The sequence below is a fragment of the Globicephala melas genome, chromosome 6, assembly GCF_963455315.2.
Source record: "Globicephala melas chromosome 6, mGloMel1.2, whole genome shotgun sequence".
Classification (NCBI taxonomy): domain Eukaryota; kingdom Metazoa; phylum Chordata; class Mammalia; order Artiodactyla; family Delphinidae; genus Globicephala; species Globicephala melas.
In genome coordinates, this window is record NC_083319.1 from 21,587,103 (window position 1) to 21,835,026 (window position 247,924).

General features: G+C 37.8%; 2 protein-coding genes across 9 annotated transcripts; one reads left to right on the forward strand and one right to left on the reverse strand.

Annotated features, from left to right (window-relative positions):
* Window positions 1–2,590: 2,590 nt before the first annotated feature.
* Window positions 2,591–123,172, reverse strand: HSDL2 (hydroxysteroid dehydrogenase like 2). Of its 2 annotated transcripts, XM_060300620.2 has the most exons (13): window positions 123,041–123,126; window positions 118,004–118,059; window positions 95,622–96,575; window positions 79,673–79,836; window positions 78,635–78,733; window positions 64,233–64,347; window positions 58,183–58,286; window positions 57,083–57,181; window positions 41,340–41,534; window positions 39,590–39,661; window positions 27,168–27,317; window positions 23,534–23,662; window positions 2,591–10,335 (listed from the first exon to the last, which is right to left on the reverse strand). In XM_060300620.2, exons 3-13 carry the CDS (start codon window positions 95,636–95,638, stop codon window positions 10,223–10,225), a joined length of 1,257 nt encoding a protein of 418 aa, XP_060156603.1. In that variant the 5' UTR covers window positions 95,639–96,575; window positions 118,004–118,059; window positions 123,041–123,126; the 3' UTR covers window positions 2,591–10,222. The 2 variants fall into 2 exon arrangements, with proteins under 2 accessions (XP_060156603.1, XP_060156605.1); XM_060300622.1 differs by lacking the exon at window positions 118,004–118,059 and having other exon boundaries at window positions 123,041–123,172.
* A 283-nt stretch (window positions 123,173–123,455) lies between these two features.
* On the forward strand, window positions 123,456–230,144 carry PTBP3 (polypyrimidine tract binding protein 3). Of its 7 annotated transcripts, none has more exons than XM_030858996.3 (15): window positions 123,470–123,589; window positions 126,470–126,503; window positions 156,160–156,244; window positions 171,875–172,044; window positions 174,435–174,581; window positions 182,422–182,586; window positions 193,703–193,813; window positions 195,309–195,477; window positions 208,831–208,908; window positions 211,407–211,552; window positions 211,775–211,808; window positions 214,899–214,991; window positions 215,982–216,198; window positions 219,217–219,294; window positions 219,446–230,144. In XM_030858996.3, the coding sequence occupies exons 1-15, from the start codon at window positions 123,582–123,584 to the stop codon at window positions 219,576–219,578; spliced, it is 1,668 nt and encodes a 555-aa protein (XP_030714856.1). In that variant the 5' UTR covers window positions 123,470–123,581; the 3' UTR covers window positions 219,579–230,144. The 7 variants fall into 7 exon arrangements, with proteins under 7 accessions (XP_069901806.1, XP_030714858.1, XP_030714856.1 ...); XM_030858997.3 differs by having other exon boundaries at window positions 156,160–156,235; XM_070045705.1 differs by lacking the exon at window positions 126,470–126,503 and having other exon boundaries at window positions 123,456–123,589.
* Window positions 230,145–247,924: the final 17,780 nt, after the last annotated feature.

Genomic DNA, 247,924 nt, shown 5'->3' on the forward strand with positions numbered 1-247,924 from the left:
AGACACGCGACCACGAGCTCGGTCTCCGCAGCCCGACAGGCGTGGGAGCCACGATCCCCTCAGCGTTCTCAACGGGGCAGCACCCCCCCTCCTGCCACACGCCCCAGGCCCGCGGCCCCCGCTGCCCTTCGCAGCTCCGTACAGCTCCACCTAAACGCCAGGATCAGACCTCCTTGCAAGACCCTGGGTTTGCCAGGCGTGTGATACCTGTTTTAACGCGCTGAGTGGAGTCACTTCTACATCCAGGCATGTGCAAGAACACCTCCGATCGACAGACGTACAACCCACAGTCACCGCTACCCGGTGGAAGTTTCTAATACAGCTACAACCACACGCACCCATCCCGTGGAGGGAGCCGGTCTGCTGAATAACACCTAAAACACACTAAGACCGGGAAGCATATAATAAGACCACCTGCACAGCTCGGCACAAGGGAGGTAAGGCTGGACCAGGCGCCCTCCACCTTTATCTTATCCACCAAACACTTTCATAGTACTTACACTAAGTGCTTAGCGAATATTAATTTGCTTAATCCTAAGAACTCTATGAAATGGGTCTTGTTAGCATTGCTGTTTTGCACATGAGGAAACTGAGGCACAGAGACAGTAAGAAAGCTGCCCAAGATCACATTGTAGGAGGAACCAAGATTCGTCCCAGGCAGTCTGTCTCTGTGCTCCTTTCTACTTACAGCCCTAAGCATCTCCAAAATAATAATAATGGCAATAACTATCATTTAAAGCATATCTGATTAGCCATATGTAGTGCTGACATCTTGGCCTCATCCCAGCTGTGACAGGGAAACCTCATTCCCTCCTACCCTGGGGTAAGTGAGGGGAGAAAAGAGTATGACTGAGCAGAAAAAGAGACTAACTTCTGAACAAAGGAGAAAGGATTCCTAACACCTGTGTCTATCAACACTCCTCCTGGCTGAATTTAAAAATCTTTAAACATTTTTGATAAATAATGTGTCCAAAAAAAAGAAAAAAAACCAGGGACTTTCCTGGTGGTGCAGTGGTAAGAATCTGCCTGCCAATGCAGGGGACACCAGTTCAATCCCTGGGCCAGGAAGATCCCACATGCCACAGAGCAACTAAGCCCATCCACCACAACTACTGAGCCTGCGCTGTAGAGCCTATGTGCCACAACTACTGAGCCCACATGCCACAACTACTAAAGCCTGCACGCCTACAGCCTGTGCTCCGCAACAAGAGAAGCCACTGCAATGAGAAGCCCGCACACCACTACGAAGAGTAGCCCCTGCTTGCCACAACTAGAGAAAGCCCACGTGCAGCAACAAAGACACAATGCAGCCAAAAATAAATAAATAAAATAAATTTATTATAAAAAAGAAAAAACAGTTAATCGCCACATGTTTCAAGTACATAATCCTGTGGGAAAATTGAAATCCTGTGCATTGCTGGGAGAAATATAAAATGGTGCTGCCACTATGGAAAACACTATGGAGGGTCCTCAAAAAACTAAAAATGGAATTACTATGTGATCCAGAAAACCCACCTCTAGGTATATATATCCAAAAGAATTTGAAGCAAGAACTTAAAGAGGCATTTGCAACCCATGTTCACTGCACCATTATTCACAATAGCCCAGAGATGGAAGCAACCAAAATGTCCAAGGATGGATGAATGGATAAACAAAATGTGGCGTATACATACAGAGTATTATTCAGCCTTAAAAAAGCAACCCTGTCACATGCTACAACATAGATGAACCTTGAGGACATTACACTAAGTGAAATAAACCAGCCGCAAAACAACAAATACTGTATATAAGGTACCTAGAGTTGTCAAAATCACTTATATAAGGTACCTAGAGTTGCCACAATCATGGAAACAGGGTATTATGGTGGTTGCCAGGGAATGAGGGGATTATGGAGAGTTGTTGTTCCATGAGTATAGAGTTTTAGTTTTGCAAGATGAAAAAGTTCTAGAGATCTGATACACAACAATGTGAGGATAAACCACTGACCTGTACACTTGAAAATGGTCAAAGGGATAAATTTTGTATTATTTGTTTTTTACAATTAACTATTTAAATGCAGTCCCATTTGTTTAAAGGATATTTCCACCTTGATGAGTTTTTTAAATGATGCAGGCTTCCAGCTATGATGAGGTACCTTGTTGAACAAACTAACTCTCCCACTAAAAGCTATAAAAAGCTGCATTAAAAAAAAATAAAAGCCTGTTTAAACCTGTTATACAGCAATCCAGGCAGCCAAGGCCTGAGATTCCCAAGAGCCCAGCAAGAAGGGAAACATGATGAAGTGAATCCTCCATCCTAAGCCATGTTTCCTCCTTATGGCATTGTTGATCTGTGTCTAGGAGTATAGAAATCTGAGAGAGGCATCCTAGAGCTTTCAATAGTCTGATTGTGCTGGAGATACAAATTTTGGAGGTCAAGTCTATCAGGGTAACTAGGGCTTGAGATGCTAAGATCCCAGAAGAAAGGCAATCACAGTAAAAGGAGTCAGTCATTCTACATATTTTCCCTCAAAGCATTTGCTGATTCCTAGCCTGTTCATGCAAGGGGCAAGAAGCCAGGAAATCAAGCAGAAAGCAGTTGTTAACAGGAAAAAAAAAAAAAAAATCTAAGCAGAAGTTTTTGGCTGTCTTACTGTGCTGGAAAGAATTAAATAGAATTAAAGTTCTTAGACTTATAGTAGTAGAGACTGGCTAGGATGTGACTGCCTTATAATCATTTGGTACTTTCTCAGATAAATATATGGTCAATTGTGTACACTTTTAAGTTGCACTAACATTGCTTTTGTGCTTTTCGTGACTAAACAATATTTTTCATTAACCTTACAGTAATGGAAACCTCAACTTGTATTATGGAAAAGTTTTTTAATGTATTATATTTTTTAATTTCTGAAGTTCTATTTTTATTTTATTCTGCTGTTTTTCAACAAATGATGCTGGAACAATTGGATTTCCCTAGTCAGAAATATGAAATTTGATCCACACATTGCACATGTACAAAAATTAACTTGAAATGCTAAATACACCTAAATGCAAAACTTACAACTGTAAAACTTCCATAAGTTTTCAGTTAGGCAAAGATTTCTGAATTATACCGAAAGCATGATCCAGTAAAGAAAAAGATTGATAAGTTGAACCTCATCTATTTTTTAAAAATTTTATTTTTGGCTGTGTTGTATCTTTGTTGCTGTGCGTGGGCTTTCTCTAGTTGCAGCGAATGGGGGCTACTCTTCGTTGCAGTGCGCGGGCTTCTCACTGCGGTGGCTTCTCTTGTTGTAGAGCATGGGCTCTAAGTGTGCAGGCTTCAGTAGCTGTGGCATGTGGGCTCAGTAGTTGTGGCTCACAGGCTCTAGAGCGCAGGCTCAGTAGTTGTGGTACATGGGCTTAGTTGCTCCACGGCATGTGGGATTTTCTCAGACCAGGGCTCGAACCTGTGTCCCCTGCAATGGCAGGCAGATTCTTAGACACTGCACCACCACGGAAGCCCAAACCTCATCTATTTAAAAAAATTTTGTTATTCCTGTATCACTGGTAAGAGAATAAAAAGACAATCTATTGAAAGGGAGAAAATATTTGCAAATATCTGAAAAATTACTTGTATCCTGAATATATAAAGAGCTCCCAAAATTCAATAATAAAACAAACAATGGAATAAATGTGGGCAAAGATTTGAGCAGACACTTAATCAAGACGATATACGCATGTCAAATAAGCACATGTAAAGATGCTCATCCTCATCAAGGATATGGAAGTTAAAATACAATTAGATACTACTACATACTTATTAGAATGGCTAAAATTTAAAAGGCTCTACATATCAGGTGTTGATGAAAATGTGAAGAAATGAAATCCTATACATTGTTAGTGAAATGTAAAATAGTATAACCACTTTGGAAAAAAGTTTGGCAATTTCTTAAAAAGTTAAATATATGCACACCATATGATCCAGTCATTTCATACCCAAGAGAATACAGGGACTTGGTACATGAATGTTCACAGAAGCTTTATTTGTAATAGCCAAAAGCTGGAAACTACCCCAATGACTATCAACAGGTGAATGGATAAACAAACTGTGGTGTATTCATATAATGGCAAACTGCTCAGCAGTAATAAAAAGGAATGAACTATTGATATATGTAATGATAAGAACAAATTTCAAAGTAATTACGCAGATTGAAAGAAGCCAAACAGAAAATACATACTGTATGGCTCCATTAATGTAAATTCCAGGAAAATGTAAACTAATCTATAGTTATAGAAAGCAGATCAGTACTTGCTGGAAATGGGATCAAGGATGGGCATAAATGGCTACAAAGGGGCAGAAGGAAACTTGGATATGTTCATGTGTTTGGATAGTTGGTGATGGATAGGTTGACAGTGCAAAGAGTAAACATATAGGTAAATTTAAAGACTTTTTTCTCATTTTTTTAATCTTTAAAAGGATAATTCACTGTTATCAAAAATATTAAACAATATACTGTAGAGTTTAAAACATATGTGGAAATAAAATGTATGACAAAGTAGTACAAAGGATGGGAATGGGAAATGGAAATATTTTGTGAGATTCTTTCAAGGAAGACAGAAAGAAATAGAAGACCAGAAAAGAAGAACAAAGATATACAGAACAGATGGAATAAAGCAAATGGTAATTAATAACTTCCCAAAACAGAAAGCACCAGGTCAAGATGAGTTCACTGATGAATTCTAACAAACATTTAAGGAAGAAAATTATACCAGTTCTCTACAGTCCCCTTCAGAAGACAGAAACAGAAAGTATTCCTAATTCATCCTGTGAAACCAGCATTACCCTAGTACCAAAACCAAAGAAAGACATTTCAAGAAAACTACAGACCAACATCTCTCATGAACTTAGATGCAAAAATCCTCAACACAATATTAGCAAATTGAATCCAACAACATATAAAAGGACTTACATAGCACAGTTGTCTTAGCCTGTTCAGCCTGCTATAACAAAAAGAGACTAGGTGGTTTAAAAACAACAAAGTTATTTTGCACAGTTCTGGAGGCTGGGAAGTCCAAGACCAAGGCACAGGCAGATCTGGTGTATGGTGAGGGCCTGAGCTCTGATTCACTGGTGGCACCTTTTTGCCATGTCCTCGCTTGGTGAAAGGGACCAGCTAACTCTCTCTGAGGTCTCTTTTATAAGGGCATTAATCCCAGTCATAAGGGCCCCACCCTCATGATCTAATCACCTCCCAAAGGCTCCTTGGGGGGTTAGGATTTCAATATATGAAATTTGTGGACATAAGAACATATAGGCCATAAAAACAACCAAGTGGGATTTATCCTAGGTTTGCAAGGATGGTTCAACTTTCAAAAGTCCATTAACGTAATCTACCACATCAACAGGCTGAAAGAGAAAAATCACATGATTATACAAATAGATGCAGAAAAAGCATTTGACAAAGTCCAACACCCACTCATAATAAAATATTTCAGTAAGCTAGGAATAGAGGGGAACTTCCTCAATTTGATAAAGAATATCTACAAAAAACCTACAACTAACATCACACTTAATGGTGAGAAACTAGAAGCTTTCCCATTAAGATCATGAATAAGGCAAGGATGTCCCCTCTCACTACTGCTTTTCAACATCATACTGGAAGTGCTAGCTAATGCAATAACTTAAAAGGAAATAAAAGGTATACAAGTTGGGAAGGAAGAAATAAAACTCTCTGTTCACAGATGACATAATTGTCTATATAGAAAAGCTATAAAAATTACCAAAGAAACTTCTGGGAACTAATAAATTATTATAGCAAGGTTGTAAAATACAAGGTTAATATACAAAAGTCAATTACATTCCTATATACCAGTAATGAAGTGAAATTTGAAATGTAAAACACATTATCATTTATATTAGCACTCAAAAAATTTAAATATTCAGATACAAATCTAACAAACTATGTGCAAGATCTATATAAGAAGACCTACCAAACTGTGATGAAAGATATCAAAGAATAACAATAAATGAAGAGATATTTCATGTTCATGGATAGGAAGACTCAATACTGTCAAAACATCAGTTTATCCCAAGTTGATATATAGATTCAACTCAAAGCCAATCAAAATCCCAGCAAGTTATTTTGTGAATATGAAAAAACTTATTCTAAAGTTATATGGAGAGGCGAAAGAACCAGAATAGCCAACTCAATATTGAAGATCAAAGTTAAGATTGACATTACCTGACTTCAAGACTTACTATAAAGCTAAAGTAACCACATAGCGTGGTATTAGTGAAAGGATAAATAGATCAATGTAGGAGAATAGAGAGCCTAGAAATATACCCACATGAATATAGTCAACTGACCTTTGACAAAGGAGCAAAGATAGTCTTTTCAACAAATGGTGCTGGAACAACTGGATATACACATGCAAAATAATAAATAAACAAAGGCTTTACACCTTTCACAAAAATTACTCAAAATGGATTACAGATCTAAATGTCAAATGCAAAACTAAAACTCCCTAGAAAATATCATAGGAGAAAACCTAGATGACCTTGGGTATGGCAATGACTTTTTAGATACAACTCCAAAGGCATGATCCATGAAAGAAATGACTGATAAGCAGGGCTTCATTAAAATGAAAAACTTCTGCTCCGCAAAAGACAATGTCAAGAGAATGAGAAAGCAAGTCACAGATTGGGAAAAAATATTTACGAAAGACACATCTGATAAAGGATTGTTATCCAAAATATACAAAGAACTCTTAAAATGCAACAATAAGAAAACAACCTGATTTAAAAATGGGCCAAAGACCTCAACAGACATCTCACCAAAGAAGATATAGAGGAAAGTAAGCATATGAAAAGATGTTCAACATCATATGTCACGAGGGAATGGCAAATTAAAGCAACAATGAGATACTACCACACACCTGTTAGAATGACTAAAATCCAAAAACCTGGCAATACCAAGTGCTGACAAGGATGTGGAGCAACAGGAACATGCTGCTGGTAGGAATGCAAAATGGTACAGCCACTTTGGAAGACTATTTGGCAGCTTTTTTTTTTTTTGACAGTTTTTTTTCTATTTGGCAGTTTCTTACAAAACTCACTCTTACTGTACGTATATTTTCCTTCCTACAGTTTCCTATCCTAGAAACTGAATGTCCTCTTTGTCTTGTTCCTTCACAAAAAAATTTATTGTTCATTGTTGTATAAGCTCAAGTTCTAACCACATCTTTGAGTTACTCATGTCTGAATGCTTCCATGTTTATGTGCAATGCATATGTTAATACTTCTATTTGTTTTTCTCTTGCTAATCTATCTTTTGTTAGTCTAATTTACAGGACCCCAACTGAAAACTTAAGATAGGTAGAGGAAAAAGACTTCTTTTCTTCTACTTAAGAGGATTATTTAAGAGGCACTATTTAAGGGAATTCCCTGGTGGTCCAGTGGTTAGGACTTGGCACATTCACTGTTGGGGCCAGGTTCGATCCCTGCTCGGGGAACTAAGATCCCACAAGCCGTGTGGCACAGCCAAAAAAAGAAAAAAGAAAAAAAAGGCACTATTTAAGAGGATTTGTTAAAATATAGGATTACTAGCAACAAACCATCTTTAAAATGTCTGAATAACTTCATCAAACACTAAAAAGCCAAATGGCATGGTTTCCCTCCATACCATTCTATTTCAGAAACAGGGGTCAAATGGATACTGAACCACACACAAAATGGCCATTCAAAACTTCTGGGAGACTCTACAACCTCAGTGCAGTTAATGGGCAAGATCCAAGGGAAGGGAACACATGAATTCATTAAGGCAGCTGGGGGATGTGGCAAGAGAGAAAGCTTTAGCAGTGTAGCTGTGGTACCTTTATTTCTGATAAAATAGTACAGACTGCTCACTACTTCTTAGTGATAATAAGCGAAAACAGGCTGCAGAGGACCTCATCCAACTCCCTCAATTACTGATATGAAAACCAGGGCCCTGTGGAAAGATTTTCTTCTGATATCCTAAGGCCTTTTAATTAGCAAGTTCATGTTTTAGTAACCAAACTCCAGAATTCCTGCCTCACAATATTTTCTAGTTTTTATTTTCCCAAAGCTTTGAAGCCATGTGGAAAATGCAGAGAAAGAAGAAAAGTCTTTAGAAAATTTCAGTAGAAAAGGAGTCTGCTGGCAACATCTGACAGGGATCCTAATGTGGCTGGAAATGAACAGGAGAGGCCAAGGGAGTTGTGAGCCTGCCATATCAAAGTCAATCTATCTGGGCTTCAAGGAGGGGGAAGTGGGGTCTTCAAGTTCTATCCAAGGCCAATGTACTGGGAGGTTGTTGGAAAGGGCTTGTTAATTTTGACCTTGGGCTAGTCCTTTCCTATCTCTGATCCTCTGTTTCCTGATTTGTAAAATACAGATTAAGTGCTCCTAATGTTATGATTCTACAAAATGTCAGAATTAGCTAAGTTGCTTAACAGCACAATAATATTAAAGTGAGTGGAAGGTGAGAAGTGAAAGAATTACACTGAACAAGTATTTTTAACTGATTAAAAGGAAAGATAGGAGCTTAAAAAAAATAAGTTTAACTTTTTTAAAAAAAGAAATGAAACAGAGAAGGACCCTGTGGGGCCATCCTAGGTACAAAGCCTTTCTGTATCCCCTATTTCTTGTTTGTAGGAAATAGGCTTCATTCAGCCTCCTTGACCTTCACTGAGTTACAAAGGGCAGATTCAAACAGTTGCTAATCAGGGAAGGGAGGGAATGCAGAAACAGGGGAGGAGTAGTCAAGAAACAATAGTGCAGCCTTGGGGCAGGGTCCTGGTTCCTCTTCAAGGAATATATATAACAATATCTTTGCATTCTTCTGTAAGAACTAACGCCCCCACCCAGGTGGAGGATGGTAACTTCAGGCTGAGCACAAGATTTCTGAAACACCTCTCTGTTACCTCACCACCAACCAATCAGGAGACAGTCACACAGCGCTCACCCCAAATTCTGCCTATAAAAACTTCTCCCTGAAAACCATTGGGGAGTTTGGGTTTTTTGAGCACAATCCACCCATTCTCCTTGCTTGGCCCTGTAATAAACCTTTCTCTGCTACAAACTCCAATGTTTCAGTTTGGCCTCACTGTGTGTACTGCATAGGAACTTGTGTTCGTAACAGAAATACAAACAAACTATTGCATTAGTTTACTAGGACTACAATAACAAAATACCACAGACTGAGTGGCTAAAGCAACAGAAATTTCTTACAATTCTAGAGACTAGTCTGAGATCAAGGTGTCAGTAGGTTTGGTTTCTTCTGAGGCCTCTTTCCTTGGCTTGCAAATGACTGCCTTCTTGCTGGTCCTCACATGGTCATTCCTCTGTGTGTGCCTCCTTGGACTCTCTTTTGTGTCCAAATTTCCTCTTATAAGGACACCAGTCAGACTGGATTATGGCCCACCCTACCCTAAAAGCCTGGGTTTTACTCACCTCTTTAAAGATCTTATCTCCAAATACAATCAATTCTGAGATTCTTGGAGTTAGGACTTCAACATATGAAGGGGGCATACCATTCAGCCCATAACAACCATCTATTCTAATGTTCTCATTTCAAAACACTGTGACCAAGTGCACACTTCTGGGGAGGAATTATCTTAGGATATTTTTACATACTTTAAAATAGGATATATATACTGCAGTTAGTTGAATTACATCAATAATATTTTCCTATAGGTAAAATACCTTACACTTAGAAAGGTAGTTAACAAAATATACTTTTTGTTTAATTTGTCTTCACAAATAGTATTTATTAAGTAGTTTATTATGTGATTTCTATGAAAATGTAATATAGAAGATTTTCTTTAAAACAAGTTTATAAAACTCTAAAATATCATTAGTATACAATCCTAAACTGAAAAGTTTAAAACAGACTAGTCTCATTTTACGTGGGAAAAAGATATGAAAAAAGTAATGTTGCTGCTTGACCCCAATTGATTACTAATAATACTTTTCCCAGAAGATGATGGTGTATGAGATACAGGACTCAGAGGGCAAAACTCACAAAATAAGAAAAATAGAATATCTTAGAATTCTACTTAATGATGCTTATGTTTGGTTGGCTAGCTGTTTTAATTACAATTTCAAGTCTTATAGATACAGAAATTCTATTTTTTCCAGAACAAACATGTATATCCTTATAATAGGGATGAAAACAAACATTCAATTTTAACTATTGAACCCTTTTACTTTTTGAGCTTAGCGGTCAACATTTTTTTTCTCTTCACAGCCTGGCATTCATCTGATTCATTAGCTTCTCCAATTTGATTGCTAGGGCCATGTTTCCTTTAATCTTCAATCTTCCTGACATGAATGCTATTGTTGGTTTTAGTTTCCCTAAAAAGAGAAAATGAGAGAGGAAAAATCAGTCATTAGTGCCCTTAGGGATGTACCGCTTCAAGAACATGCTTATAAAAAGAATCTCTGAGTTCTATAAACCTCTGAAACACAGAAATTTCTTTTATAGCATCTTTTTATCAGTATCTTGGGAATCCCAATTCCTAGATTTAGATTTTAACAATATCTTGTAATATGAGAGATAATATAAAAGCAACAATCAATAAAAGATTATACCAAAAAGCGGAAGAGGTGACATGTACAGTACACTAAAGAATAGATGGCCCTCAAATGAACTGTAGTAAACAAATACTATCTATTTTAGTTATTTTCCAATCTATTATAGTTCATTAAACTCTTAATATTTCAAGTTTAGAGTCAAAAAATCAAATGGTATAAATGCATATAATTTTCTTAAGAAATGACATTAAAAGTATAGTGTATGGACACAGAAGTACATCTTAGCAGTATTTTAACCACAGGAATGCCAGCATGTAAAATGGTGGGCATTAAAACAGAATTGTAGCTAATAACAACATATAATAAATAGGAGTGCCATGAAAGGAGGGAACTTTGTTTTTATTTGCTACTCTCATTTCCCAATCTTTTCACTGTTAGGCTTCAGCTAAAAAACTGGCTCCTTGCTCTCTCACTCTACAGTGAAACCCACCAGTCCACAGCCCCACTCATGCATACACAGCTTCCAATCAGCTTTACATAGCCTTGCTTGTTAAAGATGAATGGGCAGCAAATGGAGACCAGGAAAAAAAAATCACCCCAAAACCAAAAACAAATCAAAGCAATTTGGGGGAAACAGAGACTGCAGGCATAGAAGAAACAGAAACAAAATAAATGAACAAATTAAAAATTCTGTAATTCATGTCCTCATTGATAAGACAAGCTGTGACAATGTGTCAACAACAGGATGCTGGAAGAAAAGGGGTGAGGAGGAGAAGCACAGGAAATGGGTATTGAAAAGAGAGGAAGTGGGAGAAGCAGGTGAAGGGGAATGGAATGGGGTAGAGTGAGGAGGAAGAAGGGGGCAGTAAGAGAAGAAAAAAGAAGCTGAGAAAACATGAGTGAACCCTTGGAAATTAAGATTTTGACATATCCACAATATTAGAATGTAATAGAAAGGAGACACTTGCAATCTTCTGGTCACAGCAGTCTCTCTATTGCAAAATTCCGCCTCCCGCTATTACAAAAGCCTCTCTCTATGAACCAGCACCCCCCCACCACAATAATCTTTTGAAATAAAGTTTTCCTTACTATATATACATATATATTTTGTTAAAGGAAAGAATAATGCCCTAAATATAACATGATTAAATCAGAGATATAATGTTTTCTTCAGAAAGTGGGAACTGAGAAAACTGAGATAGCTATCAAAGAAATAATATAAGATACATTCCCAAAGAGCCCATCAAGTATTCAGGAAGATGAATGAAAAAAAGCCTTGTATCATTGTGAAATTTCAGAACACTACAGAGAAAGAGATCATTTTGATTCCAAAACTTTCAGAAAGGGGAGTGGTGGATACAAAAGATTAAGAATAGTATCAAATCCTCCATGGTAATCTTAGAAGATGGAGCAATGACTTCATTTTCTGAGGGAAAATGAATTGCAACACAGAAATCTCTACCCAGACAAATAATCAATGTGCTGGGATAATACAGGTAGTTTTAGATACTCACGAAAATTGCCTCTTATGTATCCTTTCTAATGAAGCTACTGGAGGATGGGTGCCACCAAAATGAGGATGTAAACCAAGAAAAAGAAAGAGATACAGGAAACAGGAGATTCAATGCAGGAGAGAGTTACAGAAATTTCTAGGATCACAGCTGTGTAGCAGACTTAATGAGCTATCTGTTTAGAACCCATTTCTTTTTCTTTTCTTTTCTTTTCTTTTCTTTTTTTTGGCCATACCACACACCTTGCAGGATCACTGACCAGGGATTGAACCCAGGGCCCCAGCACTGGAAGCGCGGAGTCCTAACCACTGGACGATCAGGGAATTCCCCATGAGTTATCTGTTTGGATTGTAATAAGAAGACAAAGAGCTCCAGAAAAAAGTACACTGACAGGTAATCTGACACAGGGAGAATGAATTCTTAAAACTCAAAAAAAAAATTAAATTAAACAGATAAAAAAATCCAGTTACAATGGGAAAAGGACCTGAATAGACATTTCTTCAAGGAATATACACATATGACCAATAAGCACATGAAAAAAAAGTTGAACAGCATTTGTCATTAGGGAAATGCAAATCAAAACCACAATGAGATATTACCTCATACTCACTAGGACTGCCATTGTTAAAAAACAAAAAACAAAAACAAGTGTTGGTGAGGGCAAGGATACAGATAAATAGAAACCCTCATACGTTGCTGGTAGGAATGTAAATGTTCAGGTGCAATGGAAAACATTTTCGCAGTTCTTCAAAGAGTTAAACATAGAATTACCATATGACCCAGCAATAAAGAGAAATGAAAACATAAATCTACACAGAAACTTGGACACAAATGTTTATAGCAGCATTGTTTATAACAGCCAAACAAAATATCTTTCAACAGATAGTCATAGAAAGAAATGAAGTACTGACACATGCTACAACTTAGATGAACCTTGAAAACATTATGCTGAGTGACAAGAGCCACACACAAAAGGTCACATACTGAATGATTCCATTTACATAAACTATCCAGAATAGACAAATCCCCAGAGAGAGAAAGCATATTAGCAGGTCCCATGGGAGGGGGGAGGCTGGAATGGGATGTTACTTAAATGGTATACGGTGTTCTTCTGGGGTGATGAAAAAGTTTGGAAACTAAAGAGAAGTGGTAGTTGCATATCACTGTGAATGCAGTAAGTTAAACACCACTGAACTGTACACTTTACATGGTTAATTGTATGTTATGTGAATTTCATCTCCATTTTTAAAGAACAGAATTAAATACTGATACACGCTACATCCAGAATGAAACCTGAAAACAAGCTAAAAGAAGAAACACACTGCAAAGAAGCCAGTCACACAAAAAAATTCCATATATATGATTCTGTTCATATGAAAGTCCAGAATAGGGAAATCTACAGACACAGGAAGTAGATTAGTGGTTGCTTAGGGCTAGGGGCAGGAGATGGGGGATATGGGATTAACAGTTAATGGGTACTGGGTTTCTCTTTTTGAGGTGATGCAAATGTTCTAAAATCAGCTGTGGTGATGGTTGCCAACATCTGTGAATATGCTAAAAAAAAGTCAATTGTTTACTTTAAATGGATGAATTATATGGTATGTGAATTATATATCAATAAGTAAAAAAATAAAAAAAGCTACTGACATAGAACAATAAGTCAAATTGGTAATTAAAAATTTTCCCACAAAAAAATCCCAGGCCCAAATAGCTTCACTGGTTAATTCATAGGATATAAAATTTACACAAAAGTCAAATGTATTTATGTATACTAGCAACAAATAATTAAAAAAAAAATTAACACAATAATTTCATTTAGAGTAGCATTAAAAAAGAATGAAATACTTAGGGGAAAAAAGCATGAACCATAAAAGAAAAAAATGACACATTAGACTATCAAAACCAAAATTTTTGTAACTCAAAAGATACCACTAAGAAAATGAAAAGATAAGTCACAGATTGAGAGAAAATATTTTCAAGTCACATGCATCTGAAGTTTATAAAGAACTCCTACAACTTAATAATAAAGAGACAAGTCAATTAAAAAATGAGCAAAGCGGGCTTCCCTGGTGGCACAGTGGTTGAGAGTCCGCCTGCCGATGCAGGGGACACTGGTTCATGCCCCGGTCCGGGAGGATCCCACATGCTGCGGAGCAGCTAGGCCCGTGAGCCATGGCCGCTGGGCCTGCGCGTCCGGAGCCTGTGCTCCGCGACGGGAGAGGCTGCGACGGGAGAGGCCACAGCGGTGAGAGGCTCGTGTACCGCAAAAAAAAAAAAAAAAAAAAAAAAAAGAGCAAAGGGATTCCTTGGTGGCGCAGTGATTAAGAATCCACCTGACAATGCAGGGGACATGGGTTCGAGCCCTGGTCTGGGAAGATCCCACATGCCGAGGAGCAACTAAGCCCATGCGCCACAACTACTGAGCATGCGTGCCACAACTACTGAAGCCCGTGTACCAAGAGCCCGTGCTCCGCAACAAGAGAAGCCACCGCAATGAGGAGCCCGCACACCACAACAAAGAGTAGCCCCTGATTGCCACAACTAGAGAAAGCCCGTGCACAGCAACAAAGACCCAACGCAGCCAAAAAGATAAAATAAAAACGAGCAAAACATTTGAATAGACAGTTCATCAAATATAAACAGCTATTAAGCACATGGAAAGATGCCCGATATTATTAATCATTAAGAAAATGAAAATTCAAAGCACGAGATACCACCACACACCCGCTAGAATGGCTATGATAACAAAGACACTGCCATTTGTGACATAATGTATAAACCTCGAGGACGTTATGCTGCATGAAATAAGCAAGACACAAGAAGACAAAAACTGTATGATCTCACTTATATGTGGAACCTAAATAAGTCAAACCCACAGAGGCAGAGAGTAGAATGGTGTGATGTTGGTCTCAGGGTACAAACTTTCAGTTATAAGGTGAATAAGTTCTAGGGATCTAATGTTCAGCACGGTGACTATAGGTAATAATACTGTACTGTATACTTGAAATCTGCTGAGAGTAAATCTTAAGTGTTCTCATGACAACAAAAAAAAGGTAACCATGCAAGGTGATGGATGTGTTAGCTTGAGTGTAGTAATTTCCTAATGTATACAAATACCAAGTCATCATGTTATACACCTTAAATATATACAGTTTTTATTTATCAATTATACCTCAATAACACTGTAAAAAAATAAAAGGCAACTAGTAAGTGCTGGTGAGGATTTGGAGAAACCTGAACCTTTATACAATGCTGACAAGAATATAAAATTAGTGCAGCCACTTTAGCAAAGCTTGGTGGTTTATTAAAAAGTTACATATCAACTTACCACATAACCCAGCAATTGCACTCTTAGAAATCTACCCAACAGAAATGAAAATATATATCCACACAAATATGTGTCTGAAAATATTCACAGCAAAGTTATTCACAATACCCCAAAACTTGAAACAACCCAAATATCCACCAGCTGGTGAGTGGATAAATACAACGGAATACTACTCAGCAATAAAAAGGAACTGAACTACTGATACATGCTACAACATGATGGATGAATCTCAAAAGCCTTATGCTAAGTAAAAGAAGCCAAATACGAAAGACTATATACTTTATAATCCCATTTATATGAAATGTCCAGAAACAGCAAATCTATAGAGACAGAAGGCAAGTTAGTGTCTGGCTGGCTGGGCAGTAAAAAGGGGGATTGACTGCAAACGGACAGAGAATTTTGGAGGGACTGATAGAAATGTTCTCAAACTGGATTATATTTACTTATTTATTTATTTATTTTAAAATCTTTATTGGAGTATAATTGCTTTACAATGGTGTGTTAGTTTCTGCTTTATAACAAAGTGAATCAGTTATACATATACACATGTTCCCATATGTCTTCCCTCTTGCGTCTCCCTCCCTCCCACCCTCCCTATCCCACCCCTCTAGGTGGTCACAAACCACCTAGCTGATCTCCCTGTGCTATGCGGCTGCTTCCCACTAGCTATCTATTTTACGTTTGGTAGTGTATATGTGTCCATGCAACTCTCTCACTTTGTCACAGCTTACCCTTCCCCCTCCCCATATCCTCAAGTCCATTCTCTAGTAGGTCTGTGTCTTTATTCCCATCTTACCACTAGTACCACTAGGTTCTTCATGACTTTTTTTTTTTTCTTAGATTCCATATATATGTGTTAGCATACGGTATTTGTTTTTCTCTTTCTGACTTACTTCACTCTGTATGACAGACTCTAGGTCCATCCACCTCACTACAAATAACTCAGTTTTGTTTCTTTTTATGGCTGAGTAATATTCCATTGTATATATGTGCCACATCTTCTTTATCCATTCATCTGTTGATGGACACTTAGGTTGCTTCCATGTCCTGTCTATTGTAAATAGAGCTGCAATGAATATTTTGGTACATGACTCTTTTTGAATTATGGTTTTCTCAGGGTATATGCCCAGTAGTGGGATTGCTGGGTTGTATGGTAGTTCTATTTGTAGTTTTTTAAAGAACCTCCATACTGTTTTCCACAGTGGCTGTATCAATTTACACTCCCACCAACAGTGCAAGAGTGTTCCCTTTTCTCCATACCCTCTCCAGCATTTAATGTTTCTAGATTTTTTGATGATGGCCATTCTGACTGGTGTGAGATGATATCTCATTGTAGTTTTGATTTGCATTTCTCTAATGATTAATGATGTTGAGCATTCTTTCATGTGTTTGTTGACAATCTGTATATCTTCTTTGGAGAAATGTCTATTTAGGTCTTCTGCCCATTTTTGGATTGGGTTGTTTGTTTTTTTGTTATTGAGCTGTATGAGCTGCTTGTAAATTTTGGAGATTAATCCTTTTTTTTTTTTTTTAACATCTTTATTGGGGTATAATTGCTTTACAATGGTGTGTTAGTTTCCGCCCCACAACAAAGTGAATCAGCCATACATATACATATGTTCCCATATCTCTTCCCTCTTGTGTCTCCCTCCCTCCCACCCTCCCTATCCCACCCCTCCAGGCTGTCACAAAGCACCAAGCCAATATCCCTGTGCCATGCGGCTGCTTCCAACTAGCTATCTACCTTACTACGTTTGTTAGTGTGTATATGCCCATGACTCTCTCTCGCCCTGTCACAGCTCACCCTTCCCCCTCCCCATAACCTCAAGTCCGTTCTCTAGGAGGTCTGCGTCTTTATTCCTGCCTTACCCCTAGGCTCTTCATGACATTTTTTTTTTCTTAAATTCCATATATATGTGTTAGCATACGGTATTTGTCTTTTTCTTTCTGACTTACTTCACTCTGTATGACAGACTCTAGGTCTATCCACCTCATTACAAATAGCTCAATTTCGTTTCTTTTTATGGCTGAGTAATATTCCATTGTATATATGTGCCACATCTTCTTTATCCATTCATCCGATGATGGGCACTTAGGTTGTTTCCATCTCCGGGCTATTGTAAATAGAGCTGCAATGAACATTTTGGTACATGACTCTTTTTGAATTTTGGTTTTCTCAGGGTATATGCCCAGTAGTGGGATTGCTGGGTCATATGGTAGTTCTATTTGTAGCTTTTTAAGGAACCTCCATACTGTTCTCCATAGTGGCTGAACCAATTCACATTCCCACCAGCAGTGCAAGAGTGTTCCCTTTTCTCCACACCCTCTCCAGCATTTATTGTTTCTAGATTTTTTGATGATGGCCATTCTGACTGGTGTGAGATGATATCTCATTGTAGTTTTGATTTGCATTTCTCTAATGATTAATGATGTTGAGCATTCTTTCATGTGTTTGTTGACAATCTGTATATCTTCTTTGGAGAAATGTCTATTTAGGTCTTCTGCCCATTTTTGGATTGGGTTGTTTGTTTTTTTGTTATTGAGCTGTATGAGCTGCTTGTAAATTTTGGAGATTAATCCTTTTTTTTTTTTTTTAACATCTTTATTGGGGTATAATTGCTTTACAATGGTGTGTTAGTTTCCGCCCCACAACAAAGTGAATCAGCCATACATATACATATGTTCCCATATCTCTTCCCTCTTGTGTCTCCCTCCCTCCCACCCTCCCTATCCCACCCCTCCAGGCTGTCACAAAGCACCAAGCCAATATCCCTGTGCCATGCGGCTGCTTCCAACTAGCTATCTACCTTACTACGTTTGTTAGTGTGTATATGCCCATGACTCTCTCTCGCCCTGTCACAGCTCACCCTTCCCCCTCCCCATAACCTCAAGTCCGTTCTCTAGGAGGTCTGCGTCTTTATTCCTGCCTTACCCCTAGGCTCTTCATGACATTTTTTTTTTCTTAAATTCCATATATATGTGTTAGCATACGGTATTTGTCTTTTTCTTTCTGACTTACTTCACTCTGTATGACAGACTCTAGGTCTATCCACCTCATTACAAATAGCTCAATTTCGTTTCTTTTTATGGCTGAGTAATATTCCATTGTATATATGTGCCACATCTTCTTTATCCATTCATCCGATGATGGGCACTTAGGTTGTTTCCATCTCCGGGCTATTGTAAATAGAGCTGCAATGAACATTTTGGTACATGACTCTTTTTGAATTTTGGTTTTCTCAGGGTATATGCCCAGTAGTGGGATTGCTGGGTCATATGGTAGTTCTATTTGTAGCTTTTTAAGGAACCTCCATACTGTTCTCCATAGTGGCTGAACCAATTCACATTCCCACCAGCAGTGCAAGAGTGTTCCCTTTTCTCCACACCCTCTCCAGCATTTATTGTTTCTAGATTTTTTGATGATGGCCATTCTGACTGGTGTGAGATGATATCTCATTGTAGTTTTGATTTGCATTTCTCTAATGATTAATGATGTTGAGCATTCTTTCATGTGTTTGTTGGCAGTCTGTATATCTTCTTTGGAGAAATGTCTATTTAGGTCTTCTGCCCATTTTTGGATTGGGTTGTTTGTTTTTTTGTCATTGAGCTGCTTGTAAATTTTGGAGATTAATCCTTTGTCGGTTACTTTATTTGCAAATATTTTCTTCCATTCTGAGGGTTGTCTTTTGGTCTTGTTTATGGTTTCCTTTGCTGTGCAAAAGCTTTGAAGTTTCATTAGGTCCCATTTGTTTATTTTTCTTTTTATTTCCATTTCTCTAGGAGGTGGGTCAAAAAGGATCTTGCTGTGATTTATGTCATAGAGTGTTCTGCCTATGTTTTCCTCTAAGAGTTTGATAGTGTCTGGCCTTACATTTAGGTCTTTAATCCATTTTGAGTTTATTTTTGTGTATGGTGTTAGGAAGTGTTCTAATTTCATACTTTTACATGTACCTGTCCAGTTTTCCCAGCACCACTTATTGAAGAGGCTGTCTTTTCTCCACTGTATATTCTTGCCTCCTTTATCAAAGATAAGGTGACCATATGTGTGTGGGTGTATCTCTGGGCTTTCTATCCTGTTCCGTTGATCTATATTTCTGTTTCTGTGCCAGTACCATACTGTCTTGATTACTGTAGCTTTGTAGTATAGTCTGAAGTCAGGGAGCCAGATTCCTCCAGCTCCATTTTTTGTTCTCAAGATTGCTTTGGCTATTCGGGGTCTTTTGTGTTTCCATACAAATTGTAAAATTTTTTGTTCTAGTTCTGTGAAAAATGCCAGTGGTAGTTTGATAGGGATTGCACTGAATCTGTAGATTGCTTTGGGTAGTAGAGTCATTTTCACAGTGTTGATTCTTCCAATCCAAGAACATGGCATATCTCTCCATCTATTTGTATCATCTTTAATTCCTTTTATCAGTGTCTTATAATTTTCTGCATACACGTCTTTTGTCTTCTTAGGTAGGTTTATTCCTAGATATTTTATTCTTTTTGTTGCAGTGGTAAATGGGAGTGTTTTCTTAATTTCACTTTCAGATTTTTCATCATTAGTGTATAAGAATGCCAGAGATTTCTGTGCATTAATTTTGTATCCTGCTACTTTACCAAATTCATTGATTAGCTCTAGTAGTTTTCTGGTAGCATCTTTAGGATTCTCTATATAGAGTATCATGTCATCTGCAAACAGTGACAGCTTTACTTTTTCTTTTCTGATCTGGATTCCTTTTATTTCTTTTTCTTCTCTGATTGCTGTGGCTAATACTTCCAAAACTACGTTGAATAAGAGTGGTGAGAGTGGGCAACCTTGTCTTGTTCCTGATCTTAGTGGAAATGGTTTCAGTTTTTCACCATTGAGGACGATGTTGGCTGTGGGTTTGTCATATATGGCCTTTATTATGTTGAGGAAAGTTCCCTCTATGCCTACTTTCTGCAGGCTTTTTATCATAAATGGGTGTTGAATTGTGTCGAAAGCTTTCTCTGCATCTATTGAGATGATCATATGGTTCTTCTCCTTCAATTTGTTAATATGGTGTATCACACTGATTGATTTGCATATATTGAAGAATCCTTGCATTCCTGGAATAAACCCCACTTGATCATGGTATGATCCTTTTAATGTGCTGTTGGATTTTGTTTGCTAGTATTTTGTTGAGGAGTTTTGCATCTATGTTCATCAGTGATATTGGCCTGTAGTTTTTTTTCTTTGTGACATCTTTGTCTGGTTCAAACTGGATTATAAGTGATGGTTGTACAACCCTATACATTTACTAAAAATCATATATACTTAATAATGGGTAGATTTTATGGTATGTAAATTATACCTTAAAAAAACTGTTCTAAAAAATAACTTTTAAACAAACTACTAGTAAGAACAATTTTATATGTATGTGTGTGTGTATATATTTCTCTTCCCAATATATTAATCAGGTAATCTTGTACAATATATTTTCTTTCTATTATAATGCTTTACTATACAGTGGCCTCTACTAGCCAAAAAGAGAGATTTTGAATAGTTGATCACTAGTTGCTTTAATTTTTTATATTTATAACATATCCACTCTATAGATTAGGTCACAGAAATGGCTATGGCTTCTTAAAAGAGTATGTTTAGGATATAAGGTCTAAATTGCGCCCATTCAAAAGACAGTAGATGGGATAAAGAATAAGAATGAAAAGACGTAAGAAGCAGAAGCAAAGTTATTTGCTCCCAATCTGAACTGCTGCTATAAAATAAACCTTATAAGGGACTGTCCTGTCAGTCCAGTGGTTAAGGCTCTGCGCTTCCACTGCAAGAAGTGTGGGTTCGATCCCTGGTTGAGGAACTAAGATCCCACGTGCCACTTGGCGTTGCCAAAATAAATAAATAAAATAAAATAAACCTTATAAGAATATATATATATATTTTTAAATCACTCATTTAGCTCACTGACCTCCCCTAGCCTATCCAGGAGCCTATCCAGAAAGATATAAATGGAAAGCCCATTACAAGTTTATGCTACACAAATAAAACGTAAATTAAGGAGGTAACTTGATTCTTTCACCTTTGGAGGGCAAAATAGCATAATTTAGAAGTGCATGAGCTGGCGAGTTAGCTTGGATTCGAATTCTAACTCCAACATTGACTCACCCACCAAGTGACTCTGGGTTAATTATTTAATTAAGCAATACTTCAGTCTCCCTTTTTATAAAGTAGAGAAAATCTTTTAGCTCAAACCATTATTGGGAATATTGCTTAACTCAACAGTAATCATATACGTATTAGCTATAATTACTGTTATTTCTGTTTAGAAATTGACAATAATTTTTTTTATTTTTAAAGGTCTTTAAGTTCAAAATATTGCATATTTATAAGGTTCAAATTTACAAAACGTTTATTTAGCATCCAAAGCACTATGTTTAAGCCCTATAGAGAAAGAGATTTTGAAACACTAAACAAACACTAAAGAAACTATTAAAATGATTAAAGAGGGACTTCCCTGGTGGCACAGTGGTTTAGAATCCGCCTGCCAATGCAGGCGACACAGGTTCGTGCCCTAGTCCAGGAAGATCCCATGTGCCACAGAGAAACTAAGCCCATGTGCCCCAACTGCTGAGCCTGTGCTCTAGAGCCCATGTGCCCCAACTACTGAGCCTGTGCTCTAGAGCCCACGAGCCACAACTACTGAAGCCCGCATGCTTAGAGCTCGTGCTCCGCAATAAGAGAAGCCACTGCAATGAGAAGACCGTGCACCGCCACAAAGAGTAGGCCCCGCTCGCCACAACTAGAGAAAGCCTGCACGCAGCAACAAAGACCCAAGTCAGCCAAAAATCAATCAATCAATATATTTATTTTTAAAAAATGATTAAAGCGATAACTATTCATTATCATTAAAAGACGTTATAATGTACTAAATACTTTTAATGTACTTTTAAGTACACTAGTACTTTTAAGTACTAAGTACTTATAATGTACTAAGTACAAAGTGAAAAAAGTTACCAAACAGCAGTAATGCTATAATCTTGTTTTTATAAGTACACTTATATATTTATATACATTCATAAAAATATATATATGACTTTAAACCAAAAATCAACTGATGGTTATCTTTCAGTAGTACAATAAAAAATAATTTTATTTATTTTCTTTTTTCCTAAGCATATTTTCTAATTTTTGTATCTTGAATATTTAGCACTACCGTTTAAAAAAAGGTGGGGGGAAGTTGAAGAAACCTCAATCATTAGTAACATCACATACAAACTGGCTCAGATAGTATGTAGGCCATTAGCATCCTGGGTTAGAAATGGAAAGTGAGACTTACAGGGCACAGAATACATTATGATCTTCAATTTATGAAGATTAAAACAGAATAAAGAATAAATAACATTTATAACTCATTAAATAAATCTTTAGGATTTTCAGATTAAAATGTTACAATACTTTTGTTTAAAGTGCTGCTTCTGGGACTTCCCTGGTGGTGCAGTGGTTAAGAATCCACTTGCCAATGCAGGGGACATGGGTTCGATCCCTGGTCTGGGAAGATCCCACATGCTGAGGAGCAACTAAGCCTGTGCGCCACAACTACTGAGGCTGTGCTCTATAGCCCACGAGCCACAACTACTGAGCCCGCGTGCCACAAATACTGAAGCCCACGCACCTAGAGCCCAAGCTCTGCAACAGGAGAAGCCACTGCAACAAGAAGCCCACCCACCGCAACAAAGAGTAGCCCCCTACTCTCCGCAACTAGAGAAAGCCTGCACGCAGCAAAGAAGAACCAATGCAGCCAAAAATAAATTAATTAAAAAAAAATTTTAAAGTGCTGCTTCTAATAAGTACATGTGTTAATTAACTTACTATCTAGAGTAGTGTTTTAAGAGTAGAAAATAGAAAAAAATTACCCTTAAAATTTTTCTGGCACATTTAGAGATACATGGGCAGAGCAGAAAATTATGCAGACCCTCTTCTTAGTGATGGATTCCACAGAAAGCAGGGTCACTGGGCCATGGGAGATGGCTGCAGTTTCCTATTACAATAGTTGGCAAGATTGAAGCATGATCTTACTCTTGATAAACAAGCTGCAGCTAAGTTCAGCACCTCTGGTAACCAATGTGTTATTGGAAATGATATCTTAGTCCAACTAGTAGAAATGAAGCCTACCTAATAGAATTTTCCTTGAACAATCAGTAAACAAGTGAAGTTAAAACTCACCTGAAAACATTTTTACAAAATCATCAGTAGACATACTCATCACCACATCTGCCCGATCAGAGGGCTCTCCATGTCCGACATTGCCACCCTTGCTTTTAAGATCAAGAAACCATGTTCCACCATCTTCACCTACACAGAAAAGAAAGATACAGAAATAAATGTTAAAGAAGCCCTGTTTTTCTTAAACTTAATAACTGTACAATTAGAATAATCATATATAATGCCGTTACCCAGGTTGAAATCCCCAGGCCTCTAAGAAATTCAGCCAGTATTTATTAAGTACTTATTATGGGCCAGGCACTTGGCTAGGCTCTGAAGACTCTTCAATAACATGGTTCTTACAAAACAGGAAGTGGAGGGTGACGTGGAGTCAGGAAAGCCCAGCTGAGATTTAAAAGTTAAGTAAGAATTTGCTAGATGGGGGACTTGCCTGATGGTCCAGTGGCTAAGACTCTGTGCTCCCAACGCAGGGGGCCCAGGTTTGATCCCTGGTCAGGGAACTAGATTCCACATGCTGCAACTAGAGTTTACGTGCCACAGCTAAGAGTTCGCGTGCCACAACTAAGAGTTCACAACTAAGGATCCCACACGCTGCAACTAAAGATTCTGCACGCGGCAACGAAGATACCATATGCCTCAACTAAGACCCAGTGCAGCCAAATAAATAAATAAATAAATAATATTTGCTTGATGAGGACCTGAAAAAAGGAACAGAAGGACTGGAATGTACAAAGAGAGTGGATGGTGGCCTCAGATAAGCTTGTTAGGCAGTCCAGATGCAGAGCACAGTAAGCCATGTAAAGGGTTCGCTGATTTCATACATACGCCATGGAAGGAGAATGACATTAGGTTTGTATTTTAAATAGATCACCCTAACAGCAGTGTAGAGAAGATATTGCAGAGGGATAAAGAGGATACAGAGGACAATTTAGGAAGGTACTGGGGTTGTTCAGGAGCTTGAGGATGTATGCCTGGGTCAGGATCGCAGCAGTGGAAATGGAAAAAAGTCTGCATATTTGAGAGAGAACTTCAAAGCAATATCACAAAACTAGGTAACTGACTGAATGAAGAGGAAAAGGTAGGGAGGGTGCAGAAGAACGATCTGCTTTGCTAGTTTCTGGCTTGGGAAGCTGGGTAAATATTGCTGTGTTTTTTATTGAGAGGACTACTGAAGAAGAGCAGATTTAACAAGTAGTGCCAAAGGCAGGTATTGGGAATGGTGAGTTGTTACGGACATTTTCAGATTGAGGTACCTTTGTGACAGCCAAATGAAAATGTCAACTGAAGTCTGACTGGGCTAGGAAGACAGATACATAAGGAATCAGCCCCTATGGTCACTAAAGCTATGTGAGGGGTTGGGGTTTTCCTAGACAAAGTCTGTAGAGTATAAAGAGTGCTAAGACAGTGACCTGAAGAATATCAACATTTAAGGAAAGGATGGAGAAGCATCTAGCACAGGAGACTGACAAGACATGATTACAGACGCAGAAAAAAGCAATGGAGCGTTTCCAGAAGGAAAGAGAGGTCAACAGCATCAAATGTTGCAAAGTGGTGACAAGGTAAGAATGACAAATGCCCACTGGTGACACAGAAGCCACCAAGGACCTTGGTGAGAGCAAATTCAGTGGAATGGAGAAAAATGACACCAGAACAGAGTGAATTGTAGATGAAAATAAGTTTGGCTCTGAAAGGGAGAAGAAAGATGGGGGGTGGGGGGTGTGATTGGGAAGGTTGTTACTGTTGGTTTTTTTTAAAAGATAGAATAGACTTTGGGAATGTTAAAAAACCACTGGGAAGGAGGCTTCAGGATGAACAGGTGGAAGAGACAGCACACATTTCCTGAGGAGACCAGAGGAAATGGGATCTAGAATTTTGCTACTCAAAGTGTGATCCATGAACTGCAGTACCGTCATCACATCAGAAAAGCAAACTTCAGACCCTACCTCAAACCTACTGAATCAGATTCTGCATTTTTAGCATGCCCAGCAGTGATCAGTATGGACATTAAAGCTTAGGATGCACGGATGTGGAGTTGAGCTCTGCCTGTTGGCAGAGGAGGAAGAGAGGTCAATGCCTACAACAGTATGCTATCAGATGGCAGGAAGGTGAAGCAATTCCTGTCTGTAGGCTTCTCTTATCTCTGTGGAAGAGGAGGTCACCTTATCTGCTGAAACTGGCAGGGAAGTGGTGAAGGGAGAGATGGGAGACTTGAGGAACACTGAGAGGTTTAAAAGAGTCACTGTGGAAAATGAGGCAATAAGCTGACCACAGAAACACAGAATGCTGACATTGGAGAGGAGGAGTGATGAATTTTTACTGGTACAGATTCACTGGGTGGTGTGATTCCACCCCCCACCCCCTGCCATTTCTCCAGCAAGACTTAGCAGCCTGGATGCAAGTGTGGAGCAGCCAGAGAGTTTGATTATCCAGGACTAGGATTATGACAGTTGGTGACATAAGCACAAGGTCAGGAAGTTTAGGATACAGGTAAAAGAGTGATTGAACCAATGGACCATGGGTTCTAAGAAAAGTAAAAACAGGAAGATGCAGATGGATTAAGATAAAATAGAGGTGACAAAGGATAAAAGAACTGATAATGTCAAAGTTTGCATACAATGGGACTGTGTTAGCTAATTCTTAAAACTCTTGTCAACATGCATTAATACTATGCTGAGAAGAAAAATACTGAGAGATTTTAAAAGCTGACTGCATTCAGACTGACCTGAATAATCTCAAAGGTAAAAAATGGCAAGGGAGTTCCCTGGCAGTCCAGTGCTTAGGACTCGGCACTTTCACTGCTGTGGGCCCCAGTTCAATCCCTTGTCAGGGAAGTAAGATACCATAAGCCCATGGTGCAGCCAAAAAAAATTAAAAAACAGGCAAGGTGCGCATGGTTGATAAATGACTGTATTATACTATCTGTCATGATCCATATATCCTTCTAAATAGGATTTTCTCTCAATTACATACACTAAAGAGTTATTTACCACTGGAAGTATCTGTAAGGGAATTTTATTTTACATATGTCCATATGCACTGATATTAACTTAAAAATACAAATTGGTAGAACAGAGAAGAACTACAAAAACAAGTAGAGGGCTTCCCCGGTGGCGCAGTGGTTGAGAGTCTGCCTGCCGATGCGGGGGACACTAGTTCGTGCCCCGGTCCGGGAGGATCCCACATGCCGCAGAGCGGCTGGGCCCGTGGGCCGTGGCCGCTGGACCTGCGCGTCCGGAGCCTGTGCTCCGCGGCGGGAGGGGCCGCAGCGGTGAGAGGCCCGTGTACCGCAAACAAAAAAAAAACAAAAACAAACAAAAAAAAACAAGCAGAAAACAGGTCTATCACCTATATGTGGAAATACCAGTTTAAAACAAATAAATATAATTATGGATCAACATATATGAACCCCATGGTAACCACAAATCAGGAACTTAATAGACGGACAAAAACCAAAAAGAAAACACAAAAATACAAATCAGTAGTTATTTGCTATTCTTAAATGTCTACATTCTCGGGTAAGGGTCTGGATATAGCCAACTATTCCAGGTTATTACTACTGGAGGCTGATATACTTCCAAGGGAAATATCCTACTTTGTTTCATAAAAGCTCCAGATTACCAGAAGTAACCCTTACCTGAGAGTTCAAACTGATAGATTGCTTGGGTGGCTTTAACAATATCATCACTGAGAGAGTCCTTAACAATTCTAAATGTCCCTTCCACAGCTCCAGAACGTGGTTTTGGTGGTGGCTGCGCCTCCTTTTCTTTCAATTCTGGAAGAGCACCTATAAAATGTTATTGATATAAGTACCTTTAAAGCCTAGGCAATGTAAGGTCACACACAAAATTAATTCATTAGCAAACAGACTTGCTACCAATTAGACCCATTTAACCAAAATGACCTTAAATACATTCAGTGGCATCTTGAAGCATAAAAGCATAAATCAAACTGATGGAATAACAGCCAAATATGTCAGTTACGATTATAAATGTAAATGGTTTATACTCTTCAAGTAAAAGACTACCTCTCAGATTAGCTTTTAAAAAAACCCACTAATTTATACAGTGTTTATAATAAACAGATTTAAACAACCTATCAGAGTTTTAGTGGTAACAATTAATCACTCCTTTATCATTGTCCCTGAGTTCCAAAACCAAATGAGAAAAGACAACTGTGGAGTCAGAAAGATGGAGATCAGAATATCAACTGTGTAAATGGGTGGAGATGAATTGGCGACTGTAGCTTAAATCAGCAGCCAAGTGAACTTCTCAATAACTTTACCTCTAAATTAAATATATTAACCTAGTCTTTTCATCCCTGGATTGAACCTGCCTCCTCCCATTAAGGAATGGAAATGCCTCTGTAAGTAAAGATCATGTGAAAACTGAGGATAGTCTACTCTGAAAGAAAGAAGGCTCAAAAGGGTCCAAACCACACAAACTCGTTTCTTCTCCCAATCTCAATCAGACTGGTCCCTCCCACTAGATGAAGAGGTAGGTCAAACCACGTATTAGTCTCATGAAGGCCCCACTACCTAGAAACGCAAGGTCAGGAGAATAGAGGTTGCAACATTTTAAAATTTGTATTCACTGGGCTTCCCTGGTGGTGCAGTGGTTGAGAGTCCACCTGCCAATGCAGGGGACGCAGGTTCATGCCCTGCTCCGGGAAGATCCCATATGCCACAGAGCAGCTAAGCCCGTGCTCCACAACTACTGAGCCTGTGCTCTAGAGCCATGAGCCACAACTACTGAGCCTGCGTGCCACAACTACTGAAGCCCACGTGCCTAGAGCCCGTGCTCCGCAACAAGAGAAGCCACCACAATGAGAAGCCCGCACACCACAACAAAGAGTAGCCTCTGCTTGCCACAAGTAGAGAAAGCCCCACATGCAGCAACGAAGACCCAATGCAGCCAAAAATAAATAAATTAATTTAAAAAAAAATTTGTATTCACTTAAACCATTGGCCATAACCATTCAGCATATGATGAGCCAGGGGAGATCTGCAGTGCATAGGACTGTTCGAATCCCATAGCATGAAGCTGTCCCCCAATACCAACCTCTGTGTCTTTATTTATCCTCCTGGAATTATTTGTGGGCAGTTTGGCTGCCCCCAGAAACAGTTGAGAATAATTTGTTATTTAAACTAACTCAAAGGACAATCTGTACTCTAGGCTGAAGATTAACTCTCCACCTATCTCCCAGCTCAAATTATACCCAGCCATCTTGTCCAATATAACTCACCAAAGGCTATTAAATAAAATCTAACTGACAGCATAAAGATACTCCAGAGTATAACATAACCAATTCGAAAGTATCCTAAATTTATTGAATATAAACTACCTTCCATTATGATGTTTCCAGACACAAATAAACAGTAAAATCCTTCTCACAAAGTTCAGCAGATATTAAAGATGAAATACTTAAGATCCAATGGAGCAAAGAATACATTATTATTATGGTATTTTGAAGACACTTTAAAAATCAGATATGTATTTCAATATTTAATGCTGACAGTGTAGTGAGGGAGGTACTCATATAATGCCAATATTTATAATTCTGGAAGGAAGTTTCATAGTATGTATCAGGAACCCTCCCACTGATTATCAACTTTCAGTGATCCACTATAAGAAAATCCTGTAACATTTATAAAATGAAACAATTACAAGCCACTAAAATAAATATTACATTCATGTGATACAATACTAAGTTGCCAATTTCAAAACTTTGTTTTTGAAGACCTGGATAATATTCACAATATAATGTTAACTAAAACAAAGAATATACAATTAAATATAATATGATCCACTCAGGTAAAGTATTTATTTGTAGATATGAATTTTAAGTTATATTTTCAAAAAATAAAAGAGACTGGAAACAAATAAGCCAAAATACAGACAGTATTTATACTTGGATGGTGGGTTACATGTGATTTAAAAAATTTTCTTTATGCTTTTCTGTACTAAGCTTTTCTATACAAATTAATTTAAAATGGTATCAAAATTGATTAAATTACATTACAAAATCTATTGGATGTGGCCAAAGTTACATTAAGGGGGTAAATGCACAGTCAAAATTATTTTATTATTTTTAAAGGAATAAAAATGAATATTAGCCTAACAAGCAAGAAAAGGAACAAAAACGTGCAACCTCAAAGAAAGCAGAAAAAATAATAAAGCAAAAATGTTTAAAGTAATGAATCAAATGGTTGCAGAATTTTGTGAATATACTAAAAATCACTTAACTACATACTTTAAAATGGTGCATTTTTGGTATATGTAAATTATACCTCAAAGCTGTTATAAAAAGAAATAATCAGTAAAGAGAAAAGCAGTAGAATGAAAAATGAAATAAAATTTAAAATCTGGTTCTTTTGAGAAAAACCAATAAGATACAGTAAAATATGGCAACTTTCTGGAAAATTTAATCAAAGAAAAAAGGAGAAAAAAAACTTTAAAAAGAGAAAAGGGATAAAATAAATATGAAAAATTTTAAATTATAAATGAATACTACATGTCAACCCTTAAATAAATTTTAGAACTTCAAATGGACAGTTCTAGTTTTTTTATTTTAGAAAAAGCCAATAATTGAATGACAAAATAAAAACATTTTCAAAGAAACAACTTCAGAAAAGACTCAAATAACCAAGTAGGTGAGATATGTCAAAACTTCAAGGAAAAGAACATAGAAAAAAGAAGTTACCCAATTGACTGCCATACTCAAAATATAACAAAAAATAAAATATAGAAAATATATAATAAAAATGTAGACATTAATCTAAATAACTGATAAAAAAAATCTTAACCAACATCTAATACCTTACTTATGGGTAAAATCTAAAGATTTTCCCATTAAAATTAAGAATAAAATAAGAATACCTAAAATAGTTTCAATAAATATTTCCAAATTCTCCTGGAAGTTCGAGTCAGTATATTAAGAAATATGCCAGAAATAATCCTGTAAGATACTATTATTATATGTAGACAGTAAGTTTGGGCATTTAGGAAATTCAAGATAATTATTCAATGATAATTATATCAACTAACATTTATAGGGGACTTACTATATAAATTTCACAATATGATGCACTATCTATTATACTTAATCCTCATGATACTCACATAAGGAAAGTGAGACCTGAGAAAACTGTTTCAGAGAGCTGAAGTGACTTGTCCAAGGTCACAGATATAAGTGACAGGGACAGGACTTGTACCCAGATCTGTCTTATCCCAAAGTCTAGGCGTTCAGTAACTGTCTATTAGAAACTATTAGAAGTCTAAAACAAGATAAAAACTCATGAAGGTGACCAGATATAAAATAAATATAAAAAGTTAGTTTCCCCCTTCTTATTTATAACGTGTCTTGTTTAAGAAAGCATTTCAATATGTCTAATAAAATAAACACAATTCAAGAGTAAAGTAAAAAGGAGTGAGGTTTTAAAATGGCAATTGGAATACTCAGTGACACACCTAAGGTTACATGGCAGTATGTGGCACAGCAGGAATTCCAACCCAGGCAGTCTGACTGGGTAATGCTTCCTCTTCATTTTCTTCTATGTCTAACTATGTAATTTTATATAGCCAACATAAAGGCTGAGCAGAGAACCAAGACCTAAACTCAGCAGAACTGGACCAAGCAGAGGCTGCTAAAAGTGAGGAAAGCAAAGACACAGGCTTCCTTCAAGTTTCTGGAGGCAGAAAATATATAGGAATGTATTTGGTTTTAGTAGGTATAATACCAGACAGAACTAAGTTTGTCATATAATAACTGCTGGAACTCCTACTTCAGGTGATTTGTCTATTAATCAATATATCATCTTTATCATCTGAGACGCCAAGGAGATGGCAGCAAAAACTACAGTGTAGCCTTGAAAGACACTTGCCAAGAGATAAACTGCATCATTTATCACTTGAAATATTTAGACATAGTATGATGACTCTGCACAAGACAATAAAACTTTAGGAGACAAAAAAAACCCAGTAATATATTTGAAAGGTACATTCAGTACACAACAAATATGGAAACTTTTGGGAAACAAATGAAACCAAGTTCCCCTAAAACAAGTTTACCAGGTTTACGATTAGTCTCTCTATCCAAAACTTTATTCCCTTTTTTAAAAATAATATTTGTCTTCCTCAGTCAAGCAGTAATTTTTTTTAATTTATTTATTTTATTTATTTTATTTTTGGCTGCATCGTTGGGTCTTTGTTGCTGTGCGCTGGCTTTTCTCTAGTTGCGGTGCAGGGGCTTCTCATTGCACTGGCTTCCCTTGTTACAGAGCACGGGCTCTAGGCACGCGGGCTTCATTAGTTGCAGCACACAGCCTCGGTAGTTGTGGCTCGTGGACTCTAGAGCGCAGGCTGCTCAGTATTTGTGGGCCATGGGCTTAGCTGCTCCTCGGCATGTGGGATCTTCCCACACCAGGGCACGAACCTGTGTCCCCTGCACTGGCAGGCGGATTCTATTTTTTTTTCTTTAACATCTTTATTGGAGTATAATTGCTTTACAATGGTGTGTTAGTTTCTGCTTTATAACAAAGTGAATCAGTTATACATATACACATGTTCCCATATCTCTTCCCTCTTGCGTCTCCCTCCCTCCCACCCTCTCTATCCCACCCCTCTAGGTGGTCACAAAGCACCGAGCTTACCTCCCTGTGCTATGCGGCTGCTTCCCACTAGCTATCTATTCTACGTTTGGTAGTGTATATATGTCCATGCCACTCTCTCACTTTGTCACAGCCTACCCTTCCCCATCCCCACATCCTCAAGTCCATTCTCTACTAGGTCTGTGTCTCCATTCCCATCTTACCCCTAGGTTCTTCATGACCTTTTTTTTCTTTCTTAGTTTCCATATGTATGTGTTAGCATACAGTATTTGTTTTTCTCTTTCTGACTTACTTCACTCTGTATGACAGACTCTAGGTCCATCCACCTCACTACAAATAACTCAATTTCATTTCTTTTTATGGCTGAGTAATATTCCATTGTATATATGTGCCACATCTTCGTTATCCATTCATCTGTCAATGGACACTTAGGTTGCTTCCATCTCCTGGCTATTGTAAATAGAGCTGCAATGAACATTTTGGTACATGACTCTTTTTGAATTATGGGTTTCTCAGGGTATATGCCCAGTAGTGGGATTGCTGGGTCGTATGGTAGTTCTATTTTTAGTTTTTTAAGGAACTTCCATACTGTTCTCCATAGTGGCTCTGTCAATTTACATTCCCACCAACAGTGCAAGAGTGTTCCCTTTTCTCCACACCCTCTCCAGCATTCATTGTTTCTAGATTTTTTGATGATGGCCGTTCTGACCGGTGTGAGATGATGTGTCACTGCAATTTTGATTTGCATTTCTCTAATGATTAATGATGTTGAGCATTCTTTCATGTGTTTGTTGGCAATCTGTATATCTTCTTTGGAGAAATGTTTATTTAGGTCTTCTGCCCATTTTTGGATGGCATTGTTTGTTTTTTTGTTATTGAGCTGTATGAGCTGCTTGTAAATTTTGGAGATTAATCCTTTGTCAGTTGCTTAATTTGCAAATATTTTCTCCCATTCTGAGGGTTGTCTTTTGGTCTTGTTTATGGTTTCCTTTGCTGTGCAAAAGCTTTGAAGTTTCATTAGCTCCCATTTGTTTATTTTTCGTTTTATTTCCATTTCTCTAGGAGGTGGGTCAAAAAGAATCTTGCTGTGATTTATGTCATAGAGTGTTCTGCCTATGTTTTCGTCTAAGAATTTGATAGTGTCTGGCCTTACATTTAGATCTTGAATCGATTTTGAGCTTATTTTTGTGTATGGTGTTAGGGAGTTTTCTAATTTCATACTTTTACATGTACCTGTCCAGTTTTCCCAGCACCACGTATTGAAGAGGCTGTCCTTTCTCCACTGTATATTCCTGCCTCCTTAATCGAACATAAGGTGACCATAAGTGCGTGGGTTTATCTCTGGGCTTTCTGTCCTGTTCCATTGGTCTATATTTCTGTTTTTGTGCCAGTACCATACTGTCTTGATTACTGTGATTACTGTCTTGATTACTTGATTACTTGATTACTTCAGACTATACTTTGTAGTATAGTCTGAAGTCAGGGAGCCTGCTTCTTCCAGCTCCATTTTTCGTTTCCAAGATTGCTTTGGCTATTCGGGGTCTTTTGTGTTTCCATACAAATTGTGAAATTTTTTGTTCTAGTTCTGTGAAAAATGCCAGTGGTAGTTTGATAGGGATTGCATTGAATCTGTAGATTGCTTTGGGTAGTAGAGTCATTTTCACAATGTTGATTCTTCCAATCCAATAACATGGCATATCTCTCCATCTATTTGTGTCATCTTTAATTTCTTTCATCAGTGTCTTATAATTTTCTGCATACAGGTCTCTTGTCTCCTTAGGTAGGTTTATTCCTAGATATTTTATTCTTTTTGTTGCAATGGTAAATGGGAGTGTTTTCTTAATTTCACTTTCAGATTTTTCATCATTAGTGTATAGGAATGCCAGAGATTTCTGTGCATTAATTTTGTATTCTGCTACTTTACCAAATTCATTGATTAGCTCTAGTAGTTTTCTGGTAGCATCTTTGGGATTCTCTATGTATAGGATCATGTCATCTGCAAACAATGACAGCTTTACTTCTTGTTTTCCAATTTGGATTCCTTTTGTTTCTTTTTCTTCTCTGCTGTGGCTAAAACTTCCAAAACTATGTTGAATAAGAGTGGTGAGAGTGGGCAACCTTGTCTTGTTCTTGATCTTAGTGGAAATGCTTTCAGTTTTTAACCATTGAGGACGATGTTGGCTGTGGGTTTGTCATATATGGCCTTTATTATGTTGAGGAAAGTTTTCTCTATGCCTACTTTCTGCAGGCTTTTTATCATAAAGGGGTGTTGAATTGTGTCGAAAGCTTTCTCTGCATCTACTGAGATGATCTTATGGTTTTTCTCCTTCAATTTGTTAATATGGTGTATCACGTTGATTGATTTGCGTATATTCAAGAATCCTTGCATTCCTGGAATAAACCCCACTTGATCCTGGTGTATGATCCTTTTAATGTGCTGTGGATTCTGTTTGCTAGTATTTTGTTGAGGATTTTTGCATCTATGTTCATCAGTGATACTGGCCTGTAGTTTTTTTTCTTTGTGACATCTTTGTCTGGTTTTGGTATCAGGGTGATGGTGGCCTCGTAGAATGAGTTTAGGAGTGTTCCTCCCTCTGCTATATTTTGGAAGAGTTTGAGAAGGATAGGTGTTAGCTCTTCTCTAAATGTTTGATAGAATTCGCCTGTGAAGCCATCTGGTCCTGGGCTTTTGTTTGTTGGAAGATTTTTAATCACAGTCCCAATTTCAGTGCTTGTGATTGGTCTGTTCATATTTTCTATTTCTTCCTGGTTCAGTCTTGGCAGGTTGTGCATTTCTAAGAATTTGTCCATTTCTTCCAGGTTGTCCATTTTATTGGCATAGAGTTGCTTGTAGTAATCTCTCATGATCTTTTGTATTTCTGCAGTGTCAGTTGTTACTTCTCCTTTTTCATTTTTAATTCTATTGATTTGAGTCTTCTCCCTTTTTTCCTTGATGAGTGTGGCTAATGGTTTATCGATTTTGTTTATCTTCTCAAAGAAGCACCTTTTAGTTTTATTGATCTTTGCTATCGTTTCCTTCATTTCTTTTTCATTTATTTCTGATCTGATCTTTATGATTTCTTTCCTTCTGCTAACTTTGGGGTTTTTTTGTTCTTCTTTCTCTAATTGCTTTAGGTGCAAGGTTAGGTTGTTTATTCGAGATGTTTCCTGTTTCTTGAGGTAGGATTGTATTGCTATAAACTTCCCTCTTAGAACTGCTTTTGCTGCATCCCATAGGTTTTGGGTCGTTGTGTCTCCATTGTCATTTGTTTCTAGGTATTTTTTGATTTCCTCTTTGATTTCTTCTGTGATCACTTCGTTATTAAGTAGTGTATTGTTTAGCCTCCATGTGTTTGTATTTTTTACAGATCTTTTCCTGTAATTGATATCTAGTCTCATAGCGTTGTGGTTGCAAAAGATACTTGATACAATTTCAATTTTCTTAAATTTACCAAGGCTTGACTTGTGACCCAAGATATGATCTATCCTGGAGACTGTTCCATGATCACTTGACAATAATGGGTATTCTGTTGTTTTGGGATTGAATGTCCTATAAATATCAATTAAGTCCATCTTGTTTAATGTATCATTAAAGCTTGTGTTTCCTTATTTATTTTCATTTTGGATGATCTGTCCATTGGTGAAAGTGGGGTGTTAAAGTCCCCTCCTATGAAGGTGTTACTGTCGATTTCCCCTTTATGGCTGTTAGTATTTGCCTTATGTGTTGAGGTGGCAGGCAGATTCTTAACCACTGTGCCACCAGGGAAGCCCCAAAACTTTATTCCGTTGCTTGTCTCTTCTGACCTTAGCGCCTTTGTTGTCCAGTCTGACCTCAATCCTATGCTAATTGAACACTAATCAACCAGAGTCAGATGACTAAAACTGCTGTCGATAACATCATTGATGTACTAAAACTGCTGCTGTAGATTGCATCATTACTGTACAAACTCAGAGCAAGATGAATTAACAGGCTCCTGAGCCATGGACACCCTGGCCAGAGAATCATAAACCAGAGACATTCTGACCCCCAAAACTATGATTAAGAAATGTCACAAGAACTCCTTCACATGAAAACTAATATAAAACAAGGGCAGAAAGTCATATATAACTGGCTGAGATGAAAAAACAATAAAATAAAATGAAAAAGGAAATGGGAAACATGACAAACAAAAAGTATAATAGCAGAATTAAAATAAACATTAGGAGCAATATGGAAGAGAGATGAATGTGCCTAAAATCTTATCAGTAATACAGAGTACAAACTTGAAAAGGTCTCTCAGAATGCAGAAGAAAAGAACAAAAGTATGGAAATAGTAACAAAGGATAGTGAAAACTACAGGGGAAAGGGACAGGGTAGCCAGACTAAGTGTTTCTGAGGGGAATCCAGAAAAACTGGAATAGAAGCAATTAAAACTATAACTAAAGAAAAGAAGAAAAAATAAACTGGAGGTTGAAAAAAAGACTGAGTGAACTCCCTGTGTTGCAATGGGCAGGAAAAATCAATGAAGAGGGCTTCCCTGGTGGCCCAGTGGTGAAGAATCTGCCTGCCAATGCAGGAGACATGGGTTTGAGCCCTGGTCCGGGAAGATCCCACATGCCAAAGAGCAACTAAGCCCGTGCACCACAACTTCTGAGCCTGCGCTCTAGAGCCTGCAAACCACAACTACTGAGCCCGCGGGCCTAAAGTCCATACTCTGCAACAAGAGAAGCCACCACAATGAGAAGCCCGCACACTGCAACGAAGAGTAACCCCCGCTCACCGCAACGAGAGAAAGCCAGTGCACAGCAATGAAGACCCAACACAGCCATAAATAAATAAATAAATAAATTCATTGAAAAAAATAATAATTACATATATGTTATACAAAATAAATACACAAAGCACAAATACCAGAAAAAGTACAAGGCTGTCAATATTTTCCTCCCCCTTTGGAAATGAGGGATACACACTGACCTCTGGGAGAGACACTGTGAAATCAACATACAATAGATCTGGATATGGATGTTAAAAGTCACCTGAAAGAGCTAAGTTAGATCTCAGGCCAGAAATACTGAGCTACTACGTATATGACTATATTAATGTATCTACAGAAAATGTCAAGTAGAATTGCAGTTGACTGAAACATCACTTCTCCACTTAATTTTTTGTACAGGGAAGAGAGGCTTTAGCCAAAGGAATTTGAGAATTCTGACCTCAAAGATGAAGGCATCCCGCCTGCAGAGATGGATATAGGGATTGCAGTCAATGCACCTGACATATTCTGATCCCAAAGACAAAAATCACTCCTATCAAAGCCTGATGTCAGTAAACATTTATCTTACATTCTGCTTATCTAACCCATCTTATTCTGAGTCCATGGTCATGAAACAATCTTCTGACTATGATTCTGTTCTCTATGTCATTATGCCCAGAGGGAGAGAACGAGCTGCTCACAGCAACTCCATGTTTAGTCCGTGAGATGGCAACTCCTCATTATAAAATAAATTGGATTACTGGGGGGAAGATATGCTAATACTTCAAGTATTCAGGAGTTAGGAAATTAAGTTTACTGGTTAAGGATATGCACTTTAGAAGCAGAAAAATACGAATTTAAATTCTGGCTCTGCCACCTGCCAGCTCTGTGATCTCCAATGTAAAATGAGGACAATGATACCTGCCTTGTAGGATTGTAAGTATTAAATGAGACAATGCATCCAAAGTACTTAGCACAGTGTTTGCCATATGGTAGGTGCCCAATAAATATTTGTTGAAAAACAACATGAATGTATGTGATTGATAAGTGGTTCTCGTTATTTAAACTTGGTATTTAAATAAGCTTAGTTTATACGCATCTTCCTCTAAAACACAGATCCAATCTTAGGGTACTGGGCAAAAATCTGGATTTCGGACTTGCCTATCTTGAAGATAGACTCTTCTAGACTTTGATAAGCTCTCTAACTAACTTCTGCCATTCTGTATGAGGCCTTTTGAGGAAAAGATTGACAGCCTTGTTTTAATACTCTGATATATCCATGTGGCAACCAAGTCAAAGATCTAATTTTTAAATTTTTTTAAAATTTAAATTTTATAAGGAGTTATCTCTAGGTGATGGGATTATGAGTGACCGTTTTCCCTTCTATATTTTCCAAATTATAATACAAAAGAAAAGTTGCCTTTTTTATTATTTAATTTTTTGAAATTGCCTCCAAAAATTCGGACAAAGAGAAGATAAAGATAGAAAAGATGAGATTAAGCTAGAAGTAAAGTTTGTCACCGAAATGCATTATGGTAAGGTTCTATAGGTTTCCTAAAGGTACAGAAGAAATGTTTTCCTAAACTTTCTAGCCTCCACCTAAAGAAACTATGGTCACTAAGGAGATTCACAGAGTCTATAATGTAAAAATAATGTAAGGTCCCAGAAGAAGCACTGCTATTCTTGTTAATAAACCATGAGAGAGGTCTTCCCTGGCGGTCCAGCAGTTAAGACACTGCACTCTCACTGTGGGGGGCATGGGTTCGATCCCTGGCAGGGGAACTAGGATCAGTGCAGCCAAAAAAAATAAACCATGAGAGAAATTCTTCTCATGGGGTTTCACTGAAGAGTGTTTCTTCTGACATCTTTCAGTAAGTTAGTGGCATCATGCCAGAACACAAAGATTAAAATGTAAACTCTGGACCAATTCAAGAAAGCTATTGTTTCTAAACTACAAAAACAAAACAGGGCTTCCCTGTTGGCGCAGTGGTTGGGAGTCTGCCTGCCGATGCAGGGGACATGGGTTCATGCCCCGGTCCGGGAAGATCCCACATGCCGCAGAGCGGCTGGGCCCGTGAGCCACGGCCGCTGAGCCTGCACGTCCGAAGCCTGTGCTCCGCAACGGGAGAGGCCACAGCGGTGAGAGGCCCACGTACCGCAAAAAACAAAACAAAGCAAAACCCAAACTTCCTTTGCAGATAATTTCTCCCATAAAGTAGTCACACTGCACAAACTCTGAGAATGGTGTAAGATGTATTTTGATGTGACACATTTTTCCTCAAAATAAAGTATCAACACAAAACACCTAAAAACAATGCCAAGGAAAAGAAATAAAACCTTTAAAAAGGTGTATTTTAAAGACAACTTTTTTTTAAATCAAATGAAAAGAATATATCAAAAACTTCTTACTGGTAGAAGGAAAAGACAACCTTCTTTGCTAGAATTAACTAAGACATTACTTGTCTAGTTTAAATTACAAAATAGGGAATTCCCTGGCAGTCCAGTGGTTAGGACTCAGCACTTCCACTGCCAGGGGCCCAGGTTCTATTCCTGGTCAGGGAACTAAGATCCCACAAGCCTCATGGCACATGCAAAAAAAAAAAAAGAAAAGAAGAAAAAGCTTAAAAGCAGAAGGCGGAAATGTTCAATTCTACATCTGGAAGAAATACATAAGTTAGTAACTTTATTTTCCTACAGAAAATATGGTCTACGTCTTACCATGTGTTGCTGGTTCCTTGGTAACTGTAACTGGCTGTTCATCCAGGAAGAAATCTGGTAACAAAGGATGGCCTGAAAAATTGACCCCAAAAATAATTAGGTTAAGGTAACAACTTCAGTATATTAAGATTTTAACACCTGTTTAATAAACGTTACATGTTTTTATTTTATTGATCATTCTGGTGCTGTGGAAAAGACTCCCATGAGAAGTGTCAAACTATCTGACCTTCATTAAGCTAAAACACTTTTCCTGTAATCCAGTTATCCTCCTCTCCTTCAACAAATTTCATCTTTAAGATCCAACCAAAGAGTTGCCTATTATGTTAAGCCCTTAACTGCTCTCCCAAGAGCTTTTGCCCGTTCTCACCTATCCATGCAACCCTTCTGTGCTACATCCCTCCAAAATGCTCTGGACTCATCTCCTACCTGGCGCCCCAGAGAGAAGGTGGTTCCTCATTAAGAAGAACTTGTTTCCCATCTCTGTCAATGTGTGTCTGTCTTCCCCTCTCAGAAGATTAAAAAAACTGGAGGGCAGGAATGCACCAGTCTTTGTTATATCCTAACACTTAATCATAATTCCATATTCATATTAAGTTCTCAACACTCGATAGGATTTTTAATTTAAACCAAATTTAAAATTTTGTGCATAGTGCCATTGTGTCTTTAAAACCTAAAGTGATAATTACTGAGTACTATGATTGTACCGTAAGCCAGGTACCGTGCCCAGCACATTATATACTTTATTGCATTTAGTTCTTACACAAATCCTGTGTAGAAATTATCTTTCCCTTATTTTAACCAAAAAGGAAAGTGAGGCTCAGAGAAAACAGGTGACATGCCTAAGGCCGCCCAGCTAGTGAGCAGCTGAGCAGAAATGGGAACTGGGTTATCTCCTCCCAAACTCCACTTGTTCCTAATCACTATACAATATTGCTTCCCTCACAGGATTGCTATGAAGGCTAAACAGATACTGTATATAAAGGTGTTTTTTAAAACTGCAAAGAGCTATTTAATTCAATTCAGTTCAAACTGAAGAGACAGGGATGATACAAATAGAAACGTGGTTTCTGTCACCTAGAAGCTCAACCTAATGAATAATATTTAAAATACACTTTTGCACAAATAAATACAACTCCCATTTGGGGCTATATTGTCTATTATATAGTATACTTTATACATAAATTAAAAATGCATTATCATCACCATCCTCACCTACAGTTACAACGGTAAGAATTATTTTTGAACAAGGGGCCTTCTGAGATCTTCTCAAATACCCCCTTGTACATGGGGTAGACCCTGTTCATTCACCTTCACCATTCATCATGAAGTTACTCTCAGACTGCACTTAAGAGACAACATTTGGAAAGCCCATAATCTTAAAAAGTTTTTGTAAAAAACTCACCACTGTATCATATGTTACCATATCCTTGAAGAAAATTTTTACTGTGTGATTTTAAGGCCAACTTTGAAAACTAATTTGCATTTTTGGTTTCAAGATTTGGAAATGGTTAGAAGCTGATGTGACCTTCTCTATCTGTGCATCACTTAAAAAGCCTTCAACTCACTTCTATTTTCCCTTTCTCTGTTTTTCCAGTTGTGTTGGTCTGGGTTTTTCCTTTCACTAGGAGCACAGCTTTTAAAAGAGCATATTAATTTTATAATCACATAAACATGCACACAAAACAGATGTATGTCCACTGCAGAAAATGTGGAAAAACACATCACTACTTTTGAAAACTATATGCATTACCTGGTGTAACGGCATAGACATCAAAATTTTTTATTCCTTCTTCTTTTAAGATATTTTCATCAATAATAAAGTTGCCAGTAAAACTTTTTGGCTTTTTGAAAATGCAATATGCAGCATCTGCCATGATATCAACTTTTCTACATTGGCTTTCAATACCAGATCCTCCCAGCATATCCATAGCAGCAGTGTATATGGCTGTAGAGAAAACAAACATACACATATGTAACTCTAAATCAAGTAATAGGACTATGGGAGTAACAAGCAAGACAAATAATCTCTTTATAACTCAGGTGATGAGAAAAAGGTCCAGAGAGCTTAAAGGATTTGCCAAATGTTTTACTGACGTAACTGGGTAGACAACACATATTCCTTGCTCTACACAACACTGCCTTATACAGTACTCCTTCATGAGACTATGGCAAAATTCAATTAGATTTCTGACTAAGAATGCTCAAAGAATTTGCATACCATTCTTGAGAGACAAGAAAGCCAGTGAGGAGTAAGCAAGAGCACTGAGCTGTAAACCAGGTGACTGACATTTTTAAGCCAACTATGCGGTGACTTTCGGCAAGCTACTTTAACATCTTTCGGCCTCAGTTTCTTGTTTCTAAAATATGGAGCTCCTTTCCTAAGCTTATTTTCTCTTTTTCCTCTACTAGAATATAGAGACTCTGCTTTTCTTGTTCATCACTGTATCCCTAGCTCCTAAAACAATGACAAATATACCATAAACATTCAACAGATAATGGCTGGACTTGGGGGTCCCTTTTAAGTTCAGATACTACTTTCATTTAGGAAATACTAGAAAATAAAGAAAATTAAAAGGAAGAAATTTTGTTTTTGGCCACACACTGTGGCATGCCAGATCTCAGTTCCCCGACCAGGGATCGAACCTGTACCCCCTCCAGTGGAAGCGTGGAGTCTTAACCACTGGACCGCCAGGGAAGTCCCAAGGAAGAATTTTTAAATTATCTATAATCCCCCTGCCCAGAGATAATTACTATTTTTTAAATAAATTTACTTATTTGGTTTTAGTTTTGGCTGTGTTGGGTCTTCGTTGCTGTGTGTGAGCTTTCTCTAGTTGCGGTGAGCGGGGGCTACTCTTCATTGCGGTGCATGGGCTTCTCATTGTCATGGCTTCTCTTGTTGCAGAACACCGGCTCTAAGCGCCGGGCTTCAGTAGTTGTGGCATGCAGTCTCTAGAGCACAGGCTCAGTAGTTGTGGCTCACAGGCTTAGCTGCTCCGTGGCATGTGGGATCTTCCAGGGCCAGGGACCGAACCCATGTTCCCTGCATTGGCAGATGGATTCTTAACCACTGCACCACCAGGGAAGCCCAGATAATTACTATCAATATTTGCATATAATTCCCACTGTTTTCAGTGCATATAAATTTTAATTTTATTTATTTATTTATTTATTTTTGGCTGTATTGGGTCTTTGTTGCTGCACACGGGCTTTCTCTGGTTGCAGCCAGCAGGGGCTACTCTTCATTGTGGTGCGTGGGCTTCTCACTGTGGTGGCTTCTCTTGTTGAGGAGCACAGGCTCCAGGCGAGCCAGCTTCAGTAGTTGTGGCACACGGGCTCAGTAGTTGTGGCTCACGGGCTCTAGAGCACAGGCTCAGTAGTTGTGGTGCACAGACTTAGTTGCTCCGCAGCATGTGGGATCTTCCCGGACCTGGGATCGAACCCGTGTCCCCTGCACTGGCAGGCAGATTCTTAACCACTGCACCACCAGGGAAGCCCCTAATTTTTAAATTACATGTTTTTTATGAAGTAACTTGAAACTCTACCATTAATACATTATTAATTACACATTGTCAAAGTTGTAAATAGTAACAACTCAATTTACATATGTATTTTAGCTTACATTTAAAGCAATGAAAGTCAATTTGTTTAAATGTACTTTAGGTGTCAGAGTTTCTAGTAATTTAGATAAACTCTCCATTCCACTATTAAACCATCCTGAAATCATTACATACTGGAATAACTTACACATTTCAGTCCACAAGATGAAAAGTATATAGCTTTTAAGAGCCACTGACCCTTTTCACTCATTCAACAAATAGTTATTGAGCCTTACAAAAAAAGGAGGCACTCTTGGAGGTATTGGAGCAGATGAGTGGACAAAACAGACAAAAAGTCCCTACATTCACAGCAATTACATCCTAGCACACATCGCTCTTTCAAAGAGTGCACATTAACTTGGGGAATTTCCTAATAGCATTTAAATAGAAGATACTTCTCCATATTGTAACTAAAATTCCTTTACTAGGAATAATTTTTTTTACTTTACCAATAGCGCAAGAGCTCTGGCCTCACTCTTAACGTGGTAGCTTATTAATAAAAAATAGCAGGGACTTCCCTGGTGGCACAGTGGTTAAGAATCCACCTGCCATTCTGAGGGTTGTCTTTTGGTCTTGTTTATGGTTTCCTTTGCTGTGCAAAAGCTTTGAAGTTTCATTAGGTCCCATTTGTTTATTTTTATCTCCATTTCTCTAGGAGGTGGGTCAAAAAGGATCTTGCTGTGATTTATGTCATAGAGTGTTCTGCCTATGTTTTCCTCTAAGAGTTTGATAGTGTCTGGCCTTACATTTAGATCTTGAATCCATTTTGAGCTTATTTTTGTGTATGGTGTTAGGGAGTGATCTAATTTCATACTTTTACATGTACCTGTCCAGTTTTCCCAGCACCACTTATTGAAGAGGCTGTCTTTTCTCCACTGTATATTCTTGCCTCCTTTATCAAAGATAAGGTGACCATGAGTGCGTGGGTTTATCTCTGGGCTTTCTATCCTGTTCCATTGGTCTATATATCTGTTTTTGTGCCAGTACCATATTGTCTTGATTACTGTAGCTTTCTAGTATAGTCTGAAGTCCAGGAGTCTGATTCCTCCAGCTCCGTTTTTTTTCCCTCAAGACTGCTTTGTCTACTTGGGGTCTTTTGTGTCTCCAAACAAATTTTAAGATTTTTTGTTCTAGTTCTGCAAAAAATGCCATTGGTAGTTTGATAGGAATTGCACTGAATCTATAGATTGCTTTGTGTAGTATAGTCATTTTCACAATGTTGATTCTTCCAATCCAAGAACACGGTATATCTCTCCATCTATTTGTGTCATCTTTAATTTCTTTCATCAGTGTCTTATAATTTTCGCACATAGGTCTTTTGTCTCCTTAGGTAGGTTTATTCCTAGATATTTTATTCTTTTTGTTGCAATGGTAAATGGGAGTGTTTTCTTAATATCACTTTCAGATTTTTCATCATTAGTGTATAGGAATGTCAGAGATTTCTGTGCATTAATTTTGTATCCTGCTACTTTACCAAATTCACTGATTAGCTCTAGTAGTTTTCTGGTAGCATCTTTAGGATTCTCTTTGTAGAGTATCATGTCATCTGCAAACAGTGACAGTTTCACTTCTTCTTTTCCAATTTGGATTCCTTTTATTTCTTTTTCTTCTCTGATTGCTGTGGCTAAAACTTCCAAAACTATGTTGAATTATAGTGGTGAGAATGGGCAACCTTGTCTTGTTCCTGATCTTAGTGGAAATGGTTTCAGTTACTCACCATTGAGGATGATGTTGGATGTGGGTTTGTCATATATGGCCTTTATTATGTTGAGGAAAGTCCCCTCTATGCCTACTTTCTGAAGCAACTGACAAAAGGATTAATCTCCAAGATTTACACGCAGCTCATGCAGCTCAATAACAAAAAAACAAACAATGCAATCCAAAAATGGGCAGAAGACCTAAACAGACATTTCTCCAAAGAAGATATACAGATTGCCAACAAACACATGAAAGAATGCTCAACATCATTAATCATTAGAGAAATGCAAATCAAAACTACAATGAGATATCATCTCACACCAGTCAGAATGGCCATCACCAAAATATCTAGAAACAATAAATGCTGGAGAGGGTGTGGAGAAAAGGGAACCCTCTTGCACTGTTGGTGGGAATGTAAATTGACAAAGCCACTATGAAGAACAGTATGGAGGTTCCTTAAAAAACTAAAAATAGAACTACCATATGACCCAGCAATCCCACTACTGGGCATATACCAAGAAAACCATAATTCAAAAAGAGTCATGTACCAAAATGTTCATTGCAGCTCTATTTACAATAGACAGGACATGGAAGCAACCTAAGTGTCCATCATCAGATGAATGGATAAAGAAGATGTGGCACATATATACAATGGAATATTACTCAGCCATAAAAAGAAACGAAATTGAGATATTTGTAGTGAGGTGGATGGACCTAGAGTCTGTCATACAGAGTGAAGTAAGTCAGAAAGACAAAAACAAGTACCATATGCTAACACATATATATAGAATCTAGAAACACAAAAAAAAATGGTCATGAAGAACCTAGGGGCAAGACGGGAATAAAGACGCAGAACTACTAGAGAATGGACTTGAGGATATGGGGAGGGGGAAGGGTAAGCTGTGACAAAGCGAGAGAGAGGCATGGACATATATACACTACCAAATGTAAAATAGATAGCTAGTGGGAAGCAGTCGCATAGCACAGGGAGATCAGCTAGGTGGTTTGTGACCACCTAGAGGGGTGGGATAGGGAGGGTGGGAGGGAGGGAGACACAAGAGGGAAGAGATATGGGAACATATGTATAACTGTTTCACTTTGTTATAAAGCAGAAACTAACACACCATTTTAAAGCAATTATACTCCAATAAAGATGTTTAAAAAAAAAAAAAAGAATCCACCTGCCAATGCAGGGGACATGGGTTTGAGACCTGGCCTGGGAAGATCCCACATGTTGCTGAGCAAGTACACCCATGTGCCACAACTACTGAGCCTGCGCTCTAGAGCCCACGAACCACAACTACTGAAGCCTGTGCACCTGGAGCTTGTGCTCTGCAAAAAGAGAAGCCACCACAGTGAGAAGCCCACGCACCGCGACAAAGAGTAGCCCCTGCTCGCCACAAGTAGAGAAAGCCCGCACGCAGCAATGAAGACCCAACCCAGCCAAAAAAACACAAAAAACATAGCTAACATTTATTATGTGTGTCCTGTGCTGGGCATGCTGCTACATACTTTACGTACATTATCTGAATGAATTCCATGAGGTACGTACTGTTATCCTCATTTTACAGATGACAGTACTCAGGCACAGAGGGGTTAAGTAACTTGTCCAAGGTTACAGGAGCTAGAATTCAAACATGTGGCTGCTTGACTCCAGAGCCAGGCTCTTAGCCACCATGTGACTAATGGGCATACTTTGTTAATCAACAGTTTTGAGTTCAGTTATCATCTTACTCGCATAAACTGCAGAATTTTTCTGTAAATATTTCAGTATGGTCTACAATGAGACTATATGTATACATACACACTCCAGTCTCACTGTAGACTACATGAATGGCATGCAAATTCTTAAAAATTATTAATTAAGAATATGCCATGTAAGTATATACATGTCATGTACGTGTGTGTACATCCATACACACACACAATGTAAGAACAAGAATGGTATTCCCAGACAACCTACTGTTACTTTAATGACCTTTCTACGGAAAATACAAAGAAGGCACAAATAAACCCCCCAAATCAGGAAATGAGCCAAACAGTTATTCTCAACAAAGTTTCTACGATGTGAACAGGCCAACCCAACAGGCGATAAGACTTACAATAAAAACAGATTAACAACATGATCAATCAAGTCAAATTCCCTGATGATTTCTGGCAAAAAATATATATATATTCAAGATTTGTAATACACCCCGGATCACAAGAATCCTAAAAGTAGCCCTAAAACTTAAGTCTTATTAAGAAATAATTGGAAAAGTATCTGTTACCTTTTGAGTGATTCTCCTGATTACAGCTTTTTTTTTTTAAAGATGTTTTTGATGAGGAACATTTTTTTAAAGTCTTTATTGAATTTGTTACAATATTGCTTCTGTTTTATGTTTTGTTTTTTTGGCCATGAGGCATGTGGGATCTTAGCTCCCCCACCAGGGATTGAACCTGCACCCCCTGCATTGGAAGGCAAAGTCTTAACCACTGGACTACCACGGAAGTCCCTGATTACAGCTTGTTTTATTGGAAATTTGGAAAAGTATGTGAATAAATTTCTTTATGTTTTCTAAGCACAAGAAATAATTTCCGCTTTTCTTTTTTTAAGTATTTTATTGTGGAGATAAGTATGTATTTTAACCATTTTCTACCACATGTATATACATTTTAACCATTCTTTTTGATGACTTGGGTGCATTTTATTGGTTTTCTTTCAGGTTAACCTTTTTGTTAAAACATTTGGCTTAACTAGCCAAGAGTTTTGTTTTTAATTGATTTTTTTTTTTTTTTTTAATTTTTGCTTGTGTTGGATCTTTGTTGTGGCACGCGGGATCTTGCGTTGCGGTGTGCGGGCTTCTCTCCACTTGCTGTGTGCAGGGTTCTCTCTACTTGTGGTGTGCAGGCTTCTGTCTAGTTGTGGCATGCGGGTTTTCTCTCTCTCATTGTGGCACGCAGGCTCCAGAGCGCATGGGCTCTGTAGGTGAGGCGTGCAGGCTCAATAGTTGTGGCGCACGGGCTTAGCTGCCCTGTGGCATGTGGGATCTTAGTTTCCTGAGCAGGGACCGAACCCGCATCCCCTGCACTGGAAGGCAGATTCTTTACCACTAGACCACCAGGGAAGTCCCAGATTAACGATTTTTAAGTGTACAGTTCTTTAGCATTAAGTACATTCACAATGTTGTGCCACTATTACTGCCATTCATTCCCAGACTTTTCAAAATATCTTTTAAAAAATTTACTGGGTTGGCCAAAAGGTTCGTTCGGGTTTTTCCATAACATCTTAAATAAATTTGTTTATTATATTATAGATGTTTTGGGACTTCCTGGTGTCCCACTGTAATGAAAAAGATCCCGTATGCCTCAACGAAGATCCCACATGCCGCATCTAAGACCAGACGCAGTCAAAAAATAAAAATAAATAAATTTTAAAAAATTATAGACGTTCCATGTGTTTAACATTTTATTTGGACTTCTGTATACACTATAGTATGCTCACCATTAAGTTTACTTTCCATTCATCACCATATAGTTGATCCTCTTTACTTACTTCACCCTCCTCCTCCCTTTCCCCTCCGGTACCCACTACTCTGTTCTCTGTACCCACACACAAACGTACACTCTTTTTTTTTTTTTAATAAATTTATTTTATTTATTTATTTATTTTTGTCTGTGTTGGGTCTTTGTTGCTGCATGCGGGCTTTCTCTAGTTGCGGCAAGATGGGGCTACTCTTCATTGTGGTGTGCGGGCTTCTCATTGCGGTGGCTTCTCTTGCTGTGGAGCACAGGCCCTAGGCGCGCAGGCTTCAGTACTTGTAGCACGCGGGCTCAGTAGTTGTGGCTCGCAGTCTCTAGAGAGTGCAGGCTCAGTAGTTGTGGCGCACAGGTTTAGTTGCTCTGCGGCACATGGGATCTTCCTGGACCAGGGCTCGAACCCGTGTCCCCTGCATTGGCAGGCAGATTCCTAACCTCTGCGCCAGCAGGGAAGCCCCCACACGTACATTCTTGTATGTACACACTGAACCGAAGATACCACTGATTATAAAGTGTACCACTGACAGGGACTTCCCTGGTGGCACACTGGTTAAGAATCCGCCTGCCAATGCAGGGGACATGGTTTCGACCCCTGGTCCGGGAAGATCCCACATGCCGCGGAGCAACTAAGCCCATGCACCCATAACTACTGAGCCTGCGCTCTAGAGCCCATGAGCCACAACTACTGAGACCATGTGCTGCAACTACTGAAACCCATGCGCGTAGAGCCCGTGCTCCGCAACGAGAGAAGCCACTGCGATGAGAAGCCTGTGCACCGCAATGAAGAGTAGCCCCCGCTCGCCACAACTAGAGAAAGCCTGCGCGCAGCAACAAAGATCCCACGCAGCCTAAATAAATTAATTAATTAAAAAAGAAAACAGTGTACCAATGAGGAAAAAAACCCTGCCAATTAAACTACAATATATCATCAACTGTAAGAGTGACCTGATATCAAAGATGTAAAAATGTGAAAACATGGGCATCTCAGAATCAGTGAAATACGGTATAAACTGCTTAACCTTGTTGGTAAGTAGGTCCCTTGAAAAACAGAAACCAGTTTTGGTTTCTAGTACCAAGAGAGGCCAGCTGCCACCCTGTCACCTTGACCTCCCTGGTTAGCTGAGTTCCCACGTCTACATGTAATGTGGTCCAGGTGACAGAGGACTGCAGCTATTCTGTGATGCTTTTGTTATCTTCCTCTCCACTGCCATTGCCAAGTTCAGGAGCCACCAGTTCCAGACTCCCCACCCCAGCTCACATGAAACCTATCCAAAAGTGGACCTTTGGGACTTCCCTGGTGGTCCAGTGGCTAAGACTCCACACTCCCAGTGCAGGGGGCCTGGGTTCAATCCCTGGTCAGGGAACTAGATCCCACATGCTGCAACTAAAGGTCCCGCATGCCGCAACTAAAAAAATATCCCACATGTTGCAATGAGGATCCCGCACGTGGTAATGAAGATCCCGTGTGCAGCTACTAAGACCCAACACAGCCAAATAAATAAATATTTAAAAACGAAAGTGGACTTTCCTCTTCTACCACACTTGTTCTGACCAATCCAGACGCAAGACGCAGCAGGCATTTTCAATAGCAGCCCTCATCCCTCCTCCCCTCCCCACCCTCCACGTCAGCAGAAACTATGAAATGGGTTTTGTAAAATGAGAAAATTATAGTTTTGAAGGTGACATAGTCGGGTGCTTGAGATCCTCATGGTGTGGAACTACTAAAGGCATGCTTTCTAGTCCGTTTTCTGGATGTGTTGAATTCACTGGCTTGAAAGTTCTAGACCCAGAAGGGGTAACGTAGCCAGTGTAGAGAAGGAACACCGAGCCAGGGAGGACGAAAAGTGTGGACCAGGACACTGTTTTGATTGTAGATAATATATGTCACACCGTACTCATTTCATTAAGTGCAATAAATCTCCTCTTCCTGGAAGGGCAGTAATGTTGGGAGATTGCTTCTGGTTCCAGCAAGCATAAAGAAAGAACCACTCTACTCAGTCCAGAAAGAAGACATGTGTTCTTTTAGAGGCCTCCCAGACAGCCAGGAGCATGAACACCGTCTCAAATCCATTCTCATTGCCTCCATCATGAATAATGCAATATTCTAGCTAGGTTTCCTGCCTCCTCTTTCCACAAACTTACAAGTCATCCTATATTCAGATGCCAAATTAAACTTCCTAAACCTCATCAACAAACCACCGCTCCTCTTTTCCTTCTTCTTCTTACTGTTCTCCTGCTTCTAAAATTCTAAAGTGGCTCTCCGCTGAATAAATTCAAGCTCCCAAACTCGGCAATCAAGCCCCTTGGGCTTAGTTTGTCCATCTTCCCCACAACCTCATACCCCCCGCCAACATTCAGGCCAATATGAACCCATTTGCAGATCCTCAAGTTCAGAGGGAAATAAATAGCCCACACCCCATCATGGGTACAGTATATTAAACCCCTTGTAGTTCCACCAAACACATGGTATTGTCCCATACTGCAGCCTTTTTTGTTCGCTCCGCCAGGAATGCCTTGCCCAGTCTCCTTCTTGCTAACTCCAATATTCTCTTGTGGTCTCATTTCAATTGTTCCATTAGAAAACAACCTTTCCTAACCTTTCATCTGAAATACATGGCCCTCTTGTTACGTTTTAAAAGTATCCTGTACATAATTCATTATGCCGTGTATCATATGGAACATGACCGTCAACTGAATTCACTATGCTATACAAATCTAGGACCCAAATGATACCAATGGTTCCAAGATGTCTAGTCAATCTAAAATGAACATCTCTAAGCTAAAGCAAGTCTCAGCAGTGAGCTGATTTCTTCTTCCAATCCTGATACTGTCCTCCACGTTCCCTGTCATACAATGTTCTCCCCCTTCCTTATATAAGCTTTGTTCAGAATGCCTATCTTGGACCTAGGTAGAAGGAAATCATACTGCACTTTCATTCATTCATAAAATACTTATTTAATGTCTACAATGACTATAATAAAATGAACAAAACAGATACTGTCTCTACCTTCAAGAAGCTTTTCTAGCAAGAAAGACATTAAACAGGGACTTCCCTGGTGGTCCAGTGCTGAAGAATCTGCCTTCCAATGCAGGGGACGCGGGTTCGATCCCTGGTCAGGGAAATAAGATCCCACATGCTGCGGGGCAACTAGGCCCACACACCACAACTACTGAGCTCATGCGCCTCAACAAAAGAGCCTGCATGCCACAAACTACAGGGCCCACACGCTACGGAGCCCGCACCACAACCAGAGAGAGAAAACCCACACGCCACAGCTAGAGAGAAGCCCGCACGCCGCAGCTAGAGAGAAGGCCACACGCCACAACTAGAGAGAAGCCCACGCACCGCAACGAAAGATCCCTCATGCCTCAACGAAGATCCCGCATGCCTCAACGAAGATCCAGTATGCCGCAGTGAAGATCCTGCATGCCACAATGAAGACCCGACACAGCCCCCCAAAAGAAGACATTAAACAATTATAGTTATAAAATCAGCAATTTAATTTCAAATGTTGTAAGTGCTATGAAGGAGATGTCCAGATTACTAAATCTAGTGGTCAGTCCCCATCTTGTAAGAGCTATGAGCGGCATTTGACACAACCGATCACTTCTCTTCTTCCTTGAAACACTTTCTCCAACTGGCTTTCAGGACATCATACTCTTTGATTTTCTTCCTACCTTACTCTCCTATGTGGATTTTTTCCTCTTCTTCCCAACCTCTTAACATTGCAATTGCCAATGATACTTTCTCTTCTTCTATTCACTCTCTAGCTGACATCATCTAGCCTTGTGACTCTATATGCCATCTATATGCTGAAAATCCACAAATTCCATCTCCAGCCTGGACCTCCCTCATGACCCCCAGACTTCCAAACCCAAGTGCTTACTGACCATCTCCACTTGGATGCTCAATCACAATACCCCAAACTGAATTTGTTCCCCAACCTCCCTTGTCTGTAGCATTCCCTCATCTCAGTTGATGGCAACTCCATTATTCCAGTTACTAAAGCCAAAGTAATTTTGGAGTCATCCTTGGCTCTTCTTTTTGTCTTATATCCTATATCTAATCCATCAGCACATCTTGTTGGTACTAACTGCAAAAAATATCAGAATCTGACCACTTTCTGCCTCTGCTATCACCCTGGTCACAGCTACTAATATCTGTGCCTAGGTTACTCCAATAGCCTCTAAACTGGTCTCCCTATTTCTCCTTTTGCCCTATGAGAATCTATTCTCAGCAGAGCAGCCAGAGAGATTCTTTTACAAATTTAAAAGAATCAGGCCCCTCCTCTGCTCAAAACCTTGCAAAAGCTCCTCATTTCACTCATAGAGTAAAAACCCAAGTCTTGGCAAGACCCTTACAACATCTGACCATTTCCTCATAAGCATCATCTCCTCACTTCCTACCACTCTCCCCTCACTCCAGCCACACTGGCCTTCTGCCTGCTCTTTCATCATTGCCAAGCAGGCTCACCTCAGAGGACCTTTCAAGGGCCTATGTCTTCTGTCTTCAATGCTTTTCCCTCAAATACCCCATTGACTAACACACCCCCAAGGTGAACTCCATCACCTCCTTACTTGAAGACTTCTACACTCAAATGTCACCTCAAAAAGGCTAAACCTTTCTACCCTATTTAAAATTGCAACTTATCCGCCCTAACACCTGAGCCTTCTAATCTCCCTTACCTTCTTCTACTTTTTCCATAGTATTATCACCTTCTAGCATATTACATAGTTTGTTATTCATTAAGTTAAATGTCTGTTGTGTCTCTCCCAATTATACTATAAGTTCCATAATGGCACATATTCTTGTCCAGTTTGTTCTCTGATGTACCTTAAGCAACTAGAACAGAGCTTAGCACATAATAGGTGTCCAGCAAATATCTGCCGATGAATAAAATCTCAAATTTTTAGCATTAGACCAGGCTTCTTCTCACTTTGTTACCCCAGAATCCCAAAGACCTAAAGATTAGAGGAGTGGAGGCAAGGAAAGAAGGACAAAGTGTAAATGATGGCAACAAACTCTTTCATCTCTCGCATTGAGAGGTAAACTCTCTGAAGGTAAGGACTGCATCACATTCATCTTCGTACCCCCAGGTACCTTGTGCATAGTAGATACTTAATAAATTATCTGTTGAGTACATAATGAATAAATAGCACAGAGAACTGTGCCTGGCATATAAAAATGTTTGGAAGATGAATGAATATAAAGCGTCAAGTAACATAATAGAGGTACCAAGAGGGAAACACTATGCTCAGACTTTATCTCAGAGACCTCCCTTTCTAACTGCCTGACTCTCACTATCTATCAACTCTGGTAACAGCAATGATTAAGGCAGGGGGAGGAGGTTGAGAAAGGATGAGAGAAGGAAAAGAAATTGAAAAAAAAGAGGCACAATAAAGTGTGAGCTTTTAAACTTTTTTACTGTGATTCACAAGTAACACTTTTTATCAGCATGACTAAAAACACATAATACCTACACATATACACTCACAAACATATACCTATTTCACTTATATATGACATTTATATATGAAAAAAGTTTATGAAACAACATTGCCTCTTACTATATGCAATGCTCTCTAATATTTTCTATTTTATTCAATTAGAAATAAAATGAAACAACAACAGAATTCTGGCTGCTACCTAGTAGATTTCACAATCCACTAAATTGATTTCGTGCCTCACTAAATTGATTTCATGACTCACCAATGAGTCTTGACATGTAGTTTGAAAAGTATTGTAGAAGCAGTTTTTTCACTCTCATCTTTGCCTCACTGCAATGAATATCACTCTCCAGAAAATCTTAAAAGAATTGTGTCTGCTACAGTAACATAAGGGAAACGAAGAAGCAATAAATCATGGTTCTGATCCCACAGTAGGTCAGGGCATAAAGAATCTTAGTCAAACTTCAGATGGAATTTTAAAAAATTGATTCCTCCTTAAAAAATTAAAAATAGAACTACCATATGATCCAGTAATTTCACTTCTGGGTATTTACCCAAAGAAAACAAAAACACTAATTCAAAAATATATATGCACACCAATGTTCACTGCAGCATTATTGACAATAACCCAGATATGGAAGCAACCTAAATGTCCATTGATGGATAAATGGATAAAGAAGATGTGGTGATACACACACACACCCCCACACACACACACCCACACACACACACAAAATGGAACATTACTCAGCCATTAAATAAATTAAATCTTGCCATTTGTGACATGGATGGATCTAGAGACTATTATGCTAAGTGAAATGTCAGACAAAGACAAATATCATATGATCTCACTTATATGTGGAATCTGAAAAACAAAATAAACAAACAAAACAAAATGAAAACAGACTGATAGATACAGAGAACAAACAGGTGGTTGCCAGAGGAGAGTGGGGTGAAGGGTGGGGAAAACTACATGAAAGGGATTAAGAGGTACAACCTCCAGTTATAAAATAACTAAGCCACAGGAATGTAATATGCAGCATAAGGAATATGGTCACTAATACTGTAATAACTTTGTATGGAGACAGATGGTTACTAGACTTATCGTGGTGAGCATTTCACAATGTATGCAAATGTCAAATCACTATGCAGTACACCTGCAACTAACATAATATTGTACATCAACTATATTTCATTTAAAATTTTTTTTTAATTCCTGGAGTTCTTATGAGAAAAGAAAGATAGTGGCTAGAGAGCTGGCTGCAACGGCTAAATTTTCCTAAGAGTTGCATTAGCAACATACCCCAGGGCTCCATAAATTCTCACCCACAGCCCCTTGTTCTCCCAGCTTCAATACCATAGACCATTAGGTCTTTCACTACTGCCTGGAGCTGAGGAAATCTCCTCACCTAGTATACAGCAGATAGGAAGAAAAAGAAATCCATCATTTGTTTCTAAGCTACAACTCTGGGTACAGTTCACACTGCTATATGTGGCAGTTCCGTTCAAGAGTACCTCTAGGGCTATCATAACTTGCAAAAATACTGAATTAAGTGTTCTTCTAACAGACAGCAGTGTTTGTTGATTCTTCCTGTGTCTGGACATTGGATCGCCTTAGCTGCACAGCACTTTTTGTCTTTTCACCGCTCTATTCACCCTTAGATAATTTAAACAACGGCAACCTTGGCAGCAGGGGCAAGTGGAGCGGTCTCTGCCCCACGGGTGGGTAATACAGCAGATGTACCAATTACTGAATCCATTTGGAGGCCTAAAGGAGAATTCTCCCTGGTCTCCTCACTGTTCAGCCTTAAGGGTAGGAACTACTTCTCTCACCTGTTGAATCACCCAGGTGAGGGCCTCAGATCCTCCATGGGCTGAGCTCTCTCCAGGAACTTCTGAGTATTAATTCTCCCTCCAATGCTCTCTACTGGCCCCATTCTGTCCTCTGGCCCAGAGGGGAATAACCTCCTTCAAGCTTCTCAGTTACTCCTCTTACAGAATCAATGTCTTGCTCATTCCTTCCATGTCCTGCCTGCCTGCCACCCCAACAACCTGCTCCACTCCGGGGAGTTGCCTGGTCATTGGAAAGGGTGGACAGCAAGGCCATAAGTTTCAACAGTCACCTTCTCAGAAACCCCCTGTACCCTCAAATAAGTGAAAAGATTCCAGTCTGCAATCTGTATGTTTCAAGGAATATAATGAAGAATATGAAGATACTTTCAAAGGGAACCCAAAATTATCATTCATTCAAAAAACACCTAAGTGACCACTGAATGGAGGGCACTGTCCTAGGAGGAGACACACCAGTTTGACCCCTAAGGAGTTTCCTTGGAAAGGGGTCACACTAATTTACATGTTGGAGTACTGATGTTAGTGCAACAAAGGTTCTGTTAAATACATAAAATGAAAAAGTGATTCCCACTACATTTTCCCTTTATCATACTTTTGTGGGGTAGGATTGTCATTTAGATTTAAGAGGAAAGTAGTTAAGGTTTTTCACAGGCATTATCTATTAAATATATGAAAAAACATATAATAGATATAGTTTGTCTTTTCTTTTACTTCCTTTAAGCTGTTTTGATATATAAGTGGAGAATAAGAACCCACAAGGACAAGCTTTCCCTTTCTGTCATTTTTACTGACTTTCCCTCATGTTTATACAACATATTCCCTAGCCTGCACCCATCAGCTTCCATCATACACTTAACTCTAAAGCTGCATACCCAGCCATATGCAGGTTATTCTGTCACCTAAAGGGGATCTAGGCACTCTGTGAACTCAGAACTCATGTGAAAGTACAGAAAAGTTGGTTTTTCATAAAGAAAAAAGACAAAGTAGTAAGAATACCAGAAAGTAAAGAAGCATTTGCTAGGATGTGTGAGGAGAAAACAAAAGTATGAGAATCTATAGAATTTTCTGAGGTACGAAAGATAGTGATGGAAAAAAGGTTAGGGAAACGCAGATGGCTTCCTGTTGGCTTTAATGAGACTCTTCAAGTGTTCCTGGGTTCAGTGTTTCTAGTACAGCAATCAAGTAGTCATGCAGATCAAGTCAAAGCTAGAAGATGACTGAAAAGGGCCTTTTATGCACAATAAAAAGTTGAATTTTTTTCCCAACAGACAGACTGAGGTTACCTTTGACAGTCTACTCACTCGCACCCCACCCCACCCAGGAAAGAGGGTCAAAGACAATAAATGAGAATCCAATAAATGGATTTTTTGTAAGTACATACCTGTTTTAGGCCACAATGCATTGACTGCAATTTCACCTTTAAATTCTTCTGCCATTCCAAGCACACACATAGACATACCATACTTAGCAATGGTGTAAGCTGAAAGAAACCACCAAGAATTTAATTAAGAAAGAAATTAATCTGTGAATTTAAATAACCAATTTCTTTCTATTACTATTCCTTCCTCGATATATTTTTTCAGAATTATTTAATAATAATACAAAACATAATTTTAATTTACTATTTTTAAAAGAACAGTTTTTAAAGAAGTAACTGTAGTTTTATGGAAATGGTTTTTATATATATCAGGGATGAACCACTTTTACATACTTCCATCCTAATATTAGATTCAAAGAAAAAAGACAGTAATAAACTTTCACTTCTCTTAATATTATGGGAGTAAGTTACATTATTGTTTCTTAATCTGGTTTTTTTCCTTTTCTTTTTTAAAAAAATGAAAGTGACCATTTAAAGGAAAACTACTACTAGTAAAACATAAACAAAAGGTTGCAAATTCATTTAACCTAGTCTATTAAAACAAAACTCCTTTTGGTTTTGTTCTATGGGTTCCTACTTCAACTGCCTTCCTTTCCAAATTTTACTGAATTATGTTGAAATAAGGATAAGTATCTGACACAACTATTTCAAAGGAGGCACCTATACATAAATCTTGTTATTTAGCATACTCACCTTAAATCACTAGTTTTCTGTGAAAGGTAAAGTATTCCATGGATCATTTTCACCAACTTTACTGAAGAATAAGTTACATACAATAAAACACACCCACTGGGACTTGAGAGAGCTTTCTAGGACAGGGATATCCATATCTCCATTTGATTATTGGTTATACAGGTGTATACGTTTGTCAAAACTCATCAGACTGAACCACTAACATCTGTGCATTTTATTTAATGTAAATTATACCTCAATTTTTTAAATTAAAGATAAAAGATTAAGAATCTACTTACAAAATGCTATCAATTTCTGCATAGAAAATTTAATGTTGAACGCTATGTACAAATTGTGATTACATCATAGATATACTGGTTTAATACAAAACCAACTGACTAAACAAGCCATCCCCTCATCCTACCACCTACCACAGTGCTGTTTGAACCACAGTGGATTTAGGTTCAGCGGTGGGCTGAGATTGAGGATATGAGCAATTTTACTCTTTTTCAAATAAGGAATGCATGCTTTAGATCTGAAAGCAAAAGAAAACACAAGTCAAGTTACTAGCTTTCTAACAGCTTCATTACTTTCTTAAGTTATATTTTAAACTACTTCTACAGAGCAACTGAACTTGTTCAATAACCGGCAGGGTACTTCTGTTGGTTTTCTTTGTTGTTGTTCCCCCACTTACCTGGAATGCAGATAGGAAAAGCAACTAATATTCATCCTTTGAAGCTATGCATAAAGGCCTGACAATATGATCTGCTTGATGAAAATAATCAATTCCGTGGCACACTAGCCTTAAATCCAACTTAGATTATCTTCAACCACATCCTTCCAAGTCAGACAGACCTAGGTTCAAATCCTCCTTCTGCCCTTCATTGTGTAATCTGGGGCAAAATATATAGTATTCTAATTCTTAGTTTTCTCACTTGTAAATGTTGGTAATACCTGCTACTATCTAGGATTGACCAAGGGATTAAAATGAGATGATACATATGAGATACTTAGAACAGTGCATATATTAAACATGAAATAAACAACTGCTATTATTAGTATTACATATTCTGATTCTTTTTCATCTTAGTAGGTATAGTATTCCTACCACACTGGAACTGTAATTTAATACATGAACTCCCAATACATAACCAAATTTAATTTGTACCAATATGCAATGCAATGTTCCTTTGCAGGCAATATTTAGTTGTTTGTTTTTTAAACCCTTTCAAAAAGGTAGATAATTTATTTTACAAAAGACACAGGTCCAATATTTGGAAATGTTTAATTATTAAGCTATAGTATATAGCTTAATAACATATTGTAGCTTAATAATTTTAGTTTTTAGTTTTATTTCACATTCAATAACTTCTAGGACTTGAAACTAGTCCATTCTTCTTAAGTCTGTTCCTTTATTACCAATGTACAACATTCTTGTTACCATCTACAATGTCTTTTTAAGTTTATAAACCAAATACAATCAATATCACTAAAGGGTTTTTGTACATATTGTTTTTCTATTACAAAGGTGCTTCACTCTTATCGGGGTGAGGTAGAGAAGGGCAAACAATATTACAGCTGTTTGTCATTACAACAGTGAAGCTGCACGTCAAAGCATCAACAGGAAACAACCTATTCCAAGCAATGAGACCATATTTCACACTCAAGGGAAGGAGTTCATTTCATTTACATTACAAACATGAGCTTCTCTAATATATTAGACAAAACCTTTCCACCTGCACTTTGCTTGCCTAACCCTCAGGGTTACTAACCCTAATCAGGTACGTTTTCCACGGCAACATGCCCTATCTTACACATTATATTGAAAATTCTTAGCACCACGCTTAGATACTAATACCTTGAGCTTAATAAAAGAGCTAAGTTTACTAGAAACTTACTGTATGCTAGGCATTGCACTTATTAGTTATTACCTTCACATGAATTATTTTACTTAATCAGGGTTGTAAGCTCCAAGGCCTATAGGGCATTTGAGTAAATGAATAAAGTGAGCTGGGTATAAGAAAGAGCAACGGTTCAGAAATACAATTGAGCCTTATTACTGAATTTCTATAAGCATTTAACATGATACAAACACATATAATACTGGAGATTATATATTTAATTAAAACTTAGAAATACAAATCAGGATCTGCATTCTACCTCCTGTCTTCCAACCCTGTTTCTTTAAACCACTAGAACACAAGACACAGGCCACAGGGCCCTGGGCACCAGGGATCAGGAAGCAGCTCCAGATCCTTGCTGAAATCTCCAAATAGGTCAGTTCTTTGGGCCTTCCCCTACTCTCTCCCTGAGGATGCTTCTCAGGCTTCCCTGAGAAAACAATCTGTACTTATCTTCTGTGAATGAAATGAGTGTCACTAAATAAAAAACAAAACAAAAATTTAAATGGAAATGTCTCATTATGAATTTCTCTTTTATAATGTATGCCTTTCATAGAGGGCCAAAAACCTGACACCCTTTTTTTGGTTCAAAGGTCAATGTCAGGTCTTTCAATTGGCATTGTAAAATGCCTTTAACTGGGAACAATTTTATTTAAAATTAGCTGTTAATAGGGACTTCCCTGGTGGCACAGTGGTTAAGAATCCACCTGCCAATGCAGGGGACACGGGTTCAAGCCCTGGTCCAGGAAGATCCCACATACCACAGAGCAACTAAGCCCCTGTGCCACAACTACTGAGCTCACGTGTCGCAACTACTGAAGCCCGTACGCCTAGAGCCTGTGCTCCACAACAAGAGAAGCCACTGCAATGAAAAGCCCGTGCATGGCAACAAAGAGTAGCCCCCGCTCACCGCAACTAGAGTAAGCGCATGCGTAGCAACGAAGACCCAATGCAGCCAAAATAAATAAATAAATAAATTTTATTTTTAAAAATAGCTGTTAATAAATATAGGAACTTTCAACAGTGAATAGAATCTTTGCTTTTAAAAAGGGTTTTAGGGCTTCCATGGTGGTGCAGTGGTTGAGAGTCCGCCTGCCGATGCAGGGGACACGGGTTTGTGCCCTGGTCCGGGAGGATCCCACATGCCGCGGAGCGGCTGGGCCCGTGAGCCATGCCCACTGAGCCTGTGCGTCCGGAGCCTGTGCTCCGCAACGGGAGAGGCCACAACAGTGGGAGGCCCGCGTACCGAAAAAATAAAAATAAAAAAAATAAAAAAGGGTTTTATTTCAGGGTATCTATTCCTGAGATATTTGTAGATCTATTATTCCAACGTACTCATATTTAGTTTTTAGTACCTTAGTGCCCTACAGCTTATGTATTCCATTTGTAGTTCTTCAACTGCACAAATAGTTTTCATTCATAAAGGTAATTTTAAAGTTAGTTCATTTTCCTATATCGGATTTTTTGGTTTTGTTTTGAACTGAACAAATCTATAAACAGGAGTGTAGTTTAGGCCATCACTTTCATTTTTGGAAAATGATCTTGTTATAGGAAAGGGGACAAATTATCCTTGACAAATGGGTTTTCCAAAGACATAATTTCACAAGGAATGAGCAATGAGAATCATATACTTGTGTTTCCGTAAGTCATAATGTCAGCTAATAAAGCCAAGTCTTTGACCCAATCTTTGCTTGGGAACTGAGTTAGGAATTTTCTCTTGGGTGGCAAAAAAAGAATTGATTTCTTTCTAATCAAAAACAAAATCTCTACAACAGTACACCACAACCACACAACCTTGTCACAGAACTGACAGTCACTTTGTATTCAACATGAGTAAAGCACTGAATAGTCTGTATTTCAAACCACGGAAGTCTATTTAATGCTTAGAATTCATAACGGCCCGTTTTCAACTTTTTAGCAAGAGCTATTCCTAGTGAACAATACAATGAACAAACTTAATTTCTACACCTCTGTGAAACACTTCTACATTAGTTTAGACTTGTATAAGTTTAAAGTTAACCTTGACCATCACAGCCACACTGTCTATACCACTTTTTTTTTTTATTTACTTTGGGCTGCATTGGGTCTTTGTTGCTACGCGCGGGCTTTCTCTAGTTGCAGCCAGCGGGGCTACTCTTCGTTGAGGTGTGCAGGCTTTCCATTGTGGTGGCTTCTCTTGCTGCGGAGCATGGGCTCTAGGCACATAGGCATCAGAGTTGTAGTGCATGGGCTCAGAAGCTGTGGCTCGCAGGCTCTAGAGCGCAGGCTCAGTAGTTGTGGTGCACAGGCTTAGTTGCTCCGCAGCATGTGGGATCTTCCAGGACCAGGGATCGAACCCGTGTCCCCTGCACTAGTAGGTGGATTTTTTTAATTAATTAATTAATTTTTTGGCTGCATTGGGTCTTCATTGCTGTGCACAGGCATTCTCTAGTTGCGGCGAGCACGGGTTACTCTTTGTTGTGGTGTGCGGGCTTCTCATTGCAGTGGCTTCTTTTTGTTGTGGAGTACAGGTTCTAGGCACACGGGCTGCAGTAGCTGTGGCACGCGGTCTCAGTAGTTGTGGCTCATGGGCTCTAGAGCACAGGCTCAGTAGTTGTGGCACACAGGCTTAGTTGCTCCACGGCATGTGGGATCTTCCTGGACCAGGGCTCGAACCTGTGTCCCCTGCATTGGCAGGCAGATTCTTAACCACTGCGCCCCCAGGGAAGTCCTGATTACCACTTTTGATAAACCCACATTACATTTTCTAAAACATTTCTCAATCCTCAAGTCATTTCCTGATGTTCATGTCATGAGTATCCAGTCTAAAAAACTTTAATCACATCAAAATTATCCTGACACCATAAATAAATATAACTGGGTGGGTGGAATATTTATTCCTGTGGCTTCGTCATCTATAATAGAAACGGCCACAAATGATTTAAGTTTTTCATGCATCATGCCCTTCTAACCCTTAATTCAGCAGGAATAGTATTCCTGGTTAGGTTTATATTTTTAAACACTTATTTAAATGAGTGTTTACATTCAATCAAAATTCTTTCACAAAGTTACCAGCTGTAAAATATTTTGATGCCCAGATAATTTCTTCTTGTAACACATAACTGCATCACACAGCAGCATTGCTTATTTTATTTGAAAGTAAACACAAACCTATTGAAATGTTAGTCCTCTTTCTAGTTCATTAAGTTTTTCACCATAATCTTTTCAATATGCTTGCCACAGATCTTACTATGGTTTGATTCTCTATGGTTCCCATTCAGGAGGAATATAGGTTACACCCTGAATTTATAGAAATATGCCCCACATCTACAAAGAAGCAAGCTCTCAACCATTTTACTTGCACATATGGCCCTCTTGGCATATGTCTCATTTTCCCACTTCAGATAGAGACATGGGTATGAGAAATATTTTACTTTCTCCTTTAATAGAAGAAGGAAAAGTGCAAGCACAATGATAAGTGGCAACTTTTTAGCCTGCCTTCAGCATCCAGAGACAATGGTGCCCAGTCCCCATCTGATAACGCAGTTGATACTCTGCCACTGGGCTATGGTAGCTAACTGTTGCCACGTGGGAACGCTGTCTCTATGTGGCCAATGTTTCAAGAAAGCCAGAAATCGGGATTTTTGTGTAAATCTCCTGATTTTTTTCATGTAGGCAGCTAATGAAATTATGAATATAGGTAACTAATAAAAACAAAATGTTTAACACTGTCAGAGCCAAGTTTTGCTGATCCAAAAACACATATCCAAGGGCAAAGTTCAAAATTAAAGACAAATTTTATATTTAACCCTTATTACCAATCTTATGACATACTTCTCTATTATCCCCATTTTACAAATGAGAAAACAGACTCTGCAAGAGCTTAAGTTACTTGTACAAGCTCATGTAGATAGTGAGTCATGAAGGGTGGGGGTGAAATTTGAATCCTCAAAGGAGTCTGCCTCCAAAGCCCAAGTTCCTAACCACCTGTTCTATGCAAACGTATAAGGCAGATACACACAAGTACATATAAGGCAGATAAGAAAGTTCTGTGCTGATCTGCCCTTATATCCACATGAAAAATGGTAGAACCCGAAGGTAAAAAAACAGATAAACAAATGGACAAACAAACAAGAGTGGACTAGGTCTGACCAATCCAGAACACAACAGGACTACATTTGCTCTCATTCTATATTTGATATTTTCCCTGACACTGCCTAAGATAGCATTAGCCTTTTTCAATTACATTAAAATGGGATTCATAATGAGCTTCTTGTTATTTACATAACTAAAACTCCAGTGTTTTTCAGAGGAAGAGACTACTGCAGGTTTGCCAGAAGACTTGGTATGCATATATATATGTATTTACTCATGCAAATGTTTGAAAATGTTTGAGCTATACTTTAGTCTTTATTAGAATCACAGAGAAAAGGCACTCTGAATAAAACTATTTAAAATACTACCTACTGACTTGGAGCACTTTTAGGCCTTTATAAGGGTTGACTAGATTTTAAACTGTATTCCTAACCTATTCAAATCTGTTTACAACTAGTTCTCTGACAAAACACTGCAACACTCTCTCCCACAGGTCTTTAACTTACGTAAGATAGGTGCCTCTGGTGTTGATGTTCATCATCAAATCCACTTTCTTTGTAGGTGTTTCCAATGTGTTGGTCAAGCTAATAGCACTGGCATTATTCACCAGAATATCAATTCCTGTATTCAAATAATCATCTTCTTAGTAATGTAATTTAGACTTTATAACAAAAAAAAATAAAAAACATTCACTCTATATAGTTGAAGCCCGAGTTCACAAATACTTCTTTTAGATAATATGACTGACGAATACACCAATGCAAGACTCAGTAGGTATGTCAAAACAGCACCCAGATGATTTTCACTGGCACATGGAGACCATAATCAGGGCTCCACAGGAAACTGCAAGGAAGCTTAGTCCTTAGTGGTTTGTAGCTCCCGTCCTTATCTGTTCTCTTCCTGGTCTTGCCTCCTTGTATCCAAGAACCTTAGGTCAATTTCCTTAAAGTTTCCCACCCCCCCCCCATCATCTTTCCAAGGCCTGTCTCCCTTCCAAGCACACCGGTCTCCCTCGTCTCAAAGGCCCTTACTTAAATGGAAGAGCTCCTTTCTGGTCTTGGGAACTGGGAAAAGAGAAATGACCTAGAGTTTAAATTCCAGGCAAATCATGAAAATAGATCAGGTTTGTTTTGGTAACTTATACACAAAATAAATTTAGAATAATGATTATTTCTGCATATTCTATCCAGTCCTTATCCATATGTAACATTTACGGTTACAAGCTTAAACAATGTTAAATGAAAATGGTAAAATACAAAAGCATCTCAAACACATTTCTGCATTTCTACATGGCCTTCATAATTCTTTTCCTTTAAATTGAAGTACAGCTGATTTACAATGTTGTGTTAATTTCTGCTGTACAGCAAAGTGACTCAGTTATAGATATATATACATTCTTTTTTATATTCTTTTCCATTATAGTTTATTTCAGGATACTGAATATAGTTCCCTGTGCGATACAGTTGGACCTTGTTGTTTATGCATTCTATTCAATATATGTAATAGCTTGCATCTACTAATCCCAAACTCCCCATCTATCCCTCCCCCATCCCCCTCCCCCTTGGCAACCACAGGTCTGTTCTCTATGTCTGTGAGTCTGTTTCTGTTTCGTAGATAAGTTCATTTGTGTCATATTTTAGACTCCACATATAAGTAATATCATATGGTATTTGTCTCTTTCTGACTTATTTCACTTAGTATGATCATCTCTAGCTGCATCCATTCTTTCTAAAGAGCATTTAATATTCTATCAAATAGATATATGACAATTTCTACTGCTGGGGTTAGACTGTTGCCTTAAACATCTTTTATTATCTTAACTTTGCTTTGTCCCTCTCTCACAATATGTGGGAAATGGTTTAAATAAGGTTATTATACTTACAACATATTAGTCATAAGCTCCCTTTCTTCATTTATAGTAACATTATAAAATTTTGATCACGTCCTCATTCCTCATTCCACAATTTCCATATTCTTTAGCACAGAGTTAGCACTACTAATGTTTTCTTAAAACGTGTCCTTAGAATAACTTTGGATTCAACTATATTACATTTTGTATCTTCGTTATAACAAAACTCAAACTCAAGTAAATCACCTGTATATATTGGACAAGTTTCACGTCCTGTGACTACAAGCTTTCCAGAATAAACAAAATGATGATGGTTTGCCTTCATAAGTGGCAAAGACCAGTGAGAGGAATTTTTAAATCCACGACATGCTTCTCAATTCACAAAACTAGATATTGCTCAATCTCATCACTAAGACATAATCACTGAGAGGCTACTCTGTATAAGGCATGCTGCTATGGCCTAAGAGACAAGGAAGACAATATTCACTAAAGAAAAAGCCAGGTGGGAGCAAAGCAAATTGAGTGTGGGTCTGGGTGAGATGCTGGACTGATGGGTGTGCAAACCACCTGTGTAGAATTACCCTAATTAAGGCGATGAAGCTAATGAGGGTTGATCCAATCAATGGATTCCTTGGACAAATCCAACCTTTATTGACTTCATCTCCCACTATGTGATAATAAGTGACAGCTATGTTAGCAGAGCAAACATCTGGGCCCAAAAGCAAAAGAAAGTAGATGAGTAATGAAGATATACTGACTGGGAAAACTCTATTTGACTTGCCAGTGATAAAGAGAAAAAAAACTGGGTCCAATTAAGAGATATCTTAAAATTTCTGAACTCAGATGGGCCAAATTAAAATGGATCAGGGAACGATGGTGGGAAATGATAAAGAAAAGGCATATATGTATGCCTGCTGCAGAAGAAAAAGGTGGCAGGAAAGATTACATCTGTGGTTTATGAAATAGCATAATTTACTCAAGGCCTGAAACACTCTGAAGATGAGGGAAGGCAAGGTGATAGGGAGTACCATGTGGCAGAGGCCCCCCAGGGCACAGGTCAGAAAGCACCATCTACTGTGCAGGACTTTGTTAGGGATAATTCCCCAGCAGAGAGAAATATCAGGGCAAAGGTAGAGTGTTCCCTAAAAGGCAGATTTCAAAGGCCTACAAAACTCCAAACCAGACCATATCAGTAGCAACCACAGTATGGAACTAAAACCAAACGAGCAAAATATAAAGACTTGGGAGATCTGTGGAAAAAAAACACAGAGGAAAAAAAGAGCAGGCTATGAATCATCTCATAAATGTGGCAGCCATCCCGATTAGGAGACAGCAGAAGCTGAGATGCTGAACAGAGCTCACTGAAGAATTAAAAATTAAGATTCTGCATTGTTATGCCAGAAAAGCAGAAGTTAATGGGCAAATGGAAAGCAAAACACTTTAAATACATCAAAGTGGATCCTAAGGAGGAGGGAAGGAAATGTTAGGATAGATTCCAAAATAAAGGTAACTCCACCACCAATTTGTAAATTTAGCAAGAAGATAGAAAGGATTCAGGGCTTCCCTGGTGGCGCAGTGGTTAAGAATCCGCCTGCCAAGGCAGGGGACACGGGTTTGAACCCTGGTCCAGGAAGATCCCACATGCTGTGGAGCAACTAAGCCCATGCGCCACAACTACTGAGCCTGCACTCTAGAGCCCGCGAGCCACGGGTACTGAGACCGCATGCCACAACTACTAAAGCCCGCGTGCCTAGAGCCGTTGCTCCACAACAAGAGAAACCACGGCAATGAGAAGCCCAGGCACTACAACAAAGAGTAGGCCCTGCTCGCTGCAAATAAAGAAAGCCCACACACAGCTAAGACCCAACGCAGACAAAAATAAAATTAATTAATTTTTTAAAAAAAGAAGTGTTTCAGATGCCCATCTCAACAACAGGTAGCAAAATACATTGGGAGATTTTTTTTCCCCAAAGATATGAAAAGCATACCTTCTTAATTGAAGATTTCTAGCAACTGAGCTAAGTTCTAGGACATGAAGCCCAAATCAATAATATGGATCCACTGACTTCTAAAGAAACAAAAACCAAGATTTGCTTTTGTCCTTACCATTTTCTCTGTCTACTCCTGGAAAAGGACGTCACGTGATAGACAAAGTTGAATTAATCCAACATTGAAGATGCTGAAGGAATGACACCAGGTTCAATGGAAGACAATCTAAGCTACAGTGGCTAAAAAAATGCAGACCATCCATGCACCTGAGTGAACCTCCTTGGCTGGGACAAAATAGAGTTAGAAAATTGGAGAGGAGATATTTCTGGGTCTTAATTCTTCCAAGAAAAAGATTTCAGTGTGGCTCTTTAAATTCTGTGGCAACAGTAGGAGAAGAAATCAATTTGTGAGACCTCAGTTTATTCTGGAGGATCCCAACTCTGGAAAGTGGAGCTGCTTCACATTTTGACACTCAGGAACAAATTTTTGGACTATGATGTCATTAGTACGTAATGTGTAACTCTTTCTGGTGAACCAGATTAGACAATGCAGCTAGAATTCAAGACGGGAAGTTAAAAGGTGGGTGAAAACTATTATATATAAGACGGATAAACAACAAGGTCTTACTGTATAGCACAGGGAACTATAGTCAATATCCTGTGATAAACCACAATGGAAAAGAATATTAAAAAAAGAATGTATACATGTGTATAACTCAGTCACTTTGCTGGACAGCAGAGATTGGCACAACTTTGTAAATCAACTATACTTCAATTAAGAAAAATAAAATTTAAAAAATACAAATGAAAATAAAAGGGGAGACTTCCCTGTTGGCACAGTGGTTAAGAATCCGCCTGCCAATGCAGGGGACACGGGTTCGAACCCTGGCCCAGGAAGACCCCACATGCCGTGAAGCAGCTAAGCTTGTGCACCACAACTACCGAGCCTGTGCTCTAGAGCCCGTGAGCCATAACTACTGAATCCCGCATGCTGTAGGGCCAACTACTGAGTCCATGTGCTGCAACTACTGAAGCCCACGTGCCTAGAGCCTGTGCTCCGCAACAAGAGAAGCCACTGCAATGAGAAGCTCGTGCACCACAACAAAGATTAGTGCCCCCGCTCGCCGCAACTAGAGAAAGCCTGCGTGCAGCAACGAACACCCAACACAGTCAAAAAATAAAAATTTTTTTTATAAGTTTAAAATAATTAAATTAAAAAAATAATAAATGGGGGGGTGAATTGGGGGCCTATATAGTATGGTCTTGAGCATCTTTAACTAATGTCCATCTTGACTCATTTCAGAGGTTTCTGGGGACAATACCAGACAACAGCTGAACTGCTGATGTTCTCTAACAGAACTACAGGACAGAAATAAAGATCGAGAAAGGGTTCAGACAAAGCTGGTAGCAGCTCTCCCTAATATTCTGATGATTTCATTCTCCAAGAAGGATAAACTTGCCCTCAGTTGAAAAACCCAATGGATCAATGGAAAGAACTAAAACTGGATGAATACAGAGAAAGGAAAAGCTCCAGTCTTCCACCCTCACCCACCTTATCCCTTAATTCCTCCCTAAAAATGAATGGCTAAACTAATTAGGTTAAGTCCTAATTGGCACTAATTGCTCACTTTCACTAGTAGGTGAAGTCATTTTAGATAAAAGGTTCTGCACATGAATGTGGCATCCTTCCTTCCTCTTTCATATTTGCAGCCCGATCAGTAAGAAAAAAAAAAAAATACCCAGTAATTTTGCATTCTCTCTCCTCTTCTCTCATGGGCATTCACATTACTTTGGGAAAGGCTGCCAATCAGGAGTAAGATTTTGGATTTAAAAGAAGAGGCCCCATTTGAGCCAAAGCTTTGTGTTCCAGTCCTGAATAACACAGCACTCCACACTGGGAGTTATAAGCACGAGCCTTGCTAACAATAAAGCATTAACCTTGTTTCCCATTGGGCAATATCCTTTGTATGTATATACAGTCTCTGGAATATTATAGGGAGAGAGTGGTAATAGGGCAGGATCTGGACGTGGCTACGTGCCTTGCTATAATGCCATCAAAGTCTCAGTTCAACTCCCAACACTTGCCTTCTAGCAGCTTATGAACCAACTGGGGACAAAAAAGAAATACTAAGATCTAAAGTCGTACAAGATGAGGATCAAAGGAATGTTTTTGGAATTCAGAGAAAGAAAAATGTACACTTCTGATTGGTTGGCATAGTCAGGAAACTGGCTTCGTGAAGGAGATGAGATTAAAGCACAAAAAGGTAGGATTTCAAAAGACAAAGAAGGGAACATTTCAGGAATGATCAGAGGTGGAGGAGTGGGCACTGGAGGAGCCTCAGGAATAGGAACAGCAAAAGCTGAGAGACAAAAAAAATTAAAGGTAAGGAAATGGATGTAAACAATTTTGGCTGAAGTAGGGAGTTTACATAGGGGTGTAGAAGAAAGATGAAACCAAAACAAGTCTGTTAACACCAGAATGTGAAAGATCTTGAATGCCAATAGGTTATCTGCACTTTATTAAATAAATATTAAAAAGTCATCAAATGATGGTTACATAAACTGGGGAGAGACAAGTGGATGGGATCTGGGGAACCACTTGGCTTGATGTATGTTATTGTCAAGGTCTTAACTTTATTTTGGATGGTAAATTTGTTATACTATCCAAAATGATTTTTAGGGGAATCGGGAAGATGGTGGAAGAGTAAGACGCGGAGATCACCTTCCTCCCCACAGATACACCAGAAATACATCCACACGTGGAACAACTCCTACAGAACACCTACTGAATGCTGGCAGAAGACCTCAGACCTCCCAAAAGGCAAGAAACTCCCCACGTACCTGGGTAGGGCAAAAGAAAAAAGAATAAACAGAGACAAAAGAATAGGGACGGGACCTGCACCAGTGGGAGGGAGCTGTGAAGGAGGAAAAGTTTCCACACACTAGGAAGCCCCTTCGCGGGCGGAGACTGCGGGTGGCAGAGGGGGAAAGCTTCGGAGCCGCGGAGGAGAGCACAGCAACAGGGGTGCGGAGGGCAAAGTGGAGAGATTCCCGCACAGAGGATCAGGGCCGACCAGCACTCACCAGCCCGAGAGGCTTGTCGGCTCTCCGGGCGGGGCGGGCGGGGCTGGGAGCTGAGGCTCGGGCTTCGGTAGGAGCGCAAGGAGAGGACTGGGGTTGGCGGCGTGAACACAGCCTGCAGGGGGTTAGTGCGCCACGGCTAGCCGGGAGGGAGTCCGGGAAAAGTCTGGACCTGCCGAAGAGGCAAGAGACTTTTTCGTCCCTCTTTGTTTCCTGGTGCGCGAGGAGAGGGGATTAAGAGCGCTGCTTAAAGGAGCTCCAGAGATGGAGGCGAGCCGCGGCTAACAGCACAGACCCCAGAGACGGACATAAGACGCTAAGGCTTTTGCTGCCGCCACCAAGAAGCCTGTGTGCAAGCACAGGTCACTATCCACACCTCCCTTCCGGGGAGCCTGTGCAGCCCGCCACTGCCAGGGTCCCGGGATCCAGGGACAACTTCCCCGGGAGAATGCACGGCGCGCCTCAGGCTGGTGCAACATCGCGCTGCCCTGTGCCGCCGCAGGCTCGCCCCGCATTCGCACCCCTCCCTCCCCCCAAACTGAGTTAGCCAGAGCCCCCAAAGCACCTGCTCCTTTAACCCCGTCCTGTCTGAGCAAAGAACAGATGCCCTCCGGCGACCTACACGCAGAGGCGGGGCCAAATCCAAAGCTGAGCCCCGGGAGCTGTGCAAACAAAGAAGAGAAAGGGAAATCTCTCCCAGAGCCTCAGAAGCATCGGATTAAAGCTCCACAATCAACTTGATATACCCTGCATCTGTGGAATACATGAATAGACAACGAATCATCCCAAATTGAGGAGGTGGACGTTGAGAGCAAGATTTATTTTTCCCCTTTTCCTCTCTTTGTGAGTGTGTATGTGTATGCTTCTGTGTGAGATTTTGTCTGTACAGCTTTGCTTTCACCATTTGTCCTAGGGTTCTATCCATCCGTTTTGGTTTTTTTTTCTTTAAAAAATTTTTTTTCTCTTAATAATTATTTTTTATTTTAATAACTTTATTTTATGTTACTTTATTTTATTTTATTCTATTCCTTCCTTCCTTGTTCCCATTCTCTTTCTTTCTTCTTCCTTCCTCTCTCTCTCTCTCTTTCTTTCTTTCTTTCTTTCTTCTTCTTCTCCCTTTTATTCTGAGCCGTGTGGATCAAAGGCTCTTGGTGCTGCAGCCAGGAGTCAGTGCTGTGCCTCTGAGGTGGGAGAGCCAACTTCAGGACACTGGTCCACAAGACACCTCCCATCTCCATATAATATCAAATGGCAAAAAACTCCCAGAGATCTCCATCTCAACACCAGCACCCAGCTTCACTCAACAAACAGCAAGCTACAGTGCTGGATACCCTATGCCAAACAACTAGCAAGACAGGAACACAACCCCACCCATTAGCAGAGAGGCTGCCTAAAATCATAGTAAGTCCACAGACACCCCAAAACACACCACCAGACGTGGACCTGCCCACCAGAAAGACAAGATCCAGCCTCATCCACCAGAACACAGGCACTAGTCCCCTCCAATAGGAAGCCTACACAACCCACTGAACTAACTATAGCCACTTGGGACAGACACCAAAAACAACGGGAACTATGAACATGCAGCCTGCAAAAAGGAGACCCCAAACACAGTAAGATAAGCAAAATGAGAAGACAGAAAAACACACAGCAGATGAAGGAGCAAGATAAAAACCCACCAGACCTAACAAATGAAGAGGAAATAGGCAGTCTACCTGAAAAAGAATTCAGAATAGTGATAGTAAAGATGATCCAAAATCTTGGAAATAGAATAGACAAAATGCAAGAAACATTTAACAAGGACCTAGAAGAACTAAAGATGAAACAAGCAACCATGAACAACACAATAAATGAAATTAAAAATACTCTAGATGGGATCAATAGCAGAATAACTGAGGCAGAAGAACGGATAAGTGACCTGGAAGATAAAATAGTGGAAATAACTACTGCAGAGCAGAATAAAGAAAAAGAATGAAAAGAACTGAGGACAGTCTCAGAGACCTCTGGGACAACAATAAACGCACCAACATTTGAATTATATGGGTTCCAGAAGAAGAAGAGAAAAAGAAAGGGACTGAGAAAATATTTGAAGAGATTATAGTTGAAAACTTCCCTAATATGGGAAAGGAAACAGTTAATCAAGTCCCGGAAGCACAGAGAGTCCCATACAGGTTAAATCCAAGGAGAAACACGCCAGGAGACATATTAATCAAACTGTCAAAAAGTAAATACAAAGAAAACATATTAAAAGCAGCAAGGGAAAAACGACAAATAACACACAAAGGAATCCCCATAAGGTTAACAGCTGATCTTTCAGCAGAAACTCTGCAAGCCAGAAGGGACTGGCAGAACATATTTAAAGTGATGAAGGAGAAAAACCTGCAACCAAGATTACTCTACCCAGCAAGGTTCTCGTTCAGATTTGATGGAGAAATTAAACCTTTACAGACAAGCAAAAGCTGAGAGAGTTCAGCACCACCAAACCAACTTTACAACAAATGCTAAAGGAACTTGTCTAGGCAAGAAACACAAGAGAAGGAAAAGACCTACAATAACAAATCCAAACCAATTAAGAAAATGGGAATAGGAACATACATATCGATAATTACCTTAAATGTTAATGGATTAAATGCTCCCATCAAAAGACACAGATTGGCTGAATGGATACAAAAACAAGACCCATATATATGCTGTCTACAAGAGACCCACTTCAGACCTAGAGACACATACAGACTGAAAGTAAGGGGATGGAAAAAGATATTCCATGCAAATGGAAACCAAAAGAAAGCTGGAGTAGCAATTCTCATATCAGACAAAATAGACTTTAAAATAAAGACTATTAGAAGAGACAAAGAAGGACACTACATAATGATCAAGGGATTGATCCAAGAAGAAGATTTAACAATTGTAAATATTTATGCTCCCAACATAGGAGTACCTCAATACAGAAGGCAAATACTAACAGCCATAAAAGGGGAAATCAACAGTAACATATTCATAGTAGGGGACTTTAACACCCCACTTTCACCAATGGACAGATCATCCAAAATGAAAATAAATAAGGAAACACAAGCTTTAAATGATACAAAAACAAGATTGACTTAATTGATATTTATAGGACATTCCATTCAAAAACAACAGAATACACATTTTTCTCAAGTGCTCATGGAACATTCTCCAGGATAGATCATATCTTGGGTCACAAATCAAGCCTTGGTAAATTTAAGAAAATTGAAACTGTATCAATATCTTTTCCCATCACAATGCTATGAGACTAGATATCAATTACAGGAAAAGATCTGTAAAAAATACAAAGATATGGAGGCTAAACAATACACTACTTAATAACGAAGTGATCACAGAAGAAATCAAAGAGGAAATCAAAAAATACCTAGAAACAAATGACAATGGAGACACGATGACCCAAAACCTATGGGATGCAGCAAAAGCAGTTCTCAGAGGGAAGTTTATAGCAATACAATCTTACCTCAAGAAACAGGAAACATCTCGAATAAACAACCTAAACTTGCACCTAAAGCAATTAGAGAAAGAAGAACAAAAAAACCCCAAAGTTAGCAGAAGGAAAGAAATCATAAAGATCAGATCAGAAATAAATGAAAAAGAAATGAAGTAAACGATAGCACAGATCAATAAAACTAAAGCTGGTTCTTTGAGAGGATAAACAAAATTGATAAACCATTAGCCAGACTCATCAAGACAAAAAGGGAGAAGACTCTAATCAATAGAATTAGAAATGAAAAAGGAGAAGTAAGAACTGACACTGCAGAAATACAAAAGATCATGAGAGATTACTACAAGCAACTCTATGCCAATAAAATGGACAACCTGGAAGAAATGGACAAATTTTTAGAAATGCAAAACCTGCCAAGACTGAATCAGGAAGAAATAGAAAATATGAACAGACCAATCACAGGCACTGAAATTGAGACTGGGATTAAAAATCTTCCAACAAACAAAAGCCCAGGACCAGATGGCTTCACAGGTAAATTCTATCAAACATTTAGAGAAGAGCTAACACCTATCCTCTTCAAACTCTTCCAAAATATAGCAGAGGGAGGAACACTCCCAAACTCATTCTACGAGGCCACCATCACCCTGATACCAAAACCAGATAAGGATGCCACAAAGAAAGCAAACTACAGGCCAGTATCACTGATGAACATAGATGCAAAACTCCTCAACAAAATACTAGCAAACAGAATCCAACAGCACATTAAAAGGATCATACACCATGATCAAGTGGGGTTTATTCCAGGAATGCAAGGATTCTTGAATATACGCAAATCAATCAACGTGATACACCATATTAACAAATTTAAGGAGAAAAACCATATGATCATCTCAACAGATGCAGAGAAAGCTTTTGACAAAATTCAGCACCCTTTTATTATAAAAACCCTGCAGAAGGTAGGCATAGAGGGAACTTTCCTCAACATAATAAAGGCCATATATGACAAACCCACAGCCAACATTGTCCTCAATGGTGAAAAACTGAAAGCATTTCCACTAAGATCAGGAACAAGACAAGGTTGCCCACTCTCACCACTCTTATTCAACATAGTTTTGGAAGTTTTAGCCACAGAAATCAGAGAAGAAAAGGAAATAAAAGGAATCCAAATCAGAAAAGAAGAAGTAAAGCTGTCACTGTTTGCAGATGACATGATACCATATATAGAGAATCCTAAAGATGCTACCAGAAAACTACTAGAGCTAATCAATGAATTTGGTAAAGTAGCAGGATACAAAATTAATGCACAGAAATCTCTGGCATTCCTATACACTAAGGATGAAAAATCTGAAAGTGAAATCAAGAAAACACTCCCATTTACCACTGCAACAAAACGAATAAAATATCTAGGAATAAACCTACCTAAGGAGACAAAAGACCTGTATGCAGAAAATTATAAGACACTGACGAAAGAAATTAAAGATGATACAAATAGATGGAGAGATATGCCATGTTCTTGGACTGGAAGAATCAACATTGTGAAAATGACTCTACTACCCAAAGCAATGTACAGATTCAATGCAATTCCTATCAAACTACCACTGGCATTTTTCACAGAACTAGAACAAAAGATTTCACAATTTCTATGGAAACACAAAAGACCCCGAATAGCCAAAGCAATCTTGAGAACGAAAAATGGAGCTGGAGGAATCAGGCTCCCGGACTTCAGACTATACTACAAAGCTAGAGTAATCAAGACAGTATGGTACTGGCACAAAAACAGAAAGATAGATCAATGGAACAGGATAGAAAGCCCAGAGATAAACCCACACACATATGGTCAACTTATCTTTGATAAAGGAGGTAGGAATGTACAGTGGAGAAAGGACAGCCTCTTCAATAAGTGGTGCTGGGAAAACTGGACAAGTACATGTAAAAGTATGAGATTAGATCACTCCCTAACACCATACACAAAAATAAGCTCAAGATGGATTAAAGACCTAAATGTAAGGCCAGACACTATCAAACTCTTAGAGGAAAACATAGGCAGAACACTCTATGACATAAATCACAGCAAGATCCTTTTTGACCCACCTCCCAGAGAAACGGAAATAAAAGCAAAAATAAACAAATAGGACCTAATGAAACTTCAAAGCTTTTGCACAGCAAAGGAAACCATAAACAAGACCAAAAGACAACCCTCAGAATGGGAGAAAATATTTGCAAATGAAGCAACTGACAAAGGATTAATTTCCAAAATTTACAAGCAGCTCATGCAGCTCAATAACAAAAAAACAAACAACCCAATCCAAAAATGGGCAGAAGACCTAGACATTTCTCCAAAGAAGATATAGATTGCCAACAAACACATGAAAGAATGTTCAACATCATTAATCATTAGAGAAATGCAAATCAAAACTACAATGAGATATCATCTCACACCAGTCAGAATGGCCATCATCAAAAAATCTAGAAACAATAAATGCTGGAGAGGGTATGGAGAAAATGGAACACTCTTGCACTGCTGGTGGGAATGTGAATTGGTACAGCCACTATGGAGAACAGTATGGAGGTTCCTTAAAAAACTACAAATAGAACTACCATATGACCCAGCAATCCCACTACTGGGCATATACCCTGAGGAAACCATAATTCAAAAAGAGTCATGTACCAAAATGTTCATTGCAGCACTATTTACAATAGCCCGGAGATGGAAACAACCTAAGAGCCCATCATCGGATGAATGGATAAAGAAGATGTGGCACATATATACAATGGAATATTACTCAGCCATAACAAGATACGAAATTGAGCTGTTTGTAATGAGGTGGATAGACCTACAGTCTGTCATACAGAGTGAAGTAAGTCAGAAAGAGAAAGACAAATACCGTATGCTAACACATATATATGGAATTTAAGAAAAAAAAATGTCATGAAGAACCTAGGGGTAAGACAGGAATAAAGACACAGACCTACTGCAGAATGGACTTGAGGATATGGGGAGGGGTAAGGGTGAGCTGTGACAAAGCGAGAGAGAGGCATGGACATATATACACTAACAAACGTAAGGTAGATAGCTAGTGGGAAGCTGCCGCATGGCACAGGGATATCAGCTCGGTGCTCTGTGACCGCCTGGAGGGGTAGGATAGAGAGGGTGGGAGGGAGGGAGACGCAAGAGGGAAGAGATATGGGAACATATGTATATATATAACTGATTCACTTTGTTATAAAGCAGAAACTAACACACCATTGTAAAGCAATTATACCCCAATAAAGATGTTAAAAAAAAAATCTAGAAACAATAAATGCTAGAGAGGGTGTGGGTAAAAGGGAACACTCTTGCACTGTTGGTGGGAATGTGCACTGGTACAGCCACTATGGAGAACAGTATGGAGGTTCCCTAAAAAACTACAAATAGAGCTACCATATGACCCAGCAATCCCACTACTGGGCATATACCCTGAGAAAACCATAATTAAAAAAGAGTCAGGGGGCTTCCCTGGTGGCGCAGTGGTTGAGAGTCCACCTGCCAATGCAGGGGACACGGGTTCGTGCCACAGTCGAGGGGGGGGTACCACATGCCGCGGATCTGCTGGGCCCGTGAGCCATGGCCGCTGGGCCTGTGCATCCGGAGCCTGTGCTCTGCAACGGGAGGGACCATGGCAGTGAGAGGCCCGCGTACCGCAAAAAAAAAAAGAGTCATATACCACAATGTTCACTGCAGCTGTATTTACAATAGCCCGGAGATGGAAACAACCTAAGTATCCATCATCGGATGAATGGAAAAAGAAGATGTGGCACGTATATACAATGGAATATTACTCAGCCATAAAAAGAAACAAAATTGAGCTATTTGTAATGAGGTGGATAGACCTAGAGTCTGTCATACAGAGTGAAGTAAGTCAGAAAGAGAGAGACAAATACCGTATGCTAACACATATATATGGAATTTAAGAAAAAAAAAATGTCATGAAGAACCTAGGGGTAAGACAGGAATAAAGACACAGACCTACTAGAGAATGGACTTGAGGATATGGGAAGGGAGAACGGTAAGCTGTGACAAAGCAAGAGAGAGGCATGGACATATATACACTACCAAATGTAAGGTAGATAGCTAGTGGGAAGCAGCCGCATAGCACAGGGAGATCAGCTCAGTGCTTCATGACCGCCTAGAGGGGTGGGATAGGGAGGGTGGGAGGGAGGGAGACTCAAGAGGGAGGAGATATGGGAACATATGTATAACTGATTCACTTTGTTATAAAGCAGAAACTAACACACCATTGTAAAGCAATTATACTCCAATAAAGATGTAAAAAAAAAATGAGAAAAAAATGATTTTTAATAATTATTCAATTAGTCATCAGATGATTTTAAGCTGTGCTTCTATATGAATAAATACCCATTTCTGGTTACACTCAAAAAGACTCAGTAAAAAATAATCAAAAGAAAATTAAATATAAAATCATAGTTACACCTATACTTTACCAATATTCAATAATTATTTCAGAATGAAGGCTGTACCTCCAAATTTCTCAACTGCTTTCTCCACTGCACTGCTGATTTGTTGTTCATCTCTCACATCAACAACACATGGCAAGGCCTTTCCTCCAGCTGCTTTGACTACAAAGGATAAACAAAGAAACATTAAAGCATTCAAATATTAAACCTTTCATCAATATCAAACCTCTGACACAAGAGTCAAAAGAAAAAAGTACCCCATTTTCAGAAAATCAATATAAATAACTATGTCTTATAACTACTAGCAACTCTGCCCTACAGTAGGACAGACTGATGAATCCAGCTGCAGACTAGCTAGGCCAACTCTATTAAAAAACCAAAAAGGAAGGTAATTTTTTAAAATGCTATTAAAATGGGGAAGGTAATTTAAAAGACCTTTATTATGGAAAATTTCAAAAAATCTACAAAAATATAAAGAATGTATAATGAACTATCATGAATCCATCTCCTATCTTCAATGATTGATAATGTTTTGCCAGTTATTTAATTTGTTTATCTACCCCCAATTCCATTTTGTTTTTTGCTGGTGTATTTCAAAATTAACCTCAGGCATCATTTCACTCATAATTTCTTCATATGTATTCCCCTAGCATAACCACAATACTATTAACGTAACTAACAAAACTAGCAATATCAACTGAAGCTGAAATTTAAGTCATTACTCCTGGCACAGTGCCTTGAATATAAGCACTCAATAGCTATTTGTGAACTGCAAATATTAAAATAATGACTTGTGAATTATGCAGAGAACAGTAACATGGAGTACTTTTTCAAAGTGTTCACACCATCCACCTCTCAAATTCTTTCCTCTACTTCCACTCCTCTACTCTCTGCTCCCATCCAAGAACCACTGCCCTCATGAGACATGATATTTAACGGGAGTCTCTCCCATCACTTAAAACTGCTGGGGAGAAAAATGGTTCCCAAACACTGCTGTAAGGTGACAAAATATTTCTTTAACCTGATAAAATTATTTTTAGGGTAGACTTCAGATAGATATAATTAAACTTTCCAGCAAATTCTCTATGTATTGAAACTCACTTTCTTCAGCAGCAGTATAGATTGTGCCTGCAAGTTTGGGGTGTGCCTGGGCAGTCTTTGCAGCAATGACTATATTTGCTCCATCCTTTGCTGCTTTCAAAGCAATAGCTTTGCCAATGCCACGGCTCGCGCCTGTGATGAAGACAGTACATCCTGCTAGCTTCCTACAACAGAACAAATGTGACCTTATTAGAAAGCTCAATGTTTTTATTTACTTACCAGTTTCAGGAATTCATGCACATAGTCACAAAACATGTTTCCTCCTCTATCAAACTTTCTATAAACCCTCCTCCCTCCCCATCTGATAGCTAATAACTCTACTTTACTCCCATTGTACAATGATTTACAAATTATTACAACTGCAGCGGCCAGATCTGCCATGACTTGGCAAACAAAATCTGCTCAAATGAGAAGTAAATCTTAAAGAGAAATGAGGAATTAATAAACTACATAAACGTATTTTTCTGACAGAAAAAGTGTTAACAAAGCTTATTCTTTTTTTTAAAAACACTTTTTTTTTAAATTTTATTTATTTAGTTATTTTATTTAGTTATTTTTGGCTGTGTTGGGTCTTCGTTTCTGTGAGAGGGCTTTCTCCAGTTGCGGCGAGCGGGGACCACTCCTCATAGCGGTGCGCGGGCCTCTCACTGTCGCGGCCTCTCTTGTTCCGGAGCACAGGCTCCAGATGCGCAGGCTCAGTAGTTGTGGCTCACGGGCCTAGTTGCTCCGTGGCATGTGGGATCTTCCCAGACCACGGCTCGAACCTGTGTCCCCTGAATTGGCAGGCAGATTCTCAACCACTTCGCCACCAGGGAAGCCCACAAAGCTTATTCTTGAAAAAATTTTTAAAAGAGCTTATTTTTGAGTGGTGGGATTATGAATAAATTGTATCATATTCTTTATATTCTTCAGGATTTTTCAAATTTTCTTCAATGAATACATACCACTTAAAAGGAATTATGTAAGAGCTAATAATTTTTTAACAGATGCTCATCATTGCTTATAATAGCCAGAGTGGAAACAACATAAATGTCCATCAACTGATGAATGGAAAAATAAAATGTGATATATACATAATACAATGGGATATATTCAGAAATAAAAAGGAGTGAAATACTGATCTATGCTACATGGTTGAACCTTGAAAACATTATGCTAGTTGAAAGAGTCACAAAGGACCTCATATTGTATGATTCCATTTATATGAAATGTCCAGAACAGGCAAACCTATAGAGACACAAGAATTAATGTTTGCCTAGGACTGGGGGTGGGGGATTTGGGGGTTGACAGCTGAGGGGTATGGGGTTTCTTTTGGGGATGATGAAAATATTTTAAAATTGATTGTGGTAATAGTTGCACAACTCTGTGAATATACTAAAAAAATATAGTATACCACTTAATTGTATACTTTAAATGGGTAAATTGTGTGGTGTGTGAATTACATCTCAGTAATGCTGTTAAACAAACAAACGTAGAAAGATGGCAAAGAACTCAGGGTATTGTTCAAAAGATTCTGTGATCCAAATGTACTGAGGAAAGTTCTCTGTGTCCATTAAGTTTTCTATATCTACCCACCTTAACTTTTAACCTTCTAATTATTCAGTTGTTAGATGAGAAGAAAACCTGTATAAAGTCAGATAACAGTGAGGGAAACCTACTTTCTTGTTTACTCTCTAAAGGCAAATAAAAAGCTTGTTTAAGGAGAAGGATGGAGAGGACAGCAAAAGTGACAATGACAAAGAGAAAAAGGGACAGTAACCAAAGACAGGGGTAACAGATAAGTAGGCTTGTTAACAAAAGAACATAAAGCTCTTGCCAAGATCTGGAGAAATACACTCTAGAAGCAAATTAAGAGGTAAAAGTGGGAGGATTTCAAAATAAGGAATAAATGGTTTAGCAAGAAAGAAGGGGAGTGGAGAAGTGAGGAAGAGACAGAGGTGTTAACTATTTTTAGTGAAATAGCAAACACAAAAAGCATATAAACTAATGTGCATAGTTTAAAGAACAAAATAAGATAAATACCAAGAAATAGAAATAGAATATTACCAACGCCCCAGAAGCCACCTGTCTATTCCTAACTATCCTTCTTCTTCCTCCCGACCCACAAAGTGACAACTACTTTATTTTTATTTATTATACAGCTGGTTCATATTAGTTATCTATTTTATACATATTAGTGTATCTATGTCAATCCCAATCTCCCAATTCATCCCACCACCATCACCCCCACTCCACTTTCCCCCTTTGTCTATATGTTTGTTCTCTACATCTGTGTCTCTATTTATGCCTTGCAAACCGATTCATCTGTAACATTTTTCTAGATTCCACGTATATGCGTTAATATACGGTAGTTGTTTTTCTCTTTCGGACTTACTTCACTCTGTATGACAGTCTCTAGGTCCAGCCACGTCTCTACAAATGACCCAATTTTATTCCTTTTTATGGCTGAGTAATATTCCATTGTATATATGTACCACATCTTCTTTATCCATTCATCTGTTGATGGGCATTTAGGTTGCCCCCATGACCTGGCAAATTGTAGCGCTGCAAAGAACATTGGGGCACATGTGTCTTTTTTTTTTTTTTAATGAGCTAACTTTTAAAAATAAATTTACTTATCTACTTATTTCTGGCTGTGTTGGGTCTTTGTTGCTGTGCATGGGCTTTCTCTAGTTGCGGCAAGTGGGGCTAATCTTCACTGTGGTGCACGGGCTTCTCACTGCAGTGGCTTCTCTTGTTGCAGAGCACGGGCTCTAGGCACACGGGCTCAGTACTTGTCGCTCGCGGGCTTGGTTGCTCCATGGCATGTGGGATCTTCCCAGACCAGGGATTGAACCCATGTCCCCTGCATTGGCAGGAGGATTCTTAACCACTGCGCCACCAGGGAAGTCCTACAAGTGTCTGGTGTTAGGGAGTGTTCTAATTTCATTCTTTTACATATACCTGTCCAGTTTTCCCAGCACCACTTATTGAAGAGGCTGTCTTCTCTCCATTGTATATTCTTGCCTCCTTTGCCAAAGGTAAGTGACTATGTGTGCGTGGGTTTATCTCTGGGCTTTCTATCCTGTTCCATTGATCTATATTTGTTTTTGAGCCAGTACCATACTGCCTTGATTACTGTAGCTTTGTAGTATAGTCTGAAGTAAGGGAGCCTGATGCCTCCAGCTCCGTTTTTCTTTCTCAAGATTACTTTGGCTATTCGGGGTCTTTTGTGTTTCCATACAAATTGTAACATGTTTTGTTCTAGTTCTGTGAAAAATGTCATTGGTAGCTTGATAGGGATCGCATTGAATCTGTAGATTGCTTTGGGTAGTATAGTCATTTTTACAATATTGATTCTTCCAATCCAAGAACATGGCATATCTCTACATCTGTTTGTGTCATCTTTGCTTTCTTTCATCAGTGTCTTATAGTTTTCTGAGTACAGGTCTTTGGCCTCCTTAGGTAGATTTATTCCTAGGTATTTTATTCTTTTTGTTGCAGTGGTGAATGGGATTGTTTCCTTAATTTCTCTTCTGATCTTTAGTTGTTAGTGTATAGGAATGCACGAGATTTCTGCACATTAATTTTGTATCCTGCAACCTTACCAAATTCATTGATTAGCCCTGGTAGTTTTCTGGTGGCACCTTTAGGGTTCTCTATGTATAGTATCATGTCATCTGCAAACAGTGACAGTTTTACTTCTTTTCCAACTTGGATTCCTTTTCTTTTTTGTCTCTGATTGCTGTGGCTAGGACTTCCAAAACTATGTTGAATAATAGTGGTGAGAGTGGACATCCTTGTCTTGTTCCTGATCATAGAGGAAATGCTTTCAGTTTTTCACCATTGAGAATGATGTTTGCTCTGGGTTTGTCATATATGGCCTTTATCATGTTGAAGTAGGTTCCCTCTATGCCCACTTTCTGGAGAGTTTTTATCATAAATGGGTGTTGAATTTTGTCAAAAGCTTTTTCTGCATCTATTGAGATGATCACGTGGTTTTTATTCTTCAATTTGTTAATATGGTGTATCACATTGATTGATTTGCATATATTGAAGAAGCCTTGCATCCCTGGGGTAAATCCCACTTGATCATGGCGTATGATCCTTTTAATGTGCTGTTGGATTCTGTTTGCTAGTATTTTGTTGAGGATTTTTGTATCTATATTCATGAGTGATATTGGTCTCAAATTTTCTTTTTTTGTAGTATCTTTGTCTGGTTTTGGTATCAGCGTGATGGTGGCTTCGTAGAATGAGTTTGGGAGTGTTCTGCAATTTTTTGGAAGAGTTTGAGAAGGATGGGTGTTAGCTCTTCTCTAAATGTTTGATATAATTCACCTGTGAAGCCATCTGGTCCTGGACTTTTGTTGGAAGATTTTTAATCAGCTTCAATTTTATTACTTGTGATTGGTCTGTTCATATTTTCTATTTCTTCCTGGTTCAGTCTTGGAAGGTTATACCTTTCTAAGAATTTGTCCATTTCTTCCAGGTCATCCATTTTATTGACATAGAGTTGCTTGTACTAGTCTCTTAGGATGCTTTGTATTTCTGAGGTGTCTGTTGTAACTTCTCCTTTTTCAATTCTAATTTTATTGATTTCAGTCCTCTCCCTCTTTTTCTTGAAGAGTCTGGCTAAAGGTTTATCAATTTCGTTTATCTTCTCAAAGAACCATCTTTTACTTTTATTGGTCTTTGCTATTGTTTTCTGTTTCATTTATTTCTCCTCTGATATTTATGATTTCTTTCCTTCTACTAACTTTGGGTTTTGTTTGTTCTTCTTTCTCTAGTTCCTTTAGGTGTAAGGTTAGATTGTTTGAGATTTTTCTTGTTTCTTGAGGTAGGTTTGTATTGCTATAAACTTCCCTCTAAGAACTGCTTTTGCTGCATTCCATAGGTTTTCCATCGTCGTGTTTTCATTGTCATTTGTCTCTAGGTAATTTTGATTTCCTCTTTGATTTCTTCAGTGATCTCTTGATTATTGAGTAAGGTATTGTTTAGCCTCCATGTGTGTGTTTTCTACGTTTTTTTCCTTGCAATTGATTTCTAATCTCATAGTGTTGTGGTCGGAAAAGATGCTGGTTATGATTTCAATTTTATTAAATTTACCAAGGCTTGATTTGTGACCCAAGATGTGATCTATGCTGGAGAGTGTTCCATGAGCACTTGAAAAGAAACTGTAATTTGCTGTTTTCAGATGGAATGTCCTATAAATATCAGTTAAATCTATCTGGTCTCTTGTGTCATTTAAAGCTTGTGTTTCCTTATTAATTTTCTGTTTGGATGATCTGTCCATTGGTGTGAGGTGTTAAAGTCCCCCAGTATTATTGTTACTGTCAATTTCCTCTTGTATAGTTGTTAGCAGTTGCCTTATGTATTGAGGTGCTCCTATGTTGGGTGCATATATATTTCTAATTGTTATATCTTCTTCTTGGATTGATACCTTGATCATTATGTAGTGTCCTTCCTTGTCTCTTGTAACATTCTTTATTTTAAAGTCTATTTTATCTGATATGAGTATTGCTACTCTGGCTTTCTTTTGATTTCCATTTGCATGGAATATCTTTTTCCATCCCCTCACTTTCAGTCTGTATGTATCCCTAGGTCTGAAGTGGGTCTCTTGTAGACAGCATATATATGGATCTTGTTTTTGTATCCATTCAGCAAGCCTGTGTCTTTTGGTTGAAGCATTTAATCCATTCACATTTAAGGTAACTATCAATATGTATGTTTCTATTACCATTTTCTTAATTGTTTGGGGTTAGTTTTTGTAGGTCCTTTTCTTCTGTTTTTTCCAATTAGAGAAGTTCCTTTAGCATCTGTTGTGAGCTGGTTTGGTGGTGCTGTGCTGAAGTCTCTTAGCTTTTGCTTGTCTGCAAAGCTTTGATTTCTTGGTCGAATCTGAATGAGATCCTTGCCAGAGTAATCATGGTTGTCAGTTCTTCCCTTTCATCACTTTAAATATCGTGCCACTCCCTTCTGGCTTGTAGAGTTTCTGCTGAGAAATCAGCTGTTAACCTTATGGGAGTTCCCTTGTATGTCATTTGTCGTTTTTCCCTTGTTGCTTTTAATAATGTTTGTCTTTTTTATCAATTTGTTTACTATGTGTCTCAGTGTGTTTCTCCTTGGGTTTATCCTGCCTGGGACTCTCCACGTTTCCTGGACTTGGGTGGCTATTTTCTTTCCCATGTTAGGGAAGTTTTTGACTATAATCTCTTCAAATATTTTCTCGGGTCCTTTCTCTCTCTCTTCTCCTTCTGGGACCCCTATAATGCGAATGTTGGTGCATTTAATGTTGTCCTAGAGGTCTCTTAGGCGGTCTTCATTTATTTTCATTCTTTTTTCTTTATTCTGTTCTGCGGCAGTGAATTCTACCATTCTGTCTTTCAGGTCACTTATCTGTTCTTCTGCCTCAGTTACTCTGCTATTGATTCCTTCTAGTGTATTTTTAATTTCAGTTATTGTATTGTTCATCTGTTTGTTCTTTAATTCTTCTAGGTATTTGTTCTTTAACTCTTTTAGGTCTTTGTTAAACATTTCTTGCATCTTCTCAATCTTTGCCTCCATTCTTTTTCCAAGGTCCTGGATCATCTTCAGTATCATTATTCTGAATGGTTGCCTATCTCCACTTCATTTAGTTTTTTTGGTGGGGGTGTGGGGTTATCTTGTTCCTTCATCTGGTACCTAGTCCTCTGCCTTTTCATCTTTTCTTTCTGTGAATGTGTTTTTTTTTCCCACAGGCTGCAGGATTGTAGTTCTTCTTGCTTATGCTGTTTGCCCTCTGGCAGATGAGGCTATCTAAGAGGGTTGTGCAAGCTTCCTGATGCAAGGAACTGGTGGTGGGTAGAGCTGGGTATTGCCCTGGCAGGCAGAGCTCAGTAAAACTTGTCTGCTGATGGGTGCAGTTGAGTTCCCTCCCTACTGGTTGTTTGGCCTGAGGCGACCTAGCACCAGAGCCCACAGGCTCCTTGGTGGGGCTAATGGCGCACTCCTGGAGGGCTCACGCCAGGGTGTACTTCCCAGAACTTCTACTGCTAGTGTCCTTGTCCCTGCAGTGAGTCACAGCTGCCCCCTGCCTCTGCAGGAGACCCTCCAACACTAGCAGGTAGGTCTGGTTCAGTCTCCTATGGGGTCATTGCTCCTACTGCCAGGTCCTGGTGTGCACACTACTTTGTGTGTGCCCTCCAAGAGTGGAGTCTCTGTTCCCCCCAGTCCTGTCGAAGTCCTGCAATCAAATCCCACTAGCCTTCAAAGTCTGATTCTCTGGGAATTCCTCCTCTCGTTGCCAGACCCCCAGGTTGGGAAGCCTGACGTGGGGCTCAGAACCTTCACTCAAGTGGGTGGACTTCTGGGGTATAATCATTCTCCAGTTTGTGAGTCACCCACCCAGCAGTTATGGGATTTGATTTTATTGTGATTGCACCCTTCCTACCGTCTCATTGCGGCTCCTCCTTTGTCTTTGGATGTGGAGTATCTTTTTTGTTGATTTCCAGTGTCTTCCTGTCGATGATTATTCAGCAGGTAGTTGTGATTCCAGTGCTCTCCCAAGAGGGAGTGAGCGCATGTCCTTCTACTCCACCATCTTGAACCAATCTCCTCTCACAACTACTTTAAATATTATTACTCATTCCCTTGTTTTTTTACTATTCCTAACACTTACATATCTATGTCTAAGCCCAGGACTAAACCCAACCCTCCATCTGCTTTGTGCATAGTCCTAGAGTGAAGAATCGTTTTCACAGATTAACATTTATGATCAATTTGATGATAGGGAACACCAATTTTGAACCCCAATTAAGCAAAACATTATCTCCCTGTTATGGCTTGAACTGTATTCACCAAAATACAATTGTACCTCCCTGTCACAGATTGAATTATATCTACCAAAATGTTAGGATATGTTGAAGTCTTAACCTCCAGTACCCCCGAATGAGACCTTATTTGGAAACAGGGTTGCTGCAGATGTGATTAGTTATAATGAGGTCATACTGGAGTAGGGTGGATCCTTAATCCAATATGACTGCTGTCTCTTTAAGAGGAGGAAAGACTATGTAAAGACAGACACACAAGGAGGATACCACATGATGACAGAGGCAGAGACGGGAACAAAGCAGCTACAAGCTAAGAACACAAGGACTGCCAGCTATCACCAGAAGCTAGGAAGAGGTAAGGAAGAATTCTACCCAGAATATCAGAGCATGGCCCTGCTAACACCTGGACTTCATACTCCCAGCCTCCAGAACTTTAAGAAAATAAATTTGTTTAAAGCCACTCAATTGGTGGTATTTTGTTACGGCAGCCCTAGGAAACCAACACACTCTTCCTTCTCCCCAGAAAAGAATTTCATTCTTGTCATTAGTAGATATGTATTACAAAAAAAGTACTTATTTTGAATTTCACCAATTAAAAAATACCGTGGAAATTGGTTTTCTCTCATTATACATACATCTCTTATATGTGATGTTATAGATACATCTCTTACACCTACATAATATCTCCAATTTTGCCTCTTGCCCAGGAAATCTAAAATATTTACTATCTGGACCTTTACAGATAAAGTTTGCCTAACCATGATCTGAACAATAAACTGTTTAATTTTTGCCTAATGTTGAATTTTATATAATAGATTCATACAGTATATGTTACCCTATGACTTGCTTCTTTCACAAAACATGGTTTGGAGACTTACCCATATTTTGGTGCAAATAGTTACACTTATTTTAATTAATATACAATATTTCACATATGAACATACTATAAAGTACTTATTCATTCTACTGTTTATGGACTTTGGGGATCGTTTCCAGGTTTTTTTTTTCTAGTATGAACAATGGTGCTAAAAATAATCTTGCACACTTTTTCCAGTCACATGTGCATGAGTTTCTCTAGGGCATACACCTACGAGTGAAACTGCCGGATTACAGGACACAGTTGTAGATTAAACATGACCACAAATCCTTTGGCATCCCTTCCATCAAGAGAAGGAGTATATTTTCCCCTTCCCCTTGGGTCTGGGTTCACCTTATGACTTTTTTGAGCAATAGAATATGATGAAATGATATTCTGGAATTTCCAAGACCATGCTATAAAATGGCTGGTAGTTTCCATTTTCTCCTGGAAGCCAAATGCTATGCTGTAAAGAAGAGAGACAGATTATCAACTGATGAGAGGCCATGGGAGAGAGGCCCTGGAGGGTAAGAGGTCATTTAGGATGTTTCAGCCCCAGTCAAGAATCCAGCTAAAAGGAGCCATATGAATGACTTCAACTTATACTATATAGAGCAGAAGAACCCAGTCAACCCAGAGAAGTGTGAATAATAATAAAGCACTGTCATTTCAAACCATTAAGTTTTAGGGTGGTTTGTTAAAGCAATAGGTAACTGAAACACATGCTGAAGTTCAACTTTCCCAAATAATGTCAAACCTCCTTCAAAGTGGTTAATACTCCTACCAGCAGCAATATACGAGTACGAGTTCCTGCAGCTCCACACCTCCCCAACACTTGATGTCAGACATTTAAAATTTTTGACAATCTGGTACATATGAAATAGTATCTCAGTATGGTTTTAATTTACATTTCCCTTATTACTAATAAGGGTGAATACATTTTCATGTTAATAGTCACTATGTTCCTTCTTCTGAGTAATTCCTATTAATTTATTTTGCTCATCTTTCTACATGGTTGACTTTTTTCCTAATGACTCGTAAAACTCTATAAGCTTTTAAAGATTTAAAATCTTTTCATTTGTGGCTTCCTTTTCACAATTATAGTATATTTTGATGAGCAGAAATTATTTGCATATAGCAGAATTTATGAATCATTTCTTTTACAGCCAATGCTTTTGGGGTTAAGAAATCCATCTGTAACCAAGATTGTATTAATTTTCTTCCAAAAATTTTATGGTTTATCTTTTAAATTTTTGTCTTTAATCTACATAGAATGAATTTTTGTATAGGAATTGAGGTAGGGATCCAACTACATTTTCCCCCATATGGCTAACCAACTGTCCCAGTCTGAAAAGTCCATCATTCCCACAGATCTTTAATGTCAGCTTTGTCATAGACTGAGTCTCCCTAAATATACAGATCTGTATCTAGGCTCTCTATTCTGCTCCATTTGGCTACATGGATTGCACTGTCTTAAATATAACAGCTTTCTAGGATATACTTGGACCTTTGTCTTTCCACATATATTTTAGAATCAGCTTATTTAATTGCACAAGCAAAATCAGTTGGGATTTTGATAGAAACTGTACTGAATCTAGAATTCAATGTGGGAAGAACTGACATCTTTATGACACTGAGTGCTCCAATCCATTAACATGGTATTGCTCTCTATTTCACACCTGAAACTACACAGTGTCTCTCTGTAATCAAATGTAATGTTAATTTTGGCCATACAACCACAGTGTTATCAGATTTTTCCACTGTGTAATTACTATTCTTTCCCTTGCAACTAACAACGCAAAGATGCTTAAAGACCATTTTTAAATTTTTATTATGATGTTTTCAAATATATTCAAAAATAGAGAAAATACTAAAATAAGCTCCCATTTTTATTTAACAATTCAATAATTATCAAAATTTGAAAGTGATAATCAGAAAGCCAATCTCAGAAGTCATATAATCTCACCTATAACTGCTTCAGTATGCATTTCTAACTTTTATATAACAATATCATTATCACAACTAAAAAAATTGACAATAATTCCTCAATATCAACTAGTACCTATCCATATGCAAAGTTTAACAACTATCTCAAAAATGTCTTTACAGTTGGTTTGATCAAATCAGGATCCTGTCAGGACTTCACATTGCATTAATTTGTTACAGACATACCTCGAGATATTGTAAGTTCAGTTCCAAACCACTACAATAAAGTGAATATTGAAATAAAGCGAGTCACACAAATTTTTTGGTTTCCCAGTGCATATAAATGTTATGTCTACACTGTACTCTGTTAAGTGTGCAATAGTACTATGTCTAAAAAAATGTACATATCTTAAATAAAAAATACTTCATTGCTAAAAAATGCTAACCATCAAAGCACGGTTGCCACAAACTTTCAGTTTGTAAAACACACAATATCTGCAAAGCACAATAAAGGTTAAAAACAATAAAACTAGGTATGCCTGTATATCTTATAAGTCTCTTTTAATCTATAACAGCTCCCCTTTCCATTTTCTTTATGCCATTTATCGGCTGAAAAATATAGATCATTTGTCCTGTAGTATAGCCCATATTCTGGATTTTGAACTTCTCATTTTTACTGCCATTGTACTGCATTTCTTGTTGATTTTTGCTTGTGTGCAGAAATCGAATTCTCCTCATTTACTTTTGTATCCTGAAAATTTGTCAAACTCTTATTAAATCTAATAATTTAGTTATACATTATTTTGGTTTTCTATGTAATCATATTATCTGCAAATAATGACAGCATTGTTTCTTTCAGTCCAATCCAAATATTTTTTCTTTCTTTCTCATGCCTTATTTACTACAGAAAGAAGAGAAGTGTTCCCAGATTGAAGGTCTGAGGTGCTAGAAGGAATAAAAGCCAAAGATATTAGTAAATTAAGTATGGAAATCTAAAAAAGTATTTATAATGATGATTATAATAATATAAATAATATAATAAATAATAGTATTTTGGAGGTTAAAAAGATAGAATTAAAATATATTGTTACAATAACATAAGTTAAAAACTGAGTGACTGGAGTTCAACTTTTCTAGGTACTTGTATTGTTTGGGAAAATGGTAAAACTTTTTTACTTTAGACATTGGTAAGTTACATACATGTTAAACTTTCTAGGTTAAATACGATAAACAGAAATCCAAGACTTTAACAGTTTTTTTGACAAGAATGGGATTCTGACAGAGACATGGCTTTCTGGAAGAAAAAAGGACAAGAGCCCCCAGAGCCAGTTTAGGGAATAGAAAAAGACTCCAGTAGCACTCTCGCCCATGGCTGAGAGGAGTAAGGATCCTCATCTGTTCTTCTGTTAAAGAAGCAGACCAACAAGAGGTAGGTACACTGTATACTGTAAGACACAATAGTATTCAAATCACTACACTAATACCACTACCAATAATAAATCTACTAAGTAAAGTTCAAGATTTCTTTGCACTCTTTTTTTTTCTTTTAAAGTTATACTTTTTTTTGCATAGATGCTCCCCATTCTCCTCTCATTATTCATTTATTTGGTTGCGCTGGGTCTTAGTTGCAGCAGGCGGGCTCCTTAGTTGCGGCATGCATGTGGGATCTAGTTCCCTGACCAGGGATCAAACCTGGGTCCCCTGCATTGGGAGCGTGGAGTCTTATCCACTGCACCACCAGGGCAGTCCCTCTTTGCACTCTTTTTGTCTTTAGAGCAAATCCCTCTAAGAGTGTACAAATTACTATGTTAAAATTATTCGTGCCGCAACTAAGAAGCCTGCATGCTGCAACAAAGATCCTGCGTGCTGCAACTAAGACCTGGCGCAGCCAAAATAAATAATAAATAAATAGATAAGCAAATAAACAATCTTTAATTGGAGAGCTAAAAGTATAAAAAAGATTAATTGAATTATTTTTCTATGTATGTTTATGTGAAAAACGACATATAGTTAAGTTCCTCTGTTTATGGTAGCATTCCATTTTAGCTTACCTCTTTCCCCTCATCTTTGACGAGGGATGTTGTAAAACATGTACATGATTTAAAAGTCGAAACTTATAAATGTGTATATTCAAAGAAGTTCAATCCCTTGCCTATAGGTAACTAGATTCCTTAATTTCTAGCTTATCCTTCTCATATTTTTGTTTTGAAAAATATGCAAACACACACACACATACATAAGACACATAATGTGTGTATGTGTGTATAATTTTCCCTTCTTTTTATACAAAAGGGAGTATGCATAGAGTGTTAAAATGATTTTTTTAAACGTGAGTATTTAGATGGAAATGTCCCAATTGTTACTTTAAAAAGCCCTATCCCTAGCAGATGCAAAGTATTATATACAGGATGGATAAACAACAAGGTTCTATATAGCACAGGGAACTATATTCAATATCCTGTGATAAACCATAATGGGAAAGAATATGAAAAAGAATGCATGTGTGTGATATATGTATAACTGAATTACTTTGCTATACAGCAGAAATAAAATAAATAAATAAAAACAAATTTTTTAATAAATTAAAAAGAAATGAGGAAGCAAAGAGAGAGAAAAAAAAAGGTCTACCCCTTTGCCTTTGGTTTAGTTGGATTCATTCCCAGTAGGATAAAGGACATTTTCATGCTCAAGGTCTCAGGAATTGGCAGAAAGAAGGGCAAAGGCAGCTTTCCTCTTAACCTGAAGACCGGGCCTTAGTACTACTAAGGAACTCCTCCATCTGTAAAGCATTAGAACCAGAGTATAGAAGGCAAGAAAGAAAAAAGGTTCCAAATTCCTCAGTACTATTGGTAGACGCCTAAAACTTGCTGAAGTAGAGTTAACCTACACTACAATTTACCAAAATTCTCTGGGACCTCAAAATCATGGTAAATGTGATGAAACTTAACTGTTTTAGGAAAGAAAAACAATCACTTAAAATTCTGAGAAGAAATCCAAATGAGGCAGGAACTAGCTTTCCAAGATACTAAAGCATTTTATAAAACTAGAGCAATTAAAATAGTTTAGTACTGGTACATGAATAGACAGACCAACGTAATAGAATTTTAAAAAAGACCCCTAGATATACAAGAATTCAGAGGTGGAATTTCTAATAGAAAGAAAAAAAATAACTAGTCAGCCAATGGTGCTGGAACAACTGCACAGCCAGCCATCTGAACCATAATAAGTGCGTTTCCTAACTCACTTCCGATGCCAAAATAGTATGCAAAACAGTATTTCATTTCAGGTAGATAAAAATCTGAGTGGGGAAAAAAACCCACAGAAATACTAAAAGAATACTTAAAAATTATAAAACAAAATACTTATTTTAAGATGGCCTTATAGCTTTGTCACAAAAACACAAAAACTTTAAAAGAACAGATTGAGGGGAATTCCCTGGCCGTCCAGTGGTTAGGACTCCGTGCTTTCACTGCCAAGGGTGCAGGTTCATCCCTGGTCAGGGAACTAAGATCCGCATGCCACAGGGTGCAGCCAAAAAAAAAAAAGAATAGACTGATAACTCTGACTTGATAGAAGGACATGTTTCTGCATAGTAAACAAATTGGATAATCAAACTCGATGCAATGAAAAAAACAGAGAAAAACATTTCTAACACATATGATATAGAACAAATATTTTTACACTAGAGAGCTTAGAGATCAACCAAAAACCTAATTGTGTAAACCAGGCAAAGAAAAAGATACACAGCTGGCTTTAAACCAGGATTTCTCAATCTCTACACTACTAAAGACATTTTGGACAAGATAATTCTTCGTTGAAGGGGGCTATCCTGTCCATTATGTTTACCAGGATCTCTGGACTCCACCTATTAGACACCAGTAGCAACCCCCCTCAATTGTGACAATCAGAAATGTTCCCAGATATTGCCAAATGTCCTATGGGGGTCAAAATTGCTCCTTGATGAGAACTGCTGCTTTAAACATATAAAAAGATCCTCATTCTCACTCTCTGATACAAATTTTAACTATAATGAGGTGCCATTTTTTTCTCTAGTTAGATTTTTATTATCAAAACAAATATTTTTATTATCAAACATTTTGCTGTTTGCCAACGTGTTGGACTAGGAAATCTCATTCATCCTTTTGGATGTGCAATCTCTTTGGAAGGCTATTGGTATTAGCTATCAAAATTTTAATTACCTATACTCTTTGATCCAACAGCTTCATTTCCAAGAATTTATCATATGGATACACTCAAATATGTGCAAACAGGTGAATACAAGGTTAATCATTGCAGCAAAGACGGAGTAACAAAAAACTAGAAATGATCTGGTATACAATGATTGTTTGTTGGTTAAACAAACAGAACACCATGTAACTATTAAAAGGGAGGAAGATCAACATGTACTGAAAATATGTTCCAAGACACATTAGCTAAAAATACCAAGGCCCAGAAGGGACTTTGCTACTATTTTTTAAAGTGGGGTGTGTGTGTGTGTTTAGGACTCTGTACCCAAATATATTTATAATGCACAGAATATTTTTGGAAACCTACCAGAGAGTAAGTAGGAGGCTGAAAGTTAAGGATAAGGAAACTCAACCTTCTGAGCTGTTTAAGTGTTTTGGCAACGTACCTATATGTTTCAAGCAAATTATAAAACGGACTTGGCACTCAGCTCAAAACACCCATACAGTATAGCAACAAAACAGAATGAGACGGGGGTGGAGGAGTAGTTTAACTGGTATAGAGTTTGTTTCTCAAGTCGAAAAAGTTCTGCAAATTGGTTGCACAACAATGCAAACATACTTAACACTACTTAACCAACCGTACACTTAAAAATGGTTAAGGTGGCAAATTTTTCCTTATGTGTATTTTACAACTACATATCTTTTAAAAGTGAAAAAAAGTCCCCCCCAAAGATACCCATATTTTAAGATTAGTTTAGTTTGTTACTAATTTGAAATCTCTTTTTAAACACCCCATTATTTTCTTCTTCCAGAATCGAGCGTTCCGAATAAGTGGAGACTCATTAAGCACACCAGTGTTCCAGTGACCTTTCACCTAGAACTCGCGGCCTTCGGCAAGGCACGCAGCTACGGCTAAACCCAAAGTGGGACCCGCCTGGGGGTCGGCGGGACACCTCACTCTGGATCCTTTACCTGTGGAAGAGATTGTAACATGACTGCCACCCTGAAGTACACAACTCTGCGTTACTTTTCACAAGTTACCGCAGATTCGAGGAACACTGTGTCCAGCGCGGACCAGCGTTCCAGACCTCGCCGGGCAGCTTCATTAACCCTCCCACCGCGGGGGCCGGGCCACCCATGCCATCCACTTCGCCCGGCGGGGTTTCTTCCCCACGGCTCCCGATTCCCCTTACCCCGTGTTGGGCAACATGACTGTTGCAGATTGGAGGCGGTGGTGACAACGGCCTCAGCGAGCGGATACTGAGAGGGTGACTTCTCCCCGCACTTGGCCCCGCCCCGAGGTCTGCGGGGAAATTGGGCGCTCCAAGAAACGGAAGGTGGCTGAGTGCGCCTGCGCACGCAGTGGGCCTCCGTGGCTCTCCGCGCTGGTTTCCGCCTCCCGCCTGCCTGGCCCCTGGAAACCGACCCTAAGCGCAAGCGCTGTGAGAGACAACTCCGCCCCGCCTCTCTTGCGGGGGCTCTACGGTGACAATTGGTCTCCAGCCCGCGGCTAGAATGCTGGACGCGTCAGCCGCTGAGTACACCTTTCCCCGGCCTGTGAAGGGTTCCTAGCCGCAGCGCTGAGTTCCTTTGCCGGGTTGGGGGCGTGGGGGGCGTTTGAGTCGTGCACCAGGGACCTTGAGGGCTGAGGTGCGGCTTCTCAGCGGACTTTGGCTCTCGGTCCCCTCGCCGTCCACGCCGGCACCTGGACGCCTGCCCAGCTGCACGCGCGCCCTCGGAGGCCCCTCTTAGGAACGCTTTTCCTGGGCAGATAAGCACTCTTCCGGCCAGCGGCGCATTTCGACTCTCCCGCGAAATCTGGACTAAAGCCGGCCGGACTATAGATAAACAGCTCTGTGGTGAGGGGCAGCTTCTGGATTAGAGATCTGCAATAGTCGCACCGAAGAACTAAATTAACTCTGATTTTTCGACTTCTTAGCCAATATCTTGGCGAGGAAATTCCCAGACTCAGTGGTTGAATAAGGTGAATTCTGGGAGCCGGTATTGCTTTTGGTAGTATACCTTGGACATAACTCAGCTACTCTAATGAACTAGAGACCGGCATAATATTTTTAGGTAGACGTGAAGAAATTCTATTTTGAAGAGGTAGAGCAGGATGATGAGGTTATGTGAGTAGATAAAGTAACCTGAAAAAAAAAAAAAAAAAAAGGAAAGTAACCTGGAAATAGGATATGTACTCTCTCTTTTATTACAAGCCCTAAACGTCTATTTATTCATTTATATCACTTGCCAGTCTCATAGGCATTTGAATTTGAGATCTGTGATACGGTCCTTAGAGACTCCGGAGGAATTTACTTATTCAAGAAATATTAGCACCGAGTGGGTGCTGGTCACTGGAGATACAGTGGGGCAAAAAAAGGCACGTTCTCTGCTTATGTAGAAGGAACAAGGAGTAATCAATGTGGTGGGGTTTTTTTTTTCCTTAAAGGTTATCTTCATATTTATTTATTATTTGGCCGCACTGGCCGGCATAGGGGCTCTTAGTTCCCCGACCAGGGATCAGACGTGTGCCCCCTGCAGTGGAAGCCCAGATTCTTAACCACTGGACCGCCAGGGAAGTCCCCACTAATGAGTTCTTTAGACTATTGTAAATGTTAGGTGTTTTAGAGAGTGTGTTGATAGGGACTGTTAGATGAAAAAGCTTACTCTCCACTCATTCAAGAAAGTGAAGGCAACCTACAGAATGAAAGAAAATATTTGCAAATCATATATCTGACAATGTCTAGTATCCAGAATCTATAAAGAACTTTTACAACTCAGCAACAAAAAGATGAACCTCCAATTTAAACGTGAGCAAAGGACCTCAATAGACATTTCTCCAAAGAAGATAAACGAACAAGCAAGCACATGAAAAGATGCCCAACAGCAATAGTTATTAGGGAAATACAAATCAAAACCAGCGAGATTCCACTTTACATCCACTAGGATTGCTGTAATAGAAAAGATGGAAAATACTAAGTGTTGGCCAAGATGTAGAGAAATTGGAACCCTCATACATTGCTGGTGGGAATGTAAAATGGCACAGTCACTTTGGAAAACAGTTTTGCAGTTTCCCCAAAGGTTAAAGTATGGTTACCAGCTACTGGGTAGCTACCTACAAAAGAGCAATTCCACTCTTGAGTGTATAACCAAGAGAGAGGAAACTTCTTGAGAGTAACCACTAGATGGCACTGGTATTTTAAAATTCACAGTTATACAATACTGCAAAATGTTAATTTATTAACAATATTGTGACGTTATAATCTGACTTGGATTAAGCCAAAAATAGCATGAGGTTCCTTATAGGACCCTCATAAAGGGGAAATAAGAGGAGGCATAAATTTTAAATTCCTTAAAGAAATACTTTTTATCATTAGAACAAATTGTCATAAAATAGTCAAACTTATCTTCACTTTTTGTGACTTCTAAAGTCTATCAAGGGACTCCCCTGGTGGTCCAGTGGTTAAGAATCCGCCTTCCACTTTCGATCCCTGGTCAGGGAACTGAGATCCCACATGCTGTGGGGCAACTAAGCCCTTGCGCCACAACTACTGAGCCCAAGCACCACAACAAAAGATCCCGCATGCCACAACAAAGATCCGGCGTGCCACAACTAAGACCTGGCGCAGCCAAATAAATAAATAATAAATAAATAAATACAGTCTATCAAGTTTGGGACTTCCCTGGCGGTCCAGTGGTTAGGACTCTGCGCTCTCACTGCCGAGGGTGGGGGTTTGATCCCTAGTCGGGGAACTAAGATCCCACAAGCCGCGTGGCACAGCCAAAAAAAAGCCTATTAAGTTTAATTCTCCAATTTTAAAAAGTGCTTTTCAAATACATAGGAGACTGAAAGTGCCAACTTGAATTGCAATATCAAAGGATATGACACTGAAAACAAGTTTAATCTTACTGCCAAATTAGGACTCTTCTAACCCTGACCTTGCATAAGGGTATATTTTCTTAAAGTGTAGAATGCAGCGTAGAATTCAAATTTGTTGACCACAGCCCACATACATAAATTTCTCATCCAGACCCTGTACACGGTTTTCTATTTTATTTGAATCTATTATGTAGTACCCCGTTTTTTGGGTTTTTTTCAGTTGATCATAACCTACAAAGTTATTTCAATGCCTCATTCTTGGATCATAACCTACCATTTGGAAAACACTGCTTTAGTGTGTTGTAATTTGCCGTTGTGATTTTTCAACTTGCTTTTTAAGATATTCTAGGCTTCTTCAGTCAAATATAAAATTACTAACTGCTGGTCAAAGGCCAGCAATCCAATGTGACTAACAGCAGATGCTTTCAAGCGCATTGGAAGAGTCAGGGATCTGTTGAAACTTTCCATTCCTTTCACCCCAAGGGAAATCCTTGGGGTTTTGAGGGTGTAGCAGTTGCTTCTGACAAGGTACCAAATCTTCCCAATAGGACCCCTAACTGCACCTTTTATTGCTCAGTGAATTGTTGCCAGTCATTTAATTAGTAAATGTTGGATATTAACTTCATTGCTGTATTTTAATGTCTATATTTTTCTGATAATACATTATTCCAACAACTAAAGAAAGTGAAAGTTTCTAATATCACCCTTCATTGTTAACAGTTCGGCATGTATCCTTTAAGACTTCGAAATTTTTATATAGATTTTGATTGATTTTAAAAAAGCATAGGGGAAATTATATATATTCTATTGTTTTGGAAACTTTTTTTGTTTTACTTAATGTATCATAAACATCTTTCCAAGTTTATACCCAAAAGTTCACCTTAACTTTTTTTTTTAATAGGTGTGTTACCAATCTGGGTCCTTGGACTCTTTAATCAATAGAAATTGATAAGAGGCCAGAGGAGAAATTCAGGCAAGGCTTTATTGGGAGTGAAAACAAGAAACAGGTGCCCTTGCTCACTCTCCAAGGAGGGTGGGCTGGTTCCTTAAATAGAGCGAGGGTAGGGGCAGATGGTGAATCGGGCAGGAGGGGCGGCTTAGATGGTCTGCCCACCCCCATGGTGGTGCTGTGTGCAGGGATCATGCGCAGTACCCTGCTTCTGCTCCAGGCACTTCACAAGTGGCAGTCGGTTTGTGGCCTTTTTGTAACATTGTTCTTAATCACTCCGCTGCCATGCATGCAGTTATTTTTAGTCCCTTATAGTTTCTCTGTATTCTGTTGCTGGAGGAGACATTTGTGCAGTAAAGGGTCCCACATCCCAGTTCCCAGCCTATCTTAGGTGCATAGTTTTCTTTTACATGAATGTACTCCATATTAATTTTACCATTTGCGATGGACATTTTAAGGTGTTTCAATACTGTCTATATTATAAACAATATTGCAATAAAAGCCTTTGTGTGTACATCATTGTTCACCAGTCAATGCCTTGTTTAGCAGCTGGTGTTTTCTAGTTCTGGCAAATGTGAGGTCTGCTCGGAAAGATTTTCTTAAAGTTTTTTCTTTCTTAAAGAGACCACAGAATAGATTGCCTCTTTTCTTCTATTGTTATTTCTGGATGTGATGCTTGGAACAGCTGCATCTATCTTGCAACCACGAGCAGAACTAGCCTTCCCCTTTCCATAGCTCCTTCAAGGGTGAACTTTCTCCTATAACATATGAAAGAAAGTTTGGGGTTGGGGAGCAGTTGTCTCAGAACCCTCCTGAGTCTCCCACCTAGCTTTCTAATTCTCCCCCTGCTCAAAGGCACACTGTGAGTTTTCCTCACTTTGCAGCTTGGCCATCTTGTAGAATTCCAGGAAACAGTTCCCTCAGCAGACAACTGCTCCCTCTCATGAGTGCAAGTAGTGGAGTGGGTGTGTGGACCACGCCATATTCCACTTTTTTGCTCTGTTGGCTTGTTTTTTGGGATGTTTTCCTTTTTAAAAATATTTATTTATTTTTGGCTGCATTGGGTCTTTGTTGCTGTGTGTGGGCTTTCTCTAGTTGCGGTGAGCAGGGGCTACTCTTCGTTGTGGTGCATGGGCTTCTCGTGGTGGCTTCTGTTGCGGAGCACAGGCTCTAGGTGCATGGGCTTCCGTAGTTGTGGCACGTGGTCTCAGTAGTTATGGCTTGTGGGCTCTAGAGCGCAGGCTCAGTAGTTGTGGCGCATGGGCTTAGTTGCTCCGCAGCATGTGGGATCTTCCCGGACCAGGGCTCGAACCCGTGTCCCCTGCATTGGCAGGTGGATTCTTAACCACTGTGCCACCAGGGAAGCCCATTGGTTTGTTTACTACACCATCCCCACACAACTCTTTGTCAAAGAATTGAGGTTTATATGAGGGAATTACTATCTATATATCTATATCTATATATATATAAATAATAACTTTATATAACAACTGCTATGTCAACTGCCTACCCATTACACATTCTCCACTTCTTATTAACAGTATATCTCTATTATTAGAGGTGGCAGTATGCCCAGCAAAAGCAGTGAATCTCTCAAGCCTCCCCTGCAACTAGGGGTGTCCATGTGACCAAATTATGGCTAATGAGGTAAGCGGAAGATGTTGGGGAGGACTTTGGGAAAACTTCTTTAAAGGGCTTCCAGACATTTTGTGACCTTAAGACTGAAAGCCATATACTCACATAATAGAACAAAAAGGAGACTGGATCTTTGATGAACATGGAGTGCCATAACAGCCCTGAAACCATTACTTCTAGGCTTCTTTTGCATGATAAATAAATTTTTATCTAGTTTAAGGCACTGTTATTTTTGGTTTTCTGTTACATGCATCTGGACCTAACTCTTAAATGCAAAAGTATCAAAAGACTATAAACCACTGCAAGGGGTTCCCTCTTGAACACAGCCAAATCGCTAGCGTTGCTCCTCGTCTTCATATCTGCTTTTCTCCCTGAGAGTATCAGTTTTGTTCAAATTTCCTTCTTTAAAATTGTCTTTAATATCTCTACCCCCTTTCAGGAAATCCCATGCCCTGCTCACAGGAGTTGGTCTCATATATTAAGATCCATCCTCTTTTCCTAAGCCAAACATTTTCCCAAGCATAAATTACCCATTCTATTTAGAATATGACTTTAGCAAGAGAGTCCACGATGGGTGTAGGTGTTCCAAGTCCAATTCCCTTGGAGATATTCCCCCCTAATTCTTCCTGGGGTCCAGTAAGTGACTATTATGTCAAACACACCCACACCTCCCAAACTCAGGCATTAATTCGGAGACACAGTACTCTACTGTGAGTACACGTACTGTTTCCAAGCTGAGAAAGAGAAATATTTGATTCTTCTGTTATCAACATAGCTTCAACCCTGCTCACTATAAAGATAGCATTTGATGATTTTATATTGCAGAACAATACCAGTTATTTTTTAATCTTCTAGCTTTCAAACTGTGCCTACCAGGCATTTAAAAAAAAAAAGACATTTGAAGTTAGCTTAAGAATCAGTCCCATAATTGAGCCATCTATCTCTTAATGGCCACTACTTTGCTACACAAATACCAAACTTTGGAATTACCCCATGTCTTTCCTCTATGCCAAATTAAATTCTTGTAGGTGTCATCCTCCTACTACCCTCTACTAAATTAAATTCTTGGTTAAGGTCTCATACTCCTACTGCTCCAGTAGAAGACAGGCTATATGAAGACATTATCCTCTGATACAAGTAATCCTCCACCTCTAAGGGGGATGGGAAGGAGATTTGCTTTTCCAGTTACATGAGCAACATATTCTCATAGAGAAGTCCTCCAGATTGTTCTTTTGTTTTGCTTTTCTGCTACTGACCTTTTGCTTGTTTACCTGTTCAAGGTTGAATATTTGCCTGGTGCCCTTCAGGATCATATGAAGTAAACATCTTTTAGAACCATACTGGGGAGGGAGGGCAGTAGTTCTATCCAGTCGTCTGGTATCGCAGGAACCTTTCCACTGACCTTGTAAACTATGATCAGATTTTTGCACAAGACTATTTCCACAAAGGGCAAATAAGTAAAAATAAAATAATATACTCTAACCAATCCATCTGACTCCTTGTTAAACACTTATATCAAAAATTTTAGGGGAAAAAGAAAAAAAACATTTTAGAGAAAGGTTTCACTTAATGGCCAAAGCAAAGGCCTTGTTCTAGTCGCAAATAAAATTTATCCTATTAAAGATATGGTCTCAGATTCCTAAGAAGGGACTATTTTGTCCCATAGAAGAACATTTACAATATTATAGGCATCTATAATATGTATCAACTTCATATATCTGTAGACAAATGGAATACCAAGGAAAGGCACATCAACTCTTATTATAGGAAGCTAACTTCAGGGCACAAGAGTTATAGGTAACAGGTTCTTGGAAAGGGAAAAAAAGGACTTGTCCTTTTTCTTCTGTTATCCTACTCACAGCTATTCCTCCACCTCCACTTCTTTGAAAACACTGGGGTGAATCACACATTAGTTAACTGGTTAGGAATAGGTAAGTTAAGGGAGAATCATGATAAGGGCTGGTGAAAGACAGTATTCAAGGCTGCTTGAGAAGAGTGGAAATACTTAATCAAAGTCATTAATTGTTACAAAACTTCCAGGGAAGTGAACAAAAATGAACCTAAATCAGAGAAGAAATTTCAAGTATAATGAAACTAGGAAACTGACACAACCCTACCAAAAACTATGAAGAATACCTTCCAATTTGTATCCAAATTAAGGAAAGCAGTGAGATTTGACAAGCATTTCTTCTAAGTAATAACTCAGTGCCATTTTTTTAGAAAGTAAATGAGATTGTCCTAAAAATCCAGCAGTAATCTGAAATTTGAAGAAATAAGGACTGGTGACTTGGGTGGACCAGGGAAAAATTAAGAACGCCACCCTTGGGAGGTCTATTCCAAGATGGTAAATAAGGTAGAACTGGGGCTTCCCTGGTGGCGCAGTGGTTGAGAGTCCGCCTGCCGATGCAGGGGACACGGGTTCGTGCCCTGGTCTGGGAATATCCCACATGCCGCGGAGCGCCTGGGCCCGTGAGCCATGGCCGCTGAGCCTGCGCGTCCGGAGCCTGTGCTCCGCAATGGGAGAGGCCACAACAGTGAGAGGCCCGCGTACAGCAAAACAAAAAACAAAAAACAACAAAAAAAGTAGAACTGAAGAAGAGACAATATGACACACATTTTGGTTTTCCAGGATTCAGTTTCCTGACCCATAACTGAAACTTGGAATTTAGGGGCTGCTGAAGGGTTAATAATGAACTGCAAGACAGGTGTGCAATTGTTGTCCAAAATAAACTGAGCAGAGTAAATAAACACTGATTATAAGATAAAAATCCTACAACAGGGTGGGTCTCTCCAAAACACTCAAACTAAAAAAAGATTTTTTTTCTTTTAAATCTTATTTCCAGTAGAAATGAGCACGTCTCATACTCAGATCTTGGTTTCTAACCCTATACTCCAATAAAAGGAACCAGGGTTTCTTGGAGAAATGACTCATTTTAGGACTGGGGCAGAAAATATACAAGATGATCCTGGAGCATCTTGTAGTGCCAGAAAGTAAGGGAGTACTCAAAACAGACCAACAAACAAACCCAAAACAAAACACCCCACATTGATGGAGGTATGTCAAAGGAGTACAGAAGTCAACTGAAAGATCTCTCAATGGCTAAAACTGAAACACTTTGAGCAACAAAATAAAGTGGTACTGGATTATAATCAAAGTATAAAATAAATATCCATGAGTTGATACTGATATAATTATATGATTGAATTAAAAATGAGGAGAAATGACAGAATTCCTGTACAGAAGAATGTGAAATAATTTCTGTAAATACAGCCTCCTCAAGGAGGTACAGAATAACTCTCCATTCCTTGAGTGTGGGCTGTACATAGTGACTTCTTTCCAAAGAGTACAGTATGAAAAGGGGAAAAAAATAACTTTACAGTGAAGAAAGCTGACAAACACCAACTCAGTCAGGTGATCAAAGTCAACATCAACTGTGATAAGCCATGTTGATAATAGGTATCCTTGATATGATGTGAGGAAATGGTACTTTTTCTCTGTAAACCTCCCCAAAACCTATAACTCTAGTCTAATTGTGAGAAAAATATAAGACAAATTGCAACTGAAGGACATTCTACAAAATACCTAACCAGTACTCCTCAAAACTGTCAAGGTCATCAAAAAGAAGGAAAGTCTGAGAAACTGTCACAGCTAAGAGGATCCTAAGGGGATATGATGACTAAATGTAATATGGTATCTTGGATGGGATCCTGGAACGGAAAAACAACATTAGATAAAAACTAATGATATCTTAATAAAGTATGGATGATAGTTAATGACAATGTATTAATATTGGTTCATTAATTGTAACAAAGGTATCCTACTAATGTAAGATGTTAACCACAGAAACTGGGTGTAGGGCATATAAGAAGTCTCTGTACTATCTTCACAATTTTTCTGTAAATCTAAAACTGCTCTAAACAATAAAGCTTAAATAAGAACCTGCTGTAAAAAAAATAAATAAAATAAAATTCAAAACATAAAGCTTATTTAAAAATTTTTAAACCTTATAATAATGCTACATAAATTTTTAAAAACCCACCATTTTAAATGATTGGATTAATTGGAAGAAAATACAGATATCCCTAAGGCAATGGTTCTTAATGGAACTGGCATCCCAGGGAATATTTGTGAATATCTGGAAACATTCTTAGTTGTCACATTTGTGTGGGGGATGTTACTGGCATCTAGTGAATAGAGTCCAGGGATGCCACTAAACATGCTATAATACACAGAATAGTACATCCCATCCTCCCGAGAATATCCCATCCAAAATGTGCTGAGGTTGAAAAATGCTGCCCTAATTGATGAGGTTTGGGGACCTATATCAATGCTGACAGAAACAGGCTAGATTTTGTGTGTGTGTGTGTGTGTGTGTGTGTGTATAAGATACATTCAAAATATGTATGATATATATGTAAATTATGAGATAATAATAAACATCTGTGAAACCATCACCCAGCTAAAGGACTGAAAATGATGAGTCATGTGCTTCTCTGGATTCCATCTCCCTGCCTCCTCCCGAGAAGTAACCATTGAGTTTTGTGTTTATCTTTCCCTTGTCATCTTTTATAAAATTGTGTGTGTGTGTGTGTGTGTGTGTGTGTGTGTGTGTGTGTGTGTACACAATATATTGGTTAGCTTTGCTTGGTTGTGCTTCCTTTTTAACTTTATAGAAATGGTATCGTAGTATATATAGTTTTCTCAGATTTACTTTTTTTGTTGTTTTTTGGGTTTTTTTGGCCATGCTGCGCAACATGTGGGATCTTAGTTCCCCAACCAGCTATTGAACCTGCGTCCCCAGAATGCAGAGTCTTAATCACTGGACTGCCAGGGAAGTCCCTGATTTGCTTTTTCATTCAGTATTTTGATTTATCCATAGCATTGCCTATTGTAGTTTGTTCATTTTTCACTGCTGTATACTATTCCATTGTGTGACTATGCCACAATTTATTTGCCCAACTCTCTTGTTGATGGACATTTGGGTTATTTGCATATCATGTTTATTATATAGAACAGCGGTGCTATGAATATTCTTTCATATGTCTCCTAGTGCACATTTCAAGTTTCTCTAGGTTATGTACATATAGGAGTGGAATTACTAAAGTGTGGATGTCTTTAAATTGAAATTATGTTTAAGAACTCATTTTCTATCCTGAAGTCATAAAGATAGTCTCCTAAATGTTATTCTAAAAGCTTAAAAATTTTGCCTTTCCTTTTTGAGTCACCTGGAGCTGCTCATTGTATGTGGGTATGAGGTTGATATCTATTAATATATTTGTAATGAGGTAGAGATAAACTTCCACTCTTTTCCCCATTGACCTAAATGCCTTCTGTGTCCTACATCAAGTTTTCATATATACCCATATCTGTTCCATTAAATAATTCGTCTATCCCTATGGCAATACTACATTTTTCTTGATTATTTGACTTTATAAATTTTAAGATTTGGTGAGGCAAATCCTCTCACATTGTTATTCTTCAAGATTGTCTTATTCTAGAAATCATTTCATCAAATTCCTGGGAATATTGCTTGGGATTGCTTTGAATCCATAGATCACTTTGGGAAACTATATCTTTAAATTTAGTGTCTTCTACTCCATACATGGTACGTCACTTCTTTAGGCTGGGACTTTACTAATACAGTTTCATTTTTCTTTCCATAAGGTATTACAGATATTGGTTAAATCTATTCCTCAGTATCTTTTATTTTTGTTTTTATACACAATTTAATGGCATCCTTTGTGTGTGTGAGTGATAAAATGTACAGAACACAAATTTTATCATTTTAACTATTTTTAAGTGTATAGTTCTGTGGCAATGGGATTACCATTTCTAAGTGATATTTTCTTTTCTTTTTTTTTTTTTTTTTTGGCCATGCCACTCGGCTTGCAGGATCTTAGTTCCCCAACCAGGGATCGAACCCGTGCCCCCTGCAGTGGAAGCGTGGAATCCTAACCACTGGATCTCCAGGGAATTCCCTCTAAGTGATATTTTCTAATTGTTGTTGCTGGTATGTAAAATGCAACTGATTTTCATGTACTCATACCTAGACTTCTTACTAAACTCATTAATTTTAACAATTTTGACATACTTTTGGATTTTTCTATATAATTATATTAATTGCAAATAATGGGAATTTGCTTTCTCCTTTCCAATATTCACATCTTTTACTTCTGTTTCTTGTCTTACTGTACAGGAACTATGGTATAATGCTGAATAGAAACTTAAGCAAAGGCCCAAAACATAAATAAAAAAAGATTGATACATTTTATTTTGCTAAAATTAAGAGACACTATAAAGAAAATGAAAAGAGAAGCCACATTCTGGAAGAAGATATCTACTATAGTTATTGCCAGGGACACCTAAAAACCAATGAGTAAACAACAATAGTCAAATAGAAAAAAATAGGTAAAATACATTACAGATATTATACTGAAGAAGATTCATGATTGGCCAGTAAAATATGACATGATATTCAATTGTATTAATAATTAGAAAATGAAAATTTAGGGCACACAAGGCATTTTTAAACTCACTGGCAAAATTTTAAAATTGTACAATACCAATTGAGAGTATGAGCAATTGGATCTCTCAAACACTTGATAATAGTGGTAGTGAAAATTAATAAAATCACATTGGAAACAAAGTAAAGATGAAGATTAGCAAATTCCATGACTCTGCAATTCCACTCCTGAACATATAACCTAGCCTGGAGGACCTAGAGAAATCTCTGTAAGTGCCTCAGGAGATAGGTACAAGAATATTCAGAGAAAAAATATTTATAATAACACAACAACAACAAGGAGAAGCTAGAAACCACTCAAATATCAATCAAGAGAATGGATAAATTGTGGCATATTGTCATAGAGAAATACTGCACAGCATTGAAAATTAATGAACTACATGGAATTGATCACAGAATCATAATATTGAGTGAAAAAACAAATGGCAGAAGAATATTAAAATATTCAACCATTTATATAAAGTTCTTATGGTTTAGGAATTTGCACAAATGTCTTAAAACTATAACGAAAGCAAGGGTATAGGATTACCACTCTTTACACTGGGGTGGGAGAAATCAGAAATGGGATTAGAAAAGGACATAAAAGGACCTTCAATTTTGCCTTTGAAATCAAGTTCTCCTTTGTGGTCATTTTATTATTATGCTTAATAATTTATGTATTAAATTATTTTGAAAAAAATTTAGACATTCAGAAAAATTGTAAAATTTCTACAGAGCATTCCTGAATACCCTCTGTCTAGCTTCCCCTAATGTTAATCTCTTGTATAACCAGAATACAATTATCAGAACTAAGAAATTAAATCACTCAATACTATTAAATAAACTACAGACTTTATTTGCGTGGTAGGCAGAATTCTAGAGGTTTTTCCCTCCAACAATATTCCCATTCCCTGGTTTTGTAAACACTAATTGTGGGTATGCTTGGAAGGGATTTTGCAGATGTAATTAAAGTTCCACATTAGCTGACTTTAGAAAATGGAGATTACCTGACTCAGATAACAGCCCTTAAAAGCTGAAGCTTTCTCTGGCTGATGGCAGAAAAGGAAGGCAGAAGAAGTCAGAGAAATTCAAAATACGAGAAGGACTAGCCTCACCAGTGCTGCTTTGAAAATGGAGGGGGCCACCTAAGAAGGAACACAGGTAGCCTCAAGAATCCCTGGCTGACAGCCAGCAAGGAAACAGGGATCTTGGGTCTACATTCATGAGGAACTGGATTCTTACAACAACATGAAAGAGCTTGGAAGCTGACTTCTCCCAGACAGTCCAGATAAAAGCCTCAGCTGGCCAATTCCTTAACTTGGGCATTGTGAGACTAAGGAGAGAGACCCAGTCAAGCCCACGTGGGCTTCTGATCTACAGAACTTTGAGATAACAAATGTGTATTCCTTTAAGCTTCTAAATTTGCACATGGTAATTTGTTACACAACAACAGAAAACAAATATCATTTGTATTTTATCCATTTATCCACTAATGTCCTTTTTCTGTTGCAGTATCTCACATTGCATTTAGTTGTGTCTCATTAGTAACCTCCAACCTGTAACACTCCATCAGTCTTTGTCTTTCATGATACTGACGATCTTGAAGAGTGCAACAAACAAAAAATATTTTGTTGATTTCAAGTTTGCCTAGTGTTTTCTTGGGATTAGACTGATTTATGTATTTTTGGCCAAAATACCATAGGAGCAATGTAACCTTGTCAGTGCAGTCTATCAGGAGTTCATGTCAACATGTCATATTACTGTTAATTTTAACCTTGATTGCTTAGCTAAGATGGTATCTGCTGAGTTTCTTTACTGCAAGATTACTATTTTTCTCTTTATAATTAATAAATATCTCAGGGGAGATACTTTGAGACTATGCCATCCTATTCTTAAAATTTTGCTAATTTTAGCATTCATTGGTGGATCTTGTCTGCAGCAATTATTCTAACAATGGTTTTCTATTTCCCATATTCTGTCTATGCGTGTTAATTAGAATTCATCTGTAAGGAAGAGCTATCCCTTTTCCTTCACTTATTTGTTTCTTCAACTATTTATTTGTATCAGTATTGGCTCATGGTTATTTTACTTTATGGGTTATACAATACTATTGTTATTTATTTTGTTGCTCAAACTATTTCCCTTTTGGTCACCAGGAGATCTTTCAGTAGACTCCTGTGCTCTTTTGGCATGTCCCTATCATTTTATAAGTACTTCTTTACTTTTTAGCGCCTCAAGATACTCTAGGCTCATTTAGTATTTTTGCTTCTGCAGCCCTGGAAACAATGACTTCTCTGAGGAGTCCTGGTTCTTTTTACTGGGGAACAGTATTTAGAAACTAAAATGTGGGCATAAGTTAATGATGTGTCATTGTTCGGCCTTCTCAGCAGGTAAAGCTTGGAAATATAAGTATATATACCTACCCATGCCTACACACATGTATATTTAATTGTGCTATATTGTATGTTATATAATAGAACCAGTCCTCTGTGAGGAGGACCTTCTTAACTTAGTAAGAGTGAAGGGAAAAAAAAAAAAGAGTGGAGGGAAAGGTGCCCAACCAAATGTGGGTACTTAGCAGAATATTCAAAGTATTTTGTGAAAAGGTGTTGAGAGAAGGCATACCTTACTTGCCGGTAGTCTACTGATCTGAACCCTGACATAGTCACTCCCCCTCCACTATACCCACCAAGTAGTTGAAAGGTGAAACGAGAATATAAACCATTGATATCTAGCCCTCTAGCTGAATCAAAAGCAAAAAAAAAAAAAAAAAATTTCAATAATTCACAGGTAAGTGGAGAGATTTATGATCTCTCAATGACTCACACTATTCTTTAGTAAATTTAATATCAGAATAGAACTACCATCACTCAAATATAAGGCACCCTTCCCTGCCCTACACAGACAAGGAAAAACAATTCTAGCAGAAACCCATGCCAAAAACAACAATCACAAATGAAGTAGAAGAATATAATATGTGAAAACATATGAATTGTACTTTTAAAGAAGAACAAACACGGATAAGAGGAAACCTTTGGGCAAAATACTTCTTTGCCCTATTTAGGTAATTAAACAAGGACTCCATGAAACATGAGATTTTAAAATATAGGTAAGATGTAGGCAAAACATTCTCTGACATAAATTGTAGCAATGTTTTTTGGGGGCTGTCTCTCAAGACAAAAGAAATAAAAGCAAAAATAAACAAATCAAACTTATAAGCTTTTGCACAGCAAAGGAAACCATAAACAAAACAAAAAGACAACACACAGAATGGAATAAAGTATTTGAAAACCATGCAACTGGCAAGGGATTAATTTCCAAAATATACAAACAGCTCATACAGCTCAATATCAAAAAAACAACAACCCAATTAAAAAATGAGCAGAAGACCTAAAGTGACATTTCTCTAAAGAAGACATACAGATGGGGCTTCCCTGGTGGCGCAGTGGTTGAGAATCCGCTTGCCAATGCAGGGGACGCGGGTTCGGGCCCTGGTCTGGGAGGATCCCAGATGCCGCGGAGCAGCTGGGCCGGTGTGCCACAACTGCTGAGCCTGCGCTCTGGAGCCCGTGAGCCACAATTGCTGAGGCCTGCGTGCCTGGGGCCTGCGCTCCGCAGCGGGGGAGGCCACCGCAATGAGAGGCCCGCTCGCCGCGGCGAGGAGTGGCTCCTGCTCACCGCAATTAGAGAAAGCCTGCGCGCAGCAACCAAGACCCGCGCGCAGCAACCAAGACCCAATGCAGCCTAAAATAAATAATTTTTTTTTAAAGTGAATTGTTTAAAAAAAAAAGAAGACATACAGATGGTCAGCAGGCACATGAAAAGATGCTCAACTTCGCTATTTACTAGAGAAATGCAAATCAAAACTACAGTGAGGTATCACCTCACACCAGTCAGAATGGCCATCATTAAAAAGTCTACAAATAATAAATGCTGGAGAGGGTGTGGAGAAAAGCGAACCCTCCTACACTGTTGATGGGAATGTAAACTGGTGCAGCCAGTATGGAAAACAGTATGGAGTTTCCTCAAAAAATTAAGAATAGAACTACCATATGATCCAGCAATCCCACTCCTGGGCATATATCCAGAGAAAACTCTAATTCAAAAAGATACATACACCCCAATGCCAAGACATGGAAGCAACCTAAATGTCCATCAACAGATGGGTGGATAAAGAAGATGTGGTATATACATATATATATATATATATATAATGGAATACTACTCAGCCATAAAAAAGAATGAAATAATGCCATTTGCAGCAACATGCATGGACCTAGAGATTATCGTACTAAGTGAAGTAAATCAGAAAGAGAAAGACAAATATCATATGATAACCCTTATATGTGGAATCTAAAAAAAATGATACAAATGAACTTTTTTATGAATCAGAAACAAACTCACAGACAGAAAACAAACCTATGGTTACCAAAGAGGAAAGGAGAAGGGATAAATTAGGAGTTTGGGATTAACAGATACATACTACTATACATAAAACAGATGAACACAAAGGCCTACTGTACAGCACAGGGAACTATATTCAGTACCTTGTAATAACCTATAATGGAAAAGAATCTGAAAAAGAATATATATATATATTTTATATATATGTATAGAATACATATGTGTGCGTATATGAATCACTTTGCTGTACACTAGAAACTAACACAACATTGTAAATCAACTATACTTCAATTAAACAAATGTAAATATGGGACTTCCCTGGCAGTCCATTGGTTAAGACTCCATGCTTCCACTGTAGGGGGGTGGGTTCAATCCTGTTCGAGGAACTAAAGATCCCCACATGCCGCATGGCATGACCAAAAAAAAAAAAAATGTATGTATGTAAGACAATAATGAGATGAAAAAAGAAAAAAGCTGGCAGAGCTAGTGAAAGAATAAAGGGAAAAATTAAATTATATAATTTTAAAACACATTAAAAATAGTAAGGAATCAAATTAATACTATAGAAATCTGAGTTATAGTTGGAAAGAATAGGCTTGAGAAAATCATACAAAATATTAAGGGAAAAAAACATATGACATTAAATAAAAATAAGGAAACGATCAATCAGAGACCAATAAATAACTAGTTAGTAATGCTAAGGAAGAAAACAACAAGTTTAACACAAATTGAATACAGTAAATAATTTCCAAATCAAAAGAAAGATTGTCTCTGCCAGGTACAACCTGTATCTTGTATTCATTTAATAAGATACTGGCTACTATGTGCTAGGCATTGTTCTAGTTGCTAAGAATACATCTGCAAACAAACACACACAAATATCACTGCTTTAACTGATTTTACATTTTAGCAAAGGGAGATGAACAATAAATAAAATGAGTAAGTTATATATGTTAGAGTAAGGAGAAAAATAAAGCAGGGAGGAGGAGAGATAGTAGGGTGAGTATGCATGATTTCCCATTCCAAATAGAGTGGTCAGGAAAGGTCTTAGTGGGAAAGTGACATGTGAGGAAGGATAGGAAGGAGCAAACCATGTGGGGAAAAGCATTCCAGGAAGAGGGAACAGAAGGTACAAAGGGCTCTGAGATGGGAACCTGACTGGTCCCAACTAGGAACTACCAATCTGATGTTCAAGGAAGAGTTCGAGGCTAGAGAAAAAAATTTGGTAATCATCAGGCTATAGATGATATTTAAAACCTTGAAACTGTATCAAGAGAGTAAGTATAGTAAGAGAAGGTCAAAGACTGAGTCTTGAAAGTATCTGAATGCCATGAGTTCAGAACCAGGAAGGAAGATGGGAGTGGCCATAGAAGTACAAAAACATAACAAAAATGCAGTGTCCTGAGAACCAAGTGAAGAAAGTGTATCAGGGAGGAGGGAACTGTCAACTTCTGCAGATGGTTTGATTTAGATGAGGTCTGAGAATTGCCCATAAGATTGTTTCTAGAAAAATTAATAATGATTCAAAATAAGACATATCCTAAATAATTATCTAAATTTCAAAGATGAAGAAAAACTTTTCCAAGTATCTGCCCAAAGAAATAGTTTATACAGAAGGAAAAAGACTGGCTTCAGTCTTTTCCACCATAGTTTAATGATGCTGAAGGAGAGAAGGGCTATAGCTAGAGAGTTTTCTGGGGAGTGACTCAATAGTTCTTCATCCACTTAAGTTTTACCTTAGATAAGTAATAAAATTTGTAAGGACTCAGGAAACAGATAACCCAAGATCCCATCTAAAAAAAATCTTGAAAATTTATTCTACTAACTGGAAGATGAATTTAAAAAGCACAACACTGTCAGTTATGTCTAAATAAGTGTGATTATTTATAAAATGTAATGTGATGGTTATGACTCCATAGAAAATTTACATAATGTGAAAATAATAATTCCCTGGCAAAACTGACTATAAAGAAGGGAGAGAGTTAGTGGAGGGCTATTTTCTTTCATTTCTCAGAGTGGAGTACATTGAATTGAATACATTTTTGCTTCTGAAGTTGATGATTTAAGTATATTATTTAAAATTTAATGATAATCATTACTAGAACGAAAACTAGGTCTTCTAATTTACCCGAGGAAGTTGTCAGAATTCTGATACCAAAACTGTACAGAGAGACCACAAAAAACTCTAAAATGATCCCATTTGTTAATAGAGATATTAAAACCGTAATAAAAAATATTAGCAAAACAAATGTACCAATGTATTTTTTAAAATGTACCTTGACAGAGTAGGGTTTACTCTGTGAATGCAAAATGGCCTGACATGAAGAAATTTATGAAAATAATTTGCTGCGTTAAATGAAATAAGGAGAAAAGCTACACCATTATCTCACAATCATATACCCCATTACCAAGATAATTTCAAATGCCAAAATTCAACATCTACTTGATTTGTTAAATTGAATATCTACCTGATGAAATTCTTAGAAAGCTGGAAATGTCACTGAGCCAAACTTGGGTCTGCTGGCCCACATGCAATAAAGCCAATCTACCAACACTAGGTTGTGTGAAGGAAAGTGAAGCGTTTATTGCAGGGCGCCCAGCAAGGATAGGACAGCTAGTGCTCAAAACACCGGAGCTCCCCGATGGGTTTCAGCAAGGCTTTTTTTTTTTTTTTTTTTTTGTGGTACGCGGGCCTCTCACCGTTGTGGCCTCTCCCACCGCGGAGCACAGGCTCCGGACGCGCAGGCCCAGCGGCCCAGCCGCTCCGCGGCATACAGGATCCTCCCGGACCGGGGCACGAATCCGAGTCCGCTGCACTGGCAGGCGGACCCTCAACCACTGCGCCACCAGGGAGGCCCTCAGCAAGGCATTTTTAAAGGCAAGGTGAGGGTTGGGGGTGGTCGCAGGGTCTCTGATCAGCTCGTGCACATTCTCTGAATGGTTGATGGTGAGGTAACAGGGCAGTGTCACAGGGGCCAACATTATTCATCCTTACGTGCCAGCAGGTCTGGGGGCTATGCTCATGATCATCAAGTAGTTTTCTTCCATTTGATGGTGGTTTTAGCATCTGTAAAACAACTCAGGAAATGTGCATCAGATACTATTTTTTTTTGGCCACTCGGCTTGCGGGATCTCAGTTCCCCAACAAAGGATTGAACTCCAGCCACTGCAGTGAAAGCCCCGAATCCTAACCACTTAGGTCACCTGGGAACTCCCCAAACACTATTATCTGGGTACTTCAGAGAGGAGCTAAAGCAGAGGATATGCGGGTGGGGTCTGTCCTGGAAGGCCCCATAGTGTCCTGCTCGGTTACAGAGACAGAAGAAAAGTTTCCTCTTGGTGCTAGTATACTTTTTCTTTTTAATCAATTTTTATCAGAGTATAGTTGCTTTGGTGCCAGTATACTTCTTACATCAATACTTTGTTGGTAATCTCCCTTTTTATTTTATTTTTTAATGTTTAATTTTTTTTTGGCCATGCCTTGCTGCATGCACGATCTTAGTTCCCCAGCCAGGGATCCACACTCCCTGCAGTGGAAGTTCAGTCTTAACCACTGGAGTGCCAGGGAAGTCCCTCTCCCTTTTTATTAAAAGGAGAGATAGGCCTCTGGTCCAGAACCTTCAGTAGATAATAGTATCTAGGTAGAATTTAATAACATTTTCTGTTTTCACTGTATTTGTTTTTATTTATGACAGTTCTTATGGCAAGTGATCGTGGTTTTTCCATTTATGATAGTGATATAAAAGAAAATAATTTTAAAATAAAAATATTGAGGTAAAAAAGTGAGGTGATTTAAAGAAAAATGTTAAGTAAACAAGAGTGAAGATGGTACATGGATAGAGTAAGAATTATGGAACTGGCATTGGAATGACTCAAGTTTGAGAACTGTTTCAGGCAAATGTTTCTTAAATAGGCCTGTGACTACATTCATGGAGGTCTGAGGGTTTTCTGCAACAATGTTTCAATTTGTCACATTTGTGTTTATAACATCTAAAATATCTTATAATGATACTCCAGATCAGGTGGATAACTTTCACAACAAAGTACTGCCATGTGAATTTAGAGCCAATGTTTGTATTTCTATTTGCTTTCCTACACATTAGTGCCACTTTAATTGTCTTGGGCTAATGAGAAAAGAGCAGAGAGGCTTGATATGTAGATGATGCATTTGATTCAGATAGAGGGTAAATACCATGGCATGCTAAGAAATGAAAGTACATAGAAAGTTATTGATACAACTGAGTCTTTGCCACATTGCCCACTGTCGTGAAGTTATATCCATGCTGGTATCCAGCTAATATACAAAGGTTTGGCCCTACTAGTAGTTTAAGGACATTAATTGCGAATGGTTGATACCCAATTAGTGCCAGTTACTAAATATTTTGAGCATCTCCCATCTCACTGGCCAAAGAACCTTTGCTGCAGGAGTCAGCACTATATTCACATTGTGAACAAGGATTTTCTTTTAATAGTCAAACGATTCTGTCTTCTGAAATTCATAACTGTTAACTTGGATTTCTATAGCCTTTTGAATTTTTACATTTAATTTTTAAATCTATTTTGTTTACTGTTGGGTAAGAATCTAGTCTAATGTTTCTAAATATTTAACTGCCATTATAATAAAACTAAGTCAATGCTATTTTAGTCAATGCAACTATTTCAATCAATAGTTAGAAAATTATTTTGGGTCAACTACTTAAGTATCTTTTCTTTAAAAGCAGTCCAGAGGTGTAAATTACAAGGTTACATGGATGCATCCTTTTTTTAAAAAAAAAACTGTAGATTTCAATGTATGTAAATTTTACCTAAAAGAAAATAATTGAGTGGAATGGTGAAGAGTGGGTGATGTTGTAGATGAGAAAAATGTCAGAATATTGATGTAGAAAGTCCTAGAGTAAGACTCTTAGAAAACAAGTGAGAAGAAAGAAAACTTCATAGACACTTAAGTTGCTCATGAGAAAAATGGTCGATGAAGCAACAATGTGAAGAGGGGACAAGGCAAAAATTCTGTTATCAGTTCTCAGAAGTAGATGCCTGAGAGTAACTGTGGAAAAGTACATTCTGTGCATTCAGGTTAGGAGAAAAAAAAAGTTATTAGGAATATAGTCTGCCTTGGGTTTAGCAAGAAACACATGCTTGAAGCTGAGGGGTAGTAGGGTTAGGGGTTGCAAAATAAACAGCTTTTGATGAAGTAGTGGCTACAGAAGAATCTTAGCCCTTTACATCAAGGACACTTAAAGTTTGGTTCCCATACTATCAGTGGCAACAGCACCAGCTAGAAATGCAAATTACTGGGCCCCACTCCTGAAGCAGAAACAATCAATTTGTTTAACAAGCCCTCCAGCAGATTCTGATGCATGTTAAAGTTTGAGAACTACTGCTTGCTCTACACTGATAATTTTAAAATTATCAGTGATTGGTAGTTGGGGATCATTAAACAATTCCATTTATTTTTATGTTTAAAATTTTCCACAATAAAAGATTAAAAACTCAAAAAGAATATATTCATATATTACTTATAAAATTAAAAAGTTAAAAATTGAACATAAAAGCCACTTCCCTGGCGGTCCAGTGGTTAAGACTGTGTGCTTCCAATGCAGGGGATGCGGGCTCAATTCCTGGTCAGGGAACTAAGGTCCCACATGCCACATGGCCAAGAGATAAAAATTAAACAAACAAAAAACTAGACTAAAAAAAAAAAATTGAACATAAGGGAATTCCCTGGGGGTCCAATGGTTAGGACTCAGCGTTTTCATTGCCATGGGACTGGGTTTGATCCCTGGTTGGGGAACTAAGATCCCGCAAGCCACATGGCACGGCCAAAAAAATTGAACTTAAAATCTAAAATTGTGGTAAAGAACCATTGAAAAAAATTTTCCAATCCTCTGTGGGTTAATCCTTTTGTAAAAATACAATAAAAATAACTAAAAATTGAAATAAAAAACAAATACACAATATTAATCCACTTTTATTATTAGATTCAAGAAAAATATTTCTCTGTCAAATTGCTATGAAAGTTTCTAGACTCTTATTCTCATATTCCATTCCTACCTTGTTAGGGACTAGTTAACAATTTATAAACCTTTTCACAGTCCTCACCAGACAAATGATTCTTGAATTATGTTCTCAAGGAATTCTGATGCTTTGTAAGCTCATAATATGAAATAATAATTATTAATAAGTATAAACTTACTGAGCACTTACCATGTGCTAAACACTGTTCTAAGTGTTTTTCATGAATTGATCTGTTTAAACCTTCCCTAAAAGATATTAGAAAAAAGAAAAAAAAAAAGATATTAGAAAAGTACTATTATTATCCCCTCTTCAGGAAGCTGAAGCACAGAGAAGTTGGGTAATTTGTCCCAGTTCACACTTTTAGTAAGTGCTGGTTTATAAACTTTTTTTGTTTTTAAAGTTTTGTTTAAAAAAATTCTGACAAATCAGGAAATGGGGGTTTAGGAGTGGTGGTGATGCAAAAGAGGGAAGCCTTGGGGTGGGGACAGGGGATTCTCAGGGGTAGGTGGCAGCAGTGTCTACTTCACCCCCAACCTGTGTGTCCTCTAAAGGGTCTATCCAATGTAGGAGGAGATGTCTGTCTCATCAGAGTTCATTAATATTGACCTCAAAGTGATCCTGCCCATCATTGAGGATCTTGGCATCCTTCTCACCTGACACAAGTGTGATGCCAAGCCCTTGGTGCCAAAATGGCCTGATCTGGCCACATAATATAGGTAGGTATCAGAATCCTCAAGAATGTTGTCACTAAAGGCAATGTTCACCTGCTCAGTGTCCATGCGTCAGCCGAATAGGTTGGTAGCCACAAGAATTTATCATTGAGAATCTTTAAACTGTTGATCCCGGGAAAGCCTCTCCTCCCAGGGGTGGCAATGGCTGGGATGGGACGTTCTCCTCCACTATGAGCTTGGCCAGGGCAATGCAATGCTGCACAGACTTCACAAAGATTTAAGATTCTAAACTAGCTAGTCTGGCTCTAAGACCACTCTTTACCATACAGTACTATTCATTTCAGAGGTGTTCCTTAACCTAACTCAAACAGTGCCCCTTTCTAGTTCTTTGTTGTAGTGAATAGAATTTCCTCTCTTTTTGTGAGCATGGGCGAGAGGGTCCTCAGTTTGAAATCAGGCAGGATCAAATATACTTAAGCATCTCTGAAGAGATATGTTGTCCTCTATTTCTAAGAGATCTACTTCCAAGCTGGGCCAAGGAAACTCCTAAGTGAGAACACACCCTCAGGGTAGAGAGTAGAGTGTACCAGTCTTAAGTACAAAAGGTCAGTGCTTAAGGGGAATGATGATTCTTAAAAGAGGGTAGTGATTATCACTCGGATTGTTCTCCGGCCTTGTCCCAGACTCATGCCTAAATCTTAAAGGATTTTCTGAGAATGAAAATGGAAAGGGCTGTTTTATTAAAAACTTTGAGAGGGCTTCCCTGTTGGCGCAGTGGTTGAGAGTCCGCCTGCTGATGCAGGGCATGTGGGATCGTGCGGCTGGACCCGTGAGCCATGGCCGCTGAGCCTGCGCGTCTGGAGCCTGTGCTCCGCAACGGGAAAACTTTGAGAGACGTTGGGACCTCAGTGATACAGTATGGTAAAAAGAAAAATTACTCTTGAAAATCCACTGCTCAATGTCCATGCCTCAGCTGAGCAACTGGGCTGGCAACTGCTACTATAGGACAGTGACGAGAGACAGCATCTTCAGTGCAAACGTTGGAGTGCCCTGAACCAAGCACTGGTCATGTTAGCAGCTTTACATGGAAATGATTACATCAGGGCCAGGAACAGGCTGAGGAAAACGGACATAACTCATGGAGGCAGAGAGGTCAGTGAGTATGCAGGAAACACTTTCAACTCTACTCCTCAAACAGCTGGGAAGGACTCTGAAGGAAGGCTCATCATATAACAGACTGGGAAGACTCAGTGTGTGTCAGCTATTATAACCTAGTCTGCCTACTAAGTTGATAGAGCCTGAAAAATATGAATTATACACCTACACATTTTTCTTAAGCCTTTGAAGCTATTGCTTGACTACTGAACAAATAACATGTATTAAGGGAACACTTTGTAATATTTCTTTATTGTTTTATTTTGAAATAATTATAGATTCACAATAAGTCTTAAAAGAAGTACAAAGAGGTCCCATGTACTCTTCACCCAGTTTCCCCCAATGGTAACATCTTAATAACTGTAACAAAACCAGGAAATTGACACTGGTACAATCAACAAATCTTACTCAGATTTTGCTAGTTTTATATGCACTTGTGTCTAAAGGTCTGTGCAATTTTATCATGTGTAGATTTGTATAACCCACCCCACAATCAAACTATAGACCTGCTCCATCACCACAAAAATCCCCCTTGCTACTCCCTTATAGTCACACTCATCTCCTTCTCGCTCCATATCCAACCCCCCCGCCCCCCATTTCCTAACACCTGGCAACCACTAATCTGTTTTCCATCTCTGTCATTTTGTCATTTTCAGACTGTCATATAAATGCAATCATATGGTTTGTAGCCTTTTGAGTTTAGCTTTTTTCACTCAGTATAATTTCATATGTTTGTGTCTTAGCATATATATGTTAACAATTATGATCTTATATTTATCAGGGGATAAAATGATATTAAAATGTCCACCTCCCAGATTCATCAAATGGCTGGTCTTATTTCTGACTTATATTGGCATCTCTGTATTATTTTTCTGTCTTAAGAAGTCTTACCTATAAACATGAATAGGGTAATAATGCTGGTTAAATGTTAACTACCACTGCATATTGCAATGCCTTAAGGGAAATGTTCAAAGGTTACATTTTGTCCAAACATAATAATGGAGGGGGCAGGGGTGTCTCTTATCAGATGAAGGTGTTTCAGGGGAATTTCTTAGAATTTAAAAAAAAAAAAGAAAAAATATTAGAATAAAAACACAGGAAGGTTAAATGCTAGAAAATTTATAAACTATTGTAACTGTCTTACTTTTCAAAAGTATAGAGCAATTAGCAAATAAAGAATGTGTTATCCTCTTTGCCATCAAGAAGCCAGTATACAGAACATAAAGCTCTCATGCAAAGCCAGGTCATGTGGGTGATATCTGATCATTCCAGAAACTCAGAAACTTCTGCTGACATTATAGAAGGCCACGGTTTTCCAATGCCATATGGATTATGGGGATAGCTAGGGTTCTAAAAGTGTTGTAGCATAACTAAATTCCATACTATCTACTGTTTTTGAATCAGAGAAACTCACAAACCTGTGGAGCTGAATCCATGAGAAGTCTTTTAAACTTATGACCAAGAGGCAGGGGAAAGGACAAGGTTTCACCTTGTTTTCTGTCCTGAGTAGTTTTTTGATTATCTAGGCTTCTGTTGTAAAACTGGATGTTAAGTGTTTAGGAAATACCATATAGTTCTATTCATTTTAGTCAGGTATACTTTACACTGGAGACTTTTCAGAGTTATTGTTAGTAACATGGACAGTGAGTTTGAGATAGACTTCATGGTTATTTTTTAATATTGAAATTTATTAGTTATCTTAAGGCATTGGCTAAGAGAAATAGAACTTTTTTTAAAAAATAAAGAGTAAATTGGTTCAGCTTTTAGGGAATTATTTTGGCAATATTTATGAAATCTGAAAATGCTTATGCCCTTTGTTCTGCAATTCTGCTTCTAGCAATCTATTCCTCAGATATAATTATACGTGTGCAAAGATGTTCAGACATACATGATGTTCTCTGCAATACTGTTAATTATTTTGACTAATTAGAAACTGTAAATTTCCACTATTTTGGAAAAGGTTAAATAAAATTATGGCACATGAAATTATGAAATACTATGCAGTATTAAAAAGAATTAAGTAAATGAAAAGTACTGACATGAAAAAAAAATCTCCAGGATTTTTACGTGAGAAAAGCAAAAACCAGTGAGGGTCTTGGAAGGATGCACACACAATTGTTACACTGGTTATCGTGGGCAGTGGGTGGCTTGTGAAGAAAAATAATTATAACTTTTTAATATTTAATATTGTTTGAATTTTCCAAATGAGCATGTATGCATATTATTACTTGTGTAGCTAAAAAAAAAAAAATTAAGGAAATTTCATCAACAGAATATATCCCCAAAACAACAATAGCAAGACCACATCAGCTATTTATCTTGCTGATATTTTTAATATCCATCTAGCAATGTAAGTTGGCAATGTTTACAACTGCAATTAGATTTAACATACAAAACAGAATATATTTGACCTTTTGCAAAGTGGGATTTAGGTTAGATACAGTATTTTAAAAATGATCTCTCTGAATAAGATACCTGAGCTGTTTGAAAACTGTTTTGCCAATAAATAAATAAACTAAGGGAGGAATCCATGCAACCGCAAAGGCTGGGACCTGATTTTCTTGGATAGCCCTGCAGTGCTTGGCACAGAGTAAGTAATAAATATTAAGTGAATGATGGATGAATCGACAGTTTAAATCTTTTAGGTAGCACCCACTTTTAAAAAGCGGGATAGTAGCAAGGACAGATGATTGAGCTTCTTGTTACTGGCTTTTCATATGAGGATGAGAGGGAGCGGCCCCCTCTTTCTACTCAGGAGGTTAAGAATTTGGTGGAGGACAGCGTTTAGTGGCTCACGTTTTGGCAATCTCCGAATTGAAAAATCATTCAATTTCGGAACCAAACATAATATAAAAGGGAAAAAAAGCAAGTTGCCACTAAGTTATATGCTTCTAATTTTGCTCAGACTAAGAGGAAAGGGCTTTAGCGGGTGTGAAACTGTAGGCAAATCATTCTATTCATGTCTAAATTTTCATCTGAAAAACGAGAATAAGCACTCCCTCGTAGGTTTTTGTTGTTGTTTTACAGGGAGAATGTGTAAACTTTTATAAAATGCTAGCAATACAGTGGCCATTCCATATTGTGCGATGAATGTTTCCCATAAATTCGATCCCACACAGTCGAGGTCGAAAGGCACTCAGAGACTAAAACTGTATAAAAACGCAAATATTCTCAAGTTCGGGGCAGTCTCTTTCCCCTCTTTCATCTTCATCCCAACCACACCTATCGAGCCGGTGAGGGTCACCGGGCGGGTGACTGGCGCTTCCTGGGGCTGCAAGGCCTGGGGCTCCGAAGACCACAGCCCGCGCCGGGCCTCCCTGCTCCGGGCCGAGCCACCAACAGCCTTGCCCACCCGGGGCAATTCCGCCGCGATTCTGGGGCCCTCGCGGGACACTCCTACCTACTCTCCGGAGTCGGGTCCCCAACGCTTTTCCTGCCGGTAGAGGGAGGTGTCCAAGCTAGGCCGCCCCGGGCGCAGAAGCCGGAAGGCCGGCGGAGCCCGCGGGAGCGCGGGTGGGGCGGCGAAGCGGGAAGCACAAGGCGCGCGCTCCCGTGAGCGCAGGAGGGAGGCGGGGGCGGGGCGCGCGCGCCGGGGCGGGGCACCCGGAGGAGGAGTCTCAGGGCAGCCGCAGGAAGAGGGCGCCCTGGAGCCGAGCCGGAGCGCGGCTGTGGGCGGGGCCCAGGGAGGGCGTCGACGCTGAGGGGCGGGGTGAGGCGAGGCGGGGACGCGCTCGGGGGGGTGGGGAAGGCGGGGGCACGGCGGTGGCGGGAGCGTCCCTGGTCTCCGCCCCTGCTTTCCACTCTCTTTCCACCTTCGACCGGCCGGAGCTCGAGAGAAGCGCAGCTTGCCGGTACCCGGAGCCGCCCTGCTGCCGCTGCCTCCTCCCTCCGTTCGCGGTGGGCCCGTCAGTCTCCGCACTGTGCGCTCCTCCGTGTGGGCCATGGATGGGTAAGTGCTTGGCGGCCACCGGGCTGCGCTTGCCCGCTTCTTCTCGGTTCTCGGCCGGACGCGCCGGAGCGGGGGAGCCGGGTGCGGGCCGGCGGCCCAAGGAGCGGCCCGGGCCGAGCCCGACGGCGGGGCTTCCGGGCGCCTCCTCAGGGAGTCCCGAGACCCGGAGGGGCGGTCCGCCGCAACCTCTCCTTCCCCCTCGCGGTGCCCCCGTAATGTCCGCCTTTTCACACCCTCGCCCAAGGAAGCGGAGGAAAGCCCAGTGCACCCCGCGGGTGCCGAGGTCCGCCGAGCCCGGCCCGGCCTCCAGACACTTCCTCTCAGAAAATGGTGCGCGGCGCTGGGGGAGGCGGAGGCGGCGCTCGGGGCGGGCGTCCTCCCGCTCGGAGAGTTGCTGTTTACCGGGGAGGTGGGGCGGGCGCTGGAGCTTCCTCTGGCGGGGAGGCGAGTGGCCGCGGAGTGGCGGACGGCTAGGGCACGCGCAGGTACACGTCTGGACGGCGACCCGGTCCCGGAGCCGGGGTCCCACGCGGTCTCCGGGCTTGTGCTGGGAGCTCTGTTACCGATTACCGTACACCGGGCGTCTGGACTCGGTGACCAGGGACGCGTGCCCCTACCAACCCCCCGCCCCCCAAGAAACTTGTGAATTCCCTGCGATGTATGCAAAATATTGCATAAGTGCGATTTTCGGGGAGCTTCGAAACGCTTTAAAAGTGAATGAGGTCTGTGGCCAAAATAAAGATTTAGGATCACCGATATAAATATTTCTCTGGGGACCCAGGATTATGGGGTGGAACCTCACCCCATATTTGAATGATTAAGAAAACAACTAGATTAGGATCTTGGTGAATTAGTTGAAGGTCGTAGTCTATGTGCATCAAGATCCAAAAAAAAAAACCTCTATTAGAGCCTGCAAATCCACTTATTTATTTTCATTATGCACTTGAGATTTTGTTTGGCCTTTTACTTGATTTTGATGACAAGATTTCTGGAGACCTCTTGGTTGTGGAGTATACAGAACTTGCTTGAACAGTAAAGCCGCATACATGTTGCCATATAGTTGATTGTAATTGTACTGTGTAAAGACGATGGAATCTTCGAACAATTTTTGCCTTCATTAGATTTCGTTTATCCTAGTTTTATAATAAGTCTATATGATAATATATGGGATTAACTCATTTGAATGTACATTGCACACTGTTACAGACGTTAGACAAAGTGCAATTTTAGATATCATTTGTGGTGGTGATGTTCTCCAAAGTATTTTTAAAATTTAATTGAATCTATTTTTATTGTTTAATTGAAGCTTCTCTGAGAGCATTGTTGAAAACTCATTTCACACCACCTTTTTCAATTACACTTTATATGTGCGCAGAATTTTACTATCTTAATTGTATAATTACACCAATATTTCAGTTGAGAAAGGCTGTGGAAGTAGTATTTCACTATGTGTAGTGAATTGTCTTGACTAGTGGTTTGACTTGAGATACGGAAGCAGACTAGCTTTTTGTATTGGAAAATTTATAGTGATAAGAAAGAGGACTCTTGGCTTATGCATCTTGGCTGTCAAACTCTTGGGCAACTGTGAAGTGCAGACTTACTCTTTCAGATAGTGTTTAAGAAGTTAACTTTCTCTTCACCCTAAATGTGGTTTGAAAGCTAAGAATGAGTTTATTGGTTTAAATATGTGGGGCAGTAAGACATACTGGAAGGTAAGTTCATTTGGGAGTTCAAGTAGCAGCATGATTTACTCTTTGCATCGGGACCAATACCTAGTACATATTAGACAATCTAATTTTTTATGCACAAATGTCAGTTATCACATTTAGATTTCAAACAAAATTTAAGTTTCAAAAGAAAAAATTTTAACTCTACATGGTTTTTGTTTAAAACAATTAAGTTTGCATCATTAAACAAACATAAACTTGTTTACTTTTATTAAGTAATGATGACATAGGTTATTAACAATATATAGAATTTTATTATAGCTTTCTTTTAGGAGTTGAGACAAACTTAATTGAAGACAGTTTTTTGAGGGGTTGGAAGAGATGGATTTTTGCTTGGCAGAAGTATGTGGGTTTTTTACATCTTGGTGTTACGGGATATGGTTTTGAACACAGTTTATGCTTTTAGGAGGCTACTTAAATTTCTACATTCTTTCATAGCCTGAAAAGGGTCCTTTTTCATTATTTTGGATAGTTAAAAAAAAAAACCACCAGTGAACATAACTTTCTAGTTCCACCTCAAATCCCAACTTTCTTTTGTGTGTGTGTGCTCATTTCCTACTGATACTTAAACACAGTTTTGATGTGGTAGAATTTTTTTTAAAGCAAATCTTTGAAAACTTTGATGTCTGAAGTTTGATGTTTGTGTTTTTAATTCTGAGAGACTGTCTTAGCTATATTTTGGTGAGCCCTTTGGGTGGTAGATGCAAATTTGCAAGTTACTGTCTATTTCTGTAAAATCCACTCACTGGTTTTGTTTCATTTAAAACTTTAAATACGATAATTCATACCAGTGATTTAAAAGAGTGAACTTTGGTGATTTAAAGTTTTGGTTTGGGTTTGTTAAATAGAGGTAAATGGATAAACACGTACTCATTTTATTGAAGCACAACTACATTTTTCTAAATACCAAAGGAGAATTTGATTTATTATTTGTTTCTTACATTGCTCTTAAAACTTTGCTTTTACACTCTGCTGTTGCTAGACTGTCCCATCACTTTTCTTTGTATTAACATTTCACAACTCATCACATTCTTATTTTTATTATTTGTTATTATAATGCTTTTTCTTTTTTCTTTATCTTATTATCTCTGTCTTTTTAAAACTTGTTCTCTAACTTTGTTTTCCATTTTCTCTTTTTACTTTTTCCATACAGTGTTGTTACAGATCTTATAGCAGTCGGTTTAAAGGTAGGAATCTTTTAATATCCTTTCATAAGCATTTTTAAATCTTAGTTTTGGCATTTTTTTCCAATGGTGAAATCATCTCACCTGTTCATAAAATTATCTGTTTTATTGTATGATGATAATCTTTCATTTTTATTTAGCTCCAACACAAGTAGACCTGTAGCTAATTTTGGATTTTATGTGTTTATAAAGAGTGGTTACAATATTATCTTGTTTATATAAAATGTGAACAAAAAGTTTAGCCCAAAATTTCGCTTGAACTATCAGGGTATTTATTTGCTTTTGTTGTTTTAGCAGTTACATGTAACCTAGGCTCTGGTTTATTTTCCTGCCATGTCCTTTCTTTTATCTTGTCTTGGATGCATTTATGAGTAATAAAATAGTAATAGCAGCTAAAGTTTCTTCAATCCCTATTATATAAAAGATGCTTTACATATATTTCACTAATAATTGAAACAGTTCTTCAAGGTAGGTGTTAATATTCCCATTTTAGAGATGAAAAAATAGGTTCAGAAAGTTTGTGTTCAAGGTGTGGTGCACCAGAGTTCAAACACATGTCTTTCTGATTACAAACCTGACCTTTTTTTTCATTGTACCTCGCTGCCAGCAATGAGGGTACTGTCTAAAAGGTGAACAATGGGAGAGCTGGATAATTAATATTTTACAGTAATGATTCTTCTAAGTTATAAGTCATTTCAGTTTTATCAAAATCTTCTCATTTATTGGATTCTAAAATACAAATCGAGTTCATCAATATGAGGCTTTTAAAATATAAATGGAAGTTTTAAGATTTCTTTGAGCAATTTGGTATTTGATGCAGCTGAGTTGAGAATCTAGTTCTAGAGACCACTTACAGTTCATATTACTGTAGAAAATGGAAATAATTCATGTGTATATTATATGTATTTTATGTAAAGTTGTTTTGCTGCTTTCTGTCCATCATCTCTAGCTAACAATTTCAACACTTCTGCATTTGGTTTTATTGGATCTGATGGTGGTACTCATATTCCTAAAACATCTTAAAATATAAGCGTAAAGATAGCAGAGTTTTAGACTAACAATAGGATGTTCAAGATTAGCATAATTGGGGACTACTGCTTATTCTGTCTTTTGAAGTTGGATGGAGTTAGCTTGCTTTGGCAAACTTCGAACATATTTTATGAGTTGAAAATAAATGGAGAAACCTCTTGGTGGGATATACTTTTTTTTTTTGGTAGATACTTATGTCAGTTTCTCATTTGGGAATGATACTCATAGATAGAAACCGCAGGCTTAGGCTTATGTCTTGGATCCCTTTTGGTGTCTCCGTAGGGGCCTGTGAGGGAAGGGATATTTAAAGTGAGAGTTGTTTTGGTCTTACCAGAAACATAATTTGTGATTCTAGAGTTTATCTGGGAAAAACGAATACATGAAACATTTAAAAAACTTACACTTGGGAGTTGAGGAATTATGCTTGAAGGACTGTCATGCCTGTTTTATTTTGGGGAAAAATATATCTTGATGATAGATAAGAGAAAAATTTAAATGTAAGGCTCAGGAACTAGATTTGAATATGCAATTAGGATCTCTGACTACCTGTGTTCCAGCAAGCAGTTTGGAAACAGAGATCAGATCCTACTCTGAAGAAAGGATAAGCTGATTAGTTGATTCACTTGGCAATACTGGAAATGTCTGTAAAATTATTCATTATATGAAGAAAATTCTCATAAGATTGTTCTGCTTCTTTCTTGGATCCCATCCAAGGAAGTTTAGTTACCAAGTAATAGGCCAATAAGACTCATATTTTCTCTAGATTGTATAAACCAAAATTAGCTAATTTAAATAAGTTCTTCAAGAATGTCACTTATTTTCTTTTATTTGCTGTCTGAATATAATGACACAAGAAATAGTTTTAGCCAGTGAAAGACTGGATTTCAGGTTATGCTCCATCAGTTGCTTTCCCAGATGCAGAAAGTAATATGGATTTTATTTTAGAGAATTGAAAATACCCTTAAATATGAAGTCCATTACCTTAGTGAAAGAAAACTGAATTGTTTTTAGAGATTAAGTGACTCACTAGAATGTGTCATGAGGGCAGGAATTTTTGATATTTCCTTCACTACTGTGTTTCCAGTATCTGGCACATAGTAAGCTCTCAGAAATGCTTGATTAATGAATGGATGCCAAATTCTCACACAGTCAATTAAGTGGCAAACTTATACTGGAGCCCAAGCCTTCTGATTTTGCTAGTGTTTCTTCTAATAGGTATATACCATGGTGAGAGAGAATTAAATTCTTTTTTTAGATTAGAATTTTCTTGAAGATGGATAAACATTTTCAGGCAGCTTAGGGCTGTGCTGTATTTGAGATTTATTTATACCTAGTTGTATACCCTGAGTGTTCTTTGCAGAGTTTGAACCTGCAGGTTCTTTGCAGGGTTTTTGAGCCTTGCCTAAATTAGGCAAAAAATTAGCTTTTGGTACTTCTCATAAAATATTTCTTTTATTTCCATATGTTATTTTGTATTCTGAAATGCTTTTAAAAACAGCAAGAATTGCTGTTCTTAATTTTCAATTCTTTTAAATAAAGAACAAACCAGGTGATGATGATTGATGCTGGGCATGTTTCAAGAACTTTATTATACCAGATAAATCAAGGCATCAGCATTGTGGGTAACATAGCTTTTTGTGTGTGTAACTAAGTGTATTTTAAATTTCTAGTTCATACTTTAATTATTACTAGCTAGTGTATCTTAAATATTTCTCACATTCCTGGGTAATTTTTCAGAATACTATAGTGGCCATTAAATGATTTTTTAAAATGATGATCTTCCATATTAAATATATTTTAGGGATTTTCTAGTTTATCTTTCTATTTTAAATGATTAGGTGAGTATAGAAAAACCTAAAAATTTAGGAAGGACTATAATTGGCTTCTAATAATTATCATGCCTGTCACTATATAGGAAAAAACACTACAGTGTATTTAAATTAATTTTGAAGATTGATTTTCTGTTGCTCCACCAGGAGTTAGCAGACTACAGCCTGTGGACCAAATCCAGCTTGCCACCTGTTTTTGTAAATAGTTTTAGTGAAACACAGCCATGCTCATTTGTTTCCATATTGTCTGGATACTTTAACGATACAATGACAGAAGGGTTATAACAGGGACCATATGACCGCAAATTCTAAAATATTTACTTTCTGACCCTTTGCAGAAAAAATGCACCTACTGCTTGCAGTGTTTGAACTACAGAAAAGGCCTTTGCCAGAAATTTTTTTTGTTTTTTTAAACTGAGCAGTAACTTCCATAGAGTGAAATGCACAGGTCTTAAGGGTACAGTGCAATAAATTTTGACAAACGTATCCCCTTGTTTCCTGTTGCCCTTTTCTAGACCCAGTCTACGCAACTCTTGATTTCTGTCACCAAAGATTTTGTGTGTTTGATTTTCATATAAATGAAATAAATATTAATACTCCATATATACAGCATAAGCTCTTTGATGCCTGGCTTTTACTCAGCAAAATGGATTTTTAGATTTATCTATGTTCTATGTATCAGTAGTTCTTTCTTATTTATTAACGAGAGTATTCCATTGTGTGAATATATCACAATATTTAAAAATCCATTCTCATGTTGGTGGGCATTTGGGTTCTTTTCAGATTTGAGCTATTATGAATAAAGCGACTGTAAACATTTGTGTATGTCTCTGGGTAAATGTGTGTGTCATTGTACACTATGCTTAGGAGTAAAATTGGATATGTGTATGTTTAACTTGGTTATTTTTTTAAATGTACCACTTTACACTTGGAGCCGCTTTGTATTACAGTTCAGGTTGCCCCACATCCTTGCCAACACTTCACTGTTAGGAATTCTAGCAAGTATAACTATAATGCCTAGTAGCATCTTATTATAGTTTTAATTTCCATTGACCTGATGACTGGTGGTGGTGTGTACCGTTTCATGTGCTTATTAGCCATTCACTTACCTTCTTTTATGAATGTTAACTTTTTTGCCTATTCTTTTAAAGTGGGTTTCTTGTAGACAACATATCGTTAGGTTTTTTTTTTTTTTTTAAATCCACTCTGAGCAATCAGTCTTTTAATTGGTATATGTAGGCCATTACCATTCACGTTTCAAGGGATGATTAATTTAGTTAAATTAATAAGTACCTTGTTCATAACTGTTTGTATTCATTAGCTTGTTCTTTGTTTTTATTTTCTCCTTTTTTTTTTTTTTTTGCCTTCTCTGGTTTTAATTGAGCATTTTATATGATTCCATTTATTTCCTCTGTTAGCATCTTATACCTCTTTAAAAAAATTTTTTTAATGGTTGCAGTATACATTTACAGCTCATTTTAAGTCCACCTTCAAATAATGCTATGCTGCTTCATGTATACTGCAGGTACCTTCAACAGAGCATTTTCAATTTCTCCTTCCTGTCCCTTAGGACACTGTTATCTTTCATTTTACTTAACCATATGCAGTAATCACCCAATACATTGTTACTATTATTACTTTAAATAAACAGGCTTTTTAGATCAATTAAGAATAAGAAGTATAAAATACCTTCATTTATTCCTTGTCTTCCTTTTCGTAGGGCAGGTCTACTGATAATACATTTCCTTGGTTTTTGTCTGAAGAAGTCTTTATTTGTCCTTTACTTTTTTGGTGGGGGGGGGGAGGGGCTTGTTTTTTTTTTTTTTTTTTTTTTTTGGCGGTACGCGGGCCTCTCACTGCTGTGGCCTCTCCCGTTGCGGAGCACAGGCTCCGGACGCGCAGGCCCAGCGGCCATGGCTCACGGGCCCAGCCGCTCCGCGGCATGTGGGATCTTCCCGGACCAGGGCACGAACCCGTGTTCCCTGCATTGGCAGGCTGACTCTCAACCACTGCGGCACCAGGGAAGCCCCTCTCCTTTGCTTTTGAAGGATGCTTTTCATATAGAATTCTAGGTTGGTGGGTTTTTTTTTTCTCCATTAACTCTTTAGATAGTCCACTCTACTTTCTTCCTGCTTCCATGGTTTCTGATGAGAAAGAAACCTCTGTAATTCTTATCCTTAGTCCTCTGTAGGTAAGGAGGATTTTTTTCCTCAAGATTTTCTCTTTGTGTTTGGTTTTCTGCAGTTTGAATGATCTGCTGAAGTGCATATTTTTTGGTATTATCCTACTTGGTGTTCTCTGAGATCCTGGGTTTGTGGTTTTGGTCTCTATCATTGATTATGGAAAGCTCTTGGTCATTCATTACTTTGAAATGTTTTTTTCTGCTTCACTCTCTCTTTTTCTCTTTCTTTTTTTTTTTTTTTTCTCCAGTTCTTTTGTCTCTTTGCTTTTCTGTTTGGGAAGTTCCTGTTGAAATGTCTTCAAGCTCATAATTCTTTCTTCAGCCATGTCCAATCTGTTGACGAGAGTTTGTATAAGATTGGTAGTATTTTTTCTTTAAATGTTTGATAGAATTCATCAGTGTAGCCATTTGTGGGTGCATTTTCTTTGCAGGAAGGTTTTTAATTATGAATTCAGTTTTAAAAAATAGATATTGTGCTGTTCAGATTTTTTTCTTTCATTGCATCACACAAAATTTGGTGTGCTGGGTTTTAATTTTCACTCAGTTCAAAGTATTTTCTACTCTTAGTGTGATTTCTCTTTTTACCTATGATTTTTTTTTAAGATTTTTTTTTGTTGTTGGTTCATTGGTTTGTTTATTTATTTATTTTTGGCTGTGTTGGGTCTTCGTTTCTGTGCGAGGGCTTTCTCCAGTTGTGGCAAGCGGGGGCCACTCTTCATCGCAGTGCACGGGCCTCTCACTGTCATGGCCTCTCTTGTTGCAGAGCACAGGCTCCAGACGTACAGGCTCAGTAGTTGTGGCTCACGGGCCTGGTTGCTCCACGGCATGTGGGATCTTCCCAGACCAGGGCTCGAACCCGTGTCCCCTCCATCGGCAGGCAGATTCTCAACCGCTGCGCCACCAGGGAAGCCCTACCTATGATTATTTATAAGCGTGATTTAATTTCTAAAGATTTTGGGGTTTTCAAAGCCAAATCTTGGGATTTCTATTTTTAACTATTTTTATTTATCTTTTTGAAATTTAATTAATAAATTAATGGCTGCGTTGGGTCTTCATTGCCATGCTAGTTGCGGTTAGTGGGGGCTACTCTTCGTCCTGGTGCACAGGCTTCTCATTGCAGTGGCTTCTCGTCGCGGAGCATGGGCTGTAGGTGTGCGGGCTTCAGTTGTGGCACGTGGGCTCAGTAGTTGTGGCACACAGGCTTAGTTGCTCCACAGCATGTCGGATCTTCCCGGATCGGGGCTTGAACCCATGTTCCCTGCATTGGCAGGCAGATTGTTAACCACTGTGCCACCAGGGAAGTCCCTTTCTATTTTTTTAAATGCTACTTTGATTAGAGATCATGCTGTATACCATTTCACACCTTTACATTTTCTGAGGTTTGTTTTAATGTCAAGCTATAGTCTGTCTTTATGAATGTTCTATGTACACTTAAAAAAATGTATAGTTTACTTTTGTTGGGTGTAGTGCCTTATAAATGTCAATAGAATAAACTGGTTGAAGTTTCAAGTCTTCTCTAACTTTCCTGATTTTCTTTCTATTCTGTTAATTACTGAAAGGGGAGAAGAATATTGGAATTTCCATCTGTAGTTGTGGTTCTTTTATTTCTTTTTGTAGTTCTGTCAGTTTTTGCTTTATATATTTTAAAGCTCAGTTATTAGATGCATTCACATTTAAGAATGTTATATTTTCTTGATGAATTAACCTTTAAAAAAATCATTTGTAATATATATCTTTATCTAGTAATAGTTCCTGTCCTGAAATCTACTTTGTGTGATAGTAATGTAGTCATTCTAGTCATTCCAATTTTCTTATGATTAGTATTTGTGGGGTATATCGTTTTCCTGTTCCTTTTCCTTTTCTTTTAATCTGTCTGTGTTTAAGATAGGTTAAAGGATGGATGAGCCAAAGAGATAACAAATAGCAAGATGGTAGGCTTAAATCTACTTGAAGGATTAGGTTTCTAAGGACTGGCTTCTCTTGCTTTCTTTTTGTTTACTCTGATAAAAGTGAGCTACGTTATGGAGAGGCCCATTTACAGAATGAATCCTGCCAGCAACCACTTGAGTGAGCTTGGAAGTGGGACCTCCATTTCCTCTATTGAGCCTTGAGATGATTGCAGCCTGTGAGAGACTCTGAGCCAGAGGACCTAACTAAGCCATGCCCAGGTTCCTGACTCTCAGAAATTGAGTTTAAAAATTCTTGTTTTTATAAGTTGCTAGATTTTGGGGTAATTTGTTATGCATCCATTCATAACTAATACAACTACCTAACTCAAAGTAGTGAATAAATACTGAAAAATGAATAGTAAAATAGCTTATTAATGTCCAAGTAAGATCATGTAAGTGCAAATACTTTTTTGGTTGTAAATCACTGTGCATATGACTTTTTTATATTACCACATTCTCTCTCTCTCTAATAGCTTACCATAATTTATACATACTTTGATTTTTCCCTTTTAAAGGTTTTCTTTTTTCATAGTATACTAATGTGGTGAATTTCATCGATATCTTAGTTTTTTGAAACTTTAATACAAACTTACAGAAAGGTTGTAGAATAGTATAAAAACTTATATAACCATTACCCAGGTAATTCACATTTGCCCCATTTGTTTTATTATTCATTTATAGTGTTTCTCTCTTTTTCTTTATACATATGTGTATGTTACTTTCTGTAGATATACATATATCTCTCTATATTCTTTTTTTCACTTTCTGAATCATTATTTGGTTAGCATGATTGTCAGCCCAGCTTCTCCACTATATTAAGTTACTAATTTTCCCTTCGTAATTAATAGTTTGTCAAGGAGATTCCTTGAAACTTCACTGATATATTATTTTACTTTATTCTTTCACCCCTAAATACTTTAGAGTGTAATTGCCTAAAAATAAAGACATTTTACATTACTGTAGCATAATTATCAAAATCTGGAAGTTAATCTAAAATGTTCCCTCAGTCTTTTTGATTCATGATATTGACATTTTAAAAGAATATAGGCATGTTATTGTGTAGGATATCCCTTACTTTGAGTTTATCTGTTTCTTATAAATAGATTTAGGTTATGTATTTTTGCAGGAATACCACAGAAGTCATGTTCTATTCTCAGTGTATTTTATCAGAAAGCAGAGGATGTTGATTTGTCCTATAACTTGTAATGTTAACTTTGATCACTTGGTTAAAGTTGTATTTGCCAGGTTTTCTGCTGTAAATTTACTGTTTTTCTCTTTGCAACTAGTAAGTATTTTGTGGAGTGGTACTTTAAGGCCATGCTAATATTATTTTAATTCTCAAATTTTAATCTACTAGTTTTAGCATCTATGTGATGGTTCTTGCCTTAATTCGTTATTATAATGATAGTTGCAAAGAGGTGATTTTCTAATTTTATTTTTGGAATCAAGATTTCATTCACTAGCTGCTTAAAATGAACTGATTAACTTTCATTCTTTTGCTGTTTTGTGGAACAACTTTTTTCTTCAAAGTTTAGTTGATCTCACCTGCAAAGTCATCTGGACCTGGGTTGGTAGTGGGGGATAGGGATGTCTTTGTCTGTTATTTCACTATCTTTAATTCTTATGGTGAATTCAGGTTTTTTATTCCTCTCACAGTAATTTTAGGATTTGGATTTGCTCTTTTGCTCTCGATTTTTTCTTTTTTGAAGTAATTTTTTTGAGTTAATAATTAACTCACATATTTTAAAATCTTCTGTTTTCTCATAAATGTATTTACAACTATAAATTTATCTTAAAGTACTAAAGCTGGATCCCACAAGTTTTGGATTTGTGTTTTCATTTTTATTATATCTAAGTATTTTTATATTTTACTTATGATTCTTAAAAAATTTCCTTTATTTATTTATTTATTTATTTTTGAAGTATCGTTGAGTTACAATGTTGTGTTAGTTTCTGGTATACAGCAAAGTGATTCAGTTACATATATATGTTTATTTATGTATGTGTATATATATATTCTCTTTTTCAGATTCTTTTCCATTATAGTTTATTACAGATACTGAATATAGTTCCCTGTGCTCTACAGTAGGGCCTTTTGTTTATCTGTTTTATATATAGTAATTTGTGTCTGCCAATCCCAAACTCCTAATTTATCCCTCCCTCCTCTTTCCCCTTTGGTAACCATAAGTTTGTTTTCTGTGTCTGTGAGTCTGTTTCTGTTTCTTAAATAAGTTCATTTATATCATTTTTTAGATTGCACATGTAAGTGATATCATATGATATGTCTTTTTCTGACTTCATTTTAGTATGATAATCCCTAGGTCCATCCATGTTACTGCAAATGGCATTATTTCATTCTTTTTTATGGTTGAGTAATATTCCTATGTGTATATATATCACAACTTTTTTATCCATTCATCTGTTGATGGACATTTAGGTTGCTTCCATGTCTTGGCTCTTGTAAATAGTGCTGCTAGGAACATTGGGGTGCATGTATCTTTTCGAAAAAGTTTCCTTTTTAACTCCAGGATTATTTACTGGCTTTAAAAGTTTAGTTCCCAAACATTAGCCACTCTTTTTAATTTTGTTTCTAATTTTATTGCAGAGAACATAGTATGTTCAGTATATTCCTTTGGAACATATTGAGACTTCTTTTATGAACTAATATGGGAGTTGGCAAACTATGGCCCAAGGGCTAAATAGGGCTCACTGCCATCTGCTTTTATGCATCCTGCCATCTAAAATGGTCTTTATACTTCTAAATGCTTGAAAGAAATCCAACGATTAATACTTTGTAACAGGTGAAAAATAGATGAGATTCAAATCTCAGTGTCTATAATTAAAGTTTTATTGGAACACAGCCATGCTCATTCATTTTCATATTGTCTGTGACTGCTTTTGTGAGTTATGACAGAGACTGTATGGCCCACAAAGTTTAAAATCCCTTACTATTTGGCCCTTTACATATAAAGTTTGCCAACCTGATACAATGTCTGTTTTTATAAATGTTTATTCTTAACTGGATGTCTGGTTCTGCATTCAGTGTATCTATTAGTTCAAGTTATTGCTTGTATTTTTTTTTCTGGTCATATTTTTTATGTTTGGTCTATTACTTTCTAAGAGAAATGTATTAAAATTTCAATTCAACTGTTGATCTATCTTTTTCCCTTACATTTCATCAAGGTTTTTCTCACATTATTTTGGTTCCTGAAATCCACATATCCCTTCAGCTTCTACAGCTTCTCCATGGTTGATTTTGGAGATGGGAGTTAACAATTCATGTTAGCTTCAGGCTTCAGACCAACCTATTTATTACTTAGTATGAAGTACAAAGGACAGTGGTAGCTTCAGGCTTCAGACCAACTCATTCTAGTTTCAGGCTTCAGACCCACCTATTTATTACCTAGTACAGTGAGTACAAAGGACTATCACCTAGATATGTTATTGTGAAATTTTAGAGTTCCACCGATGAAGAGATGATTCAGAAAGCTTCCAGGGAGGTGGGGGCAGAAAACAAGTCAACTTCAAAGAAATGAATGTCAGACTGGCATCTTACCAGCCCTACTATATGCTAGATGAAAATGGTGAATCTTTTCCTAATTTTCTTAGGAAAAAATAATTTTTAACCCAGAATTCTTGGCTGTCAAATGATTACTTATGAGGATAGAATTTTCAGACATGCATGGACCCAGAAAGTTTACCTTGGTGTTTACCATCATTTAGGTAGTTGTTAAGGTTGTACTCCAGCAAAATAATAATGTGAACTAAGGACAAGGAAGACAGAAGTTCAGGAAAAAGTTGAGCCAACCCAGATGAAAAGTGAAAAGAAGACCTTAGTTAATAGCTGTTCAGAAGTCCTAGAAAGCAGTCATTCTAGATTGAAGCAGGAGAAAAGGGGGTTTTAGGAGGGAGATCTTAGGAAGAAAAATGAGGAGTACATAGAATGAGTGGTGCCATGAAGAGTTTGGGGAAAATATGATGATAATAGTGTGAGGAAAATACAGTTTTAAAATGTCACGGAAAGCAAAAATTAATGAATGAATAAATAAATAAAAATGTCTAATTATGAACCAAATTAGAATGTAGCATAATGTTAAGAAATTGGTAGAGTATAATAAAGAATCCATTTGATCTTGATTCTAAGAATAGTCTTTTTCAAGTGGTTCTAAGGTTGTGACATTAGACGCGTAGAGTAAAAAGTGAAGTGTTCCAGGATTATGTTTCCTTGAACAATATTTCTATAGTAATAAAAGTGTAAATGCTGTTTATTGATTTTCAACTTTGAGTCAACCTTTGGACAGGACAGGAATGGACAAAGCCCAGAATGCTATTGTTGGAGGGCAGAATGTAACAAGCATACCAATAAAAGTAAAAATGAAGTTGACGGAGGGCGGGAGGGAGGGAGGGAACAGATTACTAGCCCCAAAAGCTTTCTTTCAAAATGGAGAATCAAGAGGTAATGTCAAATTGACAAAACAAGCAGTAAAGATACAAATGTAGTATTTAAAGTTCAAAGATACTTACACAAGAATTAAAATTAAGAGCATATATTTCAAACATTGAGAGAACAGAAAAAGGAATTATAAGAGATAAACTAAGTTTTCGTATTAGAGGTCAGCCAGTTTATTTTTAAAATTGATAACTATAAGCATATTATCTAATGTTGTGGTGGCAACCATTAGAATAAGAACTGTTTAACAATTCTTTTTGGGTGGAGAGATTTGCTTTTATCATATAGACTATTTTGTAAAATTTGTTATAGTACACGTATTTGATAAAAGTAAAAATTAAATTCATGAATAAAAGTTACAAGGACAGAAGTAATTCACCAAAAAATAAATTCAACTGTGTGTATAGGGAGATCTCTCATTCACATTGTTGTCCCCCTTCTTGTCTTTCCCCCAAAGATAACAATTTTATTAGTTTTTTCTTTACCCTTCTAGTACCTTTTTAATGCAAATATAGGCAACTGTACATATTTTTTCTTCCTCTTCTAATATAAAAGACAGCATATTTCTGTGCACTGTTCTGCACTTTTTTTCTCCAAAACAGGAAATCTTCATTCAAGAGAGGACTCCTGTGAGTCCTGAGGAGTTGTATAGCAGTTTTAGGTGAAAGAAGAAATAGCCACATCCATAACTAGTCATAGATTTCGAGATCTCTCTTAATTATTGATAGGATAAATAGGCAGAACATCAACATTCTGTTCACCAGTACTGCTTTTGCCTCCCTCTCCCAGATTAAAAAAATGCATTTTATCCCTATCCTGCTGGGTATCAGTATATAAGAAGTCATTTTAAAAGGAAACTTTGCATATCTATTATAATATTAGACTAATTTTACAGAAGAAAAAAACCTGTGGTGTTACTGTAACATGATACCCTAGGTCAAACTTAATACCCTAGTGACAGGGGCTGGATTCAAACAAAGGTTTGTTTCCAAAACCCATGCTCTGTTTTTTACCCCTTTGTGTCTATTGGTTTTAGGAAAACTAATATTCCAGATAGTATTTGGTTAATAAGCTCCATTATTTTTGGACGTTGGTTTGTTCTGGGATAAAAATAGTATACCATTGTGTTAGAGATGGAAGCATAGCTTACAGTCTGCTGAAGCAGTGAAATATACTTGTAGTTTCACTAAGGTGAAGGGGAGATTGGAGTACAACCCTGTTTTGTTTTGTTTTTTAATTAATTAATTTTAGGCTGGGTTGGGTCTTTGTTGCTGCGCACGGGCTTTCTCTAGTTGCGGTGAGCGGGCACTACTCTTCATTGCAGTGCGCAGGCTTCTCATTGCAGTGGCTTCTCATTGTGGAGCACGGGCTCTAGGCGTGAGGGCTTCAGTAGCTGTGGCACGCAGGCTCGGTAGGTGTGGCTCGTGGACTCTAGAGCTCAGGCTCAGTAGTTGTGGCGCACAGGCTTAGTTGCACCGCGGCATGTGGGATCTTCCCGGACCAGGGCTCGAACCCGGGTCCCCTGCATTGGCAGGCGGATTCTTAACCACTGCGCCACCAGGGAAGTCCCACAACCCTGTTTTTGTGATGCGTTGGAATTCCATCTGTTGAGACTCATAGCCATTCACTCTGCTCTTTCTCAACTAAAGTAACATGAAAAGTAGCCTATGTTCATACAGTGTGGCTATTATAAAATTCAGAGGTGCCTTCAGATCATTAAATGGTGCAAGAAGGAATTTTAAATTAAAAAAATTTTAAAACATTTTTGCAATGATAAATATGTTCCGTAGAATTGACCAAAAATTCCCATGAAATATATTTGATTGAAAGACCCAGGTATGGAGCTTAAAACAAATGTTGGCAAAATTTTTAAAGTTCATTTTTTTTCAAAATGAAAATAGCCCATTTCCCTTTGATTAAGTAACGTTTAAACACAAGTGTAAAGGAGAAGGTAAAAGCTAGAAATAATAATTCCTGCTAAAATTTAGGTGAGTTTTCTTTTAGACCTTTTCATATGTTCACAGTATATGTGCATATTTATTATTAATTTGCTTTACAAAAATGGAAACATAATACATGTTATAACTAATTTATATGGCTTAAAAATGAACAATATCTTGTGAGTTTATATCAGGTTGATAAGTCTGGTCCTTTATCATTTTAGTAACCATCTAGTATTTCATTGCATGGATCTGTTGTAACTCATGTAACTAATCTCTTATTTATGAACATAGTGGTGGTTTAATATTTTAGTAGTTTAGTATAGCAGTTAAAAGCATAGACTCTGAAATTGGCCTGCCTGGGTTTGAATCCTGACCCCAGCTCTTTATTTGTAGTGTAATTTATATAAGCTACTTAACTCATTTATGCCTTATTTTTCTCATTCACAAAATGTTAATAGGCTTTCCAACTCTTTGTTATGAGAATCTAAAAAATTGTTAGGATTTGTTTATGAATGTGTGAGAAGAGGGAAGTTTCAATGATAGGCTTAATTTAAAAATTTGTAAGTTTATATGTATTTCAGAAAATAGGTGTCAATATAATATTACTCTAGGGCAGTAAGTTATTAAGTATGACAACTAACCAAAACCCAGACCTTGTAATTTTTATGGGACATAGCTATGCTTTCCAGAATTCAGGTGATCACAGGACACCTTTGTTAGAAATAACATTTATTTATAAGCAGTTTTATGACCAGAATTGTGTCTTTTTCTGCAGCTGTATTGGAAGAGGAAGTTTTATTCTTGCCTTACAGAGATTTTTTTCACAAGCAGTTTAATAGTGCCTGTGGTTTCAAAGTTAAGCACTAATATTCCATTAGTTACAACCTTGAGGGGAAAAAAGAGAGTTGAAAGAAGTTTAGAACTTAAAATGTGGAAAGGAAAAGGATAGAACTATTATTTTTAATGAATGAGCAATGAGATGTAATATTTTGAACCAACACTGATCACCATAATATTGCTTAAAGCTTAGCATTTTATGACGATTTGATAGTTCATTGATTCTAAGGCCCCCCCTTTTTTTCCCCATATTAACATTTCTGACATCAGGGTGCATCTTAGTGTTGATAATGTACTACTATTTGGTTGACAGCACTTTTTCTTTCTGGATATTAGATAAAATTATGGGGTCTTACACTTGAAGCCTTCTTAGATTACATGAAATATGTTTGATAAAGCACATAGAACAGTACTGGCACATATTAAACAGTCAGTATTAGCTATCTTTGTATTTGTTTATTTTGTTCTTGTAAAGGATGATTACATGTACATATCTTCACGTACAGTTCTAACATAAAATAATGTCTAGATGTGGAATAAATGAATCAAAGGATTGGCATAAGATATTGAGAGGAAATTTGTTTATTAGACTGGAGAGCAACAGGTATGTCAGGTGAAAAATAAACCAGGCCTAGATTTTAATTGTACCAGCTACCCTCTCTGACCTATGTCGAATAATATAACCTCTGATTCTTTGAGGGATAATAATACCTACTTTGCAGAGTTGTGAGAATTGGAGAATACGTATAGTAAAATCTTTAAAATATCTGTTCACTGACTATAGGACAGAATATTTTACATTTAGGCCTATTTGGGATATCCAGGACATCTTTGACTTCTTCTTTTTCTCTCACTCCATGTCTAATTATTAGCAAATCTTTCTAAGTGTATTCATAATTCAACCACTCTCCCCAGTAACACTCCCTTTGCCCCTCATCTGGATTATCACCATAGCTTCCTACTGGAGTCTCTGCATCTTCCTCTGCTTCATTACAAACTATTCTCAACACTGCAGCCAGAGTGATTGTTTAAAAAGTAAATCAGGGCTTCCCTGGTGGTGCAGTGGTTAAGAATCTGCCTGCCAATGCAGGGGGCCCGGGTTCGAGCCCTAGTCCGGGAAGATCCCATATGCCGCGGAGCAACTAAGCCCGTGCGCCACAACTACTGAGCCTGTGCTCTAGAGCCCTTGAGCCACAACTACTGAGCCTGTGTGCTGCAACTACTGAAGCCTGTACGCCTAAGGCCTGTGCTCCGCAACAAGAGAAGCCACAGCAATGAGAAGCCTGCGCACTGCAATGAAGAGTAGCCCCTGCTCTCCACAACGCAGCAGTGAAGACCCAACCCAGCCAAAAATAAATAAATAAAATAAATTTTAAAAAAGTAAATCAGATCATGTCACTTCCCTGTTCACAACTCTTTGTCCCTCGTTTCACTCAGTAACATATTTTAGAATGGCTTTCAAGGCACCACATGCTATGACATACCCTCCTTGTCTCTTTAGTTTTCTTCTCTCCTTGCTCACACTCTTTCAGTCACAGTTGGCCTCCTCACTGTTTTCTAGAACATGCAAGGCATTCTATCTCAGTTTCCTCGACCTACAACATTCTTCCCTCAGATGCCTATATAGCTTACTCCTTACCTCCTTAAGACTACACTTAAATGTTACTTGCTCTTAAATCTTTCCTTGACCACTCTATTTAAAAATCACAGTTCTCCTCTTTACCCCTCGTTGCTCCTTATCCTGCTTTTTAAAAAGCATTATGACTTTAAAACATACTACACAATTTTCTTAATTTGATTGTTACGTGTTTCCTTCTGCAAGATTGTAAACTCCACATGGTAAGGGCAGGAATTTTTGTCTGTTCACTGGGATTTTCCCCAGTGCTTAAAGACCCTGGCATATAGTTTCGTGCTCAGCAAATATTTGTTGGATCTGTTGAGTGAATGAATATTATTGCTAAAACACTTTTACATATTGAAGTCAATATGTATGATCTATGCCTATATAGTAGGAACTAAATAAATATTCAAATGAGTGGCATTTGATTGGACGTCATGAATTAGAAGGCTTTTGGAGGAATAATTTTGCTAGTCATTAAAAAAAGTGTTACTATTTATTGCTAAGATGTCCATATAAAATGAAGACAATAAAAACCATTTTATTGAAACTGTCATAAATGGGATTGTAAACATTGTCACAGCTGTATATTTGAAGAATTTACCCCATCTTTACCACCTTGTTTATTCTCATTGTCTTAAAATCTCAACAGTGGCAGCTTTGGAAAGGAAAATGTCACAAACAAACAATTTGGTAACTATTCTTTTTTTAGGGTAACTGTTCTTTAAGAAATATGTGTAGAGATAGTCACATTATTTAGTAGATGAGAGTGTTGATGGGGCCACAGAGTTTGTGGGAATATGACCTCCAAGTCACATGTGAGGCTTTGGAGTTTGGGTGTGTTTAGAGCAATAGGAGCTGTGAATAGGTGAATGTTAACAAAAACCTAAATGTTAAAAAAAAAAAACTTGGAGTTATCACTTACTGCCTCACAATTACTCTGAAACCTTTACTGAATATTCAGTTTATTCCCTTGTCTTTATAATTATTACTCCTTTTTAAGCAAAAATATTTTGAACACAGATTCCATTTCATTATTAGGTCCTGTAGAGGGGGATATAAAGGTGAGTTATCAGCAAGTGTATATAGTATGGTGAGACTCTACATAATAATATGTTTTTCTGTTTATGGAAAAACATAGTAACAGAGCAGGATCAACATGAGTTTTCTGTTCTGTGAAGTGTTTACAAAGGGTCACTAGACCTTTTGCTAGAAATTTTACAGAGGGGGCTACCTTAGCTTTAAGGTAGGACTTGAATATTAATTTCAGTATTTAAGTTTCTTTTATTTAAAAAAGATCTGGAAAATTGTGAAGTTTTTTTGATAGCTCCTTTTTTATGGTCATAGTATCTTGGTAGACTAAAACAAATGATGTCTTATTCTTGAATTTCATGTGCATTTTAGGTATGGTCTGAAGTTTAACCATGAGTTAATGGTTTATTTTCAGAATCTTCCTTACATGTTATTTTACTGGCTGTTTCTCAGTTGTGTGGATTGCCTTTTATTATATTAATAATCTCACTTTAATGCTAAATAAAACCACTTCCCATCAAATTTGATAATAAAACACTTTATTTGTGCTGCTTAATGACAGTATTCTTTTGCTTTGTTGGCCCAGTGTATTTAATTATTCTTTAGCAGGAGAGAGCTTCAGTAATTGATACTTGAGGCAGTGAAGCTGACTGGTGTATTGACTTAGCCAGAGAGCTAACAAGTCCACAGAACAACTGTTGCACTTATGTAAATTTACTGTGTGTTTCTAAGGAGACTGTTGATCCAGTATTGTTCATGCCCCACCCCCACCCCATGATGTCTTCATGATTTGGTTTGTTAAAGCCTTTTTGTTTAATGTTAATTTATTTACCTGTGGTACAGAGTCTTTTCTTTCACTTTTTAACAATTTCCTTATGTTGATCATCTGTAGTCACTCATCCAAATAAGCTTTCCATCTTTTTTTTTTTAGAGTCTTCATTCTGCTTATCTTCCATCTATCTCTTAAACTATAATCTCTTATCATAGCCATCAGACCTTTTGAGAGTGAGGTGGAATAAAATGTGCCGCTTTGGCATGTTGATTATTTTGAATTAAAGATACTTAATAAACAGCCAGGGACTTCCTTCGTGGTCCAGTGGCTAAGACTCAGCGCTCCCAATGCAGGGGGCCCGACTTCAATCCCTGGTCAGGGAACTAGATCCCCCATGCCGCAACTAAACATCCCCCATGCCGCAACTAAAAGATCCTGCATGCCTGCAAGTAAAAGATCCTGCATGCCGCAGCTAAAGATCCCAACGTGCCGCAATTAAGACCCGGCGCAGCCAAATAAATATGTAAATAAATAAATATTTTTTAAAAAAAAGAGGAAAGAAACAGCTGTTGCAAGAAGGACACTGACCCTCCTTGGTCCCCCTGAAAACAGGAAATAAATCTCTCAAGTGAAAGTATCCTCCTTATACTAGGAGAGTAGAAGGCATCCTTATCACCAGAGATAGGAAATTCAAGGCAGAGAAGGGTGACTAAACAAACTTTGTTACTTCTTTATTAATTTGCTACCCCAAGCCCCGCAGACCCTTTGTTTTGTCAAATCTTCACAAATAATTGTTTCTTTGTCTAAAAGGTATAAAAACTGCATGCTTTTGTCACTTCTTAGAGTCTCATATCTTTATGAGCTCCTGTATGTATGAAATTAAATTTTGTTTTTCTCCTGTTATTCTGTCTCATGTCAGCTTAATTATTAGACCAGCCAAAGAACCTAAAAGGGAAGAAGGCAAAAGTTTTCCTCCCCTACTAGACAGATACTCAGTTTTACCTAGGTCTGCATTGCTTTTCCTTGACTATAATAGAAAATTACTTTTCAGACACTTAGCATATAACTGTTAAGCAAGTAGTCTGTAATTATAGGCAGTGATGTGTTTTCAGGAGAAAGAATTTATGTCTAGGAAAGAAAAGTTTTGTTTTTTTTAAAGAAGGGAATCTTTAACAGAACTGATTGTGTTTTTCTCACTTTTTACAAAGCTTACAAAGTAATATGACTCTTGGGATTTGAGCTTTATGATATTTAAAAACCTTTATTTTCTGTAATCTGAAAATGAATCCTTGGGGGGAAAAAGCTTAGCCAGTAAATTTTGATTATCAGAATATTTTTTTTATGACTGCATTTTCAAATGTAAGCTCTTTTTTCTTTCTTTTGTTTATCATATCCTGAAATTATTAGGGTCCAAAAGTTACCAGTTTTTTTAAAGTATCATAATTATTTGAGATATGTGTTGTTTATTCTGTGTGTTAAATGGTAAACCCCATCTCTGATATGAAACAATTTCCAGATATGAAACTTTTGGATCAAATATTTTAATTTTTCTTATTGTGTAATAAGACAATAAAAATAAAAATAGGCATTCCATCACTTCACTGGATACTATAGAGTTTGCTTTATTCATGCATTATTCTACACATATTCTTTTTGAAAGTTCTTCCTATTACTGTTGAAAGATCTAGTAGAATTATCAAACTTAAATGATTTTATTTTGAAGGCTCTGTAATGTTAACCATTTCCTTATTATAATAGTTTATATTTTGTGTAGAAACATTGAATGTGACAGTTAAGATGTTGCATTAATTTACTTAGTATGCCATATAAATTTAAGTTAGTTTTTCCAGTTTTTCTGTGTTTGACTATTTGATCACATTTTTAGACTAAATTTTTCTTTTACAGTTAGAAATCCAAATGGTGATTTAGAGGTGAAGAATAAAGGTTTAGAAAAATCTGTTAAATGAATAGTTTTATTATATGTGCTCTACTGATTCATCATTTTTCCATGAGAGGAATTAGGCCAACTGTGAAGTTAGGGAACACAGTCCACAAAAGACTCCCCTCACTTCTGACAGAAATTGTAAGTCCTGGGGGTTTCCAAAACCACCCTCTGGTCCCATAATTTGCTAGAAGAACTTACAGAACTCACTGAAAGCTTTTGTACTCTTCATTACTGGTTATTACAGGGAAAGGATATAGATTTGAATCAGCCAAGGGAAGGAACACATAGGGCAGAAGTCTGGGGAAGTATCAAACACAGAGCTTCCTTTGTCTTCTCCCTATGGTGTCAGGACACATTACTTTCCCAGCATCAGTGTGTGACAGTACTCATGGAGTCAAACCGGGATGCTTACCGTGCTTTGGTGATTACATTTTTATTGAGGGGCTCCTTTATGTAAGCATACTTGATTGCTCTTGAGGCTGATCTTAGTTAAGTCTCCTCTAGCCCCTCCAGGCGTGTCCTGACTCTAAGACTGTCTGGTGACCCAAAGCCCCTCGAGTTAAAAAAAAAAAAAAGACACTTTCTCAGGCATGACCTTACAGGGGGTTTAGAGATTACCTCCCAGAAGGAGGGGGCAAAAGCCAGACCTCTCTTTGAACAGGGTTAAAGTCTTTACAGACTGTGAGCCAAACTCTGAGTAGTATTAAAAGTGTCCAGAATTAGAGTCACGTGCCAACTCTAACAATATTTGAAAGACCTCTATAGAAGTAAAAATGCTTCTTAGTAGTCACTTGTAGTGTAGTAGGAACTTGAAGTTACTATATACTGTTAAGCAGAAATTTGAGATTTCTTGGCAGTTATACCATCACTCAAAAAGAAAAAAATTGTTTCTTTTATTTCTTAATATTTATTCTATGGATAGAACATAAAATATGGAAAATGCTATATTCTAAATTAATACAGCATAACTTATGGTATCAATAAATTACAAGTGATGCTAATATTTAGTAATAGGGTAATAGTATGCAATTATAGAATTTTAAGAATCCATTAAAAATAATTATGGAGACTGTAACAAGGTGACAAAAGCTTATCAGTTAAAAGGATTACAGAGAGGAACATAGATTCATATTATAACTTTGTACAGTGCATGTTACGATAAAACAGGGGGCTTCCCTGGTGGTGCAGTGGTTGAGAGTCCGCCTGCCGATGCAGGGGACACGGGTTCGTGCCTTGGTCCAGGAGGATCCCACATGCCGCAGAGCGGCTAGGCCCGTGAGCCATGGCCGCTGAGCCTGCGCATCTGGAGCCTGTGCTCTGCAACGGGAGAGGCCACAACAGTGAGAGGCCCGCGTACCGCAAAAAAAAAAAAAAGATAGAACTATCAAAATGAAAAATGATCTAGCTAATTAATATCTACAGATCGTTTCCTGAGATAATTGGATAAGTATGCAAAGATGCTTAAATGAGGATTGTTATAGAGAAAAATTTGACCTCCTTTTTCTCTATAAACAAATATCATCAGTGTTCTGCAGGAAAAGTTCTAATGCCCACATGCTTTATTCTTTCTCATTCTCAAAGGTTAATCATAAATGGGACTTTATTAAATCTCCTTTGCAATCCTTACATTTTGATTTTATTAAAATCCAGTCTTTTATCAATTCATCTGACAGAAGGAAATTTCCTTTTTGTTAGTATCAAAAAGTTTGTTTCTTTCTAAAACGTTAGAAAGTTTCCTTTATTGAAAGAATATCTTTCACATTTAGGAGATTGCTGTTCAATACTAATTACATTGCATACATATAACTATTGGCATATATAGCTTTTGAAGAGGATTGAGTAATGAATCATTAGTATTTATTTGCCACTGTTTAATGAGAGGTGTGTATATTAGAAATATTAATCCTCAGAGCAACCTATGAGTATGGGTACCATTATGACCCTCATTTTGCAGGTGAACAAACTGAGCCTTAGGTTAAATAATATGTAGTATCATATAAAGGTAACTTTGTGTAGCATTTTCAAACCTAGATCTGGTCTGCTCCAGAAGACTACATTTTAAACTGCTGTACTATTATGCTTCTGTGTTCATTACAGCATCTGTTTATAGTAGTTCTCAGTTGGCTACACGTTAAGAGCTTTGGAAATACAGGTGCTCAAACCTCAGCCTAGAGCTACTGATTAAGAATCTCTGGGGTAGGACCTGGTATATAGTATTTATTTTAAACTTGGGTATGTGATTTTAGTCTATAGCCAAGGCAGAGAGCCATTATATTGTACCTGACACTATGTTATAGGGCATGGGGGAATATAATGAAGTTATAAGGCACAATAATAGACCTCAGAGTAGCTGGGAAAAAACTGTGTACATATTTGACAAAGTGTGTGATATTGATGGTTATATACATAGGAAGAATATATTACGTGAAGTGTACTAAAACCTAGAATCTTGCACATTTTAATGTTGAAAGACAATCAAAATTCAGGTCAGTCTCTTCACTTTGGGGTTGAAAAATTTTCCAGATGTGGTATTAATTATCTCTGACCAGTAGGTAGGACTGGATATGTTGTGAAGAGACAGTGTTTGAGGCAGGAGAATAGCATAAAAAGTAACAGAAATAAAGATGATGTATTTGGGGAAAATTACAAGACAGGAGTGTTATTGTGAGTAGGAGGAGCTTTTAATCACCATCACAATACATTTAGACTTGATTCAATAAGCAACAAGGAATAATTTCACTTTAATAGTTGATTGGAGATTTGTTAGGAAGTTAGGTAACAGTTTATTGAATGAGATAGAAACAGAAAGAACGATGAGTAACTCATTTCTCTCCTCATATTGAAACTGAAATGGCATGTGTGCATTAAGTAGACCCCAACTTTTTTGGATTCTTAGCTGGCAAGCCTTGTCTGGGGCAGACCTGTGTTAACAGTTTAACACCTTCTCTAGATGCCTTTTTTTTTTGTTGTTTGTTTTGTTTTGTTTTTTGCGGTAAGTGGGCCTCTCACTCTTGTGGCCTCTCCCGTTGCAGAGCACAGGCTCCGGCCGCGCAGGCTCAGCGGCCATGGCTCACGGGCCCAGCCGCTCCGCAGTGTGTGGGATCTTCCCGGACCGGGGCACGAACCCGTGTCCCCTGCATCGGCAGGCAGACTGTCAACCACTGCGCCACCAGGGAAGCCCCTCTAGATGCCTTTTAAGTAATCTCATGTAACTCCAAGAAAGTGCTTTCCTGAAAATTTGTTCTTTCTAGCTTTTTGATAATGAAATTACAGAGTAAGAATTGGTTCCTCTCAGCAGGTAACTTCTTTGGAGGGTGGAAAGATGTTTTGCACTTTTGGTTCTCTTATCCTCTCTTTGAAACATCTGACTTTTGTGACACTGCTTTATTCTTGTTTTTCACAGATCTGTCTTTTAATTCCTTTGCTAGAATTCTGATTTGTCTCTCCCTTGAGCTGTTGTATCCCTTTGTATTTTGTTTAGGAGAGGCTATAATATTTTCCTAAAAACTTTTCATTTTACAAAGAACCATTTGCTCGTAACATAAAGTTGTGTCATTTTTCTGTTGTATGTTATCTTTTGATTCCTTCCTTTTCCTTATGTATAGATTCCCATAAGGAACTCCTGTGGTTGTTCTTTGAATGTTGCTTGTTTTTGAAGGAACACCTTCTGGACCACCATTGTATACAAGGAGAGTGTGAGGGATGAGCTCTGAGAATGAGCTGTGGTAATTGACAGCTTGACCAGTCTTTTCTTATCCACTCTTGAGGGTTGAACACAGTGATGATGGTGATGACTATTCTAGGCTGGCAACAAGTCTTTCAAGTCAGTAGGAAGCCTCTGGCTCAGAATGATGTTATCTCTCCATAGTTGTGTTTTGTTTTGTTCTTAACTTTTTATTTTGAAAAAATTAGAGATTCACAGCAAGCTGTAAAGGTACTACAGAGAGGTCTTGTGTACCTTTCACAGTTTCCCCCAATCATTACCTCTTACTTACTTACACTATCAAAATAAGGGCATTGGGTTCCCGTGCATTTCTTGTTTGTTTTGTTACTAAAACACTGTGCCAAGCCCTGAGAGGGTGGCACCCCCCAGTGTGTAACACATCTTGTGTCTCTGTAGCCTCTAGCAACTCATATCTTTTGAACAAATCCACTTTGGCATGGGGACAACTCAGAATGCAGTTGACAAAACTGACTCCGAAGCAGGCACTATTTGAGCACGCCCCTGTAGAATACTTGTTTGCAACTTGCTGACTTCCGTTGAAGCACGTGTGTGTGTGTGTGTGTGTGTGTGTGTGTGTGTGTGTGTGTGGTGGGGGGGGCTGTGCACGTGTGTATGTGGGCTGAGTCCTGGTGGGTCTAGAAACTCTACTCGCCTCCCAAGAGCCATTCGATCCTAGGAGAAGCCCCCGCTGGCCAAACTACACAGATCTGGAGGGCCTTGGGTGGACCCCAGAGGCAGGCTCGCAGTTGGAAACCAGGCACGCTGTCGTGCTGTTGCTGGGGTCCTGAGCGCTGCCGTTCACCCCAGAGCCGACGCGGCCTTCCAGGCAGGCACGGCCTGGCATTTGCCTCCCTGCTGCAGCCGGCTCCTGGGTTCTGCAGGATGGGCTCCGCGGCCACACGGCCACCTGCCTTCCCTGGCTAACTTTCCTATGCACAGAGGGGAGGCGTGTGCGGGCGTGAGGTGCGCCTCCGTTTATAACGTGGCTGCAGCACCCTCACTTCCCGGCCTCAGGTGAGATGTTGATTGATTATTGCTGAGTAACTTCTCGTGGTAGAAACCAGATTTCTTTCAATATATTACATATGGATGTACACACTCATGAGAAATATATGTACTTCGAGGGGATCTATTTATGTTCCATTGGGAGTCATTCTTTCCTATGAGGAGTCTCACCCGCTGCTTTGTGTGTTTGGTCAGATTCCTGGCACGTTTTGTTTCCTGTTGTTTAGTGAAGATGCTCTTTCTGGGGAAAAAAACCCAAAACAACAACAATAGGGTGGGATAGGGAGGGTGGGAGGGAGACGCAAGAGGGAAGAGATATGGGGATATATGTATATGTATAGCTGGTTCACTTTGTTGTACAGCAGAAACTAACACACCATTGTAAAGCAATTATACTCCAATAAAGATGTTAAAAAATAATAATAAAATAAATTATTTAAAGAAAACAGCAACAAAAACAAGGGCATTGACATTGATACAATGCCTGTGTATAGTTTTGTTTCATTTTATTGCATGTGTAGGTTCATGTAATTCTCACCACAGAACTAATCCATCACCGCAAAGATCTCCCTCATGGTACCCTTTTATAATCATACTGACTATCTCTCCCAAGCTTCTCTGCCCCCTGGCAACTACTAGTCAGTTTTCCATCTTTATAATTTTGTCATTTTGAGAGAGTTATATAAATGAAATCATAGAACATGTGAGTTTTTGTGTTGAGCATGTGATCTTTTGAGATTGCTCTTTATGTTTAGTTTTTTAAGAAACCACCAAACTTTTCAGAGTGGCTGTACCATTTTACATTCCTTTCAGCAGTGTATGAGACATCCAGTTTCTTCCACATCCCTCACCTGCATTTGGCATTGTCACTATTTTTTATTTTAACTGTTGTGATAAGTATGTAGTGATGTCATGGTCTTAATTTTTATTTGAAGTGATCTCTGTGGTTTTGATTTGCATTTCCTTAGTGACTCATGATGTTGTGCATCTTTTCATGTGCTTATTGTCTGTATATTTTCTTGGAGAAATGTCTGTTCAGATCCTTTGCCTATTTTTAAATTGCATTATTTTCTCTTTTTATTATTGAGTTACAAGAGATTACGTTCTGGGTACCAGTCCCTCGTCAGATAATAGATTTGCAAATATTTTCTCCCATTTTCTGGCTTGTCTTTTCATTTTCTTGATGGTGTCCTTTGAAGTACAAAAGTTTTTACTTTTTATGAAGTCTAATTTATTTTTATGAATGTATTTTTTTTTCTTTTGTCACTTGTGCTTTTGTTACCAAGGAACCATTTCCTAACCCAAAGCCACAAAGATTTACTTTTATGTTTCCTTTTAAGAGTTTTACAGTTATAGTTTTACATTTACGTATACACCCTTCTTGAGTTAATTTTTGCATATGGTGTGAGAAAGGGGTCCAATTTTCATCTTTTGCAAGTAGATACATAGTTTAGATATATAATTTAGTTGTGACTACTTTTTGAACTCTATGTAAATGCAACAATGTAGTATGTATTATTTTGTGATGGGTTTCTTAACATGAGATTTTTGTATGTTATTGTGTAGAGCAGTAGTTCATTCTCCTTACTGTAAATCATTGAATGAATTTACAAAGATTTGTTCATTCTGTAGTTGATGACATTTGATTGTTTCCAGTTTGGTTACTAGAAATAATGCTGCTGAGAACATTCTAATATGTATAGGTGCACATAGCAGGCAATCTCTTGAGTGTATGCATAGGAATAGAATAAAAGAGATCCTAGGATACTTATATATTCAACCTTAGTATATTGAATCAGTTGTACCAATTTACACTCCCACTAGCAACATATAACAGTTCTCTCACTTCACATTCTTATCAAAACTTGATATTGTCAGCCCTTTTAATATGTTTGTATTTCATTGAGGTTTTAACTTGCATTCCCCGATGACCATTGAGGTTAAGCATCTTTTCATACGTTTATTGGGTGTGGTATTAGTCATTTAGATATGGTTTAGAAAAACATTTCTTGTGTACTTACAAAGTTGGTGGCTATTATGGAACTATACAGTTATGTTTTTATTCTGGGAATCAGGCTGAAAGAGTAGCTTCTATTTGGGATATGCTCCTCTTGTTTCAGAGGGGAAAAGGAAGAAAAACGGCAGAAACTAACTCCTTCAAAAGTTCTGCTTGGATTTAGGTCATGTCCATACATACTCCATAGGCCAAAGCATAGCACAAAACTGTGCTCAAGGTCAATGGGTCAGGGAGGTATCCTCCACTCAGAGGCATTGAAAGTCACGTGGCCATAGGTGGGGGTGAATGATTCTTTCACAGGAAAAGAAGGACACAAATACTCTGGAACAGTAATAAAGTATACCACTTTACTTGTGAGGTGCCTGTTCAACTCTCTTGTCATTTTCTGTTACCTTGATTTTTTTCATATCAGTTCCTAGTGGGGTACCCCCCTGCCAGCCTTTCTTCTTTTTCTTAGTAAGTTCTGGGTATACAATCTTTGTTGGTTATATGTACTGCAGTATTTTCTCCCACTCTATGACTTGCCTTTTTAATCTCCTAATGATGTCTTTTGTTAATAAAATTCTTTTTTAAAAGATTGAGATATAATTAATAAATAACATTATGTTTCAGATCTACAACATAATGATTCAATATTTGTATATATTGTAAATAAAAATTATAACTTCATTTTTGTATAGTTTATCAGTTATTTTAAATAATTGTGTTTCTTGTTTAAGAAATCTTTCCCTACCACAAGATTATGAAGATACTTTTTTCTGTTATCTCCTAGAGTCTTTATTGTTTTGTCTTTTACGTTTCAATCTGCAGTCCACCTAGAATTAATATTTAGTTGACATTTTAACATACTCCTGCAAGTCTAGAAAAGAGCTCAAGTGATCTCTTAAGTTCGTCCGTCCGTCCGTCCTTCCTTCCTTCCTTCCTTGCTGCGTTGGGTCTTTGTTGCTGCGTGCAGGCTTTCTCTAGTTGTGGTGGGTGGGGGCTACTCTTCGTTGTGGTGCAGTGGCTTTTCTTGTTTCGGAGCACGGGCTCTAGGCACACGGGCTTCAGTAGTTGTGGCGCACAGGCTTAGTTGCACCGCAGCATGTGGGATCTTCCCAGACCAGGGATCGAACGCACGTCCCCTGCATTGGCAGGCGGATTCTTAACCACTGTGCTACCAGGGAAGTCCCTCTAAGTGGTTTCTAAGACCAAATTAATTCAATTTACATGTAGAAAATTGATATTTGATATTGACACTACGCTCATATGTGTCGAAAATATATCTATTAGTAACACATAGTTTATCAAATTCCTCATATATAAAAACATGTTGGGCATGTTTAACTTTTTACTACATTTAAAACTGCAAAAATTCACCTTTCCATATCCACTGGCTGTACGAAGTCTGTCTTTGTCTGCCAATATCTGTATTTCACATATTCTCAGGAAGACCTTTGCTTTTAGTGAGGTCATAATCCAAGTCTTTCTGGAATTTGAGATTTTCAATTTTATTTCATCTCACGTGCTCACTTAGTTCCTTTCTCTTATTCCAAACTGTCTCTATAAACTTACGGGTGAAAGACCAAAGGGAATAATTTCTAGATGTTTAATACAGGAATTGTTTAAATAATTGTATTTATATTATGCAAACGCATTGGTGGTTTGCTTTTCTTCAGCAAAGGCTGAGGTTGTTCCCTGCAGAAGTGGTCCTTACCCCTAAACATTATATCTGTCGGAGCACTGTTGATGTTATAACTTTTGTAGAATAGTTTGGGGATTAGGTTTTATCATCTAGTAGACTGAAATATTTGTTCTTAAAAGTTGACCGAGCTTGGGAATTCTCTGGTGGTCCAGTGGTTAGGACTCCATGCTTCCACTGCGGGGGCCCGGGGTTTGATCCCTGTTTGGGGAACTAAGATGTTACAAGCCGTGTGGCACCGCCAAAAAAAAATTGACCGAGAGCTGAACAAACTACCAGTTGAAATAGGTTGTTTTTAAATTTATACATGGTGTTTATTGTACTTCCTAGATATAAACATTTTAATCTTGGTAAAAGACCTTATGGTTTTACAATGAAAAGGCTAGACTGACTTGTCTTTCAGCTTTGACAGTTCAACTCTGGAATTGGTCAAAACTCTTACCTGAAAAAAAGTCTAAATTACTTAAACAGTAGTTGTTTAAGAAATAGTACACAGGGCTTCCCTGGTGGCGCAGTGGTTGAGAGTCCGCCTGCCGATGCAGGGGACACGGGTTCGTGCCCTGGTCCGGGAAGATCCCACATGCCGCGGAGCGGCTGGGCCTGTGAGCCATGGCCACTGAGCCTGCGCGTCCGGAGCCTGTGCTCTGCAACAGGAGAGGCCACAGCAGTGAGAGGCCTGCGTACCACAAAAAAAAAAAAAAAAAAAGAAAGAAAGAAATAGTACACATTAAAGATCATTTTAAGGATTAATGAATTAAAAAAATCACTTATTTAAAGGATTTGACCAATATAGAAATAAATTGCATCTTTGTGTTCAACTTTTAAAAATACACATCTATGAAAAAGTCAAGGGAGTGCTACACAATTATTTGCACGCAAATACTTAAAAATGTACTACAGGACTTCCCTGGTGATTCAGTGGTTAAGAATCCACCTGCCAATGCAGGGGACATGGGTTCGAGCCCTAGTCTGGGAAGATCCCACATGCCGCGGAGCAGCTAAGCCTGTGCATCACAACCACTGAGCCTGTGCTCTAGAGCCCATGAGCCACAACTACTGAAGCCCGCGCCTAGAGCCCGTGCACCGCAACAAGAGAAGCCACCACAGTGAGAAGCCTGCTCACTGCAGTGAAGAGTAGTCCCCACACCGCAACTAGAGGAAGCCTACGCGCAGCAGCGAAGGCCCAACGCAGCCAAAACAAAAAAGTCATCAGTCCTTTATAAAAATATATATATACTACAAAACTTAACATACTTAATATACCAAAATGTATTTAAAATATACTAAATATACTTAAAAATATACTACAAAAACAATGTCAGGATTCAACCCCTAAGTATGGTTTTTGACACTTCAGATGTAGTATCTCAGAGAATTGAGTTTCATTCAAAAGGGTTGTGGGATTATGCCCCCAATTATGTGATGGCAATTCTCTTTTTTATAACTAACAATCATGTGGATGTTCAATAATTTTTGTTTACTATTAAGTTCACTTCCAACCTTTAGATTTTATGATTCTTGAAGACTTCCCCTTAAGTGCCTTGATATTCAGATTAAGTAATATTAGCTTTTAATATTTTTAGTAGTAAATATGGACCATTATCCAAGACTTGTTTTATTAACAGAATATTGCTCTTGCTTTTCAGCGGGGATCTGATGAGCTTCTTTCTTCCGACATCGTTAACGGACCTTTTACCATGAACAGTTCCACTCGTTCTGCAGGTGTGTATGGTGAGTTTTCATTTTTTCAAAATCTGAGATGTTTTCTTTCTCTGGGTTTCAAAAATTTTCTTTTCACCATGTTCTTATTTTGCTCATCTTATAAACATGCAGTGCTATTATTTACAACAAAATCTAAAATTTGTGGCAGTGAAGTTCATATAGATGAAATTATTAGTTACAGCACTTAAATTTTAAGCATTAATTTGGATTTAATTAGATAATTACTTTTTTGACTGACATTCTTTGTAACATAGTTGTGATAAAATTATCACAGTAAGTAAAATTATCACATAGTTGTGATAAAATTATCAGTAAGTTGGTGATCTAGAACTATTGAGTAAAAGAGCTAGATTTAAAAACTTGTGTTGAATGATGATGGATTTAGAGTAGAAGTATTAAAACTATAAGTTCACATGATTTTAAAAATAAATGTTCTTGAAATTTAGGGACTATAAAATGAATTGGAGGAGTGCAATACTTGATAGAGAGTGAGCAGTTAGGGGGCTATTGCTGTATAAGAAATCCTAGTAAGGGTGGAGAATTTGTACTATAGCAGTAGTAGTTGTGATGGTGAGAATTAGAGAACTTAACAGAAGGTGAAATAATTGATGGTAATTGGTGATTAATCGAATGTTTGAATAAGGAATTCCATTGATGATTTATAGGTTTAGACTTAGATAATTGGATAGCTGAATTGTGGTGCCTTCATTTATATTAGAAAGTACAGGAAGAGCAGGGTTGGACAATATGGCAGGTTCAGTTTTTTTTGTCTTTTGTTTTTTTTTTTGGCCGCATGGCATGTGGGATCTTAGTTCCCCGACCAGGGATCGAACCTGCACCCCCTGCATTGGAAGCACAGAGTCTTAACCACTGGACCGCCAGGGAAGTCCCCAGATTTTTTTTTTTTTTTTTTTTTTTTTTGCGGTACGCGGGCCGTTGCGGAGCACAGGCTCTGGACGCGCGAGCTCAGCGGCCATGGCTCACGGGCCCAGCCGCTCCGCGGCACGCGGGATCCTCCTGGACCGGGGCACGAACCCGTGTCCCCTGCATCAGCAGGCGGACTCTCAACCACTGCGCCACCAGGGAAGCCCAGTCCCCAGATTTTTATATATTGATTTGAGGTTCCTCTGGGGACATCCAGATGGAAGTGTGAGATAGGTAGTGGGTTCTGGTCTCAACATCATAAGAGAAATTTGGAAGTCAATATCATAATACACTTAACAACTGAAGCCATGAGAGTGGAGAGTCTCAGAAAAGGTGAGATCTTTATCCAGATGTTTTGGTGTTATAGGGAGTTAGGGAATGAGTAGACCTCACTTTCCAGACCCTGAGTTACATGATGTTTGGGAGAGTGAACAACCTTTATGTGAAGACCCTGTAAGAGAAGTGAACCAGGTTCAGTTAAGACAAAAGATGTAAAAATCCAGTGAAGAGATTAAGAATATTTGGGAATTGGTCAGCCATGGTACATTGCTCTAGAAGACTAAATGGAAGGATTTTGTAGGCAGGACAGCAGCAGGGGGTTTGTTCATGTGGAAGTGTGAACAGGGTACTTAGAGCAGGAGATTAAAGCAGCTTTCTCAAAAATGACCTGGCATCAGAATCACCCGGAGGGCTTGCTAAAGCACAGTTGCAGAGTCCATCCTCAGAATTTCTAATTCAGTAGATCTGGAGTGGGTCCTGAGAATTTGCATTTCCACAAGTTCACAGGTAATGATGATGCTGCCATATGAGGAACCACACTTTAAGAGGTAGTGCCAGGGAACCACACTTTAAGAGAACTGCTGAATGAAGGAAATGCTAGAAATCTGAAGTTCCTAAACCTGATTATCCTCTTGATCTGGTAGGCTTTTAAGAAAATTTCGGCCCTTACTCCTAGAGTTAACAGGACATCTAGGGTGGGACACATGTATTCTTTTTTTTATAAATTTATTTATTTTTTAATTTATTTTTGGGTGCGTTGGGTCTTCATTGCTGCGCGTGGGTGTCTCTTGTTGCAGCGAGCGGGGGCTGCTCTTAGTTGCAGTGCATGGGCTTCTCATTGTGGTGGCCTCTCCTGCTGCAGAGTACGGGCTCTAGGCACGTGGGCTTCAGCAGTTGTGGCACTCAGGCTCAGTAGTTGTGGTTCACGGGCTCCAGAGCACAGGCTCAGTAGTTGTGGCGCACGGGCTTAGTTGCTCCGCAGCGTGTGGGATCTTCCTAGATCAGGGCTCAAACCCGTGTCCCCTGCATTGGCAGGAGGATTCTTAACCACTGTGCCACCTGGGAAGCCCTTGTTCTTATTTTTAAAACTGAGGTCAGTTTGTTTGGTCATGTTTACAAACTACTGGGATGGATGACCAGAAGGACTGACATCCTGATTGATTGATTACTTAGGAAAAGAAGTATGAGCTGTGAGTTTAGCTAGCATCAGTAGTCTGCTGTGTTTTGCTTTTATGTTTTCAATTTCTTCTTGTATCCCATTCCATTCTAGGTTCAGTGTTTTTCTTCTTAAAGCACATCGTCTTTAGTAGCTATTTCAGCAAAACTCTATAAATGGTAACCTCTTAGACTGACTAAAAATGTCTATTTTGATATTACTATTGAATGGTAGTTAGCTATTTAGAATTCCAGGTTGACAGTTATTTTCTCTCAGTACTTTGAAGGTATTGTTTTATTATTCTTTTGGCATCTGTTGTTGAGAAGTCTTTTGTCAATCTATTATTATTTTGTAGATAGTATTAGTTCTCTGTAGTTGTTTTAACATTTTTCTCTTTAATTTTGTTCTGTGGTTTCTCTAGCTGTGTCTAGGTGTAGATCACTAGTTCTCAACCCTGGATGTTCACTAAAATAGCTTGGGAAGCTTTGAAGAAAATACAGACACCTTGACCTACTCCACACCAATTCCAAAATTACAGGAGGGGGAAGGGGGACCTAGGCACTGTTTTTAATTTGTTTCTAAAGTTTCTTAGGTGATACATGTAAGGTGCAGCCAGTGTTGAAGACCATTGCTGCAGACTTACTTTCATTTATTCTGTCTAGGAGTGACCCTACTTTCCAAAGAATTGTTTCCTTTTGGAACTCCAGTTAGACATGTATAGGACCACCTCATTTAGTCCTGCAAGTTGTTTTAACCTCTTACATTTATTGTCACCTTTTTCTCATTAAGGTCTTGTATTTTGGATAATTTCCTTGAAATGATTTTCTGATTCATTCATTATTTGTTCAGCTTTGTCTAATATGCTGTTTAATCCTTCTATTGAGTAATTGATTTCAAGGCATATATTTTTCATTTTTCTCTGTTTTATTTGATTCATTTTTAAAGATGATCTAGTTTTGTTGTTATTTAGAAAAACAGTATCGTGTTCTTTTTTTATGGTTTCCATTGCTTTTCCCCCTAATTTTTTAATTATTTAAAACAAAATTTTTATAGTCTCAGATTTTACAATTATGGAGTTCTTTAGGGTGCTAATATTACTTGGTTTTGTATCTGCTAGTATTTGCTTATGGTATATTATTTTTCCTTGATTCATAATTTTTGGTTGTGAGGTAATCTTTGGCTGAATTATTTTCTTCTTCTGTGAGAATCTTCAGGGAAGTTTTGTGTTTGCTCTGCTAGACTTGCTAGGGTATCACCAGCCCCTAACACGTCCTAATGTATATGTTAATTTATTGCTTTGGGGATTCCTACCAGAAGGGAAGAGAAAATTAAAAATCCAGACATTTACATTCAAATCCATGAACAGAGATAGACTTCCTTGTTAAATATCTGTGATACATGGAAAATTTCTAATTTTAGTTTGCCTTTTATGAGGGGTTGTTGGCCTGCTGAAGGGTTTGCCTGTTGATACGTAAAAACTTCTTTTTTTAGGTCACCTATACATTAAAAATACTTCTGTAATGTTTGATTCAGTATTTGCAATTCTCTAAAAGCTTCAAAAACTAAAGATTTTGGTACTCCATTCCTTGACTTCTTTGAATAAATATTTCTAATTGATTTTGAACAAATTGTGTCAAAGTTTTTAGGGCTCATTTATAAACAAGTTAAATCCCTTTGTAAGTTACTTAAGTAGTTCTTCAAAGACACAAATAATTTAAAAAATCACATTGATAATGCATAGCTAAAAGAAAGCCATGTATTGTGTTGAAAGATCTTTTTTGTATTCAGTACAGTCTTCATCACAAAATTTTTGTAGTTCAGTTAATCTAAATGTGGATTTTAAAATATTTGTAAAATTTGACGACTATAATTTTTCTTTCTATCTGTAGAATATTGCTTGTTTGGTAACAAGCTATGTGTGCACCAAATAGATTGCAGATACATGTCTACTTTATGGGACTGTCAGAACACTGTTTTTGCCATGACATCTTGCTGCACCAAAATTTATATTTGTATTATTACCCCAAAGAAGTTTTATTTTTAGCTGAGTTTTTTAAACTGAATTTTCATTAGTGTCACACATTTCACTTTTGATAGAATGACTTCCCAGAAACTTTCCTTTGATTCCATTGAAAGTATTTAATATTATACCATTATTGGGTAATAACTGATTTTCTAATGTTTGCAGATGATGATAAAACTGATACAATTTAACTGTTTGCAAAGTTCTGTTAGTGGTGTCAGTATATTAACATCTGACACTTTATTGTTTACACATGGAGAAGAAACTTTGCAAGTTAAATTAATTCAGAATTACAGATTTATGGATTTACTATAAGATATAAAATGGAATGATTATAAATGTAATTGTATTTCATGTGTAACTGGCCTGTAATTCCCACATTTTCCACAGACTGGCAGCCTGGCAGCCAAATGAATAGCATAGGTAGAAGGTTGAATACTGATGGAAGGAGTTAGGAGCTATCCTTAGCTACTTGTGTCCCACTGCATTTCTTCTCTTTTTTTTTAATTTTTTTAAAATTTAAAAAAATTTTTTATATTTTCTTTTCAAATTGTTTTCTTTTTTTTTCCTTTGGTTGTGTTGGGTCTTCGTTGCTGCATGCGGGTTTTCTCTAGCTGCGGCAAGCAGAGGCTACTCTTCATTGTGGTGCGCGGGCTTCTCATTGCAGTGGCTTCTCTTGTTGCAGAGCACGGGCTCTAGGCACACAGGCTTCAGTAATTGCAGCATGTGGGCTCAGTAGTTGCTGCGCACAGGGTTTAGGGCATGTGGGCTTCAGTAGTTGTGGCACGCGGTCTCAGTAGTTGTGGCCCACAGGCTCTAGAGTGCAGGCTCAGTAGTTGTGGCTCATGGGCTTAGCTGCTCTGCGGCATGTGGGATCTTCCCAGACCAGGGCTCAAACCCATGTCCCCTGCATTGGCAGCTGGATTCTTAACCACTGCGCCACCAGGGAAGTCCCCACTGCCACTGCATTTCTTTTCTTTTTTCTTCCTTCCTCCCTTCCTCCCTTCCTCCTTTCCTCCCTCCCTCCCTTCTTTCCTCTTTAAATCAAAGACTCTGTGTGTTGTCTGTGAAAAAGTCATGAAGAGATTCCGTCTCACTGGTTAACATTCAGATTTAATCACTGTACATGTGGTTTATAAACTACTAGATGAGAGCATGGCAAAAACTGGAAGTTAAAAAAATCAATTGGATCTACTAAGCCTATTCTAGCTTATTTCAATGCAACTGTTAATTTTTTTTCAAAAGAGAAGATGTTAAACTGTACAGGTTGCTACAACAATGATGCCAAATTGTGACTGTCCCAGGCAAACTGGTCGTTCTGCTTAGATATTAATATTCCTTAAGAATATCTCTTAGCCTATAATGGACATATGAACTTTAAATTATTTTGTGTAGTTCTAGAACAGCCCCTCATTCCCTATTCCTTCCCCACAAAATCTTAGGGATTCTGAAATGTTGATCTTTTTGTGTAATTATTTTTCCATCTGGGAATATGGCATGTGAGTCCATGGTTTTAGGTCTTATTTTATGTCCTTTGGTAATTATGAAAATGTTTTATACTTTTCTACATAAATCATATGCTTTTCCTCCTAAATTTAATCTTAGGAATTATGGCAGAGACTGTTTGTTGGGTACCCCAATACTTTCTATTTTCTTTAGCAACAGAGCTCTAATTTTTATCTGGGCACATTGCCACTCAGATTAAATGACTGCTTTTCCAGTCTTCCTTATAGCTAGGTGTGGTCATGTGATTGAGTGCTGTCTAATGAGATATAAGTGGAAGTGTTACTTCTGGGGCATCTCTGCATGGTTTTTTCCTCTTTCGTCTTGCTGCCTGTAGGAGTTCTAGCTTCCATCTGTGAGAAAAGTGCTCCAGAAACCTGCCCTTGAATCTGTTGGTGAATATTAAGCCACACGTGCCTTACCAGTAGGGGTGGTATATCAGCTCTAGCATAAAAGCTATTCTAAACCCACCCTAACAAGACTTAAAAACAAGCTCCAAAACAATTACCTGATCTTAAAGTAACTTAACTTTTTTCCAGAAAGGAGTCTGGCACTTCATTTTTTCCAGAAAGGAGTCTGGCACTTTAAAGGAATAAAACAATTCCAGTGCTCACAATGTTGAGCATTCAATCAAAAATTGCAACCCATAGCTAGGAGAAAAATCAGTCCATAGAAACACACCTAGAAAATAACAGATGATGAAGTTAGCAGATTTGTACTTTGGAACAGTTATTAAAGTATGTGAAAGGATTTAAAGGAAAATATCAACATAACAGGGAGAAAATGAAAGCTAAAAATCAAATAGAACTTCTAGAGATAAAGTTATAATATCTAAAAAAAAAACATGGCATGGCTGTAACAGCACTAATATTCTGTAAAAGAAATGATCAGTGAATTTAAAGACAGCAATAGAAACTAAAGCACACAGACCAAAAGACTGAAAAAGAAATGAACAGAGCCTTAATAATCTGTAGAACAAAATTAAGTGGTCTAAACATATGTATAATTGAAGTTCCAGAAAAAAAGTTGGGAGTGGGGAAACAAATATATCTGAAGAAATAATGACTGAAAATACTCCAGATATGGTGGAAACTGTAAAGCCACATATCCAAGAAGTTCGGTGAACCACAGGCAGGATAAACACAGTGAAAACCACACCAAATCTCCTCATAATCAAATTGCTGAAAACCAGGAATGCAGAACAAATCTTAAAAGTAGCCAGAGGAAAAAAGTCACATTTATTCAGAGAAACAAAGATAAGAGTAATGAGAGTGCTTGCCTGAAACTGCAAACCAGAAGACAGTTGAGCAACATCTTTAAAGTACTGTAGATAAATACAATGAAACAAATTCTATATCCAGTTAAAATATTTTTCAAAAATAAAGTTAAAATAAAGCCTTATTTGAGGCATACAAGAGCTGAGAGCATTTGTTAGTAACAGACTTACATTTTATGAAATGGAAAAGGAAATTCCTCAGACTTGAGGAAAATGATACCAGGTGGAAACTTGGATCTACACAAAGTGGTAAATATGTGGATATGTGACTTTTCTTTCTCATTTTTTTTGGATAATTTAAAAGATGATTGAGGGATTCTGGGAAGATGGTAGAGTAAGAAGCACCAGGAGTCTGTCTTTCTACCTAGACAACAATTGCACTGGCAGAATCTGTCTATAACTAATTTGGAACTCTGGAGTCTTTTGAAGGCTTGCAAGTTCCAGGGGAAGACTTGGAAGGTAAATTGTGGTTAATTTTGGTCAATTTTAGCTCTTAGTGCAGCAGCAGCTACCCATCCCTCACGCTCAGTCACATGGCAGGCAACTGTGTGGTTCCAGAGCAGCTTACAAATAGGAGCCAGGGTAGGCAAAAAGGACCTTGTCCTTCAACTTCAAGGGTTCTGTGCTCTGATTGCTGGTGCTTCTTCTGATCATGCAGGTAGGACAAAGAGGTAGGCAGCCATTGTTCTTGCATCTCCCGCTATTGTTGCAAGCCAGCACGCCCCACTCCCAATATATGTGACTTCCAGAGCATATAAAAGGCTGGTGCTTTCCACACCCTCCTCCCCTTCATTTTCTCTTTTTTTCCCCTTTTGGGAGCCAAAGATTGAAGACTAGGACATTAAAAAACAGCTGCATCTACAGGGAAAATTAGAAAGTGATAGTGCATGCCCAGGAAAAGGCTCAGAAGACACCTGAGTAGAACTTAAATTTACACCTCAAGCTGATCCTTGGCGTAAACACAGTCTAAAACAATCAAAAACAATAACACAAATGAGAAAACCCCTAGAAAGGGGAAGAGTCTGATTTCCAGAGTTACCATATTCCCAAATTTGATGAAAAACATGAATATAAACATTCAAGAAGCTTAATGAACTCCAAGTAAGATGAATTCAATGAGACCCACACTGAGACACCTTTATCATGAAACTTTCAAAAGTCAGAGACAAAGAGAGAATCCTGAAAGTATCGAGAGAGAATCAACTTATCACATACAAGGGATCCTCAATAAGAATATGACCAGATTTCTCTTCAGGAACTTTGGACAGATGTCAGTGGGCCAATATATTCAAAGTGCTAAAAGAATAAAACTGTCAACCAAGTATCCTATGTTTGGTAAATTTTTCTTTCAAAAGTGAAAGAGAAATTTCCACATGAGCAAAAACTGAAGGATTTTATTACCACTAGATCTGCCCTGCAAGAAATATTCAAAGGAGTCCTTTAGGGTGAAATGAAAGGACACCGGCCAGTAGCTCAAAGCCATATGAAGAAATAAAGATCTCAGTGAAGGCCCTTATAAAAGCCAATATTATTCTAACAGTGGTTTGTTATCTACTTTTTGTTTTCTGTAGATTTAAGGGGCTAATACATTTTTTTAAAATTATTAATCTAAAAGCTACCAAGTGACTTGGTTTGTAACTCCACATTTTGTTTTCTAAATAATTTAGGAGACTAATGCATTAAAAGAATTGTTAGTTTGTGTTTCTGGGCACACACTGTATAAAGATGTAATTTTGTGATAATAATGGAAAGGGGTGGGGACAGAGCTGTAAAGGAGCAGAGTTTTTGTATGTTATTGAAGTTAAGCTGGTCTAAATTCAAATTAAAGTGTTATAACTTTAGGATGTTAAATGTAATCCCCATGGTAACCACAAAGAAAATAGCTATATGATATGCACAAAAGGAAATAAGAAAGAATACTTAGAGTAGTCAGAATCTTAGAGAATAGAATGGTGGTTGCTAGGGGCTGGAAGAAGGGAGGACTAGGGAACTACTTTTTAATGGGTATAGAGTTTCTGTTTTACAAGGTGAAAAGTGCTGTGGAGATAGGTGGTGGTGATAGTTACACATTATGAAAATGTTTAACACCACTGAATTCTACGTTTAAAAATAGTTAAGATAGCGAATTTTATGTGTATTATACCACAGTAAAAAATTATTTGAAAAAAAAGTATAGAATGCTCTCTATGGAAAGCTCCATAAGACACAATAAGTGAATAAAATAAGATGCAAAAAGAAAAATAAGTAATTGACTATTTAAAGCAAGATAATATTAATATATTTGGGGAGTTATAGCATATATGAAAAGTATAATATATGATAGTAACACAAAGAATATGATAAGGAAAATAGACATATACTTTGAAAAGTTCTTACATAATACCTAGGTGTTATAATATTATTTTAAGGTAGACTGGGGTAAGTTAAAGATATGAATTGTCAATTTAACCCCAGAGCAGTCGCTTAAAAAAAAGTAAACAAAAAAAGTAAAGATTATAATTAAAAAACAGAGATTATCTGCCATTGATGTGCATGTTTTATGTGTGACATATTATGTTTCCTTGATAAATTGATCCCTTTATCATTATGAAATGTCTCACTTTATCTCTGGTGATACTCCTTTTCCTGAAGTCTACTTTGTCTGGTATTAGTACAGCCACTCCAGCTTTCTTGTGATTAGTGTTTACATATTTAGGTGTTTTCATCCTTTTACTTGTAACCTGGATTTTATATTTTAAATGGGTTTCTTATTCACACCTTATAATTGTTTTGCTTTTATCCAGACCATAATCTCTGCCTTTCAATTAGAATCTTTTTTTTTTTTTTTTTTTTTTTTGTGGTACGCGGGCCTCTCACTGTTGTGGCCTCTCCCGTTGCGGAGCACAGGCTCAGTGGCCATGGCTCACGGGCCCAGCCGCTCCGCAGCATGTGGGATCTTCCCGGACCGGGGCACTAACCCGTGTACCCTGCGTTGGCAGGCGGACTCTCAACCACTGCGCCACCAGGGAAGCCCCTCAATTGGAATCTTTATGCCAGTTTCACTTAATATAATTATTGATGTAGTTGGGTTTAAGTCTTTTTTTTTTTTTTTTTTGGCCATGCGATATGCAGGGTCTTAGTTCCCCAGCCAGGGATTGAATCTGCACCCCGCTAAGTCTTTCATCTTCCTATTTATTTCCTATTTGTCCCATATATTTTGTTCTGTTTTTCCTTTAGATTATTTTTTATATTCCATTTTATTTGTCATTTATTACTTTGTATTCCATTTATTTATATTTCTTGATAAATATATGTATCCTAAATATATATATTCACCTAATTACAGAGCTTCAGAATACATAAAGTAAAACTAATAGAACTAAACAGAGAAATAGACAAATCCACAATTACAGCTGCAGATTTCAACACTCCTCTCTCAGTAATTGATAGTGTAGTAGATAAAAATCAATAAGAATCCAGAGCAGGCATTAGCAAACTCTGCCCTGTGGGCCACATCCACTCCATTGCCCATTTTTATATTGCCCATGAGCTAAGATTGATTTTTACATTTAAAAAAAATTTTATGTATTTATGTATGTATGTATGTATTTCGCTCTGCCTGATCTTTGTCGCGGCATGCAGGATCTTCGTTGCAGCACGCGGGATCTTCAGTTGCAGTATGCGAACTCTTAGTTGCAGCATGTGGGATCCAGTTCCCTGGCCAGGGATCAAACCCAGGCCCCTTACATTGGGAGCGCGGAGTCTTAGCCTCTGGACCACCAGGGAATTCCTGATTTTTACATTTTAAATGGTGAAAAACACAAAGAATATTTTCTGATACATGAAAAATTTCTGATACATGAAACTTATATGAAATTAAATTTTGCTATCTATATATAAAACTTTATTTGAACACAGTCATACTTATTTATTGGCTTGGCCGAAAAGTTCGTTTGGGTTTTTCTGCAAGATGTCAGCTATGGCTGTTTTCATGTTACAACTGCAGAGATGAATAGTTGGTTCAGAGCCTGTATGGCCCACAAAAGTCTAAAATATTTATGTGACCCTTTAGAGGAAGTTTGTAGATCACCTAATATAGAAGTTTTCAACACTATCAACCAACTTGACCTCATTGACATATGGAACAGTCTCTCGCACACCATCAGCATACATATTCTTTTCAAGTTCACGTGAAATGGTCAGCAAGGTAAACTATATGCTGGGTCCTTAAGTCTCAGTAAATATGAATGCATTAAAATTATGCATTAGAATTGTATTAGCAGTTTTAAGAAATGATCCTCAAATATGTGAGAAAAAAATCTCCAGTTGCTTGGAAAAAGAAAGTAACACTTAATCCATGGATCACATAAGAAGTCACAAGGGAAATTAGAAGATATTTTGAAGTGAATTAATATGAAAACACAACTTACTAAAGTTTGTAGGGTTCAGCTAGAGCTGTTCTTAGAAGGAAATTTACAGCTTTAAATACTTTATTAGAAAAAAGTCTAAAATGAATGATCTAAGCTTCTAAGTGTAGCATAAGAAGAGCAAATTAAACCCCAAGTAAATAGAAAATATTAAATATAAAAACAAAAGTTAATGACATAGAAAATGAGGATTAATGAAACCAATAGCTGTTTTTTTAATAGATCAATAAAATTAATAAACCTCTAGGTAGGTTTATTAAAAAAAGACAGAAATTACTAATATCAAGAACTATCCTGTAGACATTAAAAAGATATTGTTATGGACTGAATGTTTGTGTACCCCCAAAATTCATATGTTTAAGCCCTAACCCCCAATGTGATGCTATTTGGAGATGGGGTCTTTGGAGTGGGGCCCTCACTGGGATTAATGTCTTTATAAGAAGAGATGCCAAAGAGCTTGCTTTTTCCCTCCACCCCTGCCATGTGAGGACCATGTGAATAGGTGGCTGTCTATAAGCCAGGAAGAATCCTCACTAGAAAGTGACCATGCTGACCCTTGATTTTGGACTTCTAGTCTCCAGAACTGTGAAAAAGTAAATTTGTATTGTTTAAGCCACTCTGTCGTATTTTGTTATGGTGTCCTGAGCAGGCTAAGATAGATATCAAGTGAATATTGTGAACAATTTTAAGCCAATAAGTTTGACAGTTTAGATGAAGTGGACCAATTCCTTGAAAAACACAGGTGCAAAAGAAATAGAAAACCTAAATAGCCCTGTACTTGTTTTAAATATCAAATTGATAATTTAAAAGTCCTTCAAAAAAAAAGAAAAAAAGTCCAGGTTCAATGGTTTTTTGTGGCCATATGGGTTATTTGTCAAAGGTTGTCATACTCTGCATTTAAAATGCAGGTGGATTTTACTATACCTAAAGAATACCCTAATAAAGTTGAATTTTTAAAAAGACCCATATTTCTAGTATAGTTTTCTTGGTAGATCCCTTCAGTTTTGAGATGGGAATATATGAATTTTTAAAAAGTCTCTTCCAATTATCTCTTTGGAACATAATTAATATATAGTAGGCATTCAGGACTTTTCATTATATTCAAAAAATACAAGATTTATGCAAGCTAAGTATTTTGAATGCTTATTTTCATAATACAATTTTGGAAAAGTCTGTGGTGTATCCTTTTGTACAGGGAATAATTTGTCAAAGTTATGTATTCAGTGCATTGCAATTTTCTTGTTTCCTCTTTTATTAAATTATAATGCCATATAATTGCTTATATGCATTTTTCATTTTTAGATTGTTATATTTATCAAGTCTTTAGATATAACCTTTTTGGGTCATCTAGATGAGTAGTTCTTAGGCTTTTAGATTACACAGAATAATAAAATTTTCAATTAATGTTAAACAATGTCAATTTTGCAAGTAAGAACATCAAGAGAAAAAAATCCACTGTTGTCCACAATCATTATTTTAGCACCAAAAAAGTAGAAAGAACATACTTTCCAGGTAAAATAAGCCCTCCTAAGAAAATCAAGACATAGATTATTGATCACTTTGTACTAGGCATTACACCTAACATTTAAATGTTATCATATTTAATTTTCCAAATACTCATACTACATTTTCCAAATACTGTTATTATACTCATTTTATCGGAGAAGAATCTCAGGCTCAGTTATGTCAGAACAAGATGTGTGATTTCATAGCCCATGCTCTGAACATAGTCTAGGCACTTTTATAATGCAGAACAATTAACAACCTAAAATGGTGATATATTTGCATAATTCTTGATAAAAATTTGTCACCATAGGTCTTTATTTGATAGTTCAGTGCAAGCTCAAATAGCTTATGTAGGTATTCATTTTTTCTCACACATAGTTTTACGGAGATTCTGAACACCTCAGTTAAAGAAACAACCTTCTTAATGTTCATTCATTCATTTTGGAATATTCTGGGTAAACTTACAAAAGCCTTTGGCCTTTAGTATGTTTTTCTAGTCTTTAACACTTTGTGCTGGTTAGAACGCACAAGGTGGTGGTATTGTTGTCTAGCCATCTAGGCTTACAGGGAGGGAGGGTGCAGAAAGGCACTTCATGCTTGGCTTTCACTCCTGTCCACGAGGTGATATTTGGCATTTAATCTAGTGACAGTACTATCATTATAATCCTCATAAACCTGCACATACTCTGAAAATTTTTTGTCACTGTCAGGTTGCTTACTTTTTTCTACAAATGGTAAGACACTTTGAGATTTTTGTGGTTAAGAAAATTACCTTTAAACTTAAGTTTGAATAATGCTTTTATCACTTGCTAGCTGTGTACAAAAATTATTTAATCTCTGAACCTCTGTCTCTTCATCTGTTAAAATTAATAATATTTAACTTAGTATATTTTTGTCAACTCCAGTGAAACAGTGTAAATGAAAACAGCGTGAAAACTAGAAACTAATGGACATTTTAGGTAGCTGGAATCCTGTCAGGGTTTTTAGAGCAGGGTAATGACATGATACATCTGTTTAGGTTGATATGATGTTGGATCTGAGTGGAAGTGGGGGAGGGGTGAAACTAGAGGAAGGGAGAGTAGAAGGGGCCAAGATCATAGGTGAGGTGACATTGAGCGTGGAGATGAAAATGGAATCAGTCATTTTGGAGGGAAAAATAAATATTTCATGATGAGAAAGGAGAAGGAACCTCTTGCCTCCCAGATTAATTTCCAACAAATATTTGCCGATTATTTTCCACACTCTGTCCTAGGCATTTGTTATATACAGGCACAGACCTGTAAGGACCTCTAGGAATTGATGGTATTTGGGTCCAGGTAGGATGTTGCCTGCATTTATGAACATAGAGAATTTGGGAGCAAGTGCTGGTTTTGGTATTAAGTCAACCTATTTACCTGTAAGCAAGTTGAGTTCTGTGCCACAGCTATGGGTACAAAATACTGCCATATAATTTTTACGTGGTCCTCATGAAATTTGTTTATTTAGGATCACAGACACCTGATTGTAAAGTTTCATTAGTGTTTAGAAAAATGATAATCTTAGGTGTTTGGAAAGATTATATTTTCCTCCTAATACTGCTAAGTATTTTAGTATTAAAAAAAAACACTGTAATGAAACTTTGGGCTTTCAGATAATTTGCATTCAGTCTTACTTGGTGCTATTTCTGGGAGAAAAACATTTCTGAATCTTATGTACATAAATTTGAGTACTTGTTACAGGCTTGTCAGTTCTAGTTATTGTCACTGTTAAAAGATAGGCTTTAAATAAAATTTGGCTGTAAACTGGCATAATGGATTTCTTAATTTTACAGCAGTGGTTCTCAAACTTTAGGTTGCTTCAGAATCATCTGGAGAGCTTGTTAAAACACAGTTACTGGGATGTTTCTGATTCAGTAGGTCTGAGGTGGGGCTAAAAATTTGTATTTCCAGAAAGGTGATGATGCTTATGTTAAGAACTGCCTGTTATATCATAAGGGATAAGATTATCCTAAGAAACCACAATTTATGTTCTAAAAGTACTTTAAAAAATAGATTGGTAAAAATTATATGATGCCCAAGAAATAAACTTATTTTCATAAACATGCATCTCAAATCCAAATCCTCGTAGGGTGTGATAAATATAAAATTTTTATTACTGTCTTTCCTAAAAGTTATTTTTCTTATTTGTTTAATTAGTAATAGGACAAATTAGAAAAATACCTTTAAAATACATTAAAGATATTATAAATACTGTTCTCTATTCACAACAAATAGTTAACTATTTAGAGGTTTTGATACCTTTAAATATGTAATTCATTTACCCAGCACTTTTCCTTGACGTTAAAAATCAGAGTTCAATTTTTAAAAAATATAATACCTGTAGTGAAAAATCAACGCATTCATTGAAAGGTGGATGGTTTTGTTTTCCACTGTCTTCTACTCTTCTCCCGTCAGCCCCGTACGTAGTTCATGAATTTCAAAACCTGAAACTCTTGGAATATCAGATGTCAAATGTGATGATATGGTTAATGTAATACGTCAGCCCAAATCAGTTTCAGTAATTTTTTTAAAAATCTTATATTTTTTAGCTAATGGGAATGACAACAAGAAATTTAAAGGAGATAGACCTCCCTGTTCGCCTTCCCGTGTTCTCCATCTTCGCAAAATTCCAAGTGATGTCACCGAAGCAGAGGTCATATCATTAGGTCTACCATTTGGCAAAGTAACTAATCTTTTGATGTTGAAAGGAAAAAGCCAGGTATGTAAGTTTTAAAGATTGACCCACAGTTATTATCTCTGAGTGTTAGTGATAAAATGATTTTTAGGGGAATTACCTGGCAGTCCAGTGGTTAGGACTCCGTAGTTTCACTGCCAGGGGTGCAGGTTCAATCCCTGGTGGGGGAACTAAGATCCCACAAGCTGCAAGGTGTGGCCAAAAAAAAAAAAGATTTTATTTTCTTGAATTTTTTTTTTCCCCCTAAATTTCATTCTATTTAAATAGTTTTTAAAATAGAACTTTTTAATGACAGGAAGCAGCAAACAAAAATGTTAATGTAGGAAACAGGATTATCTCTTATTCATTGACTTGTTAACAAACATATTTTATATTCTTAATTACAAAATGGTTTATGAAAATATCCTGTGATTATCAGAAGAGATTGGATTGATTACCATCAGAGATTGGATAATGATGTCTGATTCAGACTCCTCTATCTTTAGTAAACTATTTAACATCCCTGTTTAATGCAGATGAGGTTATTAAGAACTGGAGAAGTTAAATAATATGTCTTAGTATTCAGCCCTTGTTGTGTTTACACATTTTTCTTGCATCTTTTGGAGATAGTACATGCACTTGGATCTTTTTATCACAGATGCCACTATTGAGAATAGCATGGTTTGCACGGTTTGAAAGAGCCAACATGACCGTGTCTAATGGCTGTGAAATGTCTAACTGCCATGTGTTATGTACATTATCGTGTTTCATATAGTGTATCCTATGTTTTATGTCAAATAGCTCTGAGAGGCAGCAGGCAATGTCACACTTTCCTTTGTTTCTGCAGTTGGTTCTAGGTTTATATTTATCTGTAGTGCTAATTGACTGTTATGTTAATTGCTTGTCTTTTGATCATAAATCCTGTTTAGAAAATATCTTGTTAGTAATTACTTCAGGAGATTCTGTTGTGAGTCACTAGTAGTACTTGTAAGCATAATCTTTCCTATGGTTCTTGTAGGTGGAGTGTTGAGGACAGAGTAGGGGTTATTTTCACCAGCCTTTCTGTGGGTAGTGACTTTCGGTTTTCTCTCCACCCTACATTATGAAAATTGATCCCTTTGGATGCTTTAGGAAAACATAAATAATTCTTTTACTGGACTCCATGTAGAAAAATTTATTTTTACATATGAATTTTTAGGTTGTATATACATTTAGGAAAAAATTCCTGTGATAAGAATCATATTCCAAAGACATTGTTCAGCTTTTCCTTTGTGTGACTGATGTTAGACATTGCAGGAGTTTAGAAACATTTAGAAAGGAGTTTGCAGGAAGAGACTCTCCCCATATAATGAATATTATTAGAATACAGTTTACAAATTCTTTGTTGAAAAGATGATTAAAAACCAGATAGTTAGGAAATATTGCCATAGCTATTTTTGTTACCTTGATCATTTTTATCCACTTCTCTTAGAAATATTAGAAAAAGTGTATTATTGATACAATTGGATAGCAACTTTAAAGTGTGTTGTGGACATCTATACCTTTTAGATAGTATAAATGACTCGAAGTCTGTTTTATTCCTCAAAGACAGTGATTTGGATCAGGGGTTCTTCCTGCATTTTAAATTTGAGATGTTCTTATAGGTAGTTCTGAGGGCTCAGAACGCTTAGTAGATGTCTATATTTTATCTTCTTAACCATTAAGATAGGGTGATAAAACCTGCCACCTTAAAGGTCTGTAAGTATCCTATTCCTGTCATAAGTTAATGGGAGTCCTGACAGCTAGGAGAAGCTTTATACAGAATAAGACATAAATACCAAGGAGCTTCTTCCATCTCAGTTCTTCTTGTGTTAGTCTTCAAATAGCTAATATTAGTACAGTGATTGCCAATATCCAAAAAAGGTCACTTGAATGACCCAAAGCAATATTGACTTAATGTAAGAAGTTCTCCCATTTCCCTGATTTGTACAGTTGAGTCTTTGCACCTGAATGCTCTAATTGTATTCATAAATGGCTGTTTTATAAAAAGGTAGAGAAGAGCAAATCATTATGCCTCATCTCTGTTTGAGAATTTTTTAGGAAGAAACTGAAAGCTACTACTATTTATAGTAGTGATGCACACGTTTATTTTTGCCTTTTTAATTATTTCTAGATTTTAGAAGAAACAGAAATAAGAAGAAAACCAAAAACCACATAAAATCATTTAATCAACTGGCCATTTCCCAATCCCAAATCGTTTATTGAACCCAACTTTCTTCAATTATGTTTTCAGTTACTGTCAATGATACACTTTGAAACAAGTCTTTTCATCCCCTTGGGGACAATGTGATTTCTCTTGAGAATACTGAGTTTAGAGCAAGCTGGAATGACAAAGTAGTTCTTAGCTGCCTTTCAAAAACATGAGCTTTCACTTTACTTTCTTGTGTTTATTGCAGGCTTTCTTAGAAATGGCTTCTGAGGAAGCTGCTGTTACTATGGTGAATTATTACACTCCTGTTACTCCTCACCTTCGAAGCCAGCCTGTTTTTATTCAGTATTCCAATCACAGAGAACTTAAGACTGACAATCTACCTAATCAAGCTGTAAGTATTAAAGGTATTTCTAAAAATAGTTATAAGAACACATGATATAATAACTTAAATTTAATTTTCTGTTTTTCAGAGGAAAAAAAATCATGTGTTTTTCTTCATCTTAGCATGCTCTACTGGTAAAGATTGTTTATGTAAATTCTTACCCAAAGACTTAAGAATAAGAAAACACTGCCATTTGGAAGTAAGTTTGAAGATATGGCGTTAGAAATGGCAGATATTTAGTTTTCCCTTGAAACTGTTTTCATGAGTGGAAAAAAACATACATTGTTATGTCTCTCTTAAAAATCTCAGATGTGAAAGGAACTGTAGAAGTCAATCCTTTTCTTTTTACAGAACATGTAACATTTGTGTGTTTAGAAGTCAATCCCTTCTTTTTACAGAATATGTAACAAAGGCATTGAGAAGTTGAGTGATGCTTTTATTGTGATGTTAAGTAACTGAACTTAAGATGTTAATAAGAATTTGTATAGATATGTTCATTAAATGAATTTTGACTCTCCAAGGTGAATGTGCAATATAGAATATGAACATTTCTTACCTAATTTTCCAGTTTTTATTTTGATATAATTCATGTTCAAACTTCTGTGTCTCTTCAGGTTGATTTCTAAGTAGCTAAAATAGTAATTTGAAGTAACTTCAGGGTAGGAAAAATTTATCCACAAAGCAAGTACATTTTAAGAAAGGTTTTTTAAATTATGTTGAGAGCAACTTGGCCATGATACTCTTGCTCTAGGCAAAAGAACTCCTTCAGCTCTTTGACTCTGTGTTGAAAGTCATTGTAATGCAAGCTGCTGAATTCATAGTTTTACACATTTTTAGAAACATTGACATTTCCTGCACACAATCCTTAACTTATTAAGAGATATTAATGGCCTATAATAAACTATCTAAACTTAAGAGTAAATGAAATGTTAGATATTTTTAAATAGTATAATTTTTTTTAATGAAAAATTGCCTTGTAAATAGGATACATGCTCATGGTAAAACATTCAAACAATCCAGAAAAATAAAAAATAAAACAATCCAGTTACCCAGATATAACTAATTAACTAACATTTTGCTAACATTTAACTGTGTACCCCTTCTCTATTCAGGTTATTGTCTATGTATATAATTTTATACCAATGGAATCCTAATAGTTTGAAAACTACTGAAAACTAATTATTTTTTCTCTACAATATGTCAGGGATGTTGTTTCATGACAACAAATATAGAATTACTTCATACTTTTTATTTTATTTTTTTACTTCATAATTTTTAAATGACTGCATAATACTCTCTTCAAAATGGCAGCCATCATTTATCCCATTTCTTTTCTTTTTTTAATTTAACATCTTTATTGAAGTATAATTGCTTTACAATGTTGTGTTAGTTTCTGCTGTATAACAAAGTGAATCAGATATATGTGTACACATATCCCCATATCCCCTCCCTCTTGCATCTCCCTCCCACCCTCCCTATCCCACCCCTCTAGGTGGTCACAAAGCACCGAGCTGATCTCCCTGTCCTGTGCTATCCAGTTTCTTGTTGTTAGATTGAGATTGTTTGCCATGTTATGCTCTTACAAATAGTACTACAGCAGCATTCTTACATATCTTGGCACACATGCAGCATTATCTTATTTATGTTTCTGACAACAAAATTGCTGGGACTAAGCCTATGCATGTTTTATGTTTCAGTATATGTTGCATGATTGCTTTCTCTAAAGCTCATTTGCTGATTTAGGGTGCCACTGATAATATATGAGCAAGCAGTTTTCCTGTCCATCTGTGTTAATATGCTAGTTAACAAATTGTATCTTATTGTTTACTCTCTTTTATTTAATAACTTGTAAAGTGTTTATAGTGATTTCTGTTAATGCAGTTTTTCCCCGATTTTTTCAATTGTGGTAAAATATATATAACGTAAAATTTATCACTTTAACCATTTTTAAGTGTATGGTTCAGTGGCATTAAGTACATTTTCATTGTGCAACCCATCACCACCATCCATCCCCAGAACTTTTTCATCTTCCCAAACTGAAACTCCATACCTGTTATACACTTATTCCTCATTTCCCCTACCCCCACCCTGGCAGCCACCATTCTGTATACTTTCTGTCTAGAATTTTGTCTGCTAATGCAATTTTTAAAATATTTTTATATAATAGTCAAATCTCTGAAGTTGTATTATGGTCTCTGACATGGGTACCATACTCATAAAAACCCAGTATAGCAAGATTAAAAACATTTTTTTTACCTATATTTTCTTATACTTTCATGTTTTGGTTGTTTTTATTTGTAGTGTTTAAATCTTTGTTTTGTTAAGAATATTTTGTGGGTGGAGAGTGAGGCTTTGGTCTTTCTCTTACTCCCAGTGACCAGTTTCTCTTTTGTTGTAGTTGAATAACCCATTTATCAATATTATCCATTCATGGGACTTCCCTGGCAGGCCAGTGGTTAAGACTTTGCCTTCTAATGCAAGGGGTGTGGGTTCGATCCCTGGTTGGGGAGGTAAGATCCCACATGCCTCGTGCCAAAAAACATAAAACAGAAGCACTATTGTAACAAATTCAATGAAGACTTTTTAAAAAATGATTCACATCAAAAAAAATCTTAAAAAATATATATATATCCACTCTTGTGAAACTTGTCTTTTGTCATGGTCTAGTTTTCCATACACAGACTATGCGTATTTACAACCCGCATATATACACTTGTTAGACACGACTACACATTCTGCTTGCGTGACCCCCATCTACCCTCATGTGTGTGTGGCTCACATGGTATGCAGTCCATGTCTAATATGGACTACCTTTTGGATTCTGTTCTGTTCCATTCCTAATTCAGTGTCCCTAAGGCTTAATATGTTGTAGGGCAAGGCCCTATTCTTTACCCTCTCTTTTTAGAAATTAAATGGATAATATGTTTTGTTTATTTCTCAGGATGTATTAGAATTATTTTGATAACTCCTAACCCCAAAAAACACAGAATTGGGTTGATTTTATAGATTTATTTGTAGATAATTAACATGTCTATATTGCTAACTGATCCTTTTGAGGAGGAAGTTATATTTTATTTCCTATCTTTCAGAAGAATTTTTAATTCTCCTTCATGTAAGTCATGCAGTTTTCACATTAGTGTTATTCCTAAATATGTTAAATTCTTAAAGATGATATAAACAATAAAACTCTTAAAGACTGGATTATTCCAAAGGGAAACAGTGAGAAATCCCAGTTGCTTGGCAACCAGAGCCAGCCCAAATGACCTAGTTTATTCTTAGATAGCCTTGATTTCTTCCCAGTACCCTTTCCATTGTGTTACTTTTGTCCATTTTTTGCATTGGTGTTTGATAAAATAATATTTTTCTTTTATTCAGAGTCCTACACCAAAGCTGAAGTCAAAATTGAAGGTCCTGTTTGCATATATAAAATGTACCAGATGTTTTTTTATTCAGGCAGCCCTCAGAAACTGATAAATTACTGTTTCATTCTCTTCTCTTTGAATAGCAAGATATCCCAAAACATGCACATAACTTCTTTTCCAGCTTATGGACATACTTGGCAGAGGGTCAGGTGAATATCAAGTATCTTTGTCCCTTGGTTTAAGCTAAAATTATAGCTAAAAAATTTAGATCCTATTTTGAGGTACAGCATTTGAGGAGTGGTTGTATTAATATGATTCATTTTTGTATAGACAGTTTTTCTTGACCTTGTGGGTGGAAGTTTATAAATTTGCAAAGAGATGACCATGGAAGGATTTTCCCTTAAAAAATTTCCCAAAAAATCATCCAACGGAACACTTAAGATCTGTGAATTTTGTTGTATATTCATTTCCATCTCAATTTTAAAAATGGTTTCTTCACATTATCCAGGCATGTTTAAATTTTACATGAAGTATATATACCTCCCCCACCTCAATAAAATATTTGTTGATTTTTCCATCATACTACTGCTGTTTCCTTTACCACTAGTTAATGTAACCATTCCGGAGGGTTTGTTGCTGAAACATTTAAAACTATCCCATAATAAGAATTCTGCTGCCTTATAATGTTTAGTATCAGATACACAGAAAATATGTCTTCTGTGTATCTGAAATATCTCTTCATGTTAAGAAGACATTTCTTTTTTTCCCCCCTCACTTTTCTGTTGTCCTCAGTGGAAAGTATGCCTCCACTTTGATTTTTTTTTACTTAAATATATTTGCCTAATTAAAAATTGAAACTGTAAAGTTAATTATTAAATAAATCTTTTTCTCAGACTTTTATTGTCAAAATAATTTTTTTGCATGCCTGCTATGCAGAGACTTTTGTACTCAATGCTCTGTGAAGTACTAATGCAGAGTATATTGACAACTCTAGAATGATATGGACAATATATACCATGGCTTCTCATGTTTCTCCACTGTGGTATCTTCTATGCCAAAGAGGAAAGAGTGAAGGAAGAGAAACAACAACAGTAGCAACAATAACAGTAATATAGCAGCAATAAGCATGTATATAGAATTGTTTAATAAAAAGGATTGATAGAATGATTGATGGGTAATGAAGTAAAGTCAGTGAGGTTGGGAATTCCCTGACGGTCCAGTGGTTAGGACTTTGCACTTTCACTGCCGAGGGCCTAGGTTTAATCCCTGGTCGGCGAACTAAGATCCCACAAGCCGCGCAGCGCAGGCAAAAAAAAGTTAGTGAGGTTAAGTTTACTTTCAGTTATGCAGGCTTCGTTTTGATAAGATTTAATCATCCTGATAGAAGAAGAAAAGGCACCATTATTCCACTGAGAGCCTCACTATGATGATTTTTCCTAGACATTATGAAGTTGTGATGTCCAGTGTGGTAGCTGCTAGCTAAATGTGGCTAAATTTAAATAAATACAAAAATAAAAATTTCAGTTCCTCAGTTGCACTAGGTACATTTGGAGTGCTCACTGGCCACTTGTGGTTAGTACTGTCATATTGCATACTGTAGATGTTGAACATTTCCATTATCACAGGAAATTCTGTTGGACAGCACTGTTGGTCTTCCATGTCTCTACTTAACCTTTCTTTTTTCTGTGTGTGTGTGCACGCAATACAGTTATAATAACTACTTTAATGTTCTTTTCTGCTAACTCTAATCCGTGTGTTAATTCTGAGTCTTTTTTGAATGACCTCCCAACATCATCATTGCCTATTTAAAGGCTCAAAGTGGAAATGTGAGCCGGTTTTCAAATTTGAAAGCAGTACAACCCTTTTTTCCAAATAAAATCTTACTGGGGAGCCCACTATAAAATAGATAAACTGCCATGTTTGAAGCAGAATTAGGATGCTCAGTATTCCACACACTTGGCTTTACGAGAACATAGTTTTGAAAGCTAATGATATAAAATATTCATATAATTTATATATTGTTCTCAAAGATGATTTGGAAACAGCATTTGGTAGTTTGTGTTTTACTTGATATATAAAAGTCTGTATATGACATTAAAATGCTGTTAAAAGGTAAAAAAAAAATGTATATAAAAGTGGAAGTTGTTCAACTCTTAAGCATGCAGAAAGTAAAAGACTGCCACTTTTCCAGAAAGATACTTATTTTAATGTTATTTTTCATAGCAAAATGTTGGAAAGCTACTCATCTCACATGAGAAAGGTGGTATAATAAATAGTTAAATTAAAAATTAAAGTCATGAAAACAAATGTTCATATAGAAAACAAAGTACTGAGACAAAGTACTATGTTCTTTAAAATTGCAAGTGAGTACAATATGTAGAAATGAAAGAATCTGCATTAAAGTGGTAGGATTTTTTCATTTTGTGACACAGTTTACTAATTATCACCATTCTTAGGAAATTATAAGTATGGAACAAAAGACTGATGAAAACTTGCATTTAATTTCAATAATCATTAACCGTGCTTTTTTTCTCTTCAATTTTCTCTTTCACCTACTTTATTTTTTAAATAATTGGTTTTTTTGTTTTTTTTTTTTTTTAAATAATTGTTTTAAATTTTGAGACAGTCACAAAATTTAAAAAGAGTTACAGATATAATACAAAGAACTGTTGATTCCTTGAGGCATTTGGGAATAAATTGTTAATCTGGTCTGTGTTCACTGGCCAAACTTTTAGTGTGCATTTCCTTCAAAGAAGAATATTCTTCTACACAACCAGAATACAGTGGTCAAAATCAGGAAATTAACATTTGATGCATTACTTCCCTCCAATCCTCAGTCCCCGTTCAAGTTTTTCCAGTTGTCCCAATAATGTTTGTTCCAGCAAAATAAGCATTATTCATAACCACATGTTCCATTTAGAAATCACATCTTCTAGTATCCTTTTATATGAAACAGTTATAGGGTTTTTTTGACTTCGTAACCTTGACGCTTTTGAAAATTATGGGCTACTTATCTTTTAGGCCATCCCTCAATTTGAGTTTGTCTGATGTTTCCTTGTGATTAGATTCAGTGTATGTAGCTTTGACAGGAATGTCACAGAAGTAATGCTCTTTTTTTCTCGTTGCATCATATCAGGGAGCCCATAACTTCAATTTGTTGCATTATTGATAGTGTGCTCTTTAATCACTTGATTTGGCTGGTGTTTGCCTGGCTTCTCCACTGTAAAGTTGTGACTTACAAAGGGGGAAAGAAGAGTGTTTGGGGGAAGGTACTTTAAGGCAGTGTAAATATACGGTTCCTTATCAACTGTCAATTTATATCAGCCTATGGACTGAATGTTTCCCATTTCATTTGATGGGTTTTTATTTGTTACAGTCATTATTTTGGTTCTCAAATTGTCCTATATTTGGCCAGTGGGAGCCCCTTCCAGCTGTCTTCTGTGTCCTTTTGGCTCGTTCCCATCATTCTTTGGAAACTTCTTCGCATTCTGGTACAAAACAGCAACAGCAAAACCCCCACAAAACCAGAAAAGTTACACACTCATCTTGTGCTTTCCTTGCTCCAGCTTTAGAGCTGGACATTTTTTAGAGCACCTGCTTCCTTTTAGTGGAGCATGATATTAAAAAACTTTTCTGCCTGCCCCTGCTTGGATTCTAACATTTCATGCCAGGCTGCCCCTCCATTGAATTACTTCCTTAGTCCATTCAGGTCCCCATGGACCGACCTCCTCTTCACCCTGCTTAGATTATTTTTACTACATGTGGACCCCTTCTTAACTCTCCCTGGGTTCTGACAGTCCTGGCTAGGCTACTCTCCTCTGGATGCCTTTCTTACCCATCTCGTGCTCCCTAGGTTCTGACAGCCAACAGTGAGCCACCCACTCACAGATACCTACCTTCCTTACCTTGTTTGGGCTCCGATTTCCCTTACCAGGCAGACCTACCACATGGATGCGCTCCTTGCGTTGCTCAGGCTCTGATGCTCCATGCCAGGATGCCTTTGTATAGGGATGCCGTCCTGCCCCACTCTGAACCACCACAGCTCCTCTCTTCCTCCGTATTTACACCTATCATATGCCACCCAAAGGCTTTAGAACTCAGTTGTTCAGGGAGGAAAAGAGAAGAGGGGGACTTCAGTGAATTTTTTAAAGTGGCCTTTGATGTTACCCTTCACGCTGTCTTTTTTCCTATTATCATTTAAAAATTAGGAAATAAAAGTTATATCCAAATTTTCTTCTTTTTTGGCCATGGTTTTCATTTCTTCAAGTAAATTTAAGAACTTTCTTAAATATTGTGTCATTGTGATAAGAAGGCAAGACTTTTGATTCTTGACTGATTACAATTTTAGGATGTATGCATCCAGAGAAAGTAGATATGTATATTTTTATTTAAATATATTAACTTCATATTACTTTACATCAACTAATTTTAAGGATTATATAATGCTTCTGTGTAACCACAAGTTCTCATTTTGCATTGTTAAATAGAGAGCCCAAGCTGCACTGCAGGCTGTCAGTGCTGTCCAGTCAGGAAGTCTGGCCCTTCCTGGAGCTCCTGCTAATGAAGGCACGGTCCTACCTGGGCAGAGCCCTGTGCTCCGAATAATTATTGAAAACCTCTTTTATCCTGTTACCCTGGAAGTTCTTCATCAGGTAAGGAGGAACACTCTTATGAAAGCAGAGTCAAATATGACCTCTGTAACTTCGGATGTTTTATGTCTTTAGTTTTTCAGGTTGTTGATTTTGGTTAATGTATTTGTTTAAATAATAGTAAAAAAAAATCTTCAGCATCCTGTTTCATGCAAGAAATAGTATCAATTAGAGATAGTTTGAGTTTTTCTTTTTTTTTTTTTTTTTTTTGGCGGTACGCGGGCCTCTCACTGTTGTGGCCTCTCCCGTTGCGGAGCACAGGCTCCGGACGCGCAGGTTCAGCGGCCATGGCTCACGGGCCCAGCCGCTCCGTGGCACGTGGGATCTTCCCGAACTGGGGCACGAACCCGTGTCCCCTGCATCGGCAGGTGAACTCTCAACCACTGCGCCACCAGGGAAGCCCAGAGATACTTTTTTGAAAGCCTCCATTTTCTAACTTAAATACTTGATTTAAAAAGGTATGTAAGAATTCTATTTTTTTATACCTAAGCATGAAAATGAACAAAGCACAGACTCCTATAAAAAGCACCAGTAGTAGTTGTTCCTCAGAAAGTACCATCAGTATAGAAAACAACTAATCTATTTGTACTGACTCCTCCCTACACTTGAGTATTTTTATTTTAAAAACTCTGAAAGGAAAATATGAGTAACTTAAATAAGGAAGTATCATGTTAAATACTAACTGATTCTCAACATAGCTTTCATAGACTACCCATTACTATGTCTAAACTGTCTTGATAAGAGGCAGTGTACCACATCATGGCCTACTGTGAAGATATAGAGTTTAAGAACTGGAAGATCGATCACCTACCTAGTTACATAATTTTGTATTGAATAAAACTGCGGCTCAGATACTTGATGAGTTGAATATTGTAAAGAGTAATTTAAGAACCAGTTAGAATTCAAGTCCCCTAATGTCAACTCCAGTATTCCATTTCATTATACTTGACAACCTAAGTATAAAAATTATTTTAAAACACTAAAATATGTTATATGCTTATTTTCATATTTATTTATTTATGGCTGCGTTGCTGCGTGCGAGCTTTCTCTAGTTGCGGCGAGTTGGGGGCTACTCTTCGTTGTGGTGCGTGGGCTTCTCATTGCGGTGGCTTCTCTTGTTGCGGAGCACAGGCTCTAGGCACACGGGCTCCAGTAGTTGTGGCACACGGGCTTCAGTAGTTGTGGCTTGTGGGCTTTAGAGCGCAGGCTCGGTAGTTGTGGCACACGGGCTTAGTTGCTCGTTGCGGCTTGTGGGATATTCCCGGACCAGGGATCGAACCTGTGTCCCCTGCATTGGCAGGGGGATTCTTAACCACGGTGCCAGCAGGGAAGTCCCTATTTTCATATTTATATCTCATTATTATTATTATTATGTATTTTTGCGGTACGCGGGCCTCTCACTGTTGTGGCCTCTCCCGTTGCGGAGCACAGGCTCCGGACGCACAGGCTCAGCGGCCATGGCTCACGGGCCCAGCCGCTTCGTGGCATGTGGGATCTTCCCAGACCGGGGCACGAACCCGTGTCCCCTGCATCGGCAGGCGAACTCTCAACCACTTCGCCACCAGGGAAGCCCCCTCATATATTAAACAGCATGATCTCAGGCCAGTCTAGACTCATTTAACTGTTTTCCAAACCTTTGCATTTGTACTACTGAATGAAGAGTCATAGGGGGGTGTGTGTGCATTTAAGAATTGAAATGTATCCTATCCTATTCTCACATTTTACAAATAAGGGTACTGGGGACTTTAGAAGTTGTTACTTTCCCCACAGTCATTGTACCAATTGGTGATAGAACTCAGATATATTTCCTAATATGGTTCATGTGCTATGCGTGTAAATATCAAAATATACCATTTATTATGCCTACTTTATTCCCTGTGATAGTTTCCTGAGTACCATTTTCTAAATATGTGCATTTGTGAAGCATGTCCTATGGAGGGTTTTAGCAGTGGTATCCGTAGCCACCGTTGTTTCCTAAAAGTGTTCAGCAGTTACTTAAGTGATTGGTTTCTTTGTTCTGGTGGATTTTCTTTTCTACTGTTTATCCCGCAAAGTGGCATTGAACCCTCTGTGATCCATCAGCATTTTTTGTTTGCTTTTGCTACTGTGGCACTGTAGCTACTGCTAACTTCTACTGCTTTACAGAAGATGTTATTGCACCTGTGGCTCAACATTGCCATCAGTCAGCAGTGAATTTAGTCAAGGTTGTGTGGTCCTGTCTTGTCATTCCATTTGTCATTTCCCTCAGACCAGTAACAAACCTTGTTTCTTTCCCAAAAGATCATGGGTCCTTCAGGTGAAGAGAGGTAATTGAGAGTCTTCAATAGTAACCATTGGGATAGGACTCTCAGCCCTTTAGTTATGGCACTCTCCTGTTTAATCCTTCTTCACATTGCTGTTGGAAAACACCAAAACTTCTTAGCAAGGCACTTAAGTCCCCATGTGCAGACTTCTCCCCATCTCTTTAAGCTCACTTCCTAACTCTTCTGCTTATTTAACACCCTAGCTTTTCTGGCCCTTTGACCCTCTCCCCCTCCCCCCCCTCTTATTTCTGTCCTTGTCCATTTCTGTCTTCTATTTCTTAGGCCTGGAACACTCTTTAGGGAGATAGCCACTTAGCTGAATCTACATCATTCCATTTGCAGCTCAAATTCACCTCCTCAGAGAGTCTTTCTCTAATTACGTTAATTTAGCCCTCTCCCCCTGACACTCTATTCCATTGGCCAACTAAAATGTAGTATAGCATAATGATTAAGGATACAGTATCTGGAGCTGGTTTGAATCCCAGCTCTACCACTTACTACCTCTATAACCTTGGACAAGTAACTTACTCCCTCTATGTCTTTTTCTTATTTATATAATGGGGATGAAGATGGTATCTATTTTATACCTTCATTGTGTGGATCACATGGGTTAATGCATTTAAAGCACTTAGAACAGTGCCTGTTACATAGTAAATGCTCAAGAAATGTTAGCTGTACTTATCAGATGCTAGTAAATTGCATTGTAAGAAACTGATCCTTGCTCTTGTGGTCTTGTGGGTAAGATGTAATTTCATAAGTAATAGCATAAAATGTGATAAATATTGTGATTGGAAAATACATGGAAGTGTGGAGTTGGTTGCACATGTTATAATTAATTAGTAAGTAGAGTTGATATTAGCTAAACTGCTCTCTAACATCTATGGAAGCTAGTGTTTTTCCTTTAGCTCATGGTGAGGGGATTAATGATGACTGAGATAGGAGTGGTGCTATTTCAAATGAGGTAGGTTAGGGGAAGTGTTTACACTATGACATTTGAACAGAAGCTTGAAGGATGTGAGGGTGTAAGTTATGTGTATATATGGTAGAACAATGATGCAGTCAGAAAGAACAGCAAGTGCAAAGTCCCTAAAATGGAAGTGTGCTTAATGTGTTCAAATATCAGAAAAAAGACTATATCATTGGCGTGTAAAAAATAGGGAAGCCATAAATGATAGGCTCAGAGAAGGTGTTAAGACTAGATGATGCAAAGCCTTTGTAATCTCTACACTGAGTAAAATAGGAAGCCATGGAGGATTTTGAGTAGAGGAGGGAGATGATAGGTTTAATGTTCTTGTTGCTATGTTAAGAATAAACTGTAGGCATAAGTGGAGGCTCTTATAGTCCAGATGAGAGATGGTGGTGACCCAGGTGGGGACGTGAGCACTGCACATGGTGATTACGTATATATTTGGAGTGATTTGCTGATGGGTTTAGTAGATGTGGGTTATGGAGAGAAAGAGAGTAATCAAGAATGCCTTCCAGATTGAGGATATGAACCTCTGGTAAAATAGAGCTATCTTATACTAAGATAGTAAAGACTGAGGGCGAAAAAAGATTTAGGGCAGGAGTGGGAGGAAGGGGAGGAATCAAGAGAGTGTTTTGGACATGTTAAATTTGAGATACCTGTTAGACAGCCAAGTGGGAGATGTTGAAGAGACAGTTGGGAAATAAGTCTGGATTGGGCCTAAGAATTCACGCTGGAGAATTGGTAATCATTTGCATATGAGTGGTAATTAAGGCCATTGGATTGGATGGCATCACTTAGCGAGTATTTGTAGATAAAGAAGGCATTCATCAACTGTTCCATTACATAAACTCAACCCTGCATTCTAAAAAATTTCTTTGTGTACTGAAGGAGTAGGTGAAAACAGTATTTTTGTGGAATCCATTACTTCCAAGTACTGTTATATATGGGGTTACTTTATGAATGTCCAAAAGGTGAATCTCTTCAGGATGAAGGACTTACCTTTTTGAATTACAAAATAAAGATAAATAGCTTGCAAAAACCAGTTATTATGGTATCAAAAGAATCAACACTAGTAATACAACACTAGTAATACAAATTCTAATTCTTAAATCTTGCTGTTTTGTTGGCTACAAAAACTATTATAAACAAATTGTGGCCAATGTGCTTGCTATTTTTAAAAGTTCTAATATAAATAATGCTTTTTACAAGTGAATACTGGTGAACAGTTTCTGGCAAGCCTTCTTTATAAACATCACCCTGAAGATTAATTTTATCAGAATTTGATCTTTAGTATTTTATTAGTCCCATTTTAAAGTCTGAAAAGATTAAAATGCACAAGAAATGTCAAGAGTTGAGTCTATGTGTTTCTTATGTTTATGACAGCAAAGTAAATATATTAGGAAATAATCAAAGACCTTGTAATCTATAAAAATATATATTAAACTTTCCTAAACATTGATCTTTTGAGACCAAATCTATTTAAAACTGAGTATTTTGATAATTATAAAAAGTTGTTAAAAACTACACTTCAGGCATTCCTGAATTCCCCAATGTTGGTGCTCTCTTACTTTATTCAAAAGTATCAGATTGGGGACTTCCCTGATGGCGCAGTCGTTAAGAATCCGCCTGCCAGTGCAAGGGACGTGGGTTTGGGCCCTGGGCCAGGAAGATCCCACAGGCTGCGGAGCAACTAAGCCCGTGCGCCACAACTACTGAGCCTGTGCTCTAGAGCCCGCGTGCCACAACTACTGAAGCCCACGTGCCTAGAGCCCATGCTCTGCAACAAGAGAAGCCACCACAATGAAAAGCCTGCGCACTGCAACAAAGAGTGGCCCCGGCTCACCGCAACTAGAGAAAGCCCGTGCACAGCAACGAAGACCCAATGCAGCCAAAAATAAATTAAAAAAAAAAAAAGTATCAGATTGATCTTTGCAGCTACTCTTTCAGTAAATACGATCCAGGGGACTCTAGAGAGCTATCCATGGTTAGCCAGTTGAGTTCATTCATATTCTCTTGGCACATTCAGATGAAAATTACACAGCCAAACACATCTGTCAGGGAGGATATGCTTCAGGTTTTTGTTCAAGTTAAATGAGGGAAAGGAATCGAACCATTAACAAAATCTGAAGGTTAAGTGGAAATTAACTAGGTTCTGTAGCATAATACAGTATAAAATCCCAAATTTTAGAGCAAATTATATGCTCTTGTTACTTCATTAACAAGATATTTTACATCAAAAATATTTATCATTTTAAAAATTGCATATTGCCATAATTCTTCAGTCAGATCTCAGAGTATAATTTGTTATCAGTTAATAATAAGCATTTACTCTGTGCCTCTTATGTGCCAGGAATTGTACTCAATGATAGAGAAATGATTCAGGCAAGGTATATACCTTCAAGGACCTTTCAGTCTAAAGGAGACATATATAAACAAATGTATAGACCAATGTAAATAAAACAGCTAGATAAATATTTGTATGAGGCCTAGAGGGGATATTAATATTTGGTACTAGAGAATGAACTCTATTGAGATTTGGGTGAGGCTAAGGATTTTCTGGTGGCATTATTCCCTGAGCTGAGTTTTGAAAAAGATAAATGAAAATTTACTAGGTATTAGGTAAAGAGTTACAGGAAAAGGGAAAAGCCACATGTATAGGCATGGAAGTCCAAAACCACTTAGTGTATCTGGAGAACTACTATAGACAGTTCCCTACTGTTGATGTAAATAGTGTGGTATAAAAAGTGTGAGGAAATGAGGTTGGAGAGGTACACCAGGGAGAAGTTGTGTATGTTATACCAAAGAGCTTGGATTTTACCATGTAGATAATGGGGAGATAGTGAGGAATTTTAAGCAGGGAAAAGTATAATCTGACTTGTACTTTAGAGCACTACCTGTGTCTGCAGTATGAAGGAGGGAGGTTAGGCAGTTATTATATCTCCTTTTATATATATACATACACATTTTTAACATTGTTACTACTTTATCAGGCGAAAAAAAAAGCAAACAAACCTCAATTGATGCACTTACAATATATAGATTGATGTGTGTGCATGCATGTAACACCATAGTATCACCAAGGATGGAAATTAAGAAAACATAATACCTTTTCCCAAGAATGCTTATACCTATATCTTAAAGAAAGATACAACATAAAATCTTTGACAGCTGAGAAGAAAGTAAATTTGGTATTCTTCTATAAACTTTAAGAATATTATCTAGGACATGAGGGTGTACTGAGGAAATAACCTGTTACAAGGCCAAAGTTTTCATTAAAAGAACAAAACAAAAAATTTCCTAGTGTTTTTCAAAATACAGTTATAATGAGGGGTTAAGGTCTCAAAGTTCTAAACCCTGAAATATGACCATAATGAAATTAGCTACATTTTATTAAAAGTTTTAAATTTCAATAAAGAACCTTCAGACTATCTAACTTTTAAGGAATGGCATTTTCTGGTGATCCCTTCCAAGACAAATTGGTTCCACAAATCTTGTTGATCTTCTTATCTCTTATAAGAAATGTTTAACTCTAAGCTAATAATATATTAAAGCATATCTTGCCAAAAATGAGTATTTGGACTTTAGGATAGTTATTTTATCTTGGAGGGTGGTAAAATACACATAAATTTTATCATTTTAACTTTTTTAAATTGTACAGTTCAGTGGCATTAGGTACATTTATATTTTTTTGCAACCATCACCAAATAGCATGTATCTCTAGAAATGTTTTCATCTTCCCGTTGAAACTCCTGCACCTATTAAACAGTAACTCCCCACCCCATTCCTCCCTTCTCTCAGCCCGTGGCAACCACCATTCTTCCTCCTGTCTGTGAATTTGCCTACTCTAGGTTCCTCATATAAGCGGAATCACGCATCATTTGTTGTTTTGAGACTGGCTTATTTCCCTTAACTCATTGTCTTCAGGGTTCATCCATGTTGTAGCATGTGTCAGAATTTCGTTTTTAAGGCTGAATAATATTCCATTGTACGGATATACCACATTTTGTTTATTCATTCATCTGTGGATGGATACTTGAGTTGCTTCCATCTTTTGGCTATTGCAAATAATGCTGCTATGAACATAGGTGTTCAGATTATCTCTTTGAGTCTCTGCTTTCAATTCTTTTGGGTATATGCCAAGAAATGGAGTTGTTGGATCATATGGTAATTTTCTTCTTAATTTTTTTTGAAGAATCCCCATACAGTTTTCCATAGCCACTGCACCATTTTACATTTCCATCAACAGTGCACAAGGGTTCCACTTCCTCCACATCTTCCCCAACACTTAATCTTTTCTGTTTGTTTTGGATTTTTTAATAGTACCTGTCCTAATGGGGGCGTGAAGTGGTATTTTGTTGTAGTTTTTATTTGCATTTTGATGATTAGTGATGTTGAGCATCTTTTCTTTTTTTTTTTTTTTGGCCACACCACGCGGCTTGCAGGATCTTAGTTCCCTGACCTGACCAGAGGTCGAACCTGGGCCCTTGGCAGTCCTAACCACTGGACCACCAGGGAGTTCCCATTGAGCATCTTTTCAAGTGCTTGTTGCTATTGATTATCTTTGGAGAAATGTCTATTCAAATCCTTTGCCTGTTTTTAAAATTGGGTTTTTGTTGTTGAGTTGTAGGAGTTTTTTTTATATTTCTGTATATTAACCCCTTATCAGATTCATGATTTGCAAATATTGGCTCCCATTTTGTGGGTTGTCTTTTCAAGTCAGTTGATAGTCTTGATGAACATAAGTGTCCATTTTGATGTAGTTGAATTTATCTTTTTTTTCTTTTGTTGCCTGTGCTCTAGGATAGTTATTCTTTTTTTTAAGATTTATTTTTTATTTACTTATTTATTTTTGGCTGCATTGGGTCTTAGCTGCGGCATGTGGGATCTTTATTGAGGCATGCGGGATCTTTCGTTGTGGCGTGTGGGATCTTTATTGAGGCATGTGGGATCTTTCGTTGTGGCGTGCAGGATCTTCGTTGCGGCACGAAGCCTTCTCTCTAGTTGTGGCATGTGGGTTTTCTCTACTCTAGTTGTGGCACACAGGCTCCAGTGCGTGTGGGCTCTGTGGTTGTGGTGCAGGGGTTCCAGAGCACATGGGCTCTGTAGTTCGTGGCATGTGGGCTCTCTAGTTGAGACACGCAAGCTCAGCAGTTGCGGTACGTGAGCTCAGTGGTTGTGGCGCACAGGCTTAGTTGCCCCACAGCATGTGGGATCTTAGTTCCCCGACCAGGGATCAAACCCACATCCCCTGCATTGGAAGGCAGATTCTTTTTTTTTTTTAATACATTTATTTATTTTTTGGCTGTGTCGGGTCTTTGTTGCTGCGCATGGGCGTTCTCTATTTGCGGCGAGCAGGGGCTACTCTTTGTTGCGGTGCACCGGCTTCTCTTGTTGCAAAGCATGGGCTCTAGGTGCACAGGCTTCAGTAGTTGTGGCTCACGGGCTCAGTAGTTGTGGCTCGTGGGCTCTAGAGTGTAAGCTCAGTAGTTGTGGCGCACGGGCTTAGTTGCTCCTCAGCATGTGGGATCTTCCCAGACCAGGGCTCGAACCCATGTCCCCTGCATTGACAGGCGGATTCTTTACCACTGGACCACCAGGGAAATCCCTAGGATAGTTATTCTTGATCATTCTTTCTGATAATTAAAAAGCAGGACCATTTGCCTATTAAGGAGACACATACATAGTATTTGATAACAGCAAATTCTTAGCAGCATAGGGAATACTTATGTTTTTATCCTTAGAAGCAGAAGGGCAAGTTTCTGGCTTATTAAAATCCAGATTTAAAATGGGATGTCAGAGGAAAGCAAAATGCATTGTAGTAACCCTGGCCCTGAACTTGTGGTGGGGAAGTATAACAAGTGTTGTAAGAGCATTGGTAACCAGGGGTCTGTCAGGAAACTTTCCCCCAACTCTGTTTATTCCGCTTCTCTAAAGACTCCTTAGAGACGCCTTCCTTGAGCACCCTTGCACCTTCCCAACTTGCATTCCAGTTCACTCTCATCCCTTTCCCTTTTATTTTTAAAGCAAAACACTTTTTTATGACCAGACATTGTTATTTATTGGCTTATTTGTTTATCGTCTGTCTTTCCTTATGAGAGCAGAGACTCGTTTCTTTCTTTTTTTTCTTTCTTTGAGGATTTTCCAGGTTATTTTTTTCTGTTATTGATTTTTAGTTTAAATCTATAATTGTTTGAGAACATACACTGTATGATTTCTGTTATTTTAAATTTGTTAAAGTGTGTTTTATGGCTCAGAATGTGTCTATCTTGGTCAGTGTTTCATGCAAAATTCAGAATGTGTATTCTATTATTGGGTGCACTGTTCTATAAATGTCAATTAGATCCAGTTGATTGATGATGCTATTCAGTTCAGCTATATCCTTCCTGATTTTCTGACTTCTGGATCTGTCAATTAGTGACAGAGCGGTGTTAAAAGTCTCCAGCTACAATAGTGTTTTTATAGTCCAGCAGCTTTTTTTCTCAAGTATTTTGATTCTTTTTCATGAAGCACATACATATTAAGGGTTGTTATGTCTTCTTGGATAAATGACCCCTATTATTATTATATACCCTCCTTCTTTATCCCTGATAATTTTTCTTCAAAAGTCAGCTTTGTCTAAAATTAATATAGCTGTACCAGCTTTTCTTAAAAATTAGTGTTAGCATGGTGTATCTTTCTCTCCCTTTAGCTTGAGTCTTTATATTTAAAGTGGGTTTCTGATGAATAACCTGGAGGTGGGTTTTGTTTGTGCTTTTTAAAAAGCCCACTCTGACAAGTATGTATTTTAATTGGCATATTTAGAACATTCACATTTAAAGTGATTTTTTATATAGTTGGGCTTATATCTACTAGGTTGGTAACTGTTTCCTACTTGTTTGTTGTTTCTTCCCCCTTCTCTTTCTGCCTTTTTCAGGTTTTTTTTTTCCTGTTTCACATTTTGTTTTTTACTAGAATTCTTTAGAGCATTTTTAGTTCACAAAAATCTTGAGCAGAATATATATACCTCCTTACCGCCACAGACATACACAGTTTCCCCTATTATTAACATTAGTATGGTACTATTGTTTAAAATTGATGAGCCCATATTGAGACTCTTGTTACTGTTTTGTTCACTGCTGACTTTCTAGAGCTTAGAACAGTGCTCTATGAGTATTTGATGAATTATTAGAGCATTGAACATTCTGTTGTTCATTTTGTTGAATATTTTGTAGTTTTCCTGTCTATAAAAATTTCAAGTAGATGCTGATTCTCAGGCTGAAATAGTTGATCCGTATGACTCTTCCACTTCCAGGTATATGCTTTGTAACACCAACATCTCATAGCATTAATTAATTCCTGTTGTAACCTCCTGATTCAGTATTGTGCCATTTATGACATGCTATAAAATAGGTTAAATATTTAGTGCCTGTTATGTGTCAGGCACTGTTTTAAGCCATGCACGAGTGTTGAAACATGAACATCTTAGGCTTGATTGAAGTGATTTTGGTACCAATAGTTTTAATAGAGGAAATTATTTTCATTTGAAACTGGGATTCAGGGGCTTCCCTGGTGGCGCAGTGGTTGAGAGTCTGCCCGCCAATGCAGGGGACACGGGTTCGTGCCCCAGTCCAGGAAGATCCCACATGCCGCAGAGCGGCTGGGCCTGTGAGCCATGGCCGCTGAGCCTGCGCATCCAGAGCCTGTGCTCCGCAACGGGAGAGGCCACAACAGTGAGAGGCCCGCGTACCGCAAGAAAACAAAACAAAACAAACAAAAAAAAAAACCTGGGATTAATGAATCAAGTTGTATTTATAAAGATATGTTAGCAAGTTTTTTCCTTAAATTTAACCTAATGTGAACTTTTTTCCAGATATTTTCTAAATTTGGCACAGTCTTAAAGATTATCACCTTTACAAAGAATAATCAGTTTCAAGCCTTGCTTCAGTATGCTGACCCATTGAATGCACATTATGCCAAAATGGTAATTATGATCTTTTTTTCATTTTTCAGTTGTTAATCAGTCACTTCAGTGATACCAGAGAAAGCCATCATGTCTTCTCCTTTGCTGTAGTTTACCATGTGTTTTTTTTTGAAAATTGTAATAAAATATACATACTGAAATTTACCATTTTTAAAAGTACTGTTCCATATGCTCTTCTTATAGTCTAAAAATTACTTCTTTCTTCATATGAAATGGTTTCAAATCACCTATCATTTCTCAGATTTCTGGGACTCATTTCTGTTTGTCCTATTTAAAGTCTAGAGTTGAGCACAGTACTTCTGTTATAATCTGACTAATAAAGTAGGATTATCTTTACCCTAGTGCCTCATTTACTTATATTAAGTGAGCCAAAGATTGATTGATTTCAGTATTTTTGCAACCATATTCACTGTTGAATTTCATTGAGCTCTAAATTGCTAAAGACATTAAATCTTAGGAAATATGCTGCCTTAAATTCATATTGTCTTCTTGTTAGTACATGAGTGCTTGACTTTCCACAGGATGTAAAACTTCACATTCAGTTTGGTTACGTTTGACCCATCTCCTATTGAGATCTATCCCTAACTCTAATTCTGTCTTGTATTGGTATCTGAATTATTTCTAATTTTTTTCCAAAGATAGGGACTAAGGTTTATAGTACTTTTGTGTATCACAAAGTGTCTAGTTCTTGATTAGGAATAACATTTATATTTGCTGTACTCTCTACCCACATATATTATTTTGTACCTTCATGATGGCATACTGGTCAATAACTATCATGATAAGTCAGGGGTTTTTGTATATTTGTATGGTTTTTTTTAATTGATATTTTTATGTTTTGGTTTCTGGTATCTATTTTTATAAATTGAAGTGTTTGTGGAAGTCATAAGTAGCTATAAATATCCCTTTGGTAAGTCTTTATTATTTTCAAAGGAGGGTTTGCTGATTTTTGGTCTTGTATCTGATCTGACTCAAAACTTCCCTCAAGTTTATTACTCAAAGAAAATAAACTTAACAAGAAAAACAGTAAGTGGTAGATAATATTTCACATATTGTGGTTCTGACAGGTACCATTTACAAAGGCTTTATTTCATCTTAACCTATATAAAGTACACTAAAATGAATTAAGATGAAATGTAAAATTTAAATATCTTTAAACATTTAAAAAATAATCATCATAATAATTAGTACAATGTACAATAATGTATAATAGTTTTCTAAGCTTATACATTTCTCCTCTTCCGTTTGCTCTTATCATAGACAGGATAGGGATTATTATCCTTACTTTACAGATGAAAAAACTGAGAAATAGAGATTTTCATTTTCTCTCTTAGGCTCACACAGTGACAGAGTTAAAAGTAAACCCAGGTCTTTGGCTTTTAGTTTAGTCCTCTTTGCTTTATGCCTGATTACCACTCTGTCAAAATAGAGGCTACTTGATTTATTATTGTTATTATCTTGTAAAACATCATGCTTTCTTACATGCTTTATTTAGACTCTGGATGGCCAGAATATCTATAATGCATGCTGCACTCTGCGTATTGACTTCTCCAAGCTTACCAGCCTTAATGTGAAATATAATAACGACAAAAGCAGAGACTTCACTCGCTTAGACCTTCCTACTGGTGATGGCCAGCCATCCCTTGAACCCCCTATGGCTTTCGGTGAGTAGTTCTCTTTTGGGTCACAGAACAAGCTTTCAAAAGTTAAAAGTTTCATTTATTAATCCATATATGTCAGGTGGTTTCTTCTTGGATTCTCTCAGGATTTCTAAAGAAAAGTGAGAATCATGGAACGAAAATGTGTTCATTAATTGAATCTTAATATTAGTAGATTCTATTAGTTGGCAAAAACAAGTGGATACCTGAAATTGAATTTATTTTCTAACATTAATATTACTTGTTATTTATAAACCATGCAACCATTTGCTTGAAATTAATAGTCTTATATATTACCACTGGTTTAAATAAGTTGATTTATAGGGTTGGCCAAAAAGTTCCTTTGGTTTCTAAGTACAAATAAAAGACACATTTTTCATTTTCACCAAGAACTTTTTTTGCGGTACACGGGCCTCTCACTGTTGTGGCCTCTCCTGTTGCGGAGCACTGGTTCCAGACGCGCAAGCTCAGCGGCTGTGGCTCATGGGCCCAGCCGCTCCGCGGCATGTGGGATCTTCCCGGACCGGGGCACGAACCCGTGTCCCCTGATGCAGGCGGACTCTCAACCACTGCGCCACCAGGGAAGCCCCACCAAGAACTTTATTGAACAACATATTCACCCTTTTGTTCCACTACCTTCTGCCATTGTTCAGGCAACTTCATAATTCCATCTTCTCAGAACTTTTTATCGTTTTGAGCAAAGAACTGTTCCAGGTGCCTTTTACAGTCTTCCGGGAAATGGAAATTTTTTCCATTAAGAGAATTTTGTAAAGACTGAAATAAATGAAAATCCGAAGGTGCAATGTCTGGTGAATACAGCAGGTGAATCAGAACTTCCCAACCAAGCTGTAACAGTTTTTGTCTGGTGCTCAAAGAAACATGTGGTCTTATGTTATCCTGATAGAAGATTACGTATTTTTTGTTGACTAATTCTGGACGCTTTTTTGTCGAGTGCTGCTTTCAGTTGGTCTAATTGGGAGCAGTACTTGTTGGAATTAATCGTTTGGTTTTCCAGAAGGAGCTAATTAAAATAGAGGACTCCCCCTCCCAATCCCACCATATACACAACATCCCCTTTTTTGGATGAAGACTAGCCTTTGGTGTGGTTGGTGGTGGTTCATTTCGCTTGCCCCACAATCTCTTCCGTTTCACATTATCGTACAATATCCACTTTTCATCGTCTGTCTTAATTTGTTTTGAAAACAAAACGTTTTCATTACGTTTAAGTGGAGAATCACATGGGGAAATACGGTCAAGAAGGCTTTTTTTCGCTTATGTGGAACCCTAACATCAAAGCGATGAACGTAACCAAGCTGGTGCAAATGATTTTCAGTGCTTGATTCAGATATTTTGAGTATGTTGGCTATCTCCCACATGGTATAACATTGATTGTTCTCAATTAATGTCTCAATTGGATCGCTATCAACTCAACTGGTCTGCCCAACTGTGGAACATCGTCCAGCAAGAAATCTCCAGCACGAAACTTTGCAAACCACTTTTGACATGTTTGATCAGTCACAGCACCTTCTCCATACACTGCACAAATCTTTTTGTGTGTTTCAGTTGTGTTTTTACCTTTCTTGAAATAATAAAGTATAATATGCTGAAAATGTTGCTTTTTTTCTTCCATCTTCAATATTAAAATGGCTACACAGAAATTCACCAATTTTGATGTTTTTTTTAAAATGCATGCTGATCTGATAGCTGTCACAATACAATCTAACAAAACTGTTTCAAATGAAGTTAAAGACAACTAAGTGCTACTAAAGGTGTCTTACAGAAAAAACCGAGTGAACCTTTTGGCCAGCCCAATATAACCAGCAAAATACTGGTGTAAGTGGTCTTAAGAGAAATACGTTTCCTTTTTTAAGTAGTGATACTTTAAAACAAGGACCTAAATTAGTAGTATGTTTTTCCTTTATTCAAAGAAGAGGATTTACAATTTTTTGTTTTTGTTTTTTAAACATCAGAACTTTTCATCTTAACCCTAAGTTTGTGTGAAGTTGCATTTTTGCACTAATAAAAGTAGTCTTCTGCATTACTCATACAAATGTTGCTTTGGAGAGCTTCCTTCTTTTATTTAAAATTCTCAATAATTTAAACTTTTAAAATAAACCTTTATGTAAAGGGAAAAGTAGTGGAGAGCCTACTTGGATATATCATTAGGTTAATATACTTTTTGGTTTTGCAACTCTCGAAGTGTGGTTTATTATTTAGTTAAAAGTATTTTAATTTTATTACCCTTTGTGATTGATTTTTCTTTCCCAGATGACACCATAAAATATTAGTTGAGACTTCAAGTGATATTTAGTTTATCTTCATTTTATAGGTGAGAAAAAAGAATCTTTAGCCAAATTGTTGTCCAAAATTTTCTAGAAAACAGATGGTAAATTTAGTGTTAAAGCTTTTTGTTATTTATAACTGAAAATGTCAAGTACATTGTTCAGTTCATGTTCCTAAATTGTTAAAGTTTCTGTTTTAGTCTGACCAAAGTTTTGTGTTTTATACAGTTGGGCTTCCATATCTACAGGTTTGGAATCTGTGGATTCAACCAACTGCAGATCAAAAATATTTGAGGGAAAAAAATTCCCTAATGTTCCAAAAAGCAAAACTTGAATTTACCTTGTACCAGCAACTATTTTACATAGCATTACAGTGTACTTACACCTATTTACATAGCATTTACAACATACCAGGTATTATAAGCAATCTAGAGATGATTCACAGTATGCAGGAGTATGTGCAGAGATTATATGCAAATACCATACAATTTTATATAAGGGACTTGAGCATCCTTGGATTTTGGTGTCTATAGGGTGGGGGGTTGGGGAGTGTGCTGGAACCAATCCCTTGTGGATACTGAGGGATGACTGTATTTGTTATCAGCCCCTACTCATATGTACAATTTGGGAGAGCCAAAGGTCTTTGTAATTACCATTTTAATAACAAATGATAGAAATTGGGGCTATCACTCAAGTTTGCAAATGCAGAACTGCACGTATTTCAGTAATTGAATACATACTGTTGGTATAATTAATGTTCTGCATTGTGGGAGGAGGACATTTTAAAAATACAATTTAAAATTTTGGTTTCTGAATATAAAATAACCAGAATGTTACCATCCTTTTTTTATTGTATTAATAAATCCTTTGTCGTTGCAGAATAGTGTCTACATTATAAGATAAATAATTCATCAAACAGAGAACAGTACTTTTTTATGTGTTGTGTGAAAGTTTACTCTGCCTCTCACAAATATTTGAACTGTTCACTATTCCCTCTTTTTTTTCTCTTGGCTTCAGAAACACCACACTTCCATGACTTTTTTCCTTACCTCACTGGCTGTTCTTTCTTTTCTTTCTTTTAAAGATTACCGTTTAAAGGTCTTAGGGCTAAGTTGTGAGCATTCTTTCCCTCTTTTTAGAGAAATATATTATACCTATAGAAAAGCTTGTAAAACCTGTGAATACAGTTTTAAATACCCATGTAATTACTATCCAGATTAAGAAATAAAATGTTTACACATACTGAAGAAGCACTATTTGTACCCCTCTCATTTATTGTGTTCCCACTCTCCCTGCTCCAAGATAACTGTAGTCTCAAATTTTTGATGATAGTCATGCTTTTGCTTTTCTGCTTTTCCCCTGTGGTTTGGTTGGTTTTTTTACTACTCATTATGCAGCCCTAAGTGCTAATTTAAAAAATTCTTTTCTCCTATATTTAGAACTTTATCTAAATGGAATCATACTGTTTGTTTTCTTTTGATTCATCCATGTTCACATATGTGGCTATCGCTTATTCATTGTCAATACTGTCAAGTGTATAGATTCCCATTGTATGAATATACCACAGTTCGTTTATCTATTCTGCTGTTGATAGACATTTGGGTTGTTTTAGTTTGAGGCTATTATGAACAGTACTGCTGTGAAATTTCCTTGATTACCAATGAGGTTGAACTTACTTTATTTATTGGCCATTCTCCTTTATGAATTTTCTGTTAATTCTTTTGCCGTTTTTGTGTTTGGTTTGTTGTCTTTTCTTGTTTATTTGTGGGAATTCTTTATATATCCTAGACACTAGTCCTTTGTTGGTATTATGTGTTGCAAATAATTTCTCTCCGTTTTGGCTTATTGGTTCATTCTCTCCATGGTATTTTTATGTAGTCAAATTTATTTGCCATTTCCTTTATATTTGTGTTTTTGTGTCATGTTTAAGAAATCCTGTATTACTTTGATATTATAAAGATAAATACTTATATTTTAAAGTTGATAGTATTTTAGTAACTTTTTATTGAAATACTTTAAGTTGCAAGAATAGTTCAAAGAATTCCCTTATATCCTTCAGATTCCCCAGTTATTAACATCATGCCACATTTACTTTATCATCTCTCTGTTTATATGTGTGTGTGAGTGTGTGTGTGTTTGTTGTTGTTGTTTTTTCCTCTGAGTCATTGGAGAATAAGTTGCAAGCATGGTGTCCCTTTTAAATACTCACTGTATATTTTCTAGGAACAAGGACATTCTTACCTAAATACCGTTATCAAAATCAGGAAATTAACATTCACACAGTACTATTATCTAATCCATAGACCTTTTAAAATTTTTGCCAGTTGTGAAAATAATGTTCTTCATATGAAAATTTTTCTCAGTATCAGGTTAATTTATTTGTCATGTTTCTTGAGAGTCCTTTAATTTGGAACATTTCCTCATTCTTTGTCTTTTATGACCTTTAAAATTTTAGAAGAGTTCAGGGTTGGGTATATAATAGAATTTCTCCCAACATGCATGTCTGGTTTTTTGGCTGAAATAATGTTGTGTCTTTCTCATTTCATTACATCAGGAGACACATAATGCCACTTTATCCTATTCCTGGTGATATTAACCTTGATCACTTAAGGTGGTTTCTGCCAAATTTCTTCCCTGTAAAGTTACTGTTTTTCTCTTTGTAATTAACAACATATCCTTATAAGGAGGATACGTTGAGACTATAAAAATAGCCTGTTTCTTATGACTTTTCACCCTTTAGTTTTAACATCCATTGCTTAAATTAGTTGTTACTGTGGTAGTTGTTGCTATATTGGTGATTTGCTAATTCTGTCATTCCTTCTCATTTATTAGCTGGGATTTTATTATAAAGAACTTTTTTCTTACCAACACTCCATTCATTCATTCATTCATTTTTATTACATAAATTCGTGTGAATTTAAGGTTTATAATGTGCTACTTTTATGTATTTATATATTGTAGTATGATTCAGATGTAGTGATATTTATCACATTACACAGTTTTAGTATAATATTGTTGTCTGTATTCATTATACAGTGCATTAGCTCTCTGTGGCTTATTTACTATTCATTGTATTTATTTTTTCATGTTAATATGAACTTGTAGGTTCTTATTTTATTCTATGGGTAATAATTTCACAGTATCATTTTTCACTTTATGTTCAAACTCTCCCAGATTTGGCCAGTGGCCACTAGCTTCTGTGGCCTTTTGACATACCTTCATCATTGTTTGAACACTTCCTTACTTTCTGGCAGAAGATATTTCAGATCTTCTTTACTTTCCCTGCCATAACACTGCAGTCAGCTGTTACTCCAATGAGCCCTGGTTCCTTTTAGTAGGAAATAGTATTTGGAAATCAGTATCAAGGCATTATATGTGCTTATTGCTAATAGGGTGTCACTGCTTCTAGGAACTTTAAATGGGCATGACTAGGATATATGTGTATGTGTACTTCATAAATATATTTCTCTGTGTGTGTGTGCATGTGTGTGTTTGTGTTTTAAAAAACCGCAAGTTTTAACTGATAACTCCAATTCCAATTCAGCACCCTTTTTTTCATATTGGTGATTCCCTTCTTCAAGAATGAGAAATCTAGTTTCCATTAGCCTCAACATATTATTTGCTCAATCCTATAATACACAAAAAGTAGTTTCAGAATTAACACATACCATTAATTTGAGGTTAATATATGCATGAGTAGTTTTCTGAGCATTGTTCCATTGGTCTATTTATTTGTCTTTCTTTTTGTCATTACCACAAGTCTCAATGTCTGATAGAGTTAAGTCTCTTTACTTATTCTTCAAGAGTATCTTGGCAATTCTTGACCATTTACACTTAGGAATTTTAGGATCAGCTTTTCAAGTCCTCAAAGGGGAAAAAAAGCACTATTAGGGTTTTGATTGGATTATATTGACTTTATAAATCACTTAGAAGATAATTGACACCTTTACAATAGCGTCTTCCAGTCTTTGAATATTGTATATATCTCCATTCATTTGTATATTATTTAGTGTCTTTGAGTAAAGTTTGGTGACTTTTCCCCATAAAGGTTTGCATATGTTTTGTTAGAATTATTCCTAAGAGCCATACTTTTTAGATTCTAATTCTAGACCAGTCTTTATGATCCGTGTAACTTTGGGCAGATTGCTTAACTGCTCTGTACTTTTGTCTCTTTATATGTGAAATGAACATAATAATAGTATTTAACAGGTAAGAGTTGTGAGGAATATTAAATGTGCTAATATACGTAAAGAGTTTAGAATGGTGCCCTGTAAGTTTTAGCCATCACTGTTATTTGGTTTTTAAGTTGTTACTAATACACAAATGCAGTGTTGTTGTTTCTTGATTTCATATTCAGCAACCTTGATAAACTCGTATTTCTTTCTCTACTCTAATTAATTTTTCTCTTACTTTAGTAAGATGCACTGAACTTCTAAAATTTGCATAGAAATGGAAAAGTATCTAAAATAGTAAAAGGAAATAAATGCAAGGCTTAATATAAAGCTGCAGTAGTCAAACCAGTTTGATAGTGTTGAAAGGTTAGATAAATTAATGGAGCAGCATATAAAGTCTAGAAATCGACCCACATGTATGTACTCAGTTGATTTTGAGCAAAATTACCAGTGTAAAAATTCAATAGAGAAAGGAAAATCCTTCAACAAGTAGTTTTGGACAGGTGGATATCCATATTGGAAAGAAAATAAACATTGATCCGTATCTCACACCATACTGACACATTGACTTGAAATGGATCTTAGACCTCTATGTAAAACTTAAACGTATAAAACTCCTGGAATAAAACATAGGAGAGGGGACTTCCCTGGTGGTCCACTGATTAAGACTCCAAGCTTCCACTGCAGGGGGCGTGGGTTCAATTCCTGTTCAGGGAACTAAGATCCCATATGCCATGCTGTGTGGCACGGCCAAAACAAAGCAAACAAATAAATAAATCTTATATTTAAAAAAAAAACTTAGAAAATCTTTGTAACCTTGGGATATGCAAAAGTTTCTTAGGTAAAACGCAAAAAGTACAAACCATGAAAGGAAATAATTTATATATTGTACGTACATCAACATTTAAAAGTTTCACTGATTGAAAGGTACCATCAAGAAAACCACAAGGTAAGCTGTAGACATTGAAGAAAATATTTGCAACACATATATATAAGACAATTATATCAAGTTATATAAAGAACTCTTATAGCTCAGTAATAAGAAAACAAACTATTAAAAAATGGCCAGAAGATTTGACAAGATATTTTACAGAAGATGGTATATGAATGGCAGTAAACACATGAGAAGGTGCTCAACATCTCTAGTCATCAGGGAAATGGAAATTAAATTACTGTAAGATATTATTACATACCCACTAGAATAGCTAGAGTTTAAAAAGTTTCCTGTACCAAGGATGTAGAGCATCTTTTACTAGCATACTGTGTTGATGGCAATGTAAAATTTAGGAAACTCTTTGGTAAAGAGTTTGCCAGTTACTTAAGTTAAATGTGCACCTACAATATAACCTAGGCATTTACCCAAGAGAAGTGAAAAAGTTAGTGTCCACACAAATACCTGTATGCAAACGTTCATAGCAATTCTATTTGTAATGGCCAAAATCTGGAAATATTCTATTACAGGTGAATGGATAAACAAAATGTAGTTTATCGATGTTATGAAGTACTATTCAGCAATAAAAAGGAATAAATCGTTAAGGACAACAGGATTATGTTGAATGAAAGAAGCCAGACAAAACATTATTATGAATGAAAGAAACCATATAAAAAAGAACACCTGGTATATGATTCTGTTTATATATAATTCTGTAAAATGCAAACTAATCTTTAGTGACAGAAAGCAGATCAGTTGCCTTTTGTACTTGTACAGTTTATTGTATGTAAATTAGAAAAGAGAAATAAGTCATATCATTTCAGTCTAATGCTGACAACCCTCCAAAGGCTCCCATTTTTTTCAGAGTATTAAATGCCCACATCCTTACATTGGATTGCAAGCCCTATACCATCCACTTCAATTTTACTCTTTTGACATATCTCCTTTGATGTTCTTCCCTTGCTCCTTTTGCCCACCAAACTGACATCCCTCTAAAGCATGTTAGGTATGTTCCCACCTCCAGATTGTTCCCACTAGTTATTCCCTCTTCCTGGAGGGCTTTTCTCCCAGGTACCCTCAGATTTTGCTCCTGCTGCCTTCTTTGACCTACCCTGACCAGCCTTCCCTCAGTACTCCTGATTCTTCCTGTTCTATTTTTTTAGTAGTATTTATCACCTTCTTATGTATGCAGTTAACTTATTTACTGTGTTTATTGTTTAATTCTGTTTTCATCAGTCGAAATAAGCTTCACCAAGGTAGTTTTTTTTCTTCTCTACTTAGTTTGTGCCTGACACAAAATAGACACAAAAAATATTTGTTGAATTAATGTTTATTTATTATTTGGTTTTTTCCACTACTGTTTTCGAAGTTTAACACTGTTTTGTATTTTCATCTAGGATTTTTAACTTTCATACTTATTTTACCAAAATATAGAGTTAATTGATACCTGTAATCTTTTCTTATATAAGAACTTTAGGACACTTTAACTCCTTTTACCTTCTCTTACCTCCTCCTAACTCAAGATATTATTATGTTTAAAACTTTTTAGATTTTAACATTTCAATTTGTTAATTATTTTATACAATCAATATTCATTTAGATTAAGCCATATATAACTCTCTTAAGGCCTTTCATTTCTTCTTGCAACTCAGATATGCCATCTGGGATTGCTTACCTTTTGCCGGAAGGATATCCTTTATTATTCTCTTAAGGGGAAGGTCTGTGTTAACATGTTTGAAGTGTTCATTTCCCCAGAAATGTCTTTATTTTGTTGTCAGTATTAAAAGATATATAGAGTTCTAGGTTGACAGTTTTTTGTTTTGTTTTGTTTTTTCAATGTATTAGAGAAATCAGTACACAATAGTCTGGTTTTCATTGTTGCTCTTGGAAGGTCAGCTGTCAACCTAATTACTGCTGTTTTCTCTCTGGCTATTCTTTAGATTTTTTTTTTCATCTTTGATGTCTACAGTTTCAGTATGATGTGTCTGTTTAAGGATTTATTTTTTCTACCTGGAGCTCAAAAAGCTTCTTCATTTGGTGGATTGTTGTCTTTTACTGATACTAGAAATGATCTTCTCATATATTTCTCCTTCACACTGTTTCTTTTCTTACTTTCTGGAATTTTGATTAGACCTGTTATACTCTCTTACTCTGAGTATCTCAAACTTTCTTTCATATTTTCTATTTCTTTATCTCTCTGAGCTGCATCCTAAATAATTCCTTAGGGACTTTCATTTTACTAATGGTCTCTTCACCTTTGTCTAATCTGTTGTTAAATTTGTCTGATAATTTTGGATTTCAATAGTTGTGCTTTTTATTTCTAGAAATTTTATTGATACTTGGTTCTTTTTTTTTTTTAAAGTATCTTCCCTACAGATATTTTTCAGCATGGCTTTTATTTCTTCAAACATACTATTTAAAAATCAAATCAAATCAAATCTGATAATTCCAGTGTCTGAAATCTTTGCAGTTATTTTTCTGCAATTAGATATTTCTTTTTCTACTTTTTTTCTTTTTGAGTTACTCAAAAAGTTTAGTCTGCTACTGTACCAGCATTTTTGAAAAACAAAATAGTTGTGCTTTTTTTTACATAGTACATACTCTTTGTAATATTTTAAATGGCTCTGTATTTTGTCTAGTGACTCATAATTTATATAATAATTCTTCAATTTAGACATTAAGCTTGTTTCTTTAGGGCTTTGCTATTATAAATAACACTGATAAACTGATTTCATAGGTAAAAATGTTATCTCTTCATTTGTATTACCTTAATTGCTGTTGTGGTAGTACCTTTTCCAAATGTAAAATATGTATTCTTAGTTATGCGAATCTTAAACCTTTTTCTTAAAAGTTTGTGTAAACCATTGCCTAACTGGTTACTTTGCTAAAATGTTTCTGTTTCTGCTTATTTGAGGAATGTAGATTTACAGAAACTTTGCAAATGATTCTTTTGTCGAGTATTAACAAATGTTCTTGTTAATCATATTTTACTTGGAAACAATTATTTAAAATTTGGCCCTGGTAATTGTTTGCCAGTTCTTTCATTTATTGCTATTTAATGTTCAGTGAGTGTTATCTCAAGAATTTTCCTCATTTCTCTAAAACCTACTACAAGTCTTCTGCCTCATACCCCCCACCCCATAGCCATTTGTATTAGTCTCTTTGTTTTGTTTTAAAAGTAGGTCCCTTGCCCTTGCCACAAATCTCAGTGGTTTACAGCAATTAACATTTATTCCTCTCACATGACTGACACTTAAACAGCTGCAAATCAGCTTTTGCAAACTTCCTTCACATGTCTTTTTGATGGAGGGCCCAGGCTGAAGGTGTCACTACATTTGAGACATGGCATTCTTGTGGCAGAGAGTAAAAAAATAAGAGAGCTGGTGTAAACTCATAATGCCTCTTAAAGCTTCTGCATAGAGGCAGTTTATGTCCTGTTTGTCCGTGTGTTCCTATCACATGACTGTGTGCGGTGGGTGTTGCATAGAAGTGTATGCTTCTCCCACAGGAGACACTGCAAGTCACATGACTGACCAGAGTTACATGGAAGGGTCAAGTGAATACTTGGCAACAGTAATACAATCTACAGTATCTCTTCTTATTTTTAAAAAATATATTTTAAAATTTATTTATTTATTTATGGCTGCGCTGGGTCTTCGTTGCTGCATGCGGGCTTTCTCTAGTTGCGGTGAGCAGAGGCTACTCTTCATTGCAGTCCATGGGCTTCTCATTGCGGTGCCTTCTCTTTTTGCGGAGCACGAGCTCTAGGCGCTTGGGCTTCAGTAGTTGTAGCTTGGAGGCTCTAGAGCGCAGGCTCGGTAGTTGTGGCGCATGGGCTTAGTTGCTCCGCAGCATGTGAGATCTTCCTGGACCAGGGCTCGAACCCGTGTCCCCTGCAATGGCAGGTGGATTCTTAACCACTGCACCACCAGGGAATCCCTACCATATCTCTTCGTATGTTTAATTTTCTAGTGTAAATTTTCGCGATAACTTATACCTGTACTGAAGCCTCTCTGATAAGTCTTCCTTTATGCCTTAAATATAGTTATTTCTGTTATGAAAGTGAATCATTTTACCTATCATCTTTTTTTTTAACTTTTTACTTTATATTGGAGTATAGTTAATTAACAGTGTTTTGTTAGTTTCCGGTGTACAGCAAAGTGATTCAGTTATACATATACATGTATCTATTCTTTTCAAATTCTTTTCCCATTTAGGTTGTTACATAATACTGAACAGAGTTCCCTGTGCTATACAATAGGTCCATGTTGGTTATCTATTTTAAATATAGCAGTGTGTACATGTCAATCCCAAATTCACTAATTATCCCTCCCCCCCACCCTTCCCCACTGGTAACCGTAAGTTCATTCTCTAAGTCTGTGAGTCTGTTTCTGTTTTCATTTTACCTATGATCTTGAGCCTACTTGAATGTAAGTTTAGCAAGGGCAGAGATTCTTGTCTGCTTTATTCATTGCTTCCTCAGCACTAGAAGAATGCTTGCCTCCTAATGTGCTTTCAATAAATATGTTTCCCTTCTTATTTCATCACTCTGTCAGTTATTCTCATTTTCTGTGTCTTCATTTATTGTTGGTTCTCTCTGCTAGCTCTGTCCCTGAAGTCTCTCAATGACTGTATTTTCTTGAATTATTTTAATCACAGCTACATATTTAATAAATTCTGTTAAATAATTATCTTTAATGAAGAGAATAAACTTATATGATCTTTTAACTCCTCTGGAAAATGTAGCCTACATACTTCCTCCTATAAATATGCATATCAGCCTATCATTAAGGTAAAAAACCCCAAAACCTTCCCTTTGACTCTTACAGTCTAGCTTCTCACTGTTGCTCTAAAACTATTGTTTACCTTTTACATTTCTCACTCTCTTTGACTTTTATGGAAGGCCCCCTCCCCTAAAACTCTATGTCTCTAGATCCTGAGGGACTATAATTCACTGTTTTGTTTTGCTTTCTAAGGTTTTTCTCTTTTCCTTAGAATGTTCCTCTTCCTTCCTCTACCACTTAAGTGTACTAATACTCCCAGGTTCTATTTTTAGCTTTCTTCATTTCTTGCCTTGTGCCCTTTTTAGCGGAGCTCTCATTCATATGGCTTTCACACTTATTTCTATATAGATGATTTACAAATCTGTGTCTTGTAATAGTTAGAAATTCTGAGTTTGCCCCCTCATTTCCACTTGTGGCATTCCCATTTGAGTTTCTCACTATCACCTCAACCTTAACTTGTCCCAAACCAAATTGTTTTCCTACTAGTACTGACTCCTCCATTGGAACTAACTCTTGTTTTTATTGATGGTTCACAGTCACCAGGCTTCTAAAAGGAGAGGGAATACCAGCCTTTGTTTAGCATCCAGTGCACACTAAACACTGCTTTTCACTTACTGAATGTCCAGCTCAAGTTTTACCTCCTGAGAGACCTTCAAACAATCACAGTGATCCTTTGCAATCCCTTCTTCTTAGACCACTTACAGTATATTTGTATTAAACCCATATATCCTCAGCCTGTGAATCTCCTGTAATTCATACTTTTAGTTTGTAAAACCTCTCAAAGGCAAGGATTTTTATTCCATATTTCTTTTTGTCAGCACAGTACCCCCCAGGTACAGTACAATTTAATAAGTATTTGATGATTTTTCATAGAAACAATGCTCTAAATAAGGACAAGAATATCAACTTAAATAACAAAACTAAATAAACTAAAACTAAGTAGCAAACTAATAACTCAAAATTAAATAATATTTTAGCTGTACTCTTGAACCTTGAACCCAGTTGAAAGGGGTTAGCCTCTGAAAGTGGCAGAGGCTCTTTACTTACCATTAAGGATCACCTGTTGAACAAATCTTTACTCTGTAACAGAATCTCTTTGTCAGTAATACACCTTCATATAGCCATTTTCTATTGCTATAACCATATTTATAGAAGGTAGTGTATTTATTTTAGCTTCTCTTCCCCGTTAGGTGCACCAGGAATAATTTCCTCACCATATGCAGGGGCTGCTGGATTTGCCCCAGCCATTGGATTTCCTCAAGCTACAGGTGACTAACTCTAAAGTTGAATTTGAAATGATTTCTTAATGATGGTCTATATTTTCCAGGAACTTATCAAAATGAAAAATATTACCATATTTGAAGGATTTATAATAAAAGCATTAGGTGTTTCAGTCATAGAAGTGGCTCATGTACACTATATGATGCACAGCTTCCTTGTGTTTATAAATAATTCTCTGTGGTTCCATTCTCAACTCCAAAATTCCCTTATATATTCTGCATCATTTATACTTGCCATTGGCACAGATAACTATAGGTTGACTATATTAATAATCTCTGATTTGCCTTTTTGGTTATTATACAAAATATATGAACTGCTTGCTTATAAGCTTATCAATTACATGTTAAACAGACTTGTGTGTTATTTATCTTTGAGTCCTTAAATGCCTTTGATGGCATTTAATACATAGTATGCAGTCAGCAAACATTTGAATTAATAAACATTTACTGTTAAACTTATTTGTAAATCCTCTTTTTTTGTTTTTTTGATTAATGGGTTTAGAAGATTACCGTAGAGGGTATGCATGCTGTTTTATTTCAGGAAAAAAATATATTTTTTTCTTTAAGTAATAGAAATAATTAAGAGATAGCAATCGGTTAATACTTTGATAATGGCTCTCTGACTCTTTTCCAAATAGTAAACAAAATGAATTTGATCATAACTTAAGGAGGAGAAAAAAATACTTTATGATTTTATTGCTGGTGCTTAAAGAATACACTTGAGGTTGGTGATTAGAAAGAAGAGTGGTTTAGTGTTAAGCCTAGTCTACACAGTACCTTTTTACAGCTTCCAGGTGATTTATGAATATAACTATTTTAAATTGCAACATAGTTGCTTTCTGGCAGTAATCTTTGTATCCTACCTTTCTAATTCTGGGAATTTTAACTACTCTCTTCACTGGAGAGGATGAAGTTAACTAAAAAGAAAAGAGTGATTTAAAAGGTTGAGGTTCATTTAAGTTTTAGGTTTTTGGTGGTTTTAAGACATCTTAACGTATGTTTAATTAAGTGAGTAATTCTACCTATCCCATTAAAATGAAGGCATTATACATTGTTTTTATGTGTTTGAAGCTCCCAAAAGTTTAATTTTTATACATTTGGAGGTAGTGATATATGGTTTCCCTCATTTTAGTTATTTCTTTCTACACACTGTATGTATAAAACACTGTATTAGATGTTAAGAAAGAGAAAAAATGTGTAAAGAGGGCTCCTGAGTTGATAAGACTTTTAAGGTGTAGCAGGGGGATGTACATATACACATACACACATGTATATACCCTACAGTGTAGCTAAGGTGTAGTGTTGGCGGTATATAATAGACTTAAGGAAGTTATTCAAAAGTTGCAGGGTCATGGGAAGAGGTCATGCAAAAGACTATTGAGTATAGATTTCATGGAAAAGCAACCACCCTAAGAAGGTGATGTGCACGGTTTTAAAATTCAGCAAGATGATGGTAATAATAACTTTCCTTAGATTGTCAAGCAGAATAGTATGATTGTAAACTATATTGCAATTTAATTACATGATTTGTGATAAACTGGCCAGACTCTGTCTATTATAAGGAATTTTGAGCTTAAAGAATCAATAAATTAAATAACTGGTTTATTTTATATCAACTAGAGATTTTATCTTAGATAATTTTTAAGCTGAGAATACAAATAGTGGGACATTCTGAGGAAGTGTAGTGTTTTAGGTATAGTATATAGTGTCAATATTCCAGTATTGTAGAACTTTCAGTAGTTCTGAAATATCTGGGGGAGTAGAGAGCTCTGAAAATTCTTGCTGCAAAAGAATATTGAATTCTATAAATTTGTTCTTGATGGTAATTTATAGAATATTGAATTCTATAAATTTGTTCTAGAATATTGAATTCTATAAATTTGTTCTTGATGGTAATAATGTTTTGCAAGGTTACAAAATGTTTTTTCCCCATGCAGAATGTATGTATACAATTTACCTGTTTTAGGTATACAACTCAGTGATTTTTAATAAATTTACGGAGTTGTGCAGCCATTACCACAGTCCAGTTTTAGAACATGCATTACTACCTAGCATGCATATATGTGACTTCTGCTAAAGGACTTTTTACAAAAATATGTATCTGGTTTTATGGTAGAAGTCAATATGAAAATAACATCTGCTTTAGAGAAATGTGCTGGAATATATTTGTTTTAAGAAATAGAAGGAGTACTTGTAGTTATAGACCCTTTGAAAAACGTAATGGCTTTAAGACCAGTGAATTTGGTTGCTATGCAAAGCACTGTATAAATAATAAAGTACTAAGTATGATAGTATCAACGAATAAAGAGCTCTACTTCCAGACAGACTCTGGAGGGCAGAAAACTGACCTTTGTTATCCTTATGGTAGCTTTGAAACATTTTCTTCTCTACTTTTGCTTTTGTCTTCATTTATTTACTTAAGTTGTACTAAGTGTTGTAATTCTCCAGATAACTGGAATATGAAATGCTTTTGATGTTTTGAAAAGGTCTGTCAGTCCCAGCTGGACTAGGTCCCGGAGCTCTTGGTCCTCTCGCAATCACCTCCTCTGCCGTCACTGGAAGGATGGCCATTCCTGGGGCTGGTGGTATACCGGGAAATTCTGTTCTACTTGTCACCAATCTTAATCCTGATGTGAGTTGAAAAGTATTATATGTAAAAAGTCTTTCAGGAGGAGGTATTGTAGCTTCTGACCTAGAGTTAAATTCAATGAAAATGTTTATTTTAAGAATTTTTATTAAAATTCATCACTAGTATATATAGAAGCAGCATGTAAAAAGTCAGTGCTTTGAACAAGTAAACTTACTTAAAATTTTTACTTAGACACTGATATTTTGTGTTATCCTTTTCAAACAGCTTATTACACCACATGGACTTTTTATCCTATTTGGTAAGTAAATTTTTTTGTTGTTGTTTTTTATATTATCTATGATGTGAATTGAGCATATTGCATCATTCAGTAATATTTATTACTGCTATGTGCCTACTAGTGTGTTTGACACTGAGGATAGAATAGCAAGGAAGACAGTAAGTGTTTACAGTTACAACAAAATTTTATAAAAAGGGAAATAGAGATTGTAATAGGAACATACAGCTAGGAGACCTAACCTAGCTGAGGGAATCAAAGATGATGTACCAGTAGAAATGATAGTTAAGCTGACTTGTGAAAAATGAGGACACATTAGCCAGGCAGAAAGGGAGGGCAAATGTCCTTTCACAGATAGTAGCAGTGAGAGACAGAACTCGTGGAACATAGAAATGAAGGAAGCTCAATGAAGAGTGTAAGGGAGAGACATGTTGAAGCTGGGCAGATGGATAGGGGCAAGGTCATTAAGAGCTTTATAAGCTATATTAAAGAGCTTCGTTTTTAACTTAAGAACAGTGGGAATCCATTGACTAGTTGTAAACAGGAGAGAGGCATAATGAGATGTTGATTATAAAAATAATCCCCTAACTTTCCAATAGTGTGCCTCTCAGTTAAAAAAAATATTTAGCCAGGTACTCCTAATCTATATATGATTAATTATTCATAAATTTCATCCATCTTTTACTATAGTCTTTAGTATAATATGTACAAACAAATATAAGAGCAATGAAGTGATATTTAATATTTTAAAGATTTTTCATATGACACTTTTTAAAATAAAAATCTATTAACATTTAGTGAGAAGTATGATTTAATATGCTTCATTATTTTCAAAAACCTTTTTCATTTTGGTTCAGTATCCCACGAACTGATTCTAAATTCACTTTATTTTAGTACTTGATCTTAATGGTTGTCATAAATGAAAAAGATACCTCATAAAGATATGCAAGGGAATCCTCTGGCGGTTCAGTGGTTAGGACTCAGTGCTTTCACTGCCAGATCCCAAGTTCAGTCCCTGGTCTGGGAACTGAGAATCCTGCAAGCTGCGTGGGCACGGCCAAAAAAAAAAAAAAAGATAGGTGATTTGAATGGAGGTGTTTCATTGTTGCTGTACTAAATAATTATGATACTAATTTTTCAGTCTAATCCACTAAATTTTGTTGTACTTTACCTAGAAAAGTTCCATTTTTCCTCTTGTTAAATTAGTTGATCTTGAAAACTGTTAACATTAGCATAATGGGGTTAAAACTCACTCTTCATGTGGAAGAATTTTTAAGAGGATGGAAAATTGTTTCAAATTTTTTGAGTGGGTAATAGGTTTTTTTGTTTTGTTTGCGGTACGCAGGCCTCTCAGTGTTGTGGCTTCTCCCGTTGTGGAGCACAGGCTCCGGACGCGCAGGCTCAGCAGCCATGGCTTACGGGCCCAGCCGCTCTGCGGCATGTGGGATCTTCCCGGACCGGGGCACGAACCCATTTCCCCCGCATCGGCAGGCGGACTCTCAACCAGTGTGCCACCAGGGAAGCCCGGCAATAGGTTTTTTTAACAGCGTTTTGTTTGTTTTTTGCGGTACGCGGGCCTCTCACTGTTGTGGCCTCTCCCGTTGCGGAGCTCAGGCTCCGGACGCTCAGGCTCAGCGACCATGGCTCACGGGCCCAGCCGCTCCGCGGCATGTGGGATCTTCCCGGACCGGGGCACAAACCCGTGTCCCCTGCATTGGCAGGCGGACTCCCAACCACTGCGCCACCAGGGAAGCCCTTAACAGCGTTTTTGAGATATAATTTACAGCCATTACAATTCTCTGACTTCAGGTGTACAACTCAGTGATTTTTAGTAAATTTATAGAGTTGTGCAGCCATTACCACAGTCCAATTTTAGAATATCTCTATCAGCCCACAGAGAAACATTATACTCATTTGCAGTTACTGTAAAAGTTTTTATTCATGACACATTTATGTAATTTTCATTAACAAAATCATTTATTAATGCTAAATGTTCATGTCTCTTTAATAGCCAGAGCACATTTCTTTCCAAAAGTAGTTAATTTCTCACTCATTTAGAAAAATATCACCCTCAGCTTGAAGAACAAATTGTGTGTTATTTTTTACAGAGTATCTATTTCAGCCACTTGTCATTTCTGAAAAGGGCAGCAAATTTGTAATACTTGTCTTTTTTTTTTTTTTAATTTTAAAACTACCATTCATCTCTTCAGTTTAGTTGCTCTTAGGGGCTTGCCCACAAGATAACCAATACTCCTTTGTGTGCCTTGAAGATTGTCATAGTCATTCTCTCATCCTATTACAAAGTATGGTAATGATGCTACTGTTTAAAGATCTTATTTTTATGATATTGGTGAAACCCTGTTCCACATAAATTGCAATATATATTAATACACTAAATTTTAAAAAATGAGAGAATGCCCTTCATATTGTAGAAACTTCTGTATATAATTTCTTCTATATGTTGAAAATTAGTAAAATGCAGTTTTTCATACTGGTTTATATAAACAAATCAGTACAAGTAAAAGTTTATTTTCCTCCCACACCCCAGTGAATCATTTTGCCTGCTTTTGGGGATGTGGGACCCACTTTGGGGAACACTAGCATAGAAAAAATGGATGTAATGGGATCAGTTAGGAGGCTATGATGATAGTCCAGATGTGAATTGGTGATAATAGGTTTGATGGTAGTGAGGATGGGAAGAAGTGGACAAATGTGAGAGATATTTAGGCCATAGAATCAGTGAGTGCTGGTAGTTGACTGGATGTGTAAGTGTCTAAGGAAAGGGGTAAGTCAAAAGATGACTCCCAGATGTCTGACTGGAGCAAATATGTGCATGGTGGCACTGTTTATCAACAGAGTTAGTGAACACAGGAGGGTGCAGGAAAGAGCAGGTGAATCAGTTGAAGTGTTTATGGGACATCCAGGTGAAAGGGGGTACTAGATTAATAAATCTGGAACATAGAAGAGATTACAAATTTGGGAGCATTTGTATGAAATTGCCCAGGGAAAGCATATAGTATGAGAAAAGAAGCTTTCTTTAAATATATTAGTAAAGTTAATTGAACATTACACAATCAGCATTAAAAAATTGTTTTGTTTTGTCTTTTTAATTAGGAGTATATGGTGATGTACATCGAGTGAAGATAATGTTTAATAAGAAAGAAAATGCATTGGTTCAGATGGCAGATGCAAATCAAGCTCAGCTAGGTACTAATGATTTATAATAATAATGATAACCTGCCCCCTTTGTATGTGAATTTTCCTATAAAATAAACTTATGGCTAGTAGGAGGAGTACCTCCTTATGTTAATATCTCTATTATTATTTGGATCTGCTTATATTTTAAGATTTTAAAATATTTATTATTCTTTGAAGTTCATTTATCTATTTGAATATATTGTTGATGTTTAGAGCTTTGACTCTAGGGTTTTTCCATTAGCTTTAAACTAATAAACATGACTTGTTTTCTTTCATTTTATTTGTTTGTTTGCTTATTTATTTTCCTTTCAAATTAAGTTTTCTAGAACTGTTGCATGGCATAACAGTTTGGGAATACTTCATAATGATGGTTCAAGAAAGTGTCATTCTACGATCTCACCGTTTATAGTGGCTGTTGAAATATTATTACTCAGATTTTTTATTATAAAAAGCTTTACTTGGGATTAAAAATAGATAGCCAGTGGGAAGCAGCCACATAGCACAGGGAGATCAGCTTGGTGCTTTGTGACCACCTAGAGGGGTGGGATAGGGAGGGTGGGAACGAGACACAAGAGGGAGGAGACATGGGGATATATGTATAGTATAGCTGATTCACTTTGTTATACAGCAGAAACTAACACACCGTTGTAAAGCAGTTATACTCCAATAAAGATGTTAAAAAAAAATTTACTTGAGATTAAACTAATTTATTCAATAATCATTTCCTGAACATGTGGTATGTTTCAGGCATTCTGGAACTTTCTAGCACTCTGCTAGGAAAATAGTTACTTTTCGTTGTATTGCTTTTCTTTCATTACAGAAAAACAGTCATTTAATACATTTTCGTATATAAGAGTTTTTAAATTTAAAACCATTTTTAAGCCCTCAAACTGACAGTATAATTTTTTAAATGACTAAATAAAAAGAATTATGATAGACAGTTTTACAGAGACTCTATCTTAGTACCCAGACTTTCCTTATTTTCTTCTTATGCACCAGCAATGAACCATCTGAGTGGTCAGAGACTTTATGGGAAAGTGCTTCGTGCTACACTGTCCAAACATCAAGCAGTTCAGCTTCCTCGAGAGGGACAAGAAGACCAAGGTCTGACTAAGGATTTTAGCAATAGTCCTTTGCATCGCTTTAAAAAGCCTGGCTCTAAAAACTTCCAGAATATTTTTCCACCATCAGCTACTCTGCATCTTTCCAACATCCCGTATGTATCTAATTAGTTACTATTCATTTAGATGATTAATAATCTACAGTATATGGTTTGGGGAGGTAAAAACTGAAATTATTCTAACGTAGCAGTTGTCCTATTCACTAATATCTCGTAAGATGATTTATTTGCCATAATGTCTTAAGAAGTTTATCTCTAACCATACACTATGAAAGTGAAAGATAGCAATGTTTTAAATTTTTCTTTCCAAACAGAGAATTAGCGCCTGTTAACTTTCAGTTATAGAATGGCAAAAATCTGTGCAGACATATTCCACTGGTGTATACTTGTTCATCCTTTTGTATAAGTAAAGACCCTTTAGTGTCCAGCATAGCAAAATCAAATAATTTATGTATCTAAGAATTTGGTAAAACTGAATTCTCTATTTTTTACCTACAAGCTGCAAAGCCATATATATATCTAAAAGCTAAAAATTTTCTTGTAACCACTCTGTATTTAACCAGTGTTGTAGCAGACTTGTTCTTTAGTCATCATCTAACTTAGAGATCGACAAACTATAGCCTATGGTCCAAATCCATCTGTTTTGTAAGGCCCATGATCTAAGATTGGTTTTTACATTTTCAAGTGGTTACAGAAAAACAAAAGAAAAAATTTTTGTGATTTGAGAAAATTACATAAAATTAAAATTTCACCTTCCATAAATAAAGTTTCATGTAACACAACCACATTTATTCATTTATGTATTAGCTATAGCTGCTTTTGAGCTATAACAACAAAGCTGAATAGTTACAACAGAGGCTATATGGCCATCAGAGCCTAAGAAATTTACTGTATGGGCCTTTATAGAAAGCACCTGGCAACCCCAGTTTTAATTCTTGAAATCCTTGACGTACAAAGGGGACTGTGTTGGGCTTTCTCTAGTTGTGGTGAGCAGGGGCTGCTCTTTGTCGCATTGTGCGGGCTTCTCATTGCAGTGGCTTGTTTGTGGCAGAGTGCGGGCCCAGTAGTTGTGGTACATGGGCTTAGTTGCTCCGCGGCATGTGGGATCTTCCCAGACCAGGGCTTGAACCTGTGTCCCCTGCATTGGCAGGCGGATTCTTAACCACTGCGCCACCAGGGAAGTCCCAAGTTGGCAATTTTATATAACTTAATCTAATACATGAAGAGGGATAAGCTTTGGGAAGGAAGGGTAAAAGCTGTGGGGTATAGTTGTGTGCGAGCACCTGTGTGAAAAGTTAAAGACTGAGGGAATGGAGAAGGGTACATTACTGGAATATTTCTGAGAATGAGAATGGGATTTGAATAGGAAGAGAAAATAATTATTCAAAATGCTGTTGAATGCCCAGGCTCCTAGCTAGTCTCCAATTAGGCTATATGGAGAAACCTTGAATCCGAATTGGGCAATGGCTCAAACCTCATGCCAGCCAGGCAACTGGAAGAGTCACTTGAGAAAAAAATCTGGAAATTTAGCACCTCATCACTACAGAGTCAGGGAGAGAGGCAACATATTTAAATAGTAAAGCAGGCTCCCTCTTAAGTACATTTATCCAGGAGCTGGTCTCAAGTTGCAACCTGCATTGGACATGTAGGTAGAAGAGAGAAAAGACGTTAATACTTTTTTTAACCATCTGCCAAGCCTGGGCACTGTGCTGGTGTTTTACGTGTGTTACCTCATTTAATCTCCATAATCTTCTTTTAAAATTGTGGTTAAATACATAACCTAAGTTTTACCATTTTAACCGTTTTTGAGTGTACGTTCACATTAAGTACATTCATAGTGTGCAACCATCACTTATATCCATCTGCGGATCCTTGTCATCATCTCAGACTGAAGCTCTGTACCCATTAAACAGTATCTCCTCGTTTCTTTCTAACCCCAGTCCCTGGTAACCACTATTCTACATTCTGTCTCTAGCAATTTATCCATAATAACATTTGGAGTAAAGGTCATTAGTTTCGTTTTAACAATGAAAGTGAGAGACTCAGATTAAGTAACTTAAGAGTGACATACCAGGTGAATGAAAAATAGAATGTGAACTTACATCTGTCTCCTTACAGAGCCAATTATTGTTCTATAACACCCTCCTTGCTGGGAGTTGTGAGATGAGGAAGAGTCTGCTTTTAGTCAGTTGACTCTCATGTGATAGACCACTGTATTAGTTATCTACTGCTGCGTAATAGATCACCCCAAAACTTAACAGCTTAACACAATAGTAGATGTTCATTATCTCAAACTGTTACTGTAAATCAGGAATCCAGAAGTGGCTTAGCTGGGTGGTTTTGGCTGAATCTCTCATAAGGTTGCATCTGAAGGCTTAACTGGGGCTAGAGAATCCACTTCCAAAGTGGCTCACCATATACTTAGTTGTTGACAGGAGGCCTCAGTTCCTTGCCACAAGGAGCTCTCCATAGGGCTGCTGATTGTCCACGTGAAATAGCAGCTGGTTTCTTCCAAAGCTAGTGATTCAAGAGAGGGCAAGGTGGAAATTGCAGTGTCTCTCAGCCTCAGAAGTCACATGTGTCATATCTACAATACCCTGAGGGTTACAGAGGACATCCTTATTAGATATGGGAGGGGAGTACCAAAAGTGTGAATACTAGGAGGCAAGAGTAGTTGGGGGCTATCTTAGAACCTGGTTACCACATACACATGTTCATAATTACCCTGAAAGTAATTGAAAATCTACTGGCCTAGTAGTGGAAAACACTGGACCATAGAAGACAAGTCAGAGCTAGGGAAGTATCTTTGGAAGTGCTAGAGTTAATTGTGGGTAATAATCCCATTGAAAGAATAAATATAGAAAGATTTTCTTGTTCTTTATATACTGCCCATGTCCTGTGCAAAAGATTTGAGGCAAAATTCCATCATTTGAGAACATGTATGCATCAACCTTGAACATCTTTCAGGGCACTTGCAAATCATGTCTTCATTGCGTGGCTTTATGCTCTTTGAAATGTGAAAATTCTGGAGACTTGATGATTTCAGGAGTTAATCTTTGCATCATTTAAAAATTAGGGATAAGATAGTTGACTCTCTCTGTAATGTTTTCACAGCCCCTCTGTTACAGTAGATGATCTGAAGAACCTTTTCACAGACGCCGGATGTTCAGTGAAGGCTTTTAAATTCTTTCAGTAAGTCCATGTTTTTAAGAAATACATTAACATTATTTAATATGATCTGTAAATGTTTAAGGTAGTTTAATGAAGTCTTCTAGGTCTGGGGAAGAGGTTTGTAGGCAAAATTAATTCTATATGCTTTTTCTATTTCTTCTACCGTTTTCAGGAAAGATCGCAAAATGGCACTCATTCAGTTGGGATCTGTGGAAGAAGCAATCCAGGCTCTCATTGAACTTCATAACCATGACCTTGGAGAAAATCACCACCTCAGAGTTTCCTTCTCAAAATCTACAATCTAACTTTTCTGTGAATTTTTCTCCTAAGACTGGACCATAATTTTAGTAAAACCCTTCAGACATAGACTGAAGCAGCTCAAGACCAATTCTGCCTCTTTCACAAAAATAACTCTTCCTGAGTTTGATATTCAAGTATATTCAAAAAATCATGGGATGTTCTCTTTTCCCTTAAACCCTCTGCCAATACGTCACCAGAGGCGTGTTTTTCCTGTCCCATAGTTTCTAAAATGAAAATAATCTTCAGGAAAAAAGAATCAGGAAAAAATTTTTTTTCAATAATTTAATTCCCTATATAAAATTGGATTTCAAGAGGATGGTCTTTCTTTTCGTTTGGGTCCAGATCAGCCTTATACAACATTTCTAAACTCCTTTGTACTTTGAAAAATTTAAACATATAGACTTTTAAAATTACTTGACATAAGTAATTTAAATTACCTACAACCAAGATTTTAACTGTATGATTCAGAAGTTTGACTCCTCTAGAAAACTGTGTTCCCTTATAAGTTACATCAGTTATTTGGCATATACTGATACTTACTATACATAAACAAATTGGGTTGTATTGGAAGCAAATTTATAAATCTGCGTGTTTTCTTTCACTTTTTTTTTCCACTGTAAGACACTCCTTTGCATATCTTTAACTTTTTAAGACTATTTGGAGAATGAAGTGTCTCAACTGTCTCCAGGGAAATTAAGTGGAATCTAACCAGGATCTATTAAGATGTCAGAATAATTAATAATTTTATTAGGAAAAAACATGTTTTAAATTTCAAAAGGACACTTGCCGAATAATATAATATGATCTTGGAAAATTTAAAAAGAAAAATAATCCTACTTATAAACTACTTTTTTATAGTTGTTTTCAGAAAAAAGTTTACAGTCTTAAGGAAAATATTCAGGTCTATCATATGGTTTGACAGATTTTTTAAAAGTTATTTTTGGTAAAGTCTTCTTTTAGAAAAAAATCAATCTCAAGGGTTTTTTGTACCACTATAATCTCTAATACTTATTCAGAATTACTGTGTATTTACTTAATTTCCTATTATGTGCCTTATTATGTGCTTATGATATAATAGGTTAGACTTTTATCTAAGTATCTTGAAAGCTATATCGTGGGCTTGGTGAGCATTTGTTTTTTCTTTCCCTGTTTTGGTAAGAATTTTAAAGTTTTTTTCATTGCAATTTTAAGTGATTTTCAATAACTACTAGTTTCTATTCAAATTTTTGGTGCTTTGGTGTAGAGATGGGGTGAGGAAGGGTTAAATGGTTTGGGGAATAACTCAGTGCACACCTGTAGGCCTCTTCATGTTGTGACCAATAGTGGTCATTGCCAGTTATAGCATACCAATTTGGGGCTATAACATGCAGTCTCAGTTCTGGATCTTGTCTGATCTTTATCACCCATTAGAATTTGTCTCAGGATTACTTGGTTTTTGTCATATACTCGTGAGAACTTGCTTTTCTTTGTTAATGTAACTTCATTACTGAGTGCCCACATATATGGAGTATGAGAAGGTGGATTCTTTCTCATACTCTGTCCCTCTTTTTAGTTGAATGTGAGAGTACATTTTAATGTTGCTTCAGTGATTGTATAATGTAAAATTGTTTCTTTTTAGTTAGATACTTTGCTTTTGTTAATTCCTTCAGTGCTTGATCGGATTTTTTTAAAGCAGAATTTGTTAAAAGGGTCATTTTTGTCCACCCCTTTTACACTTTTCAGATTCTCAGAGTGGTTCATCTCACCTTTTAAAAGAATATCTCAATTTCTTTGCTATATTCCAGCCATTAATTCGAACACAGGAAGAAATTTTATAAAAAATTGGAGACTACAAAAGATAATTGTTAAAAAGCAGAATTCACTCAACGCTGAGCAACAATTAGTTATTAGAATACAAAGGAGGACACTATATTGAGATCTTTCAAATGGATCAATTTTACTATTGGCTGATAGGTATAATCATTTATCTAATTTTTATTTTTTTCACTTATGAAATATATTTTTACCAAAACACTGAGTAAGAGGGAAGGGGGAAAAAACGATTTCTTTAAGAAATCTCCCCAAATTGCTTCATTTTTTTCCTTCCATACAGGCACTATTATAATTTTCAGTGACATGTTAAATTGGTTTTTTTTTAGTTAGGAATTACTGTGTAGTTTTAATTCATGATTCCTATAACAGTCAGTGTAAGTGTAGCAGAAGTGTAGCAGAAGGGAGATCACAATGGTATTGAATGTAATTTTGAAGTAGGGAATGGCCTTCATATTTGAGAGAGAACATTTGAATCCTTTTCAGGGATTTGTGCGCGCGCGTGTGTGTGTGTGTATAGATAAGTGTATATACATACATACACTTTTCTAGTGTTGTACATACATATGCACATTACGTACATCTTAATTTATTGACAAAGAACATTAATCAAATTAAGATTTGGAAAAGGTGAGATATTCTTGTTTAAAATAGTGTGTTTGCAACCATCAATTTGTGTCTAAAATTAGCTGTAGCACATGGATATTGTCCATATTGGGCTATTTGCTCTTTGAATTATAGAGGTCTACAGTATTTGTGTTGGTATAGTTTCTGTAAAAAGGTTTTAAAATATCAGGGCAGTGGAAAAACTAGATCTTTGTATTTTTTGCTTTGGCATGCATGTAGTTGATATCTTCTGAGCAATGTTTATTTTTGCTGTTGAGCTGTCATAGTATCCTATTTTTAAGTTTATTTACTTAATTTTAAGGAGTATTGTCTTATTTTTGGAGGTGTCTGACTTTGACACAAAGTATGTATATTCAGGACTTTATTAAAAAATAGCAGTACATGTTTAACAGTAGCAATTTATGCCAAAAAGTTCTACTTTGAGATTTAAATAACTTGCATAGCAGTAAATTGTTTTTCCTGTGAGATACAAATAGAAAAATAACCTTAATAATTTGATAACTTACAGGAGAGTATCAGAATTACCCAATAGCTCCTGCAGAATGCCATAAATTCGTTATTTAAGGCTAAATATTGTTATGTTAATTTGTAGTAATGTTTCTGATTTGTTGAAAGTTGCAAATCTCACAGTTTTTAGAGACGCAATTTTTGCCTGCCTATTCCTTATGGAAGCAATGCCTTTTTTTGGCTCCACCTAGGATGGTGATTATAGGTTCTGCTTCAGTTGATTAAAAGTAACTCTCATGAATGTCTCTGATCAGTTTTATATAAACTTTTGAAAGCTTCCATGTCATTAGGCAGCAAAGGTTATACATTTATATTAACATGTAATTCCTCTTCGGTTTCCACTAAGTATTTTTGGACAAACGATGACAAGCTCAAAAGTATGTATCGCCCCCCCCCAACCCAGTGAGTCACTTAAAAGCCCTGTTTGCCAAACTATCAGCCTAACTCTTAGAAAACCTAGTGTGTACTGCTATTTTTAAAACCAAAAAGACAGCATGACTATGCGTAAAAGCATTTTTCTTAACTTTTCCTTTGTCTTGATCTGTTGTTAACAAGAATAAAACTGCCAGACTTAAAATATTCTACTGTTGTGCTAAAAGAAATACAATTTAGATTGCACAGAACTTTTTCTTTAAAGAAAATATAACTCAGCTGTCTTTTAAGAGCTGTGTTATTGTCTACAAGACTATTTGCAGTCTTTTTTCAGAGCAAATTTTAACAGCTAGTTGTGAATGATTTAAAAAATAGAAAATTACTAAAATATTAGTTTTGGGGGTTTTATAGAGGGAGAAAAACAAAACAGGACCAAAGGTTATGTGCCTTCTTCAGTAGTCTTAATTGATCTTTTCTTCCTATTTGAGACTAAGGTAGTATCAGTATTCTGGTTTTCAGGAAATACATACTATAGTTTTAAAAGAATGTTGTCCCACACACCATCCGTTCAAGCAAACAGTTGTAACTGTAAAATGAAGTCTCAGTTACACTTTTTGCCTTCATCACATAATATTCATTATATAGCATTGTGCAGGTCCAAGAACAGAGCTGCTCGTAATCTTTGTGGTAGTCATCTTAGTTTCTGTAACCAGAGGCATATGTTCCAGAGAACAGGGATATTTTTCTGGTCCAGTGACCTTGGTGATAATAGTCATGATTGAAAGCTGCTCATGGCAAGCTTAAATCAGCACGGTAAACAGATTTTTGTTGTTGTTGTTACATTATTTTTAGTTCTTGAATCTATGTAGTAGTTGTAATAACAAATATTTAAATAGCTATTTTTGATGTCATTAAAAAAAATCATACTCTAGCCTTTTTTCCCCCTTACCATTGTTACTCAGATCTTTAAAAAATTCATCCCACATCCAAAAAGTACTAATTATAAAGACTGCTGACCAAGCAAAGTTTTGCATCAAAATGTCACCTCATTGCTCTGACCAAAGACTGACTGTTCTGGTTTTGACTCCTTTCTGTTAAGCATTTCTTTTCCCAAGCTCCTTTCTGAAAGAAGATCCAGTGCAAAGCGGCCTTTACTTTCTATTTCCTATCGGCGAATAGACTACTTAGAGAAAATGGGAGTTTAAATGTGAACAGAATGGATTAGGACAACATGGGTTTTATGGGCATTTTCAGTACTGTATTTAAGAAAAAAAAAAAAAATAGCACAGCTAGGAGCCTCTGACATTGTCTCGTGTTTTATGTGGTCTGTTCATAAAATTCCCTTTTTCAGTTTATAAGAATGTTCATCTAACAGAAGAAAATGCTGTAAATATTTGTAACAACATTTTTTAAAACCAGGCCGAAAAAGAAAAAAAAAACGGTTTTTGGGAACAAGTTAACATATAAAGTGGTTTTATATAAAACATCAGTTGTCTTGTATATTTTGATAAGCAGCAGTACCAGCTTTCATTTGTAACACAGTTTGTGGCATTGGAAGAAAAGGATTCTGTGATTACTGAAGTGAATTATGTTATAAATGCAAAGAGAAGATAAAATATTAAAAAACATTTTCTAAGTGCGTAGTGCATGGTTAATTCAAGCTTCTGTACACTACAATATATTCCATTTTTGTTTGTGTATTTGCTGACTATTACTTGATATCTCTAATCTCTTTCCTAACAAGTATAGCATTGTAGCATGCCTTTTAATAAATGTCATGACATCTGTACTCTCTTAAAAATATTTCTGTGTTCTTGTCTGTACTTTGGGTTTCCCCTTGTCTTACCTGTAATTCTAATGATGTCATATTTTCTTTGTCATAGCCATCCATCTAAACTTGTTATAGTGAGAGCATAGCAAGCACATATTCATACCACTTTAAAAACTGAAAAACCTTAAGTGTACTAATCACCTCTCTTTTACTTAAGGAACAGTTCTCATTTTGAGAAACAGAATGCTTTTCTAACCGTCCTACAAATAGCTTCTTCAGTGGCACACCCCCTTTGTACAAGTACATGTTGGCACATTTGCATGAGTGATGTCTTTCGCTCTCTTTCTGTGCATCTCTCTCTCTCTCTCTCTCTCTCACACACACACACACACACACTATATGTGCAATGCCAAAGAAGAGTTGGAACATTTTTCCAGTTCAGTTTTTGACTTCCCTAGGGATGAGTATACATAAATTTTGAGACATTTCGAGGTGTGATCTCAAACCAAGTTTGTGTTTTTTTTTGATGGAAGGGTAACACAGTTACCAGCTGCCTATATATTGCTTTTCCATAGGCAAATGTTTTATTTCTAGGTTCTTTAAAGCGTTATTGGATTGTAGGAGTCTAAGCAGTCATTTATTTTAATCTTTTATTCTAGGATCTTTTTTTTTAATGTTTATTTATTTGACTGCGTAGGGTCTTAGTTGCCACATGTGGGATCTTTCCTTGTGGTTCGTGGGCTCTTTGTTGCTGCGTGCGGGCTTCTCTAGTTGCAGCACATGGGCTTCTCTCTAGTTGTGGTGCACAGGCTCTAGAGCACACGGGCTCAGTAGTTGTGGCACGCGGGCTTAGTTGCCCCGCAGCATGTGGGATCTTAGTTCCCTGACCAGGGATCGAACCCTTGGATTCATTGGAAGGCGGTTTCTTAACCACTGGACCACGAGGGAAGTCCCTATTCTAGGATATTTTTGCAAGTGGGAATTTTTTCTTGGGGGGGGTGGGATTTATTTTTAATGGAATAGAAAACTAGGTAACTACTGCTGATCTTTGCTGGCTCATCTAAAATCTATTGTCTCCGTGAATGTAACTAGATCAATTTTTTTTTTAAGATCTAGAGGCATTTTTATCAGGAAAAGATAAAATAGCCCTATGGCCAAATAGGTTTTTATAAAGTTGCTTGACCATGAAATGCTTATTTACAGCAGAGGCTTGTAACCATCATTAACAGTCACAAAGTCTTGAGTATAAATGGATCTAAGAGGCTACCTAGTTCAATTTCCACCTTTTAAAGATGAGTGGCTCAGAGAAGGAAGTGACTTGCCCAAGGCCACGTGCCAGTTAATGGCATAGTCTGGACTAGAACCCAGGTCTCCTTAACATTATCCAGTACTTTCCATTGCACCCTGATGTTGCCGTTCTGCCCTGCCAAGTGTTGTGAGGGTCATGTTCTTGAAGGTCTGTACATGGGGTTGGGGCGTTACTCTTCTGAGAACTGCCAAAACCAATTTAAAGGCATTGCATAAGTGCTGGGGGTGTTTTTTCTGCTGAAGAGTAAAAATGCCTACCTACTTCTGAAAACTTTAAAAATGTAATTTCAAGTTGCAAATTTGAGAAAGCTAACTCTTAAAAAAGTAGTTACTACAGTATATGTATTAGTTTGCTAGTGCTGACATAATAAAGTACCACAGACTGGGCAGCTTCAACAACAGAAATGTGTTTTCTTACAGTTCTAGAGGTTAGAAGTCCAAGATCAAGGTGTCACCAGGGTTGATTTCTTCCGAGACCTCTTTCCTTGACTTGTAGGTGGCCATCTTCTCCCAGTACCTTCACATGATCTTCCCTCTGTACGTGTCTGTATCCTAATCTCTTTTTATAAGGACACCATTCATATTGGATTAGGACCCACCCATCTGATCTCATTTTACCTCAGTTACCTCTTTAAAGGCTATATCTCCAAATACAGTTACATTCTGAGATACTGGGGTTTAGGACTTCAACAGAAGAATTTTGACGGGATGTAATTCAGCTCTTAACACTGTTCAGTGAAAATTATTCCTTCAGTTCACCAAGTACTGATTGTACCAGAACTGAGCTTTGTGCTGGGAAAGATAATGAAAGGTTAGGGATATGGTGATTTACCTTTTAGAACTGTGTAATCTAGTGGAAATGTCAGCCTAAATCCATAAATCAAGTAGTCTTCAACTCTTTCCTTCAATGGAAAGCCCCCCAAATGGATCATAAGGCCTCCCTCTAGGCCATTCTAACCAGAATACACATGGCTAAAGCTATCCTACAGCTAATTATGAATGTGTAGGAACACATACCCTGCAATAATTATTTCTAAGAAATGTCATTTCAGAGCAATGATCATTTCTAAGACATATGCCATTACTTGAACAGTTGCAGAAATAAGAGGATACTGTCAAACAAGCTGTACCCAATTTTTAATGCCCAACATTTGTAAGTAATTAAACTGGGATGCTATGTTAGGAATAGTTAGTTAAAAGTATTAAACCCACTTTGTTTACTGTTTGTGTGATCCTACATCAATGATTTTTTTTCTATTGTCTACTTCCAATGGAAATTCTTCACTATATGTTTCTATCAAAACAATTTATGTTGAACTTATAAAATTCTATAACAGTTTTCTTAGAATTAGTGCATTTGTAATCATTGGGTTCAGGTGTAGAACTCCTACCTCTGCTATTATAAAAAAGTATAATTGAGTAGGAAAAGTTAATGAGTGTAATGTTCCATGAAGATCCCTTTATCTATTTTCTTTCATTTCTATGTTTGTTCTAAGGACATAGGGTAACAGGAAAAACTCATTGGTTTTGTTGGAATAAATTGCCCACAGTTCAGTTAAGTAAGCACCTATATCCTTGTTCTATGCCTAAAATTATGGAATTATCTAAGTCCTTGATCCTACAGAAAACAAATGTCAAATTCTAACCTGTTAAGAGATTGTCTTTAGCCAAATGAAAGCCAGTATTATATGTTAGACAAAGTACACGTTAGGGCAACAGGCACTATGAGAGAGAAAGAAATTTCATAACGATGTATTTTTATAGTGGAATACTTTATACAAGTGAACACAAAGCTACGTAAAACCTACAGGGAAGAATCTCACAGATGTGATGTTGAACAAAGGAAGCCATACACAGAAGAAAGTGTAATGTATAATTCTATTTACATCAAGTTCAGAAATAGGGTAGTGGTTACCTTTGGGAAGGAGGTAATTGAGGGCTTGAGGAGAGGTTTCTGGTTTGTGGTTAATGTTTTATTTCTTAACCTTTGTACCAGTTACCCAGGAGTGTTTACTTTCTGATAATTCATTGAGCTTGTACACTTAGGATTTGTGCATTTATCTGTGTATTATACTTCAATTAAAAGGATTTTGAAAAATGATTGTAATTGAGCGAGGAACTGTAAACCATTCTCCTAGCTTCTTAAATCAGCTGATTATTCTACTCAGTAAGTAAGGCCATGTTATAAAGTACTCAAGATACCATGCACTGAGTTTCATCATGGCACTCTGCTGCATATCTGTATATTGCATTTCTCTGACCATGGCATACCTATGGGAAAAATGTTTCTCTGACAAAACAAAAATCACACCGTGTTTTCAAGTAAATTTTATCATTTTGAGTGGTTTTACACTCCACTAGCTTCAGGAAAGATTTCATTAATACATTTTAGTTTTGTTTTTGCAAATATAAGCCTGATCTGGTAGGTTGTTTGATATCTAACCCCTTATGCATTTCCATCAATAAAAGCCAGAAAAACCTACCTAGCTCTCTGGCATCCTACGAGGAGACTTTATACAAAAGGCTTAGCAGAACTTCTTGGCATTAAGAATCTTATTAAGAATCTTATCTTAAATATATACTAGTTAGTATAGTAGGATGGAGCCCCATGTTCCCAATACACAACTACAACTAGTGGCAACTCTTGTTTCATCTGCTCTTCATCCACTCCCTGGATTATTTTGAAACAAATCCTAGTCTTCATATAATTTCATCTCTAAATATTTCAGTATTTATAAATCCATACTTTGCAATTGTTGATACAGTCTTTTAATATATAGCTTTCCTTTCCATCCTTTTTTTTCCCTTGCAACTTATTTGTTGAAGAAATTGAGCTATTTTGTGAAAATTCTAACAATCTGGATTTCGCTGATAATGTCCCCATGATATTATTTCTTTAATAGGTCTCCCCACCTCAAATTTTCTCTAAATTGGGAGCTGCTTCTTTCCTTACCTCCTGCCTGCCTCCCTCTTTTTTTTTGGCAAGAATATTTCATAGATGGCACTGGGCACTTATATAATGTGTCTTTTCTTGTGATGGTAGTAGCCATTGCTGATCATTGCATCGGTCAATTAATATTTAGGGATTGCAGAATGGCAAAGTTCTATCTTTTTGTGTGATATATTTGGATTACTTCTATGTAATAAGAGAAACTTCCCAATATCAACTATTTGGTTACTCTGAGGTACAATATCTATAGGAAAGACAAGATAAATGCTTGATTCTTCCACTTGCCTGTTTTTGAAATAATTACTTTGCTTCCTATCATGCTTCAAAAATTTGTTTACCTTGGTTTTTTTTAAACTTGTGTTTTTATGAAAAATTTCAAACATTTTTAAAAGTAGAAAGACTAGCACAATGAAACTCATGTTCCTGTCACCTAAATAATGCATTCACATTCAGTGTTTTATCTTCTATAACCATACTCATTCTGTCCTTCTACTTGGAAAATTATTGACTTAAATTCATTTTACACAGTAGTTTTCAAACTGGTTAAAAAGTTGTATATAATATTTAAAATTTTCTGCCTTGGGACTTGCCTGGTGGCGCAGTGGTTAAGAATCCGCCTGCCAGTGCAGGGGACACGGGTTTGAGCACTGGTCCAGGAAGATCCCATATGCCACAGAGCAACTAAGCCCATGCACCACAACTACTGAAGCCCACGTGCCTAGAGCCCGTGCTCCAAAACAAGAGAAGCCACTGCAGTGAGAAGCCCGCGTACTGCAATGAAGTGTGGCCCCAACCAACGCAACTAGAGAAAGCCTGCTTGCAGAAGTGAAGACCCAGCGCAGCCATAAATAAATAAATATCCTTCTTCAGAAAAAAATTTATGCCTAATTGGTAATTATAGCCATTTTTAAATTGCTGGTTGTTTCTGCTGTGCCTTTTTTTTCCTTCAGTCATCTTGCCAGAAGAATTTTTAAGAACCTGCTTTTCACTTGTTTTGATCCCCCAAATAAGTTTATTTTTTAGTTCATTAATTTCTTTTTAAATGCTGTCTTTGGATTTATTGATATGTTGTGGTTCTTCTGCAAAAGACTTTTGGTGTGTTAATCATAGCTGTCTGCTTTGATTGCCTTGTTTATCCTAATTTCCACTGCATATGTATCCCTTATGACAAAACAGTAAATATGGGCTTGAGAGTGAAATAAAACTAGGTAGGAATAAAAACTTACTTGAAAAAAAAAAGTTTAGGATTGTCCCAATGATTCTCTCTCTCCCATACCTTTTATTCCTGTACTGCCTTTGTGTAGGCTCATTTGATAGACAAATATGTTCACTGGAGGGTCCAAAGTAGTAAAAGTTATTCTAACCATGCCATCAAGTGTGTAAAGCACTGGTATGTCATTTCCTGCAGCATGATACTAGCTTACGAACTAATTCTAAAGAGTTTACCTGATTCATTGACAACTAGTGTTTCTAAACATCTCTGAATATGGTGCGGTGGCTCTCAGTCCCAGATTTTCCAGAACAGGCATAGAATCTCTGTATTTTCAGATCATGCTTCCAGTTTTTTGTTTTTTTCAAAAATATAGTTCTTAGAGCTACAGAAACAACTATTAAATAGTGTGCTTGGCATGTGACAAGGCAGCTCACTTCTAGACTAATCTATAAATTGTCACAAATAAAGGCAGAAAGATAAAAGAGATTACAGGGTTCTAATGATAACCCCTATTCACTAAGCAAGCATAGTCTCCTTAAATAAAGCACTCCTGCAGAGACCAGCATACAGTAGATTATCTGTAAGGTTTGCATTTCCTTACAGCTGGTAGGAGCTTCTGGTGGAAGCAGCCCCCCATTTTTTTCCCTTGGCAGTCCCCATCCTTCACCCGTGAAGTAAAACTACTGAGACCATGATAGATAGAACCTTGGTGCTTCTGGTGACTTTGTAGACAGAAAACTGGTTATTACAGACCAATACTTTTGTCTAAACCAAGCTGCCGGCTGGTCATTGAAATACACAGGGAGCTTGAGTGAATGAATACTCACAGAAGGAGATGGGGGCCCTGCCTCAACCTGCCTAAACACCTACTCTCCACCTCCACTTTAGGGCTTTGGGAATTTGGTGACAAACTCCAACAAAGCGTATGTATTCACAGATTTCTACCCTTAACTGGAACTATTGCCTCTGAACTATCCATTTTCAGGGTAGCCATAACTTGTTCCATCATGACCCCTAAAAGCATAGATTTCCCAGATATTGTCAATCCGAAGGAAGCCAAAATATTCCCTTGCATAATGTATTAGTTTGCTAGAGCTGCCATTACAAAGTACCATAAACTGGGTAGCTTAAACAGCAGAAATCTATTTCCTCAAAGTTCTGGAAGTTAGATGTCTGAGATCAAAGTTGTCAGCAGGTTTGCTTTCTTCTCTGTGTGTGTCCTAATCTCTTATAAAGACACCAGTCATACTGGATTAGGGCCCACCCATGTGACCTCATTTTACCTCGGTTGCCTCTTTAAAGGCTCTGTCTCCAAATACGGTCACATTCTGAGGAACTGGGTGCTAGGACTTACAGAAGAATTTTGAGGGGACACGGTTCAGCCGATAGCACACATTTTTCCCTTAGGAGCTCATGACCCTGCTAAGAATCTTCAGGACCTTAGGAGCAAGACTGAGAAAAGCTGTCTATTCTTTAATCTCATTGACTGGGGCCTGTGCTCTTTGTGCAGGAAAAAGAGAATTGAGATTGCAGATGTTTGAAAAGCAAAATTCTTAAATTGTTAAAAACATAAGTCTTATACCAAAGATAGCATGAGTTTAAGTTTTATTTAACTCATTAATGAAGGAGATGGCAGGATGACAGAGCTGGATAGAAAAGAATTAGAAGAATTAGGTTTTGGGCTTCCCTGGTGGCACAGTGGTTAAGAATCCGCCTGCCAATGCAGGAGTCGTGGGTTCAAGCCCTGGTCCAGGAAGATCCCACATGCTGCGGAGCAGCTAAGCCCGTGCACCACAGCTACCGAGCCGCTGCTCTAGAGCCCGCGAGCCACAACTACTGAAGCCCGCGTGCCTAGAGCCTGAGCTCCACAACAAGAGAAGCCACAACAACGAGAAGCCAGAGCACCACAGTGAAGAGTAGCCCCCGATCTCAGCAACTAGAGAAAGCCTGCACACAGCAACAAAGACCCAATGCAGCCAAAAATAAATAAATAAAATAAATAAATAAAAAAGAAGAACTAGGTTTCACATAATTAGTGGGGAAAGGAATTCTGAAATGAGATTTCCAATTTAAATATAAAACCAGTTAATCTTCTGCAGGCAATTAAACCATATAACATTTGAGGTTCTCTTCTCTTCCAGATACTTGAAAAAAAACAAAACAAAACATCCTTAACAGTATTCTACAAGTTAACCTCTAACATTATAGGATTGTTAGTCACCTAATCATCATTTGGTATTATTTCAAAGTTTTATTTTTCTTGCACAAATAAAGTCATCACTCAGAATCTAACTCATATTGTCATTTATCCTGAGTCTCCTTGAACAACTTTGCCAGCCATGGACCTTAAAAGACGCAGTTCTAAAGATTGGCTTCTAGCATGACAGCATGAGGGGCTCTGCTGACCTGCTCCCCAGTAAGATTGGTGAAAATTAAAAAAAAAAAAAAAAAGGTTTAAGGACTCTGGAAGTGGTCCTAAAGATAAACACACAAAGAAACATGTATTCAAGAACATCTACAAAAACTTAGTAAGAAAGGTCAGAGTCTATGGTATTTGAACCAAGATGGCTTCCTCTCTCCCTGGTCCCAGCTCCCAGGCAGACAGCTGCAGCCAAGAACATCTCCCGGCACGCAGAGGATTTTCTTCCTGGGAGCTGCAGAACAACGGCTTTTCTCATCTTACCCGCAGCCATCTGTTGCTGAGACTAAGTCCTGAGTGTGGTCAAGAGGTGAGGGCTTTGTTCTTCCACCCAGCCCCTAATCATGGAGTGGAGGCTTGTTCTCAGATGGGGCATGTTGAGAAGTCACTTTTGCCCTGGCTACATCAGGACAGACTTTACATGTCCATTTAAGGAGACTTGACTTTATCTTGCACACAGTGGAGAACCATGAAAGTGCTTTAACTTGTGTTGTCAGTATGGCAGCCACTGTTCACATGTGGCTTATTGAGCACTTGAAATGTGCCTAGTCCAAACTGAGAAGTGCTGTAAGTAGAAAATAGACCCTGGATTTGAAGACTTGGTACAAAAGAAAGAATGTTAAATATTTTATTAATAATGTTTCATATTTATTACATGCTGAAATAATACTTTGGTATATTGTGTTAAATAAAATATATTGAAATTAATGTCATCTGGCTTTTAAAATGTGACTGCTAGAATGTTGTAAATTACATATGAGGTTCAAATTTGTGGCTTACAGTTATATTTCTATTGGACAGTGCTGCTTTAACTCACTGGATGAAGACAGAAGAAGGTCAAGAGCATGATTTCTGAATCCAGACTGTCTGGGTTCAGAAGAGCTGTGCAAAGATCCTGGGCAAATTTCTTAGTTTCTTGGTATATTAATTTGCTAAGGCTGCCATAACAAAATACAACAGACTGGGTGGTTTAAACGACAGAGATTTATTTCCTTATAGTTCTGGAGGCTGGAAGTCCAGTATGAAGTTGTCAGCAAATTTGGTTTCTTGGGAGGCCTCTCCCCTGGCTTGCAGATGGCCATTTTCTTGCAGTGTCCTCACATGGCCTTTCCTCCGTGCTCATGCATCCCTGGTGCCTCTTCCTCTTCTAAGGATACCAGACATATTGGATTAGGGCCCCATTCTTATGACCTCATTTAACCTTAATTAACTCCTAAAGGCTTATCTCCAAATATACTCACATTGGAAGTTAGGGCTTCAACCTATGAATTTGGGGGGACACAATTCAGTCCATTACACTTGGCGTTTTGGTTGCCTCTCTATAAAATGGGGATGATGATAATACCTTTCTTATAAAATTGTTGCGAGGAATAAATGAGTTACTATACATAAAGTACTTAGAACAGTGCCTGAGCATATTGTTATCCAAAAGCTATCCTTTTTTTTTTTTTTCCAAAAGCTATCTATTATTGAACAGTCATTTGTTCATCCTGGTCCTTGATCACATGACTGATGTTCATCTTCCTGTAAGGAAATGATCCACACCCTCCAGCTAAGCCAGAAATTTGAATTAAACAGGGTGCTGTCGACAAGGTGGAGCCTCTGCAGACAGCTATTCCTTATCCCTCTACCAGTGTCTTTTTTCAGCACTATTTTTTCCATTTACAGCAGTTTTTCTCAACTCTTCTTTATTCTCCTTTGATAAACATGCAAATCTCATGCTCCCCTTTAGGGTTATTAGAAAGTTTATAATAATGGAACCATCATAGCTAAAAACAAATAAAGCAATAGCAATTTTTGAGAACAAATGCATATTGGTCTTTTTTAAAAATCGATGTTTTTTAACCTTATTAAGGTGGTTATCAATGTGAGCACTGAGTGTACAGTACAGCTCACCATAAAAGCTTTGCATCTTATGCAGTGTGGAAGACAAAGCATTTTCTAAGTCAAGTCTGCGCCTGCTTGGTTTGCATAGCCAGAGGTACAGACAAATCAGCGTAGCAAGTGTACAGTGTTGGAAATGATATAACGGCACACAAATCGCTTCTCTTCTCTGTGATAAACTGGGAACTACTTTATCCCTAAATTCTCCAATATGCTTTTCTAAATGTTCTCTTATGTAACTGACTCAAACTTGTGTTCATTTCAACCCTTCTTGAGATTTTTCCTGGCAAAGACTAAATATCAGGAAGGAAGAGTTTTCCCCTGGAGTTTCCCAAAGGAAATTTGGGTCTACCCCTGACACGAGGAAAAGTTATCCTGAATTTATCCTGCAGCTGGACTGGAAGGGGTTGGAATTTGTTTTTCTTGGAAGCCAATCTCAAAATCCTTGTCCTTTAGAACATCATCAAGATGAGAAAATGAAAAGACATTTCAATATCAACTTGAATCTAGAAATGGATTTTTGTTATAAATGCTTACAGGAACAAGCAAGTTTGGTGTTTGACCCTTTATAATTCAGATTCAATGTCTTCAGGGCTTCAATTCTATATTCCAAGCAAAACAAGCTCAACTGCAAAGTTAGGCTTTTTCAAAAATTTTGCAAAAGTTAGCCTCGCCCTAAAGTAGGATAATAGTTTTTAAATTTAGCCAAGTGAATATTTCTTTGGCCACCCACAAAGAGCTGAAGAAATTTGTACAAATTTGGCACCGTCATTCAGATATTCACAAAAAAAGTTCAATAAGCCAGTCGTTTTCTACCCACCTCCTGATTGCCTTGATGGCGACCTGCCAGCGACTCTAAAACTTACTGCAGCCACACCCATTGTTTGTCCCTTTTTTCCTCTTTCCCTCCTGTGACCAGGTTCTCATCCCCTGCTACCTCCCCAGAGATCTCACTCTATCCACCATCCATTATCTATATCCATTGGCTTGTCCCTCCTGCTTCTTCCATCCCATCTGCTTCACTGGATTTTCCTGTCAGCCTTTTAAACATTCTCAACTCTCTCCAATCTTAAAACAAGGAAATAAAAACCCCGATGCTCCTTTGCCTACCATTCTACATCTCATCTTCCCCTTCACAGCCAGACTTCCAAACAGAATGGTCTCTGCTTCTTCATCTTCCTATACTCATCAAAGCCCCCTCTCTTGTGCATGGGAAGGACTCAAAATCAGAACTTGCTTTAAAATTAAAACCTACACTCCCCTTCAAACGGAGAATACTGACTTTGTGTTTGCACAGATGGTACCAAACATGCAGTATAGATGTTTGCTGAGCACCATCTTGGTCCCGCAGCTTGTTCTGAATGCTTTCTCATTCCATGTTCTCCACAGGCCTGTCACCCTAAAGTGTCACACTTGTATTTTGTATTAGGGAGTGAGTTTTTTAAAAATAAAAATATTTTCTATGTTTCCCCCCATTCTGAGAGTCTGACATGCTCCCTTCCCACCCTCTGGTTGATAATCACTGATCTAAAGAGAGTAAACATTTAGGGAAATAATAATTCCTTCTTTCTTCTAAGTAGACTATGGACCCAGACTTTCTGCACCAGTAGCAATGACATCCCCAGGAAGTAGAGCCAATTAGAATGCAAACACAGCCTTGCATTTAGGGCTTCTGAATGCCAGGTGACCTTTACTCTCACAGTGGAAAGGTCATTGTCACGTTTTTCTTTTAATTTGTGACTGAGAGTGAATGTCACCACCCACCATCTCTTGCTCAGAAGAGATTACCAGCCACTATGTAAATAATGCAGCTACAAGTAATTTGATTTCCCAAGATTGCAGACCTTTAAAGGGAGGTGATCCTTTATTTAAGGAATAACAGAGATAAAACCTGGAGAGGTATCGTCCTTGGTGAAACCAAGGCGAATATGAACATACCTCCTGGCTCCAAACTCGGGAAATCATTGGCCATTCTTTCAGTACACGGTAAAGTACTTACTATGTGAGGTTCTGGGGTCACAAGGTCGAATAAGACAAGTCTCCTTGCCCTGGTTAGAGGGAGAGAAATAACTAAGCAGGCATTTATTAAGCACTGTAAGAGAGTATTTATAAAACACCAGTGGAGCACAGTGGAAGGGAAAGGAGCCAGAGTGAAGTCTGGGCAGGGTCTTGAATGATGTAATAGTCAAGAGAGTGTAGGTGATGCTGTGATAACAGATAAACCCTAAAAATTCACAGCTTGCAACAATAAATAAAAGTTCATTTCTATGAACCAGGCAACCGTCCTCCATCTTGTAGTTATACCATCTACAACATGGCCTCCAAAGTCTCCTCAGCAGGGAAAAAGCAATGATCCTGAAAAGCCCTGGTTCTTCTTTTTTTTGGCCAGCACGCACAGCATGTAGGATCTTAGTTCCCCGATGAGGGATCGAATCCACCCCCCCTGCATTGGAAGCGCAGAGTCTTAACCACTGGACTGCCAGGGAAGTCCCAAGGCCCTGGTTCTTAAATGCCCCACTGCTTGTCTGAGAAGTGACACATGGGACATACTCATATCATATTATGCAATATTATTGCATGAGATATTTATATCATTTTATGCATTATTATTGCATGGGTCATACTTGTACTGAAACAGTATTTGTTGTTGATCTGAAATTCAAATTTAACTGGGTATCCTGTATTTTTATTTGCTAAATCTGGGCATCAGTGAAGGAAAGATTTGCCGACATTTTCCAAACGGTTGCCACCACCAGGATGTACGGGCCCTGAGCACCAGCCTGACATTTTTAGCTTGCACAGTCGCCACAGGCCGCCACGGCTCTTGCTGGCACGTAAGTTCAGAGCCTGGACGGTGGCCAGAAGGCCACAGCTGTTGGAAGAAACGCAGGGCTGCGGGTGTGGGCGGGAGAACCGTCTCTGCCCTGACAGTCCCTCAGGAGTTCTTCCCAGGGCCAAGCCTCCCACACACCTGGCCTGGAAGCTTACATGGGCTTCTAGGGTCAAAGCTGGTCCCACCTGGTCTGTTGCAGAAGGGGAGAGGAGACACAGAAGGTGCTGTGTCTGTCCAAATGTCCTGGCAGCCACCCAACCCTGCACCCTCCATACGAACTACCATCAAAGGCACAGGGTCCATCTCCCAGGCTCCAGCATCCAGGCCCAGCCCCCAGTGCCCCAGAACACGGGCAGGTTTCAGAGCAGCCGCCGGCAGCCCCGACGCTGTATTTGCAGAGCCTGGGGCAAGAGTAAACATACCCCATATTGAATAATACATCTTCCTACGAAATTGAAAAATATGGGACCCGCTCTGACTTTTATATGGCTGAAAGTTGGCAGACGGTTAAGGTGACGGAATTTAATTATTACTGCACATGTCTGGGTGTTCTGTTGAGTAGCCAGTGAGTGATGTTTGGATGAGTAATCAAATAAAGACATACACAATTTATAAGATTTGTATATGTACCCCATAAAAATATTTTTCTATTCATTTCAGCAAAATTATGTTGACATACTAAAGGTTTTCACATAATTTGTACTGTTAAGACAATAAACATCCAAAGCAGAAGTTGGCAAACTTTTTCTATGGAGGACCAGATAGTAAAAATTTTAGGTTTTTGTGGGCCATACGGTTTCTGTGAAAATTACTCAACTCTGCCACTATATCATGAAAGCAGCCATAGACAACCTGTAGATGATGAGCGTAGCTGTGTTCCAATAAAACTTTATTTATTTACAAAACAAAAACAGATAGTGGGACCTATTTAACTCTGCAGCATTAAAAATACAATGTAGGAGTTCCCTGGTGGCGCAGTGGTTAAGAATCCATCTGCCAATGCAGGGGACATGGGTTCGAACCCTGGTCCAGGAAGATCCCATGTGTCACAGAGGAACTAGGCCTGTGGGCCACAACTATTGAGCCTACGCTCTAGAGCCCATGAGCCACAACTACTGAGCCTGTGAGCCACAACTACTGAGCCACGTGCCACAACTACTGAAGCCCGTGAGCCTAGAGCCCATGCTCCGCAACAAGAGAAGCCACCACAATGAGAAGCCTGCGCACCACAACAAAGAGTAGCCCCTGCTCTCCACAACTAGAGAAAGCCCGTGCACAGCAATGAAGACCCAATGCAGCCAAATAAATTTATTTTTTAAAAATACAATGTAATTGTGTTCACAGGGTACAAATTTTGAATATATTTTATCAAAAACAGTAAATCAAAATTAAAAATTCAAATTATTTTAATATTTACAATTTAAGTTGTTTTCTAGGGACTTCCCTGGGGGTCCAGTGGTTAGGACTCCACACTTCCACTGCAGGCAGCTTCGTTTGGATCCTTAGTCAGGGAACTAAGATCCCTCATGCTACAAGGCACAGCCAAAAGCAAAAAAGTTGTCTTCTAAAATAGTCAAAATCCTCTGTTAAAATGAAGAGTAAAATACACATTATGATGGGTTAATATCAACATTTGAAGTCAAAATCATTTTAAAAACTGACTTTTAATTTAATTTTGTAAAGATTTGATTAAGTCTATAAAGTCTAAAAAATAAATCTATAAACTTAAAACAATTCAGAGTTCTAGCCTTTAATACTCATTTAGCTGCCAACAGTAAAGAACTGGGATCATGCATCATATGCATTAGAGGTAGACCAATATATTTACAAATTTAAATGTCATATGGGGCTTCCCTGGTGGCGCAGTGGTTGAGAGTCCGCCTGCTGATGCAGGGGACACGGGTTCGTGCCCCGGTCCGGGAAGATGCCACATGCCGCGGAGCGGCTGGGCTCATGAGCCATGGCTGCTGAGCCTGCGCGTCCGGAGCCTGTGCTCTACAACAGGAGAGGCCACAACAGTGAGAGGCCCGCGTACCGCAAAAAAAAAAAAAAAAAAAAAGTCATATGAATTGGTTTTTTATTTTATTTATTTATTTTTGGCTGCTCTGGGTCTTTGTTGCTGTGCGCAGGCTTTCTCTAGTTGCGGCGAGCAGGGCTACTCTTCGTTGGGGTGCACAGGCTTCTCATTGCAGTGGCTCCTCTTGTTGCGGAGCATGGGCTCTAGGTGTGCAGGCTTCAGTAGTTGTGGCACATGGGCTCAGTAGTTATGGCTCTTGGGCTCTAGATCACAGGCTCAGTAGTTGTGGTGCATGGGCTTAGTTGCTCCGCGGCATGTGGGATCTTCCCAGACCAGGGCTCGAGTCTGTGTCCCCTGCATTGGCAGGCCGATTCTTAACCACTGCGCCACCAGGGAAGCTCCATACGAATTGTTAAGGTTGCAAAATACTCAACTGTCATGGTTGCAAAAACTGTGCAAATTTGTGAGTACCTCTAGAGCCATGGATTTGGTATAATATGAAGATAACCTCCCCCCTAAATTATTATCTCCTCTGTCCCCCTGCTGAGTGCACTCACCTCCAGCTGCTGCTGTGTGTCTATTGCCAGTAATTTATGTGGGATTAAAATGTATATATTTTTGTAAGTCACTTTCTTTTTCTTTTTTTAATTTATTTATTTGTTTTTATTTGTGACTGCTTTGGTCTTCGTTGCTGCACACGGGCTTTCTCTAGTTGCAGCGAGCAGGGCCTACTCTTCGTTGGGGTGCATGGGCTTCTCATTGCAGTGGCTCCTCTTGTTGTGGAGCACAGGCTCTAGGTGCACGGCTTCAGTAGTTGCAGCACGCAGGCTCAGTAGTTGTGGCTTGTGGGCCCTAGAGCACAGGCTCAGTAGTTGTGGTGCACAGGCTTAGTTGCTCCATGGCGTGTGGGATCTTCCTGGACTAGGGATCAAACCCATGTCCCCTGCATTGGCAGGTGGATTCTTAACCACTGTGCCACCAGGGAAGTCCAAGTCACTTTATTTTTCAATAAGGCCAAGGGGCCTGGTGGCTGAAACTGGCTGTGCCCACTGTCACCCATGTTGAGGGGGAGCTGGGACCACAGAGCTGGCCTCCCTCCCCAGACACCTGCCGGCACAGCTGGAGAAGCAGCAGTCACTTCTTGGATCCAAGTCTGACCCCGGGCAGGGGTTGGGCAGAGAGGGCTGTTGGAGGGTCACAACCACTGCCAGGCCATTCTTGTCACCACCATGGCCTTATTCTCCTGCCCTGCTCAGGCCTGCTGGTGTCGCGTCTGGGTGAGGGGTAGCACCAGTGTGTGGCACAGGCCTCTAAAGTGGGTAGTAGGGGTAAAGATCTCTCCCTGGGGTCTTGTTCCCAGGTCAGGGGAGATGAGCGTGACAGTGCACTTGTGAGGCTTTCCTGAGGGCAAGGCTCCAACAGCAGCCTGACAGGCCCCCTCCCCACTCCAGTGGGTGTGGCCGAAGCTACAGCCTTGATCCCATCCCACCCCATCCCCCAACAGACGAAGTCAAATAAATGAGTTGATTGACAAAAGAAAGAAAAACAGATAGCGGACACTCAGCACTGCTGGAAAATGGTATTTCATCATGAAAGAATCTGTTACATCCGTACTATCACAGAGAAAGGATTTAATAAGTTAATTATCTGTCTTCTCTCTCCTTTATGTACTTTCAGTTATCAATCCTCCCTACCCTTTGAAGTATCTACCTCTGAGGTCAGGAGCGATATAATGAGAAATTTTCTGGGTATTTCTGGGTATTTGGAAGCTGTCACCTCTTGTTTCAAGAATGTGGGGCAGGGATTTCCCAAGTGATGCAGTGGTTAAGAATCCGCCTGCCAATGCAGGGAACATGGGTTCCATCCCTGGTCGGGGAAGATCCCACATGCCGCGGAGCAACTAAGCCCATGCGCCACAACTACTGAGCCTGCGCTCTAGAGCCTGTGAGCCACAACTACTGAAGTCCGCGTGCCTAGAGCCCCTGCTCTGCAACAAGAGAAGCCACCGCAATGAGAAGCCCGCGCACCGCAATGAAGAGTAGCCCCCGCTCGCCGCAACTAGAGAAAGCCCGTGCGCAGCAACGAAGACCCAGTGCAGCCATAAAAAAAAAAAAAAGAATGTGGGGCAAGAGATGTGAAGAAACATTTCCTGAGTCTGGGTGGGGTTGACCATGGGGGTGGATGTTTAGAGTTACAGGCAATGTTAAGAGGAAAAGCTTGAGCGATTTTTAATAAATTAATTTTCAGGTTTTTCCTGTCTTTCTTTTCTTCTTTCTAATTTTTCTGTATTAAAATGTTTCACTTTCCCAGGCAGCTGCCCAAGGTGGCAGAGGGTCAGGTCCTGGTGCTAATGGCCCCAGCCGTCTCCCTGAGCAGCTTGGTCAAACAAGTACTGCGGGGCTGGGAGGTGGTGGACATGCCCTGTGAGGGCACCGACATTTCTGGCAATTTCTACAGAAGCAAGGTAAGATTCCTGACCTTCCTCTGCAAGCGGATGAACGCTAACTAACGAACGTGCAGCTGCCTCAGCTCCCGAGTCCCTTGCCGCATCTTTCGGACGGTGCATGGATGGCTTTCCCCAAAACCAAGTGATGCCAAGCCGCCCTGAGCCCTCAAGGTGTTTGATGGGACCCCACCGCCCTATGGCCAGAAAAATCAAAGCGTGGTTCCTGCCGCCCTCAAGGCCATGCGTGTGAAGCTTGTGTGAAAGTGTGCCTCCCTGGGGTGCTTGGCTCGTGGCATTGGCAGTGACAGCAGCCTCTGGAGGAGAAGAGGAAGGAGAAGACCAAGGTCGGTTACAGGAAGGAAGGGCAGCTCACGAGGCTACGGAAATAGGCTGAAAAGAACGTGGAGAAGAAAACTGATGAATACGCAGACGTCCTCAAGACTTTCAGATTCCTGGTCTGAGCCTAATGAAGACTGTTTATTCCTCAAAGGAAAAAAAAAGAAAAAGTTCCATAATTCACCCATATGATTTTCATAATCAGATGATGAACCAGAAAGTGCTCTTTGTACATTAATAAATGTAATTCTTAAGAATATGCCTGTAATTGGCAGGGCCCTCTGAAAAGTGGGGTTCAGGGTGGCGTTCTTCTTGTTGCAATTTAAGAGCATGCTCGTTTGGAGACACTTCCTGGGGAAGGCCTTTGAGAGCACCGGAGGCTTAGGGCTGGACATTAGCAGGATTTTCCTTTCAATTTCTGACTCTCTTCTCTGGGTATCTGTGGCAAACCAGATATCTCCAAGCCTTAGGAAATTTCTTTGCAGTTATTTTTTTTGGGGGGGGGGTATTTTTCAGAGAAAAGCCCTCTTCTGTCTGTCTTGTGTTCTCCTTTGGGTCCCTGTTTTCGTCTGTTGAAAATCTACCCATCTTTTAGGGTCTAGTTTGAAGGCTTTCTCCTTAATTATCTCTTTCTTGATCTGGGCAGCTGGAAGGCCCCTTATCTGAGGTCTCATAGGCCTTTGTTTAAGCCAGACAAATGCTTCTTAGAAACTAGGTTGATCTAGAAGCCATAGTCCTTTCTACATCTTGGCAGAGGCTACAAATGTAGTACGTGGTTTAAGGAAGACACGGAGCCTCCTTGCCTGCAACCTCCCCTTTTAGGCCACTCTAAACAGGTCCTGGGAGCCAGCCTGAGATGCCTTCAGGCTCATTACTTCTGGGTGAGGTGGAGAGCTGGTCTCCAGAAAGCCATTTCTAGTGTATTCTGGAGTCATCATGTTCTAAAAGACCAGAGGTAAGTGCAATGGACTGTATCCAACAATGTTAAATGTAATGGGTAGGCATTTAAGGTCGTACACTTGAGTTATACAAGATGTGAGTCTGTTACAAGGGTTTACTATTAGGACCTGTGGGAAAAGATCCACTTGATTCGACACTGGTCAGACTATTCCTCAAGTATAGTGCTCAGTTTGGGGCATAAATAACTCTTTAGGTAGATGTAGCTTAAAACAACAACAACAGGGACTTCCTGGGTGGTCCGGTGGTTAAGACTTCGCCTTCCAACGCAGGGCAGGTGCGAGTTCAATCCCTGGTCAGGGAGCTAAGATTCCCACATGGCTCATGGCCAAAAAACCAAAACATAAAAAACAGAAGCAATACTGTAACTAATTCAATAAAGATTTAAAACAACAGCAACAGTAAAACAAAAAGTAGTGACCCAGAATGATGACACTCAAAGGCACGTCCTAGAATGCCACATGGAGAGGGAGTCCAGCTCAAATAAGCCTTGATTTGTGAAAAGGCATATCAGTTGAGTTGAGAAGGGAGGGATTCTGAAGAGCCCGCGTGCTCACAACTTACAGTCACACCTACTGGTTTTACTGCCTGGCACTATTTACCCTTCTGATAAAACATTACCCTGTGTTTCCATCAGGAACCCCTCCTTCCCAGCTCAGTCCTTGGGGTTTGGGTGAGGCTGACCCCACGCTCAGGCTGAGCCCTGGTAGCTCTAGGTTAATTATTGATCCTGTCCAGGACTATGGTGTGTTTGGTTTACTATAGGCATCTGTCCCCAGGGAGAAATAGGCTTCAGGCTTCTGTGTCACTTCTGGGAAAGAGCTTTCTCTCTCCACTGGATTTGAAGCTGAGAGGATGTAAGAACTGCTTTGCAGCCGTCATCATATAGTCGTGAGGGGAATACCTGCAGAACAGAGCAAGCAGAGCTAAGAAGAAGAAACTGGATTCCAGGGGCACTGTTTGTGTTTGGTCAAGTCACACCTTAAGTTAGATCTGTCAGTGAACCTCTTAGGTTATGGGGGCCAATAAATTCCAGTTTTGCTTTCAACATTTCGCATCCTATGAAGTCACGTGAACCAAAAGTCTCCTAAGTAGCACACAGCAGGGAAATGAAGCGGAGGGACCCAGGAAAGAGGAATTTTGACAGCAGCTGGTGAGTTGGTAATATGGAGAGCTAGTCGGTTTGAGCAGGTGCAGGTGGCTTGATTTCGAGGATGTGTGACACCTGTGTTTTAGGCACGCATCTAAGGTTTGTGGCCTGTCAGCCTAATAGTGTGCCTGTTGTTGGCAAATTTTATTTAAGAAGTAGCTACCATGATGAGAAAGAATAATTTGATTTAAAAATTACCCGTGAGTGCTTAAGGTTTATTCCACAAACCTGCCAGAGAAAATCAAAGCATAAGAAATCTTTTGAACTGGCTAATACGTGCTTCATTTTCCATAACCCACTTTGGCAGAGGTTCAAAGTTTCTCACTCATATCCATTTTAAACACCACTGTGCAAACAAGTCAGTACAATGTGGGCTGTCTTCAGAGTCTAGGAGACAGTCACCTGGGGATAGATCATCTAGGAGCCACCAAGTCCTTGAAAGAACAGGAAATGAGGCATGTAGGGAGATGACTAATCTGAAGATTGTCTACATTGGCTTCTTCCAAGGATGCACAGCTGAACCAAATATTAATATCCACTGGCAACCTAGGACAGACAGTGACTGACTCCAATCTTTCCTTCCTTCCTCAAATATGTAGAATACTTACTAGGTACCAGGAGTTTTGCCAGATACAGGGATAGCTGGTTAATACAGCACTCAAGTGGCCTTGAGAAACTTATAGTCTAATGGGAAGGACAGACAATTAAATGCTGCAAGTGACTTATAGGGCGACTTGGGAAGTAGAAATGTATACTTAATATTTGTGTATTTCACTGTATGTAAATTATACCTCAGTTTTAAAAAACAGAAATTAAAAAAAAAGAATCACTTAAAAAGTGGTACTGGGGGCTTCCCTGGTGGTACAGTGGTCGGGAGTCCGCCTGTCAATGCAGGGGACACAGGTTCGTGCCCTGGTCCGGGAAGATCCCACATGCCGCGGAGCGGCTGGGCCCGTGAGCCATGGCCGCTGGGCCTGCGCGTCCAGAGCCTGTGCTCCGCAACGGGAGAGGCCACAACAGTGAGAGGCCCGCGTACCACAAAAAAAAAAAAAAAAAAAAAAAAAAGTGGTACTGGAAATCCAGGCAGGGTATTATCAGAGCACCAAAACAGAGATGATTTGTGGAAGATATAAAGCAGATGTCAGGGGCTTCCCTGGTGGCGCAGTGGTTGAGAGTCCGCCTGCCAATGCAGGGGACATGGGTTCGTGCCCCGGTCCGGGAAGATCCCACATGCCGCGGAGCAGCTAGGCCTGTGAGCCATGGCTGCTAAGCCTGCGCGTCTGGAGCCTGTGCTCTGCAACAGGAGAGGCCACAACAGCGAGAGGCCCGCGTACCGCAAAAAAAAAAAAAAAAAAAAAAAAAAGCAGATGTCAGATTAATAAAAACATGAAAGAGCCAATGCACCTCCAACCCATGAAAGCAGAAAGAGGCTCTTCAAAAAAGTGAACTTTCTAATTAGAACACCAGAATAACCTCAAGTTCAGAGACAGCAGGGACAGGGAGAAGGAACTGGTATGATGGTGAACTGGTAATTAATTCATGAACCGCAAACATCTGCACCCATTTTCTGCCTTAGAAGTGGTGGGTCCTGGATTTCTTCCCTAAGTGAAAATTTTGAGTAAAGCTTATTGCTTATCAAATAAGATGAGATTTATGATACATGAGTCTTCCATAGAAGGCCCTGGAGCCAGAGAGAGTAGCCATTGTGCACTTTCCCCCTCCCACCCTCAAAACCATTAGAGCTAGGACCACTGTAACCAAGTCTCCATTTACTCCTAAGAAAGCAGGGATTCTCACCTGGCCTGGGGAAATATATCCAAACTACTAATTCTAAACAGATGAGACTCTCATGTAAAAAAATAATGGGCAATTGAAAATCATGAAACAAATGAGGAAAACCAGCAGAAGTGTCATCCAATGCTGTAATACTAATACAGAAAACAAAATTCTGAGGAAAAATTATTCTGAATCCAGATTCTAGACACAATTACCCTATCATTTAATTATTTTGAATTCAGAATTCTCAACTTAGTTAATCTTTAAGTAAATGATGAGAGCAAAATCAAGATATATTTGGACATGCAAGGATTCTGAAAGTTTATCATCCAGGAATAGTTTCTGAAAGAGATATGATGTACCAGAAGATGAAGAAGAAGGAGGAAGGGGAGGAAGAGGAGGAGGGTGAGGAGGATGAGGAGGGGGATGGTGAGGAGGGTGAGGAGGGGGAGGGTGAGGAGGGAGAGGAGGAGGGGGAGGAAGAGGAGGAGGAGTGGGGAGGAGGAGGAGGGGAGGGGGAGAGGAGGAGGAGGGGAGGGGAGGAGGGGGAGGGGGAGAGGAGGAGGAGGGGAGGGGGAGGAGGAGGGTGAAACAGGAAGACATAGGGCACAAAAACCAGCAGTTAGTAAAGAAGGAGGGGGAGGAGGAGGAGGTTGAAACAGGAAGACACAGGGCACAAAAACCAGCAGTTAGTAAAGAAACCAGTAAAACCTGCAGCTAAGTCCATTGCAAAATAATTGAATACACTCTTTCTAATTTGAAGATTGCACTGTTTACCAAGGTCAGTGATATGAGTCTTCACTGTTGACTGGTATTTATCAAGCAAAGTCTAGCTCCATCAGCCTTCACAGCTGTTGTGGGCTTCCTCAGCAATTGTGTCAGTCATGGTTAGAGGTGCCCCACTTCTCCTCAAGGCTGTGGGTGGCTGCAAGGGTCCTCAGGCTGATTCTAGGTCCGGAAGTGGGCTGTCAGCAGGCTTCCTTTTGGGGTTTGTGGGACAAACAGACCAACAGCTGAGGCTTCCTCAAGTGAGGCAGGTGACTGTGTGTGTGTGTGTGTGTGTGTGTGTTGTGTGTGTGTGTGTGAGAGAGAGAGAGAGAGAGAGAGAGAAAGAGAGAGAGAGAGAGAGAGAGAGAGAAAGAGAGAGAGGGAGAGAATTGGGTGACAGAGCCCCAGTCTCGCTTGGTGTTGCCCCTGCCTCCTGAGATCAGGAGGAGGATGGTGGAATACTATGCCAGCTGCTCCCTGAACTGCGATTGGAGTGCCTGAAGTTTGCTTCCAAATTCAAATCTTCCGCTCCTCCAGCTTCTGCTGGTGGGATCACAGGATGTCTGAGTCCCGTCAGAGTGTCCTTGCCAGTGCAAAATGAGGAGGGAGGGCCTGCTCTACTGAGCCATCACTTCCCACCCACATTTGCTTTGCTTTTCTGAGAACACTGGTGTCCTGGATGGGTGACACATCAGACAGCACAGCTTCTAGCACAGCCATGTACAGTAGCCAATAGTCTACTTCTAACCCACGCTCCACAAACTAACTCCAGGTAGGGTGTTTGGTTTGTGTGTGTGTGCTCTGGAGGAGGGAGAGGCATGATGAGGAAGGCAGAATAATCCTGCTGTTTCTCACATGGCAACAAAGTGTCTGAGAGTCATTGAGCTTTTAAGAATGATAAGTCTGGGGCTTCCCTGGTAGTGCAGTGGTTAAGAATCCGCCTGCCAATACAGGGGACATGGGTTCGATCCCTGGTCAGGGAAGATCTCACATGCTGCAGAGCAACTAAGCCCATGTGCCACAACTACTGAAGCCCACGTGCCTAGAGCCTGTGCTCCACAACAAGAGAAGCCACCGCAATGAGAAGCCCATGCACCGCAACGAAGAGTAGCCCCCACTCGCCACAACTAGAGGAAGCCTGCGCACAGCAACAAAGGCCCAACACAGCCAAAAATTAAAAAAAAAATGAAACAAACAAAAAAAACAAC

Bases quoted from the DNA above. Each gene is read 5' to 3' on its own strand.
- PTBP3 (XM_030858996.3), top strand. The intron at 126,504-156,159 runs GTAGGAATCTTT...CTTGCTTTTCAG, and splicing joins TTATAGCAGTCGGTTTAAAG to CGGGGATCTGATGAGCTTCT. The intron at 156,245-171,874 runs GTGAGTTTTCAT...TATATTTTTTAG, and splicing joins TCGTTCTGCAGGTGTGTATG to CTAATGGGAATGACAACAAG.
- HSDL2 (XM_060300622.1), bottom strand. The intron at 78,734-79,672 runs GTGAGTTTCAAT...TATCCTTTGTAG, and splicing joins CTATACTGCTGCTGAAGAAA to TCAAAGCAGCTGGAGGAAAG. The intron at 10,336-23,533 runs GTGAGTTTTAAC...TTCTCTTTTTAG, and splicing joins TTTTGTAAAAATGTTTTCAG to GGAAACTAAAACCAACAATA.